A 288358-nucleotide genomic window follows, 5' to 3' on the forward strand; every position below is an offset into this window, starting at 1 on the left:
CTGATTTTATTTGTAGAAATAAGCTTTAAATTGCACTAAAATGACTACAAACAATGTTATATGTAAACGAAAATTAATCTGAATTATAAACCTAAGAGACCTGCTGAAACAGTGATAATTCTGTCATTAGACAGAACATTAGACAGTGATGATTCTGTCATTAGAAATAGGGGGTTCTCCCAAATGATGGGAATATAATACCCATGCTCAAAACCTATGTTAAACCTGCAATAATAACAACATGTTTTCTATTTTCTATTAAAATAGAAAATAGAAAACATGTTAATAATAACATGTTTTCTATTTTCTATTAAAATAGAAAATAGAAAACATGTTATTATTTTTTATTATTTTCTATTTTATTATTATTTTATTATATTATGATTATATATCTATTATATTATTTTATTATTTTCTATTTTAATAAAAAATAATAACATGTTTTCTATTTTCTATTTTAATAGAAAATAGAAAACATGTTATTAATAACATTTTTTCTATTTTCTATTTTATTATTATTTTATTATATTATTATTATATATCTATTATATTATTTTATTATTTTCTATTTTAATAAAAAATAACATGTTTTCTATTTTCTATTAAAAATAATAGATAGTAATAATAGACAGAAAATAATAAAATAATATAATAGATATATAATAATAATATAATAAAATAATAATAAAATAATAATAAAATAGAAAATAGAAAACATGTTATTAATAACATGTTTTCTATTTTCTATTAAAATAGAAAATAGAAAACATGTTATTATTGCAGGTTTAACATAGGTTTTGAGCATATGGGTATTATATTCCCATCATTAGGGAGAACCCCCTATTTCTAATGACAGAATCATCACTGTCTAATGTTCTGTCTAATGACAGAATCATCACTGTCTAATGTTCTGTCTAATGACAGAATTATCACTGTTTCAGCAGGTCTCTTAGGTTTATAATTCAGATTAATTTTCGTTTACATATAACATTGTTTGTAGTCATTTTAGTGCAATTTAAAGCTTATTTCTACAAATAAAATCAGCACTGTAGGCAGCGATCTTGGACCAGCGGCCACTCTGATTGGTCCAGCACGCTCACGTGACAATGTCGAAGCACTTTGTGACAACTCCGCCTCTGGAAATAGTTCCACTTTTAAAACGTCGTTTGTGAAGCCAGTTTCCCGAGATCGGACTTCGACGACTAGATAAATGCTTGGCATCAATAGCTGTATATGTTGAAGTGAGCGGATATGTCACTTTTGGGGGTTTCCTTTTGGCCTTCCTTCCTATTCAATCCAGTGTTCTGTTCTCACTGACTAAAAAGTGGTGCGCACGAGATAAAAAGTCGTGCGCACGACTTTTTATCTCGTGCGCACCACTTTTCAGTAAGTCGTGCGCACGACATAAAAAGTGGTGCGCATGAGATAAAAAGTGGTGCGCACGACATAAAAAGTGGTGCGCACGAGATAAAAAGTGGTGCGCACGACATAAAAAGTCGTGCGCACGAGATAAAAATAATAATTTCCATGTCACCTCCAGGGCTCCGTAGTATATAACGAGGTCGACGGTCAAAATTCCCCGCGCTCTCAGGAACGGAACGGAAGTGACGTCATTAAACTACCGGAAACTTACTATTCTTCTTCTATTCAGTGCTGTCCCATTTGGAGCATGGATTTATTAAATTAACTTGAAATTAACTAAATTGATTTGGAACCCTCACACCCTTTTTTTAACTCTTTATTTAAATCTTTAAATATAATGAAAAATTAAGAACAAGGGTAATATTCGACCACCATATTGAAAAGAAATAAAATAATATATTAAGGACAAGACAGTTTGTAAATTAAAAGGATAAATAAAAATAAAAACAACATAATGTGCGAGAGTAAGTTTCATGTAGTCAAATTGAGCGATTTACAGATGCCGATGGTTTTTTGCTGCCTTTGTGTTTTTTGATGGGTAAATTGTCCTTATATCAAGTTTTTTTTTTTAGTACAAGGAGTTCAGGCTTTCTGTGGATGAATTTGGACTTGTGTAAGGGAAATTTAGCTAAAAATAAAAACAGATTAATAAAAAAAGAAAGCGTCCCTATCTTTGTGATTAAAATTATGAAACGCCAAAAATAACATTCTTAAAATAAAGATGAAAATCAGAAAAGACAGAATCAACAATATACTTGTGGAAGTCCCTCCAAAATTTACAAGTGAATTCACATGACCAAGAAAGAAAAGAAGAAGAAGAAAAAAAAAAAGGAAATACCTAAGTAAAATAAGATAACCACATTAAGAAACTAACTATTTGGCAGATTTATTATTTTTATTTATCTATTTTTGATTAACAAACTGATTAACTCAAATCATAAGTTAATACTATTTTAAAGCAGTACATTTAACAGTAAGGGAATTTGGCAATGAAAGCGTGTACAGATTAGTAGAAACAAAATAAAATGAAATAAATATGAAATAAATAAGTAAAGTACTGTCGAAAATGACACGCTGACTTGCTGGGTTTCTAGATGCAATCTAATGAAGGAATAAAAAAATAATATTCATAAAAAGTTATGATTAGCCTACTCAAAAAGCATAAAACGTGTGTTATATTTTAGAAGTTTATATTTCTGAACACAAAAAGTACAAAGCAAGAATTTTTTTTATTAAGATGAATTATACTTTGCATCCTTTATAATGAAATCATTTTTATACTGCTATGAAATGTAAAATGCGATGCGAACAAACGTAGGAATACCTGTCTATGGATGTAATGGAACTGGGAAATCCCCACTTCCGAGGACAAATGGAACGCGGCAATAGACACTGTAGGAACGGTGAAGCTCCTGATCATGTTCCAGCCGAACAAGTTTGTCAAACGGACCTGATCTCACGCTGAGGGTCAGATGTTATGAGGATGAGAAGGTAGCGTTGACAAGATGTCAAGTTTCTCCAGATCTGCTCAGGTAATATTTGTAGTTTAGCTTGATATGTTGGTTTTAATGCGCCATTTGAATATTATGTTTTATGTTAATGTGACTGCAAGCGCCGCTGTCGAGAAAACCAGCCGCGGATTATGTTCATGTTTATGTGACGGCTAATTACTACAGCTCACACGAGCTTTGTTGTTGTAAACTTCTCTTATCAACTGCATTAACCTTTCTGATTTATTATAACACGGAAGTTTCACGAGAAGCCTGAAGGCGAACCCTCTTGAAGTAATTGAGGCCATCTCAGATGTGGTATTTATTATCTAAGAGAGAGTTAATTCCAGCAGTCCAGGTTGTCCAGGTTTTTGGTTTTAACATGGCAAAGGGTTATCTAACTTATAAAGGCAGAGAAATTGACATTTTTTCGTAAAAAAAAGAAAGAATCAAAGGTTCACAAATTAATGATTATGTATGTATATATGTATGTATGTATGTATGTGACTTGTCTGTGTGTGAATGATTGTATTTTATTATATATATGTGTGTGTGTGTTATATATATATATATATATATATATATATATATATATATATATATTCAATTCAATTTTATTTATATAGCGTCTAATACAACAAAAGTTGTCCCAGGCGCTTTCCAGAGACCCAGAACATGACCCCCGAGCAATTATTACATAAACAGTGGCAAAGAAAAACTCTCCTTTAGGAGGGAAGAAACCTTGAGCAGGACCAGGCTCGTAAGGGGGGACCCTCCTGCCGAAGGCCAGACTGGTGGGTCAGGGACGGCAACAGCACAGCAGGCAGGTGGAAGCAGCAACAGGATGACCAGGGGTGGGGACCGCAGGCCAGCATGCAGCTCCCGAAGCTCCGGCCCAATCAGCAAGTCCCAGGTTGGGGTGCAGGGTCGGGGAAAGGTTGAGAAGGGGCAGGGCCAGGGAGAGGAGTCTTGACGGACAAACCTCTCCCCCGCCTGCCCGGGCTGTTACCCTGCCTCTCTCACTCCCGCGCTGCAGGTTCCGGTGTCCGGCAAAGGATGCTGCAACATGGACAAAAGAGAGAAAAGGGAGGAGAAGGGGGGGCCAGCACAAGAAACTACAGGAACGACTCTAACACACTAGAGTTTATACTACCTAGAGATTTATCAACACCAGCTAGAGGTTTACTAAACACTAACTATAGGCTTTACGAAACAGAAATGTTTTAAGTTTAGTTTTAAAAGTGGAGGTGGTGTCAGCCTCCTTAACCCAAACTGGAAGTTGGTTCCATAGTAACGGTTCCTGATAGCAGAACGCCCGCCCTCCAAATCTACATTTGGATACTCTAGGAACTACGAGTAAACCTGCAGTCTGAGAACGGAGAGCTCTGACAGGAACATAAGGCACTATCAGGTCTTGCAAATAACGCGGAGCTAAGCCGTTTTGAACTTTATACGCAAGTAATAAAATTTTAAATTGGATTCTGAATTTTACGGGTAGCCAATGGAGCGACGCTAACACTGGAGAGACGTGGTCTCTCCTGCTGATTCCTGTCAGTACTCGTGCTGCTGCATTTTGGATCAGCTGGAGCTTATTCAGCAAATTACTTGGACATCCTGCTAACAACACATTACAGTAGTCTAGAAGATACAAACGCATGAACTAGTTTTTCTGCATCACTCTGCGAGAGGATTTTCCTAATCTTCGCAATATTACGGAGATGGAAAAATGCTATTTTACAAACCTGATTGACATATGGTTTAAACGACAAATCCTGATCGAAAACAACACCAAGGTTTCTCACAGTTGCACTGGAAGCCATCGCAACACCATCTAGTCCCTTCCTAAGATGCTCTGGACCAAGAACGATAACCTCTGTTTTATCTGAATTTAGAAGCAAGAAATTTCTGGACATCCAGTCCTTGATGTCCCTAAGACATGCCTGAAGTTTAACTAACGGTTCTGTTTCATCCGGCTTCATAGACAAGTAGCGCTGCGTATCATCAGCATAGCAATGAAAGTGTATGCCGTGATTCTGGATTATACTTCCCAATGGCTGCATGTATAAACTGAACAAGATTGGCCCTAGCACTGAACCCTGCGGAACACCATAACAGACCCTTGACTGTTCTGAAGAAAACTCATGTACATGAACAAACTGGAACCTGTCAGATAGATATGATTTAAACCAACGTAGAGCTGTCCCTTTAATCCCAACAACGTGCTCTAACCTGTGCAGTAAAATGTGTATATATATATATATATATATATATATATATATGTATATGTGTGTGTGTGTATGTATACTGTTAAAGTTCTAAGTTGAGGTTGCCTTTCATTATTAAGTATAGATCTTATACAGGATATTCAAGAAATTGATTTTTCCACACATAGTCAGGTGGGAAAATGGAACAATAGCGTTGTTTTCATAGACATTTTTAAGGTGTGTGATGCCTTTAATGATCCATGAAGAAAAACATAGCTTTCTGTTTTCTAGAAAGTAAGTAATGGTCCAAATGGTATTGAATATTGTCATGTTATGTATTTTATTTGGTGAAGTTTTCCCCAGGCTGCCAGTTTTTTTTCTTCTGTGGTTGGGTTTTTGAAGGAGCGATGGTGGGTAATGGAGCAGTTTATGAATGGTAAATCTGACAAACTGATTTCATTGCGAAATGATTGTTCTTGTTTTATCCAGGACCTGTCAGAGCAGTTTGAATTTATATTTTTGGGATGGGATTGAAGTTTGTACTCAAAGAAGTAATGGAGAAAGTGTGAGGCTTCCAGCTCACGTTTAGATCTGGATTTCTGTGTTGCTAACGTGATTCTAGCTTTCTTATTTTTCCAGTAATTTTGGGAAACCATTGAGTCTAGAGATTTCACCCAATAGAGTGAGGCTTTGACGGGGATCAATGAGAATAGATCATTTATCATGGGAACTTTGGTTGTTTTGGTTGTTATGGTTGTGGCACTTCTGCCCGTGGGGTGGTATTGGAAGGTTCATCCAGCATTTAAAGTCTCCCTCTGTTGTTTTTTAATTCAATTCCAAAATACTTCATTACTCCCTGAAGGAAAATTAATTTAAAAATCGAATAAAATCAAGACTGACAACCTGGGAGAAATAGTCATTTCTAAATATTCAATATTGCCTGAATGAAGTTAGAGAGGTGTTATTGGGGTTACTGCATCCCATCTACGGGGTTGAGTGATGGGTGATCGATTTCGACCAGTTAAAAGTACGGTTTGAAATATCTGACAGGACGTTTATCAAGTCGATGGTTAGGATAAGTGATATTAGAAAGATGTCATCTGCATGTGGACTGATCATATGTAATGTATTTCCTAATTGGGCATCCTTTTGCCTTGTGCCCGTGTTGTGTGTAGAGTTAAGTGATAGCGATATATTTGTCATTTGTTGTGATTGCGGCCATTGGTGAAGTGTACAAAATGTCACCCACTGAGTAAACGATAAGCCAAAGCTGATTTTTTTTTTTCCAAGTCCTTGAAATAGAAATTCCCAATTAATTTCCTTAAAAGTGTGTTCTGCATCCTTTGAAACTATTGCTGTTGGTGTGTTTGAGATATATAACTAATTCAATTAAATGGTAGGTTATTAGAAGAGTGACACTTGGTCGGAGTGAATAATAGATGGAATTATTTTCTCTTGGGCTAATGCTTTGCTGAAGATCTTTGTGTCTTTGTTGATATGAGAGAGTGGATGATGGAGTGGTGGAGATGTATGATCTTTGGCTGGTTTTAATATTAAGAAACCACGCTGTAGGGGGGTTCAGACTTTTCTAAGCAGTTAATTTGATAAATACTGGCACTAAAATCTTGCAAAATTGTCTGTAAAACGCGGCAGGGAAGCCGTCTGGACCGGATGATTTGTTATCAGACATGAGTTGGAATGCTCTAGGCAATTTTGCTGAAGTAAAAATGGTTTGAGAGGTTCGTTTACATGGTCTTTGTGAGATGAGGTAAATTGATATCGTTTGCATCTGTTTTCTTTATTTGTGGATGAATACAGGCTGTTTATAAAAGTTTTGGAAATGTTCACTTCTTTTGTCAGGTCTCTGCACGATATTCCCTGCTGAATTAATGAGTCTGGAAATGGTTTATTTATTGCTTTTGATTCGATTTGCCAAATATTTCTCTAATATATTGTTGTACTAAAAAGGGCCATATCTACATCTTTGTATTTAGAATTTAGTCATCTTATTTCTATGTTTATTCAACTGTGATGTGTATTTCTGTAAATCCGCCTAAATTTTAGTTGTGCCATTATTTGCGTACATGTTTTCTAACAAAACTTTTTTTTTCCAAATGTCTTTTCTCATCCGGTTCTAATTTGTTTTTCTCATGTGTGGATTATGAAATAATTGACCTGCTGGTACAGCTTTCCTGTTCCCTCAAACAATGACGGTGCCATTTCAGGTGAATCGTTTATGTCAAGGAAGGAGGTTCACTCTCTTTTAATGTGATTATTAAAGTCAGGGTCGTTAAGTAGTGATGTATTATTACGTAGCCACCCGTTTCTGGTTTTGACAGATTTAATGATATTCAAGGTAAGGGCGACAGGGGCGTGATCACAATGATGATGGGATGTATTACTACCTCGACTATTTTTGAGATGATTGAATTGCTAATTAAGAAGAAGTCAGTATGGAACAGGAATGATGATCCTGTGAGGAAAAGGACATTCTTTAGGTGCTATAACCTCCATCCATCAGCAACACCAAGATCTGTCAGGACTTGTTTAATTCTTTCTGAAGATTGGGAGTCAGATGTTCCTTTGGGATTGTTAGCTTTGTTGAATACAGGGTTAGGAACTCTAGTAAAATCTCCACCTGTAGTGTTTGGTGAATCGGATATTGAACTGGCCTTAATTTTCACATACCGTCACTTACCTAAGAGACTAAACTGGAATCTTCGTCACAAACTTACGTATAGATGATATGTAAGATCTTGCTTCAAACGCTGAAGGGCCTAAGCTACCTCAAGAGTTTGCACTGGCCTGTCTCGTGGACTGTCTCTGTGTTGCATTTCCAGTCCAATCTGTTTACCAGGAGAATATTGAGGTATCTAATCCTCCAAATCTCCTGTCCCCATTCACATCCCACAACAGCAAAGCTCCATGTCAACATGCTTTCAATGAAAAAACGTTGTAGTCACATGAAGTCCCAGAGTCACTGTAAGTAATATCATGATTGTTACATTATTCTCTCCTTTGTTCCTCATTTTCTTCCCTCAGCAATGGGCGACCTTCGCCCGTTCCTGGTTCGTCGTTGATGCCAGGATGCAGCCGCCAGGCAAGATTGCAACCATGTGTGCTGTTAGATTACAAGGGAAGCACAAGCCCATCTACCATGCTCTGAGTGAGTAATAGTTCCATCTGTAATCACAGGATGCTCATATCAACAATAAGTGTTGCTAGAAAGCCTCTCTTACTCTAACTTAACCCTCGTATGAATACAAAAAACTCTTTCCCTGTTAGTTATAGTGACACGCAGTGTAAGGTTGTTGCTGTATGAAACTGCCAATAGATGGCAGCAGAGGACAAATCTTATAAACGTTATGAGCTTTTCCTTTGTTGACCGTATACATGTATACATCAAGGTAAAGTCAAATCCACTGTACAAGCTTGTATAAATTCATGTCTCAACCCAAGTTGAAAATGTAATGTTTGCCTTTGCTTTATAAAACTATTGTAGTGTACTCTATAATATAGCCAAATGAGAACACTGAAGCCCATTTAGCAAAAATAAACTTTAATTTTGTGAATAATAAAAGAATTAACCAGAATCAAACTTCTGTTTACAGGTGACTGTGGAGACCACGTGGTTGTAATAAACTCCAGAGAGATAGCTTTCTCTGGGAACAAGTGGGAGCAGAAAGTTTACTCTTCACACACGGGGTAAGTGAAAATTTTATGATCCTACTTGACAGGTTAAGTTCGTCTCTTTCATTCAGAGCTCTTGGAACACTTAGAAAGTATTACAAAATAACAAAAGTTAAAGACCAAGAGTGCAGCATCTTATTACAGTGTGGTATTTTAAAGAAACACAGAGAAAGGTTTGCATTAAGTGTCTCAATATTTTTTTAAGCTGCTTGAAAGGGATAAAAAACTTACTGCATAAATTACCCTGAATGAATAATGTATTTGTGTTGTTTAAAAGCGTACTGCTGGTTAGGGATAAGGCTGATGGTTTTAAGAAACATATCCAAAAACTGACAGCGTTGTCTTCTTCCAAAGGTTTCCAGGTGGATTCAAACAAGTCACAGCAGCTCAGCTTCACCAGAAGGATCCAAAAGCTGTAAGCTGCACCATCACTCACTTCTCCCTTTTTGTGTTGTTTAGACTGAATTCTAAAATATCAGAAATGTTGCTGCTACATACGCCAGCCCTCATTCTGCATTTGTGATTTAAGCTCCACACAGAGATTAGTACCACCTCTGCGTGCCACATGCTGAGCAGAGACTTGCCGACTTGGCACTTATCCCTTTCTTATGCTTTACGTGCTGCTGGTGCATATTAATGACTAGTGGCGGCAAGTGGGATTAAGTGGAAGTGGATCTGTGCTGGTGGTGCTGGCGGCTGGTGTTTTCTCAAACTCACTGCCACTTTCAGGATAATTCCTGTGGTTTTGGTTGTGTTGCACATTCAGTGTTCTGGAGGTTCAGAGATCAATCTGACATCGTTGATGGTGATTTTCAGAGTTTATGTTACAAACAAAAGAACTGAGCGGAAATTGGCACCTGTTTAATCGAAAGTTGGGTCCTTGATAAAAGAGACAGTTGTAAAAACAACAATTCAGGAGCCAAGGTGATTAATCTCTCTCTTTTACATTTATTACTATCTAGAAACTAATTAAACGTGTCAGTGTTTAATTAGTGACTGGACAGTAAATCAACACATCGCCGCTCCACTGGGTACATTTCCCACAAACGTCCTGATTCCTACTGTCAGAGCGACGTATCATTTTATAAATACTGTATCCATTTGTTTTAGGAAATATCGTTTTTTTTTTTTTTTTTTTTTTAAAGCAGTATATATATAATATGTATATATATAAATTCTTTAAAATAAAGGGGCTGAGTTTCGTCATTGTTAGATCAGACTATCGGCCGTTACTTCATTTTCACGTTTGACAGCTCCACACTAAAATACTGACTCGAATCCTCTCCACGGTAGTTTGTGTTCGGAGCACCGGTTCCTCTAAGGGCTGATTTGTGGACTGTTTTGCTACTAAAACATAGAAACTGGTCCATTCAATAATAATTTAAAACTCGGCTGCAATGGATTCAGAAGTGCTCTCCAGCAAGAGTCGGCATTTGTTTTCACACTGGCGGCTTGTTCAAGCTAAAACAAATACCATAAAATTGTCCTTGTCGTGTGAGAGCAGGAGAATGCTCCATTCTGGTCTCCAATCTGTAGTTGACGGTTGGAGGAGTGACATTCACTCTGCTGGTGACTGTTCTCTGCTGCTGCTGGTTTCAGGTCAAACCACAGACGCGTGTCCCGCTGGTGATTTAGTTCAAGTGAAGTTCCCAGATTGGAAAGCAAAGCTGTAAAAGTGAAACTGGACAGACATATAGTTTGTCAGCACTGGTTCCAACATCGCTGTCCAGCAGCCCAAGGGGCAATAACTTTGCTCCAGCTGTTAAAACCACCTCGCATAACAAAAGCTGATTGTGTATATAAATAAGAACACGGGGAAAATATGTAAGTTTGCAATGGACCCTTTATTTTCCCACAGTCAGAGTTGACTGTGCATCATCTTTTGAAAATGTGTTTTTCTCTCCAGATTATAAAGTTGGCTGTTTATGGCATGCTTCCCAAAAATCTGCAAAGACGTATCATGATGCAACGATTGCACATCTTTCCTGAAGATGTAAGTCTGTTTCACTTCACCCCTCTGAACTGTTACAAATATGCTCTTGGACCACAAGAGTGCTCTATAGTTTTTACCTCTTAGTTTTTAAGCTGTTCTTAGTTTGTCTCTCTTTTCTTTGTTTGTACCACATGAACACCAGACAACTGTAAAAATGTCTTCATATTTGTCTCTAGAATTCATAGAGTTCATGATCCACTCGGAGACTGCAGCGTACTCAGTCTCTCACCCTCCCAAGACCACGCTTGACAGTTAGTGGGACATGTTTGTACTGATATGCTGCTTTTGTTTCTGGTAACATGGCTGAATGTCCCCATACTGGCTTTGTCTGCCCAAAGATATTCTTGGAGAAATCTAGGGATTTGTTCAGATGCAACTTCATGCTATTTTTGGACAGAAGTAGCTTTTTTTCCCCCGTCAGCCTCTATACTTGTGCGGTCTTTTTCTAATTGTACTGTCATGAACATTAACATTTTTTTGAAGCTTTTTTTTGGCACTTGTAGCCTTTTTGTGAAAGGGGGGCCGACAAGCGGGAAAGGATCTGAGATCTGGGCTGGCTGCGATGAGGATCTTAAGCCTCTTTACTCTTAAACCAAAGTTTAACTTTTAACATGTTTTTTAAGGGCTGTAGACTCTTTAGATGTAGGTCTTTCTTTCCTCTGCTTTCATTTCTTCTTCTTTTGCCTTCAATTTCTCTGAGCACTGCATGGTTTGACCTTGGGATACACTTGTTGGCAAACCCACTTCTGGGAAGATTGGTAACTTGCTGCTCATCAATCTGGCAAAGGGTTTGAAGTCCTTTTCACACAATTTGGTGTTCATCATTCTGCAGTGAGATAGATTATTCCAAGGAAAAAAACAGTCGGGGTGTTTGTCAATCTTCCCAGCACCAGATGTCCCAGCAAGTTCAAATAAAGGTCAGGCTGTGCAGTGCTCAGAGCTACATTTGAGCTTGATTTTCTAATCACTGAATCAGCTCTGAGCTTCTTTGTGCCCAAGTACTTTGCTGTCATATGTGAGGCATCGGCTGTTGGCTAAATCTTATGCAAAGTCACCGTGACCCCAAACAGCCCAGCAAACTTACAACAGAATAACTGAGGAAGAGGAGAATCAAGGTGTTGCAGGGTCCAGGTCGGAGTCCAGACCTCAAACTGACTGAACTGATGTGGTGGGACCTAAAGAGAATTATACATAAAGATATGACTTCGGACCCCAATTGAGAGAAGAAACCCTATAAGAAAGAGGGGAATAAAATCGCTGACATCACTGTTCATATAGGTCATTACTTCAAGTTGGTGCTGCAAACGGTTCTGAAACTATTGAGTCATGGGTATTTGGTTTTTTAACATTCAGTGCACATGTCTTTAATGTTTTTTTTTTTTATATAAAAACCTCTACTGTGAAACTTTGTTCCCATTAAACAACCGTGTAGGCATGTCCTATAGGTTCATGTAGGTACGTCCTGTACCGGTACCGGTGATTTTTGTGTCCTGCTTAAAATGTCTCTAAGGTCGTGTTTAATCCCCCCCATCTAGGTGCTGCCAGATGCCATCCTAGCCAACCTTACAGAGGAGCTTCCTCAACCCAGAGAGATCCCCCGGAAACTCAGCGAGTACACGCAGGAGGAGATCGATGCCTTCCCCAGGCTCTGGACGCCGTATGTAGACAATACACAGATGAACCTCACCATTCAGTCTTTTGAGGATGTTTATATCAGTGATTAACACACTTTTAATCATTTGTTTCCTGTATTGATGAGGATGAATCAGAAGATGTTGATATTAAATAGTGCAGTTTGACAGTTCCACCTGCCACCGTTCCCCATGACTCAATAGGCGCTGTATTAGTAGACACGGCTGGTTTGATTGGACTCTATAGTTCCCACAATGAAACATGGTAGAGCATCGTGCTATGGGGCTGTGTTGCTGCTTCAGCCCCAGGGAACCTTGTTTGGCTGCATGGGATCATAAAAAATGTGAATATACTATATTCTGAGGAATGTTAAGAAATCTGCAGCTAATCTAGCTTTACATCACTGCTGGGTCTTCCAGCAAGACAGTGACACAAAACATATAAATGTCTCTGACATTTTAAAGGACACCAACACCAACATGAAGGTCCTGGACTGGAGCGGGTCCTCAGTGCTTTGATCTCAGTCCTATTGAGAATCTGTGGAAGGACCTCAAGGTTGATGTTCATGCTTCAAAACTATTTTGGATGAGCTGGAGCTATTTTCCATGGCTACAGTCCTCAGAGACATTGTGCCAACTTAAGAAGGTTCTTGTCAGTTGTAACTTACAAGGCCGCTTTATTGATTATTAATTGTCGGAGGCTAATAATTTTGTTGTTGGACATTTCTCCCCCAGTTCCAACTGAACATGTGAGTAAAAATCTTAATTTAGCTCAGTAGAGATTTGTCTTGGTTTTTTTTTTGGAACCAAATAAACACATCTGGTTTTGGACATTTCTCTGATGTCATAACACAGGCTATTGATATTGACCTTCCCTTTGAATGTAAATCATGCAGTAACATTAAAAAAAGAAAAACATGGCTTAAATTGTTGCTTTGTACATCTTTTATAAATACAGATTTTAAAACTGTTAGCAGCTGTTCTCCTGTGGACTGTTAACTCGTGAGCTTGACTTTAGAGAAGAGGCGCTGCAGGTGGTGTCTCTGACCTTTAACCAGTGGTTTGACCTGGGGGGGTCTCATTATGCTGGAATCTGTCAGTAGTGAACAGTTAGACATCTCTGTGTTGTCATATTCAGCAGTGGCCTCTTTGATATGTACATGGAAAAAAAACATAAACAGGAACATGCTAGTGTGGAGTGAATGCTTCGGCCAACTGAGAGTTATTGCTTTGTGACATAAATGCAGTTTGATCAGGGACTGGCTACCACTGTTCACTGCCATTTAGATGTGCGCTTTTGAGCTCCAAGATTTTAGTTTTCTTTGTGTGCTGTACCACAACCTTGAAGTGGGAAAATGATCCAAAGCCACAAACGCACACAAGAAAGTCAACTCCTACCTTTCCTGACTAAATTTACAAGGTTTCTCTGAATGTGTGAGTGCAGGCATCTGCTCCTCTCCATAATCATATTCATTGGCTTTTCTAACTGGAGTATTTTCAGGTTGGAGATTAGACTGACATTGTGACCCGTGGTTCGGTTGCACGATAATGTCATGCATTTCTCCACTCTCACCTGCAGTAAACCGTTTTTGTTCCGGGTCAGCTAAAAAGACTCCGTCTTCACTTGACCAGCAGTAGCCTTTGCATCCATTTGTCTGCCAGTTCATCCTTTTGTCGTCCAGCTGCTTGTGCAGATCAAGGCTGCTGCTCCTTATTCAAATAAACAGTTGCTCAGCACAAAGGTGTTGAAATTGAAAGTTTAGTTTTATACATTTCATACACAAACTAAATAAGTTGGTTAACTTTCAAGTTGATTTTTATTGAGACCTGGAACAGTAATGGGGAAGTTAATGTAACTTTTTTCAGCACAGTAATGCCACGAACAGTCTTTATTTGGGCATTTCTTTCATGTTGAACCTCCTGCTCTTAGTAGTCACGCAGTAGTCTTGGCTGGATTTGCCAGGGTTTCAGATGTCTGTCTGTGATTTCCCAGATCACCAGAGGGACTTAGCATTTGAACAAAGTTAACATTTGCAGGACATTAATGCCTCAACAATCAACAGCACTGATTGTTGGGGGACCCCCTCTCCAAAAAAACAAAAAACCCTGAAACTACAGAATAAAAAAAAAGATTTATTTTCTTAGCAAGGAAGCACGTTTACAGCACACACGCCACCATTGGCCTAAAAGTCTGCTAAATATGCACGCCCAGCTTCCATTCAGCCAGCGTTGGCGGCTCACACAGATATGTACAGCGTGTCTGTCGTCCTTTCAGCGCTGCTGTCAGTGTGTGTGCGCAAAGTGATAAATGACCCTCTGCTTATTGTTTACTGGTTCATTCTCAGCAGCCAATCAGCTTGTGTTTCGGCTTGTTGTTGTGTGGCCATCAAGGTCAAACTAATCCTGGTTCATTTTAGAGATCTTCGTCTGTCTAGTTAAAATTCACTCGCATTCTTTTTCCCGATCAAACATCAGTGTGTGCGTGTCAGGGGAAGTCCAGTTTGAGGTCATTATGAGCTATTCAAATTGCTAGCCTGTATTGAACACATAATTAATATTCTCTGTGAAAAAACACTGGAGCAGTAGTGAGAGATGATTGCTAGATATGAGCCACCCTTCCATCTTTGCAAACACACACACAGAGAACATAAACACTGCTGCAGATGATAGCAGAGCTATTACATTTCATATCATTTTTTCCAGTTTTGTATCAAACCCAATACAGCATGCTGATAAAATCTGTCTGTGTGCGAACTTGAAATTAAAGAAGAAAAACACCAAAAGGATGCTGGGCTTGAACTCATTTTGAAAAGGAAAAAAAATAAAAATAGCGATAATATCTGTCCAGTTTCTCATCCATCACTTCTTACCCATGTTTTTCTTTGAGTCACTGTTATGCATCACAATACTAATGCGTTGTCTTGTGTTTTCTCCACAGACCTGAAGACTATAAGATGAAATGAAATCAAAGCAGCTCAACGTGACAAAAGCAGTTTTTTTTTTTTTTTAAATATTGAACACTGAAAACAGCAGTATCCTCAAGTTTGACAATATTATCCATAGGTAAAAAATGCTAAAGGATTTAAACAAAACACAAATTATGGTCTGGTGTCATAAAAAGTCAAAAAAGCTTTTTGTTTTTGTTTGTGTAAATCAACTTTTCATTCCAAAAACTGGAGTCAAAGCTGGCCTGGACTTGGAGCACTAAGCCCCGACTCGGATGCCAACAGCACTCCACCCTTCCCTCTCTGAGGGGTGACACACACAACCCCTCTGTCAGCGGTATTGGCCCCGACATGACCACAGGAGACCTGAATTATCCAGGAACAGCTTGAGATTTCACCACGTGGCTCCGCTCTGATCAGAGAAAAATCAGAAGCTGTGGCGTGTCCTCTGATTATATCACCAAGGAACCATCAGATCTGGCCCATGAAAATGACATCTGTTAGAATTAATTAATGTGCCACCATGATAATACCAACGTGCTGCAAATGTTAACTTTGGTCAGGACTCGTCTTCTTGCGTTTCCATAAATGTACGAAGTCTGTGTGTGGATTGTAAAATCAACAATTAAACATTTTAATGAAACTGCTCCTGTCAAGAAATCTTTTTACATACATCTTGTAAAACCCATTTATTCAACCTGTCTGGTTAAAAATGACTTTAGAACAAGTTTGTTAGTCTCATCACAGATTTATTGGTTATAAAAGCAAACAAAATAGAAAATAAATAAGTGTGTTTTGTATGGAGGGGTGTGGTTCCCAGACATGCCGTATGAAAGCGAGCCATGCCCAACAGTTTATGCCAAGACCGGGGCCAATGGCTAAACTTTTAGTGCTGTTGTTCAGACAGGGAGGGGGCGGTTTTCATTTCCCCATTATTTCTGTTTAATAGTAACTGGTTACGGTCTCAGTCCAGCAAGAGGCCAGAGCTCAGCTGGTAAGCAGCTTGCTCTCAGCTTCCACAGTGAGTGGGTTCAAATTTGCATAAGAACAAAATAAACAGGGCTGCAACACAAGATACAAAAAACACAGATTTGTTATGTAGGTTAGTATGAAAACCCAGAGGATAAATCATTTATCTTTGGGAAACATCACGAGACAAAATATATTTATGTACAAAAACAAAACACTAAATCTTGTTCTGTATTCAGTTTTAGGGGATTAATTTATAAAAGTTAATCCCCTAATAATTAATACACTAATAGTTTAGCCAAAAAAAACAAAAATGAATAGGAGCAAACTCAACAGTACCATACAGAGAAATCACCTCTCAACAATGTTTTACAGAAAGACATCGTAGATGCGGTACGCACATGATTTATCATTAGAAAAAGCATCCTCTTCAAATGTTGGAACCTTATCATCCTTATTGATTGAACTGAAATATTCAAGCGAGCTTCAGTCAGAGCATGATGCACGTGTCCAGTTACACGCTCGCTGGTCAGTTTCAAGGAGACATGCAGCTTCACACGACAAGAAGAGTTTAGTCCTGAAATCGGCTGTAAGTTGGGAAGGAATTGTCTCGCCGTTACATCACCACTGGACAAAGCTAACAGATCAGGCACTTTTCGGACCTCCCTTTTACAGAGATATCGTACAAGAGTCCACGGCGCTATTTACATTGTTTCACTTGCTGGGAAAGGTTTAATCGTGTCAGTGTACGGCTCAAGCACTTAAGGCGAGTCCATCCTTCTTCTTCAGTCTTCCCTCCTAGTTTTGCTCCGTGATGACATCACGAGAGTTCCTCCTAGACATCACGCCAGGTGACCTTAGCTCCACATCGTCGGAGTAGCTTGGGTGGTAACCATGGCGATTGTAAGAAGGCTGTTGGGGGTAATACTGAGAGGGGTAACCACCATAGTAGGGATCCTGCTCTTCTTCTTCCTCCTCCTCCTCCTCCTCCTCCTCATTGTCGTCCACCTCACCTTGATTGTGGTTGTATGCCACTGCAGCGGGGTCGTACGGCTGCCTGTAGGGAGGGTTGTAGGGCTGGTAGCCGCCGCGGGGCAGGGCTTGGACTAGAGTGGTGGGAACATTAAGGTTCAGTAGGAATCTTTGAAAACTGGCGCATTTTAAGCCAGGTTTGGAACTGCAACCGTGTTAGATGCCACCATCACATTAAAGAAACATTCAGGGAGTGTGCTGTTAAAACAAGCTGAAGGGGCAACTGAGAAGAGACGCACCTGGAATGTGAGACATGCAGGCTGAGAGGATGCTTTGCAGCAGTTTTAAAGATTTTTCTGATTTAATACCTAATTTCCTTATTTCTGAAGAAAGTTATCTGAGATTACATAACTGGAAATGGGACTCAAGTCAAAGTCACGGGTGAATAAAAATGTAATTTCTACACTGTACTGCTAAGATGTGATATTTTTTTTGAAAACAAGGAAAAAGGTAACCGCACATTCGGGTTAGTCTTTCTGCACATGTGGATCCTGTTCTTTAAGATGCATTTTGTTTCTTGGGGGGGAAACAGGTAGCTGTTCTCTTGTTATGAAAGCAGCCAGCTGGCATCAAAGTCTTGTAAAGGGATTTGAGCTGGAAGCAGGGGGAGTGGAGGCTGCTGTAGCAGAGCAGAGTACATGAGTAATTGTTGAAAAAATACGATGCAATCAGTGGTGGCGATCGTCACGGCAACATTGCAGGGGATTTTTTTGGGACCTCTGGGACAGTTAGCTAATCCATTTTTGTCCTTGAGACATAACAGGCATCTTTATCAACCTGTTTCTATCAAGAAATTCAGCTGAGAGCCAACAGAAATCCAGTTGGTATTATCAGTCAGGAATTATATGGTTTTGCATGTGTAAAGGCTGATAAATATGATGGGCATTGTTTTTCAAAATCAAAAATCATTGTTAAGAATTGCTTCTTAAAAAATGTAGAAAATAATTTGGAACAAACCATTTAGGGCACGTCAATTTAAAAACAACACAGAACTGAAATTAACAATCTGCTGCTGCAAGGTTTAGAAGTTGAGGAATGCTGCGATTGCTCATCCATCCCAGGACGTGGCAGCCTTGCAGGAATGATTGGATTTCTCTTTTCTTTCTTTCTTTTTTTTTTAATGGGCGACTGAGGGAGGTGAGCTTGAGAGGAGAGGGAGAGGAAGATGTCTGGAGATTGCTCCTCAGTAATCATTCCCATAGCCCTGTTGAACTTCACATCAGAAGGTGGAGACCCAGGGAGGGGAGAAAAAAAAGAGTGAAAAGAGACGTTAGCTCATGTCAAGAGGAAAACCCAGCAACACCAAAGATTTTAACTTCTCAAGTCATCCTGACAGAACGTCCCCAGCTGCAGAGGCTTGTTTGTGGAGGTAGAAAAGTTAGTGCCAGAAATGGTTTTTCTAGTAGAGAAGGGAAACATGCACACCTGGAGTAATCCTGTCAATGAGTTTAGTAAAAATATTCACACACATTCATATAAAATGACTGGGAAAAACAAGAATTCTGTCAGATGTCAGTTTCTCTTTCTGGTTAGAAAACAAAGATTCTAACAGAGAAAACATATGGAAGGAATAAAACTTAATTTGAAGAAACTAGACCAGCTAATATAACTCCTAAACCCTTGATGCCTGAAAATTAAAATCATATACAGAAAAATATTTTTTTAAATGTAAAATTAAATATTTATTGTATATTGAAATTAAAAACACTTCCAATTCTGTCTTTAACTCTTCAATATATTTTGTACCTCTAGAAATATATTACATATTTTTTGTATCTATTTTTGCTTTTTTTTTAGATTTTTTTTTAATTGTCTAAATCTTTTGATTGTGGAGCTGGGGCGGGTGCACAGACCTTGAAAAGGTATGTATCAAATATCAGGCATCAAGGGGATAATCCTTATCAACTTAGGTTTTTTTTTATTTTATTTGACCTAAATTTAGTTCTCTGGTTGGCATAAAAGTTGATCAGTGGGAAATACATTTTATTTTTAAAGATCAATGCTACTGAAAGGTCTGCTTCATAAATATAAATGATAGTAGAGTATATAAAATTGCTGCATCAGACAGATATCTTACATAAATCCTGCAATCATGAGAAAATAGCTATCCCATCATATCTGCCTTTTCTAAGTAGCTGCTGGGAGAGCCCTTATTAATATTGTTGTTCCATTCCTGGGTAAAAAAAAGAAACTCAAGCCTCAGCTAGAAGGCTTACAGCACTGAAGAAGGTCTTGGGTGTCATGGCGAAACCAGACTTTCAATGAATTCTTAGAGCCATTTCTTTCTTGGCCAGAAAGATCATTCAATAATATCTTAAATGAGTAATATCATCGCTAACATTTGTATGATCTGGTACATTTGCGATGAAAGAGCACGGGCCCCGAATGGGCCTAACTGGGTCTGACTTGGGCGAACCACATAAGTGAACCCAAGTAGTCCATTTACACAGAGCTAATATGGAATCAGTGGAAAATCTCATATGGGTCCTCATTTTAGCACATTTATATCCGAGAGGAGCCCCAGATAGAAATGTATTCTGTGTTGTCTCCAAGATTTAACTATTTGGCTGAAGATCTGAGGTGGTGCTGAGGAATTTTGAGGTAGTCCTCAGCGTTCCTTATTATTTGTGCAATCTACCAGTTCTTGTGGCAGCAAAACAGTCTCCTGATACTAACACCACTGTGATTGTTCTTGATAAATGCCTCACTTTTAGTCATCCAGACATACCTCTGGTCTTTGTGGAAAATAACTATCTTTGTCCCACACAGCCATAACCTGGTATCCCAGGATGCCACATATCTTTATACATTTGAATATATATGTATATCGCTTTTAACCTGTATTGGCTTCACAAACTGTCAGTAAATGTAAATGTTATTTTCTTTAACAGATTTACACTCTGCCCAAGACAGAGAAAGGCTCAAATAAATAATTGAAAGCCCAGTATGGACTGGATGCTTTCCTTGACTTTAAACAACATTTGAGTTCCTGTTGAACTCCAGTAACTGAGCAATAATCAGCTATCCTTACTGTTTGACAAAAATAACAGAAACAGCTACAGTGGGTTTGAGCTTGAGGGGAAAATAGAACTAAACAACAATTTAAGATTGAAAAATAACTGTAATACTCTATAACTAAAGTGTTTCTTTGAAGTGTTCAGAGATGCTGAGTTAAAAAATGAAAAGAAGCCGATTTATTCAGTATCAAATAAATGTAGTTTGATTAATGAACGACTAATGATCTGATCCATCAGTTACTTTTAGAAGATGATCCATCATCAGGGTGTCTTTTCAGAAGCTTTTAGTGGTGTAATGCTGAAATGACGCAGGACAATGGACTTTGCAGAGCCCGTCTCTTAACTATATATTTATGACAGCAACACAGCAAATATCTCTGTCCTGTAAACTCCTAAATCCATCAGTGTGCGCATGAATCCATAAATGTCAGAGTGGAACAATTAAATCTCCAGTTCACTGAGAATTTTAAAAACACGATTTGAGCATCAGATGTTACTTTACACATAAAACAAATCATTTGAAATTGATCAGGGTCAGATTTATGCAATTAATACAAATAATTCAGTAAATATATATATATATAAAACAACTTAAAATAGTCTTCAATTTTTGTTGTTTTGATACAAAAGGACAAATCAGGACACGCGGCTAAATAAACACTAGCAGAGTGCTTTCGTAAGGTCTGCATACTTTGTGTTTTTTGACCATATTCAAGAACATTTTCCAGTTCAAATGTTATTTCTACTTCAGCTGCCAGATCCTGAACTGCAGTGTGCATACACGGGTTGTATGTGCTCAGTTGATTTGTTCTGTCTTCAATCCAACTAACAAGATTATGATCATGGGGTATGAGAAAATACAGAAAAATACAAAGAATCACACTTGTTAGCTTTGTCCTCTTACATGAATCACATTCATGCTCTCTGTGATGATTGTTTCCAGCTGGGAGCCACCCGCTTAGCACACTCACATATTGTACAAACTATAGACTGTCAATTATAAATGGATGTATGTACTTGTTCTTAAAATCAATCAAATGAGAAAGAACTTTGAAATGTTGTACTGCTGACTGCCAGTAGACACGGCCTCTAAAACAACGCTGACTCAAATAGATGACCTGCCATTTAAAAGCACGGTAAGCAATTTCTGGATGATGTCTTTTGATATTTGAACTAGAGACCAATACAGAGACTAGCTCATCTCCCAAGCCTAGGCTCTAGGATATAAACTGTTTATAACACACCGAAATATAAAAAAAAAAATATATCTACATCTGAGAGCTTGCATGACTGATTTACTGATTTGCAACAGACAATACAAAAAGTATGTATATTTACACAGTGAGTTGTAGTCATAATACCCTGAAAAAAAGATATTAATAAATGCTGAATTAGCTGTTACAAGTAAATATAAATGTCAAAGCCTTTTCATGAAGAACGATTGAATGATTTTTACCTCCAACGTTGTATCCCAAACAGGAGTTCTGGTCACAGTAACCTGGTGGGCCAGCTGCTCCCGTGGCTCCACGATTTCCTGGCCTACCTGCTGTCCCTGGGTTACCAGGACGACCAGGTGAACCCTGGCTGCCAGTTCGTCCTTCACCCGGTAGGCCTGAAGATAGAATGAAAAGTTTGAGTTGAAAGACAAACGAGAACACAATGCAATTTGACATTTGGAAGAAGGATTCCTGCAGGGTGACGCCTGGGGAGAAGGGATTAGAAAAAAGGAGGAAAATCCGATGAAAATGCACCATCCAGGGTACATCCTGTCACTGATATCACCCCTTCAGTAGCTTTTAATCATTAACCCTCTATGTGGGTGCAATATTATAACATTAAAAAAAGAGTCTGCAAACATTTGCTTGTTGTTTCTGGATAAGACAGCTGCTGGTGAATGTCCTGAGGGTAGGAGCAGTAATAACAGTTCTAAGCTGAAATTTAGTCAGAAGCTTCTGTTTTATGTTTTTACACACCAGGACTTACTTCAGCAGTCAGCAGAAATATGAAATCAATATTTTGAAAGGCACTTTATCTTGGCAAGAACTGAAATTATCATCCCACAAATGTTTTGAAAAAGCACACGGAATAAAAACTTCCGCTTTAACATATTGAAGTCCCCCCCCTTTCTGTTTATGTGATCATTGACAGTTTCAAGGGAGTTGGAGTTTTGTCGACTTCTTCTGTGACTATTGATCGCAGTAAACAGAAAAATCCCAGCACTGACATATTTTCATAACATAAAACCCAAATCCCACACTGCAGTCAGGGAAATCAATACGGCGTCTGCTTGCTTTATTCACACAAAGATTCAATAGAGTGAAGTAAATCCAAAACATATATAGTCTCCAGGCTATTTCATTTCATTGTTTTAATATTTGACTCACTTTTGGTTTGTTCAGAAGGAACACTATAAAACACACTGCAAAAGTGGTGGGGCTGGGGCAGATACAAAAATAAATATTCAAGAATAGAATCACGGTAAATTGTCATGCTTGGAAGCAACTACACAACCTCAAAATGTTATTTCAGCTTTGAGGCTGAACAGAGAAAACAGATGGTGAATTGTGTTGGTTCAGCTTGTCCTCAGGAAACAGGAAAATGTCCTACCTGGAGGGCCGGGCGGTCCTCGAGGTCCCTGATTCCCAACGCCTGGACTCCCCCTTTCTCCCTTCTCTCCTGGGAGACCTGGAGAGAAAAAAGTCAGAAGACAATTCAGTTTTCTTTTTCTCTACCAATAATACGTTACTGCTCTTCAAGTATATCTAGTTCCTGGTGTGATGGATTCATACAGTACTGAATAAACACTGGCAGAAGCCTGCTCTTGCTCGGCCAGCTTCACTGAAAATGAGGAGTGGACTCACACACCAATATCTATTTGAAATGCAATTTTGTTTTTAGACATTAATTCAAGTGACAGAGATGATTTTTCGGCCTTTCAAACTTCATTTAGCCTATAAGTCGTTATATTTACTACCATTGCTAGATTAACTTTAAGCATTTGAGTCAATGCTCCAAAATCTACTATCCAAGCATCTGTATTACATTACACACTTTTCAATTTGAATTTGAAAAAATGTGATGTCATAAAGCCTTTGATGAACCCAGAGTCTGTTCTGTCATGTAGCTGTTTCAATGATCTCATGGCCTGATTTTTACACATTGTAATGTTGCAGGACCTAATTAAAGTAATATGGGGATTTTCTGTTCTGCTGCTTTTTATGGTGGTCTTAACTGCATGCAGCGAGGTTGAGCAGAAAACATATTTCATAACCACAAGAAATAGAAAAAATACTAAGTAGTGCCTCATTTTGGTACCGTACTTTTTTCATTAGGTTGTCAATAGACGATGAAAAGCTTTTATCCCCCTCTCTTGTATTTCTGATTTGTTTATAGTCATCCTATAAATATGTTACGTTACCTGACTCAACCTGGTATCAGGATAGTGCATGTTAAAATGCTGATTAGAAAAAAGGTAAGCAATTGAGTTATATCTTTTTTTCCTGATATTGTGTCATTAACATGAAAAAAATAAAAGACTTTACAGACTGCAATATTTAAAGTAATGCATTAACTCGTAGACAAAGAAGGTAAGTGACAAAAAATGACAGCAAGATGTGTGTTTGTAAAAGCGTTCTGTGTCCCTGCCCTTGCACTCATGTCTCACGGCGGTAGTAAAAAAACCTGCTGTTTATTCATGTTGAATTCATATTTTGGAAACATGCTTATAATCGTATGTAAACGCTAGTTTACTCAGGAACAACGGTTTTTACTCACCCCTCTGACCCGGTTGGCCACCCTGGCCATTAGTACCAGGGAAACCTGGCCTGCCAGGTGGGCCTTGCTCTCCCAGAGGACCTGGCGGCCCTTTCCTGCCGGGCTCTCCAGGTGGTCCGGGGACTGTTCGGACCGACGTCGATGACTGAACAGGGATTTGGTTCAAGATGGAATTATAGCGGGACAAGTGGCCTGCAAGAGGTGAAGGAGGCAAATGTATTTATGCACAATGGAACATGAAAATTGAAAGTGCCTAACATAAAACATAATTATTAAAGCAAACTATCAATAAAAATGAATACAGTAAAAAATGAAAATAAAATTATATATCAAATAGAGTAAAATATACAATAAATTTAAATCCTCTCTTAGTGTAATCAATGAGCTGAAGTCAGGAAAAAAAAGTAAATATTTGATTTAAAAAAAAGAAAAGAATTTAGCTGAGTTAAGATGAACCTTTTTCTTCATTGTAATGGATTATAATCCCCTGGAAATATATACATTTGTGCATCGTCTGCATTTGTTGGCTTGCATGACCTTAGCCAATGGGATTTAGGATGTTGAGTGGAAGATGACCCAGAATAGAACCCTGTGGTACTCCATGCTGTTTTTGCCAATTTTGATGTGTGCCTTTGAATATGGATTCAAACCATTTTATTGCTCTAACCATATAAGCATCTTAAGCTAAGCAACCAGAAACTTGTCAAATACAGTTAGCTAAAACATCAAGACAGCATGATAAGGGCCTCAGATGTTGAATAATACAGATTCATGGTCTAACTGATTAATTGAAGTATTTTCTTAACATAGAAATCAGAATCAGAATCAGAATCATCTTTATTGGCCAGGTTCGAACATTGTCCAACAAGGAATTTGACTCCGGTAGTTTCGCTCTCTATGGTAAAGGTGAACAATAAACAAATGAACAATAGACAAATAGACAATAGACAAATGTGGAATTTCTATGTACAAAATTATAAACATTTTAAGGTGCAGCAGTTTGAGGTAGTGAGAATAAGAAAAAAATATGACCTATTTACAATTCCTACAGACAAGAATTATGCAAAAATACAAGATAAAAAATTTAAAATTGTACAAAAGAAATAAAAAAAGTGAGAGGTGCAGTGTGTTTGGTTACTCTGAGTAGTCATATTGAACCTGGAGATTATACATCTATATTTTGACTTATCTACTTTTTTTTCCTTTAAGTGTTGAAATTAATTGGATCAGAGCCTCAATGACCTGTGTATGTTTTGAACTGAAAAGTTCTGCTAGCTCATAAAGGAAGCCATCAATGGGAGTGGTGAGGAATAAAACCTTGAATGATAATAATCATAAAGCTGTTTTCAAGCTTGTTCCTGTTTGATGTTCTGAGAAAAATGAAGAAAGTACAAAGTAAAGCTAATAAAGCTATGCATAAACATTTATGGATGTAAAAACATTTTTACTGCAGAAATACTTGTTTTAAGAGTAAAAATCAGTTACTTACTCTGGATGAGCTGTTCACACACTTGTCGTGCAATAGCTCTAACTGCAGCTTGGGACTGCACATCCCCCTGGAGAACAAACACAGAGCTCTTAGGATTTTGTACTCACACAGCAGACTGATATCACCTTCCCATTTAGACAACCACAGGAACATAAACTTTCAGACCAGTGTTTAACCCGTCTGTGGAAAGGTGGATTAATGGGTGTTTAATGAGCAGTCTCCACCTTTATTTTACACTATTTATTCATTAAATAATAAAAAAAAGTGCATTCAATGGTCGATATTTGGGTTTAACTTTACTGGTCTGTAAAAAAGGGACAATTGCATGTTTTCCTCTGTAGCTCTGGAGATGTTTTCCAAAACTTCATAGATTTGCAGTCGTCTATGGAGCATTTTTAATATACAGGCATCAAATTCATCTTAATTGCAATAACATGTAAATAACTGAACAACCCATTTGAAATGATCTTACATTAAAATGATACTGAGTTTAATTTATTCAACCATTAGGTTAAATGTCATACTTGAATGAAAGCCTTAAATATAATGTATGTATGAGAAATGGGACCACTGCTGGAAAGGTTTTATTATAATTTCAGCCACTGCTTTTTCCTTGTAATAGTCATTAATTCGATGTGACAATGTGCATGTATAACAGAAGAAATATATTAAAAGAAAAGGCCATTTACTTATTTGTTTTCTTTGCTCCTTCTTTTATCCATCTATAATGTCTGCTTCATCCTTTCTAAGTTTTAAGTTTGGTAAACACTAAAAATATCTAAACTGACACCCATGCTATTGCACTAAAATTTTCAAAACTGTGGAGAAAACTCTTCTAATGTTATTTTTAAGAGATCTTCATGCTGGGACTTGGAACTTGAATTAACTTTAAGCGCAATGTGCAAGCACAATTGCAAATGCCCCCAACAGCTGACATAATGAAGCAGAAACAGGAATTACAAGTTTGATTCAAGTCTGCAAGTAGCGTGTCTCTCAAGCCCTCGGCAGTGATGGCCTCGCTACCATGTCAGCAAAACTGCAGTCTGGGCTGCTGCAAATTTCAACCATGAACACAATTTTATTTGGTTTGCCCTAAATGAGTTTGAGGTAGTGGAAGAAAAATAAAGTGAATGTTTGTGTAAAAGACAAACGGGTAACAGCGACTGTATTCTGGAGAGTAATGCAATTTCTTCAAAACAAGAGTGTGAAGCAGAACTGAGTTTTACTTCAGCAAATAACAGCATTTCCACTGTAAAATGAAGCAATAAAATTTGATTTGCTCAAACAGCGGCTAACAGTGAAATGACTTACTCTTTCCCCCTTTTCGCCTTTGGTCCCAGCAGGACCCTGGAACATAAAAAGCAAAACAAAAGCATAAACAGTTTACAAGAGTATATCCCTAAGAAACAGTCCCTTTCTTTGTCTTTAATATAATTTACAATTAAGCCCCAAAGTTGGAGAGCTTACAAACACAGGGCAACACCTATCCTTTGGATGAACTGGCTTCTTTGCTAGTGTCAACACTTTAATCCAAAGAGATTAATATCTGTTCAAAACACACATTCATGCAAAACCTGCCAAGCCTCTGCACATCAGGGTGTAAAGCATTGTATTTTAGGCATATAAAAACAAAAAAATAAATCAAAATATTTCCTGGCCACAATACTATGTGATGATATAATAAACATCCACTGCAATGTCTTTATTCAAAAGCTGTTCCACATTTTGAATAAAGGCGTATTTATCTTGGGGAAACATGCCCTTGACCACCAAATGACACAATGTTTATATGCAACGTTAATAGGGAGCCAGGGATAAAGATGTATATGAGGCCTGCATACAATACTGCAGATGATAAAAAGGACATGTCCAACATTTAACACAGTCACTGAACTGAAGAGTAGATCTCAACAATAAAAATCTGATTCTGGACCTCTCCTGTGTGCCTGGATGATCCAGCGAGTCTGCTTTCTTATCATGGCTACGTGGAAAAACCTAGTCAAACAGGAAGCTAAAATCCAGTTAAGGGATGATCTCTTTCATCATTTCTTGTACAATCAAACATGTCATCTCATTATATTATGTACAAGCAGGGTTTATTAGTCCGTGTTTTTTCATTCAAAATGTGGCATTTAGTTTTTGGATAGAACACCTACGATAACTTTACAGAAAGTGTGAGTTGGTGAAGAACCAAAAAGGTTGCTGCTTTTTTCTTTCATGACTGGAAAACATGAGGCTGCTCGCTATGAAGTTAACAAATAGATCTTAAAAAAAAAAATCTTGGCTTGTTGATGATCTCGAAACCACATTCAGAGGCAAACACACACTCACACAGGCTCGACATCCTGAGGAGCTTTGACAGTAGTTAAGTTAAGAAATGGTCAAACAGTAAAGTAAAGACTTAAAGGAAGATGAGATGAAGAGTTAAACTATGAAATGACATCAACAACTTAGACATTGACGACAAACTTTTTAAGTGTTAGAAGCAGAGGCCATGAACTCTTTGTGTCTATTGACATTGGTTTTTGTGAAATTTGGTGGTTGTCGTCTTAAACAGACTTGTTACTAAAAGGACCGCAACTGGAAGGAGATTCATGTTTTCACTTACAAAATGTTAATTCGGTTTATCCATCCACACAATCACTTAAGTGGAATGCGTTTGACTCGTCAGAGAGTAAAAATTCAATTTTATTTTGCCTTAAGTAGATGAAGTACCAATGCTACAAACTATTTGACTGCAAACACACATTCTGTTTTCCCTTAAAACTGCGTTTAGTGGTGACAATAAAAAGTTTATGTTCCTTACCATCTAATAAAAGAACTAGTGTTGCTTTAAATCTAGACTTTTCCTTTTGGACAACGCTTTTCTCTTCATCCTTATACAGTTTCACAAATACTGATCTTGATAGATGAAGCAGAACATTTCCAGGTAGATCATATTATTTCTAAAACAGAACCTTTTGAGATTTGACATTAGAAGCTCAGTCGAAAAAATTTAAGAGTGTTTGAAGATCTGCTACAATACAGCTTGACATATTATCAATCCTTCTTTGGCATAAATCAGCTGTTTGAACATTTTGTCAGTGTAGTCAGACAGATGTACGACTCTACCTCACAAAAGCAGATAGGATTCATTTTGGCAAAATAATATAAATATTCCTATAAATATTCCCAAGAATTAATTGGCTACTTCAAAAAACAATTTTTTCAGGTGGAAAAAGATTCTGTTGAAGTGCTGACATAGGCTTTCAACTAGTTAGACAGGGGCTGAATCAGTGTTTTAATGTCAATATAAAGTCAGGAAGTGAAATAACCCTGTTTATATATTAGCTGACTGTGGATACACTCTGTCTCGGACTCTCCCTTATGTGTGTGTGTTTGACTTGGAGAGAGAGTATGTGATTTATAGCTCGACTCTCTGAGCCAAACCTGCTGCTGGCTTGCAGAGATGACCCAAGAATAGATTAGCTGTCACCAACATCACAGTATCATCTGTTCTTGTTAGTATTTCACATAGTTTGGATCCCAACGTCTCTTCCGCGTCGTAGCCTGTGCTTGTGATACTTGCACAAATCTTTCTTGTTTTGAAGGGTTAAACAAATCTACCCCACTGTACTTTTGAAGGGAAAGCTCTGCCAAAATATTCTGGCTTTTAATTTATTATTTCTCAAAAATTCTCACTAAATGAAGTAAGTGTGTGAATATTTGGCTTGTTAATAATTATACAGTTGTTATTAGGATCTGTTCCCTCAACAGACTCTGAGTTTTCAAAGCCATGAAGCTGGGTCACTTCTTATGAGCTTGCATTACCATGGCAACTTAGATGGGAAACCAAGCCCAGTCCAGTCACCTTTCCAGATACAAGTTTGACACTTGTAAAAGCACCAATCAGAGGCTATTGTGTCTCTTCTGTACCCCTCGGAGTAAAAGCATCTTCACTGCTTAGACCTTCACTTAGAAGCAGCATTGTGAAGGATATCTCAGGACAAGGGAACGCTTATGTAAATGAGAGACTGATTCGTTTTTCTTGTTTTGACTTTCAACAATTTCGATCTAACAGTGAATTATTCCTAATTATATAAAACATCCTTGCGCTATGAAAGTTCATCATATATCATAGCTTATTTGTCAAATTACATGAAAATATGTCCTTTACATAGCTATTTATATTCAGAGCCATTAAAACAATTCAGTATTTCTGCATCCTGAATGTCATAAAATGAACTCAGACATTTATAATTAGCTCAAAGATTGATTGGATTTTCTTTTGTTCATTTGTTTTCACATTTTTGAATGGAAAAATCCTGAGGCACAATAACACTAAATCTTGTTCACATGGCTTGAGAGTAGGCAGCATATGCAGCACATTCATTTAATAAAATATGCTATCGTAAATTGTCAGTTCTACTTATGCTTTAATGATGTGACAGAGATATTGATCAGCATATCAATTTACACATTCCTGCAGTCAGCGTTCTGCTTTTTTGCCAGCTTTGGCTTCCTGCTTTGGCTGCAGGAGCTGTGCTGCTTTCTGTCCGCTATTATTAAAAATATTAAATTCTCATATTTTTACATAAATGTGCTTTACATCAATGACTGTGACTGGTTATCTGATACCAACACTGCCCTTTCTTCATGAACACACAGATATACAGAGTTCAAAAACCTGGCATAATTTATCTAGTTGATAGGAAGCATCACGATACAGCTTAGCACCATCTTGATTGTTAAGGTTAGCTCAGATAGATAATCAAAAGAATCCCTGAATGTGTTGAATGTACTATTTAGTATAATTCCCAGATGGGTCTCAATCAATAAAACATGGCATTGTCACTCACTGCATGTCCTTGATCCCCGTGAGACCCTGCTGGTCCACCTGGTCCTGGAGCTCCTGGAGCACCAGGGACTCCCTGAAAACCCCCCCCAAAACATCAAGAGAGAGCAGAATGGAAATGAGAGGTGGCTGAAGGTTGTTTTATAGACCATAGGATGATGAGAATAATAAGAAAAGTGACTTACAACAGGTCCAGCGGGTCCTTGTCGTCCTTGTGGCCCATTATTACCTGGCAGACCCTGAAAGAGTGATGGAGATAGATTCAATATATCCTGTAACAGCTCTTTCCAAATTCCTGGTTGTTTTTCGTAGAAGAATTTCCTGAAAGTTTCCAGATAATATTAACAAGGCCGCTGTTCAATTACAAACAAACAAAATAAAGACATAATAATAACAACAACAACTAGAACATTTCAGGAAATTTTGATATGGGCATGCCCTACTGCCCATTCGTCCCCTCTCGCTGCTTTGGTTTGGGGCTGTAGTGTTTGTGTTTGGGGTGGTTCTATGTCAGTTTGAGGTGTTTACGGTTGTATTGCATTCATTCCTGTGCTCCCTAAAGTTATTAATGGGGTGCGTTTTTTGGCGTCTAGCGTCCCTACGGTAACGCTTTTCAATTCAATTTCAATTCATATTTTATTTCGAGCAATGAACATAACATAAATGACCTGCGTGCAACATAAAATTAAACAAATACCTTTTATCAGGTTTATCAGGTGCAGGTTCAAAATACAAATTAATTCGTCAACACTCGAAAGGGAGTGGGAAGAAGAAAACTTATTTAATCCCACCCCTGTTTCTCATTAACAACTTGACAGATTTTTTTTTTTAAGGCTTCCTCCTGTCTCAACATTTGAACCAAAAAAAATGAAAAAAAGACCTATATGAAATTATAAACGAAATGCAGATGCATTTCATGGCCACAATGCGTGCAAATCCAGGAACAATGTATATAGTAATATTTATAGTTAACCGTTAACTTATATTTATAATAAACCGTTAACTTATATTTATAATAAATACCAGCAATGGTAAGAGTAACAATCCCCAAAGGTAATGGACATGGACATATTGTACATACATACACGCCAATGATGGTCAGAACAACAGTACCAGTAGGTAATGGACAATACAAACTTACTAAATGAGGAACAACAATTACACAAACATTTCAAGACCGAAGTTGATTAAACAAAGTGTTACCACCCGCTCTCTTTATAATTTGACCAGACCATGTGTTTATATAGCAATTTAAATCTGTGAATGTTTTGGCATTGCTTGTGTTGGATATCCAGCCTGTTCCAAAGTCTCACACCACATACAGACACACAAAAACTTTTGCGAGTAGTTCGAACTTTAGGTATTTTAAAATCACCACATCCTCTCAAATTATAAGTTCTCTCTTGAAGAGAGCTTTTAACTGAGAAAAGTAATGCCCATCGAGGCACGATGGAGACGCATCTAACGATGTATGCCATGCATGAGTGCATGTTCCGGTTCAGGCTATGTTAACGTTTTTTTTCACCATGGTAAAAAACCCCGTCCGAATGAATGGGGCCATTTGGCCTGGATTTTGACATAAAATTTCCATGAATCACAGCTTCATAAAATTTGAATATGTTGAAGTCCACAGCGTGCCGAGTCAGGGAACATTTGTACGATGTCTCTACAATAACCTGTTGCCTAGCAACAAGCGTCCAAAGTCAAATGGAAATAAAAAAAAAAAGAAAGGTCAATATCGCAAAAACTGTAATAACTGGCATAATGAGGTTATAGGGTCCGTTAGTGCCAATCGGGCCGAGTGTTTGAAAGTTTGAACGATGTCTCTACGATAAAGTTCGGCCGAGCAATAAGCGTCTGAATTTTCGCCTTTTTTTCTTTGCTTTTTGGCATCTAGCGTCCCCATGGTAACGCTTTTGACTGAGAAAAGTAATGCCCATCAAGGCACAATGGAGACGCATCTAACGGTGTATGCCATGCATGGGTGCACGTTCCGGTTCAGGCTACGTTAACGGATAGGTTTTTTTTTCACCATGGTAAAAAACCCCATCCGAATGAATGGGGACATTTGGCATGGATTTTGACATAAAATTTCCTTAAATCGCAGCTTCATGAAATTTGAATATGTTGAAGTCCACACCGTGCCGCGTCTGGGAACATTCGTACGATGTCTCTACGATAATCTGTTGCCTAGCAACAAGGTCCAAAGTCAATCGGATATAAAAAAAAGAATGAAAGGTCAATATCGCAAAAACTGTAATAATTGGCATAATGAGCTTGTACGGTCAGTTAGTGCCAATCGGGCCGAGTGTTTGAGAGTTTGAACGATGTCTCTACGATAAAGTTCGGCCGAGCAATAAGCGTCCCAATTTTCGCCTTTTTTTTTGCTTTTTGGCATCTAGCGTTGCCACGGTAACACTTTTGACTGAGAAAAGTAATGCCCATCGAGGCACGATGGAGACGCATCTAACGGTGTATGCCATGCATGGGTGCACGTTGCGGTTCGGGCCGTATTAACGGACGAAAAAAGAGTGCGGAATAAGAATAAGAAAAGGGAAACCTTTTCTGTATACTAATATATCGCCTTCATTTTTCAGGTTTTTCCGGCCGTGTTTCATTTTTGGGGGATTTTTTTTTTCCACATCAGAGCGGGGTCATGCTGTACACCCGGCATCAGGTAGTTGGCTGTTTAAGTATGATTAGAGGCATCTCTTGACGGCTTCTACATGAGTTTTAACAAATACCACACCAAAATAACACAATTCCACACCAGTAAGTTAAGGACAGCTCTCATCTCTGATGCATATTGCTGTTCTGTAGGCCAGAGTAATTTCAATGGAGCACGGCCAGAGCTAATAACAGCCTGGAAGCTGAACTCGGCATTAGATGAAGTCCAACCAAACCTCCCAATTAATTTAGGATAACGTCTAAACTTTGTGATGTCACACTGAAGGTTTCCAGGAATGACACCCACTTAACACTGTTTTCCATTCAGCCTTTCCAAGGGCAGGAAGTCATTAATTCAAAAACACAATACAACAAAATAAAAACTGATCATATGATTTAGAATATGACACCGTGTGACAGAAAGAAAACCCCCCTGCAGTTCTTTTATTCTGAGGTCGCCAGAGCAGCTATGTACAACACTGATCTTCATTTAATTCTCATTTTACAAATGACTCTAGTTTGTGTGTCTTGGTTTAAGCCAAGTTTGTGACTACATAACAGTCGATCAGCATTTATCACACTAGATAACAAATTCAGGCGCTTCTCTAAAAAAAGCTGAGTCCGAAAAGTGAAATAGGAGAACCCCTCATTGAGAGTCTCATTTGTCACGTAGGACACACTCATCTTCATCAAGTCACTAATGGGACCAAGGAGGAGGCCTTAAGATCCAGCCAGTAGGGAAACTTAACAGAATCAAGGAAGTATTTCTTTGAAACCCCTCCAAATTCCGAATGTAGGCTGAAACATAATCATTAATTGAAGCAGAAACAGCTGTGTATGAGGCTAAGACCGGGGTGAGGGACAGCCAAACTGTTGCCAAGTTGAAGTTGTGGAAGTTTTGTGTCACAGATCGTACAGTATGGCAAACCTCAGCACAGCAACAAGACACAAGGTGCATCAGCATCAGCATCAGCATCCGCAAGGTCAGATTCCAGGTAAAGATTGCAATGCAAAGGTGTTGTCAATATGTGCTGTTCAAGCTCTTTACAGAAGCACAAAGATGTGGGCAACATTCGGGTCTGTAGATGCAGTGGTCAACTAAGAACATTTTGTGCAGTAGTGGAGAGATACGTTATGCTCATTTCCTTTTAAAATTGGAAGCTGCCCAGTAGTTCCAATACCTCAGTACTAGCAGAAACCCTTGGGAGCCAGGTACACTGAACTACTGTCTGAAGAAGTCTGGCTAGAAGCGGTCTTCATGGGAGAGTTGGGGCCAAAAATCTATATCTCCGAAGTGGAAACAAGTGACTCGACTATGCACAACCACATAGGAGCTGAGGTCCGGAAAAATGGAGCAGGTGCTCTGGATCGATGGGTCAAAATTTGAAATATTTGGCTGTAGTAGAAGGCAGTTTGTTTGCCGAAGGACAGGAGAGCACAATAATGAGTGTCTGCAGGCAACAGTGAAGCATCACTGACGTTTCTTCCAAGAATGGGGCTCCAATTCTCCAAATTGAGTTGGGGATTTGGTCGAGGTTAATGGTGTCATCAGACGTAAGAAATACAAGCAGATACTTATCCATCATTGAATACTGCCAGGGAGGTGTCTGTCTGGCCCCAAATGTATTATGCAGCAGGACAACACTTCTAGACGTACAGCCGATGTCATTAGGAACCATCTTCTTCAGTGTAAAGAATAACAAGGAGTCCTGAATTTAAATAAGAAATGCAGCTACTCTGCCTTCCTACACTGAAGTGAAGCTCATGAAAATGAGCTGCTCTAATATTTAGAAATTTGAGCAACAGCAGGTTTCTAGAGTGTCTTAACAAAAGAGGGGTAAATTACAGTTTTTGTATGTAAGCACAAACGTGAAACAGGGGCAGATTTGCTCTCTCATTCCTATTACCTAACTAAAGGGACACACAGTGTAGTAACTCCGATATGTAGTAAACTGAAAACAGTTTGGCATCAACAAGTCAGATAGCGTTTGTGAACATGAAATACCTGCATTTATTTAGTCTGTTCTTGAGAAGAAGGTATGTAGTGTAATGTAATCTGTAGTATAAAACAGTGACAAAAGCCAGATTTATAGTCCCCCTTTATTTATTTTACGGGGATATGAATAAATGAAGCACCCAGGAGACAGTTGCTGTTGTTTCAGATGATCTAACTGGCTGCAGCAGCAAACCTTTAGCCAGATTCTTCTCTACTGTGAGCCAGGTTGTCTTTGGCTGGTATAAATCTCATAAGTGTGTATATCCAAAGAACCAGAGACACTTTTCACTGTAAATGAGTAAAAGCGATCTGCTTTCCTTGTTCTGTCCTGCATCTACTGGATAATATTCAGAATGCTGGTGTAAATCTTTGCCAATTTGAGCCACTGGAGACAAGCACCATGAATATGCATTCTCAAAAGCTGTTCCTGTCTGTAATCATTGCTTTATTTGTAATAATCTACTTTCTATATTCCTGTTAAATTATTTTTGATAGGAGAAACTGTTACAGCACTGATAATGTCAGATGAATTGATTTTTCTTTGCATTTCCCATTATTTTTAAGTCATTTCACTCTTGAGAGAAGTGTCTTCCTGAGAATGCTGCTGGACACCTCAGAGTTAATTCTGCCATACTCAAAATATATCTTGTTTTCTATAGAAAATAAATCACAGTGATCTATCTGTGAGTATACAATTATACTGTATTAATATTGTGGATTTTATTAAAGGTGTCTGTAGTCATCCTGTAAAGAAAAAAAAATCCAACACATCTGAATTTTTTTTGCTCAACTAAATAAATAGTGGAGATGAACCCTGTAAGAGCTGTGAAGTGTGTGCCTTTCCCTGTTGGCAGCATCTAAAATGGCTCCCTGGTGAGTAAGTTTACACAATTACATTAAGTGATGCAATGCGTAAACATACAGTGCATTTTGTGAGCATCATGCATGCCCAAACTGGAGGAAGACTGTTTATGAAATGGTTAATGTGTAATTTTCCTTTTCTGCTTTACTTAATCATTATGGTGATTGAATGAGTTGTATAACCCGCAAAGACAATTATTGTTTAGAGTGCTAAACAGAGCAAGGCAGTGCTACAGTCATGTCAGAATTGGTTCAAGCATTTAGACATCATGTGAAGTGACAAACTCACAAGTATCACTCCCAAAATGTGCCAGACTTCATAAATAACCTGCAAACCTTACGAACCAACAAAATATGTAATTCAATTATTTATAGCTAAAAATTCAAAAACTCTCACTGTGCAGAAACTCTAGTGTAGTTTTTAAAGAAACCCACATGATGGGCATGAAAATAAAAACCACTGTGACGATGGGTGCTTGGATCCCTGTCAGTCAGCAAAGAGACAGCAGATGTTTCACCTCTGCAGGAGCAGGGGTAGGAAAAACCCATACATATTAATACATATTTGCACAATAGCTTCTTTTGCAGCCCACTGACGTTTTTGATGCTACAACTCAGATTATCTTTATAAGGTCATATTCTACTGTCAGCATCAGCTACAGTCAGCTGGCATCACTGAGCCTTTATGAATGAGATCTCAACTCTGATTGTGGTTGTTTTCCAAACTGGGGCACAATATAGTTTACAACAACTGGGGGAAGACTTGTACAGTTTTATGAAGGGACATGAAGCCAAATAGAGAAACACGGCTGGGGATTTATATGGCTGAAAAAGCATTGTAAATCGAGTTAAAACCAGGAATATTTGGTGACTGGCATGATTTCATACATTTTAGCTGATAATCAAAACGTCATGAAGCTGGAGTTATATGACAAACATCTGCTCACAGAGCACACATGTTGATTTCTCTTTTTCTCACGTGACCAAAAGCAATTAGAAAGCTGTCCAAAAGCTGTTCCAAGGACAGGTGTGGGGGTTTCCTTGTTATTTCTTCAACAACTAAACAGGTTCAAAGTCTGAAGTGGATTGCAATCTGGAAATGTGCAGTTGGAAGCTAATGCTGTGGACTGACAATATGCAGTCAAAGCAGCTTTCATTGCAAGTGGAAAAAGGTATCCTTAAGCTGCAAAAACAAAAACAAATCCATCAGAGATGGATGAGCAGCGGACAAGTGGCCAAATCAACAGTCTGGTAGAGTCTAAGGGAAGAAAAAAAACACCGGAGAGCTCAGTGATGTAAAAAAGATCTGAAAGTCCATATGGGTAAATGATTCCCTTCAAAACACAGTGTTGGACACTGAAGTAGATATCGTTTACCAAATTTAGCGTCACACGAAGGCATCATAAGAAATGAAGAGGGTTCACTGGAATATACAAACCACTAAGAAGCTTAAAAACAGGGTTCTTTACAAGGATGAAATTCAGATATATCTGTAATCAGATTGGTGGGAAGGAGAAAAATCTTGGAAATGTCATGACTGCAGACATACAGTATTAATAATGTATAATGTTAAACACAGAGGCAGTGTGATGACATGATCAAGTACAGCTTCCAGGGACATGGGTCTCCAGTGGCAAAACACCATATGATAGAAGGCAAAATCTGCCAAATGAAATGGGATGTATACTGTCAGCTCAGATTCAGCCTAAAACACATGGAGGATGAGGATGAGATGAGGAATATTCTGCAATAGCAAAATCAATTATCTTATCAGAATTATCATGCTGCATGTTCCTCTCTCAGGACAAGCTTGAAAGCAGAAACAACCACAAACAAACAGCATCTGAAGGCAGTTGCCTGGTGAAGCACTACAGATGCGGAAACCAGTTCTGTCACAATATCCATGTGCTCAGGACATCAGGCTGACATTCTTCATGATGGAAACTTGGCCAACTCTTAAAATAATTGTTTGAATGTATGCAACTTTTTAAAATTACATATGAATCTCTGACACCACAAGTTCTACAAACTAACTCATTCTTAGGCCCAGGTTTTCACAAAGCTGTTTAGAAAAACTAAAGAAAACAAAAATGATCTCAACTGGAACTGGAATTACTTCCAATCATTTTCTCTTTGTATGTGAAAGCATCTTGTTTGGTGATAGAATTGGCAGAAATATACACCATCAAATTTATTTGAATAGTTACAGTCTTTCAAGCACGTTTTCTTTTTAAATTACTTGGTAACAGCTCCTTTCAACTTTTACTTTGTGGAAATTTAGTTTCACACCCCATTGACCTGAAATAATAATAAAAAACCTCTCTTCCACATATTGAATTCAGAATAAATAAATGTATGAATGACAACATTTATCCCGTATACCATGCTGTAATATACAGTAGTGCAACAGTGAGCAGTAAATACATCACTGAGATTCTTACCCTCGGTCCTGGAGGGCCATCTCTACCAGTTGAGCCAGGACTTCCAGGAACACCCTAAAAACAAACAAACACACATGTCTGAGTTACTAAAGCGAGACACACTCACACTGATATAGAGTAAATCTTAGCCATTAGTTAAACAGAGGGGGGAAAAAGCTGATTAAAAGCAGCTAACGTGAACTCTATGATAGAGGCACGACAAATTGTTTTACTATGATGTTGATCAACTGATCAACATCATAGTAAAACAATTTTCTAATCTCAGTATTCCTGAATGTGTTTCATATTCAGGAAAGCTGTGATTTTTATCTGGCTGCATTGGATCCTGCTAACGTTAAGAGAGAACCAGATGTTGTAGCAAACTCAAATCTATCTGTCCTCAAGAACATTAGTGCTTAGATCCCGTCATTTCTGAGACATCTGCCAAATCCCATGAAGCATAACATAGAATGTATTTCTTAAAAAAAAAAAAGAATGAATCAAAGGTCAAAACAGAAGGTTTTTGCTGCCTTGCTTCACTATGCTTTGTCAGAAGTGGCAGTAAATCTGATTCATATACAGCCACCCCCTTGCCCTCTGGACACAGACAGTTTTTACCCCAGCAAGCGACCCTGCTGCTCCATCTCCTGGCCCATTTACCCTTCATCCAACTCTCCACGGGTCAATACACTCAGTCAGTTCTAAAACCCAGTCATAGATTAAGTGTTGAGGTGATTTATCTCAGCACTTCAGTATTAGTGGGAAGGCTCATAAAATACGACGGTTAACACTGTTAAAGGTTCTACAAATTACAGGACAGGGTCATAGAAGACAGGCCTCATATGATTAATGGTGTCCTGCTGCTCAGATGTTGGATAATGTGCATGCTTCCATGACATCTGCAGTCGTATCGCTGTTAATTTCACTCACATATCAGAAAATACTTATCAATAAAAAAGAAAACACACAAACTGAGAAATACATTGTCTATAAATGACAATAGTACCGTCATAAATATGAATACCTGCCAGCGGTGCCAGGGTATTTCGTGCTTTTCTATACTGTTTCATAAAAACTATTGTTTTTATGAAACATACTTTATGAAAGTTTGGACTATACTTCCACACATCACATATTCTTTGCAATATGCACAAATCATTACCCTTTTTTTTCTTGAGTGACACCTCTATTGCAGTCTATGATGTTAATGACTTGCTGTCATCACTTTTTTTGGGGGTATTTTTGTCTGTGAATTAAGAGCTTACAGACCATAACCAGTCTTATTTGAAATATAATATGGCTTGGTGTGCTGTTAATCCTACTAACAGACCACCATGGGTGGGCGTGGGATGGCCTTGGAGGGTCTGGAGATGAAGGCTTCAGTTCACAACCCCTGGCCCCGAGTCAGGTCAGCAACTAAATCCATCTCCGCTGTTTTCAGGCTGCTCTGGCTGTGGCATCCACTAAACAGTTCAGGGTCAGTCAGGAAGGGCCTGCTGGCTCTTCTGTATGAGCCAACAGGACAGGCAAATGCTAGGTTAATGATGGACTTCTGCGGTAGCTCTGATGGAGCTAAGCCGGATGCCATTTCGGGAGGAACATCGGAAACAAAGTCGGATCCAATCATAAGGAATGGAAGGTAACGTTCGTTCGGGTCATAGGTCAACGGCAGCTCAGCTTAGCTATTAAAGGCAGTTTGTGGTAACTGACTCGGGTGTGCTCCGACTGAATGCCAGAGCTGTTTGTTCTGCATTTTTGCCAATGTTTGGATTAACTGGGGTTGGTGAAGATATGTTTTTGTTGTACCTGTAAGAAATATAGTTAAAATAAGCTTCAGTTAGGTGTTTTTTTGTTTTTTTTCATTTATTAAAGTAGAAGTGTTTGTACAACAGCAAACAGCAGACAGAATGTTGCATCATATCATTTTATTACTGAAACAATACTAAAAGAATATAATGGAGAAGTTTTATTGGTTGGTGCATCTGTTTTAAAGATTATAATAAGGGGGCAATCAATAGTTTCCAATTAACCAAAATAGTTGGGGATTTTTTGTGTGAGTACCCGGAGTGAACCCAGCCAAACATTTGGAGATCAAGGAGTTAGGACATATACATATACTTATACTTGTACTTGTACATATACATACAAACTCCAATTTTCTTCTTGTCTTTTGGGATTTTCTTCTTGCTGTCTTGTATTATTACTTTGTGGCCTATTATACTTTTCTGTACTTTCAAGGCTGTCTTCTCCTCCTCTACTTCCACTGCAGTTTCCTCTTCTCTTTTAGGAGTCTTCTCATGCTTCATCCCCTTTTATCTTGGATCCTCCCGTTTCCAAGATTTTTCTAACCTCTTCTAGTCATTTCTTGTCGTCTTCTAACATGTTGACCTCCTGCTGCAGCTTTCTGTTTTCTGCCTGTAGTTTTTGATTTTTTCCCTCCATTTTCATCCAGGTTTTCTCTATCTCAGTTTTTGTCCAGATCCAGGTTCTTCTTTCCATTCCATTCTTCTCTTTCCTTCTCCATATCCAGTTTTCTCTATTTTCAGTTCTTCTTTCTGCTCCACCAAATTGATCTTCTCTGTCTCATTTTTTCCTCATTTCCCTTCTTCGATTTCTCTTTTCGTCTCTCTCAGCGATTCCTTCAATTCTTGCTCTTTCTGCTCCAACATGTCCTTCTCATTTTGCTGTTTGGTCATCACTTCCTAAAGGCTTTGCCACGTCAACCCCTGTGACGGCTTCCTCTCAAGTGTTCCCTCTTCCGCTCCATCTCTCCGTTTGTGGCTTTTTCCATACTTCAGCAGGATGAGTTGTTTCCACAGTTCATTCAGTTTGGGTGTATCTGGACTCTGCGGCTGTGTGTCGGGTTTGGTCAACTGGAGTCTCTTTATTTCTTCTTAAACTCGATGTCTCTGACTGCTGTTGTATTTGCTCAGTAAAGCATTCTGTGCTTTGCAGTTGTCGTGGTCTTTTTTGAGCTGCTCGAAATGATTGAGAATGTCGGGCTGATCGACAAAGTGAGGAGTGGTCACAAATCCCAGTCTCAGTTTTAGATTTTGTCTGGAGGACATTGTAGCGATAAGTCTTGTACGGTTAGACTTCTGATTGAATGAGATTAGACTGCTGAATCGCAGTTTGCAATTTCACCAGTTACTTGTGTGAAACAAGGTTTTTGTTTTGAGGATGCAAAGATGGAAAGAATATTATCATATTCTCGAGTTCTCGACATCACAGCTTTGAAATTATTACTATCAAAGGAAAACCCTGCTCCCTAGTTGTTGATTTAAAAAAAAAAAAAAAAAAGCAATGTGATGATCACAAAACAAATATAATAATCTGCCCTTTGCTTTGCTAACCTGGCCTAAAATATGTGCAATTTGTCTAAAAACTGTATAAGTGTCTTTTTTCTAGTCATGTTTAGACATTTACATTCAAGACCACACTCACACACACAGTATGAGTATGAAAAGGAATTAAAGGGCAACCACACATAGGTGTCGATACCAGAACCATTTAATTATAATCACATAAAACACGTATATTCGTCTCTATGAGAGCGCCCAAGACTTCAAAAAAGAAATTCCCACTCAAACACCTAAACTGATAAATAAAATAAATGTGAAAGGCGAGAATGATGAAATGAAACCACACGCTTACTCTCTTTTATTCACTGTAGCTGGGTCCTTTTTCGGCATAATTTTGAAACTAATGTGGAGGGGACACTGTGGACAATGTCACATTGTGTTTACTATAACAGGAGACAAAGAGAGACGGACGGAAACAGCAAGAGGAAAATAAAATGCAAGATAAATGATGTTTTAGAGTTGTGATATCCTCTGTGGTCCCTTGTATATTACAAAGGGCCCCGGAAGATACTATATTCTCCTACTATACCACACACAGCCATTCATAATCCTCTCTATGACAAAACACATTATTACTCAGTAACACGGTGCAGCACAGGGCAACACCATCAGCTTTTATTAATAGGATTGTGCAGGCGCAGAGCTGGGCAGAGCTGTATCAAGAAGTTCTGCAACTCTCTGTTCAAAGATGTGTTGTTCTCGCTTTGTGAGTGCTGCTACTGTTTCCCTTCTCATAAAAATTAAACAGGACTAGCAGAAACAAACATTGTAAGTGTGACCTTCAGCCTGCTCCTGAAATCTCATTAAATTGTTACAAGACTCTCTCTCTCCCTATGTCCCCCGCTCTCAAAAAAGGTATTTTTCTACTTTAAACCTACAGAACAACAATTCAATCAGTACCATAACCTTTTCTGTTAAAGGCAGTTTTTCCTGACATTAGTTTATCTGATACGACTACTACTGTCATTTAGCAGACTTTTATCCTAAGCAACTTACATCTGAGAGAACAACACAAGCAAGAAATCAACTAGGGGGGACAGCATGGATAAGTGATTTCTCTCTCCTTCCCGTTTATTGACCAATAGTAGAGGAGCTGGACCAAGAAGGACAGCCCTCCTCATTTGCATAACGAGGCAGAAATGCATAAGGTAAAGTAAAAAGAGGAGACAAGAGTATGTAAAAACTATGTAAAAACAAGGAATGCATTTATAAGGAAAAGATTTATATTTTTTATTAATTTCAGTTTTTGTATATTTACATATGCATTTAAATATACATATATTTCTATACACAGATAGTATGTAAATGTTACTTTCATGTAATCAATATGTATATATGCATCATCCTCCAGCCTAGACAGACATTTGTATATACCCACAGGCCCACATGCATTACACACACACACACAAATTACACAACTGAATAAGGAATGCCCCCTTCCCTTCTCTGTCTCTCCTTTCGGTTTGTTTATACCTGTTTGTCCTACATTAAACGTGATGGATTTATCCTTTTATTCTAAACACAACACGTTACACACTCACTCACATACACTACAACACACCACACAGTCACCCAGCTGCACCCATCACTGTCTTGTCTTCTCTTTCCTGCTCTTTCATGTCCCACTGTCAGTGATCTGAGTCCTCTTTGACAGAATCTTTTTTTGTTGTTTTCTTTTTCTTTTTTAGGGGTCAATAAAATATGGTAGACTGTCAAGACGGCTAGTGAAGGAAATGCACTCCCACTCACACCATGCACAGAAAACAAAAACAAAAAAGCCTCTGTTGCAAGATCAAAATGCATATATGTGACTTTCAGGTTTTGGCAAATTTGGTATTTACCATTGATAGATATGCAGACAACTCGGGATGGGGGAGGGGGTAATTACCACCTGTGTAATTCAATTCTTACATTTTCTCTTATAAATATAATTTTGACAACCCTGAAAATGCCTGAAGCAGTAACCCACTTGATAGTTGAATAAAACCCCGGGAAAACCCCATCTGGTCGTAATACAGTTTGCACTGAAGCAAGTTAACGTACCAGTTTGACATAATTATCACAGATGGAAGCACTGGCTGCAACAAGTTATGCTCAGTAGTGCGGAAAAGCATATAACGCTGCATCTTTTTGCTCTCTGCCAGAGCTCTCTTGATGCACCTCAAATATACTTAGAATAATCTCATCCATCCATTAACTAAAATATCTAATTCCCTAAAACACTTGGCAAGGCTTATCTTGGGATGCACTGAGCTGAAGGAAGGGAAGTGAATTGGGTTTTAGTTTATTGCAGAACAAATAAAGATGCAGGATGGGAAAAACTCCTTAAAAAGATCGTAGTGACATGAGTTAGGTGCTAAAGAAGTGACTTAAACCTTCACCCCCAAATTATTTAAATCATAATGTTTTATGTATATTTTATTTTCATGTACAGCTCATGCAGCTAATAATAATTGTGACTACTTTTGAGTTCCTGCACTGAGTTCCAGAACTAAATGTATCTTGTTCTTTCAGCCAGGAAACTACACAGTTGACATACGTTTTCATTCTCCACTTCATAGGTTTGGTAAAAGCTACTGTTTCAACTTCTGTGCAGAAGAGAGTGCTGCATCAGTAGCAATTATCACTCCGTGTGAGTGAACACAGGCTGAAAGAATTAAGTGATTCTGGCACTCCACTTTCAAAAAATAAATCAATTAAAATCCGGCAAAGGAAATATCTTGTGACATTTAGGAGTAAAATCAAGAAAATCAGCAATCTGTTATTATTTGTTTAGATCATAAAATAAAGCTAAAATTAAAAATGCTCTGCAAAGGCCATAAAACGTTAAAAAAAATGTTGCAGGAACCAACTGGAAAAATTGTCAGATTTACTGTGTTGTCTGGCTCATACAACTATACCCTCATCATGGCCCAAAATGATCGATTAACGGAGAAACTGTAAAAATATAATTTAAGACCACTTTTTTTTTTTTGACAAATTTTGACTTTATTTGGTTATTTTATAGCTGTGGAGGTTAAGTTTCTTTTATGAAATGTCCTGATTTTACTCTTGCTTGGTCATGCAGTTTGCTCTTCTGTCATTGATTTCTTGAGTCTCAGTTCACCTCTGTCATGAGGATCGCTTAATAGCTCCTTGAGCTAGTTTCATTGTTTTTAATGTGTTTACATGTGGCCGTTTTGGGTGCATTACAGCAAATAATGGCAGGAGAGCATCAGAGTTAGATGAAAATTCCCAGAAAGTAATCCAGCATACCTTCAAATGAAAATGAAACTGATATTTTAACACGAAAAAAAAAAGCAAAAAACCCTTTGGTGTTGCTCTAATTAGACTAGCTGTAAGGACATAAATCTGTTGCGCTGTGGAGACATGGTACATTATCATGGATAGAGAAGGTCTTCATTATGTAAAACAATAACTTTTAAGTCCAAGATTTTACAGTATGGTGAAGTTCAGTATAAGTCTCAGAAAGTAATGCCATCTGAAGTGATGGATGAATGTATTACTCTGCTTAAACTGAGGGACAAAGTGTATTATTTGTATGCTAAAAACCTGCAGAATGTAAGAAGTAGCTGGAAATCAAACAAATGTATTAATATGTTTTGTTCATTGGCCCAACAAGTTAATCTCATTTAGAGCCAGTTTTATTGGGTATAGGGTAATGATCCAGTCAGTCTAACTGAAGCAGGGCAGATTTGTGTTCAGCCACAAATAAGCAGACCTGTTGACAACAGCCTGTAAATCATCAATGCCAGAGAAACAGTTTAAACACTATCTTATGACAACACAGGACATGTAAGTCTGAACCTGATTGTCTGTTTACTTGAAACAATAAGGATTCGGCTTAAATTTAAAGATTTTATTTATATTTTTAATGTTTCTTAACTGTTTGTGTTGGGGTATATTCTGAAAAGTCAAATTCTTCCCAAGTGTCGTAAGTCTTCCCTATTTAGTTTAATACATTCAAATGTGTTTTTGTTTTTAATGGCTCAGGATCTGACAGCATACACAAGTGAGGAAGACTCACTGCGCTCCAGCACCCAACTGAAATAAGGTTGACAATCCTACTAAAGTTGTGATGCATCCAATGCAAAAAAAAAAATAATAAGAACAAACAAAACATTAAGAGTTAGAACATTTTGCATATTTTGAGTCTTTCTAGTTAGAGATGCCGGTTTATCTTAAATTTCTACCACTCCTTTAAGAATGACATTGCTCAATATGCTCTGATAAAATGATCTTCTGGCATTACAAATAGATTTAGTGCATAAATGTAAAGTTTCTTCTTTCCCACTTTCCATCTTTCTGTTTCTGGTGATGTGTCACATCTTTGCATCCCCTTTACTACAAAATTTAAGAGACGCTCTTATTTTAGGTGGTAAATAATGACAAAATCAGCAGTGAGCCGTGAGCATAAAGCTTAGTAAATATGTCTGTAGTGATTCATTTTAACACTCTCCTCCTTAAAGTTTGCACTCTGGAAAGAAAACTTCCATAAATGCACCAGAGCTGCACGCAAAACATCACCGTGTCCACGCTAATAAATGACACTCCAATAATTCAGCACCAGGAGACCATATTATTTTTCGTTAATGGTGCATGTCAGTGAAAAATAATTCAATTACGCCAGGCATCACCTGTTTGGTCATAAACTATGTCCAAACATTACCTTTGCTTTGCATCTTTCTCCATTTCTTACTTTAGTTCTCTAGGGACAAAGGAATGTCTGTTTATCACAATTAAGTATACAATAAAGTCTCTCAGCCACAATTAAAAAGCTATATACCTCTCTGGCAAGTACATCTAGCCTCGGCATAAAAACAAAATGCCCCAACTGAAGATGCCATCCACTACACAAAAAGGTGCACTAAAAAAAGAAACAAACACAAATGCACCTTTGAGAGTCGAAAATGACCACAGTGCGTCATTAGTAAATATTTCTGGCCACCTATCAAAGGTATAACAGAGTTTGTGGTGGGTGCAAAGCCATTGTTAATCTGTCCCCCTGTGTGTCCAGAAATGTAAAGCACTTGAACAATCAAAAAAGTGAATAGTGAAAAAGAAAAAAGAAAAAAGGTTAAAAGAAAAAGATATCAAAGCAAAAACATACAGTACTAATACAACTTAATGCATACTTTTTTTTTGGTACAACACAATCTTGAATGCAGCAGAATCAGAATCCACTTTATTGGCCAGATTTGCATGCACAAATGAGTAACCTGAGTTCAGTTAACGTGATCTCTGTGAACAGGGACAAAATTTGGAATTTAAATGAGGTCTTAATTTACAAACCATAAACTTTTATATGCAAGAGCAGTGTACAAAAACGCTTGGCACCACAAATCTTCCTTGAAAAATAATATGGTCTCATGGTGCTAAGTTAATATAACATTGATTCTATCTTTGCTGGTGTCCAGGGCTCCTTAGGAGAACACCATAAAATTAATTCATTACAACGTTCATTGGTTCACTGTCCAACGCTGGAAGTGCTGCTAATGATTATTCTCATCTCAGTGACTCCATTAGGTTGCTCTGTGATCATGTACATCTGTGTCTAAGCAACAAAACACCCCCTACTACTTACCTACATATCCACCCACACACACACCGCTGCTTGAACATTCTAGTCCACATTCCTGCCACATCCTCCTTTTAACTCTCCTCTCCTTCTCCTCTACAGTGGCACTCTTATTCATTTACATAGTGAAGTTTAGCATCTATTAGGACAAAAGATGGACGATGAGAAACAAAGCATAGCAGGTACAGTAGGTACCCCGTAATTGTTGTTTAAGCGAATAGCAGCTGCAACAACGTTGAATGAAAGCACACTCGCTGTAAGACAATCTGATGCTTGCATAGCCTGCATAATAGGCCTTTTATTTCTAACATTTTCCACTTCCATCTCAAAAACTGGTTCACATGAAATAAATATACGTGTTCAAAGAAAATTCTCACCGTAGGCAGTTATTTAATGAAAAACATTAAACAAAACTAACATTAGTACAAGATTCAGTGTTTACTCTGCTGCCTCTGTTTCCTGAGGCTCTGAGACGACTGCATTCATCGTCAACACTCAAACACAAAATGGCCCTATTCCAATGACTTGATTATTCATTTGTTTATTCATAGTTCTAAAAGATGCTACATTTAGACAGATAATTCAGACATTAGCAAAAAAAATGTATATACGAATTCAATTTCAGCCTCTATTAGGATGACATAAACATGCCTTTACTGAGCAACAAGTCTGATTTCTGTGAGCCTGGAGGCACATGGCACCTCAGTGGAAAATTAATATGTATCCGCCGCACATACACACAAAGTGAAACAATGCCCAATCAGCTGAGTTTATAATAACCAGAAGGTGCTTTGTCTTCTTTCCTCTCACACAGGGAGAGAGGGAAAGTTAACAAGTAGAATTTATTTTTGTCATTTAACAGAAAAGCATTTCATGGCATCTCATCTCCCCTCAGATTATTCTCTGGTGATAAACAATCCCAAATATGTTTTTAGTGAAGATAGAAATAGTTATACAACACATTTCGTGTCAGAAAAACTGTGAAATTGCACCTGTGTGTTCTACTTATGTTGGTAAAGCAATCAGCATATCTCAACACATTCCCCAAAATCTCCCCTTCATGATGTTCTGAAAAATATTCTTACCGTTAGTCCAGCTGGTCCAATCTCTCCTTTCTCTCCCTTCTCCCCACGAGCTCCCTGAAAAGCAAACAATGTCACTATACTTGCAGCTGACTTGTGGTTTACGCGAGCTGCCAAAAGGATCATCGACAGCGGCTTTCTGCAGAACTTCCAGTAACAGCTTGCTTAAACTTCAACATCCCATCGTTGTAATTTTACAAAAGCCAATTAAATGTTAGGACCACAGTTACTTGATTAAACACGAGTATCGTTCTACTACTATCAGCGTATACAGTACATGCTAAAGTAAAACTTGGGAAATGTCCAACATGTAGCATTTCACTCTTGAAAATGTGATCGTACTCAAACTCGGGCTTACCGGGGGTCCCTGAATAGACAGACCGTCGGGTCCCTGAGGGCCTGAAGGCCCTGGAGGGCCAGGAGGGCCAGCTTCTCCTGTAGCCCCTTGAGGACCCTGTGAACGTAACGCATTGTTACACTTACTAAGGCAAAAAAATACTGAATCTAAACATTGACAATCCAGGACAGTTACTGCCAGAAGATAAGGAGTGCCAGTTCCAGGCAACAAGAAAAACAAGCAAACAAACAAAAACCTCAACGCTTTAAAATTAATTTAAAATTCTAAGACCGTGTAAAACATACTGGTTTGGGTTAGGACAATGGCTCAAGATTTGAGTGAGGCTTTGTTCTCCTTTTCTAACAGGTGCTTGATGAATTGCTTGAAGCTGGAGCGTGGAGGATGGTGCGCTGAGCTGGGACTGACACAGGCAAAGTACCATTACGACTCCACATGATTTATAGACTATTACTGTAGTTTTGCAGCCTCTCAACAGCACCCTCCTCAGACTCCTCCGGATGAACGATATGCAGAGCCAAACATACTACATTTATATGATCATTTCTTGAATTAAAAGATAATTTACTTAAATCATATTTTTTTTCCTTCTTAAAACTATAACAAATCAATAAAGGAGAAAAAAAAAAAAAAAAAGCGTATTTAGTATGGCATGGGGGTTTACTTATTTTTTGGCACCTGTAACAACACCGAACAAAATTAAGTTAAATGTATAACCTGTGACCTGTGTAAACTGGGACCTGCTATGCTTGGTAAATGAACTGTAGATCACTCAAACTACTTTTAAAATAGACTCGGTCCATTCATTAACAATTAGGTTGTACTCATGTGGAGTCTCGTTTGAAAGGTGCCAGAAAAAGAGAAATTCCTGCAAACCACAACTGACTGTCAGCATTTGTAGCTTATTGGTTCAGTGGCAGCTGTAGACTAAACAATCTAGCCTCTGGCTGTATTTATGTTTTACTCAGCTATTGTAAAGGTTCTTGCTTCATGTCTTTCTTACCCCTGCAAACAATCAAAACAAACAATTGATCAGATATACATAAGTGGAGATGGGATAATAAAAAGAAAGGACTGAAACGTGCTTCATCATGTTTAACTACACCATAAATATCACTGAAATACTAAATGTCTCCAAGCTATCCTTGGTGCTGAATTACATGAGAGATGACTGAAATTGAAATTACTTGTCTTATTCCAATAATAGAGCCATTTATCATTGCTGATTCTGTAATAAGTGCACCCCAATGGGTTAGGGAGACTGAAAAAGGATGAGTTCATGGAGCGGTTTGTCTCATAAATCAGGGCAATCCAGCTTTGAAATAAATTTGGCTGACGTTGTAGAGGTGCAAAAATTGCTGAACTACAACAATAGTAATCTGGCAGGTAAGAATGAATATTCTACCCTGTAGGATGTGCAAGCCACATCTCTCTTCAAAACGAAGACAATTAAACCCATCAAATGTGATATACTCACATGCTGGACTTTCAAGTTCATTTGCTCTGTGTGTGTGTGCGTGCGTGCGTGCGTGCGTGCGTGCGTGCGTGCGTGCGTGCGTGCGTGCGTGCGTGCGTGCGTGCGTGCGTGCGTGCGTGCGTGCGTGCGTGCGTGCGTCATGATTGATGGGCTTGTGTACCATGTTTGATGATGATGTCAACTTCACGTGAGATTGAGTCTTTCCCCTTGAAACTTGAGGAAAACCGTGCTATTTGTTAAGGTCTGGATGCACTGCTTTATGTGCTGTACTTGATGATCAATCAACAAAGTCCAAGAGGAACAGCCGTGCATGTCTGAGCAGCAACCACAGAGGAATAGCGTAGACACATTTTAAAATAGAAAATTAGATGACACTTGGAAACGGATTAGGATTCAGACATTTCCTTCTGTATCTTGCTGTATTCGGCTGATTTGTAACACAAAAAATATGTGAAAGCCTTACGGTAAATCTTTCAATAATACTTTCAATAACACTTTTATTGTATTGGGGGGGTTATTGACAGGTGATGAAATGCTGGGTTAAGCAGCATCTGATCTGAGCAGCTTGTCCAAATATGACTATTTCAGTTTAAAGGTAGAGTAATTGCTGACGTAAAGTCTCATTTTTTGATAGACGGCTAATCATTTAACATTTTGTATCATGTAAACACTAGGTTAAACACAGGATGAGGGCTGTTCTGCCCTTGGATACAGAGGGGGGGCATCAGTACACTAGAAAAGTAGAGCAGATTAAAAGCAAAATGTAAACACATCTTGTGGGTTCCCCGTTATTTTCATTAAAGTTAAATGTACTTACTGATCTCCAGGGCAGTCTCACTACAGTTTGCCAGGATGAACTCAGAAATTGCCGTGGTTGGTATCATTCAAGAAAAAGTGATTTCAAGCTTCACAGTTCAATTTATTCATCCATAAAAATCATAAAAATGATGATAGCTCTCCCAGTTTATAGAGACAGCTGGCCCCCTCAATAACGCTGGCCCAATTCTACACTCAGCATACGACAATTTTTCCCTGAGAAATAATGGTCTCAAACACTCATGACCTTTAGCTCTTTGGGTGATTTTACTTCTCCTCTTTGACATAGTGAAAGATTTGAGACTTATTTTTTTTCTTGATACATTGTGGGAAAAGAAATGTTTCTGGATTTCCGAATATTTTACAAACCGTCACTCCTGGCTCTCCTCTGTCCCCTCTGGCTCCTCTTATGCCTGGACCACCCTGAAACAGACCAAAAACAAAGTTGAGATTAGTTAATATGTCTTTCTAAAAACATTATAAAAGTTGGCAAACAGAGTCCTCCAAAAAAAAACCTTTAAACGTGTTAGAAATATAATAAAAGTGAAACCCTGCATTTAAAATTACAAACGGGTTCTTGAAATAATGAGGCCAGCACTGATCTTGCGGCCCTGCATTTTATTATGCTGTATTTGTGACTCATGACAGTAGTCGACAGCCGTCAACCTCAGGCTGACCTCTCAGGACCTGAGGTTCACCCGGGGCCAAACAACATACATCTGCTCATCATTGGCCCATTTGGAATATATCTCCTTTCCATGTTTGCTTAAATAAGTCTCCTCTGGAAACCATCGGGTGGCATGGTAGATCCTGTATGATTTACCCAGAAATGGCAAATGGAGAGGAATATGAAAAGAGACAAGTAGACAAGCAACTCAACTCCACAAGCTGTATCACTAGTTGTTTTTTTTTAATTCTTCATTTATTCTGAAGAAAAATCCAAACCCATCAAACTAGTGGGTCAGAATCAAACGTTTTTTTTTTAATGGGTACCCACTTTATTTTTCTAAACAGCTTGTTGAGGAAACATGGGCCTTTAACCGAATAACAAGACATCAAACAGACTATTTACAGTAAGCCTGTTTCTGCTTTTGTCAGCATTTCACTGTGAGGAAATGGTTAAGATTTATCCTTTCGTTGCTCAAAGCAGGCTAAATTAACAAAATTTCCCTCAGTTTGGACTTGAATTAAATATTTAACTATAGATGATCAAATATATTAATAAATAATAATTTTTCACAATTAATGTAAGGGGAAAAAGGTGACTCAAAATGGATGATAAGTGTTCATTAATACAGTAATTTTTCTTATTTTCATGGATTATTCTTAAAATGACAACAACATGGACAACAGCAGGAACAACCTGCACAGAAACTGAAATCAGCTTTCAGCAGCAGAAATACAAATGATTATATTTGTATTAGCACTTGCTAATGGCCAGCGGCCATTAAAAAAAAACAAAAAAAAAACAGCTCGTACGATTTAAATAAGCAATTTGAGGCCACAGGCAAAATTAAATATTTTTTTTTAAATAAGCCTCAGATCTAAAATGTCATTGGCATTGTTCAATTTTAACAAAAGGAGAATACAGTGTGAGCATTTGTTAGATTGAATGTTGGCTGATGTTCAGTACGGAGATATTTCTGAGTAAATATTCAAAGCATAGAAACTTAAGCTACAGCACAACTTTTTATGTTTAGTAAGGCGAATGGCTCTCCCTTTTCATATGTTTTTCATCTTGTTCAGGGTTGAGGGGGCATTAGAGCCTATCCCATCCGTCATTTAGAGGTGGAGGACCCGCAGAGAATCTCTCAACTCCACACAGAAAGTCCCCAGCGGAGATCTAAAATTGAGAACCTTCTTGGTTGGAGGCAACACTTCTAACCAGCACACCACCATGCCACCACTACATTTTATCTTTCCTTAGGCGTGGGGAAGCCGAATGAAAAGCTGAGAGCTAAGCTATTTGCTATACTTTATTGATCCCTTGCTTTAAGAAAGAGACTGAGGTAACAGATTGTGGAGAGAAAACCTGAAATAAAAATTCTCAAACAATCGAATCGTTCAACCCTTATGTATCGTCTCTTTTCTGTCTGAAAAGTTACAGCAGAATATGATTCATTTTTGTCATATTGCTGCTAAATGTTTCACAGACTATTTATTAGTGTATTTTATTTAGTATGTAAATATAATCAATGCCTCTCTTATAGAAATGAAAATTAAGGCTTAAACGATGGCAAAAACTGAGAGATGGAGAAAGCTTGAAGTGGGGCTCTTACCTGTACATATAAATACAGATGAGAAAGAACATCTCCCTTTTCAGATACGGAGGAAAATTAGGAAGATTGTAATCGGCTAAGATAAATGGCAAGGCTTTACAAATAATGTGTCAAAATAAACCAGTGTTGATATACACACCACATCTACTCATAGACGCGGACAAAGACAAAGTGAAACAACTTTTAAAAAGTGAGGAAAGTGCTGGGATGGAAAGAAAAGTTGGGCGAATACAGACAAATAAATCTATACTCCACAAAGCTCATTTACTCTTCATCTCTCAGCCTCTGCCAGGTTTAACCTGCTGCTCTGTGAGAGGAAATGCTCGTCCACCCTCTCTGCAACAGCCATACATTTCTAAAAACATCCGGTAAAAAAGCTGTGTAATTGATTAGCAAGTATTACACACACCAGTGTGTATACAGCAGATGACAAGTAAACAGTGCGTATCCTCTAGGTGCAATTTGTTTTACTTTTTTGACATTCGATTAAAACATTAAAACCACTGAGAGGTGAAGTGAAAAAAAAAATGATCACAGCAATTTTCTGCAAGAAAAACTTGGGCCCCTCTTTAATTTTAATGTAAGTTGTCTGCAGAACAAGTTGCATTAAACTTTCCCTTTGAGAAAATAACTAAACTGAATTAAAGTGAATTAGAGTTAATCATATTTACACTTAACTTGTAATTTCAATTGGAAACAAATCTTTTAATACAGTGATTCATCATCAGGTTAACCATGACATTTCTCAGGGACATTCGGTATAAACAACTTTTCTGTAGCACTTTGTAGCCGCTGTAAAGAGACTGTAATGGCGAGGGCAGACTTGGAAATGTACAAAAAAACTGAATCAAAGAATGGATAAGTGAAAATGTTCTCACAGGGGGTCCAGAGGGTCCTGGAGGTCCTTTGCTTTCCTGGGAGCAGGAACAGGCATGAGGCAATGGAGGACACTGCTCGTCAACTCTCTGAAAACACGTGTGTGCAAAAACTGAGTATCTGGACAATTTATCTGAGGTGTTCAGATTCAGACTGGTTTCAGTTCTATAGCACAGTAAAACATGCATAGGCATTGCTTTGACCTGGTTTGAGCCAGTAATCAACTGTTCATGAATCTGCTACTGGGGTGTTATCTGGTAGTGTTCATAAAAATAGCCATCCTCATAAAGGAAGTCCCACCCACACAGTAAGATTATGTGAGAAAAACAAAAATCTTGACTTTCAATGTGCCAATATAAACTGAAATTAGTCAAAATAAGTAGCCTGGCTGCGTTCATAAAGAACAGAGACAGTTGCTCGAGACAGTTGTTTACAGAAACTATCGCACCCGAGAAGTAGAAAAGAATACATATGACTGTGTGTGTATGTGTGTGTGTGTGTGTGTGTGTGTGTGTGTGTGTGTGTGTGTGTGTGTGTGTGTGTGTGAGCCATGCGCTAGTTTCTTACCAATGCTGGAAGCTCACAACACTTATCTCTACTGGCCCAGGATGTGCTACAGATGATGTCAAACATCTGGAGCTGGAACTGTAAATACACACACATGCAAGCATGAGCACACGTGCACATCCCTGACCAATTCTATTAATACTGAAAATAGAATTTTATCAGTTTACACATTTCACAACACAGAGATAAAGCAGGGGTAACAGCAGAAAGTGGAGTACCAGCTATGATGTTGTGGAGCGATGTGGTTTTATTCCGTTTCTGTGATAAGAAGCAAGCAGGCAGACAGTTTGGCTGCTGCTCACTGTAAAGCAGCTGGAATGTACTGGAGGATGGATACACAGTTTAACTGATCATTTTAATGAACACAATATTCTAGAAAATTATCCAATATTACACCAAAGTGCATAGAAGCTTGTTTTCAAAATTAAGCATTAAAATTGTAGGAGTCTTGTCAATGTACACAGTTTATTTTACAGAGGAGTGGTTTACACTGAAACATCTGTCCATCAATCACAAGCATCAACCCTTCTGATCCAAGTCAGACTTCATAATCACACTGAAACGTGAACTTAAAAAAAAACACGTATTCCTTCAAGGGCCATGTGGATCCACTGGATCTACTAATCTGATATGAAGCCACAGTATCTTGAGAAAGAAATCCACACAAGGACTGGGAGATCACAGAAATACTCCTGCTAAGATTTGAACCACAAACCTTCTTGCTGTGAAGCAACAGTGCTCCAATGTCTTATGACTGACTTATTCATCTTTTTATTACTGTCTTTCATAACCTTTTCAATCACCTGAAAATCCTGTTATCTTCGGGGCATTATGAATGGGTCAAACATTTTTACCTTGAGAGAATAAAGAAACCCTGCTCGTTGTGGTGACTGAAACAAGCACTTCTTCACATGAGACTATGAAACTATGCCATTAGAAACCAGGTACTTCTAAACATATTTTTCTTTATAAAATCTAATTCATGTTTTGGACTGCTGATAGTTTCCTTTCAAGTAACGAAGAATATATTTAGTGCTTTGAAATGAATAACACTGTTCATCAACACAGAAACTTTACTCACTGTGGTTATTGATCCTGACCTCCCTTTTTTTTGGCACATAACTCTGCTGAATCTCGTCCAGACCAACTTATGCAACACACAATCATAAAACAGCCTCCAAAAAAATAATTCTTTCAGTTTTCGATCAAATTTGTGTAGTCCTCTTTGTTTTGTTTGCTTGAATCAGACTAATAGCACTTTTCCTCAACCATAGGATGCATCTTCAGACATGGTTGTTCTAGGAATCAGAAGCTACTCGCTGCATCATTTAGTGAAATAGTTTGTTGCCGGCTGAAACATATCAGTCGCTGCAGTAATTTCCAGTAGGAGGCTCTTACCTATTTGCTTCTTTAATGCCAGCAACTGGGACCGAAGGGAAAGCAGGGTTATGTAAGAAGTATTGCTGTAAACTATGTAGCCAAGTGTTCCTTTATTTGTACTTGTTTTTACCTTGTGTTTCTACTTGTAATACCCTGGAGTTCCTATTTAATCAATACAAAGTCCTTACTGTATGTAGGAGGGTGCACAGTGTGCAAGTGTGTATGTCAGTGAAACTGAGCAATTGATTCATCATTCTTTTAGCAAAGACTGAAAACAGCTCTCGAAGATGCAAACAGTTCTCAGACACTATTCCCCGCCCTAATATTTTTTTGTTTTATCAGCAGTTTACGGTGATACAAACAAGGATTTGAACTCACTGGAGCAGAACTGTCTCGTCTGCCTCTGGACCGAACCATCCTTCCAAGTATCTCCACTCCATCTGTGGTGATGTTCCCAGATGCACTGATTGATTTGTCTCCCACTACAGAACAGTCCAACATCACCTTCACAGATGTCTTGCTGATGGTTACATGGAGCTGTATGACAGAAAGAGAACAGCAAGAATACCACAACTTGGGAGTATATTCAAAACAGTCACACAAGGAGAGCCACAAATCTTTTAAGTGCAGCTCTTGTATAAAAGGTATTTGAGTTTAAACGTTTGGACTAAATTCCCCATGAGTGTTTCAACAATATGCTACTTATTACACTGACCATGAAGTCTCTTAGGCATGGGTTTTTTTCTCTCCACAATAACAACAAAGAAGAAAAGAAAGAAAGAAAACCATTTTATCCACCACATATCATTTATGAACTGAAATGATTGTCTTGTCCTGGATGTCGGAGCTAAAATTGCTTACTAAGAGGAAACCACTGCCAGAGCCTTGACTCATCACATTTTGCTAGTTTTACAGTTAATGAAGAATGAAAGCTGCATTATGGTGAAGGTTGGTAATAAAATTGACGATTTGTATATTCACATTTCACTGTGGGAGTTTTATGCAGCCTATTTTCTACTGTTCATCCTTAGGAAAACAGAAATGCACATTAAGTGCTTGTCTGCATCATGTACATCCAAGTACACAAACACAAACAAGGTACAGCTTATATGGAAATGGACAAAGTTGAAATTTGAGCGTCACAGCCCATTCCTACTGACATCTGAACATCTGCTCTATAATGACTTTCTGTTTGCATCCCCTATTTTGCACCCTTCACTAGGCACGATAAATGCTATACTTTTCTGTCATAAAACATGATGAAAATCCTCTAAAGTGCAGGCATTTTGCTGGTATTTTGTGGCATTTAGTGGATTCAGTTGAGGTTAATACTACTGGTTAGGGAATGAATATAGGGCAATGAAATGTGCATGGTATATAAACGTGTGTGTGCCTGTCTGTGTTCTTTAGATTATGGCTAATTCCTCCATTTACTCCATTCGGGACATCGGGAAAGTTGATTCTTTGAAGTCTTTTTTTTTCTTTTTTTTTTCTTTGAAGTCTAAGTTTTATACGACTTGAAATGAAAAAAAGTTGGGACGATATGGTAAGTGCAAGAAGCATGGCTGAAGAACAAGAGGATGTGTTCTGATACATAAAACCTTGAAATAAGAGAGGCCATACTTTGTTCTGCGTGACTGTAAAACTAGCGCACTATTTGCATTGTTGCTGTTTTTGGCAGATAAGTTAATATGTTTTCCAGCAGAACATAATTTATCCTATCTTCTTCCCTGTCCTCTCTCACACATGGATAACATCACTATCACTGAGACTGCTGTCCTAAACATCAACAGCACCTCGCTGTTACAGAAAGTACCTCAACTCTTTCCGTTTTTCTGGCATTGTTTTAGTTTTTCTCTTATTCAGATTTTCTTTTCTTCTCATCTGTATGAGGTTCTGACAAGAATCTCAAATGTGAAACAATTTCTGAGGAGTTTCAGGTCCTGGAAACAACGATATAACAAAAAAATGATTTTTAAAGGGTCAATTTGAATCCAGAAATCATGCCAGTGCATATTTTGGTTTCAGGGTTTTGATCAGAATGAATTGATGACATAATTATTTTTAGACAGTGTCATAAATAATACTAGACATAAGAACTGTCATCAACTCTGTCATGGTCAACAAATAATAAATTAGCCAGATGAGGGTGACAGAATCAGGGGCTCAATATTGGGATGTAATGAATGAGTAAAAAGAGTCATAAAAGGAGAAATATTAAGCTCATGACTACCACTCTAAAAAAAACGATAATTTATTGTTTATCATGACTGTTGCAGTTCGTTTTAACTTTTAAGTAATCAACATTTAACCTCCCGTACACCAGGTATTATCACAAGTGGTGACACGATACCTTTTTGGAAGCTCAGAAGCTTCCTTGTGTTAAGATTAATACGGGTAATCCTTCTGCAGAGGGCGAAACCAATGCAGATGGGGGCATATGTCCTGTCATGAACCCCACCCACCAGGAAACTGAGGTTCCTGTAGTCAGGAGTCAAACTGGAGATGTTATAATTTGCACTTGATGACCTTCGTGTGTTTTCCTTCCAAGATACAACTTGTCCTTGTTTAAATAGCAGAAGTAATCTAGCACTAATTAAAAAAAATCTAATTCATTGAATTTCCTTTACAATATTTGTATATCGCTTTATTATCTCATGATAAAGACACAGGAGTGCACAGCTGCAGTTTAATTAAAAACCGTCAGTCCCTGAAAACATCTCAAACCTTCTTCACTATACGACTTCATCAGTGCTGTAAAACACCCCTAGGGTTTACTTCTCAGATCCTGTTTTTGTTTTATTTTTATTTATTTATTTTACAAACAAACACAGTTTAAGTCCTCTCAAACCCCCCTCCATCATCATCATCATCTCATTTCTTTCTATTAATTTACCTACATTTATGGTTATTACTTTATTATAGAAATTTATGGATGAATGAATTGACAGGGAATTCTTTCTTTCACTCCTATTGTGATTTATTATTACGGATTGCTGTGAGGTTGGAACTCCTAAAGTATTGAAGCCAATTTCCTGAAACTAAATGACAATATGAGTGATTTACTATACCTGTGGCGCGATGAGCGACTTTATTATATGAAGCATTTAATCATTTGGGAGGCACAAAATAATGTCCACACAGTTCTGCAGTATAATATGGCTCTGAGCAATACGTGAGTAAAGCAAAGATTAGCTTCATTTCTCCCATCTGTGTCTATGCAACTACATTTATTGTGTAGGTTTTTCTTTTTGTGAATCTCACTCATTGTCATATATTTTATTTTATCTGCTCTCATTTTCCTCTCCTCTACCTGTTCCTGCTTTCTTTTTCTCTCTTAGCTTGTGGATCTGTCTGTGTCATGTGCTTCACTGAGCAATGACAGATCCTGCTGGGAATTCCTGCTTTCACGCGCTGTGTCTTCATATGGTAATCTGTTTATAAAGGCCACACAAACAAGCCCACGCGCACTAACAATCCTCTTATTCACTTGTCAACCTGTCTAAATGTAGACGAACGCTTCCACTGGTCTGGCAGCCCTCCACTTCTGTTCCCTCTCTAGCATTGTCATGTTCTCTGACAACTACAGAAAAACAACGGAGAAGACAAAAGATGTAGAATGATGGACAGCTACTTCCGAACACTTTCAGAACTGACTTTGAGAGAAAAGAAATACCAAGAACTAGTGGGCTGCAATTAGCTTTTTTAAAGCAGAAATAAAACAATTTTACTGATGTTTATCTTAAATTTACCTTTAAATACAGTCAGAAGAAGAAGGGAGTAGACTTTTGATCCTTTAACAAATACACATGACATGTACTGTACGCTTTGTCTATTTCTTTAACAAATACTGAGCAAGGATGCAGAAAAAGTGTTAGAGGTTAAGCAAGAGATTAAACAGCGGCTAGAGCTACTAATCAAATCACTTGAGGAACTGATCCTCAGCACGTGTGATCACTTCTATAAAATCAAACGCTCTGCTTGTTAGCATTCAGATATTCATTAACACAACACAAAAAATAGGAAAGACCAGCAATGATCAGCAATGATCTAAAGAAACTACCCATGAAACTGAGAAGGGTTATATGGACAATTACAAACAAATTAGAGATTCTACAGTGAGAAAGATTATTCACTTGTGGAAACATTCAAAGACTTGAATTTGTTGAAAACTGAGCATGCACAAAGAAAAGATCAAGCACATAAATATGATCCAAGAACACCGATGTTAACTCACTCTCCATCTTGACATTTGATATGGGGGTAGGATTATTCCTCTGCTCTTACCGAGTTCTGGTATAGCGCTTATAGGACCAGTCAACCAACAGTTTTATTTGTTTTATATTAAACAGGTGCTGCTATGTCTGTGTTGGCGATAGTGAACATTTATCCTTTTTCAATCAGAACCAGAGCCAATGTCCTGTTGACATTAATTTTAATCTTATTACTTCACTCTTGATTATTTTATCAACTAAATCTTATATTATGTCTGTTACTTCAGTCACCATTACAGTTTAACAATTGCAGATACTGTCACAGTTCCTATACCTATTGCTAATGATTTATGGTTGTACAAAAACAGCATTATAGTTCATTGCCATTACTACTACAACAACTTTTAATAAATGTATCCACCACAACAATTTTGTCTGAACTAAAATAACTATTGACATTGCTGGGTAACCGTTCCGCTGTTGGACTGGAGTGTGAAACAAGATATTATCCATTATCCTTCGGTGCTAATCCTAATCTGACAGTAAAAGAAGAAAAGACTAAACAAGTATGGCCCATCTGAAAACAAAATGAACAAGACTTCTGAAACAATTTGATTTTTCCTTTTTTTTAATTCCAAGTCAGGATATGTCAAAACTAATTATAGAAGCACACTTTGACTTACAAGTGCTGAAACGTAATTAGAAGGACCAAAATATATTTTTGTAATTGGCAAAGTTTCATGAAGAGGCAATACATGTATCTGGTTTTTCGGAGCTGATGCCATTGTAGGAGAAGAACTTTTTTCTTAACAGCTCTAAACAGCCAGACTGTAGTAACATTGGTCAGGAACGTCTTCCAACCAACTGACAGGCTTTTAATTCTGTCCATTTGCCCATTTTTAGATTAAGTGGGGCTGGCCAGACTCATGCCAATATGGTGTCGTCCAGCGCCCTTGAAGTAGGGGAATCCACTGACACACACACACACACACACACACACACACACACACACACACACACACACACACACACACACACACACACACACACACACACACACACACACACACACACACACACACACACACACACACACACACACACACACACACACACACACACACACACACACACACACACACACACACACAGAGAATAAAACTGAGAAGAAGGAAAAGGGCTATCTTCGGGTGCACATACATGCTCCTCACGGCAGCTGACGGCTCAAGACAATCATTCAAGCCCAATAGCAGCTGGAAAACCATAACTGCAAAAACATATAAACATGGTAGGTCTTTGTGTGTTTGTCAGCAGCTTTCCACTAAGCTTCCAGCTCTCTCTGTCTCACTCTGTTGTGTGGAGTTTCAGTGCAGCAGCATGAATATTCTTCTGAAATGCAACCACCTAAACATTCTAGATAGGGTTTGTTGCTGTCAACCCTAAAAACAAATTCATACTGTGTTTTATTTTATGATGTAAATTCAACAATTCAAGAAAATTTTAGAGACAGTTTTTGGAAACTAACCTTGTGGAAGCTGCCATGAAATATCTTTTTGATTTCTAGCCCTTCAAAGGTAACAGTCTGGAAGTCTCCTTTGTAGTCATAGTTGAAGAACGTCAGCGTCTTTCCAGAGTCTGCAGGTGAACAAAGTTGCTGGTGAGGACCATTAGAAAAGGCTGATATTCACATGTAACACAGATCTAACTCAGAACTTTTTAATGTGATATTAATTGCTATAAGAAATGAGTTTGAGTCACATAAGAAACAAATTAGTGTTGCTGGCAAACTCCTTCTTTCTGTAAAAAAAAATCAAAAGATACAGTATCTACAGATATAATAGTTGATCTGTGCTCCCTAACCCCTTAGTTCAACAACGGTTTATTGATTATTACTGAGTGAAGATATTGAACACGAAATATCTGTACTAACTTCAGCAAAGAACAGGTGGTTCATAAAACAGTGGCAATCGTTTCAGTGAAACAAAGCAAATTTTAAACATCAATACCAACAGATATACGGCAGGTCGATAAGGCCAAAATGTTATAGGTCTGCATTTTTAGACAGAATGATAAATCATCTTCCACTGCTCATGTTTCAGCTACTCCTGGGGATCCAGAAGTCATGAAGGCAAAATAGCAATTTATGGTCTGCAGGAGGCCAGAGATCAGCCCCGAGTCTGCTCCAAGTCAATAATGTCCAAAACACCTCTGAGGTCTGACAGTTGGGGGCAGTTCATCTAGTGAGCAATGTTTTTCTGTGGCACCATTCATCACAACCTTACGGCAGATGACTGCAGACACTTCATCCTCATAAATCCTAAGATACCATTACGTTTCCATTTTCTTTGATATTAAAAACTTGGGTTCATATATTTAAAAAAAATCTTCAGCACTAGAGGATCAACAACAGTCCATGTGATGCCATGGTTAATCCCATTAGGAAGTGGTAAAAAAGTGAAAGCCTTCAGTAAACAAAAGTTAAAAAAAATGGGAGTAAAGGTGTTGTTTTTATACAGGTATAATAAAGAAAAATCTAAGTATTGCAGCATCCAAACAATAAGTAGTGACGTTTCTGCTATTTCACTTCTACAACTGCCTTCACTGTGAAGTTTTTTGGTTTGTTTGAAAGAAAGCAGGAGCTTAAAGGAGGAAAAATATAAGTGATTCAGACTCACTGTCGAGGATTAGTCCCACCAGTGGCTCATTGTCCTTGTTTAGGATTTCCCACAATGCAAAGGGTTCCTGCGGCGTCTCAGGAAGTAAGCGAAGCATCATGGAAATGGTGTAGTCTGAGGGGAGACCTTCAGGATGAAGGTATCTGGTACATGAATACAGGATCAGGCAAACACACAAACAGAAAGCAGGTTTAGTCGTGCCTTAAAGAATATAGAAATATCTACTGGATGTCTTTTAAAAATGTTATTGTTTTTTTAGCAACTCTACAAGCTTGTAGAGCACTGTCTGCTGCCTCGGTCTGACTATATATGAATGCCTCTTTTTGATCACTGAGCCGAGCATTTCTTTGAATAACTGCCTCTCAGCACTTCAAATTTAAATCTCAGTTTACTGACACTTTTCACAAACCAGACAACCACACAGCAGGAAGCTGAAATTATAGCATATTGACGGCACCGAGAAGAAAAAAATATAGCTCCTAAAATGGTAACATCCCAGAGAGGAACGCATAGAGGTTACTGCTCCGCATTCGTATGTGTTGATTTTCTTTTCCTCTGTAGTTTAGTAGAAGATAACCGTTAATGTTCAAAACGTGCTTCAACATGCACAGATTGTTGTTGATATTTGATTTTTAGATATTGAAGCTACTGAAGCTATTGGTGCCAGTGAATTTACTGAGTTTGTGATATCTGCACAATGAAACCCTTTTGAAATAATCAAATTGAACTTGTCATAAAATCTGACCTTAAAACTCTAACTTTTTATTCAAACTTTTAATTACTGAAGGGCTATTAGTCTAAATACATTTTTTATACAAAACAATCTCAGATATAATGATTTATACTATTGATAGAGAATATACATTTTTGACTTCTGTGTAGCGTTATTGGGCTCGAAATACTCACAATCTAGTAATTAGTCAAGTCCATTACGTTTGGATTGTAACTTTCGTTGGATTTTTTTGGAGAGTTGTAAAACTATACATTTTTGAAAACTGTAATGTATAAGCAATCAGAAAAACAATGTTGCCATTTGCACAGGTGTCTGCATGGCGGCCATCTTGGATTTTTCAAAACAGTGTCCAAAAAAACTAAATTTTGTAATTTCTCAGCTTCTGAATAAGTTAGAACACCGATTTTAACTGCTAAACCTACATTTTCAGGGCCACTGAATCCAATGGTGGTAGCTTTAATGTTCTCAGACATGTTACTACACTAATTTCTTTGCCCTGGTGATATAAAGTACTTACAAGTACTGTAGATGCATGTCTGACAAGCCCACCATACAAAACATCTCTGCTGGAATATGCAAAACTGGTGCAGTTTACATGTCCATCATTTTGCTTTACATGTCCAAGCTTGCCTGTGCAAAGCTCACTACTACAGTGTACCCAGTATACAGGAGCAGTGCCACATAGTGAATGTATTGAGTGTCATGTAACTCGGGCATAGATGATGCCTGGATCGAAGCAGATGTGTTTGGCTCTTCAACGACAAGACAAATCCTGAAAGTCACCCACTACAAGCGAGCTCTCGTTGCTCACATCTACTCCTTTGTAGCTCTCTATGAGATGGTTCTAGAGCTGTTCTTCAAGGACAACCCACAACTGAAAGATGTGTGCCTGAGGGCAACAACTGAAGTAGAAACTGCCTGCTCAGAGAGGAAGAAATCCATTAAAGCTGAATCTGTGAAGCAAGCAAACACCAACCTCCTTGAATCCTTGACCACTGCCAAGGTCATCACTGCATTCCAAGAATGGGAAAAGCAGAAGTCCCAGAATGTGATGTTTAAGTCCATGATGAACTACCTACATCGGGTAGAAACAATCCTGCTCTTCATCGCAACAACTCGAAAGGCTGATCTAGAGCTGCACCTGCAAGCTGGAGAAGCACTGAGCAAGCTGTTCTTTGCCATGGACCGCATCAAATACAAGCGACTTTGGCCAAGATACATTGCAGACATGCATGACTTGAGGGCCAATCACCCACAGACCTGGGACGAACTCCAAGCAGGCAGTATACCAGTCACCAAGAGCGGCATCCCCTTTGTGTCCCTTGGAGCAGACCACGCATGTGAACAGCTGAACAGGCTAATGAAGGTCCACTCTGGACTCATAGGCATCTCCAACAATGCCAATGCCAGACAGAAATTCTTCATGGTGACACCAGAACTTGCACGCTTGTCGAAGGAGTTCAAAAGCCAATTTCACATGGAAACTGATGGAACCACAGAGCACCATGAGCTTGGGCCAAGTGCTGTCAAGAGGGCACATCATGCAGTCGACAAGATTAAGGCAGCCATACTCAGTCATGGAACCCCCTTTACAGCTGATGGTGACAAGCTGTACAACATTATCACCCATGCCTACATTCCCGATGAGTATGTACCACAGATTTTGAATGCAGATGTCACTGGCCAGAAGCTGTATGAAGACTATGTGGCAGAGTGGATCAATGGAGATGTCAGTGTCTGGGCCCCAGTGAAGAAGGAGAACAACAAGATGTTCCTGTCTGGGAATAAGAATACAACAGTTAAGCTCTGAGACAAGACTGTAGATCTGAAGGAGACCAAGGACCTATATGGGAGGCTGATGGTACTTGCCAGGTCAAACAGAGACATCAACCAGAAAGAGGCCATTGGAAACTATGAATTCACTCTAACACCAAGGGCACTCTTTTCTCCTGATGGAACAGTCCTGCCATGCCATGACAAGTCAAAGTTAATCCATCTCCTGGATAAGCTGGCAAGAACAGACATGCCTGAGAAAGACTCTCAGCAGTCTCAGAATGCCACCAGCCAAGATGCAAGGGACATGGGAATCACAAACTCCATATCTAATGATCCCCCAAGCCGGAAGATTGCACTTGTGGATGGGATGGTACTTGTGAAGACGCTGACCAAAAAAACAGTGACTTTAGTAACAGTCAAGGATCTGAGTGGCTATTTCATTGACCGCCTGATGTCTCTAACACAAGATTATGATGAGATCATTCTCGTGTTTGACACCTACAGAGGAGACTTTCTGAAGAGTGCTACCAGAGACAAATGAAGACAAGGCAAAGCTCCTGTCCAGTACCAAGTCAGAGATGACACCAACATCAAGCATCCCAATGAGCAGGTTCCTCTCTCATGAGAAAACAAAGGCCGACTTGACCAGCTACCTTGCTGCCAAAATCCTAGAGTACAACATGGGATCCACCAAGCTGATCATCACATCTGCTTCTGGGCACACAAGGAGCAACAAAGACTTGCTCTTTGAGGACAACAACCACGAAGAAGCAGACACACTGCTGATCCACCAGGCAGTGCTGGCGTCACAGCGAAACCCACCTGATGCACAGCTGGTGTTCTTCTCACCAGACACAGATGTCTTGGTGCTGGTCATAGCAAACTTTGATGTCCTGTTGAAGAACACTTCCATTTCTATGGCATCTGGTGTTGTGCAAATTGAACTACTGTGGAGTGCACTAAGTCCAGAAAGAGCAAATGCTTTGCCTGCCTTCCACGCCTTCACAGGGGCTGACAACACTGGGAGGTTCTCTAGCATAGGCAAGACAACATGGTTCCAGGTGTACCTTAAAGCTGATGAGGATGTCATCAATGCTCTGCAGATGCTTCTGGAGGAAGCATACGTGACAGAGGGAATGCTTTCAACACTGGCTACCTTTGTATGTACAGCCTACACACCCAAGGGCATCAGCATCAAGACAATCCCTGACCTACATTGGCATCTCTTCTGCAAGCACATGGCAGAAGGTGACAAGCTCCCTCCAACAATCGGAGCTCTGAAACAGCACATCTTGAGAGTCCATATCCAAACACGGGTGTGGGGACAGGCAGCCATCGCTCAGCAGGTTCCACAGTTGGATCCTCTGGAAAATGGGTACTTCAAAGACTCAGATGGTCAGCTAAAACCTACCACCACAGAGGTCCTTCCAGCTCCAAAAGCCATTGTTGAGATGGTGAGATGTCAGTGCAAATCAGACTGTTCCTCTGCTAGGTGCTCTTGCAGAACAAAGAAGTTAGCCTGTACAGATCTCTGTCAGTGTGGCAGCCACTGCCAGAATGATGAAGACTCTCAAGACATCACGTACGAAAGTGACAATGATGATGATGACGATGAGGTGTAGAGACTGTCAAAAGGGCATGTTCCTTCCCATGTGTGACGTTCCATTACACTGACCATGTGCGCATGTCTGTAAAACAATCAATAAAAGAAAATAATAAAAAAAAAAATTTGTATTAAAATAAATTTTGTTAAGACCTATCCAATGTATGTTGTTGCCATTGGATTCCTTGTCCCTGAAAATGTAGGTTTAGAAGTTACTATCAATGTTCTAGCTTATTCAGAAGCTGAGAAATGTCAAAATGTAGGTTTTTTGGACGCCATTTTGAAAAATCCAATATGGCCACCATACAGACACCTGTGCAAATGGAAACATTTGTTTTCTGATTGCTTATACAATATACTTTTCAAAAATATATAGTTTTCCAACTCTCCAAAAAAATCCAGCAAAAATACATAGTGAACTTGACTAAATACTGATCACGACACACTACATCACTCCACAATCACTACTCTAAAAAAAGCTTGCAGGGATAAACAGTTACACTGAACAGATCAAGTAAATTAAAACTGAAGAGCACATACTGTTACTTTTTGGTTCAACTGTTCAGTAAACCAGTGTTGAGCAAATTACTATTTGCAGGCAAGGCAGGGCAAGTTTATTTATATAGCACAATTCAACAACAAGATTGTTCAAAGTGCTTTCGAGAAACATTAGAACTTCACCACATAGCAGAAAATAAAAGCATGATTTAAAATTCAAACAAAAAGAAAGAAAGAAAAAAGAGAAATAGATAAAGACGGTAGTTAAAATATGAGTTTTGAAATTCAAACCTAAAAGTAACATTGCAGATTTGGAGCTTAATTCAAATGCAGCTGAGAAAACAGGTATCTGTTTAGCCTGGATTTAAATAAACTGAGTGTTCCAGCTGATCTGAGGGCTTCTGGCTGTTTGTTCCAGATATGTGGAGAATAGAAGCTGAATGCAGCTTCTCCATATCTGGTTCTGACTCTGGTAACTGATTAAAACCAACAAAAAACAGATCCAGATGACCTGAGGGGTCTGGAAGGTTCATACTGGGTCAGGAGGTCACTGATGTACTTTGATCCTAAACCATTCAGCGCTTTATACACCACCATCAAAACTTCAAGATCTATCCTCTGACGGACAGGCAGCCACTGTAAAGAGCTTCACTACACCCAGATTTATGGTCTGGTTGGTGGTTATTAGGTGTATAGATTGAAGCTCTGTGGTGACCTGTAATCGTTTTTCTTAGGCTCTAAAGACTATTACCTCAGTTTTGTTTTTTTTTAGCTGGAGAAATGTCTGGCACACCAGTCATTAATCTCATTAATGAAATAACCAAGAGCCTGTACAGGGTCTCGGTCTCCTGTTGACTTTGTAATATATGTGTCATCAATGGTAACTTTTTTTGTTGTTCTTTATAATCTGTGCCAGTGGGAGGATGTAGATGTGAAACAGAAGAAGTCCCAGGATGGAGCCTTGGGGAACTCCATGTGTAATTCCTGTCTGCTCAGATGTAAAGTTACTTATTGACACAAAGTATTTCCTGTTCTCCAAGTATGTTTTGAACCAGTTTAGTACAGTTCCAGAAAGACTCAGCCAGTTCTCCAGTCATTTGAGTAAAATATTGTGGTCATCTGTATCAAGTGCAGCAATGAGATCAAGTAAAAATAAGACTGACATGTTTCCACCGTTTGTATTCAGACATGTGTCCTCAAACACTTTGGTCAGAGCAGTCTCAGTGCTGTGGTGCCGTCTAAAACCTGACTAGAAGACACCATAGCAGTTGTTTTGTGTTAAAAAGTCATTTAGCTGTTGAAAAACTGCTTTTTCAATGATCTTATTTAAAAATAGAAGATTTGAAATTGGCCTGTCATATGTCATATGTGTCTTGTCAAGATGGTCCTCTTTCAGCAGAGGCTTAATAAACACCTGTTTTCAGTGGCTCTGCCTCAATGGTCCTCCTCCAAAATCTTTGAAACGTTTCTGAAAAAATCTGTTGGCTGGATGTCTAAACAGCAAGAAGAGGACTTCAGTTGAATTATGATGTTCTTCAGGTCTTTGCTGTTAATGGTATGAAACTGTGTCATGGAGTTTATGTTGCTGATGATACAAACTGCTTGTCTAATATTTTGGATTTTGTCTGTGAAGAATTTGGCAAAGTCATTGCAGGCCATGGTGGAATAAAGTTCAGTTGCCATGGAGACAGGAGGGTTTGTTAGCATGTCAACTGTAGTAAATGAGGCCCGAGTATTGTGTTTTTGTTGATGATGTCAGAGAAGTAGGACTTCCTTGCATTCTTCTGTTGTAAATTATAAGAGTGAAGTTCCTGTTTATAGATATAATGAACCTGGAGGTTTGGTTTCTCCATCTGCGGTCAGCTTTCAGACATCCTTTTATTTTTTTCACTAGTGTACAATTTCGCCATTGAGACGTCTTGCTTTCAGAGATAACCTTCACCTTAATTGGAGCAACAGTGTCCATACCATTTAATATTTTAGCATTGAAGCTATTGACAAGCTCATTGACTGAACCCTTGAACAGAGCAGCTGTTAGAGAGAAGACTCGATCTCACTCAGTTCATCAGTTTAGTTCTACACCATTTTGAGATGATTTTGAGACATTTGTGTGCACTGAAGTTGTACTCTAAAAGAAAACACAGGAATGATCAGACAGGTCCCCATCAGACACACTAATCTTTGAAATGCTCAGACCCTTAGACATGAGTAAGTCTAGAGTGTGCCCCCTATTGTGCGTAACCTCTGTGACATGCTGAGTCAGCCCAAAGTTATCCAGAGTGTTACTCAGGTCTTTAGTCCTTTTGTCCTGAGTGTTTTCCACATATATGTTAAAATCACCAACAATAATTACACGGTCAAAATCAACACAGATCATAGACAGCAGTTTACTGTGATCATCAAAAAAAATCTGCACAGTACTTTACAAAAAAGGTTTAACAGTTCTGATTCAGATTGCATCTATTTGTTTTAGAAAACAAATGTTTTGTGATGTTTTCAGCAATATATGAGAATAGTCTCGGTACCATCGGGCCAATAAAAATGTAAGTACAACTTTGTAAAAACAGATTGTCTTAGCATGTTGGGTACACTGCAGGATTTGATCCCTCCCCTGAAGTGTGCACTTTACTCACTTGGTAGGCTGTAACACCAGGGAGTCCCGGTGCAGCCTGTAGCAGGGGTAGCTGTTGAACGAACCAGGCTCCAGAGAAACTCCAGGTATGGTGCCGTACTCCTTCTCTACCAGGCCAAACATCTCCATCATTTTGAAACCTGAGGGAATGTCATTATCATCATCTTCATCATGATGAACAGCAGCTCTCTGTGATCATTTATGGCACCACCATTTGGAGCATGATTATATCATTATTATTGACTACGTAATGGATGGACCTCTCTGGTACTGTTCCTGTCACTGAATCTCTTACCTGCCAGTGTATTACCGTTCATCAAAACAGCTGGACAGGCTATAAAACAGAGAAGAGTTATTAGTTCATTCTTACTATTTTTAATCATATGAAGTGTCTAAACACGTGAGTTTGTTCATATCACCAGTGGAATCAAACTTCATTCAGTTTCTGCTTTAAAACATGAGTTAGTCTTACTCACTTGCAGTCGCAGCCTCACAGACAAACGTAATGAGTTGCTCTTCGATTTTCTTCACAGCGTCCAGATCGTCAACGAAAAAGACGTGTCTATCACTGGGTTTACTGGCGATGTTCACCAACTCTCCGTAGTCTGCATCAGCAAAGCCAATTGCGAAGATTATATAACCTAAGAATGGTATTGAAAAGGAAGATTCATTACAAATTTAGACACGACATACTGACGAAAAAATATTTATCGTACATTCAGAGAGTAAGATTCCACGTGTAGTTAAAAAATTATCAAAGAAACAGGAGCTAAGATGAGAATGAGTCCTGTTTCTTGCCTGTGGTGCATCAACACACAGAGCTTATGAATGTATGCATCCACAATAAAATAATTAAGAATAATTATATTCTGAATTGTAACAGTCATTTTATAAATGTGTTTATGGGGAAATGAAATACCTACCCTCCATTTGCATCTCCTTTGACACTTTGTTGACATCATCTTGCGAACGTCCGTCAGTCAGAACAACAAGGACTTTAGGAACACCCCTTCTGGCTCCAGCCTCAGGGGTAAAAATAGATTCTTTCACATGTTTGATGGCTCGACCTAAGAAAGGACACAAGAAGCCAAAATCGTGCTGAATCAGTGTGTTTACATGTTTTAAACATTTATACCACATGAGTTAAATGTTTTAGCCAAGGCGCTGAAATGGATGCCTTTTTCAGTTCTCACAGTCTTCACTTGCTACACTTATAGTATATTAAACTTACAGTAAGTAACTGACACCGGCTATTTCCAAAACAGATCACAGTGTTTAACTCCTTCACAGCTTTGTAGTTTGCATCACTTTGTTAAACATGAACAATAAAGGCTGTGGCATCACTCTTTACTCTGCTGATTATGCTCCTGCTCTCTTCATCAGCACAAGTTTCCTTCTTACTGTATGTAGCTACATCTTGGGAATAAAACCAGCATAAAATATGTTTTCCTGCTTGTTAGGACATAATTGGCCCCATTGAGGTTTGGACTTTTTGAGAGCCCTTCAAACAGGAAAATCTCTCCCACGAAACTGTTCTTAAAATTGTTAGACATAAACAGACATTTCATTAACCCATTCAAGACCAATCTTAGAACCCTGTCGGCCACAAGTTGCATCATATTTCTTTTCTATTTAAATTTTTTTTTTTGAACTCAAGCATCTCTGTAAGAAACTATTATCTGCTTTACTTGCTTTAGCATAATTACTCCATGACAACTTCATATTCAACATTAAAATATTTAACTTAATAATGTGATAGAAAAGTTTTGTTATTAGATCTTGTGAGAATGTGAAAACTTTTGTTAAAGTGGACATAATACAGTTGTACATCTCGTACAAAGTCTTCAAAAATACACTACAGTTTTCTATCCTTTGATGCTTAGGACCCTTTGCTCGCCACTTCTGAGATCATTATTAATGTGAAAGTTGAGGTTATCACTAAGGTAACATTTCAGAGGAGCGTCATTAAGTCATGCTCACTCTCTCACAAGGGGGTTGATGTTGATAAATGTCAGGCCAACCAAACATAGATATACCTGAAGTTCTTCACTAATCTAATCAAAAACCTCATATCGTTGAAAGACATTACTGTTACCCAACAACTATCACATGACTGAAAAGCTCCTGAGATAATATTATTTAGAGAGGCTATTAACTATGGAGGACCAATACTAACATAATTAAAAAGCAAATATTTTTCATTTTTTGTTTTTCCTTTTCCTTATACATGGTCCAGCTCCTCTACTATTGGTCAATAAATGGGAAGGCTCCTGCTTCTTCCTGTTTATTCACCAATAATAGATGAGCTGGACCAAGAAGGGCAGCCCCCCTCATTTGCATAATGAGGTAGAAATGCATATGGTAAAGAAAAAAAAGGAATGCATGTATAAGGAAAAACTATATATATATATATATATATATATATATATATATATATATATATATATATATATATATATTTGCTTTTATTTGCTTTTATTTTTAATATATTATTATATCTCCATAATTAATATTTATAAATGTCAAAAAATTGAAAAGCATCTAGGTACTTCAGTAGAAACATTTTAGGTTGATGAGCTGCTAATGGCCTAAATCAGTAAACAGAATCTGTTTAGACAGATTTAAAAGTTTCCCAGACCCACTCAAAACAAATAATTATTTTCATAATTGCCCGTGAATCAGAATTGTCAGTTTTATCTGCTCAGGCTATTAAACAATAAAAAAAGATCTTGAAGCTTTGAAAAACAAGACAATGCCATACTAAGTGCCTTCAAATAGCTCTCTGCTGCTGTCAAGTGCATTGAGCTCGGCGGCTGCTGAAACCAGAACTCTGACCAGTTGATGGTCATTTTTATAAGCTGGGAACAGTACAAGGTAGAACCACTGAAAATAAGAGGTGAAACTGACATGTGTGGTGTCTTTGATGGCTTCAGTTCATCTAAACTTTAAAAATTCATTATGTTAACGCAAACCAGAAGGTAAGCCTTCTCGTCATCACACAGATCGTTTCTATTTAATGCCAATATTACCATATTTTCCACTGTAATTTGCATTAATTGTTCATATATCTTCACTGCTCATCTCCGCCTGACCTTTTCAGGATAGAATAAGGAATAAAAGGACAACGGTTTCTGCTGTCTGTTCTTTTCTACTTTCACCCCTCACTTCTGTGTTCTCAGGCATGTGTCTAAGTTATTCAGAGTTATTAAGACATGTTGAATAGGTGAAACAGCAAATAGCCAACAAGAGTAACGACTGCACATGATTGTACATTAATGAATCAACAGTATGCAGAGTTTCAACAGCACCTTTGCCTTTGAGGCAAAACTCTCAAGACTACATTGTTACTTTTTCTTTCTGTTTCTATTCCTCAGCTGTGGTCTGTCAGTGATAAATGATGGAGCGCTTGACTGGTAAAATATTGTGATGTTAGACATCTGCCAGTGGTACATCTGTTCCTGCACCAGGCTTTGATCATGATGGGTGAGACTGAAATTACAAACAGTGAGAAGGCATGAAGTAGTACATGAGACAATACAGGCTGGAAGAGTGGAGTGGAGGTCTGGTAGATGCCGGTTATTGATAGCGCGGAAAAAAAGAGATTTGATGGGGAAGATGAGAGCATGTTGAAAAGAAATATATAAAAAAACGAAAGAACAGAAACATGTCAAGGAAGCATGCTTAAAAGCTCACCATCAATGAGTAATTCATCAACTATTGAATGTAAAATGTCAATTATGATTTGTTTTTGGTACAGCAAAAAAGGATAAAACAAAAAAGTAGATGTTATATCTCTTGTTTCAGTAATCAAAGGTTTGCTGCAAAACATACTAACAATCTTTCCTGACTGTTAATTTCTGGAGTGGTGTTGTTGGAAAAAATAAAATGAAATCTTCTCCAGAATATTGGCCCATCTACTCTTCATAAAGTTACTGCAAGTTCATATGGCTAAATTCAGAAGAAAAGACACAATGTGGAAGGTAAACTGCTTTTCTAGTTAATGAAACAGTCTTGGGCTTTTCATCCTCATTTTGTGCAGACCTTGAAAATTAAGTGAGGGCATTCTTGCAGCTGAAGCCATTTAAGTAAAACCACAGGAGGCAAAAGTAATCGAACGTATAATAATACTATATAACTGGACAGCAAAGGATGAATTATAACACTACCTTATATGCCATAAATCACCTTAACACTCAGGAAGACACACTCACAGACACACCCCGAGATGAATTGTATCTTCATTTGCACTAGAATACATGTTGTGGAAAGCAATTTCTCAGTCTGTGTTCTGTACATTTATGCAGTGTCAAGGATGAGCACAATTACTCACGTGTACATCATGTATGCAGGAATAAAGACTAATGCTGCATTACACAACCATTCCCTTAGCCAGCTTGAAGCTCACTAATACCTCAATGAAAGTATTCATAGAGAGAAGCCAAATCCAAGAATATCACTTTCAACAGCTTGAATCCTCAAAATGCTCATCAAGCATATTTGTATCAGAGGGTATAGCCAGTGGAGAAAGAAAACCCACACTTTGAAGTCTTTGGGAGGCAGAATCCTGTACATACTGGTTGTGAAATGGATAGAAAGAAAGGGCTTATAAATAGATGTTTGCCAAGAGGATGAATCAGATGCTTTCTCGCGTCTCCTTAACAATAACCTCTGAAATGCCATCAGGGAAGAAACTCCAACTCTGCTGCTATTGTTGAAGTAACGTAGGCAGATCCGAGACCTGATTACAAGCAGATTCTTTACTTTTTCATGCAGGTTGAAACTAACTTTTCTCAGCATAAAAGAGGATGAGAAAAAACACCAAATGTTCAGTCTCTGGAAGTGCATTTTGAGTATATTTGTTTTACCCAAACATCATAGGACATATACTGTAGAAACTAGAATTTGAAAATAATTTAAAGGCAAATTGAAAACAGTATTAAAGAACAGTCCTTGGGGCCACGAGCTGCATCCCATACACATATCTGCCTGGGTGAAACTTTTCCTTACAGGGAGGCTATTTTTGCATGAAGATTATGTTTAGAAAACAAGCCTAGCCTTGAATACTTGTACTACTGGCCTATAAGTGGACCAGAGAATACAATATTAACACAGAGCTTTGGTCATCAACAGCAGAAATGTGTAATAAGCTTTATTCACTATATCCACACTAAGTCTTCACTCAGTTCAGGTAAGTATTTGATTGGTTTCAGCTTATTTTACACCATTAAAATAACACCATAATGATCACTAGTGGCTGCATTAGGGTTTTATTTTATATTAGGGATGCAAAATTACAAAAAATGGAAAATATTGGCCATGAAAAAGATTCAGTGAGAAAAGCGGGAGACTAAAAATCTGATCCTTTGTTTGAAACACTGGATAATACACAAACTTAAATATGCTTAATACCAATGTTCTGTTGTTGTGCTGTAGTTATTTCATTATATGAACTAAATTGTTGATTGAAAATGCACTGTAGGGTGTATTGTGTGTTTATGAATGTGTGCACATGACTGAAAGACACGCAGGGAAAAACTGCATGTCTGACAGCATTAACTTTGCTCGTCTGCCTCTTAACTCTCATTGTGTGGGGATGAAATTTTGTGCCTTATTTTCTCCTCTGGCATGAACCACATGTGTGTTGTGTCAACTAAAACACTCCCTTCCTTTGTTCTATTGTCTAACCGTAAAACATTACAGCAAATGTAGGAGAAATTCTGAGAATAAAAGTCCTGAGAGGAAGACAGAGATGAAAGTAAAAAGAGGAAACAAAGAATGAGCGGAGAGGGCAGTAGCAAGTAAGGGGAAAAAGTAGAGGAAAGGAAAGTAGAGGAATATGAAAGAGTAGAGAACTAAGATGATATGAACCCTGAAGTAGATAGCATTATTATCCTAGATATCAAGTACACAATTACTCGGAACAGACACCGATGTTAGTAGAAGGAAAGAGCTCTGAACAACCAACATTACCTGAAATCACATTTCTCACTGAGTTATTGGGATTCATTTTATTTATTACAACAGGGAAAACGTCCACCTGAGTTTTCAAGAGTGCTTGTCACGCATTCTGACCACGAGTAAATAATCTTCATGCTGCAGTACGTGATAGCCAGTCTCCAGACTGCAACCATTTAATTGGATTTTAAAGCAACTTTTAGAGAAGAGAGTTTACCATGAGCACCAGCTTGAATTTGCTTATTTTCTACATTCAAGCCTAATTTGTCACTATCATATATCAGTGGAAACACCAGCAAGCAGCGGGAAATGGTGTGTGTACATGATTTAGTAAGTTTAAGTGAGAGACAAAGGAAAGCTGTCGCAAGGCTTGCGTTAAAGCAACAACACCACAATGTCCACAAGTAGGAGTTCAGGAACATTTGAGTGTGATATTTCTCAAATAAATGCAAGTTAGGCTGTTCTACCGATTCTGAAAAAATTAAATTAGTCTAGATCTTGCCCCTTCAAGGTTCATGTCTAAGGCTGGAATATTTTTGCTGTTCACGTGTTCATGCGTACGCGACCGCATCATGCCTGACATGATATGAACGCGTACGTGATCTGCTGTTATAGCACTGGCTGCTAGCGGCGCTGGTGCTGGTCGGTTAACCACAAGTGACTGGCCGGGGAGGTCAATAAATGGTGGAATGTTTTGAAGAGAGGCCGGCTGAGCAGTTATGCTGTTATCCTCACTTGTATGATGTGATATTGCCACTGTATAGTGACAAACATGCGTGTCAGAACAGTTGGCGGCAAATCGGCACAATTCTGAGTGTGAATATGGAGTCATGCTTGTCGGAAGATGCAGGGCAAACACAGTGGTGAAGGTTCTGTTGGGATATTTTGTCCACTGAACGTCTGAGTTGGCTACAGAGGTTCGTCAGTCATCACTTGACCAACACCAATTTTGCTCCAGATATTTAGGTAAGTGCATCTCCTGATGTGCCTGCATGCTCCAATCTTGTAACTGGCTGCTACAGCGTGATAGCTCATCCCTGTCGCCATGTAGCGCAGGATGACAGCCAGCCGCTCTGCTGCGGTCACGTACTCGCCGTGTGTGGTCTTGTGCTGAATTAGCGGGACAATCCGATGTAACAAGTCTTCAAACGAAACCAAGGACATGTGGAAATATTTCAGTTTTTTGTCATCACCAATTGCTCGCATCCGCAAGGCGAGGGTGAAGAACTATCCAGTCTCCCGAAGGCTTTGGTTGAACGGCCTGACATACCATCTCTGATGGCGCTGTCTCCTTTGCGGAGATCACAAGCAAAGCAATACAGTGGTCTCCTCCTCATCCACTCTTGCTGTGTTTATTTATCTGTTGTCCAGCCAGCTGTTTTAATGATACTACTACTTCTACTATTAAATACTTGATTATTTTTTCAATTCTGGCTCTGCATACTGCCCCCAGCCAGTTACCTCCGGTATGACGCGCTCTCCTCGCGTGATGCACAAGTGAACTTCATTCACAATGCAACTGGTTGTGAGCACGAACGGACACGAACGCAGGGTCAAACAGCAAGTATATTCCAGCCTTAATGCTGCTTCCATCATGTTGGACATTTTTTTTGTATGGCAAAAATATTTCCAATAGAAGCTTTTGCAGAGTTATTGCTTCAGTAGCTGCGTGGTGAGATTGTTTTGTCAACATGTCAAGGTGAATTTAGACTGAGCTATGAATGGTTATGCTGAATTTACAGCTTTTGCAGCATGGACTGTTACCAAAATAAACCTGCAAGTATCCTGTTCTAACCTGTCTTGGTGTTTCCTCCCTTGTATCTGATCTTCTGAATAGCTTCCAGCAGCGCTTCTTTGTCGCCATGGGAACTCAGCTGGAATTCTGTCCGTGCATCATCGCTGAACTGAGCAATGGCCACCTGTCGGGACGGAAATAGCGAAGTAAGTTCAGAGAACATGTAATACAAAATTATTCAAAATATACCCAAGAATTAACATTCTGTCACCATCTGTTCACAGTCATGTCAGTCATAATATCCCTGCAGATTTTCTACATTTGTGTGTGCAGATTTGTTTGAGTAGTACCGGTAACGATAACTTTGGTATGGGTCCAGAAACCTAATGTCCATTCCTTTTTTTGGCCCACAATTTCTGCATTATTTTTTTTTTAACAAACTCTGCGGAGGGTTCTCTACCAGAGGAGATGGAGTTTGAGGGTTTTGTGCAGAAGCTTAGCTGTTCCTGGGATGTTGTACCCAGAATTTGCTACAGCCACTTTTCCAGTTGAGGTATCACAGCCCTTATTAAGTCTGTCACCAGTAAACCTATTTTGGATTTAACCTGTCACACACAGACACACACCAGCTGTCGTTCAGTCTGTGGTGCTTCTCCAACTTTTCTTGTTTCTTTTTCTCTGATCTTATTATCAGTTAAGGCTCATCACAACTGCCTTATTCTGCTCCTTGTCTACAAACACTGTGTTTACTGCAATGCCAGATCAGAAAAAGCTGTAGAAATATGGATATCAACATGTGATTATAGTAATGATTTGGCACAAAAACAATATCCAGGAAAGCCTGAGAGCCTCGGGACCATAGATGGCAGAGGATCTTTACTTTGTCAACAAATGCTTGAGAGTCATTGAGATGCTTAAAAATAATGGTCCTTTAAGTATTATTGGAAAACGTTGCTATTTTTTTCCCTACAGAACATAATATGATGAACAGTTCAAGTAAAATAAATGGAAGGACGAATATCATCATCTCTGGACGAATCTCATTGTACCAGTATAATGATAATAAAGGCTTTCTATTTCTATTTTCTATTTCTAATGGTGCTGTTGTTGGATCAGGGTGGTCGACATATACAGCCAACTCCCTCTTTACTGTGCAGACAACTTTCTCACATTACTACCGGGGTTTCACCGTTAGTATTCTGCTGCCAGAGGGTTTTGGGAAACAGAGAGGACAGCAAAGTGCTTAACAGCAGACCTTACAAAAAGGTTTAGCAAGCACCTCTACGGTGTGACAAATGAACCAACAGAGGTCTGCTGACATAGTGGGAGGAAAGAAGCACAAATAGATCCGTTTTTAGTGACAGTGGGGACGCAGCTGCTGCAAGTTAGATCCTGGTATTACTAGTGAATAACTCAATAAATAAAAAAAGAGTCTCAAGCAGTAAAAACGGTTATACTTCGGTAACACAATTCAGAGAATTGCTTAAAGTGCATTAGTCTCTGATTGAACCACTTGATGCTTATTCCAGCCTTAAATGCATCAAGACCTAACTTCATGCCAGAGAAGTAATGTTTCCTGACACAGAACAGAATGGTGGCAATAAGTAAAGTTAATCTAGCTGAGCAACAAGTCCTTCCAGGAAATTAATAATGACACACTCAGGTAAGTTCCTTTCGTACAATCCTGAGCTTTTCAGAAGATACTAACTTTTGGCCAAGCTGCTTTCTCAGGGCATGACAAAGAAAACAGAGTGGAAAAAAAGGAAACCTCCCTCGCAAAGTAATACCAGGATTAGCACCTTCCTCAAAGGCAACATGAGCTACTGTAAAAGCACATGGGTCAAAAGGAAAGAGACTAATGATCTAATAGTCAATCTTTGGGTTCATTTTACATCGTATCCATATTTGTTTTTCCATAAAAAAAAGACATTTAACAGATCTTGATATGATATCATATGATGTCACATTTTAAACAGCATCCCGTCTCAAATACGTCATTATGCAAGGAAGAAAAGCCAAATTCAAGCAGATCGTAATAGAATAAATAAAAGAAAAAACATCTGTTTTTCTCTTTTTGTTAAGTAGCACGGGATGAAATGATTTCAGGCTCATGAAAGATTGGAGAGGTTGAGATAGATGGCTGTGGTGGAACTGTAATGGAAATATTGGAGGCTGAGGGACTGCTTGAAAAACAGCCGGGCAGCTGTAGCTCCTGGGTAACAGTGATCACTGCTGGATTGATGCTGGACTCCCCAGACTACATGCCCAAGTGTCTTCAGTCAAGATGTTCAATCCTTCTCCACTGTGTTCTTCACTTGTAAGTTGTTCTGGATAAAAGCATCTATAGGAATAATGATGAATACAGTGCAAAACAACCCAGACTCTGGAGAACAAGCAGGTTTTACAGGGATTTGTAATGTCTCTTTTGAAGGGATTATCACTTTCAAACAAAACATTTTCTTCTCTCGGAATGAGCTTTTCCATAGTTTACACAAACATGTGTAATTTTGTTTTTTCAACATCCCTTTGTTTAATTATGGATGCTTTCGTCTCGATCTCCAGCATCTGCTTTGCATTACTTTTCCCATTAAAATGCATTTTTTTCAGGGACAAAAAAAAAGAGAAACACAGGGAATACATTATGGAGAGAGTAAACTAAAATTAAAAGCTTGAGGCATCTTTGTATCTCTGTTAGTTAAATTACAGTGCTGCTATATAGTAGTTTTCGCCAGATACAGACATTTAGACTAAACACAAGAACCTTTAGTGGTCATAAATGTAAATACCAGCACTTAAGGGAAACCAACTGTAACTTTACTTGGACCACAAAAAGAAGAGATTCCAGAAGGGAATTTAAGGTGAAGTCACTGTGAGGTAAAATGGCATACGTGTGAGCGTGACCACACAACCGACCTGTGTGCCATCTGGTCCAATCAGATCCAATGATCCCATGGTGCTGTAAAGAAAACGAGTGATCTTCATGAAGTTGTCATCTCCAATGGACCAGGACCCATCAATCAGGAACACCAGGTCAGCCTTGGCCTCCTTGCATACTAAATAGACAGAAAAGCAACACATACAGAGTTAGCACATGGTTTTGTCTAACGTTTTCAAACTGAAGAAAAATATACATCTTCTTAAAAGAGTAGATAAGCCAAGGCCAGGCCTTCAGAATATCATATACTTCTTAAAGTTTAAAAGAAGAGTGCATTTGTTGTTTCGAACCCACAAAACTGCCTCCAACATGTTTGTGTATTTTTTTGTCCTATTACATCAGCTGCTTACTCATATCCCTGGTCCTAGTGACACTTTTCCTTTTGTTTTATTCTTGTCAGGTTTTTCAACGACTCCCAGGAGCCTTATCATTGCTGCTATAAAGTTGTTGTGGGGTTTTAACGAGTTTTCAAACTCAGAGTCGCTAAATCCCAAGCCTTGTTTATGACTGCACTGGCCTCAATAAATTTCACACAAAAAAAAGGAAAATGGTTGTAATTCGAAATGCAACAAAAGAAGGCGAGAGGAGTCCAGCAATGATTATATCATATCTGTGTTACCATCTGTCCTAAACACTTTCAATAATTTTCTCCCCAACTCTGTGCTGCAAGTCTTTCTCACGCTTCTGTCACCACCACTGTGCCTTTCTCTCCATTCGTCTCACTTTCTGCCAGTTTCACTCCGTTTGATGTCTTCATCCCCTATCTCTGTGTGTTTTACTCTGTCGCTTTCTCTTTTGCTTGTTATATTAGTTGTCTATCTTTCTGCTATTTGTTTTGTCTTTTCTCTCTCGTCGTGATTAAGATTGCGTCAGATGGATCCCTGGTCTGGCAAAGGTCAGAAACTCAAATGTAAATGCTTAGAGACGGGCTCTGCAGGTTTGTCGGCTCATGTCCGTGGACCGCATGCTGCAGGGTGATCTTTCAACAGAGAGCAGGACAGTCTGAGTGAACTACAGTATGTGTTCATAACTCAGTTCCTGATCCTTGTTTTTTACTGTACAGTATGTCTATTTTGCTGACAGAGTTTCAAGACTCAGTGTCAAAGGGAGTGGTCCAGTTAGTTTAGTGACAGATTTCCTTCTGGATTTGCGAAATTATGAGTTTATGAGTGGAGACGTGAGAATCCCACAGCGTTCTGCTTGTTGAAAGACTTACAGTATATCTTGCCATGTCTTGTTCTCTCTGGAAATATACGTATAAAAGTGATGAGTGGTGTTGAATAAAATGTGTTTTTCATCTTCTAACCTGAACATCTGCCTATATGTGGTTTAAGTCTCTTTTAAAATTCACTCAGAAATGTTTACCTACAGCTTGGCCAGGTTAATATAATGTCAATGTGCGAGTCAGAGCCTACTTGTTTTTTATTTTTACAATTCACCAGATCCTCTCTGCCAATCCGGTGTCTCGATTCCTGCCAGCTTATCTGCTATGAGTACATTTACACGGTGCAGTCCCAAAATAGACTCATCACGGGTTTTTAGGGCAGCAGAGGGGACTTCTGGGACATTTGTAAATGGCTCAAAGCGGGACCACCCTCATTGATCAGAAAGGCCGTGATTTACAGCCACTGATGCGGCGCAGCCGTTTCAAGGTCCCTGCTAGATACTCGCTGGTACTGTTCGGAAATGTAGCCTCTGGGATCAGTGTCAAATGGCTAATTGCTGACTACACTGACTAATTGCTGTTAATGCAGATACATTTGTAATAATTATTGAAAAACTAAAATATAAATTAACAATGTTTAGTCTTTTTGAAATTGTGCTTTGGCCAAAGTTATCCAAGATATTTGGCATCCGGAAGATGTTTATCTCACACAATCTAAATGCAACATAAAGGGGAGCGGTCAACCCAGAAATAATACTTCAACTGCAAAAAGACTAAAATGCAAACCAAAAGTCTTCCAGCAGCACAACCTTGTCCAGATAAAAAGTTTACTATGTTGAAAGTATGCAGACATGCAAAAGCTCATATTATAAACACACTTTAAAAATCCCTCCTCACTGGTCATCATGAAACAAGTTATAAAATTCCAAAAAACACAATCCATTTATGATTATTATATGTATTGTTATCATTTTCATTTGGGGGTTAATACATTATTATTGGACTGAATATGAACTGCAATAAACTAGTCAGGTATATATTGCTGACAGCTGGAGATGATTAGTTAGTCTGTGTACTGAATCTGCTGGTTTACAGTCACCTGCAAGGATTTTCACCCATCATAAAACATTAAAAAACTGAATCATAAAAAAACCAAACAGACATAAATGTTGCCCATAAGACAGAATGAATGTGTGTGTGTATTTATTGTATTTTTGTAATTCTTACTGCTCACCTTCTTTAGCTGGTGGGATGGTTGGAGGGGGCTCTGTGGTGGGTGGCTCAGTGGGAGCCTGAGTGGGCGCAGGCACTAGATTCACACACAGGAAAATAAGACAAGGTCATCAATCATGATGGCAGTGACAAGTCATTGGGCTTATCTGCAGCCCACAAACACACACTAATGTGTGTGCACACAAACAAACACTTAATAAGTTGGCACATTGACTGACAACACTTGCTTGTTTCTATTAACCCAAAAGTTCCCCCAACTCTTTTTTATCCCCCAACAGTCGAGATCTGTGCTTGTTGAAAGGAAAAGAGATTCTGCACATAAAACTATAGGAGCAGAAGCCGTCCAGCTGCTGTGTTTTGTTCAGTCTCTGTCTCCCACCAGCAAATTGCGTCTGACTTGATCTTTCTCCCCTATCATCTATATGTTGGGGACAGCAAAGGCATTATTTTCATTAGTCCATTGCCAAGTCAATTACATGGTAGAAAGAAAAAATTCAGAAAGTAAATCATCTGGGAGACAGCACCCGCAGAGAGAGGGGGCACATATTTTATAAAGAAAGCTAAAACTGTCAAGAGATGTCCCTTTAACTCCCACAAAATAACACTGTGAAGACAAAAGAACTAATTAGCCACTAATGTGTTTGCTTCAACCGTGAACCTTACTATTTGAGTTTATCTGTTTTGTATGGTGTAGTGACAGATGCTTTGAAGAAATAAACACTTCAGAGTCTGGGACGAGCTCCCGTTAGACGGTCATCTCATTACTCATTAGTGTGGCTGAGTGTTTGCCTGATCTCTGTTTTCACACTACACTCATCTGTAAACTATAATTATTACAATATAATTATATAATTGTTAGAGTCACAAATTAATCAGACCAACATAACTGTAGTGTATTAACTTCAATTAAAAAGTACAGAGGTATAATTATGATGTGCCCTTTGCTTTATTAGTATTACTATTTTCTGTGTCACTCAACTACATTTAGCTTCCTAAGACCTGGCGTACACGTATGATTACATCACACGCTGTGTTGTCTGTGTCATAATATTTAATTTTCTTAACGGGGCCCCAAAGCAAAAAGAAAGGAAATTGTGCCAGATCTTGGGAGGTTAAGATGGAAACACCACACTTTTTCTCACCCATTTTAAATTCATTTAGCAGATATATACTAAAAGTATCTCAAAAATGTCCATCTTGCATACTGAATATACATACACTGGATACTACTAAGTATTTTCCAAAAGACAGTCTCGATTACATACAAGTTGGAGCTCTTTTGTTTTCTGAGGATGAGCTACACAAGTTCCACAGCTGCAACCAAACTGTTGAGCTGAATTTAATTTAATGACCAGCTCTGTGTGACAGAGACTATGGGAGACTATCTATCTGTAACCTTGTTTGTGAGGTGAGTCCTCTTTGTCCTTAGGGGTGTGCGGTTCAGCTCAGCTCATCAGCTGACCAATGAACTGCAACAGCAGAATCTATCTTCTCACAGACTCAGACAGGCTGACTGCACAAAGGCAAGCTATAGGTGGAGGAGATAGTTACAGAGGTGAACTAGATGTATGGCAGAGGGCGACTACAGGAGGGACAGATGGAGAAAAGAGACGTAATAGGAGACTGATGGATCAGGTAAATAAGGTATGGACTAAAAGAAAGAAGATGAAAGTAAGTGCGTGGTAGTATTTTGATAAATGGGAGCAGGATCAAAAGGGACGAGTGCAAGTCTGCGCCTGTAAAATGCTGGTGAAAATGGAAGTAGCAGATATAGTAGTCAAAACTCCAGGTTCATATTTTACCCTCAGAATAAAAGGGTGTGTATATACGTACAAGTCATGTCAGTTATGGAGACTGAAGGTCCTTCCAGTTCTGGGATTTGTGTATAAATACTGATTTGGTATTGGCTACTGGGAGTAAGGTCATAGAAACAGTGCCGTGAAGCTCTGCCTCCCTGGTTCACCTCTTGGCTCTGGCCATCTGTCAAAAAAACAGGATACATATCATTAGTCATGAACTCCTAATAAGTAAAAAAAAAAAAAAACTTTCTGCATTCTGCTTTGAATGAACTTTATGTATGTGTTGACCTTTACTACATTGAACAGGCACGCTCAGATCATCTGCAAAATCGAACTCGCTGCCACAATCTGACCTTCTATTTTTTAATGTTATTAATAATCTGTTTTAGGTAACGGAAGTGATTAGAGACTTTCAAGTCTCCTAAAGTTTCAAAACAAGATTGACTGATATAAGAAAGTAATTCAATGTCTGGCAGACAACCTTCAGCTTATACCCCTAAAATGCATCGCTTCATCAAAAAGTAAGGCAGCAGAACAGTTGAAATGGGAAAAGATCTTTACACACATGAGACAAGAACCACACCATTTATTTCTCTGCTCTTCTCTTTGAAAGTTTGAATTGCAAAAAGTTGGTGATTGCTTTGAAAGTCCAAGGATCGCAGAGTGAAAGAAAACAATTTATACTGGCAGCCAAAAAAGGGCTCACATACAGTACACACTTTAATGACTGCCATCTGTCAGTTTCATTAGTCTAATTCTGTTTCCTAATGTATCTCATGAATGTGCTCCTCCTCCACTAGGAAATAACCACAGGTTATAATGAGGTTTGATGAAGTTTTACCACTAAAACTCCACATTTTTCCATCCAAAAATATGTTTAATCCATTATGAAGCTTTCAAACCTGGAGTGACTCATGTCACAACAGTATTTTCAATATATTTGAAACATTGGACTTTCTTCAGTAGTATATCAAGAACACGTGTCATAAAATTCCTATAAAAGAAGAAGGTGTATCCTCTCGAATGGTTTAATTTCATGTGTCTAGTTTTTTTTTTTTCCAGAGGAATACAAAGAAAAGGCTTTAGTTGTCAGCTTTAAGTTTTTGAGAAACCTCTCAAGTTTGAAAAGGATGTTTTAAATGAGGACTCAGGTCTGAATGGGTTAAGCAGCTAGTGAGCTCTCAGTGGATTAAAGCAAAACTCCAAACTTCAAGTAGGGATGAACACTCAGCGTCTGCTCAGACAGGAAAAAGACACGTGTGTGTTTCTGGAGAGTTTCCACCTCCTGTTGTTATTTTTATGACAGTGATAACATTTTATATTTATTTTATCTCATTCTGCATGTTTCTTCTGAATAACAGCAGCTTTTTATTCATGTCAATGCTGCTCAGATATCCCACGGTTGCATTTAACCTTGCGAACATAAAACACTATAATATCGCATGCTACATTTACAAGTCAAACGGTTATTGCAAAGATTACATTAGTCACCAGTCAACTAAGAGGACGAGAGATACAATATTTACTTTGTAAAATACCTGCCTCTGTGACCAAATACAAAGCTCTGTGACAAAGAAATTATTGAACTTGAAGTACAAGTTCTGCTTCAAATTCAAGTGCACACACATAGTTCAAACTTATTCTTTTAATATCCAGAGATTTGATTTTACCTCTTAATAACAGTAGAGTTTTTAACAGCTACACTGACCCACAGCCCAAAACGCTGCACATACATTTATTGCTGCTTACGATAAAAACAATAACGACTACATTGTCCTGACTCAGATCCCTGCAGACTCGGGGCTTATGTCTCTCTCGATGATGTTGTAGGCAATTAATGTCTGTTTTTGTGATGATGTAAACCTTTCATTGGACCAAAAACGCTCGCAATGAGGAAAGAGTGTCTCCAGTTCTAGAGCCCGGTGTGACATCCAGCACACACTGTTGTCCAGTTATTTCTCTTTTTTAGCTCCCTCTCTGTTGCAAATGATTAGTTTTAGAATTGATATACGCGACAAGTGTTGGATTTGACGATTTATATGGCTAAAGCTTAAAATCATTCACCGGTCGTCTTTCCCATCGTCCCACATGGAAGCTGTCCTCCACAAGTATGTGACTGTTACACATTATGCGATGTGATCACGCTCAATAAATTGGGTCCATGAGGGCAATTACAATGTTAATTAAGTAATGAATTTTGATGAGGCTGGCAGCCCATCATACATATAAACTGGAAACACAGGGCACAAAACAAAGTGTAAAGAGGATCATAATGACTCTAATTACATAGATGCTTGGAGATAAACAAGCTTCTATGTCGTAGGGCTGGTTGTGCAAAGCAAAGAAGACCTCAAATACTCTCACACTACTCTTAAGTATGTCCTGGTGTTGATTGGTTGTAAAATGACACTAGTCTAATGGCAGGCTGTCACTATAGCTCTGGTCATGTTGTATCTATAATTCTCTACTGAACCTTTTTTCTGTTAAAATGATTGTTGAAGGATTTTTCTTTTCTGGTTTGGTCTTTGCTATGATGGGGACATCGTTTACATGTAGTTGCAGCTAACTGAGCTTTTCCCAAGCCTATGTTATACTGGGAGTGAGAACTGAATTCCAGTTGAGGAGGAGAAGCAACATACAATAGATGAGCTTGAAGTACCGATCAGGAAACAGCTAGGATATTGGAGATGCAGTATTGTGTGGCTGGATGAACATATCGTGGATTTCACTGAATCTTGACCCATATTTTCAGGCTCTATAGATGGAGCAGAGCACCTGAGCCCTTTGCATTTAATTGTTGGCTGTCAGTTACTGTCCATGTTGCCCACCGAGTTCACCAGTGTTACCTGGCGATGCTGCATGTGATAATAGCTAACTCAGCTGATCCCAGGCTACAAACACAGCAGCAGCTCCCACTCATACACATCCCTGACATTACAACCACCGCTCTCTAACCTATACTTCCAGCATTCCAACAGTTTCCTGGCTGATTTTCCTTTTATTTTTGATCCATGCATTTCTTCAATGATTTATACAGCAACAATATTGTTTCCCTTTAGGGATTAATAAAGTATGCTTCAATTCAATTGTCTATTCATGAACTGATGAAACTGTTCAAGTTATATATCGGTTTTTGAATTCAAGAGACTTGTTTCTACTGCAGGGTACAAAATTGAACAAATGTGGCTTTTCGATTGATTCCTTTTGGATTGCATAGATTTTTTTGAAACAATATATATATATATATATATATATATATATATATATATATACACACACACACACACACACACACACACACACACACACACCTGCATATTTTTGGCATGTACCTTTGTTCAATTTCTTTTTTTCGAATCCCAAGTTGCTGCTACATTATAAAGAATATGAAGGTCACACTTTGTGCGTTTCATTTCCGATGTGATCTCAAAGCAGTTTCCTCCCAAGATGTTTATTGTGTATGTCACTCCTCCCTTCCTCTGTGCAAACAGGTTAATTTATGGATATCCTTTTGCGAAGTAAACCGCTGCCAAGTGAGAATGTCAGAAATACATCACACTCTATTCCTCAGTGTGTCATATCAATATGAATCGAGAAGAATAAGAAAGTTATGTGTAACACTTTCCAAGTCCTGAGCTGACGGCTCTTTGTGTTAATAATACACAAAAGAGACGCTCTCACAAGGTCAGACTTCATATCGCTGAGCAACCATGCTGCGAGCTTGGAGTTTGAATCCAGCCACATCGCCAGTTTCGTAGCTCTAATAAAAGCTTTTCCGTTATCTATTAAATATTATTCCAGTAACTTGGCAGGAAGCATATGTAATAGAAACACAGCTGAGATATTCATTTATTCATTAATTACATACGCTCACTTAATTGCATTCCAGGGTCAGGGGGATGCCGGGGCCTATCCCAGCTGTCGACAGGCAAGAACAGGGTTATACCCTGGACAGGCCTCTGGTCCATCACAGGACAGAGACAAATGAGACAAACAGTCATGTCTGCTTACACTCATTCCTCCAGACAATTTACAGCAATCAAACTAATATGTAAGTTTTTGCCTGATGATGGAACATTATGTTTAATCCAGAACAGATATGGCACTGAAAGAGACATCCGCTGGGATCCTACCTCAATATACTAATTTTACCAGGGTATATTTTGTCACATTCATGCTAAAAGCAACGAGGACTAATTCTGATTAGATAAAGATCTACATCGACAGTTCAATAACTACAGCTACTAAAGTCTTTCATCATACTTTCATGTGAATGTGATAACCCTCTAAAATGGCATGAGCACCAGATCCATCATCCTGTATCCACAGCAATAGAAAACATCATATTCGTCATAATGAAGTCAAAGGTTTAAGAGAGGTAGAGTGGAACATAGCGCAGCGGTCAGTGGTGACATCTCATTCCTAATTACGGCCACTTTCTTTCATTATTGCTAATTGATTTACGCTGCGTGGCTGGTGCAATGCAGCGTTCTGCATGCCTGCCTAGCGTGCATTCCCATCACACAACATCTGAAAAGCCCATTCACATGTTGCAAGATACATAAATTGCATATATATCCGATGAAGGATCAAATACTGCAGCGTCACAATTCTGATCTGAAAATCATAGTTCATGATTAGATATACGTTTACACACCCTGAAAACAGTCTAATGAGTTAATGTGAAAAAAAACATAACCAATATACAGTAGGTAACTTCTGCCCAGTACTGTGAATATAGGAAACACATTTTTCATTAATTTATCTCTTCACTTTTTTCTGTGTGTTTTGGGTGCCTATATACAGTATCACAAAATATTCTGCTGAAATGTGCCTAACTGATCAGAATCTCATTGATGAAATATATTTGTGTCCCCATAAACAATCAGATTACTATTTTCTAAATTATACGGATAATTATTCTTGCAGGACTTTAGAAACTGAAATCTTTAACCTTTCACAAGACAAAGAAAAGGTGAAAAGTCAAAAACATTAAGATGGGGACATTTTTAGTAACTGGTTGAAATGATAGTAGAAGCAGTAGTTAGTAATTGTACTTACTAAGTGTAGACTGTATAGAGACTCTGTATGAGGTGGCACGTAGTAGAGGCTGCCACTGAACACACATGCTGTCAGGACGCACCTGGTAGGTTGACAAGCCAGAGACACCGAGGAACACTGGAGAAAGACAAAATGAGAACATTCCAGATTAATTTGTCATCTACTTTTCAATTCCTGATTCATGACTGCCATCTGTCAGGGAACTAATTGGGGTGTTTATGAAAAGAAACAGGAACATGGTGCAGCCGTCAGTAGCGCCATATGGTTTAGTTTGTCACCATTCGCTGACAGGCAATCGGTACGGTAGTGTGTGACAAACTCTTCCACATTTTGGTTCTTTAATCTGACCCTTACTCTTTGAGTTTAAAAGCGTATCATCAGCTCCGCCATCAAACAGCAGATGTTTTGACATCAAAACCGAGATTAAACTATAATCTGATCGGTTTCTGCTCCTTTCTTGTGAATTTGGGATGTTCCTGCAGGTCTGTTCTCTTTACCACGTCCATGTCAAATTTGTTTCATCCTCAATTTCCACAATACTGCTCGCCTCAAACAATCTTATAGCCTGCTTTTTCTGAGCCAATCAGCACATGCTTCTCATTCTTTAAATAGCAACTTATTCTGTCACTCTGCCTTTCAGATTATCTGTCAGGCAACCCTCTTCCTCCTCTCTTCCTCACCTGATTCTTGTAGGACATCTCAAGCATCTTGGAAATGTTCTCACTCCACGAAGTGTTTAGAGTCTTTGAGCTCCTACTCCTATGTGATTTCTTGCTTGTGTTTTTCTCTCAGATGTAAGTCGCTTTGGATAAAAGCTAAATGACAGTAGTAGTAGTAGTAGTAGTAGTAGTACCCCGAACTCTAGTTCTACTCGAGTAAACTGGTGATAAGAAACGGCACACTACATACATACTCTCAAATCTTTTTTTTTTTTGCTTTTTCCTCCCAAAACACGAACTGCAATAAAGCAAGGGTTTGCAGTAGGCGTTCTGGTGGGGAGCTGGGTTACAGGGTTGGAGCTGTGAATATTATCACCTCATAACATTCAGTGTGGTGAATTTCAGAACTTACCATGAACCAAGAAAATTAGTTTGGCTCGATGCGTGAAGAAATAATAAGGCATGATGCAGCGAAATGCAAAGCAACACAAGCTATTTAAATAAGTGCAGCTTGTTTGGTAGTAGATTTTAGTGTATTATAAGCAAACAAATGTCCCAGGAGTCTCTGTTTTACTTTCGTCCTTGTTAACAAAACTTGCTGATGATATAAAATTAACGTTGCTCTTGAAGCACTGAACAGACATATTATACTGGGGCCATGTGGCAGGTGCTTTATATTAAAAACTTTGGAATAATGAATTTGTAATTCAGCCATTCCTTTAAAAAAATGCAAACAAATATGAACTTAAGCACAATCACATGGAAGAAAATTCACTGCTACACGCAGGTGGGTGTGTTTACATACTTACCAACAATAGCGATCTGGTAATTTTGATCACTAATGTTACCAAAGAGCAAAATGAATCTCTGAATTAGGCTAACTTTCCTACAACTATAGGAAAAAAAAATGTGTTGATGATTGCAAATGTTTTTAATTGTGTTATCTTTTTCTAAGAGGGAGTTATATTACTTTCCTTAAAATATATTTTAAAGTCTGAACAAAGTTTTATAAAATGAACAGAAACAGGATTGTCTGAGAATCATTCAGCTGTCACAAAATCTCACTAATGTGAAACTCCTCGAACACCAACTTCTAAGACGTCGTTCTGAACTACGCCTAACTTTATCTCGGGGAAATTATAATGAAATATCTAGTTATCTATAATTTGGATTTTGTGCTACATGTTAATGTATTGGTGCAAACATGCCAGCTGGTTTCCATTGTTCCAAGGCTACATAATACCCAGGGGAAATATGCTACTATGTTCATTTTATTATAATGACACATAAGTTGATTCAGATCCTCCCGTCCTAAGTAAATAAGGACAAAACATTTCACTTAAACTTGAGTAACAAAAGCACATTTTGTCAGCATCCCACCTGGATGAATATAAAAATAATTCACAACTTCGTCTGAACTGATTTCATTCATCATCATTATTTATTTAATGTGTAATAGGAATTAGACTATGTATTTTATAAAATAAATGAAAACGTCATATCTTTAGCTCAATATTTTGTTGAACAACCTTCAGCAGTGGCCACTACCAACAAATTCTCTGTAGTGCACAGTAAGACCATTATATCTTCCTAAAGATATGTTGTCCCAGTCTTCAGCAAACTGCTCTCGCTGTCCCAGATTTGATAGGGGTTTTAAGGGTAGCTTCTTCACAAAGCATTTTTTCACATCATTTCTCCAGATATTCTACAGGATTAGGATCAGGCCTCATAGAGGGCCGTTTAAGAATAGTCCAAAATAGTCCTTTTCTTTTTCAGTGTGGCATAAAATATTACGTGAACAAATGAATACACACAAGGAAACAGAGCTCTCTGTATAATACTGTATATAGGTCGGCATTAAAAATACTGGCATGATTTTATTCCACTTTTCTGATTATATAAATGGACTTAATGCCGTGTTGGTGTATTAAGGTCAAATAAGGACAGCTTGTATTTTCCAATCATTAAGCAGTTCATTGTGAGAGACTCATGGAAACAGGCGGAGAGTCAAAACTCATCCCACAGCGGTGTGGTTGAAAAACAGATAAGAGATGGTACATCACAACAACAGCAAGCATTTATATTACTGGTATTTCTAAAGCATTTACCTTCATTTGATGATGCTTTGTAAATAAAACAATCACCTGAAATTCAGTTTTCACAGTGTTTTCCTTCAAAGATAGTGGACGTGGTTCTTAACTAAAGAGGTTGCAGTCTACACTCATGTTCCTGAGAAACTCTTGAGCTAATAAAATCAGTGTAAATGAGTTTCGACCTCACTATTTGGAATATTTTCCCTTATCAGAGAATACGCTCCAAAGGAAATCAACAGATTTACTGTAAAAGGAACAAGACTAAAGCTTTCTGAAAAACACACACTCACCTACTAAATATAAAGTCACTGAGGTAAAAAGACGAATAAGTGTAGCATTAGTGCTTAAACTGCACCATGCCAGATTTACAAGAAATAATCAGCAACCAACGTATGATAATAATCTAAAATACACAATCTTTTGTATAGTTCTCTTTTTAAAATACATTTGTTTAGAACAAATAGGAATTAAAGCCTGCTTTAGTGATACCAAATTCATGATAAAGGGATTGTTGTCGCCAGCTGGCTGGAAAATCCTAATATCCAGCTGTTTCTTTGATTGTGTCCAAGTAAATCTGTTTGGTATTTGCAGGCATCGAAGACTCGTACAGCATCTTCTTACCTTATTCAGTCATTCTGTCTTATCCAAATGGTACAGTGTTTACTGTGTCATATTAAGACTGAAACCTTCATGTTTTAAATAATATATAGTGTAAAAACTTGCAGAATATTTACATGTGCTCTCAGATCTTATCTATCTTCATAACCTCCTGCCTTATCAACCAACATCGAGTTCATTCACAGTCAGACGACATAAAACCTTCAGTCAAGAAAACAGCTGTCAACGCTGTCAAAGATAACATGCACTCATCTACGAAGACATCAATGCTGTTTTCGTAGGTTTATAATAAAGATACTCACATGTCTTCCCATTAACTAGAACAGGTTCACTTTGTCCTGCAGGGTAGGAAGCCATCACCTGGACGTTGTACTCTGTACCACTAAGCAGATTTAGGAGGAGCATAGAGTTTCCATCTTCACCGACCGTGGTCTCCAAGACTGGACCTTGAACTAAGGAACACACACATGTAAATACACCGAGGCAGTGAAATGATGGACAGAAGGTGAGAACAGTTATTTTAAACACTAGAGGGAGAGAAAGATGATCTCTGACAAACAACTAATTCCTTTAAAATTTGAAAGGGGAGAAGACCAGAGAAGAAATAGGACAAAACCCTTCGCACAAAATTGAAAAAAAAAAATAGTAGGAATGTCTTCTCGTTGCTCTCTTTCATCTTGTATTTTTGATTAAGTGTAAGTAAAATTAAGTCTCTTTTTGACTTTAAATCTTGTCGGGTTGTAAAACTCCTGAACAAATCTGGGTAAACTTTTCCTGTTTAGCTAAATGTTGCCCTGCAATACAAACAACAGGAACTTTAAAGCTCAGAATTGAGCATTTAATACTTTATACATGTTAGTTTACTAAAAGAAGGCAGTGGTACTAGTTGGATAGTTGGATTTGTCATGTATTGCTAATAAGGTAAAAAAAAAAAATTGCATTTAAATATGCAATAATAGATAAGGCCTTACTGATCCATGACAGAGCTTCTTTCTGCACTAAACCACAATACCAATACACACAAACATATACATTCTCAAATAAATCCAATGAAACATTAATACAGACAACTTTCACCACTGTTTTTCCAAATAACTGCTAGAGATTCACGAATAAATATAAAACTTGCACATTAAAAGCGATAAATTATGAATGAAACAAAAATAAACCGTATAAACCGAAATAAAAAGAGAAAAAGCAATTATCTTTACAACACTCCACCCAATGGGACAGTGTTAAATGGGGAAGAAGGATGTGTATCTCTCTGAGTGTGTGCACCTCTTTAATGTCTTTGCTATAGTTCACTTAAACAGTTTATGCTCACATTAAATATATTGTATCCGTATTTCTGTAAAAGAAGATCACAGAAAGTTTTCATCCCCCTTGTTCTGTCGCATAAAAAATTCCATTCCATGCACATTTAAATTACAAGGTTTAATGCAACAAAATAGGAAATTTGCCCACATAGGCACTTTTTTTCCTTCCACAGCACCGGCCTGGTGAAGTTTATTTCCCTCTAATCAAATTCCTAACATTAAATTAAAAGAACCAGTTTGCTTGGAGCTGGACCCTCTGACACACAGTAATCGGGTTCAGATGACTAAAAACAGAGATGGGAAACTATAAAGACCGGAGCTTAGACTTGATGAAATCATTAGAAACAGGAGCAGAACAGTGAAAATTGACTTTTTGGGATTCAGGGAAGGATCGAGACCGGAAAAGGAAGGAAGAAGGATAATGTCTTATTTTAGTACTCCAATGCTGACATTTTCATTGAAGCCTCAAGCTTCCTGGTAAATAAAATAATCTAAAATGACAATCTTAAACACATAACGCCAGATAGTTTTTTTACCATCTTAAAATATCTGTATATTGAGGCCATTTATGTTGAATTAATATTACTTTGGTAACTTTTATTTATTTATTTATTTTTTCAATATTTTTATCCCGGTTTTTCAGTCAGTCCTGGGCATTGCCATCCTCTACCAACCCCAGGAGGGCCCTACACTGAGCTCAGGTCTCCTCCTTATGCTGAGGAGTGAGCAGGCCGCTTCTTTTCACCAGACAGGGTGGGGTTTCTCCGGCCGGACGTAGCGCGTGGAAGGATCACGTTATTCCGGCCGGATCCTCCCCACCCCATCTGGCGCCCCGGTTGGCCAGAGGGGGCATGTACTTTGGTAACATTTAGACCCTCTCATTTATTTAAAACAGCACAATGTAACTTTCAGCTTTTGTTGAGTTTGGCGGCTCCTTTGGACAAAAGTGGTAGTGCTTTACCAGAAAGAACACTACATTTCCCATGAGCACCAGCGCGTACTGCCGGAAAGATCCTGTCCCTGTCGCGTGCATTTGTTTTCCCAGAGGAAATTCTCGAGCATGCGCAGACTGCAATATCCGATCCCCCGTATACATGGCGTTAACATTCCGACTTCGAACGGGTTATCTAGGTCCCGATTTCTAAATGTCCGACATAGGTCCGAAATAGGTCCGAAGTATATCGGGTTCAGGTGTTTACATGCAGTTTAAAAGTCTGAACGATGTCTTATACAATCAGAAACCCGATTGAACTGCTGCATGTACAGTAAACGTACTATAGGTGTTGACAAAAGTGCATACCTGAAGGTGATGAACTTCTTTACATCCTTCAACTATCTCTTGTCCAAGACGACGGCTACAAGGGCTTGTAGCGAGTGAACGGCGGGACAATGTTTATTCTTGTCCGGGCATTTAGCTTGTTACTCTCCCGCTTTCTATTTTTCGCCTCCTCCGATAAAACTTTTATTTTCTTCGTTTTTTTCGCTGCTTCGGCCATGATAGCAACTCTGCGTTTAGCTCACAACCAGTTCTGCTGAGCTCTGCACTCCACGACCCGCCCAGCTTTCGCCTCGACTACGAAGGAGAAGGAGGGGGAAGTGACGTATGCTTTAAAGCAGTCAAAGTCGTAAAAATTTGTAGTTTTTTAGTGTGGCAGGGTTCCTACCATGCACCTCCAAGTTACATAGTGCCAGTGAAGGCGATACAGACCCCTCAGACCATGACAGAGGTGTCATTAAACCTTTTGGAAGTTGATGTACCATCACAATGACTCTGGAAATATTATATTAAGGTGGAGAAGTTAGTGCTGCTTTAAGTAGTTAAGAACATACCGGGGGGCGTGATGGATTTTTTCTTTTGTTTGTCAAATGTCCGATGTGATGACGGGAAGTTTTTGTAAAATGATTTTTTGACCACTTCTTTGAACTTGAAAAATCTGATTAAGTTAACTTTCGTTTACATTTAAGGTGTAGGATAGTTTTGGTTTTGTTTATAATTTTGATAAAAATAAAGTACATATAATTTTCAAACAATCAAGTTGTGGAAGTGTGTTCATCAAACAAACCACCTGTTACCACTGACGGCCTTTATTGGAATCATTTTGGATTATTTGGGTTTTGGAGCATAGAATGCCTTGACATCTCTAACAGATGTGTCATTTTTGGAGCCCCCACTATCAGGCAGATTTGTGTGTAAGACAGACTTAAGAGCCACAGTGAAGAACATTAACTGTCCATCAATGCCTCTGCTTGAGTGTGTGTGTCTGTGTGCGTGTCTGTGTGTGTGTGTGTGTGTGTGTGTGTGTCTGTGTACTTTCGAAGGATAGACACTGGGATTAACCATAGTGCAGAGTTCCACAATCTGAGTGGGTCCTGAGAACCAGTGACCAGCAAGGACCAATGAGTGCTCCAATGATTGATTTATAGTCCAGACTTTTGCAGAGCTTGATGACAGGTTGATGAGGGGACCCTTTCATTAAATCCCAAGGACCAGGTTGGAGAAACACTGCCTAAGTGTTTACATCTGTGAGTATGTGAGTGTCCACGTACCGTAGATGGGCTGGTAAACAATCTTGTAACTTATTGTAGGAGACTCAGGGGGATCCCAGGTGACACGGAAGCGGTTGTACCACTCCTCAGACACGCGGACATTTTCAGGAGGCAAAAGCGGCACTGCAAGTGTCATACAAAAACCAGAAACAAGATAAGTCTCTCAAATATGGAGGTAAGTATGATGTAATGATGCACAAAATACAGATGTATATGATGGATTTAGGAAATTGATTCAGTCCTCTTCTGTACAAGCTGTGAATTCAGACAAAATATGAATTGGGACAAACAATTGGAATGTTTTTGAACTAATGCTGAGATAATAGTTTTACTGGTAAAAAACTTTCTCTAGCAAGAACAAAATAGTCATGCAGTTGTGCAATTCATCATTTCCAATAAGTTCCTGAGGAATAGAAAAATGTTTAACCACAAAATGTTCTTATACATTAAATAATAAATACATGTAATAATAATATTAATAATAATTAATGATACATGTAATAATAATATTTAATATCATATTATTAACTAATGGAAAAATACAAAATAAAAATCAGGCCAAAAATTACTGTTATCGTAATCTGCATTAAGAATGCAGTTCAGTTTGTTTATTCCATGTAATGTTTAAAGTGGCCTACAGGAACTTTTGTCATCTTTATCTCGGCAGGTCCCCCTGTAGACTGGAAGATCACATCAATTTTACAAAACTGTTCTTTTTTTTTTTAAATCTTTTGCCATTTCTTTTTTAACAAGATTTTTTTTTCATCCGTTTCTTATTTGGTCACTCATAGTCTTTATTATGTAATTACTTTCTTTACTTTTGTTTTTTAGTGTGCGTGTGTGTGACGTCCACTGTTGCTCCGAGAGCTATTTCCATGTGTGGATGTAAATGCAGGAAGCCACACTCCGCTTGTTCACGTAGGTAAGCTAAGACACATGGCTTTTCTAAGGCTACACTTTTGCTGGCTGATGAACAAACTATTTTCTTTTCCCCACTGTGATATATCGTTTTCCTTATCTGCACACTAAACCTGAACCCATGAGTAAAACTCTAAAACTGGAAAGCAGAGTGGAGTGGAGCTCAGAAGGAAAAAAAGGCAAAAAGAAAGAACATCCATTCAACTTTTGTAGCAGCCAAGAACAGTTTCCCTGAAACAGGGCACTAGCACACTGGCTTTCAGGACTAAACGCACAGTAAATTCCTACTTTCTTCAGTTCCGAAGAAACACACACTTATCAAGTATAACTGGTTTCTGATTTATCTCCACTTTCCCCATTAAGTGGAGATTTTGACTGTATTTATAGTAAGAGATCATCCTCTCATCTGAACAGATGACGTGTTTAATTTTGCATTTAAATTCTACATCCAATCAGGAGAATACGGCTCATAAAGGTTAATCAAGAGAAGTGTTGAGATGATGAATTAGAGCTGAGCAAAGCGATTTAATCATTTCAGTGGTAAAAGAGCCACTTTGATAATGAACAGCCTTCAGGAAAACAATTAGGAACACATCAGTATTTATTATCCACATATTCCACGCTCTCAATCATGAACATACATTAACATGAAGTTTAGGCAAAGCAGACTAACACACCTGCTCACTGAAATAAACAAAATGATTATATTTATGTTTATATTACATCTTTTAATGCACTAAAAACCAAGTAACAGAGTTGATGCCGTTTCTGTTTCAGATGAGTAAGGAGTAAATGCAGATGTTTGAGAGCGTGTGTGTGTGTGTGTGTGTGTGTGTGTGTGTGTGTGTGTGTGTGTGTGTGTGTGTGTGTGTGTGTGTGTGTGTGTGTGTGTGTGTGTTCAGGCTTACATGTGGAGCCCACAGCAGAGGCACTGATGCCGTCTCCTCCATCTCCGTACAGTGGTGTGACCGTCACTTTATACTCGGTGTCTGCTAGTAGAGGCTGGAGCACTGCTCTTCTCTGATCACCACCAACCGACACCTAAACACACAAACACCGTCAGGGAACATTTGACGGATTGAGATTAAGGAACACATGTGAAAGCGCACAAACTAAGAAGGTTTCAGCACTGCTTATAAGAAATCTCTTGATTTTCTTTGCTCATAACTTGCAGGAACGTTTGGAGAAAAGTCAGTTGATGCAAAGAGAAAGAGCTGAAAAGCTGCGAGAAACCAAATGTTGAATTTTCTGCCTTCCTTTGAAGTTTTGACAACACTGTGTTCATGGATTCATAAAGTATTCTGTATAAATGCGTATAAATGTGTATGAATACAAAACCTTTTTTATGCTACAGTGTTCATGTGTAACACTATGCAGTAGTATCAACTACAAATGTTTTCCAAAGGGTCCTGGATAGCTCAGTGGGTTGAACGGGTGCCATTTGTAGAGGTTATAGTCCTTGTGCGGGAGGCGCAGGTTTGAGTCCCTGCCTGTCACTCTATACAGCAATGCCCCCCTCCTCTGCCCATTTCCTGTCTACCTACTTTCTCAAAAAAACATATCTAGCCATAAAAACTTGAAAAAAGCATCAAACAGGAAATATTCAAAAACTGCTTTCAGACACAAATCCTATTTATTTGCTCTTTGGCAACACTATGGGAGAGAGAAAATGTGAAACAGATCTTTAGATACCATTAAAATATGCTAGCAACCTTAAAAGTCCTCTGTACTAAATACTTAAGAGTTTTCAGTCTAATCCTGGGCAATATGTGACCACGATTAACTGAACATTTTACCTCAACTTCAATTATTTTTCTGCCCTCATAAATCACTGAAAAGCTTTTTTCTGCTGTAAATATACTGTTACAACTGGAGTATTTTTCAAATGAAAGAGCGCATATCTCTGTAATTTTAACTTTAGTGATGGGAAACAGACTGAATATTTCAAACAACTGAAATCAAAGCACACTTAACTTGAAATAAAAACATCCTTTGAAATGTTAACACTTTAGTTTTAATGGAAAAAGAGACAGGCAGCTAAAATTGAGTAAAATAAAGAATTTCTTACTATAATGCGCAACAAAATAGTGACTGCGTTGTGTAGATTCCTACATAGTGAGTAGGGGGTGATGTTGGATACAGCTTCTCTCTCTCTGTGAGTCTTTCATTGTCTATATTTCACAAACTAATTGTGCTGAAGGTGAAAAAACAGATTGGAAGTTTTAACCTTTGGTCGTTAAAACGGTTTTTATCATTTGTAATGTGCTCGTGTAGTTTCGCAGAGCATTTCAACGGTTTTATCCGTGGTAACTCCAGCGCGTACAGTGTTTTTAATCTGCTGAGAAACGTCATGAGCAGCCAGGAGGGCCTTGATTTCTTTGTCATTTGAGTTTCATCGCATCTCTTTCTTCAAATCTGCCAAGTGCCTAAGGGCAACTATGTTGTTATACATTCACTATCCGGACCCCATACGCTAAACACTTTTGATTCTGACTTAATATGCTTTGTGAGATGAGCTTTAGCATTTTGAACTAATTCAAGAACCCCCTTAGCGCTAAAATAGTGGCTTCCTCCATCTTACTGAAAGAAGTAAATAATTCATTGCTATTATACCTATATATAATATATATTATTGCATACACTTCAATTGATTCGTAAATGTCACTGCAACCCAGTGCTGTTCATCAATAATATTTGTAAAAAAAAAACTCTAGATATAAACCATTCAAACTTGAGTGTGTGTGTGTGTGTGTGTGTGTGTGTGTGTGTGTGTGTGTGTGTGTGTGTGTGTGTGTGTGTGTGTGTGTGTGTGTGTGTGTGTGTGTGTGTGTGTGTGTGAACAAGATGCTAAACAGTACATACAAAGGTGTTTTATGTGCATGTGTCAGTCAGCTGAAGGCTCCTCACAGTTTGATATTACAACTCAACAGCAGAGTGCAGACTCTGTACTGACTTACCACAGAATTTATATCCCAAAAACAAAGAAATAAAATTCTTGTTTTGGTCGTGGATGTGACTCTGGAGTATTTGGAAGAGATGGTGAACTCACACCTCCACATGGTTATCCATGTGTGATTGCAGAGACAAAAGCACTGCGTTTCTATTTTAAGTGCACGAAAAAGTAAAATAAAAAGTACTGGATGAGTGGAACAGTGAGAAACACACTGTAAAACACTCTTTAGAACCTAAACGAGGTTAAAAGGTGCGATAAACAGGAAGTGTAGATCATTTATGATTCATAATCTGCATTTATGTAACTTTGTAGCAGAAAATCCTCACACCCACAGATGACGCTCCAACATGTCCTTGTTGAAGTCAAATCTGGAGCATTTCTAATGAACAATGCAGCTTGGGTTTTGAAACAAAATGTTTCTCTTTCGTTAGCCTTAATAATAGTCTTAACTCAAAGTAAAGAGATACTCAACGCAGCAACTACAAGCTTCTCATAAACTTCACTCTTTGTTAAAAGGAGAGGAATATGAAAGAAAATGGTAGAGCTGGCTTTGAGGCTGTCAAAGGACAAACACACGATATCTTTGAAATGTCTCCTGCACAACTTCACGTCAAAACAAGTCCAAACTTTGACCTAAATACACCTTTATATATGACGTGGCAGACAGGGTTTAGTTTTTTTTACATTTTGTTTGGCAATTGTTTCTCTTTCTGTTTTTGTTTCTTTTTGGTCTCTCCTCAGCTGCCCTCCATCTCTGCTCCCACTGAGGTAAATGGCTGCTGAAAAGATAATGGAATGTCTTCTGGCCAGGCCCGGCCTCTCCATCTTCTACGGCTCTGACACCACATCGGGAAATTAAAACGGAGGGGAAAAGAAAGGGAGGAGGTGGCGAGAGAGCAAGAGCACCGCAGAATGAAACAGAGACAGAGGGGCGGATGGAGGGGAGAGGCGAGTATGGCTGTAAGTGGTCGTATGTGTGTGTGTGTGTGTGTCTGTGCGTGTGTGTGTGTGTGTGTGTGTGTGTGTGTGTGTGTGTGTGTGTGTGTGTGTGTGTGCGTGTGCATCAGTGATCAGGAGTCAGTACATGGCACTGAGCTCAGGGGTTTTTAAGAGAGAAAGAGGGATCAGGAAGGAGAGGCTGAGTGGACCACGACTAAAGGTGTAATCAGTTTTCTGACTGCAGCATGTGACTGAACACGGACTGCTGTAGTAACATCCAGTTAGGTGAAGGAGTGAAACAAGCACGATTTTCCTCCACATACATCTTCAGTATCGACTATTCCACATGATCAATGCTCAGATCTGACCTGGGGAGATGTTTATGTCTGTTTACATGCACTACATTTGAAAACTCTTTCATTTTTATTTTTTTGTAGGAGGCAGTAAAGAAGAGGACACGTCTCTAAACAGCTCTCAGTAGAAATGGATGATATGACTGTTTAACCCTATACTGCCACATGTATCATATTTGATGAATTTCTGAGACCTCTATTATAATCAAAGAAGGAAAAAAAAGTTTTATGCCAACCAAAAAATTATTAAAAAAATAAAACATATATAAACCAACCTAATGTATTTATAATAATAGGAAAATAATTTTTTAGAAGTTGTTAAATGCAAAATTGGAAGTGTTTTTGATTTCAATATATAATTAACACCTCAAATAAACACAAATTAGAATTATATGTGTGTTTTCATATGTTGAACATTAAATGTTAAACTTCGAGAGCTTGCTATTCACATATTACATCAGCAAAGGCTTTAAAACTTGAACAACTCACAGACTCCTCCTCATGATCACTGCTGATACTGGCGTAGGAGACCCTAAAACTCGCCACGCCGGGATCTTCCAGCTCCCACACTGCATCTAGGCTCTGGGTGGTCTCATCACTCACATAAAGGTTTTTCACAGCCTGGCGTAGAACTGTGACAACACAGAAAACAGTTACTGTACAGCCTTAAACAACATTGACTATTAAAAGAAAATGCATAAAGAGCGTTGGTTAACAGTTTCAGTGTGTAGATTTTAGGGCAATGTTTTGGTACACGTGCATTAGCCATAACAATTAGTATAGCATAATTGTGTGAAATTAAGAATTTTTTGTCGTACTTATTGAATAAAATGAACAATTTATAGTGAAATAGGCTTTGAAACTAAAACTGAAAAACTGAAACCAAATACTTTGTTTAATTTCATAAGTCTAAATAATGATGTCGAACCTCAGCAGACCTGTTTAGATTTAAGTCTAGACTTTGTTGACTAAAACCTCGGTTTGAGCTATAATAAAAATTTAAACAGTTGGACATTTCATACCTTGGGTTGTGGGAGCAGTTGTTGTCTTTGCCGCTGTGGAAAACGTAGAAACAAAAATCAGATAATTGGGTACAAACGCTGGTATATAACTCCCAGTGTCAAACTACTGTAGAAAGAAATATTCCACAAATCATTTATGGCAAAATAGATTTTGTTCTTCCGAGATATGCAAACGTGTTAATGCTGAGCTCTGCTAAAAATGCAAATGCAGTTTTATTATCTCAAAATGCAGTAATTTATTCTGATAAGCAAGGAGGCGCGGGGACTTATCAAACTGTTTATTGACTAGACAAAACAAATACGCTACTGAAATCTGTAATCACTCACATGTGGTCTCTATGACAGAAACAGCGTCACTCTCAGATTCGTCTCTGAACATGGCCGTCAACATGACCTCATACTCAGTCGAGGGTCTGAGACCAGTCAGGACGTATCCATCGTCACTTCCACTCAAAATCACCTACAATATATCGGAGAAACATTATTTCAGTCAGTATAGTCTCTCAGAAGTCTGCAGAGTTTAGTTAATTTGTCTTGTTAAAGTGTTGATGTCAGTAAAACTTTTACAGAGTAGGAAGTAGGAGCCTTTTTTAAATAATTAACAAGTGTTAATGGATGTTAATTGGAAAAGAAAAACATGTTAATCTTAAGTATTTCACATTGTTTTTAAAGTTGTGCTTTACAAAGTGCTGTTGTGTCTCGTTCTCCTGATTTGTCGTTAATATATTTGCTGGAAGAAAAACAGTTGCTGTACAACTCCGGAAATCAATAACATGTATTTGCTTTAGTAGACAAAGATGCTACAAACACAATTTAACAGAACTGTTCAGATTCCTACACTTTCTCACATAGTCCTTATTTTTTTTTCTTTTATAACAATAAAACCATAATAATGAAGAAGAGCTCCAGCAACACATCCGACTGCGGGCAAAATACAAGGAGGTCACCGAAAGCAAGCTTTCTTTCACACAGATTAATCATGAAAATTAATTTAAGAATGCCAAATAAGCATATTTTGTGTAGGAATATTATTCTTTAAATAGGCTCTCAGTGTACAGTTAAGTACAAATTCCACCACTGAGACCATATGTTTTCCCTGCAGCAAGCGTGTCTTTTTCAAGCCATTTTAACCCTTTTCTTTTGCATTACTTTAAATTCATTATGCTTAATCTCCTTTCACATATTACAGTAAAGAGCAAGTTATGAAAAGCATGTGTGCGTGAACACATGCATATTATGTGTTCCTGAAATAGAGTAAAATTGTATGCTGCTCGCTTTAAGCTTTCAGTGCCATGAGCATACCTTTGAAGATCCCTAGAGGGTTAATTTCATCTCTGATTACTCATAGGCGCTCACATACAATGAACGTGTGTACGGACACACACACACACTGGGAGCTCTATCACTGCCTCCCAGCTGTCTCTGAACCCCAGATTATGGTAATAAAACACCCAAGTCATTAATTTCTAGATATATTCAGCCTTTATTTATACCCAGCCATGCCTGGTTCTCAGTCATGAGCCTTTCAATGCAAGTCTATAGAGGACAGGTTAGTTCCTCTAAGAATAGGACAATAAGTAGACCATTGGCTTAATGAAAAGCTCTAGATCTATGTTAGTTATTCTATTTTCATTCAAAGTTTTTTCTTCCTGCTTTCTGCGAACACAGCCACTTTTTTTCTTCCACTCCCTCCCTGTCTGCCCTGCTGCTGCTCTCTGCCTTTTGCTGTCTTGTCAATCTATTTTGGAGCCTCTCCCAGCATAACCTCAGAAATTTGAAAAAATCATGGAACTGGTTAACTGGTCTCTCAATGCAATTGACCAAATGTTCTCGACAACAAGACATGGCAGAGGGTAGCTCTCATACCCCGATGGGACGTCTGCGGCTGGATACTGTACACGATGGACTCCTTGCAGAAGTGGAGAATCGTGTGTCTGTCCATACTGTCGGTCGAGGATGTTGAAGATGTCTACGTAATTGGATCTCTGTTAACAGGATTTCTGCGTTTTGAAGTTGGCGGTTACCTGGCACACCGACAAATTCGGAAAACCTCGACGACTATTCTGGCCCTTTCAAGGCTGCCTGGTGTGTGTGATTGATATGTCGTGCTACCAACACTCAGACTCAGATGCTGTGCAAACAAAATCACAAACTGAATGTGATTATCGAACCATATCGCAGGCTAGCTGCGGTTTTCGAACTCATTGGCAGGACGGAAAAAAACCTTGGAGAAGTTGCAAGCTTGGCTTGAAGGAAATTGACCACAAATTCGGCTGTTTGGAGTCGCCATTGAGATGAACCAGAGAGACTTTAATTAAAGGCAGAGAAAAATGACTGGAGTTGGTCTGACCCAAATCAATTGTGCCATTGATTTGGTTCCCGGGCTGCCGGCCTTGAAGGCTAGCTATCTCAAATCTCCCCCTGGATGTTATGCTAACAAGATGCCCCTCCGTTTACCATGACACCTGTGGAACTGAATAGGAAACTACACCAAGCCAGCTGATAACACACACCGCCATCAAGGACAATGGCTGAGGAAAGTGTTTGGGGCATAGTTCACAGACTTAATTACTCACACAAACACGCACACACACAGATGCACACAATAATAAACACACCCCCCCGTTATTCAACGCTTTCACTGGCTCTTCCTGTATCACCCCTCCTAATAACGCTCCAGGAGGCTACTCACTCAGGTGGCCGTTTTAGTGCCGTCAAGCGATTTAAAAAAAAAAAATAAATCAAGAGATTAATTAAAATCTGTAATTAATAGTCTAATTAATTTTTTTTTTAATCTCACCTAAACATTGCTGAGAAAAGCCCTCAATTTTAGCCGTTTTCCTTTAAATTTATTACATTATTGTGGCAGATCAAAACATTGATATATAATAAAAAAAAGTGGCTTCATAATGCGCGTAGTGCTCTCCTCGAGTCTAGTTTGGGGAAGAGCGTTGCTGTGGTAACATCGTTTCTGCTAACGTTAGCTGTGGCTGCGCTCGCGACCGGGTGCTTTGCATTTATGTGGTAGACTAAACTTGAGCTGTTTCGGTGGTAAGCAAAGTACTTTCCACAAAGAACACATATATCGCTACCTTTATTAATGGGGCCGTTGGGGCGTTTTTGAAATGTAAATCCACCATTCACTGGACAGACAACTTTGACATGCTCCTCCATTTTTACCATAGTTTTCTCCACCCACAACAACTAAAGCACAAACACAGATTTCAAAATAAACGCAGCTCGCAAACAGAACAAGGAAAATTAAAGCTGCAAGCAGCAATGAACGGGCCCTCGTGCGTGCAATTTTCACCAATAAAAGTCAAGGACTCAAAACTAAGTCCAATGACACCACCCATGACTCTTTATGTCAAACCCTTCAAAGGTTATGGCAGAAAATAGGAACTATCAAATATCGACCAATCAGAAGAAGGGACGGGGCTAATTTGCACCAATTATGGTCAAGGACTCAAAACGGAGTCCGATGACACCACCCACGACTCTTTATTTCAAACCAATCAAAAGTTATGGCAGAAAATAGGAACTATCAAATATGAACCAATCAGATGAAGGTATGTCTATCGTCGCAACGGTAACACTTTTGACTGAGAAAAGTAATGCCCATCGTTGCAGGATCGAGACACACATTTTGATGTATAACACACCTGGGTGCACGTTACGGTTCGGGCAAAGAAGCGGCTGAAGAAATGGCATAAATTGCACCAAAATTACACGATTAATTCAAAATGGACGACTTCCTGTTCGGTTTCGGCCATGGCGCCAAGAGACTTTTCTTTAAGTTGTGCCATGATACAGGTGTGTACCAATTTTCGTGCATGTACGTCAAACCGTATTGTGGGGTTTGAGGCACAAAGTTTTCTAGGGGGCGCTGTTGAGCCATTAGGCCACGCCCATTATTGCAAACCATTAAATATCAAATTTGTCGCCAGGCCTGGCTTGCGTGCAAAATTTGGTGACTTTTGGGGCACGTTTAGGGGGGCAAAAAGGCCCTCCTTTTGTCGGAAGAAAAACAAGAAAAACGAGGATAAAAACAAAAACTCCTACAGATACAATAGGGCCTTCGCCCTGTAAGTGCTCGGGCCCTAATTAGAGATTAAAAAATAGATTAAGCAATTAAAAAACATAAATAAACCTAAATATGCTTGTAATTAATTAATCTGAATTAACGCGCTAATCTGACACCCCTAGTTTTTTCCTCTTTCCTATTCCTTTTTCTGACCTAATGAAAGGGCGACGTTGACTCATTGGCTGCAGCCTCAGGCACTTGTCTACCAATGTCTTATGTTGTTTGTTTGTTATCTTTGTTCTATTTGTACTGGACTGAATGTCGTCGTGTCAAGAAATTGGCTCAGTGACAAATAAAGCATCTTGAATCTTGATCTACATACTATAGATCATATAACCCATGAGGATCAAGAGTGATCGATTGATTCTGTATCAGTGTTCTTCAGTCCAGGTCCTGAGCACCCACTGCCCTGCTTGTTTTAGACTTTTTTCAGCTCAAATACTATATAATAGTTCAGTTACACTGACCTCTTTTGTGTCACCGCCTGTGAACGGAGCCCAGGACAGTCTGTAGAGGACAATGTCATTGGCTGAGTGATCCCAGCTGACCTGAAAGCTGTTCGTGCTGACGTCAGAGGAGCGCAGATTGAGCGGACCGGGCACTGGAGCTGAAAGACACACCAAATCTTCAGTACCTTTTATACCCGGATTATTTCTATCCTTTCAATACCATTTTTAATAATGTTTTGATTAGTCTGTAAGTATATTTTTATGCATTATGAACATGTTTTTACACAGGACTACGACTCTAAATCATAAATTGAGCATGTGACTAACAAGAGCGGGCTTATGAAGCTGTGAGCTCCGCTCTTGAAGATTCACGCCAACACCCACTCCTCCACTAAAAACGTTTTCATATGTTAGCAGATTTGCTAAAGTTCCTTTTCATAAATGTGCTCCATTAAGCCGAGATGGTCAGGATATATGAAAAAAAAAAAATCAACTCTTAAAGTGCATATTTCAATTCTTTTTTTTTTTTTTTCCAAACACATGCATTTCTTTGAGCTGACTCATCATTTGCACCTAACTGCTTGTGGCTTAAAGGAATATTCCTACCGATCAATAGCTGTTAGTGTGATGGAACAGTCAGGGACAGTGAAATGACCTTTTTATGTGACTGGGCTATTATGCTGAAGTGTAAATGAGACGGGCAGACTGCCAAGATGGCTGAAGAACCAGTGAGGGTAATAAAATTCAGGACTGTTTTTCACTAAAAGAAATGTCTGCCTTCTGGCAATATCAATACAGCTATTTTCTGTAAACTACATATCCATAGTGTATGTACATACACATACATACACATACATACACGCACACACGTGTCTACACTTTTGACTGGTACTGTGTACAAGCTAACTTCCCCGGAGGTACTTTATTTCATTCGGTTTTCATATTAGTTTAACTGACCTTAAAAAGCAGCAAGGACTAATATCTTCAAATAAGTACAAGGACTAAATTCTTAAAATAAGTACAAGTGGAAAAATGGTAAAAATTATAAGTTTAAATTATGGGCACGATACTTTTTTGTTCAAAGCATGAATGAAAATCTGGAATTGTTAACCTGTCTGAATAAACAATTTTGTCAAGTGTTAGCAGAAGAGTTAACAGCTGGAGTTGTTAACAGGAGGATGAGATCGGTAGCTGAGGCAGTGAAAAGAGTTGTAAACTGACAGCTCGGTCAAACATGTGAAAATGCCAAGACTGGTTAATACAGTTTAAATTGTTTTGTTAAAGTGACCAAAGCTGAAATAAAATACAAAAATGACTAGATTCAGCAGTAAATGCTACATTGGACTTTACAGGAACTGCTCAAACTGTAATCTACTGGCCTGAATAAACTGTTAAATGTGTTATTCATTATAATAGGTTAACAGTTGAAATTATTTGGTGTATTTATTGAGAAAAAAAATCATTGTGTATAAAGGACTGACAATAATTGGTACTAGCTTGTGAGCTAATACTTGTGAGTTGAAACTATTATTTTTCAGTATGATGAAACTGTCAATAACAGTGGTTATAAACTGGTGAAAGTGTCAATATTATGGCTAAACAGTTGGAACTGTTGAAAGTATAGATGAACATGTTAGACTGTTGTTTGTAGCATAGATGATGAAATGAATAAACAGTTTAATATGTTGTGTGAGACTGTTAGTTAGCAAAGATCAACAGCTTTAATCAGCTATAGATACCAATACAAAGTTGATATTATCTAGTGTTACAGGTAAAAAAGTTTAAATGTGAGCCAAAAGATGAGAAAGTTGAGAAAGCAAGGTAAGCCTATGAAAATAACTTTTGAAATCTTTATCAAGAAAACTGGGTAAACAGAAATGATTACCCTTGCTATAATGAAGGTTGAACATGCAGGGGAAAATTTAAACAGCTGAAATGATTGAAATAACTTTTTTTTGTTACTTGTAGTAAAGCCGTCGGTGAGAGCCTCTGACCGGCCCTCGTCGTACAGAGCAAAGATGGCCACCGAGTACTCCACGAGAGACGTGAGCTCACTGAGATCATAAGAAGTCACTGGGCCCACATCCACCTGCAGAAGGCAAACAGCTACATCACACTCTCTCAACTCAATATTCTCTGTTAAAAAAACAACAAAAACATTCAGTTCAGTCATAAAAAAGGAAAAAGAAAATCTGCTGGTGTATTTTCTCTGGATCTTTTCATATACAAAAGTGTTGAGGCAACAAACAAACAATGAATGAGCCATTTGTTGAAAATGTCCTTGCACACTGCAGTAACTGCATATTTTAAGAGAGGATTTGAAAAATGTTTGCATTTGTATGGTTAGTCGTTTTGGTCTGATGTCATCATAACGAACAGAACAATCTCTGACTGAAATCAATGAGAGTGATCTCCTCATTGTTCAAATAAAGTTTCAGTCAAATGAATTAAATCATCTCAAGAAATATTAAACATTGGGTCATACACACCTCGTTTGTAATTAGTTCATCGGTCTTAACCCACATGATGCGGTACCCTCTCACTCCACCGGATGCTGAATCCCAGCTGAGGTGAGCAGAGTTGTGAGTGATGTCAGAAAACTGGAGGTTCCTGGGAGGATTCAGTGGTACTGGAGCAAACAAGAACACAAATTCAATGCATATTTTGCATAAGCTTTTAAACCCTCAGAGTCTGTTTTTTTCACTTTGAAATTGAGGATATTTTTGAAAAGAAAGTTTCAATTTAAAAAAAAGATCAAAATTGAAGATCAAGTTACATTTCACAAAATATATCATTTTGTCACCGTTTGCTCAATCCAAGAGCACCCATACTGTTCTGCGGCAATGCATGCACAGCAGCCCATCTTGTTATCTTGAAAACAATCAGTTCCACCCCGCTAATCCCAGAACATCAACTATGAGACAGCAAAAATAATTGATCATGTAAGTGACAATGACAACTTGCTTGCGAAAGGCGTAGAAAAACCCAAGCACATACGATATTCTAAATATGCAGAAGTAATATCCAGCAGGAAGGTATCCAACAGGTCTAACTCCACTCCACAGATGAGGGGTGACAAGGTATCATGGTGTGCTGCCACCATGCATGCAAAATAGTTATAAAGTAAATAACTCTGCTGCAAAACTGATGCAGTATAAGTAGATCTGATACCGCATTCATTCAAACGTGCTATGAAATTTAAGAGATTTGAGTTGTTTTAGATGCCGAAAATTGGCTCCTTAATGACCTCGTTGAGAGTAGATATGAGCACCCTCATCAGAATATCACCCCTTAACTGATGGTAAGACATTAACAACTCACAAATACTTCACACAACCTCACTTAAAAAAAAAGATTCACCTTTAAGAAGTGTCTGCATGTGCATTACTTACATGTTGTAGCTTGATTTGTAACAGGGTCACTGGCTTCCCCGTCATACGTGGCATAAACAGTGACGGAGTATTCAGTATCAGGGAGTAACCCACTCAGCTCCAGCTCCGTTACTGCATCAGAAACCTTGATCTACAGTAGAGACAGGAATGTTAAAATGCACTCAGGCTTGAAAAAAAAAAGAGGGACTTTTCATTACCAGGATGATGTGGAAAACTTTCTATCAAAACTATTTTGATTTAAAAAATCTCTTTATTAGTCTTTTTTCTTTCTTTCTCTACCTCCTTTTGATCCAAGTCTTCCAGCTCTGTAATTGGGGCATACAGCAGCATGTACCCCGAGACTCCATCCACGCTGTCCCATCTAGCTTTCATAGCGCTGTGCGTCACATCAAACAGCTGGAGGCTGGTTACTGCAGGGAGAGCCACTGCACACATATGTGCACAGCCACACACAAAGACACATTTCGGTCCAGGAGAAATCCCGTAATCACATGCTGAAAATCTGGATTTTGAGTTAGAATTTACTTTTATATATAAAAAAGTTCTGCCTTTCACTGAGAATATTTTTTTTCTTCTGTATTGTCAATATGTCTCTATATGTCTGGCTCTGACAGTTTTAAAACTTTTAAACCACTGTTATTAATGTTTGTTCTCAGATGTGGTTTCAGGCATCTGCCTGGGCTTTTTCCTTAAGAACATTTCTGCACATGTGTGAAAGCAAACTTACAGGTTGTCTCTGATCCTCTGAGAGCTTCACTTGCATCGTTTGCGTACTCGGCAAACACAGCAAGCTGGTACTCAGTGAGAGGCCTAAGATATTGTAACACCACCGAAGTCTCACTGGCAACCACTACAGCCTGGGGAGGTAGAGGCATACGTAGAAAGATTGATGGAAGCGAAGGAAGGGCAGAAATAAATGGGGGGGGGGGGGCGAGGAAGAGGTAGAGGGAACAAAGAACGGCAGCAAAAATGGAAATTAGGGTTGTAAATGGAGGAAGATGAAAATGACAATAGAAGAGAAGAAAGAATGATGAAAGTAAAGGAGGGGGAAAATGGTTGAAATAAAATGGGAAAGGAGAGAGGAAACACAATTGATTTATTGAATAGGATATAGCACAAAAAACTTAAACTGAATGATTGTTTTATTTTTCTAAAATAAAAAGGATGACAGTTTTAGATTAGGTCCAGGCTGAGACAGTTGAAAGGCCTGATCACATGCCCCTCCAGAACATCTGCTCCCTGTAAACTCAGCTATACAAAGGATTTAATGCTTTCTATGGTCAAATGCTCTGGAAAAATGAAGCAGGTGTCTGTATCAGTAACAGTATCATTTTTAGTGAGCACTCGTAAAATGCACTGATGTTCTGGGGAGTTGTAAATGGAGGGGTCATAGAAAGGGGTTTGGATGAGCAACACCAGCAGCGTCTGGAGAGAAAGCTAAAGTCAAACTATAAACCCACCCCATCCCAGATTACCGTCACCAGTGACGTAAATACTGTACAATTGAAAATGGTAATAAGGAAAAAAGAACAAATTTGGTTCCTACCAGGTCTTAATATAAGGAACAGGTAAATGTAACTGTAAATACGAGCTAAAATGAAGAACAATACTTGAGATATTACATGACATCATCAATTAGCAAATAAAACTGAAGCCACAATGCAGAAGCAAAATGTAAAAATCAAACAGATTCATGACATTATGCAAAACAACATTAGAGTTCAATACTACCACTGCACCAGTAACTTCAGGTAAATGTATTTTATTGTTTGAGATGATCAATCTATTCATTTTGGCTCACTCTGCTTTGCAGTGTCAATTAAGTTACTTTGGTTTTGCAGACTAGGGCTAGTCTCAGCATTTCATTTAAGTTGGTTTCCTGATATTTTATGGGATCCCTGCGTCACTTTGATTCTGTTCCAGCCATCATTTATAGATCCGCTGGTGTTCCTGGGATCGTGATCCTGTAGGAATTTGGGCAAAGCTTTAGATATCTGACACGTGGCCTCATATTAGACTTTGGAGTACAGTACTTCTAGATATAAAAAAGCTCAAAAGTTGACTCATAGACTGCTATCTTTGACATTTTGATATGAACTATTTGTGTTTGATTTTAACAAACATGGCATGATGCAATTTCTCCCTGCAACCACTCCAAACAACCCAAACAAGTTAAATCTTTTAAAAGAAGAAATTAAATTTCTTTTAAATTGTTCTGCTGGGACCTTGAACATTTAACATGCTAACTGAGGTCTGTAGAGTCTGTAGAGTCTGTGATGTAGCTCTTGGTTTGTTTTTTGTAGTTTTTTTTTTTTCAATTTCACAGAGCTTTGCACAGCCTGACCCTGGGGTGATCTTGTGAGGATGTTGATTCCTGTTATGACTGGCAACTGTCCTGAATGTTTTCCAACTATTAATAATCTGTCTCACTGTAGAATGACAGACGCCAAATGGAAGCAGCCTTATAACCCTTCCCAGATTGATGGGCAGCAACAATTGCCTTTGGGATCACTGCTGTTGGCTTTTCTCCTTGTTATCATGTTAACACTGTATAAAATGTATCAGACCAACAAACCGCCAGAAGTACTTCTTTTAATTTACGCTTACTTATTAGTTGATCAAGAACATTTGATTAGCAGCTACTGTTTACAACTAGCCTTCCTAAATACTATGGATGCAGTGAGGGGGTACTTAAATAAGAGTTCATTCTGTCATGTGTTGTTGTCCTGATATGTAAAACCTGAAAAAAAACTTTTCACATAACAGAACATGCATTGATTGTTAAACAATAAAATATACTTTCAATTGCATAGATTTACATTATTATTCATCAGTAGGGGTGTGTTTTGGCAAGAACCTCACAATACGATGCGTATACCGATACATGTATCATGATACAATACCTGTTGTAACATTGTGATATATATTTTATAAGTATTTTACTGCGTTAACTTGGTCAAAGGTGAAAAATATGAAGAAATGAATGTGCAAATTAATGAACATAGACACTGAAATTGGTAGCCAAATGTGTCACTGAACACAGAATATCTAAAATAAGGTAATTGTTACCCACACAAAAACGTGGAATATGTTTTTCCTAATAAATCAACATAAGGATATGATAAATCAATGTTTTGATAGGATGACAAAGTATTGCAATATATCATATCTATATTTTTCACAGCCCTATTCATCAGTGTTATGTAGTTGATAAGTTTTGTTTTTCGTCTTTTTCTTAGATCTGCTGAACAGTGAATGTAGTGATGTTGTGAGAAACACAGTATTTACCTCCTGCGGTTCCCCTCCCTGAACAGGATAATAAACCACTCGGTACTTCTCTACATTTCCGGGAGCTGGTCTCCATGAGACCCGAAAGCTCTTGGCTGCAACCTCTGATGTCACCAAGTTAAGCGGCATTCCCGTTTTTTCTGGTATAAAATCTGCCAAAAAAAAAAAAGCGACATGTATACAAAACCCCACATGGCATTTTAAACAATCTTTCCCACAGAGGAAAAATATCTCCTATGAACGGACGATCAGGATTAAGAACATGGCACAAAAATATAATAAAAGATGTCTGACTGGATTTATGACATCCATTTAAAGCCATCCGATGTGTCGATTTTCAATCGTGCATCTTTATATGTACTGCATAGTGATTTATTGAAAGATGGATTTAGTGAGAGGACTAAGGTAAACAATTTTCCATGAAATAATGTTTTTTTTTGCTTTTTCTATTTTTTAAAATTATTTGACACCATTTTCCACACATTAAACATGAGCATCTCAGTTGTCGTTCTATATCCAAAAAGTCTGTTTCACAATAAGCAAACCTACTTAGATCAGAGTTTGACTTTCATTCAAACAATGAACATGCCAACAATGTTTACACTGCATACATCTTTCTTTATTTAATGATAGACAGCTGATGTTGCAGAGTGTCGTTACTATGCTGCTTTGCATACCAGTAAACAAAAATACACTTTGTGACATCTCTATAGTCTCTTCTATGCTCCTGTTATCCTCTTACCCTGCTTGATGTCTTTGTCTTGCTGCTCCACTTGTTCACAGACTGTTCTCGTCAGTCCCTCCAATATGGAGCTCATAATGCTGAAGTCAGCCACATTGAAGACATGAGTGTCATCCGGCTGTGAAGCAATGGAGCGCAGTTCATTCTCATCAGCATTCTTTACACCTGGAAGGGTAAGTACACATGGAAATTAGCATAATATCTATCAAAGAAACAGAATGCGACAAACAGCCCGAACAGAAAGTCTAAGAATAAATGTACTATAAACGCAGCCGGTCAGGAAACTGACAATTACGTAGAAAAAAAGGTTAAGGGGCTGACTCACCGATGGCAAACAGCTCAACACCAGCCTTTCGTAGTCTATCTGCTGGTGGTATAACATCATCCTGGGACTTTCCATCTGTGATGAGGATCCCAATCTTTGGTACACCAATCCTAGAGCCAGACTCAGCCTTGAAACTATTCTCTAAGATAAACGTCAAGGCGAGGCCTGCGGGAGCATCACAGGAACAGATGGAGAGGAAGAAAAGGGGGAAACATAGGAAGAGAAGACATTGTATGTGGAAGGAAAACAAATGCAAACTATCAGATGATATAGTTAACTGAGATTAAAGTTTGATTAAAGTTACAGTTGAAGACAACTGTAAAAAGGTCAAATGCAATCTTCATTTATCCATCTGGGTTTTACAGAAAGACAGAGGACAAAAAATTGAAAATGAGAAAGTTGTTTTTTTCCACTAAATTCTTTGCAAGATAAAAGCTACAGTACCTGTGAGAGTGTTTCCTCCTTTGTAAGGCAGATTCTTAACAGCATCAATAACTGCATCCTTATTAGAAAAACTATTCAGATTCCACTCTATCCTTGGATCCCCACTGTACTGTGCCAGACCTGCAAACACACATTTACATACACTCGACTCATTTGGTTCTGAAATTGACTCAAAATATACTGTAAGAATAGCACTCTGCATACACAGCAGCGCTGCAGCAAAGCTTGATTATGGGTGTTTTGGACGTGCTTTTGACATATCGAGAGACAACCAATCAGATATCTTCCCCCATGGTGCCGTTTCAAGCCCTTATATGCTTTGAAACAGTCCCCATACACGTGTGAGCACGGGGTTACAAGATCATTTCTGGACCCTGAGCAAAAGCATCTCTTAAAGGGCAGGATCACGTGGCAATACTGATACCATGTTGTTCCCTTCTGTTCATGGTGGAAAGCAGCTGTGACCCACCTATTCTTGTCTTATCGATGCCAACATCAAAGGCATTGACCAGGTTTTCCAAAAACATGCGGACCAGTCTGAAGTTGACCCGGCCGATGCTCCACGAGCCGTCTACCAGGATCACAATATCTGCCATGGCTCCGGTGTGGCACACAAACTGGTCAGCTAAACGAGAGAGAGAGAAGAGAAGATAGATTCAACCTGGCAGCCGAAAAAAAAAAGAATTGATAACTGGCAAATTTCAAGTCACAATAAATACATTTTTCTCTTCACAAGTGCAGGTTTCCTTGGTGTAAACACAATAAATGCACTAATTCATTAGAAAGGTAAATAAGAGGTTTTTTTTATATACATAAATGGCTGAGAGCTTCCTCAAAACGGTAGTGATTTTTGCTTCCCCACTGTTTGGAAAATGTTTATGACTTGAAAAACACTTAATGGAGGAAGGATTAATATTAATCAATATTTGCAAAAAGCATACACACAAACATTTCTGTTTTCAATACTTCAGAGGTCTTAAATATGACTTGCATTAATTTTAATACCATTTAATTTAAGTTAGTCATTTTGATTGGCCAAACTGAAAGGTTTACATAAACTAGACTTTATCTAGATATCCTGGCTTATTCCTCACAGCATGACTCACCTGCACACACACACACACACACACACACACACGCACGGACAAACGCAAGCACTTCATTAGTATATTCATCATAATTCCATAATTGCCTATTTTACCATCCCACCCAGATTTAGATCCCGAAAATGAGATGTGTGTCTTAATGAAGCGAAGCCATAAAAGGAAATGCCGACTTTAACAAATGTGAATTATTGGCATTTTATTCTCAGAACAGTACGCTCAAACGATTAAGATACAGATTTTGGAGGGGAGTGATGAGTCGACATACAGTAAATAATTCAGCTGGCAGTGGCTACACCAAATTCAGTCCAAACTGAACTCAACAGGGACTTGTGTGTGTTTGTGTGCGAGTATGTGTTTCTTTTTTTTTTTACTTTTCATCACCATTATGCCAGATGTATACTCAAGCCTGTACATTCATAAAGTCAAATGTATTCAAACCCAAGATGTAAGCCACAAAGTTACTCATTTCAAAAAACGATTTTACAGATAAAAACAACAATGTTGACCAACTCAGAAGATAGCTGAAAAAAGCCATAATAATTATGAATAGAAGAAAAGAGAAGACAAAGGACAAAAAGCCACAGATCAACTGAGTAGCTATTATTTGACTAAAAGTGAGAGACACAAGCATCTATTGCAGCAGTTTAACCCAAGGCTACACAGAGAGGCAGAGGAACTTAATAGTTAAGGAGCAGTCAGAGGGGAAAGAAAGGGGGCTGTTAAATGTGTAAAACCATCATGACTGAAAGTCCAGGTGGTAAACAGAGGATTAGAAGGTTGTTTATTAAAGCTAATTACAGCTTGCTCACTATTCCCATCTTTACTGTTTGCGGGGTGAGAATGTCAGCTCGCCATAATGCTAGTGTTTACATCTGAACCAATAATTAAGCCTGCTCCGTCCTTCACATTATTCCTAATTGTATCTGTAAACAGTCTGTTCAGCTTAAAGACGCATTTTCCTGCAATTCAGTCTATCACAATTTTGAGAAAGAACTTAGGAGGATTTTTATTCTGATCCACGAAGACATCCTCATCCATTTAAATGCTAAAACATGTTTTTTTCCCTGGAATTTTAGCTTATTTTTTCCTCCTCTCACTCTCACACTGAAACCTAGTCAGAGTAGCAATGATATGCTTCACTTTGAACTCTAAAATACTTGATATTGGAAAAATTCTGGGCTAATGATTCGTCACCTTGTGCAACTCAGTATTTGTTCAGGCAGATCTAAGATCAACAAACACACTTAAAGAGACATGTCACCATTGCAGCAGCTAACTCCAATATAAAAATGGTCGGAGGGACTGAAACAGAAGTTACTGTCGGTTGATACGTAACACGTTAAAAACTGCATTATTTCTCTTATTTTTCAAAGAAAGAAAGCTTAATAGTAATAGATTAAACACAAGGTCAGGTGGTTGGCTAAAGGCTAAACTGCTCCTTCTGAACTCCTCCTCTCTTCTTTCTCACCACTTCTCCTTTTCTGTGTAATACCTTAGCTCTGGTTCAAAGTCCAGGTTTAGTCAAACAGGGGGGATTTGTGTGCACAAGGCTAATGAAAAAGAAAATTGGGAAATCGAGGTGGAGAAACACTTGAAACAGGAAGAAGGAACAACAGCTGGTCTCATGGAACACACCAGACACCAGCAACCCCTTTTCTGTAAATCAATATAATTAGAAAGAGAACTCAGGCATCAAAATCATGAAAATATAGGTTAAAGACAGCATATTCTCATGATTCAATTCATAGGTTTTTTTTTGTAATTATTGTTTTTAATTTAATTTTAGTTTTTTTTTCTGCAATTGGCACATGTTAAAATCACTGGGACAGGAGCATGGTGACCACTTTGTTGAATCAAGTGTTGATCTTAACGTTCAGGAAATGAGAAGACCAGTTGGGTGTTTTTAAAGTGAGAACTTAATGTTTCCAGTAAGTAACACATCTGGACTGCTGTCAGGTCACTGCACAAGAATCCCCAGCAGCTCCATATCAGCCTGTAGAGCAAAACCAGCCTTGTTTTTCAATTTTCTTCAGTATCTTTGAGTCATTTGTTCAAATGCTGCTACTGCCAACAGATGACTACAGATCAAATTGCCCTTTCCAACACTGGCTCTTAGAAATATTTGCAACATCTTGCTGCAAAAAGCTTCCTCAATAGGTTGAGTATCTTCTTGTTCACAGTCTCTGTGTTACATCTTCAGTTTAATCTTTTCTCCCAGGATGGAGACAGTGCTCAGCTATTTCCTGGTCCTCCTAAAATCCATCATCATGTCTTTTATTTTCACATTGTGCTCTGTTGTGTTGTGTTACACATTTTCTCATTTTCAGATAGTAGTAGTGTGAAATATCAGTTCTTCAATAATTTGCCAAATCCCATTAAACACATTACAAAAAGCCATTTTATAGTTTCACGGTCCAGCGACGTTTTTAAATGTCATTGGTAGAAAACAACAATTCCTGAATTTCTTTTCTGCTGACAAATGTGTTACAGCTGAGCCTGCTGTTGGAGATGAAACCACTTCCCACTTAACCAAACAAGCCGTTGTGGACATCTATTTACTTGCCTATAACATGCCCAACGCACTGCACTATGGAAACTAAGAGAAACAGAGCAACGTTTGATGGTTACTGGAAGATTTCCACTCATGGATAATTTCTTTCCCCTGTGTGTTCTGTGTCCAAAGTTTGCATAGGTATCTTGAAATGTGATGAATAATTACTGCCGGAAAGATAAGTAAACATGGCTACAGAGGGTATTGATGCTTACCTAAATGGTTTCAGTGGGTATTTCACAAAAAAAAAAGAAAAAAAAGCACTTTCTTATCAATATGAAAATATCTACAGTGTAGTTTTTGTATTTTACATTAATAAAAAAAATCATACAACATAAATTATCAACAACTCTGAGTTTAAGTTTACTAACTAGGAACTACAATGTTGGCTGAACTTTATCTGAACCCTATTGGCATGAAAGCACATGAGTAGTGACTGAACCTGGAGCACACGGTTGGACAGACACCAACTAGCATACAAGCGTGTGATCTGACAGACTGTCCACCTGGTATCAGCGAGAGAGAGAGCGACAGGCCACATTTTACCACTCAGCCTGCGGTGGTATCTGGAAAGCCATGGGAAAATGAAAACTGCATTGAATTTTGTGGGAATGAAGAAAAGGGTACTAAAAATGTGACTGCAACAATGAAAGTCACTGTTGACTGCATTGGCAGCAAAGACTAAACAGTGCTGAGAGTGAGATTATGAAGATAAAAAGGTATTAATGTCCTTTAGCAGTGAGACATGTCATAATAGGCTATTAGCACACAAATAATGCACATGGAGGTGTACGAATTTACAGGCACTATCAGCTACGTTTTATCCCTAAAGACTGAGGATTACTTAGAGCAGATTGCTTTTTAATCTCCTCTCCAGAACTGACACACACTCAAACTTGTAGATAATGTTGTGAGAGTTATACATGCACAATACAGTACAGGAGAGACAAATTAAAGAATGTATAGCAGATCTAAATGCACATGCACATACACACACTTATCTAATTTAGAAACTTTTCCACACTTCTCCTTATTCTTTTTGTCCGCCTCTGTTCTCATTAACAGTAGATCTTCCCAGCTGGCCTTGATTTATTACTGACCTCTATTTAGCCAGGGATTAGACGGAGTGTGCTGTCATTTCAATCACTGTCTAGTTAAGTTTTATTTCCCCCGCCACTGTGATTGTGTTTCAGCGCCTGGAATTAACATTAGGGGCAGTGACAGGCATACAGATGGATGGATAGAAGAGCGACTGTCCCCACAGTGGGAGCCTTTCTATTATTCTCAGATACTGATGGGTTCCTGGATGGACCTATTTTTAAAAAGAACATTTCAACTGCAACACAAGACTAATTTATTACAAAAATAATTGGACACAAATTCCCAAAAGTGTAAGACAAGTAGCTACGCTTGACTTTGACATATTAACCAAAACAGCACAAGTTTCAGGGAATTAATGAAATGGGAAATTATATTATGCAGTGGGTGATGCCAGTTTTATGGTCAATCCTGTCAAATTTCTCAGTGTATCATTTCAGGATGCATACTAATGAGATCCATTTGTCTTGCTTGCTCTTCACGATGCAGGGCCCATTTTTACATGTAGGCAGTTTTCTTTAAGTAGTTGCAGAAATGTGCACTTTAAATCAAGGGGGTCTATCCATCTTACTTATGTGTATGTGTGTTGGTTAAGTGTCCCACAAAGGCTATATGAAAATGTGGGATGGGCTTAAAGACAGCAAATAATGACAGCAACAATAATACCAGCAACAATGAAGTAAGACTGCAGGCTACTTTTCTATAGATGTAATGATTTGTGAGAGCAAGCACTCGGAGGCATGACATGGGTAAGCCTATAATCCAGAAAGCCAGAGTTAATTTTAAAAAAAGAAAGAAAAAATGTGTATAGCACAAAGAGACATTCTTCTGTCTAGAGACAGAGGCAAGAAAAAGAGACACTGCCAGTTTGTTCTTCCTCTGTAGTGTCCTTATTCTGCCGTTGTTTTGGCCCCGGTCCACTTCGGGAGGCCGTTGCAGAGCCTAAAGGGGGGGATAATGAGTGCGGTGCGAATTGGTATTGCCAAAAGCTGTAACTGGGACACGAGGAGGGCTTCAAATTCTGCGCAAAGGATCAAATCAGCCTCCATCATCAAGGCTGAAGCCTGGCTGATGTGTACAGCAGCAGCAACAGGGAAACGGAGGCCAGCCCTGCTGTGTGTCTCCCACGGGAACAACCAAGTAGACAGTTTGTCTTTCTTTATACCGGTGTTTAGTAAGCACAGTCTCTTCTTTGGCACTGACTGAATTAAGTCGCAGGTCTCCAGAGATATTAAGGACTTGTTGCTGACTGAGGACACAAAGTAGAGGAAAGGGACGTCTTTACACTGCAGAGCGCCATAACGCTTAGTGAAAGCACAAACTCAGGAGGGAATATTGCACCTTCGTGGGATCGCTGTGGATGCAGAATGAAACAGGGATCACCAGTGTACCTTTATAATGCAATATTCATGTGAAAGTTGGCTTGCGTGTCCCTCCTGTTCAATAAGATGCTAACTTCCTCCCTTTGAACAAATAAAATTAAATATAATGCCATTTACACAAAAAAAATTCACAGAGCATTAAGCAGAGGACTATCAATAAAAATCTGTAAAAAAGTGAAAAATTATGTTGTCACTCTTTCCTCAACTATCATGGTTCTCAGACTTCCCCCACTTTCCTCAGCTGAATCTACATCCATTCCCATTAGTATGACTGTAGGAAAGTACTATATTATTGCTATGAACATAATCTCCATCCTGTTAATAATGGGTGGTCCAGTGTAACCGCTGAAGGATAAGATAAAGGAAGCACTGCAGCTCTTCTGCTCATATCTTTATATTTCTGGGCATTTCACTCACTTAGGATCCTTTTTAAAATAAGAAAGATGATTTGACTGCAACTAAAAACATTTTACAATATTTATAACATAATAACTTCAGTCATGTTCATCAGTCATGTTCAAAAGTTACTAAACTCTCTTTTAATCTTGCGTTTTTTGTGCAAAAACAAAAATAATACAAATAAAAAAATCAAATTGTTGTCTGCTCGGTGGCGCAGTGGGTTAAGCAAGCAGCTCATATACTGAGGCTACAGTCCTCCTGCAGCGGGCGCAGGTTTGAATCCCAGCACCTTTGCTGCATGTCATCCTCATTCTCTCTCTCTCTACCCCCTTCCTGTCTGAAACTTGAATAAAGGGCCAATAGAGCCCAAAAAAATCAAATTGTGGAGCATGTTAGTATTACGGAATTACAACCTAAGAAGAAAAATGTCCTTTTTCTTTTACAATGGTGTTATTTAGTTGTCAAAGATAAGCCACACTGGAAGAAAACTAGAGTGACAGCCAGGTGTTACTTATCATCCTTAGATGAAATAATCGTCAGCAAGTTTGCAGACCTCTATAAAAGCTGCTGTTCTGGTCTGGAGCATTCAGATGTGTAACAATGCCATGACGAAAGACAAAAGCAATGGCCTTTGAGAAGTAAATGTGGTGGCAAACCAATTTGGAAAGGATATAAAACTACATCCAAATAATATGGAGTTAATGCTCTAGACAGAGTGAGAAAGATTATTTGCAGTTGGAACACTTTTAAGACAGCTGCCAACATCTCAATAAATGTTACCACAAGGTCAGGCCACGCAATGCTAAGAGAATCACAAAAAACACCAAAGAACATCTTAATGAGCATGATAAATGTTAAAGTCTGTGATATAAGAATACTGAACCAGAAGTCCATTATTTTAGGAAGGACTGCCAGGAGAAAAACGCTTCTGTTTGAAAAGAACAGGCAGCATCACTGAGGTCACGGGACTAGGGCACCTTGCAGTCACTGAGTTGACTATGAACTCCAGAATATTCTCGAGGCAATTGGCAATGTTTCCAGCAGCTAAAGCTTGGTCTATGCAACAGGAAATTATTCAAAACATCCACAATTCTACACCAGAACGGCTGAAAAATAAAATAAAGTTAATGAATAACCTTGTGAAAGTCCAGCCCTCGTACAATTAAAATGATGTGAGTTAAGAGATGTGTAATTAAGGGAAAGACCAAAAATATCAACAAACTGAAATGTAGCAAAGAAGAATAGGCAAAAATTCCTCCACAACAGCGTAAGAAACTAATAAAGTCATGCAAGAAACAAATACTTCAGGTTATTGATGCTAAAGGCTACTGAATTGTGGGGATAATTAGTATTGCCCATGTGACTTTTGTTTATTTGATAAAAATCAAGCCAACAAAACAAAAAAATGTACCAGACATTTGAACTTATCGCTGAAACAAGTGTAGGAGTAAATCATAAAAGCATGCCAGCATGTCCAGTTACATTAATTCAGCTGAAACTGTTACTGAAGTAGGCAGATTTATGTTCAAATGCCTTCTGGGGGTCATTCTTAGACAACCTTTGATACCATCATCCATCTTAACATCTAATCTTACATAACAGCATGACTCAGAATCTGTCTACTCAATCAAGTTGATTTATTACTGTGGAACTGTAACATGTGCTGCAACAGGGGTTTTAAGAGTCTTATAACAGCTCAGTAAACTGCAGTTAAACATACTGTAAGCATTGGATGGATGGCCTTGGGCATGTTATTCTCATTCATTCTTGTTTCATGTACTGTATGTGGACACAAACATATGCATATGAAAAAATGGTGCACATCCACTTAAGTGTACTTTCTACAGGTTTATGTTATAAGGAAAAGGGCAAAAAAAGTCTCTCCATCTTTACCAGGTCTTGAAATTAGGTAAATACAACCTCAAATGAACAACATGGGAGCTTCTTAAATATTTCATAATTTATTTGACAAAACTAAAACAAAGCGTTAAAGTAAAATCCATGATTCCACAGCAACAAAAATGTAAAGTAATCCTTATAATGTAAACTCACAAGGTTGTTGAGAAATTGGCAACTAAAAGCTCAGCAACTTCTGCAAATGTGCCATGGAGAGTTGCCATCAGCTCAATCACGCTGTGGCAGGAAAGCTGAACAGCTCAGGGCAGAAATGCTCACCAGTGTGTGATAAAGGCCACGGTGTTCATCATTACAGAACATTTAGAACAGAGTAAACCACGAGGACTCCCGGCATCATTAAGGAACCACAATACAGTCTCTTCACTCTCCTGCTGTCTGGACAACACTGCAGAAGTGTGAAATCAAGGACGACGAGACTCAAACTGCTTCTACCTACAGGTCATCAGGCTCAGGATTAGTAAAGTCAGCAGTGTCCTCCTGACTCTGGCTGGATCTGAACATATTAGTCATCTGATAGTGCACATCTATGTTTACAACCTCACATCCAGTAAAAGATTCAGATGACTTTACTTTGAAAACTTAAAAATATTCTTTAAATATTTTTATTTTTGCCCATCAGCCCTTATTTTTATTATAGTTTTTATCTGTTGTGTGAAGGGAGATGAGAAAAGAAATAATTTCATTATATTGTGCAAACTGCTGGGTTTTAAATCCTATACGACAGTAAACATCTTGATTTGTTGTGATTTTTTTGACATTGGGGAAACAAATAAAACTTCCATAAAAGCATTAGACACCTTTGTCAATAAAATGTATCTTCTTTTTGGCATTAAAACAAAAACAGAAAACATGCAGCAAGTATACAAGAGCGTAGAGGCAGAAACTTGTTTATGCACCCTCCTTCATATTCATATATTTGTAAGACCGGTGAGCTCAAGTCTGGGTGTAAAATAATGTACAAACTTTTTGTTTGTCTCTCTTCTTTCTGTTTCTATTTGCTTCTTTTTTATCTCTATACTTGGGTCACATATAACACAAAAAAACTTGTTGAACTGTAAGTGTCATTAGTGGCTATTTACACCTATCTTATCGTAAATGATTGTCTTTTTAACTTCCTACACATATGGCTGTGGTGCTAAAACCCGGCATCATTGTCACTGCAAAAAAAAACTGTGGCTTAATTATTTATAAGCGGGGTGGCCTGTTGACGACTATTTGTTTGATATCTGCTATTTCAGATAACTAAGTGGTAGGGAAAATAACCCACTTAATGTGACCCACTAGAAAATTATGAAAATGTATGCAAATCAGATCCGAGCTACAACTGATGAAACATCAGGCATTTAACCTTCAATGAAATGAACAAACTTGTTTTTCAAATTAGTGGAGCACTGAGAATTTGCTTTAGATAAAATGGCACCTGGTGTTATTGCAAAAGATCCGGTTCATCTGGTTTGTCACCTACAAAGTTGGGTTTAAAACAGACTATATTTTGGTGGAAATGAGAGAGTAGTGGAAGGTATGAAAACAGAAAAGAGAAGTCTTTGTCGAATGGATAGAAATGACGCTGGATCATAAGGCAGCTGTTATGTCCTTTGACTATAAATGTATTTGAGGGTAATCTGACTCTTTTTGTCAAGATCAGATTTCATTATTACGTCAATTGTTGGCTGCTTAAAAATACAGCTATATGGAAGTGGAAGAGAGGCATCAGAGCAAACAAGCAGGGGGTAAACAAAAACACCTACCTATTAATTTTTCCTAAACAATGAATGACAGATTTATACATGGAAATTAGTCCAGCTTGAAAATTATACAAAACAACACCTGCACCACATGTGTTTCTGCAAGAAACGGGCAAAGGCAAAAAGAGAGATTGAATAGGACAGGGTCCCGTGAAGATAGAGGGATGAGAAGCTACAGGGTAATAACGGAGGATTTAGGTGCTAATTTTCTTAATTGAGTCCTTTACCACTGATGAATTAAACGCCAACAGGACACCAACATCCATGCACTTGTTAACACTGTCATAGCTCAAATCACCCATGAACGCCCTCGCTAAATACAGAACAAGGACAGAAATATGTCTGGTACAGACACTACACACATATACACACACATGTCCTAATGAGCAAACACTGATCGGCCACCCGCACCTGATTCCTGCTCACATGTCTCTGGACACACATCAAACAAAGTGTGAGGACACACAATGTGACTTGCAAACATGGAAATTAAGGAATAAGATGAAGTAATACTGGTATGTATTTCTTTAGGATATTTACCTCAGTTCTGGTAAAAGCCACCCCAGCTTCCACTCATGTTTGTTTCAAATCCTGTTTCTAAAAGCTTCCCTCCAGAACGGTCGTCACGTAGCTCTGAAGACAGCACAACTCACATGAATCTGTGCATTTTCTCATTTGTCACTTAAACCCCCATGCAACATTTTATTTTAATTTCTTGGAGATTGGCCTTAGTTATCACATAAATTTTACATATTTGGCTCCGATTGCTTTACTGATTTAATCTTAAAGAGGCAGTCAAAGAAAATGGCATCACTCATGAGGGAGTTTTTTTAGTTTGCTCATGTTATATGGTTGTATGTATTCACTTTATTGTCAGCTTTCATTGCCTCCTCAGTCTGTTTCTTTCCCAATTTGTTAACGTGACTAGAAATCTTTCTGGCCATAAATATTTTGCATCTCGTACGTTATAAGTTCTACTCTGACTCAGCAGCCAAAATGCACAAAGCCCCAACAAAGTCTATAAATGATAAATCTGTAGGCAAATAAGCCAATAAACAAAACATAAAACACAGTGAGATGGAAAAATTAAGACTTATTAATTGCTAAAGATGAGATGAATATAGAGAGATAATGGAAGGTACACAGGCATGTTTGAGAATTTAGTGGGTTCAAAACTCAGACAGCTCGCTCTGCAGGTGAGTCTTTGTTACCTTCTTCAGAGGTGATGGATGCCAGAAGATTCCCCCTGTGTGTCACTAGCAGCGTAGGGAGAATCTCATTGGCCTCCAGTTCAACTTTAATGTCTGTCCCTTGAGTTCAGTCTGTGTGTGTGTGTAAGTGTGTGTGTGTGTGTGTTTTTTTTTTGTGTATCTTTGTCTGTTTTGTGTGTGCTGTTGCCAGCTTTAGTCAGTCCTGTGTTCATTTGTAATACATGTTAACAAATCATTCAATCAATTATTGCTCCATGATTTACACGTGTGTGTGAGCCGCTGAATTGTCTCTTATGTAAGAGATAAATTCCAAGATTTGAAAGTAAGTTAATAGTGACATCAATGTCAATCCATTTAAGCAGCCATGGACCACTGCCTTGTTTTGATACGTACGACACAGGTACATTAGCAGCAATGACGAGATGTGTTTTTGAAATCAGTCTATTTATATTCAGTGTGCTCCTTCCAGACTCAGTCAGCCTGTTGGGTTTTTGTCGCTCCTCGCTGTTCTGCTGGTCAGACATGGAAACACAAAGAGTGGTGATGTTGTATTCCTGAGCTGACAATCGAGGAAGCCACAGAACTGAATTATTGTCACGTTGGACACAGAAACTGCTGTGTTTACACATCTCTGACTCTGCAAATGCCAGCCTGACTGAAAGTCCAAACTGGGACAGTGCAGTACCATTTCAGCTAGGTCAGTGTGGAAAGGAAATGTGTCTGGGGGACTGACAACTTATTTTTTTACTTCTAAAAGCTACTAACCAACACTTCCAACAAATATTATTGCTCACATCTCTTGTGTGAGCTAATATTACTAAGATCATCCAAATTCAACGATGTTTGAACACTGTTAAGGGAAACTTTCCAAAGAAAGTACACTACTGTCATTGATTTGCTCTTGTTTTGTCAGTGAAAACTATTTAGTATTTGGCTGCAGAATTACATTCTCACTTTAATTAAAATAAAACTGAAATTAAAACTAACAACTAACTGTATGTGTGCATGTGGAAGCAACATTCATACAGTACATTTTAACATTTAATGTAATCGGAGAAGCTATATGATGGTGCAACAGAAAAATGTCATTAAAATACAGTCATCCTGCATGTTCACTGTACAACAATTTTCACCTCAAATGATGTTCACTGGGCGAAAAGATCTCCAATAAAAACACTAAAGAATGGAGTGGAAATAGCTGGCAAGATTTATACCTAAATCATTTTAATTATCTAGGGAAATAAAGATGATTAGCTCATCGGAGGGAAAAGCCACTGAAATCACTCAGGGATCATTTTCCAGTGAAGAGAAGGCAGCTTCATGAACTGATGTCATTTCATTGCTCTGCTGGACAGCTTTGCACAGTATTTGCTTTGTTTCTTTATCTCTAAGAGGAAAAATAGATGTTCAGGTTTTGACATTTTGGACTCTGAGAATAAAGTATTAACGCTAAGCGGTCGTTTCGTTGAATATAGCTAAATGACTAAGAAGGCCAAAAAAGACTCTTTTACTGCAGAAGATAAAGCTGTCAGAAACAAACAGAAAGTGAATGTCTGACACACTTTGCTCAGTATTTCAGCCAACAACTTACCATTATTTTCCAACAATTTAGAAGTTATGACATGCTGTCCTCTTAGCTGATTTACCTTTTTTCAGCAAGTTTCAAACTCATCTGTCCTAATGCTATTAGAAGCAGATTTAAGACAATGATTTTCCAAGAGAAAGTAAGATTTCCAACACCAATGCTGCTGTTTTCTTTTATACGGCTGAGATAATGGGAGAATAGATCAATCACTTAAAGAAATTATGTTATAGAGCTTAAGTCTTCATTCTGAAGTCAAAAGGTTTTACCAATAAGAGAAAGCAGATATCTAAGACTTTCTTCCATTTCCATCAATTGTTTTTGCAAAATAAAAGAATCATTCTGCTGCTTTGCATCTATAAGCAGAAATATCTTCTTGAAGGACGCTTCCCTACAATGAAGGTTAGTGAAGCGACATGTTTCACAGCAGCGCTATCAATGGCAGACTAGCTTACAAGCATTTTATAAATGCTCCAGTTCATTTCTTATTTGCTTCACCGTTCACCCTCATTTCCTCCTCTTTGCTTTTTTAAAAGTTCAATGAAGAAAGCTCTGTGTGCTACTGTTTTTAATGTTTCAGTCATCAAAAGTTAAAGGATATACAATACTTGAAGGAGTGTTATAGTAATAACTTGCTGTTGAGGATGAAGATTACGCCTTACACTCAAAACTGAGGCATAACGCTCAAGCAAACTGATTCAGGCATACAAACAGTAAAAACTAACACCTGCTGGTTTGTTAACCCTGTATTGAAACCTTAAGTTGAACATTTTAATTGTCTCACTTCTTTAAAACTGTACCTCAAGAAAGAGCAGTAAACTGTCAGAAAACTACATCAACAAAGACTTCTTAAGTGACAGGTTTAGCCTCTCCTTAAAATATTCACTGTGTTATGTTTCATTCTGAACCATAATTGACAATTTGAACAAGATTAACTTCTACTAATTAAGACATCATGGAATCAGTCAAAGTAAATCAAATATCTGCTAGATGAATGTGCACATCTGTTCAAGTTTAATCACAGGTAAGTGTAGATTTTTAAACCTCCCATGGTATTTCCGATAGTGAGGTGCTGAAATTTCATACGGATAGTCATACAATGCAAAAAATCATCTTGCAGTGAGCATCTGGGGCTGGTGGGTAAAGTAGTAAAATACAGAAAACTTTCACTCCTCTCTCGCCAAGCTGAAGTCCAACACAAGATGATGCAGATCTGAATATTACCTACTTCCACAATGATTTAATGGTGGACATGTATGAGAGTACCGTGTGTTTTATTTCATGGTAAGAAAATAGAAAACTCCCGCACACGTTCTTCTCACCAGACTACTGTTTTATTGGGCCAACGTTTCGGTCATCAACCTTTGTCAAGGCGTTTTTTGATGCCTTGAGAAAGGTCGATGACCGAAACGTTGGCCCAATAAAACAGTAGTCTGGTGAGAAGAACGTGTGCGGGAGTTTTCTTTTTTAAATTGGCTGCAGCTTTCCCCCTCTGACGCACCTTTCTGCATAACCGGTGTGCAAAAAGTTTCTACTATGGTAAGAAAATAGAAAAAAAAAATCTAGTTTAAAAGAGACATACCATGAAAAAAAAACATTTTCTGTTCTTAAGGGGAATCTTATCCTCTAAAAGCGTAAACACAAAGGACTGGTGTGACAGAGCAGCCCGGGGTTTATCGAGTTTACCTTGTACCGTATATGACGGACCTATGAGGTGATTTTCAGTCATCTATCGGGGTCCAACAAATAATCCACATAGTCCACAACATTCGATAACAAAATAAGTTGCCAACTAATTAAATAACTGACTATTAATTGGTGGCGTCATCATACATCTGCTTCATGACATGGATCAGAACGAACAACGCTTCTTACGCATACTGTATATTCTGACGCACTCTGTCTGCTGGTGAGAGTCTCTTACCTGTAAGCACACGCATGTGTCTTTGTTAGCGAATCTGGACAAAACTCGCTGTGAGAGCAGGGAAAATTGTAAACATGCGACAGAAAACACACTTAGCGTGTTTTTTTCCTTCTTTTTTCTGAGACCAAGGCCCAGACGTTCACTCCCAAACTCGACAAAACTCTCCATGATATCTATTGTTTGTTTCCCTCGGGTCTCTATTAAAAGCTGCCGGTGGTCTCTCAGTGTACATTTACCATAATGTCTAGTACAGCACAGCACTGGAAAGCTCTTGTTTTTCTATTTTCAGAAACCATTTACATTTTTGATTTGCATCAACCATTCGGGAGTAACGGTTGTGAAAAGCTAACATTAAAAATATGTGACCATAAAATATAAATATGTGTGTGACCAGTGGTAAATCTTGTCTGTTGTCTGTGGTCATAGGCTACTTCACAAGTCCTGCAGGGGCTGTAAAGACTCATATATGCCAAGCACCACCCATCTTACTTCAAGACTGAAGCTCATGCAGAACTGAGATTCATTACACTTCCTTAACTGGCTGCTAGAGGCTGGCTCCAAAAGCAAGTCGATCACCATTGACTCCCATGTTAAAATGTCCAACTTTAGAGCAGAAATAAACATATTTATAGCCTGGTTAAATAAAAACGCTTTGGTCTTAATTGTTTGATTTCACTTCCATGACAACTTTGAGGGCCCCTCCCCCCTGCAGCTCTTCAGAAACCTATGAGTCACATGGCCTAACGCTTTGTCCGTTGTTTTGTGTATGCGCACAAAGGTCTATTTTTTGGCTTACTGCTGTTCCCTTTATGGTGCACCATAGTACAGTAAATCATGGGACTCCATCTAACCCTATCTTCTGCATCCTTTTCTCTCACCCCAACTATCCACATGTCCTCTTTCACTAGTATTTTCTGAATTTTCTAGATATCTTAAACAGTCTAGGAGTTATGATTTTGAGAACTCTGCCAAATCCTGTAGGCCAGTGTTTCCCAACCTCGGTCCTCAAGGCCCACTGTCCTGCATGTTTTAGATGTTTCCCTGCTTCAGCACACCGTGATACAAGTGGCTGTGTCATCAACAGAATTGTGCAGGCCTTGATGACAAGCTAATTAGGAACATTAATTAGAATCAGGTGTGATGATGAAGGGAAACATCTGAAACATGCAGGACTGTGGGCCTTGAGGACCAGGGTTGGGAAACACTGCTGTAGGCGATGACAGGATGGTCGTGAAGGGGTTTTAACTTTTTTTATTTCTTATGTGCAGCAAAGTTTATTCATCACAAAAGTTAAATAAATCACATATTTTAAATAAATAATTTTCAATGTCTTTTTGTTAGTTGCCACACGTCTCAAACACTCTAATTTCAAGACCTAATAGCTAAATAACATGGTTTGAATTATTGTGCAATTCTTAATCCGATTAATCTGATTAATCCTTTCAATAGTCAATAGAATAATCGACTAAAAAAATAACCGATAGTTCACCCATAAAATGCCTTCTGGCTGTTCACTTTTAATGATTCAAAATTGTCTATTATCGCCATATAAAGTTTTCAGGCTATCTAGGATTGAAGAGTATCAATAAATACGTTTTGAGAGAGCAGTCATACAAGGTACTATCAATACTATTTTTATTTATTTATTTTCTACTTAGACTAGCATTAATTACATATGCAGACTGGCATTTGCAACCAAGTCCATATATCTGTCCCCTCTTGGGATCAACCCTGCCAACCTTCGACATGATTTTTTTTTTTTTTTTTTTTCCCTTGTCTGCACACATATTAATGATTGATACCATGACGGTAGAAACCAAAAGTATATATATGTGCATTATTACTATATTTAATATATATACATATATATACACATACATATGCGTACACATACATACAAACCCAGTGATTTTTTTTTTTTTTTTTTTTTTTGGGGGGGGCGGGGTGACGACATCCACTGCCAATCCAGGAAGCAGGAACACACGGAAACACACGTCAAGCACTAGAAATCTGCAACAAAAAACCACAAACAAAACACGAAACCGGCACGGAGCCAACCAAAACAACAACAGCAATCGACCTAAATCTTGAGATCTGATCGCAGTCTGAGCTAAGCTACCGCTACCGCTACCTAACCCCAAAAACTAGAGAGCCAGCATGCAGACATGATTAAGTCAAAAAAAGAGACATTCTCCAATGGTCTCTTTTGCTGTGAGACATGACTGGCAGTAACTGGTGTGATTAGTTTAGGAAGGTAACCAATGACAGCAGAGTGAACGGGCTGCAGTGTGTCTGTGGCAGAACTGGATACCTGGGAAATTCAGTCAATCCAGTCACGTCATTCGATCCCAATTTAGCCTGTCACCTGTCCTTTTTACATGAACTGACACTGAGTCGGTGTTGAGTAGGCTCAATAACCCGCCTCTGAGGGTACAGATCTGATGGTTCAGAACGACGTGGGACGGAAGGACCTGGGTGGGATTTATTGATTACAAGACGAAGAGGTCCGCCAGTTTCTCATCCTCAGAGCTGAAGACGCCATAAACTGATGAGAATTGTAAAATGCAACTGGCCACTAAAATGACAGACCACGGCTGTGCAAGAAACAAAACTCAGATCATTAACAAATTGAAGAGCCCAAGAAATAAGTTCTTTGCAGTCAACGACCACAACAGCCGAAGCGGCAGAGGAGGACTAAGTTGGTCATATTCTGATTTGTGCTACATATTCTGTTGTTATTCGTGTATCCGATAACTGCACCCAGCACAGAATTAGCCAACTCTTCCGATGTTGGTGAAGCCAACCACACGGATAGCAGGGCTGTCATGTTACGCAGTCCTGACTTCTCTTCCCTCCTCAGGCACTGGTGAGATAATAACACCCCTTACACTCCCCCAGCAAATTCTTCATCCAGGGAGAGTAACTGGGTCTAATCTAAAAACACCTAGAGACAGTAGGTTTGTGCTGCTCTCTCCAACACCTAAACCCAGCTGCTATGACCAAAAGCTTCCAGACATGGTTGAAAAGGGACCTGTTTACTGTACTTGTGTGGTATTTTGACTAAAACCTTGTACAGATATTTGATTAAGAACAGAGAAATTTGTGACAGTTTCCAATAGATTAAGGATATGACTGACACGTTTCGTAACTATGACAATGTCTAATCTGACAATCTCTATTGTGAACGTGGTAGAAGAAAAGGACTATCTGAAGTCAAAACTGGAGTGTTGACAGCAGACGGCAACTAAATGTGAATATAAAAATACATTTAAACTCATACTTGGGTCAAAGACGTATAAGGCCTTTGAGTAGCCCATTTTTAAAATACTTAAAATAAAGACATTTTTGGCCATTTTCCAAACATTTGAAATGTAGTGTACACATACATGTATGTGAAAACTTCAAACAAAGGTATTTTAGTGTTTTTAAACCTTTAAACCGTCATTTGGGGCGACCATTTATCTCAAAATGAATAGGGTGGTCACCCCACATGATGTCAAAATGTGACGTATACACTGCAGCAGTTAGAAAGAGGATTTATTTGTAAAGGAGAGAGAGACTACTGACCTGCAGGTTGTCTCTCTGGGACCCTCATGGAGTAACTGGCTGATGCAACATCCTCTTTGAGATGATTGTCAATATAAAAGTCCCTCAATTGTATTTTTTTCATGGTCACCCCAGATGATAATTCAGACAATGAACATATTCGGACAAGATTAGTTTGTGTATTATGATTGAAATGTGTGTGCAAATGTTCCATAACTTTGTCAATAAATCTAAAACAAGTTTGAAAGTATGCCCAATAGGGCAAGCATTATTTTTAAATTGTTTTAATGTGATTTAAAACCAGTTGTCCAAACAGAAGTCAAGGCTGGACGGTCACCCCACATGATGTTTTCACACTTCAGATGGCAGAAAATGACCAATAACCAACATTTTTAAATAAAATAAGAGTGGGCACATGTAGAAGGAACATATTAGACATACATGTTATATTTTTTATTCATTTTTATGTTTATTATTAGGTAGAAAGTTCCATCGGACAGAAAAAGTAAGCGTCACGTCTTTGACCCACTTATTAGTATGACCCCATCTTTTTTTATAATTGAAAACAATGGGAAACTATTTTACATATAAAATGATGAGTCCTGAACAACTCCTGGACATCAATACTGCCACACTACAAAATTACAGTAATATATAATGTACAAGCCTTTTATGTTTGATGAGAGCCCAAATTAGTCATTGTCGCCCCAAGAGATGCAAGTTTCACTATTTTAGTAGTATTTAGCTCAGAGCAGCCTTTTCATGTGTTCTGTAAGATATGTTAAGTTATTCAAAGACTATTTAGAACAAAAAGTTAATGTCTAAGACATTAAGTTCATTAATTTTCTTCGCACTAATTTGGTTAACAGACCTTAGGATACACCTACCCGACTTAAATCCCTTTTACTGCTCACAAAAGCAGTTTGTGGTCTCTGGTTTTTTTTAACTCTCGCACCATATATTGTTACCGATTTATATATATTATACATATATTGTTGCTGAACAAAAATCTGCAAACCCAGCTGGAAAGACAACGGACACATCAGATGTCTGCAATAAGAAAGCCATGCACAAACTTAAATAAATGTGTCCACACACACATCAGAGAAAAATGGTCGTGGATCAGCTATTAATAAAAGGTTTTATCAACATCCGACTCTGACATAAAAGCAAACTGATTACTACTCTGGAACAAAGTCTTGAAGGCCGTGCTACACACACACACAAAGATTTTCCACATCTCTTTGGAGATCAGTGGCGATCTGCTGTTACTACCATGAACAACAAATACACACACTGAATACATCAAAGGAGGGAGGAGCAGGGGGGGAAAAGCAATCACGTGTTGCAGCACATACATAGAGAACATAGATAAGCACTTATTAAACAAAGAGTCAAATTAGTATCAGTACTTCATAACATAAGCATCTAACTAATGCATTCACAAAAATCCTTATGTACGTTTTACAACTACAGAAACACAACAGAGTTGTTGCGGTTGAACTTTGGCGACTCCTGGTCTTTTCAAAAGCTTGGTATGCAGATTAATATACTGCAATAAGACACTTCAACAGTTACAAAAGATTGCAGCCCCCATGGACTTTTTGATTTAATATCAATGTGCTCTCTGACCAAGATCCAATTTATTACACATAAATGAATATCAGCTCATTTTCATTCTCAATTCATTCTCTCGGTGTGTGTGGTTGTATTGCTCATCTGTTCAATCAGCAATTCTGAAGAAAAAATAAAACCTGGCAAATAATATATAACAGTTATAGTGTTTAAAATGGTGACACACATTGTGCAGTAAAATAAAGGGTGCACCTCTAAACGATATTAAATATTGGCAATTTTATGAATATTTCCAACCTTTGCATCTTTTACTTTCGCGAGATAGCTGATCACCCGCAAATAAACACAGCCCAAAGACACTGTAGTGAAATAATAAGCACTCTATCCCACAGTAATGAAACCCTCCCTTTACATGCACATCAGACCAGAACACAGCGGTGAAAATATCACATAAAAGTCTTGTAAAAACAAACATATTCATTCGTCAGCAGTTACAAGTCTTGTTCGTGTCTGCATCTGAACAGCTTCATCTTTCTCACATACACACAGACAGACAGACAAACAGACACCCATGTTACACTAATTTATGATACTGCAAGTTTCCTCACTGAACTCAGGTTGGGGAGGAAATTAGCAGGCAGACGACAGCTGCTGCACAATAACATCCTGACTGGAGAAAGTGAATGCCTTCTCTTTTCTGACACTGTATAAAAAAAAGACGTTAAAATATAAGGCATTTAAATATGCTGGAACTTTTGATGTCAACTGAAAGAACATCTTGGTTTCAAAAATAAACAGACAGAAAACCAGATGCCTTATACCTGAGAGGATACTACTTTTTTTTTTTTTTTTTTTTTTTTTACACACATCTGCACATAAATTACACACAGTCTGATGTAACAAACAATAACAAGGGTAATATCATCATCATCACCCCCAACGATGCCACCATTCTCCCTGGCTGCCCCGGATCCACCACGGGTACGCAACCCCCCACCGACCTGTCCAAGAGAGACCTGCAGCCCCTGGGCCACCACCCCCAAAGGGCCGCAACCAGGGAGCCCCATCCCAAGGCTCTCAGGCCACCGCACCCCAGTCACCGCCAAGAGCAGCCAGCGCTACTCTTGCCACCCACCAGACACCAGCATATGAAAGGAGAAGACAGTGGAGGATAGGGGGGAAGGAGGGAAGAAAAGGTACGTGACCAACACCAGAAGGGCCAAGACAACCACTACCCAGCGTCCATACCCAACATATCAACGGCAACAAACATGAGGGCAAAACCTGCAACAAAAGGCAACACCAGGACAGTCGTACGGCATCGCACCAACCTGCGTTCTAGTTGTATCCAAAAAAGTTTGCAAAAATACCAACAGTAGCATTCATTTATCCATCCATTCATCCATCCAATCATTTTCTATACCCGCTTCAACAGTGAACAATTTTGCCACTTTTTAACATCTCATGTTCTCACTTCTTTGGTGACAGATCGATGTGTGCCTGAGTATTTCTTTGAGACATGGATTTCTGCACTCCAACTTTGTTGTCAATCCAACTGGATGGGAACAGACAACGCACATAGTTTTGGCTTTCTTGTCTGTGGAGCTGGTGTTGACGGCACCAACGGATGTTTTTCCTATCTCCAAACATTATTCTGGCAGCTGACTGAGTCCCATCAGCGCTATTCATTATATTTAAACATTCGTGTAAGCATAAGATTTGCCTGCATTTCCCTCTCCTGGAAACTGCATTTGTGTGTGTTTTGTCCTACCTGCAATGATCTCATTGGCATCTTCAGGAGACACGACTAAATCACTCTGCCTTTGGGTCTCCATCTTTTCTCTTCCATCACTCTCACCCCTTTCACCTGCATGAGCTAGAATTGATGTATCAAAGATTAGCAGGACAGTAACGGAATTATTAAAAAATGACTCAAGTAAACCAAGCTATGTAAAGAAAAAGTCGAGTGTAACTCAAGAGAAGTAAATGAAGAGGAGAGGACAGATGAGGAAATTATGGAAAAAAGGATTTATTTATTTATCTTTACTCCACCAACTCGAAATATTGAATCACTTTTCTAAGTGCAGTTCAAACGCAGTTCAAACAGCAGGTGTAACTTTAATTCTGATTGGTTTACGAGTAAATCGTCCCCCACATGGGGTGCGCTCTTATGATTGGCTGAAACAAAGAAGACATCTGATTGGTTGCAGATCCTTCCGTGTTAAAAAAAAACGTATTTGTGGATCGAGTCATGCAGGGGAGTTTTAAAAGTCACACGCAAATCCAGCGCAGCTCACAGACAAAAAAACATTTGTAAATCAGGTTATATTTGTGTGAGCATCAAAAATACATTTATGCATTTTGTCCTACGCACGTGTGAATCGGTCTGTGCGTTTGTGAATCTTGTCCTGTGCATTTGCGAATCGGTGTGTGCATTTGTGAATCGGTCTGTGCATTTGTGAATTATGAGACTGTTCCAGCTACATAATTTTTTAATCTCTAACTTTACTTTTTCTGTTTGCAAGTTGGCTTTATTTTGAAATCTGTTTGTGTTTGTTTATTAAAGATTATTTATTAAGATTAAAAAAGAGATTAATTTGATTACAGATATTAATTAATTAATTTCAATTATTTTAATCGCTTGACAGCACTAAAAAAAAAAAAACGTGCAAAAGAAGAAGAGAATAGACAAGAAAAAAATTTAGGGAAAAGTTCAGCAGGGTTGACTATAACAGTGTTCAATAACATAGGCATGGAGCGGGGATGAAACAGACACAGCAGTAAAACCATAACACAAACCTTTAAACCTCCCCTGAAGAGGGCGGCTCCGTTTCCTGCCACTTACAGCCATGACACCAAAAGTATAGTCTTTAGAAGGACTGTAGTCTGTTATCAATACCGTAGTGTTGGTTTTAGGCAGTATGATCTCCCTCTGCTGACCACCTGAAACAGGGGAGAAGAATGAGAAGAAGAGAAGATGGTCACAAAGATGATAAAGATGAAGATGGTGATAAAAATGAGGACTCAATGAACCGTCTCATTTTTTTGTTGATATAGTCAGCTTGGAACAGCTTGGAACCAGCAAATAAATAAAAACAAATTAAAGAAATAAAAAAAGAGTTTACAAAGCAAATACAAAATTAAATCAGAAGAGCAAATGAGTATTCTCCTTTGGGAAAGCAGACAAATATTACGGTCACGGTAGAAATATTCCTCTATTTTATTCTGGAGTTATTTGTTCTCCTCTTTATAAGGACCACATAGTTTAGCTCCACTCAAGCAATCAAATGCAAAATAAGCAAACAAATAAAAAGAAAAATGAAATCACATTTCAAGACATTTTTCTGAACCTCTGTTTTGTTGGTATTGATTTCTCAGATTAATGGTTAACATTTCAATAAAGGGGGGTAGAGGTTAGTGCTGGTGGACCTCTTATAAAATCCTCACAGAGAAACAACTCTGTGCTTGTGCTTATTTCCGTCCTGGACATCAGAACAGACATTACAATGAAATTACAATCAAGACCAAGATACTGAGACCGCTCATCTCAACTCTCCAGGTCAGCTGAGGTCACTGCACTGATGTTGTCCCTCACCAATAGATTATCAGTGTATCTGAAGTGAATTTATTAGGTTAGGACAGAAAAAAGCCTGCTAACTTCTCTAAAAGCATATGTTTCTTCATGTTTTTAATATGAAGAACTTTCTCTTATTCTTTAGCCCAATAAGTGCATGAATATTCCACTTTTTTCTTTGCATGTTTCCGCTACAGATGCCATAGGCCACTTCAAGCCAGGAGTTACAGATCACCTATGAAGCTACAGTTTGCATGTTTAACAAGGCAGAAACAGACTGATTTTTCTCTTAAATTCAGAAACACATTTAACAGTATTTTAAAAGAAGCAAATAATGTATATTGCCTGATATTGACACTGATATTTATAGTTTAATTTCTTGGCAGACAAAAGTTACAGTAAGTCATTTATCCTGCACATCACGTACAAGTAAACTCGTTGGCTGTGTGACAAACCCGCAATTAAAACTCCCCATCGAGCTGGAAAGGGCATTTTACATTTTTACTTCTAAACAGATTAAACACAAAACATATCCAGTTAGTGAGTGCGTTTTAGAGGTGAATGCTGGTCAGACCAAGGATCCAATTTGTTTAATGAGCAAAATGTATGGATCCATAGGGTACTACAAGTGGAAATCTTTTCAGTTTACTCAAAACTATTTGAAAACAAAATGTATATTTCTCAAAAATGTTAACTTATATCTGTGTCATTCTAGTCACCTGTCCAGGTATAACCCTCATCTTACCACATGACGGATGGGATGAGCTAGATTTCTCCTCTAGACATGGAGCAATGTTTCCTTGTCAGACCTACAGTAATACGAGGTGAGCATTTTACATCATTTTGAACTTAACTGAATTGAGCTGAATGTTATTTCACAAATCCCCAAAAGACATTAGAATGTTGAAGTATATTACTGAGAAGAAAAAAAGAGAAAGTACTCAAAAAGAATATTTATATGAGGTTACTGCTCTTGGCAAAGATGACTGATGCTGGTCCTTCTGCAGTGTGGCTGAAGAGTGACGAGGATATGCAGTGTTGTCCATTATGTTTGGCATCTTAATAAGGGTGCAACAAATGACTTTTTATAGTCACTTGAGCTATCGATTATTGAAACGATTGATCAATTTATCAGATTCTGAAATACTCAATAACTTAAAGGGTCCTATTATCTAGTTGGTTTCAAAATCAGCCTGAGGTTGTTTAGGGCATGTGCCAACTAACAAGAAAAAACATAAAAAATTATTCTTCAGTCAAAAATATACGATTAATTTAACTTGTATGATAAACAAAATTGCTGTTCATAAGACTATAAAAAGACTGGCAGGCAAAACTTATACTTTACTAAAATATAAAGAGCAGTATTTCCCTTAGCTTTATATTAGGGGGTCACCCCCCCCCCCCCCCCCAAAACAAAGATAAAGTTAAACCCCTCTTATGATCCTCCTGTTGCTGCCCACAGGAGTTGCATACTTCTAATATACTCAACTTCTAGATTGTTTACAATTTCTAGAAAATTCAAAATCTACCAGAAAGCAGAGAAATAGTGCTCTGCATCCACATACAATTTTTATGATGCCCCGGGGACTTAGTGCGACCGTCCAATTCCAGGCAGATTGAGCAGCTTGTCAGACATTTTTAACAAAAAAAGTGACTTCAGCTTCTGGTGAGTACAGTTGCATGAGGACAAACTTGGTTTTGCACATGCATGTCTGTTAAGGAGCAGCGCTGCTTATGTCATATAAGAATTATTCTTATACGAATATTACAGTTGTTACAATTTAAAGTTTATTACTCAGAGGTACTATTAAATTAAAAAACAAAGAGCATTATAAAATCAACTGTAGCAGATCATACACAGGCTAATATAGCACGTTGAAACTTGTTTAGATTAAGTTAGTAATGTGATCATAAAGTTGCCCTATTCAACAATAAAAAGTGACTTATAATAATGCGTCTCCAGTTTTACGACTGGCACAAAACAATAGCCAACTACTTGGATTGTGTGCTATTTATTGTAGTAAATAAAGAGACAACACAAACTATCTTAAATACCAGGGGTCACAAATGAGTATATTGACCCTAAATTGACTGTAGTTTGAAATGTGGATGCGTTGCCTTGCTATGTTAACCCTGTGATGGACCAGGGCGTACACTGAGGACTCTCGCCCTATGACAGCTGAACTTATCTGATACACCCAGTTGATCCTTTTACAAAAACGATATCATATTGTTCCAGAAGGTCATCTGCATCTCCAAGAGTGATCTGAAAGTTTTTTTTTATTTGCAATAAAAGGACTTCACCCATTCTTAATAAGCTTTACCATTCCTGTCATTCTGGCTTTAAAATGACAATAAGCCAAAAAAAGAGAATAAATCCGAACACAGGGCAGGCTTTTGTGTTTTCTTCCTTTTTTTCCCCATTATATAAGGCTTTCGTGATCACATTTAAAGTAAATACAAAACTATATTCAGATCTCAGTTTTAAAGTGCATTTGGTAAATGCCAGTGAGCTCCTGTTGCTATCCTCTCAGAGCAGGAAGTGGCCATTAATTAGATTTTTCATTCTCCTCTCGGGAAAAGAAGAAAGGAACACATTGCCAAATTAGGTCCCCCCCCAAAAAAACCAAAGGCATTATTTAGTGCTTCATATCAGCTATGTAAGGACTCCAGTGTTGCTCTAGTGTACTCATGTCTGCATTAACAACGTATGCAGACAGCAACACCTGTGAATCCTTGAATGTCTATCCAGGTGCACTATACATGACAAAGTAGATGTCAGTGGTGATTATGGTGATTACTAAAACACAGTGAAAGCACTGTCTGCACACTCATTCTCCCACAGATAAACAATAAAAGCAGGACAACATGCATGCATGAGAAGTCCAGTGATGATGCAGATTAATACAAAATAAATTATTACCATGCATCTCTATTATTCAGCTGGCCTGAACTAGCCCCCAGCATGACTCAGCATAGATCCTTCAACTGTAAGTACAGCTGTATATATTAATCCCAGTTTTGAAAAATGTGCTGACAGGCTCTACAGATGCAGCAGAAATACTTTCTTGTCTCAAACTTAGCCAATGCAAAGAATAAACTTTGAGGCCTCCATATCTCTCAGGATTGTAATTCTTTCAAAATAGTTCTGATAAGAAGTAATTTACATAATCCTCACTGACAGACCGAAAATCTAGTAATGTGATCCTGCCTCAAAAATGTAAAAGTGAGGTTACTCTCTCGTGTCATGGTATTTACTCTGCATGTGTTGTGAAGATGGTAAGCTCCTACCTGGTATACTATTGTAGATAAACAGGTAGCTGTCGACATCTCCTTTGGGCTCCCTCCATGAAACGTGGAGTTTACTTGAACTCAGCACTTTGAAACGCAGTCTCTTCGGAGCTGGAACTGAAGAACAATGTGACAGTTTAATCAGCTTCAATAAAGCAAAGAAACAGATTGCTTTGATAACTGATGCTGCGTTTAAATGTGTGATGAAAGGAAACGATAATAATTAAAAAGTTCCCAGACATGAGTCATAATGTGTTAATAAGAAAGTAAGCAGTGCCTGAGGCCGGGCAACAACATTTTTCTCAAAAAGCTAAAAGAAAAAAATAAGTGACTCTAAGACAAGATGAATGAAGGAATTTCATTTCTTAAGTTCCCACGGCAATGAAAGCAACAAATGAAGCAGATCAGTATGGTGAAAAGCTCAGCTTCGGATTGCATCAGATCAAAACACCACCAAAAAGGTATGAAATGTTTCAGGGGGGACATGTTTTCAGGCAACTAAGTTCCAAGAAACACATTACAGTTATCTCAAAAACATATGAAAGATTTTTTTTCAAAGTGTAAGAGAAATTAACATCACCTCTGGGATTTAATGTGACATTTTTTAAGATTTGAAGTTCTTATTCAACTGTTGCCATCTTGAGTTTCTAGGGCTAAGAGGAACCACAGCTGGTTGAACGTGAAACACATTTAAGCCGCTTTCTTTGTACTTCAGCAACAGCAAGTTGGACCTTCCAGTAATGTTAGTTCACCTCAACATGCTCAGTATGCAAATTGATCAAAATAAATAAATACATTTAAAAAAAAAAAAAAGACTTGGATGCCTACTGGTTTATTTGGTGCCTTTACATGATTTACCAATGAAAAGATTCAATCTCTTTTAGCATTTTCATTAACATTTTCGACTTAGAAGTCAGACATTCTAGGTTTAAATTTGCATTTGAATGCTTCATAAGTTATCAAACCAGTTCTAGCAAGGTATACTGTATCTGTAATTCATTTGTGTAAGGTCCATCAACCCCAAATTTCACACTTTATGTCACTCCCTAAAAAGGAAGCGTTAACACAAATTGTTCACACATTTATCTCATTTTTAGGTCAATTATTTGTCTGTTTTAACTGGCTACTGCCACTGGTGATCATTTGTTAGCAGAAAAGCACCTATTTTGTTCACATTTCACATTGTGAACTTGCAAAGGTAAAAAAAAGATTACATAACTTAAGTTCCCACTACTGAGAAACAACGACATTGGATGCTAACGATTATTTTGATTAATATTGTGATCACGTTTATTTATCACTCATCATAATGAGTTAAGTCCAATTTTTGTTTTTATTGCACCGTCATGTAAACACATCACATCTGTGTGCTACATTACTGCTAATTTACAAACATTTGCATAAAAATAAAATTGCTGCTCATTTCTCACACTAATTTTAGTGCCTTCATAATCGAAATAGAAATAAAAATAAATGTCACACAAAATTAAATAAACATGACACAGCTTACACTCTAACATACATTTCTGTTAATTCTGGGAACATATATTTGGCCAAATGGAACGTGATTGCTTTAGTGATCGACATGTCTCTGCGAGGTGGATGGGTGTTGTGCCGGATTCAGCACCCCTGCCGTGAAAAGCACCCCCTCGTCGTACACACTGTTTAGCGTCCAGTTTTGTGTTAATGATTCATGTTTAAATGCGCTCATGGATTCCACAATAGTCATACTTTCCCACAATCACAGTCACAGATAACAAAAATCGGGTAAATGGTTATTGATGTCATTAATTAATAGCCTGCTTACTGTGTTGTCTTCCATAATATTTGTAAATATATATAATATAAACTCCTAAGTATGTGTTTGTGTGAGTGTGTATATATAAATATATTGAAGTGTCAGTGTGTTGTTTTTTTTCTTGGTCTACTTATCATTGAATATAAACTCCTAAGTATGTGTTCATGTGAGTGTGTGAAATGAGAATATAATTTTTGTCATTGTGTGTACGACGAGGGGGTGCTTTTCACTGCAGGGGTGCTGAATCCGGCACAACAATGGGTATGGTGATGGTGAGGCTTGTAAGGGACATTTGAGATGATGATGATGAACCACTCACGCTTGCAACGGATGCAAGGGTTTTTCTTTGCCTTCATGCATTCATCGTAGCTGACTTTGTGACTTGTTTTAGGTGGTTGAACAAGTTAGTTGTGTTGGCTTGTGGTGCTGAAACACCTTAAGAGCACTCTTTACATATTACGTGTTTCACCGCGGTTGAATTGGTTTGATATTGGATATTATGAATTCAACACCCATAAAACTTGTGATACATACCACTGATTTTGGTCAAACCACTTGTGATGTGTTCATGGTCATCTAGACTGTATATCACAAAACATATACTATAATTAAAAAACATATACTATAATTATTAAAAATCATATATATGGGCTGATTTCATGTGGTTTAATGAATTCAACACCCATAAAACTTGTGATACATACCACTGATTTTGGTCATATTGCTTGTGATGTGTTCATGGTCATCTAGACTATATGTCACAAGAGAGTAATTATTATAAAATCATATTATGGGCTTAATGAGGTTTAATTCAACACCCATAAAACGTGTGATACATAACACCGATTGTTTTCATTAAACCTCATTAAATCAGCCCATAATATGATTTTATAATAATTACTCTCTTGTGATATATAGTCTAGATGACCATGAACACATCACAAGTGGTTTGACCAAAATCAGTGGTATGTATCACAAGTTTTATGGGTGTTGAATTCATAATATCCAATATCCAATATCAAACCAATTCAACCGCGGTACGTGTTTCTGGCTTGCCCTAAATCAGAAATTATTCCAAACAGATGATTATCAGCGTCGATGGACAAGAATTTATCTAAAATGTGCTATATTGAAACATTTTTGATCTTTGTCATGTTTTAATAATTGGCCGCCACTATAATCAGAATATATTTAATAAAACAACACTCGCACCACAGCTACAGAGACTAATTAAGTCAACAGCACACCGGTGTGTCGGAGTGAGAGGCTCCACATCCAGCACTGGGATGCCGCCGTTGTTGCGGGGATGTTACAAAACAATTGTTAGACTCAAAACATTGAAATATGTCAATTCTGATATGTTCATGTTGTCAAAACGGACGGGGCAAGTTTGTTTACCGTTTTCAGGTGATGCGCCATGTTTGATGTGGAGCTGTGATATCCAAACTGGTGCTTGCAAAGTTTGCATTCAACTTTTTTTCCTTTGTCTATTTTTATGATATTCTGCCACACTGCAGGTGTCTTCGACATGATAGAGTTCAACAAATCAACGGACCTTGTCTTTCTACTTTACAATCTATCCGTCTCTAGTCAGTGGGCTGGCCTAATCCAAAATAGTAAAAACAAGGGGGTGTCCAAAGATAGACCGTTACCTGTGAGAGAGGTGTGCTCTGAAAACACCCCCATCAGAACTTGGTACTTTCCTCCAGATTAAATTAAACTAAATTAAATTAAAGAATTGACCAATAAGAATGTTAGTCGAGCCAGGCCACATTTACTAATAAATCGAGAGATTTATTAGGAGATTACAGCCCTAGTGTCGAGTCAAATTCAGGTGTGTGAGGCTATGCTGTAATTGGTTCATGCGGACCACATGTTGAGTCAGTGGTCTCTTATTGACTCATGTGGACACACACACACACACACACACCTTTGCTGCATGTAAACGTACTGAGTGGTAGTTTAAATCAAAATGAGTTTTCAATTGGCTTCACTTTTCAGACCAAGCAGCTCCAGCAAGAACATCTTTTATGCAGTTCAGTACATATATTGACCCATTGGGCTTATGTAATGGAGAAATGAAAGGTACATCAGCATTACCTTTACAAATCTGCACAGATCTTTTGATGATAGTCATAGCAACCACACTCTTCATGAATCTTTGCAACTGCCGTTACTTACATTCACAGACTGCACAAATCAGAGGAAAATTTGACTGCTTAAAATCCACAGGCAGAGATAGCGATGACAAACGACAAGACTGGAGAGCGGAAATACGGATCAAGAACAGAGAAGAGTATAATATAATATCATTGAATAATTCACCTCAGATAAAAACAACAGTGGCTGATAACCTTTATGCCTGCAAACCGTATCACCTTTTCAGCATATTTCTATATCATTCTGCCAAGAGAAAATGAGAAAAAACACTTTGTGAAAGGTTTCTATAGATGAGCTGTCATAAATGAATCTAATGACCCATGTAATACAGCACCACTTTACCCGTCAGCACTCACATCAAAATTAAAATTAATTTCAAAATAAAAAATGGGATAAGTGATGCAGTAAAACTGTACGCCAACTTTGGGTGATGAAAAAAGTTTTTATTTCAGAACACATACACTGTTTTTAATCATACCTTGTCTAAAAACAATACCTTTAATGAACTGCAGTCTTGTAGTAATCAGTTGGAATTCCTGCCATGCTTTTAATCATAGTCTTTTTCTTCCTTTTTATTTATTTATTTATTTATTCTTTTTTAAAGATACCAAGGATGCTAGTTGAAACCCAGTCAAGTTGAATCATTAAGTTGCATATTTATCCAACTTTTACTTAATTAAAAGAAAGAAAAATCTGAATCCAACCTCCTCAGAGACATCTTGTTGGACATTTAATTCTGTTTTTGTGAGACCCCCTGCAGCACTGCACACTTTTATATTTTGCTTGCTGCTTTTTTTAAAGTAATTACACCACATCAACTATCCAATATCTAAAAAAAAAAGAGGATAAAAAGGTATGATGCGACACAATGAGAATCTATGAATAATTTTAAGTACATGATAGCACTACTATGGTATCATTTAATGCATTCATAGTAGGAGGAGTGAGCTGGCAGACAGGAAACTAATAACCAGCAGAACATTGCTTTGAGTACCTCTACCTTTGCCTTGCATGTGAATGAACACACTTGCACCTACACAATCATTGGGAGAAAACAAATCAAGATGTATATGCTGAAGACAAAACCAGAGATGGCAACCATGAATAATGAATATGGACATAAAGCTGTGGATGCAGAGGGAACATGAGGGTCTCTGATATAAATTACCCTTCACAATCAAACACGTCTGTTCTTGTTTACCACCTCTCTCTGCCATAAATATCAACCAAGAGCTCCACATTTCAAGCTTCCTCTCTATGAGAGTGAGCGCAGAGATTCTTTGTGAAACACATTAGACATTACGCCTCTATTTTTCACATCACAAAAGTGCACAAACCATGGCTGAAGAGCTTAGACCTGCCCAAGATTTACAGCATGTTTGTTCATGCAGAACACTCAAAACACTTTATCTGAGGAGAAACATCACTGGACTCACTGGAAGCCTCTGGAAAGGTTACAAACCCAACACCTCGAATTTGGCAGAAATTTAGCATCCGCCACATGGCAAAAAATGTATCTCATGTAAATACTTGGAGTCATAGAGGCCTTGACGAAATCCCCCAACCCCACCCTACCCTCAGTGTGAAAATTATGCATATCCTTCCAAACACAGTATTTAATATGTTCTTTCCTCATGCAGCTGAACCTTAATTCAGCGGGTCTAGAGAGCGTGAACCAGACAAGTCTTTTAGCTGGAGGCCCAGTTTAAATGAAATGATCTGGGTTAAAATGATGCAAGCACAGCTTGACGCCCCAGTTTGAGAGAGGACAACTTGTGGGTGAGTAAATGCTGACTGGGAAATCGCTCCTCCTCCCTTCTTTGGGTCCTTGTCTCTCGCTCAACTTCAACTGCGAGCTTCCTTTTTTCCTTCCTTTTCCCATCTCCTGATTTTGCTCAACAATCGATCTGGTCTCTTTATCCCCTGTTCATCTCTTTCTTCATCCCACTGCCTCCTTACTCAAGACTCCTTTATTCAATTGTCATTCATTCAATTTATTTCTTTTTGCTTACTCAAGTTTGTCTTTAGTCTTTGTGATTTTTTTTCTCTCAATTTCTTTTGAACCTTGAGTTTTCTCTTTTTTCCCCTTCATCTTCTTTCCTACACTTCCTTCTCCCTTATTCTTTCTTCCTTCCTTTAAGTCCCAGGTTTCCCTCTCCTCTTCTACCCAGATAAGCCTTGATCTGACTCCTCTGTGATTATTCAAGCTACAGCAGCTTTGCTAATACTCAGGATTTAGAGATGACAGCCGCTGGCTTGCACTGTCACTATAAGATATCGCAACTGTACTCTTCATGAAGGAAATTGTGGAGTCGTGTGTGTGTGTGTGTGTGTCAGCGTGCACAGCGGTACACGTAAATATATGTGGTCGACGTCTTGTTTGTACACAAACTACCCTGTTCACCAAGCTAGCACTTATCTCAAATCCACTCTGGCTTCTTGTTTCCATCTCTGCGCTCTTTTCTTCTCCTCTGCTGATCTCATGAAACACGTCCCTTTTGTCACAACTTTGTTTCTCATCTTCGGGTTTAAACTCTACCTCTCCTCCTCATCTTTCCTCTCTTCTGCTGTTTTATCATTTTATTCCATTATCTTCTCCTCTCCAGCACTCCACTCTGGTGATTTAGTGACTTCTAGGTCTTTTTTCACCCTTTCATTGCATACTGGTGTAAGTGATGCCTCAGCACTCATCTCTCTGCTCCATTTGATCTGAGTGTGTGTGTGTGTGTGTGTGTGTGTGTGTGTGTGTGTGTGTGTGTGTGTGTGTGTGTGTGTGTGTGTGTGTGTGAGGGGGGGGGTCATCCAGTGCATACAGTGTATTAGAAGTTGTTGCACAACCTTCTCAGTGTGTATTATGATGAAAGACTATTATATTGGGTTATTGTGCCAGTTATGACAATGGAAGTTATGGTAATGGAAGATATGAAATGACTTAGAAGATTTGAATACGGAGAAATTGCAATTTTTTTCCTCAAAAAGACTATGTCACAGTGACTGGGCAGCAAGTACAGAACAGCAGTAAATGCAACATGTAAATCAAGAAATAACTTGTCTAGTAACAAAAAAAAACCTAAAACAGAATCACTCTACAAACTATGCTCAGTGTTCTGAAGCTGACGAAGATAAAGAAAATAAAAATAACCATAGTAAAGCATACAGTCTGCAGCCTCTGCTACCTTTAATTGTTGAGTAAGTTCACATATGCAGCTCATGATAGTCCTAAGAATAAAATTGAAATCAGTCAAAATCTGTATCGGTAGGTCGGACCTTTAAGAAGCGCAAAAAAAATCGAATCAGCTCAGGTCTACATAGCTTTTATGGGAAAGATATCAAACTTATGCAGATAGAGAATAATCAGGTCTCTGTTTCCTGGCATTTCCCCTGAGAATCATAATAACATTTCTGAATATCTACTTTAATGTTATCTACTTGTTTTAACATGTTGTGAAAAGGTCTATTTGAACTTTTCACAGCATTGGGTATTTTATTCAAGGCTCCATCATGTCGCCTAATAAAGTTACAGTGTACACTATATTGTATTTTTGTGTTGTGGATCATTGTGTTTTTTATTTATTTTTTATTTTTTATGCAAATGTGGAATAATGTTTGCCAAGTCAAACAAAGGAAAAGTTCAACACTTATATTGCTTCAATAAAGTTGCTTCAACACTCAGGATATCATACCGTTTAACAATTTAGTGCACAAACAGGAACACCATTATTAGCCAAACCTTTCCTTTTTTCTTTTTAGATCTACAGTACAGTATACACCGTATAAACAACATTTTGGGGCAGCTTCAACTTAAATTCCACATAAGCATGCAGTAATGATAACAGGTTTGTATTACACCCCTGTATCACCATCGTACGACTGTCATTTCTCTCATGAGACATTAATGTGTAGTGATAATCGTTGATTTTCCCAGAAACCAGCAGTTAGTAAATGCAGTGGATATACCACCACTAAAAAAAGAGCCAAACTATAAATTTAAACCAAAGTTGGAAAAAGTCATTCACACTGGACTTATATACATTTTTTTTATATATTTATCAAGCTGTAGCTTTACTTAAAAAAATTGATGTGAGCATCTTGACTCAAGGTTGATCTGATTACAAGTTCCCAGTCCGATATAAAGGTGAGAACACACTCAGGACGCCCTGAAAGTGCATTTAAATCTGATTGCTCAAGCTACATGTACATGTCCTGGGTCACACAGGCGGAGCCCTTCCCTGACATGATTCCTCACAATCAGTAGTTTCTGCCAGCATCTTCGTCTGGCTCTTTTATCTTCTGAAAAAAACAAAAAAAAAAACACACACACACACACACACAAATAAAGCATCCAAACTCACAGAATTAATTCAACCTTCTGCTTGTCTTTTATGTTAATTTCTGCAGCAACAGTGAACAAGGCAGGAGGGAGCACAGCGTCAAAGCTGCCCGTCCGGGTGGTCAACTTTTTACTGGCCTTAAAGGCTTCGACCTTCAAGTTTCATCACTGACACCGACCTCTACAACATCAGAAAGCCAAAACAATTGTATGGTACTTTTATTTTTCCTCCCATTTTGGCTAATACATTACTGAGATTGTTCAACTGTCAGTAAAAAAAGAAAACAATAAAAAATCTGCATATAAGAAGCGTGTTAATCACAGTTCAGGTCACTGAACACATCACTGATTTTACAGAGACACCTTTAGATGCACTGATGCCTATTTGTTTTTCAGCTGACCGCTGACTGTGTGATACAGCCTATGTATACATTTGCATACAGAGTGGGCAACTGAGATCCAATAAAAAAGTTGTCACTTAAAACGCATGCAGGGATGCATTTTGATGCCTGGTGCGCACACATCAGCAACATTTTAGCCACTGAAGAAATTCCTCGTGAATTTGTTGTGGCTGATGTTAGCTCATAGATCTGAGGAAAGGAGCAACAGCGAAGCCCAGGATGTACCGCGCAGATATTGCACTCAACTACCACCCGCTGGCTGGCTGGTACGTTACTCAAATGTTATTATCTGAAGTATGCATGCAACCAGAATAAAAGCCTATTAAGGAGCTTAAGTGCACCAAACTCTGAGAGCTGTTTAGTCCAGATGGACCTAGTGTCTGACAAGATACTTCCCCTGATCTGCATGGAGCACCTCATTTAAAGGTTTTTATTACAGTATGTTACTTATTACCATCCCACATGACATATTTCCATTTACAAAAAATGAATGCCTGCCTTTCTCTGCCATTTTTCAGTACTTTGCTGACAAATAAGAGCAGGAGGTGGTTTCTTGACAGAGACTTGAGCTAAAATAAAGCATTGCAGACAGAATTTCACAATAAGTGCTGAAGTAGTGTCCAAAGTGAGAAATATCTGATATTTTCAGAACATTAAGCAGAACCCATATTATAATCATTAACATTTTTTAATATTATAATATTTGAACTCTTAGGGCCAAATCCACAAAGAATAGATTGCACCCGCAAAATAGCGCTGTGAATTGCGCCGCAGTTGCGCCCGCAATTTGCCCCGCTTCAAGGTCCTATTCACAAAAGATTTTGCTCTAATGATATGCCGGCGCAAACACGCCCATAAAGTTTTGCAGCTGAGTGCAATTTTCCCTTGTCTGAGTAAGTGAGCGGAGCTGTTTCCAGTGTTCTCCATATTTCAGCACACAGATTGGTCCATAATGAAAACTGCAGAGAGCACAACAGCCTCAACTTTCACATTTTGTACTTCTCTAGTATTTCGCATGTATGACATAAGCTAATGAAATGTCAAATGTTAAGAGGCTGTGTGCATTTACGCACAAGGCACAGCACCGGTAACTTCATTAACACTGGATCGGGATCAGATCAGGATCTAACGGTAATTCATGTTCTGTGTTTTGCTACACACACCTACAGGTCAGCTGTTAAACACACACATTCTAGATTTATATGTTTATAATAAAGCTTTAATAAAGTTTGTAATAAAGCAGCCCCTTACTGTATGGATTAATGCTGAGCTCCGTCCTGTTATTTTTATTTTTAAATCCGAGATAAGTCCACAACCCCACTTGATCTGACTGTCTACAGTCATGTCTGACTGTAGATTTCACCCTTAATATCATTCAGTATCACACAGGCTTGAATGATATTGAAGAGAGAGAGAAACAGAGACAGAGGGGGAGTGAGGAGTGAGTTTGCGCGCAGTTAATACACGCTTCGAAAAGACGGTATTTGCTCCACTATTTTTGCGTGTGGCAAATAGCGCTGGCCTTTGTGAATTAGACGGTTTTTGAAATGAGGCTTAATTGCATAGAAAGGGGGCAATTTTGTGCCGAATGTATGAATATTACCTAATTTACATGCATGCAAATGGCACAGGCGCACCATGACACTATTTGCTTGGCAGCGCAGTTTGTGGTGCAATTCGCCCTTTGCGGGTGCTTTGTGAATTAGACGCTCTCTTTTTGTCTCATTTGCACCGGTTTAGCGGCCGCAAAAGCCGCGCAATCCTTTTGTGGATTTGGCCCTTAATCAGCAATTCTTTATGAGTGAGCCCATTTCCTATTTATTACTAGTAAAAGTCAACTTGAACTAAAGAAACCACCTGAAGTTAATTCAGTGAACTTTTCTAAATACTATCACAACCGTAAAATATATGCTAAGGTGAATCTGAGTCAGTGTGAGTACAACAATAACTTTTCAGTCCTGAGTCTCCCGCTCTTCATGAGCCCTCAATATAACATTTCATAAAGCACATCTAAATCCTAAGACGGCTGTAGTCCATTTTATGCTTATGCACGCTGCAGCTGCTTCACCTGAGACTCACTTTCTGTAATTACAGCACTGTGTAATTTACGCATGCATATTGGCAGTGGGGTGAAATGGATATGATGGAGGTTATTATATGCTCAACTGCTACACAGTTTCTGCAACTTTATGCTTCCTATAACATGTACCTTCTTATATTCCCACAAAGTTAATTTTGCTCATTTACAATCACAAAACATTTTCCTTACCAAAATGAAAAAATCCTGAACATTTCCTTCACATTCCCTTTTTTACAATCCAGAGCTCCATTCAGTCCAAAGAGAGTGAAGATTATGACAAACCAGATTACAGTCAACAGAAAAGCAGAGGGGAGAGTGAACGCAGTTGAGATTTGGATAAGTTTTTTCATTCAAAACAGGTTGCTCCATCCTTTTTTATTTGTTTTTGTACAAATTATCCCTCATCACTGACTTCACGATATCAGTGAAATAACACATATTATTTCCCTCACAATAATTATCAGGCTACTCTTCAACCACTCACACACACATACTGATACACACACAAACATAAAAAGTGCAATTTCTGTGCAAATGTGCACTTGAGCACATAATCTGTTGTGATGAAGCCCTAAGCAAAGTATCGATCCAGGTTGTCGGCCAATAAGAAGAGGACGAAAAAAAAAAGAAAATCAATCTCAATAATTAAGTATGTGTGCAGATACAAGCACATACAAACACACCAACCCTCATGCACTATTAAGATCTTCACAAAGTCTGTCTCATGAAGTGCCGAATGTATAAATAACTGCTTGATTGGCAATAATGTCTGCTGTTTCTTTCCTGAGAATGAAGTCAGAGTTCAGGTGTGTCTGTCTGTCATTGATCTTGCTTCTCTTACTGCTGCAGAGGAAACAGCAACCAAGCGTCAGGTCACTCACTGCACCTTCTGAGTTGCAGGAACCGAGAACAAAATTTGTATGACTCTTTTCAGTACTTTTCAAACCCAAAGAAACTGCCAGAGGAAAAGGAAAAAAAAATGAACAGCCATCCACTTTGTTGCACACTGGTCCATTTCATCAAAAAGTAGCAGTCCAAGAGTCATTCTCACAAGTCAGACAGATGAAAACTACAGCACAGCAAGGACTATATATTGTGGCCAAATCCTTCTGCTAAAAAACTGATTTATGTACAGTACTCCACAAAGAAATTACACAAGATGATAAATAGAGAATAGATATTTTTTTGGACCTGGATGTCCATGTCTGTGTGTGGTAAAAACCACTGTATTACTGCAGGTTTTTAGCTTTCCCACAAGATAACTTAGGCTTAAATTCTAATATCTTCCTCTGACTTTTTTAGTACCTGCGGCAGAGTCACATTTTCTCTCATCCAGTAAAGTATCTCAATGATGGATTCTCATGATACCTGTGATATTTTTGGTTATTTCCTGACTTTTACTGCTCCCATATTGAACAGATACTTTTATTTTTAAGTGTTGCCATAAACATTTGCCATAGATTTTTTTTAAGTTCCTACGGAGTCTCTTAATTGCTTTGTCAATCCCACTCTTTTCCTTGTAGCGCCATAATCAGCACAGTTTGTAAGTCTGAAACTTTACATCAAGTAGTAACTGGATGCAATTTAGTGCAACACATGAGTTTATGAGTGGGGTAAACAGAACGACGTGCAGACTGAAGTTTCTGCTGATGACAAGAGGCAGTTGAATGCAGGTCAAGCACAAACTGATCAGAGGCGCCTAATGTATGAGCTGAGCTGAGCTGGTGGTATCGTCAGGTCATCTGCTCTTCATGAACAAATTTGCAAAGCTTTGGACAAATATTTATGTCTGAGGAAACTTAAAGCACTTGGGCTGCGTCCCAATACTCCCCCTCGCCCTCGTTTTCTTCCCTAACCCTAACTTTTGCGCGTTCCCGTGAAGGTAGTGGTGTCCCAATTCCTCTTCTCACCAAGGGGGAGGGGGCATAACGAGGGCTAGGGGCTGAGAATAGCCCCTTCAAATCGAGGGATTTCAGATGCTGACTTGGCGAGCGAGGGGGTATGAAAATTTCCCAGAATGCTTTTGCCGTCGGCTCTGCGTCGATTTGACTCGCCGACCGAAGGCAAACAGGCGGACTCGCCTCAGAGAAATACAGAGAAATAATCCTGTGACTCGTCAGATTTGTTTTGGATGTTTCTGATATAATAGTCTTCAGAAACCACAAAGTAATCCAGCTGTTATCTGGGTAATTTACACACTTTCAGATAAAGTTGCGGAAGATCACGCCAGAATAAAGGGATTTATGGTTCGGCGTTACACCAACACAGAGCCTACGTAACCTACGCCGTAAGGTCTGCGTCGATGTACGCAGCGACGCGCGCCGTACGCCGTACCCTACGCCGTACCCTACGCCGTACCCTACGCCGTAGGCTCTGCGTCGATTTAACGCGGACCTAAACTCCGGAGCCGGCAGACAGAAATCTCTAAATTTCGGAGCAAATTTCTTAACAGGCGTAGCTACAACTGTTAGATTTCATCTATTAAACCAACATCTTCCTAAATGATTTATTTCAGCCAGCATAATTCTCAACAGAGCTGCGTCCCAGGAGAGAGTTCTATCTATTGAAATTGGGCCTTGGTAGTCCGGTAGTCAAAGGCTGATTTTTGGCTGAACCCGGTTTCGTCGGTAAAAGTTTCTCTCCCGGGGCTGACGCAGCAGCTTGACCCGGCGGACACGTCTCTTCTCGGGCTGTGAGCTGAGGCTGCTCCCCGGGGGCGGCGGCTCTTCTCATCTCCGAAAACATCGGGTCAAATTTCTTAACAGGCGTTATTTGGATAAACTGAGCCCAGGTTGTGGATCTTAAGGTTACCTTTATACCTGAAAAAATATTAAAACTTAATAAATTGCCATATTAACAGCGCTACAGCTGAAATTAAAACAGCTTTTGGCTCTCTGCTTCCTGATCAGGGTAGGGATGAGAACGAGGGGGAGTAGGAGAAATGGGACAGGCACCTGGGCCAAGTGCCCTAGATCTCAAGTGCCCTAAAATCTCCCCCTTCTTTTTTAGGGGTTAGGGAAGAAAAGAAGTCCGAGTGGAGAAAAGAAGGGCGAGTGAAGAAAAGTAGGGGGAGTATTGAGATTGGGCCTTGGTAGTCCGGTAGTCAAAGGCTGATTTTTGGCTGAACCCGGTTTCGTCGGTAAAAGTTTTTGGTCACTTAAAGTGAATGTAGTTCTTATAGTAAAGTAGCAAATATTGTTATCAACGTATTTTACAACTGTAATCCACTGAAGACAAATACACTATCCATCAATGAAGTAAATCTTCAAATTTAGACCATTTCCTCCATTTCTCAAGACAAAAAAACAACTTTCTAATCCATTTTGTGGGTGTTCCTGACAATTTCCAGACATTTGAGTTGTACATACAAACATACTGCATGGGTAGACGACACTGCAATCCTCAAACTCAAATCCCCTACAACCAGATGTTGCAGCTTACAGAGACAGACCCGCAAAAAAAATGAGTCGCTCATCCTCAGCTGTGATTCACTGGGATCAAATCCCAGGCTAATTCATGGTGTCACACTTCTGTCTCACTTCTCATTTCTGTCCGCCTGCAATGAAGAACATGACGGAAGTGCTGATTAGAAGTGGAAAAAAATTGCTTAGACAAAAGGGATGGAGGAGGAGGGTAGGGGGGCCACGCGGAGCAGAAAATTGACTGAAGTTAAACAGAGCACGAAGGATGAGGGGATAGAGTATTAGAAGGAAAAAAGAGCAAAGAATGAGAACTAAGAACAAAAGCAAATATGAAACTCCCGCTTTCGTTTCCAGCAACTGTTGTTTATTGAGGACTTCCCACAAGTAAATATAAGCGGCAGCTAAGCACTGACACAGGCACCGTCCAAATGTTTATACGAAACAAAAACTGCCGGTACGCAACTTCTCGAGGAGCATTTTTAAGGTTTCATTTTGGTGGTGAAAAAATTGCTCCTGTTACATGCGGTTTTTGAATTTTGATCAACCTCAGGATTTTGTGTAATGATCCTTTAATTTCCATCTGCTGCTTAACTGCTCCTCTGACTCCACATCCTGGAAGGACTGTGAGTTACACACACTGATAAACAAATGCACACACACTTGAGCACAGTTGAATGTTTACACATTCCTTTGTATCATAATGCCAAATGTTGATATGAACACACGGATTCAAGAAGAAAAATGCCTTTGGAGGCTTAATGGCACACACAGACGCATGCAGGACAGTCAGGAATGACTCTTGAGTCTATTTGAAGAAAAAAGAAAGAGGTTTGGCAGTCATACCATCTTAGAAATGTAAAAACATTCATATTGGACATGTGACCTTTCAGTGTTAATATAATAACTATAAATGGACTTCTGGATCGTGCAGCTCTGAAGCCATTAAAGTTATTAAAGTAGTGGAGAGCGGCAGCGATTTCAGATAATTTCATTCAGAAAATCACATTTGCACACCTTAGCCACACAATGACAAAATGTTCATCCGAGAAGTAAGATATGCACTTCCTTTGAACAAAGTAGATTTTCAACATACATGTTCTCTTTTTGATGAAATCAAGCTTACTGATTAAATTGCAACACAATTTAGGGAGTATCATATATTGTGCAGCACTTTGCACAGAAAACTCATGACAGCATGAAGCACACTGATACAACACATTCATTAAAACCTCTCTGAAGCGTAGCCGCACTGGCAGCATGCAGGGTTGCGGGGATTGCCACGCTGCCAGGGTGAAACGGCGCAGTGATGTGAAGGTTATATGATCGCGAGTGTGATGTGATCTGATTGGATCTGAGTATCAAACAGAGAAGTGACAAAAGGAAGGAGTGAGGCAGAAACAGTAGAGAAGGCAGAGATACAACAGGTGAAGGAGATAAAGATGTGGAGACAAAGGGGAGGGTGAAGGGGGAGAAGAGATTTGGATGACAAGACAATGAAAGCCTACGATTCTGGGTTTGGATGGGGTTAATGAAGGGAATCGTAGAGGTGAAAGTAGTATTGACAGGCAAAAGAAAAAGTACTCACCATGACTCTGAGCGTTACTGGGATAATAAGAAATGAGGGCCAGTAACACCAGTGGAGCCCACAAACACCTCCAACCCTGGCCCGTTGATAACATCCTGAGAAGTGGCTGTCTAAATCTGCATGGAGGAAAAACATGTTTTATTGAGCATTCAGCTGCTGAGACCGTGCAGGTCAATAAAACCCAGTTTACTAAAACAACTCCAAGTCACTGATCTGGAATCTCTTTTTTGTGTCTTAGTTTCCCTCCTTTTTTTATGTATAATTACAGAACAGCAGCCGGCAGCCTGGATGGACTGCAGAGCGTCGGCTGAGCTTTCCGCCTACACACAGCAGAGTGAGGGTCAAACAGTGGAGGACTTTGTTGAAAGAGAAGAGAAGAGAAGTTCTGATAGAGAAAGAATGGGTGACAAAAAGGGAGAGCAGAGATTGATTGATGGGAACATCTGATGACTGCCATTGTCTGACAAAAAAAAAGGGGGGGCACAGGAGCACCTCTCCTCTTCTCCCTTATCTCATCTCCTCCTCTCACCCTTGGTCACTTCTCTCCTCTCCGATCTGCCACTCATTACCACAAGAAGGATGCACATAACAAAGACATCCCTTCATCTCTGTCTTGGCTGCACACCTGGATGACAGCCACATTAATGTGAGAGCATGAGCAACAAAAGTAATTCCACTTTGAATGACTTCTGTCAGCACCCTGTGTCTGCAGTACAGACAGAGGGACCAGCTCCTTCAACTCAGAGTCAAAGATCAGAGAAAAACCACACTGCAGACGAAATGGCATAATGTCCTTTTCAGAGGACAGCACCAAAAACTCTTAATTGGTTAATGAAAATCAGAGTTAAAGCCTCACCCTCATTACAGATTAAACTGTTTAATCGCTATCTGCATGGCCCATTTCACTGCTGCATGTGGGACACAATTTGCAGGCACAATGAAATAGATTAAAGGACAAAGAGGCACTATGTGAATCCATATAAATCAATTTAAAAGGAAAGACTCTCGTGTTGTTTTTGTAGAATTGTCTTTACCACCTCTTTTTTTTTTTTTTTTTTTTAGACATTTGTCCACCTGTCTGCAAATTGAATTCACGGAGCACAGGTTAGATGCGTCTCCGGTGATCGGCTCCAGGTACTGATGACTGGTTTTAATCAAAGTTTCTATGCAACATTTAAGGCAAACTATGAGGTTAGGGTGACATTCCGCCAACGGACAGGTTTTATTTAATATTGCAGCGCTGCACACCTGAGAGCCACAACGAATGAAATAGCTTTCATACCTCTACAGTCATCGATTCCAAGCGTTTTGGGTTTAAAAAAAAAAATCCTCATCAGAAATCTCCTGAACCAAATATGCCTGCTGTCCTTCCAGAGCGCTCCTGTTCCTCTTCACTCCTCTTCTCCCACTCTTTCTCTCACTCCTTCTTTCCGGAGACTCTTCGGTCACTCCGGAGTGGGTGTTTACTCTCCTCGTTATTCAGCCATCCCTCCCTCCGGCTATTCCTCCCCTCCTTTCGCCCGGGCGCATCTCAGAGAGGACAGGAGACGCAGCGGCGGCGCTGCGCTGAAAACCAAACCCTCCTCTAGTGTCTGCAGCTTCACAGCGGTGTCGGACCCCCGGGGCCTGTCGGTCGGGCAGCAGTTACATGTCTGTGGCTGGGATTGAAGGAGCCACGCGTCGGTACTGAAACTCACTCGTGCTCGTCTCCACTTGGGGGGGATAAAGTGAGTATGAGGTTGTTACTGCGCTCGGAGCAGGTGCCTCGCTGACCGCGCTATGGCGCGCACCCAGCTCTGCTGTTAAAGGCGCAATGACGCAGGCTTGGTCGCCTCAAAGTTGTAAATACATATGAAATTATATTTATACAGTCACATGGAACATTTATGTTCAAAGTATCATTTTGAGGAATGTGTATAGCCCAAATGCTAAAGTTGCACTGCGCCAGCAGGTTACTTTAACTGTTTTATACTACTTTAACTGTCATATAGGCCTACTGTACTACATGTTTTCAATGAGGAAGTCAACTGACTTTTTGACATCGTCATTCCATAAACGTCTTTGCTGAGACATCAATCAATCAATCAATCAATCAATCAATCAATCAATCAATCAATCAATCAATCAATCAATCAATCAATCAATCACATTTTATTTGTATAGCACCTTTCATCCAGGTACATGAAATACAAAGTGCTTAACATTTTGACTGAAAAATAAGCATAATAAAAACAAAAATAAAAACTGGGAAACGAATTCAATTCAATTCAATTCAATTCAATTTTATTTATATAGCATCTAATGCAACAAAAGTTGTCTCTAGACGCTTTCCAGAGACCCAGAACATGAACATAAACCCCCGAGCAATTATTACATAAACAATGGCAGGTAAAAACTCCCATAGTGGGAGAAAAGCCTTAAGCCAAACAGTGGCAAGGAAAACTCCCCTTTAGGAGGGAAAAACCTTGAGCAGGACCTGGATCATAAGGGGGAACCCTCCTGCCGAAGGCCAGACTGGGGGTCGGGGACGTCAACAGCACAATGCACACTGACATACAATATAATTCATTAAAATGAAATAATGATAAAAGTTCAAGAATTAAGGCTAAAAAAATAATCAGTCCACAACAATAAAATATAATAATAATACAAATATTACAAGAAATAGATAAATAAATAAAACAAATACCTCTAAAAAAATGTTATACAGAATAAAACTATAATATTTGATGCTACATAAAAGCCAGACCGAAGAGAAGAGTTTTTAGTCTACGTTTAAAAATGTCCACATTTCCAGCTCCTCTCAGATCCTCCGGCAGGCTGTTCCACAGTTTTGGAGCATAGTGGCTAAAAGCAGCATCACCAAATGTTTTAGTTCTACTCTGTGGAACAGCTAGAAAGGAAGAGCCAGAGGATCTCAGGGGCCTTCCTGGTTCATAGAATAAAAACATCTCTGAAATATACTCTGGTGCAAGCCCATATAGCGCTATAAACTAATAAAAGAACTTTAAAATCAACACGAAAACTAACAGGTAGCCAGTGTAAGGATTTTAAAATGGGCCTAATGTGTGCTCTCCTTCTGGTCTGAGTCAGAACTCGCGCTGCAGCGTTTTGAACCAGTTGCAGCTGATTTATGGTATTCTTGGGCAGACCAGTAAGAAGAGCATTACAGTAGTCTATCCTGCTAGTTATGAAGGCGTGCATTCAGAGCCGGATTAACGCAAAGGCAGACTAGGCACGTGCCTAGGGCCCGACAGCGGGGGGGCCCAGACAGAGGGACAAAAAAAAAAAAAAAAATTTTTTTTTTTTTTTTTTGTCTGCACACATATTAATGGTTGATAACGTGCCGGTAAAAACCTAAGACATATATATATGTGCATTATTACTATATTTAGTATACATACATATACGGATACATACGCAGAGGGCCGCCGCAAGGCCTGGCGCCCCAAGGGGCCTGGCGCCCCAAGGGGCCTGGCGCCCCAAGGGGCCTGGCGCCCCAAGGGGCCTGGCGCCCCAAGGGGCCTGGCGCCCCAAGGGGCCTGGCACTATGGGCCGTTTTTTTTTTCCCCCAACTTTTTTTTTTTTTTTCCTTATAAATATCAACAGTCACGTTCCATTACAGACCTAAATGTGTACTAGTCTGTGCATATCAATAATTATATGTGCAATGATGACGCGTGTCTGTTGTTCAATACAACTGATCAGACCAAGCGCGGACACAAGCTGCTCTGATCCAGACGGGTGGAGTTGGAACAAACTGTCACACAATGTCGAGAGAACGAGACAGATTCAGGAAATTTCCATCAGGGGATGAAAAAAGAAGAGTTTAATGTCTCTCTGAAAGGCACGTTTGATAAATTTGTTACAAAAATCACCGATCCGCCCGGGTCTCAAGCAGCCATGGGGCCCCGCGTCGAGGCAAGTCAAATGATGATGAGGCAGGGGAAGGTATCCAGTATTTTGCTAATTGGAGAGTTAAAATTGCGCATATAGACACCCGATTCCGACCCGAAAATCCCAAAAATTTCGCGCGCGTGAGCGTAGCGAGCGCGCGAGGGCCCCCCTGGCTATTTCACACAGGGCCTCGCAAATCTCCCAGACGGCTCTGCATACGCATACACATACATACATATACACATACAGACATACATACTACAGCACACTTTGTCTTACTGCAAATTTTATTGGTCTTTGTAGATTTGACTTCTTATTTAACTATTCAATTTAATCAACACATTTAATTAAGATTTTCTGCAAAATGCTCACAATCGATAAGATAAGGATAATTTAATAGCATTTAATAGAGCGTTGTAATAACGTATAAATAATACAAATCTAAAAATAGTCTGATAGACTGTTTAATATACAACACATGACTTATTTTGGAATACAAAGAACCAACTTGACTATGACTATGCTATGTAAAATGTGAATTAAGTTTTATTAGTAACTTTGGTAAGTTTAAGATTTCATAAATAACATCGATGGAGGGGGGCCCAAAAATCACAGTCTGCCTAGTGTAGTCCATTTATTTAATCCGGCTCTGCGTGCATTAGTCTCTCCCTGTTGCTCAGAGAGAGAAACGGCCTCACCGTAGAAATATTTTTTAAATGATAAAATACTGTTTTTGTGACACAGCGTATTACATGTGATTTGAAATTAAAATCAGAGTCAAATATGACTCCTAGATTTCTTGCCTCTTTGCTCGAGTTTATTCCATATATATTTAGTTTAGAGGCCAGTTTCTCTCTCTGGGCTTTTGAACCGACGATCATTACTTCAGTCTTGTCCTGGTTTAGCTGTAAAAAATTCTGTGACATCCAGGCCTTAATATCTAAAATACAGTTAAAAAGTGAGTCAATCGGCCTAGGAGGAGATTCGTAGTATATCTGTTGAAAGACAATCGGTAGTTACAATTAAGTAACAGAAAAACAGAAAATATGCACACGTACTCAGTTCCAACTTGGAACAACTGGAATGCCCACTTAGTCGGAAAGTCGGATCACCCTGATTTCAGAATCAAATATGACTTCTACTAGGATCAACATAATAAACGCCGAGCTAACTGTGTATATTATTTTATTTGCACTAAAAGCTACACTGCACAATTTTTGCAGTCATACAGTATTATTTTAGAAAAAAATGGTCTGGTTTTAGATCACAACACAGCACAGTTGGTCTGTTGGTCTCCAGGGTACAGTCCTGCAGTGGTTCAGCTCCTGCCTGACCATCAGGAACTTTGTTGTCATGATTGAGGATTTTTCATCCTCCTCTGTCCTCTGGTTGTGCCACAAGTTTGTATTTTACGTCTTGTCCTTTTCTCACTTTATGGGTTACTACTTGATGTATTTTTGCCAAACAAAATCTTTCTTTTATTAATATTCTGGTGACCTCTGGGTCTACATGTCACTGCTCCCAAATGTTGAAACTGCTCACAATTGTCTGCATAGCTGCCTAACTGATATAAAACAATGGTTATCCCAAAACGTTCTTTATTTGGAAAAAAAAGTAAGACTGAATACATATACTGAATACTCTTCAGTATCTGTGATTTACACCATAATATACCGTACTACCTAACTTAAGTGTAAGCCAAGCTGGGGACATTTTTGGTGTGATTTTTGACAAGGAATTTTAATGTGAAGCATGCTTTTATCAGCTCACGAACTGACTACTGCAAGGCATTTTACACCTATATTACAGTCCTCACTTCATGCTCTGCAACCAGTGCAAAAAAAAGCCTAAGAAGAGCTGTCCGTCAAGCTGTACTTTAAAGCTTCTAGACGTCCCCAGGTCCCGGTACAAGCAGTGGGCTGATCGTTCATTTGTCTCATTGCAACCTGACTTGCATATAATTACTGATCTGGCCCGGTTTAAGTCCAACCTGAAGTCCCACTTGTTTGGTTTGGCTTTTAACACTTTACAGCACGGTGTCATATTCAGATTTTTATGGCGCTTTTGCACTAGTATCTACTCAGCTCGGTTCTACCCGCCACGGCCCCGTCTTGCGCTTTTGCACTAGGGGCTGAGGCGGGTAGAGCCGCTCCAAGCAGATACTTTTTCTGTAACCATTCTGGCGAGGTTCTAACCGAGCCGGGACTATTTCTGACGTCACCACCCTCCGCGCCACTGATTGGTCGGGGGGCGGGGCCGTCATATGTTTGAATCAGGAAGCGGGAGTCAGCGCGAGAGCGACTCACGGCTCGCAGCGATTTTATTATAAAGCGCAAAACGTCTGTTTGGTGATCCAACTCTGAGGTGCAGATGTTCATAAACCTGGTGGCTGACGAGAGAATTAAAAAAGGGATGTAGACGGGCAGTTTTTTTCTCAGCCGCTCGCGGCTCCAGCTGATTTCTCATCAGCGCCGACACGAACAAAGCGGTTGCACAATCGAGTACGTCACAGCAGCTTCACCCCAACCTGCCCACTTCTCACCTGGGGGTGGAAAAACAAACGGGGACAAAACGGGTGGAGCCGTGACGAGCCGAGCCGAGCCGCGCGAGCCGAGCTGCGCGAGCCGAGCTGCGCGAGCCGAGCTGATGCGGTACTAGTGCAAAAGCGCCATTATTCTCTGATTCACTTCATAACAGTATTTTTATTTGGTTGGTTGGTTGGTTGGTTGGTTGGTTGGTTGGTTGGTTGGTTGGTTGGTTGGTTGGTTGGTTGGTTGGTTGGTTGGTTGGTGGTTGGTTGTTGGGTGGGTGGGTGGGTGGGTGGGCGGGCGGGCGGGCTGGTTGGGTGGGTGGGTTTTGGTTGGTTGGTTGATCATTGATCACTTATCACAGTTTACGACATGGATCTGCTTAATCTTGGCTGATATGTTAAGAATGGTATGCATTGTTGCCTTCTTGAGTCGTAGGCTATGACCCGATGCAGATGGGTGTAGGATAATGCGTCACAAGCATTTGCTGATGGTAAACAAACAAAATATGAAAATGAACTGCTCTGTAGTAGCTATGGTAATTATCTGTACTTAAAAAATAGTAGGAGGAAGAGAGCGTGGCCCCAATCATTATTAGCAGGAACATGCCAAGCTCAGATGGCAGTTTTGCAAAGGGAGCTCGAGGTAAGAATTTGTAATGCACTATGACCCAGCCTGCATATACAAACATGTGCAATATTTGGCAATACCTTCATTGTGTTGACCTCTGTTGCCACAACTCCCGTAAAGCTTGATTTCTTTTACGCTTCACTTCCATGTTCCTTTTTTTTTTCAAGGAATTGCACTGGGTCATAGATGTCATCTTAAGATGCATTTTAATTGTCTACTCAGTGAACAGAACCGTAGCATATTTGACACTGTCAGAAAAATCACATCAAGTAGTTTTTAGTAGCGTGATGTGGTTGTTGAGCCCCTCACATTGTGTGACTTGGGACAGCCGTTTTAGACACCCAATGAAAGATGTTTCCACAGAATTCTTTCATGAAGACCACATTTCGCCTGTGACAGTCCACAATTGTGCAGTATATAGGGGCTAGTGGTTTTTATTAGTGGGAATGTTGTTGTGTGTTTATGTTTTTTAAATGCTGAATCAGTTAACAATGGCGAGCAGCGGGAACAGCCAAGTTAATGTTTAAAAAGGTTTGAAACATCAGCACCTTTTTTTAATAGGTAGAACTAACCAGCTGGAACATTCACCTTATTTAAGTCACAGTTAACTATTTTAGCTCAACTGGGTTGATGTATGCTAACCTGTGATGTTTATTAATATGACTTTAAATTCAATCAGATCAAATCTCTTCAAACATGTTTATAATGGAATTTCAACAACAATTCATTAGGATTCAAATGTGTGCTCTGAATACCAGATCCAAGGCTCTTTCAGCTCTCATCTGAACTGAAACAAGATGGTGAAAGGAAGGTCTAGAAGAGCTGGTTCGACACATTGCAGTCAGGCCAGGATACCGGCTGATCGACTGCAGGTCCCAGCAGATTTCCACTAGGGTCCTGGAATGGTCCACTGTTATCTGCTGCAGCCGCAAAGCCCAAAGCGAATGTTCACAGTGGGACCTCTCGTGTCAAATGTCGTTTCAGTGACATCAGAAGTGACCACAGCACTTAGCTGAAGGACAGTTAGCACAAACTGCCTGCTGCATAGCTTAGTTTTGTCCTCAGACCCAACCAGGCCAACTGACAGCCAATCACAGTCTGCTTCTCGCAGTCTGCTTGTACAATTAACAGCATTAAATCATGATAACTATGCTCTGTTTCACAGCTGGGGGTTAATGGAGACTGACTGACTTATTGTTCAATCTAAGAATTGCAAAATTAGCTTCTGCACACATTAGATTCAACTTGGAAGTTGGAGCGTTGCCCCTCGGTTGTGACTTCGGAGATAAGTGACACACACCATTAGTTCATGTTTGCATGAAAAGCTCAGTCTCAACTTCAACTTGCCACAGGTGAGCAGAATTTCTCATGAAAGCTGAATTATTCCTTTTAACTAGAAACAACCATTAAAATGAATCAGTGGTCTCAACTGCTGGAGAGACTGACTTGCCCTGAGGGTTGAGAAGTGGGAGTCATGAGAAACCGAGGCTGGTGAAACATACCACTGGCTTACTGAGTTGAAACACAGAATGGCTTCACTCCAGGTGTGTCTCTTGAGCACACACAGATACTTTTAACACATACACACACATGCGGCTTATCCAAACAACTCTCCAGATAACATGAGGTCTATAATCAGCTAGGTAAGGATTCCTTGTCCTCCTCCCAATTTCCTTCTCTTCCTCCCTTCCTGCCATCCGCTTCCCCTTTATGGTATCTGTTGCCTGTCTGCAACAGACTACACAGTAAGCAAACACAACAGCAGATATTGTATTCAGAATATTATCAGAAATATTTTGATTTGATTTTTTTCTCAGTCCATGTTGCACTTGCTTAATGATTGTAATTCCCTATTCCTTGTTGCTTTTAGTTGTTTCAGCAGCATTTGTTTGTCTTCAGTGGTTGGTTCATCCCTGTACCGGTAAATCGTGGTTTTAAGTGTCTCAGTTGACTTACAACTTGGAAAGGTTATTTAAACTCATCAACTAGTGGTATCTATCAGTTTGTCCATGACCAGCAAGCTGAGCCCAAGAGAGGCCTATTTAATGTGAGAAGTCATAATAAACAACCTTTCCTCAACAACGTTTCCTCACAAGTCTGCAAGTAACTCTTGCAGCGGTTAGTGTCAACAATAAGAGTATTTGTACAAATTTATTTGACCTGCATAGGGAGCATGCAGGCAAACAAAGCACATTGCAGAGACTACAGTTTGCCAGTGGGCTGAAAAGAAGCGAAACCCAGACCGTGGATAAATGTCCTCTAGACAAGTAGGTCAAATTAATAATTATTTTGGCCACAGTAATAGTGAACATGTGCAATGCTTTCACAAATAATGCTCTTCAGGAAAAGACCCTGCCGTGAAGATTGGTGATGGAAAGGTTATGGGTGGGGGGATGCTGGGATCTATTGGGCACCGCCCGACTAGCGGCAATTCATTCAATTATGAGCTCTCATATCCAAGAGTACTTGAAAATAACACAAGTTCATATGTCTTGGAGCAGAAGCAGATGTGGACCTTTCAAAATGGCAATAAAAGTTGTATAAATGTGCACAGCAGAGTTGAACTACAGACGGTTTAATTTGGCACCATATGGACTAAGTGCAATGCTTCATAAAGTTTAAAATGCCACAACAATAGATGTCTGCGCAAAACTGAGGGTGCTCTTCCCTCCCAGCGATGAAGAAAATGACATGGACCTACTCTTGTGCAGACAAGTAAATTTTACCAGTAAAATAAAAGACACACATCTACAAAAGTCTGCTGCCGTGTAAATGTTAAAGCTTTGACAAACAAGTGTGGAAGAGTTTAACATGGAGTTTTATTCTTCAGCAACTGTGTGCACACCAGAGGACTCGAAGTGGTGCATTTCTCTCTGGATTCAGGCAGAGACCAAACAGATTTAAAAACAAAAAGTGTTACTTGAAGGTAACCCTCCATCCACTGTTTAAAAAACATAAACAGTTTATCCATACTACCAATTACTGTGCACTTAATACGACACAGACAAAGTTTAGGGAAGTTTTATTCACAAAATACACTACTTCTTTTATAAAATAAAAGATCAAATGTATGTGATATTTGTACACTTCGTACCTGAGTTTTTGTGATGTTTAAGAGGATAAACAATCATTTCATTGGTGCCTACCACTACCTGTTTGCACTGGGACATCATATTTTAATAATAAATATGATCAAACAATACCACAATCTCTTGTATTTCCTTTATTGGACTGTAATTGGTAGGAACAAGACACCATTGTCAGTCTGACAAAGAGAGAAACATGATTTCCTGAGCGGCAGAGGATTTATCACAGGAAACATGAACCCCTTCATTTGGCTTGAAAAGAACACCTGTCTTCGCTCGAAGCGGCTGAAACATGAAACGATGGTATCTAAAGCAAATCATATCATGAAATATTTGTAAAATGATTAAATATAAAAAGAAAGATGTATATTTTCAAAGTTGTAAATTGTCTTGCAATAAAAAAGGTGCAACATGCACTAATGTTATTTATATATTTTATTTTTTATATATTTGAGTTTTTGCCTCACGAGCTAAAACTCTAGATTGAAAACTTCAAAGACAATTGAAAAGACACGCACACACACACACACACACACACACACACACACACACACACACACACACACACACACACACTCGTCCTCTTGAGCCTGCGTTAATAACAAGCAGCAGGTTAATATGAGGGCAGCAGCAGACAGAGATGACCACAGCCTACTGATTAGTCCAGCTGGTCACAGTTATGAGCCAGTTCGTCATCTGGTAGCTGACCTGTTGTTCCTAGAGCACCGCTAACATAACCTGAAGGGATTGGATCATAAATAAGCATTAAGAACAGAGAAATTGAAATGGTGATTTTTCTCATTCTGCTTTCCTGACACATATCAGAAAACAAGCATCTCTTTATCCCGAATTAACCAGCACTCACTGGTTAATATAACAAATCTTTGATGTATGTGAGCCAGGACAATCAAAGGATCCCTTAATAAAATATTGTCTGCACATTTTAATGTGCAGACATGAGGAAAATAACTAAAAAGTAATATAAAAGAACTGAAGATGAGAACCTTGAATGTTTGAGTGTGTTTCTTGAGGATTAGCAAATTCTCCTTTTCCACCAGTGAAAGAGATTTCAGGACTGTTGGTTTCGTCGTGGGAGGAAACAACGGACCTGCAGCTTTTAATTTCTAATCTCTCAGCTTTGTTTTGTGTTGACAATGAAAAATGTGTAATAGTTGTGATCATTTTCTGTATGTTGAAATTCCCTCTAAATATGAGGAGAAAGTCGTTCTTTTTTTTAATCCATGATTATGTCATGTGCATGCATTCAAACATTTTCACTCAAAATATTTTATTAATCACTAAAGGGAAATTAATTTATATAGAACTTTGTACATAAATATCATAGTTGTTTCACAAACTGTCTCGTCGTCTAGGTAATTGCAGTTGTAATTTATTTATTCATTTTTTGCCAAGAAATATTCTTTTTGTAAAGCCAAGATACATGTGGACATTAATGTCGTATGTTATAAAGAAAATTCATATGGAATAAATTAGTATCCAACTCAGGGTAAAGCTTCAAAAAGTCGGATAACGAAAAAAAAAAAAAATTTCATAAGGGATCAGTTTTCCTTGTCCTTTAGATTTATATTTGCAAAAGAATAATGCCAGAGCAGCTCACCAAATCCACAAAACTCACAGCTTCAGCCCAAATGGCATTTGGCATGTGGCTGGCATTTCTGCTGCAACTTGTCCTGAGCTCCTCCACCTGTGGGGAGGGAAGTGAAGGCCGGGAGACTCGTCACCAAAAACACTATAATCACACCTCAAAGGCAGTCAGCCCATCAGCCTCAGTAAGCCCCAAACCAGCTCCTCTTCAAGCGCATGTCTTTTCTTTTCTTTTCCTAGAAACATTGAAAAGATTCCCTATTTCCCACAGGTGGGTATACTGAGTGCCGACCTTTACTGAATCAAAGCTATTGGCACGCTTATTTGTACTGTGTGCAAAGAAGCTAATTAAAATGTCCCAGCCAATTTTCCTGTTCTTATATTATTTGCTCTGCTATAATGTAACAAATCATATGATAAAAAAGTTATAAGAAATATATTAATTCCCTGAAACCATTTTTTTGTGCAGGAATTTACATTATGTATTTTGAGAGAGGAAGATTGTTAATCTTCAGAAATGTCCATGAAATAACCTCCAGGTATCCTGCTTGCATCAGTTCACTGAAAGTCGTGGAAGACTGTGGACAAAGGATCCATAAAATATTCCCAAAGCCTAAAAACATGCGATTGCCCTCCAGCAGAACCTCCTTGGCCTTTGCAACAGGGGTTTGTGCTGTCAGAAATGTAATTATCCAACAACAGAAGAGTCTGGACTGAAGCAGCACGCGTGTCTGATACCTGCGCGTTCACAGAAGAGAAACCTGGTTGTAGAGAAAGATGGAGACGTGGGAGAAGCAGTTGGATAACCCAGCTGCTTTCAATGAAGTTTATGTTTCAGCTTTATTCTTTATTAAAGCTGCTGGGGCTGTCACCAGAGATCCTTTTGTCTGTGCATCCATCACTTGGTTTTGACTGGTGCCACCTGCTAATAACTTAACAAACCTCACAGTAAAATATATGCCTGCTGGTGGACGCTTTGATCGCAGGCTCCTCTGAACACGAGTGAGTTGTCCCCTGATGGACTACTGTCTTTGGCAGGGTTTCTGCGCTTCTGTACTCACAGAGCTACAGCACATCACATGGTATCAACACATCACCCTCTAAGGGCTTCTGAAATCGGCAAAGTGTGCAGATAGAATTGCACACCAGCCCTCCAGTTATACATTATTGCAGTGTGCCACACATTTGTTCTAAAACAGAAGTTGAATTTATAATAGAAACACACTACACAATCGGTGCACACTCGACCTGGCTCTACCTGACTTGTATTGATTCATTTTATGACAGGCTGGATCAATGGTTTGAATGTTATACTCGTTGGTCTCTCTCTTTGTATCTCTCCCCGAAGGAGAGAGATGTCCTACAGGCCTTTGGGTTTCTGCTTCATGGTTTCTAATTTCCTGTGTGTGTATCGCGTTTTAAACCGACTTCAAACACACAAGCAGCTCATCGAACTGATAGATGAATGGGTGGTGGCGATGTGGAGGTCGGTTGTGGAGCTGGTCAATAAATGTGGGAATTCAGAGCAGTTGAATAAAGAGGTGGATGAGTGAATGAGATGCTGCGACTGCGTTCTGGTGATCAATAATGATCAATAACAAAGCAAGACTTTACTAAACTGCAGTGTGGTTGAAAATATGCATTTGCTTGAATGAGTGTGAAGCGGCAGCTCTTTACACATGAGCTCACACGCTCTTTATCCACACTTGTTAGACAGTTTGACTGATAATCTCCTTAATACGTCCAGTGTAATGTTGCCGACATTTGCGTTCTCACCGACAGTCCTTCCTGAACATGTCTGAAAAATGACAGGGCCATAGTACAAATACCTGAAAGCTTCAGACAGATAACTTCAGGTTTTTTGTCTCATGATGATGGATCTCTTCTTACTGGGTTATATTGCCATGGTAACTTGTGCTGGAAACTATAAATTGTAAAGGAAAACATAGAAGTGTCAGGGTTTTCTCTTGGCAGTCACTTTTAAAAGGTAAGAGACGGACGGTCTTGACTTCCTGGTTTTCTTCCACAATTTCAAGAACAAAGATGGATGAAAGTCAGCTTGCTTTAAGGTACATCTAAAATGTTGAAAGCAAAATCAACAGTAATTGCACTGCCTGGACGTCATGGAAAAGGATGGCATTTGTAATGGTTTAGGAATTTTAAGCTTTTAAGCTTTTAGATGTAATTTTGAGGTACTTTAAGCGTTCCACTCAATTTCATGTCAGTTTGTCTCCATAGAAAAGAAAGTGAATACTAGCAGTATTATACAATACTGGCAGGACACTGGCACCTCAACTATATGTGGAACGGTATAATCCCTGGTTTGGAGTCATCATGATGCTTGAGAGAAATGTGAAACTCTAGATCAGTGACTGGGATTGGTCATGTGCTGCCAACACGACCCCTTTAACACAAACACACTCTTAGTCCAAGAGTCAGAAAACCTGGGTCGGCATACCAAGCACGGCTCCACTTTGAGAAAACTCGATTGTTAGTTTTGGTGACCTGAAACAACACAAAGACTGTCAGTTGACTAAGATCGTCATTATGTAACAGGACAGGTCCCTGGCCGACAGCCTATTTTGTAAAGCTAAAAAACAGAGTCAATTTAGGCATGTCACTGAAGTCCGTCACGTTTTTATTATTTATAATATATGTACCTGAAAGACTCCTACAGCGTTTTTTCCTTTTCAGTGACACCAAACCCCTTCTTAGCCCTGTTTTAAGAGTTCTATCTGATATATCACATTAATGGAAACGTGGAGCAGTTAACTTTTCCTGATGACAGCTGGGAAAGGCTTCTGGCAACTGTGACCCTGAACAGGATGAATCAGATATATATAAGAATTTGGTTGGAGGGATGAAGCAGTTGGTGTAATGTCTATCACTTTCTATGGCAAACTCTGATACGCACATTTTACCACAAACACCTCCATAATTAGCCCTTACAGAACATGACACATTTTGTTGAGAGACTGAGAAATCAGAAGTGTCAATCCAGAAAAAATCTTGCAAAGGAGCCTGACTGTTCAGAGTTTTATCCATTTCTGCAGTAGGAAAAAACATCATGCTAAGCACATAAGGAACGATGATAAAAGAACAAGAGACTGAATGTAGACGAGCAGAAATTAAATGACAAAAGAAAACAAACAAATCCGAATGCAACAAATGGATTCATAGCTTAGTATTTGGCAGAACTGGAAAAACACTACTAAAAAAATCTAAATGGTTTTGTTGTTCCTTGAAATGAATGCAGAACAACACTGCCCTCTTCTGGCAGCTGGTGGTACTGCAGCAGTACATACGACGAGAGCTGTGGAAAATAACGCGGCTCGTTCACACAACTGACTGCAAGTTAATTAAGTGCAATCAAGCAAACAATGTGAATTGTCTAAAACTTTCTCACATCTCAGATATTCCAATGTAATGGCTCAGGACAGCTGTTCTCAACTTTGGACTGTGGTCCTGCTTTTTCCTCCACTAAGTCAGTCTTCGTGTGAACAATACATGCATCACATTGTTGAAAGCGTTGGACATAGTAAAGCAATAAAAACAGGAAAGTATGAGACACATAAAACTGTTGCAGATGTTATTTTTTCTTGTCTTCATAAGATATATATTTGTATATTTCCACCTATCTAGTTCTTGGTTGGAAGTTATTGCCCTAAAATACAATGTTTTCTGTATTTAATTGGTAGTAAAGATGATTCACATTATGCTTTTGAAGAAATCTGAGACAGGAAAATGTTTTGTTTGCCGCTGAAGTGAAATATTACTTTTAATTTGCGTTGCCAAAAGAAATAGAAAGAAAAAAGCACGCTACAGAAATGGTGAACTGGTGGAACAAAAGGAGAATAAAATGCAGGAGATCTGGGAGGCGAGAGATATTAAAAATATATTTTATTAAACCAATAATGCTGCCACAGCAGGATATCTAAAAAAAAGAATACAGCAATACAAAGAAAGGCAAAGTTCAACTGTATTTCAGGCCTGCAGTTGTACTTCAATTATCATCGGGTAAAAACATTTTTAACCATAAGATCCCTGAAGTTTAAACAAGAAAATCACTGGCTGGAACAAGATAAGGAGATCTTGGTTTTACAGTGTCTGCTTTCTGTGTCTTCACTAAAAACAATTCAGCAACAAATATTTGCTACATTGAATCAAACCCAGCAGCCTGAGGAAGCTAAAAAAATCATGCTTTGTGCTTGTGCTGCTGCCATTGGCAAAAGGCGCATTTATCACATTTACAGAGGGATGATTGAATTAAGTTTCATACAAGTAAACTCTTTGAGCGACACCTCCCTGATACAAAACCGTTGGCTAAACCACCCCAAACACACCTCATCACTCACTTTGAAGTCTTTCAACCCACCATGAGGCCTTCAAGGCCAGCTGACTGAAGAAACACTGAAGTTAAAGTTTGAAGGCTTTGATACGGATATTCAATCTACTCAGACCCAAGGAATCAATTAAAATATTGCAGTTCTCAGTCTTGGTAGGAACCAGAAACATCCAGAAAACCTCAGTCAAAACTGTTGATTTGATCCTGTTTATAAAAAAGAAGATTAGATTCATCAGGTCTGAAAGGACTAATCCGGTAAGACTTGATTCAGCTTTTGATAAATGATTCATCACTGTCACGAGTTGCAGAAATTAGAAAAAAAAAACATTGCACTACTTTGCAGTTGGACAGTAAAGGCCACATTGGATTTCCTTTGAGGGCATGACTGCTGATTGAGTAAACTGGGTCATTTAGCCTTTAGTTGAACTGTTATTAATTAAAATATGTTTGTTTTTTCCTTGAGACTGGAAGTAAGAACAGTTAACAAATGCAGTTTTGTGAAGAAAGACCATCTGTATAATATATGTATAATAACTCAATAAGTCATATAGGTTTTGTATAATGGGAATGTGTGCAGAGTCAGATCAAATCACAATCTCAGAATCAAATCAGGTCTTTTTATTAAACATTTAAGTCTTTAATACATTACAACATCGTAATGAAACGGACTGTTATCAAGAGCCTGTATCGTCTTAAAACATTCAATCTCTGATAGCTGAGATAAAACAAACACACCGCTGTACCTGCTGAAAACCCATGATGACAGTACAAATCTAAGAATACCCTTAGTTATATGAGTCATTAAAGTTGAAATATAAAACTGATAACGGTACAATGTAGAAGAACGGCAGTGAAATACATTCTGTCAGATCGCTGCTCTTTATGTCACTGCTGTGCCGTTTAAAAGGTGATAAAATGATGATTGTCAGTAAAAGTGGACAAACAAGAATTTTCAATGGAAAACGGAGAATAAAAAAAAGAGTCAGGCATCCGCTGGCTGTGATTAGCAGCAAAAAAAGGTCATAAGGCGAAGACTTTCAGTCAGTTTTCACTTTTCAGTCAGCCTTTCAGACAGTCAGTGAACCCGTTTTCAGAGAACCCACCACAACCAACTCTTACCAATAATACATGTAAAGGATATTCTGTATATTCCCCCCAAAAACCCAACTGTGGCCATCATCAACTTTTTTTCTCCTCTTTTCAAAGAAACAACATATTCCAACATTTATGTTGTGTGAAGACGGTGAGCATTCCTGCGGCAGACAGATTACTTGTAATCTCTGGCTTTGTTTGAGAGGTGATTTGTATTACTACCCGGTTTTACTGAGATGTGTCATTTAGCTGTATGGAAAAGCCAAACAACAAACACTGAATAAGAACTACCAGGGTCTCTACATGGCTGTGTTTTTTAAGCAAAGCAAACCTTCCAACTAAGCACCAGCGAGCTTCAGATGAACACTGTTGTCAGTACTGCATGGCATCGTGTGCAAATATCATGGAGGAACTCAGCAATATGAAACTAAATGTTAAGAAGATCCAACCAGACGACGTTATCAACCACCGAGAAGATTAAAGGTAAGATGCATGAAACTATGCATAGTTTTTCTTCTCACCTTTTTCTCTACAGCGGATTGTGTTCTGCAAGTTGATTTGAAATGATTTTTTCTCTCAACATCAGAAGGCTCACTTTACCCTCTTCATTTATCCAGGCTTGGGACCGCCACCATGAGAGGGACAATAGGGGCAATGTGGGCTTCATTGTCCTGCACAGAGACACTTTGGCAGGTCATGGCTACAAACTGTTTAGTATAAAACCTTTTGTACTCACAAAGACACAAACCTGCACATGGATTTGTTTTCAGCAGATTAACATCTTGTTATTTTTCATAAATCTTAATCACTGGAAACTTGTACGCACGCACGCACGCACACACACACACACACACACACGCACAAACACAAACGCCCGATTTCCATCCCTAAATGTATCCATGGATCAATGGATTTAGACAAAACCCAAGATTTCATCTACACATGAAAAACTTTGTAGTAGGCATCACAACCTTGGCGTGATGATCAAAGTAGAGCAAAGAAGAAGCAGTCTTACAGAGAGCAAAACTGAAACGCTCAGTTTAGACTGTTTTATCAAAGAACAGAAACTAATGAGTGGAATGACAATAGCAGAAGCTTTTTCCACGGGTAAAAAAAAAGGGAAAAGTGTTGGATGGAGGCAACAAGTGCATCAGCACATCAAAACACAGCATCCCTGGAGCCAGATCTCCTCAACTCAGACACTAAAATGAAACCTGAGATGGTGGATGAGGAAATGTCTTTCAATAATACCAAAACAGCACACGTGCCCGCATCTATCTACAGCAACCATAATTAACGACAAGTCTCCATGAAAACTCATCTTTTTTTTTCCCATATGACCATCATACTAACATCCAACCTCCATGAAAGTGTTCATTTATATTTTGTTCCATTCAAACTACTTTATTTAGCTTAATTATCTGTTTGTGATGTATTTCCTTTTAAATTCTGTCACTATTTTTTTCATTTGTACCTTATGATATCTCTCTTAAGTTGTTTTAGTATGCATAGTTTGTCAAATGTGTACATAGTCAGCACACATTTTAAAACATTTCAATGACCAGTTTGTGTGTAAGAAATTTGTGCAGACACACGGTACATGCATCTCACCCCGGATGTGGAAACAAAAACTTCAGGGCCGCAGATCTACATCACATTTACAATCACTTATCAGATAAATCATTTCTATAAGTCAAGAGACAGAAGAAGTGCTGTGGATTAGAAGATAAAGCTAGAATAAGAGCATTTTTACACCATCCATGCATTTCACTGCCTCTGACATCTACACAAAAACAACAAATAGGACACATTTGAAGGTAAATTACTGAGTTAATCATATAGCTTGGCAATAATTCACGGTATGTTCACATTAAGTAGAACAAATTCACTTTACTGCATTGTTAAAATGTTCAGTAATGATTTACTTAAGATCTAACCTAAGTATCTGTCTAGTGACACACGTACTGGGGTTTTACCATAAACAAACAGGGAAACAGGATTTACTAAGAATTACAGACATACTGCAGGAACAAGGTGAAAATTATTTACCTATGCTTTTCTTTTTACTTAATAATCTGCCAGACATAATCCGTCTGTGTCGGCATGTCTGACAACACGATGGCACAGTCTATAAACAATCAGTTACAGTAAGATGTTTGTCAGAAATGCTTTACTCAGGAGAAAGGTTTTGCTTTAAGGTTCAACTCTAAATCATTTAAGAAAATGTTTTATTATTGGTGAAGAATCTGGGAAACAAAAACAAACAAAACACTTTTCTTACTGCTAGAAATCATAAGACATTCTGAGACTTAATTAGTAAATGGATGTTAGATATTCTTCTGAAATTCCTGTTCATTAAGATTGTTTTCTGCAGTTTTCTGTCGTCTGTGTTCGCAACAGACTTATATGTAGTTAATAATGTAATGTAATTACTGCACATTATTGGACAAAGATAATGATGTGGGTGGGAGACAAGCATTGTTAATTAGAAACAATTTATAGTGCTCCTTCTGCTTTTTCTTTTTTTTTTCTTTAACAATACAAACAGCACAAATTAATACACATCATTTAACTGTTTATATTTCTGGTCTCCATATCAGTTATCTTTGAAAACAAGTAAGACATTAAAGAAATCAAAGGTCACTGTGTTAAGTGATAAGTGTTAAGAAGCTTCTCGGTGCTGCAACAGGGTTATTTGAAAGATGAAACATCATGTGTTTTCCATGATGAGCCTTTTCTCCAAGCCTTCATGACACTGATGTCACATGAAGTTTATCACTTTACTAGCAAACTCCCAGCCTGTTCGGCATCAGTTTACTTGTTAGTTTAGGTTTTGATGTGTCAAAATCAGAAATCTGTTCTTTCTGCATAACACAAGTAGTCCTTAGAAGTAGAAAAACAATGAAGCAAACAGAATTCATATCAGGTATAAATGGTGCATTTTCCAATGCTGACCAGCAGAGGGCGGCATGGCACAGCCTGCTAACTCAGTAATCAGCTGGGAACTCCCTGAGGCAGATGAGAGGCTTAAAACAAGGTCACTGGACTTCCAAAAGAAAAAGAAGTCCAGCTGCCTTGTTGAAAGTCTTTGAGAGTTACCATGACGTGGTTGACCTATTTTACACCAGCTCACTGAGGCAGAGGTCACTGAATGTGTCCATGAAATATACAAGCCTATTTTTACAGTTTTACTTGTTCATATCCAGGTCCGTATGTCAGAACTTTTTGTTTTACATATTTTAAAGAATCGCTCATAATCAGAAAAAGATTTGAAATTCAAGTCAGCCACAAGCAAGATATACACCTTTTTACACCGCACACGAAGTCTGGAGCTTTTTGATTAAGTCTTACGGTCCCTCTGGGTGCATTAACACATGATGATCACATAAGTTGTGACTCTAATTTTTGACCCCCGTAGATTTAAAAAAAAAAAAAAGAAGACAGAAAATAAAAACGTTAAAACAGCCTGCACAGTGTCTCTGTGGGTTGAGTCATTTACTCAACTTGAACGCCCTCATTCTTAAACACTCCCTGTTTCTCAATCATCCACCTTGTCCAAACAAGAGAGAGTGCTGCTTTTCAAGTCACTCACTTCTCTTGTTTGAGTGATTTTGAGGTCAGGTAGCGAACTTTTTAATCCTCATGCTCTCGCTGCACGTCTGTTCTTCATGTATGAGGTTTTGTGTGGAAATCTTCTCAAACTTGCGCCTCTTCCATCACTTCCATGACGATTGTCCTGGGTCCCGTCAGGATCAAGTTGCTCACTGTCCGGTAGTCGTGACAGAGGACATTCAGTCCGTTGACGGACACCACAAACTGACAGACCTGGGGACAGACGGGCAGAGAGCAGAGGCACTTGATGTTTTGATTAAAGGGCTTTTAACTTAACACATTTCAATGGAGCAATACAAAGTATCAATGGATCAAAAAGCATGCAAATAAATGAAGTGTAGTGGCAAATAAAGTGAAACACTACACCCAAAAAACATCTTGCAGTAATAAAGACAATGAAGACATTAGAAAAAAAGTACTCTCCCCTAGTCCTATGTGTATGAAAATGATGTTGTGTGTTTGGAATGAAATGTACAGATGGATTAATGGTGGAGAAATGTATTATCCTGCAGTGCTTTATTTTATGCTTTTACTGATATTTTCTTGATTTATAAGATGCCCTTGTTCATTATTGAAATAAATATGTTTCTCCAGAGGGCACTGAGGGTTCATATTTTACTGCCAAAATATTAATATTGTCTGTAAAAAAACTTCTACTTGAGCACCTCTGACACTGACTCAATGCTTTTTTTTTATGTATAACAAAATAGTCTAGACAGGCAACACTGGGTAGTGAAAAAATTAATCAAGAATTTAAAATTATTATTTTCTTAATAAAGGAATTATTAATCAAGCACATGATTGTCTGACAAATTGGTTATGCATTTTTGCTGAATTGATTCTTTATGAAACAGATCTGGAGCTCAATATTTCATTGTTATTTCATGAGGTTTTCACAGCAGCACAGCAACCTTTACATCTTCAGTTGGGTACTTGATACTTAAAAGATTATGTTTCGATGGAACATTCATCTGCAATCACAGCTGATGATCTTCAGCAATAGCTGGCCAACATATAAAGTGTCAGTGAGCACACTCATCACCCCGGAGTGGTGGTGTAAACGGAGCCAACGAGAGCCACGTCCCAGTCACTCTGCAGTCACGCCTGAACTGTGCCTTATCATCGGTTTACCACCGCTCCAGCACTGCAGGCACTGATAAAACCAAGAGACCGAGCATGTGCTCCTCTTAAATTATTCAGACTTTTAGGATATTTTAAAAAGGTAACCTGGACATTGTTGGAAAAGGGTTTTCTGGGAAAATCTCCACAAATGTCTTTACTTCCGAGTCTCTAAAGAAACTGTAAAAACGATATATATTACGTTTATCAGTATAAAAGAAAATAGCTTCCTGTATCTTGGAGGCTGTCTATATCTTCTTGTAAACTGTTATACACACGCGTTTTCACAGCTAACATCATTTAAAATTCACTTCCAATAATTTTGTAAAGCTTAACCCAAATCCCAACCTCCCACATTACTTAATAAAAGGTTCAATAAAAAGCTGAAACATCCGTTTTCCAACTTCATCCCCACTCATGATTAAGACTAGAAACCTTAGCCACGGTCCTGGCGTGACAGCAGACCCTCGTTGGCACGCTAACACTCGCACAACTAAAATAGCAATCATGACTTGGTTCACAACCAAAAACCAAAGGGAACAACTAGAGAGATTTGATTCCTCAAGTCCAATCAAATTCAACCTTTGCAACCTTTTAAATTCAGAAAAATTAAAACAACTCCTCCTTCAAACGTCCTCCTCTCCCACCTTTTCTGCACATTCTCAAACAACCTCATGTCTCCTCTAAACCTCTCCAATATTGTGTTTCCCCTCTTTCTTAATCCTCACCCTGATTGTCCTGCTCCGAGCTTAGCCACTGTTTTCTGTCCCTATAAACTTAACCACTTTCCCTGTCTTCTTGCCCTAAACTTAACCGAAGCACATCTCTGTTTTCACTCACTTTCACTCTTTGAACTTCCAGTTACGCACACGAGCCACAAACATAAACAACGGAGGAATGGGTATCTTCCTTTCTCTACGCAGCCTGACGGATGAGTGAGGTAACCGAGTGCTTCACAATTTCGAGTACAATTAAACCTTAACCTTATCTCAGCCATTACCAGTGTATGCCCGATCTTAACTCATGCCTCAGCTCTCATGCAAAGCAGAAACTCTGATAGTGTCCTTCTATCTAATGAGGACCAGGCTTTGGCTGCTAAAAAGGATTACTGGTCTCATAAAAGTTGGTTAAATATGCCATAGACCCCGAAATAAAGAAACAAAAACAAGAACACACACATGTGAACAGAAGAGTCCTATATAGCTGACTCTTGAAAGTTTTCAAAAAGCTCAGCAAAAGGTTTAAAAGTATGACGAATGACAAATAAAAACAAACTATTATTACATCCAGGTTGCCTATAAACCCACAAAGTGCAGACAGATGCTTGGAGATGATGAAAAGAATGAAAGAAAGATCCGTGCAGCCTACAGGTGGAGAGATACAGCATATAACACACTAAATCACAGGAAGCAGCTATTTAAACCTGTTGCATTACAGCCTGATTCTCTAATGCAACAGTAACGTCCAAATCACTGTGTTCAAGCATTTGTCCAGAAATTACCCCTAAATGTTTTCTGGGAGTCTTGTGAGTTTCTGTAAAAAAAAGCCTAAAATGAGCAGAGTTAGTAAAAGGAAACACAGATTAAGAGTAATAGAGGAAAGGCGGAAGAAAAAAAAAATTCCCAGAGCTGCACAGGAACTTTAAACTGACTGGGATCAAACCCAAACGTCTCCCACCTACGTCACACTACTTGAGGCCTCTTCTTCACGCGTCTCTGAACTTAGTCTTCTTCCTGACTTCAGCTCGTGGTGGCCATTAAAATGACAGAGGGAGATAAGTAAACACCCTACTGTATCTAATTTGCATTAAAAAGTGCATTAGATGTGGTCCAGGATGACTGTTTTAGACGGTTACATAAGGGCTCAGATCCTTTAAGAACAAAATAATAATAATGATGATGTCTCAGTGTGCAATGAAAGCACAGAAATATGCAAAGTTTGAAAGGATGTGAATGTTTATTGGAAAAGCCTGCTGGTGCATTTTACAACCTGCAGTCGGAGTTCAGTGGGTGTACACACAGCTCCTTTGGCCCTTTGCCTGGACTGCAGGACGAACACTTCACAAGTGTGGTAATCCCTCCCATAGAGTGTGTTCCTGACTCCTTACATATCAGTAAAACTACTCAGGTGAGGTTACAATAGAAAAAGGAAATAAACTTGTTAGGTTGCAGCACAGACTGCTGCACACCAAGAATTTAACTAAAAGTGATTAAATCAGCCGGCGATGCATTCAGTGTGACTGGTCACAAACACAAAGACATGGCAGGCACACTTTATGACTGACTTGAATATGTTTCCATGGTAACACCAGTAACAAAAGCAGAACTGATATTTCCACTGACTGTTTCCTCTTTCAGTGCTAATACTTTAACTCCTCCACAACAAACTCCTTCCTCATTTTCCACAGAAATTGGCTTGTATACAGTAGCTCAAACAAATCTGAACTGGAGAAAGATAACAGTTTTCAGGATGATATCATGTTAAGTAACCAACACATTTCATAAAAGTTAATCTCTTCATTATAACACCATTATCAGACAACAGTTAAAAGATCTGAATTTTACATTTTCCACATCAAGTTGGCTACACCGCGTTGTACAATGTTCTTTTTCTACCTTGCAGTCTTTCCCGTCTCATAGTCCCCTCCTCCTTCATTATGTGGTTAGAGTTGCTATATTGTGCATTCCCAGCATTCCTAGCTGCTGCTGTTATTGAAATACCTTCATGCCAGCTGTGGTAGCAGAGCCACGATGACCCTGCTTTCCTTCTCCTTAAATGTTTTAACCACCCACGACATTTCTGTTGCTCTGTTACGACCCAGCTCGTTGGGCTGCAACAGAAAAAGGAGTCTGAACAAACAAATCAAGTGAGTCAAGGTTTTATTATTAAAAATTAACATTATGAAGCCTGAAGAGCCCAATGCCAAACAACATACTGTAGCAAACAGCAGCTCGATAGGTGAGCCCCGTGTGACCCATGCCAGGAAAGTTGTATCCACACCCTACAGGTGCAGGCATGCATCAACTCCTGCACTGGTGCAGCAAAGCTAGCAGGAATGCACGGGGCATAATACTACCCTCCTCAAAAGGATTCCCCAGGAATCCCACCCAGAGTGAGCCAAAGCCCCAAAGCTCTGACCTCTCCACAGAGCAATCAGGCCTGAATAACAGGGATGGTAAGAAAAGAAAAAGCATGGAGGGCAGCAGCTAAAAAAAAACAAAAAAAACCACCTTGCAAGGCCATACCGACTGTATTGCTCAGCTTATTACTGCCACAATATTCAAATAGTCTAGTAGAGCAAACTTATTCTAGACACAAAACCCCAAAAAGAACATTTGTGATGGGCCAAAATGAACAAAAAGGGAGACTACCCAGACCAACCCAAAAAAGGGTTGTAAGATCTGGTGCCCTTCCTCTACCAAAAGCCAGCATGAAAGCCAAGCCTGGCAGAAACAAAGCTGCACAAACAGGACGATGAAACCCATCAACAAAAGTTTGAGTTAAGAACAATTTCTACCAAAACTTGGTGACCTATTGTGACATGTGCAGACACAGAAATAAATGGCATGAGAGCCAGATGTTTAAGAATTTCCCTGGCCAACAATGGATGTGCTCAATTATGAGCATCAATTTAAAAATGAAACCGTGACCAAAACCAAAGCAAACACAAAACAGCCACAAGCTACTTAAGCTACTAAACAACCCAGAAATAGCAACTAGTGCTTCAAATGTGAACCGGCAGCTCAAATGGTTAACATTTTTGTTTCTCTATCCCGCAAACAGTTACAAGATCCATGAGAATCAATGTAACATACATGACCAACTACAAATTCAAAGTCCAAGCCCTAAACACAGAGATCACTACTAGTGTGGCTCACTACCACAAAGCTACCGTCTTCACTAAACTCGTAACATCTACAAGTGATCCAACCAAAGTCGGCCAACATTGACACAAAAACAAATAAAACACAATAGACTCATCTCATTATCATACAATCATCCGTGAATACCATGTGCACATCAAACATAACATGAGCAAACCTGACACACCAATACGCTACATACTGTAGCTCACCTAAAGACCATAACATAGCTGCAAAACAACAGAACATTCAGCTTCTCAACAGCCAAACACATCCGTAGGACAAAGACTGTCAGAAGATCGGCCCAAAAGACCTTTAAGCTAATGCAACACAAACCCTTAAAAACCAACTGGGGGAACAGTTTATGGAAATACCGCACTCAACATACACTATAAATGTTTGGGACTGGTCCATTGACTCTATAACCTTCATAATCTAATACACACACACAAAAAGTTCAGTCTCCATAAAAACTTTTCAAAACTTCCTGGACGAGCCCCCAATTATGTTACGACCCAACTCGTTGGGCTGCAACATAAAAATGACTCTGAACAAACAAATCAAGTGAGTCAAGGTTTTATTATTAAAAATTAACATTAAGAAGCCTGAAGAACCCAGTGCAAAGTACAACATAGCAAACAGCAGCTAGATTGGTGACCCTGGTGGGACCCGTGCCAGGGCAGTTGTATGCACACCGTCACACCTGCAGTCAATGAAACACGTATCCCCATGCATGGACTCCTGTACCGGTGCAGCAAAGCCAGCAGGGATGCAGAGGGGCATAACATGCTTTTATAGCGACTCTGCTTCCATTTTGAAAGTCCTGGTTCAAGCGTGAACTTCAAGAACCATCAGTCTTATTTATTGTATATATTGCCTCCTGAAAACCAGACATTTAAAGAAACAGCGTTCAAGCTTCTCCCAAGAAAGGACAAGAGACTAAACACAAAAGTGCCAGTCTCTCCATACTGCAAACCAGTGATTTTATTTCAACACTGTCAAGGTTAGTAGTCAAAGATGTAGCAATAAAATCAAATAGCACATGGAGCTACAGATAACATGTTCTCACTCTGTTCTCAAGTCAAACAACTCTAATATACAAATAGTTCTGCTCACGGTTGCAAAGAAAACATACAGTATTTTCCTGAAAAGTGAGGACGTCTTAACTGAACAAAATTGTATCGTTGAATATGAATCATACACAAACACAAAAATTCAAACCCTCTTCATCTACCATTTAGTTCTTTAGGTTCATGTATAAAGGAACGATACCAACTTCCAAAGCTAAGGTTTTATACATGAGCACGTCATAAAAAAACAAACTCATGGAATCTTAACAGGTCATACAATTAGATAATTATAAGCTCACATGAATAGCAACATATTACACATTATACCGTATCAATATTTAGTAAAACCAAGACTAACTACATTAACAGTTTTACGATAAACTGAATAAATCCCATCAGTCTCATCACAGCATCAGGTCAAGGCTTGGACTCATTGCAACACTGGGATTTTTTGTTCTCTTTTCACCCGTTTTGTTGAAACAGTATCATTGACCTGTTGCATGACCCAATTCCAGCAACGTTATAGCAGTCAGACAGTCTCCAATCTGATACAAGAATCCTGCACTATACTAGAAGAGTATGCGGTCAACTCTGTGATTAAAAGGTGTTGAAATCATGCAGCTCCAAGTAACCAAAATCATCAAGACTCCACCATTCTGCTCCATGGCTGGTATGAGGCGTTTCCACTGTTACGCTGTGCTCGGTTTAGTGTGTTACGGTCAAACATGTCCACTTTGGTCTCGCCTGTACAGAGATCATTGTTCAAGCACTTTTATGGTTTATTCAGGGACAAATTTGCAAACCCAAAGTTGTGCTTTTTTTCAGAGAGAAGAGGCTTTCTCCTGGTAGCACGCACACCTAATTGCTCCAGAGCAGCAGCCTGCCAACATTTCTGCTTTTACAGAGGTGATAACACTTTCCGATAATCAATCAATCAACAGCATTTGATTACCAGTAGCTGGCTTTAATTTACCCCTCAATTTCTATGTCAACAGTAAAAATGTAGTTCTTTTAATCACTAACTGCTTTTGCATTTTTTACTTATTTTTTTTTTAAATTAACAACGACGAGGTATAATATGTCATGCATTTTCATTTATCTGAGGTTGTATTTACCTAATTTTAAGAGCTGGTAAAAACCAGGTGATTTTTTTTTCCTTTCAATGTTGTTTTGATATGTAATGTCTTATAATTAAAAGAGGATGTAATATCTTTTTCACACAACTGCAATGCAATTCATTAAGATTGTAGGGGCCCAGGATGCTTTCAGGGCTCTCCCCGGATCTTACCTTCATACCAGCGGCAGCTGCTGGTCCACCAGGATCCACAGCCTGGATGTGACAGGGTTTGCTGCCTCGTACCACGAAGCCCCAGCCCACAGCATCGCCAACAATCTGAGGAACAACAGCAACAGATGAAATCTGACTGTTCTGAATCACAGACGTAAGTAAGTGCTGGATTCTCAGATCATCTCATGTAGCTGGTATGTAAACCTTCCTGCTCCAATTTGTTTCACCATTATGCTCTTCTGAAAACACCGGGAACGACCATTTGTGCTTTTAAATGTGTCTTTAAATCTAGAGAGAGAGAGACTCCTACAGTGAATGTCTTCTTTGCAAAAGCTCCTCCTGGTGTCTGCAGCTCCTCCGGGCTCACCTGCCTCTTCAGAACTGTAGAGAAACACACACCACCACAACACAGTGTTTTACTGCTGTAACAGTGCTGAGCACACGTGGCAGTACAGTATATATGTGAATGGACAAACAACACGTGGCCAACGGCAGCAGGCGTGAGCATGCTCACACACCCAGAATGAAACACTAAAATCTAGTCTTTAGAGCTCTTTTTAGCTTATACATGTATTTCTATACTTGTACCAAACATGTGCATGTATGTAGAAAATGTTGGTCACGTGCTGACAGAGCCGTGAGGCCCTCTGCTTCCTTAATATGTGTATTTTCCCCCTCCCCCTGCTTCCCTCACCATTACTCACTTCAGCTTATGAGAGGGTTTAAGGTAGACTTTTGTGCCAATTTTCATTTCAATCCTTCAAACCAAATCACTGATTTTTTTTCTTTCTTTTTAACGAGGAAGCTGTGAGTGACATTTGAGTCTACAAATTTTATAAAGAAAAAGTTTTTTTTGTTTTGTTTTTAGGTTAAAAGCTACATTTTTTACCATTGAGAACAGGCATTTTTTTTTTTATCATTATTCAACATAAAAAATAAAGAATTTTGTTACTTAAACCATAATTGAAGATAACGGTTGGAATTATTTGTGATCATCCGTTAAGAAAAGAGGTGCCTTAGACAAATAAAAAGATTTAGCAATATTAAAAGAACAGAAAACCTGAGAGCCAATTCCTTGTAAAAGCTTGTGACCTGTTTGAACTACCCTGCATGTGTGTGTTTGCGGTCTGTGTTTAAACTAGATTGCACAATAATCTGATAAGAAACAGGAAAATAAGACAAACTGATCTTTTATCAGTTTCATCAGAACATTTCTATTTTCTCTCTCTGGAATCCTGATTTGATATACTTTCAATGATGCTATCATTTGTCCTTTCTGCCTCATATCTGCTGCCAACATCAGGGGAGTTGCTTTGATCTCACTTTTTAAACATCTGTAGTTCACACTAACTTCAACATGTTCCTCTCATTTGAATCATCTGCTATTGATGTTCGATTATTTTTTATTTTTCTTATTTTCCCATATTGTGATTCAAACAGTTATTGGGACCAACCCATTAAGAGTCGATGCAACCTATGTGTTTGCTTCTACCAGTCAAGACTGAAGCATTGCACAAATCCCATCAACTTCTTTAAAACACACAATCAGATTAATTTTTTTTTTTAAAAGCAATAGATCAGAAGGTTTAACTTCTTAGATTACTTTTATGTCAGATTCTAGGCTCTTTAGAAGCTGAGAAATTAACATTCTTAGTGAAAAATTACAAATTTTGCAGAGCCCTGAGCAGTATTGGGTTCATGAGGAAGGAGAGAGGAAATACCCCAAGATATTTATATGTGAGTGCGTTTGTGTGCATGTGCCTCCCTCTTCCCGTTCATTGTGCATGTAGAAGGGGGTTCTCTTGGTACAAAGAGCCTCCTGTCAAACACTCTGCTTGAAATAAACATCAAAAGAAACCTCACAGGAGAAAAGACACACAAAGTAGAAATCAAGCACATGCATATGGCCTGAATGCATCACTCCTTCATTGAAATATGTTTAAATGTACTCATGACTGGAGTGCATTATCTGCAAATGATTAGGATAATTATCACTTCCTCTGTTGAAACAAGCCCTTCTCTGCTGCATATAAGTTTACCATCATTAAATAATTCAGAGTTTGTGAGGTCTTTTGGACTTGGAAATTGTATTAGATATTTATTTAATGCAGCTTTAGAAAAGACTTTACAACTTTCCACTCTGCATCCATGTGATCGTACCAGATTTGGGGTTGCAGAGGACCGGCGGGCTGCTGCTGAGCGTCGGGCTGCTGCTGTAGTAACCGCTGCTGCCACAGCTGCTGCTCATGCTGCTCCGTCGACCTCCGACTGACACCTTTATCTCTCGAGTGGGACTCACTGAGAGAGTAAGACACACAGTGAGATGTTAGAGTAAAAGACAAAATGTAGAAAAGTTTAAAAAAAAAGTAAGAAGAATTTAAATGATTTAGTCTTTATTTTTTGCACTTCGTCAGTACAGAAAGGCTTTCACATGACTAATATTCAAAATGAGAATTCATGGAAATTCCTCGTCCAGGCTTCTCTCTGAAAATGAAAAAAGGTAATTAAATAAGAGAAGTGGGTTAAAAAAAGTTCAGCGGGGGAAATAGACACTTGCAGGTGAATAAAAACCTCTGCTCATCTTGTTACAGTCCAATTTTCTGCTGAGAAAACCTGCATCAGCGTTCAAATTATTGCTATTTCAGCACTTGGGATCTACCAACAATGTTTTGCAGACTAATCACACCCACTAATATGCAACATCATTCCCTACAACAGCTGCCCCCCCCCAGCACTGGACCCCTCAACCTTTGTTTGGAAAGTGCTTAAAAGAGCACAACAAAGAGTTTGACGCATTCACTTGCTTTGCAGACTCCCCTGATATTAACATAAATGGGAGCTGATTGCATTGATAAGACGCCTATTTTTACAGACACCCCACCACACAACTCACTTGTTTAAGGGATTTTCTTGAGTTCTTCCTGCAAAAGGCTCTCTGATGTTCAAGTGACATCTTGCATGCACTTTTTTAAGGTGTCCCCACGACCAAAAAAGTGGACCACATCAGTCCAGCTCTGACGTCTTTATACTGGCTGCCTGTCCGTCAGAGGATAAACTTCAAAGTTCTGATGCTGGTCTATAAAGCTCTGAGTGGTCGAGGACCAAAATACATCAGTGACCTCCCAACCCAGTATAAACCTTCCAGACCCGGTCATGGGGATCTGTTTTGTTTTTTTTAATCAGTTCCCAGTTAGAAAACAGTTAGAAATTTGATCATATTTTAACTACTGATTTTACCAGATTTTTATATATTGTTCTTTTTTGTTTACATTTTAAATCATGCCTTTTATTTATATTTTAATGATGAGTAATATTCTAGAGACCGTGAGAACAAGGGCCTCGGACTGCACCTTCGTGAAACAGCCTTTTGTATATTTTGAGTTATCATGAGCAGCAGAAGCCTTTACACTGTGTGTTTTGGGAGGTCTGCTAAATTGCTGAATCGTGTTCTGTCAAACATGGAGCCATCTTTTCCAGCAGTCAGACCAAAAACCTTTTCCATCGTACAATTCTGCAAAATATGAAAAAAAAACCTCTTGTTTCCTGAATAAAAAAAAAAGAAGAAAGTTGCATTTCATGTCTTTTGGTGATCAGTTCTGCTTCCTCAGTTTTTCTTTGTAACATAAATTTTGCCCAAACATTTCCATGACAATTTCTCTTTAACTCTGCCATTGTTTGGTTATTATTACCATTTTATGCCACTTTTATGAGAAGTCCTCCTTAGCTCTTATGTCTCTGAATAATATACTTGACACAAAAACATAGCCAATAACTGGATTATGCCAAAAAGAGAGTTGGCTGAAGGGCCTTTTCTGGTTGTTTTATGCAGATTGCAGTCGAGCGTCTAAAACGCAGATGCAGTAAAGCTATTTTACATTTTGCATTCTTTGAATATTTAGGATTTAAACACTGAGCACCCTAAAGTAAAATAATGGAAAAAACTGAATTGAAACGCCAAGCAACTAAAAACGTAACAATGTTGTTTGTTTTTTTAAATGTGATGATGCCACCCTCCCAAGGGCCACAAACAGGACTGTTCTGTTATCTTTATATGACAGACACCACCAAGGGCAGCAGTTATTGTATATGAGCGTGTCTGAGTTTATGTATGTGTGTCAACAGAAGATAAGACAAAGGAGGCACATATGTCAATGTTCAAAATAGAATATCAGGGCTAATTTCCAAGAGTTATAATGAGGCTGCTACCTCGATCAGCACACAAATCATCAAGGCCAAAAAAATAAAAAAGAGATGGCTGTTACAACGTCCCAGAGCATGTGGTGCTTCCTTCACATTGTGGGAGAGAAGGATACATCCTTGGCTCGATGTTTTTCAGAGTTTAACATTGTATAAAAATTGAATAAAAAATACAGTTGCTTTTACGTGTTATTTGAAACATCTACCTGAAAGGAAGCTGGTGTTTCCTCCATCGGAGTGTTGCTTACGGAGACAAAAGGGACTGTCGTGGCTCTCGGGGATGAAACGGCCGCGCTCGTGAAGAACCTCGATCAGTCGCCGCCTTCGCCGGAAGTTCATCCTGAACTGGTAGAGGAGAGGCCCGTCGACAAAGTGGTGCTTGTTGGTGACTTAAAAAAAAGAAGAACATTGAGACCATTAAGACAATTTGTTTAAGGGATAAGACAGGTTTGACTGTAGGAATGGGCATATTATTTCACAACACTGATGACATCTACTTTGACAACTTCAAAGCTATTCAGGGTTGCAGATTTTAACCAGGTCAAATTTACTATGACAAAAAAAATATATAATTTTTAAAAGGAGAATTGAGGCTAAATCTGGCATCTCACACTGAGCCATAATTATTTTAATTTGTAGCTTTAAAAACAAAACACACCATCATCACACTGACATTACCTCTGGTAACAGCACCGAACAGCCTTGACTACACAGCGCTGACAGCAACGGCCCCTGTTATCTCAACTGGGCTGATAAGACTAGATAGTGGCACCAGTTACTCTGAATTATATCTATTAAGATTGTTAAGTGGAAACTAAACCAACCAGAATCATTAATGTTTGGGCTTCTGTGCTGGTCTCTGTTTTAGATAATAAACGTACAGTGCAGTATCACCATGTTATGTTGCATTAGGCATTACGCATGGTAGATTTCTCAGAAACACAGTTTCTGTGTTTTCTTATGTACACTGATAAAATAAACTGTGTCAAACGGCATTATTTCCATCAGGCTGTGCTAGGATGTCATCTAAAAAGCATGTAAGGGATCAATCTTACCCATTCATACAGAGGAGGGAAAAAAGTTAAATCTAAATAAACACTCAACCCCTTCAAGAAAAGATAAGTTATTTTGGTGCAAAGATGCTCCTTTATAGCAAACACCCCAAATCTAATCCAGAAATCCAGATGAACGGACAAAAATACCTTGATGTTGGACTGTTGCAGTGGTTTGACGACGATGCAACCATAAGCCTTCATCAAGATTCAAATCAGTCACTCAAAATACACATTTTCTTACCAAGTCTCTTACAAATCTTTAAGCAGTCGTCCTCCACAGTGAGACCCACAAAACCAGGGTTTAACTCAAACTACAACTTCACTGATCTTTCACGTTTCAAGTAAAGATATAGAAACAGTTATTTCTTTATCGCAGAGGGCCACATGGTGTGTTATATAATACTATGTGACAAGTATGAAAGAAGTATGTTGGTCATCTGTGCTGGTCTCATTAAATCCGTATATTTCTACTGAATACTACCTCAGTGATTGATTTATGAACAGTACAGTGTACAACGCAGCTCAGGCTTCATGTTCCTTCACCAACCATGATATTGATGTAAGGCCACAGACAGCATGACTCTATTATGTTTGACAAATGGGAAAAGAAGAAACACACACATTATTGATCAAGCTCTCAGTGTAATCTAAAATCACTCTTCCTCACATCCCCAGACTGCAGTGGCAAGCCACTCTACCTCTGCAAAGTGATTTATGACAAATTTGCGTTAGGAGCAGAGTGTAAGATTTAATGGAGAAAGTTATAATGGATTTGACTGCAGACAGTAGCTGGATTGTTACCTTTGGTGCACTGATACAGCAACTCCACTCTGACTGCTTGATTTCCATGTTATTTTCAACTATTATACACGCTACACAACATTTAATGTTGCTTAAAAGTTGCCTGACGAAGGCCGATTCACTTCCAGGGAACCACTGTAAGCACATCGGAGACAGGTGATCACTGATTTCAAGCGAAACCCTCCCCGTTCACAGACAACTAGCATTAAGGAGAAGTACTCTGATGGATTACAAGTTTAACTTCAATCTTAATACAGAAAGCATGTGTAAGAGAAGTCAACAACGTCTCTTCTGTCTTCGGAAAGTTACGAAGTTCCAAGTATATAAAACCATCCTGACGTTATTTTATAAATCCTACATCAAATCTCTCTTGATGTTTCTCTATGGTGTGCTGGTGCAGGAATCTCAAGGCTAAAGTTGCTCTCTCCAAAATTGTGAAGGTCAGTGGGAAAATCATAGATGTCCAGGAAAGCAGCCTTAGAGACCTGTAAAAATAAATGTACCATGAAAAAGACCCAACAGGTCAGTGCTCAACCTCTTCATTCCAGTATTTATCCTCTGGTTCACGTTTCCCTTCTGTAAGAACCAACAGATTCAAACACGCATTTGTTCCAGGTGCCATTTCTCTGCTAAACTAAGATAGAGAGCAGAGTTAGTTTATGGTGTTGTTGTTGTTGTTGTTGCTGGGGAGTTGGGATGTTGCTATGACCTAAGCTGTGTGACTCGCTCAGCTTAAACTCACTGACGGGAATTCAAACAAATTTGAAGTATATTTGTGGTATCTTAGGAACAATTTATTTATGACTCTTAACCTACTGCTATATAAATGTTTTTCTATGCATCTTTTATACAGTAGTACATGGTTATATCATGCATGGAAACATGACTTTATGTTGTGTACACACTTGATTTTATGGGTTGTTGTCCTTTGTCTTGTGTTTGTCTACGTCTGTTTTTGACACAGCCAACTGTCCTCTGGGGTCAATTAAGTTAAGTTGAGTTAATCAGACATTGATCAAACAGAAAAGTGTGAGTATAAATGTATGAACAGAGAACAGAAGTGCCTTGCCAGCTGGTAGCTTGTTCTGCAATCAGTTTCTAATGTGTTTCCAATAGAAACTGTTGGCCTGAACAAATATTACCAATAAGAGTCAGTCATTTTAAAAGGATATGCACATTGCAAATTCCAATTATAATTTAAGTGACACTAAAGCACAGAGTTTCTAAGAAATCACAAAGTCTCTGTGTGGTCAGCAGGAGGATCACGCTGAGTATCACATTAACTGAGTAAAGCAATAACACAGTGATAGTGCTCTGTGTGTGTGTGTGTGTGTGTGTGTGTGTGTGTGTGTGTGTGTGTGTGTGTGTGTGTGTGTGTGCGTGTGTGTGTGTGTGTGTGTCACCACATTCCTCTGCCCTGGAGATGCTCAGCTCTGCTACAGCTCGAGAGCTCAGAGAAAGGAGGTGATGGAGAGAAAAGGAGAACAGATGAACCTACTGTGTGGTGAAAGCAGGACCTCAAATAACTGTCACAGCATCAACCAAGTCTCCATTCAGTTTTTTTCTTATTTTTTTTTCCTTCTGGGGGAAATCATTTTCACTCCTGCCTCAAATCAGTTTATTTGACAAACTCCTGGCAACAACAGCAGCATTCTAGTGTTTTGAAAGGCACACTGTCCTCCTGTGCTGCAACATACTCAAAATGTTCAATAACTCAGCTTGGGCTGATTTGTTTCTCTGACCAGGTGAGAGCTAAGGCTGAAAGGTTTGTTTCGCAGCAAGACTGTTGGGACATGGAAAAAGGGAAAACCCTGTTCATTTTGGACCCTGTTCATAGTTGTTTTCCTCTTTGTTCCAAGAATGAATCTGGTTCCTCTGGGTTTAGATTTCCAGTAAAGACTAAATAATAAACTGCCTCTGGAAGACATTGGGTAGACATGCATCCAATCAGAGTGACATCCAGGCTAGTTTCAACAAAAGACATCCAAAATGGTATGTTGTGGAGTAGAAACGCTAGTGAATGACTGTTATCAGTTTTGCAGTAAAAACATGTGGATCCAAATTGTTATTAACAAATTTGCACCCATCTTTTTTTATTTATTTTTTTTTAATTGTGACTCTTGGCTCCTGTGTGAGTCATTGCATAAAGCCTCCGCCTTTTTGTGACTGGTTCAGTGAGTTCAGTGTTGGAAGTGACTGTGGGAGTGTTAGCAAACCTGCTCCACCAAAGAGAATTTAGGGAAGTGAAAGGGCAAAGCTGGCCAGGCTTCCATTTACAATCACTTTTTGAAAAATGTCAAAATATGGCTTTGGTGGAGAATTTTCTCCTCAAATACCCATTTATTACCTCATACATCCATAGAAAAATGTACATTAGAGCCTAAATTATTAATCCTTTAGTATTTCACTAGAATAAATCAAACACCTAAACAAATGTATGAAAGGATCCAAATCTTTATGTCTAATGTCCCTGCCTAATCTTATCACTCACCAGCTGCAAATCAAATTTACTTTCTTGTGGTGAACCAACAGAAAAAATGATTAGTTAAATGAAAAAGTCAAACGTGAACTGTCTCAGGGAAGCTGAAGAGGAGAGTAACAACCAAAGCAAAGCTCCCACATGCAAGGATACTCCTCCACTTACAGGAGCCAAAGATGGCTGAGAAATGGTTGTGGCAGGGTGGAGGAGCAGCCACTCAGTTGATTGGGCACACCTGTGCCCAATCGGCCTCTCCACCCTGCCTGCCTTCATAAGGAGCAACTGCACACCAGCAAGGGTCTGCTGGGAGGTCTCTGCTGAAGGTGCTGGTGCACGTGTGTCTGCAGTGAACGAGAATAAAAACGTTTCCTGCACGAAACCCTGTTTCCTCTGTCCTGTCGGTCGGCCCCAGTGGCAACAAGCCTTGCTACAAAGGTTTTAAAGGCTTAAGTGGCAAAATATAACCAACAAAAACCTTATTAGTTCAACTAATTGCAATATTCAAAACTACATGTTCCATTTATGCCTACAATCAGTCTGATTCAGCAAGAAGCAGCAAGCTGATTCACACGTGCAGGTATTGATCACGCTGCACACAAAGGAAGCACTAACAATCTGTTGAGAGAAATGAGAAAAACAATGTGGTTTTCAGTTCCTCTGCCGCTCCTCAACCAGACACCAATATTGACGCCTGAAGAGGAAAAAAACAATCTTTTCAAGTCTGAGTATCTGACTTTACTACAATACTACTATTTTTATTTACAACTTTCAAATTACTTCAGCTTTTAAGTTGAGAATCATATCAAAACGGCATGCGTGATAAAATTATTCATAAATGAAGTGAAACTTATTGTGTTTGGCTGTGTGTGGCTTCTGAGACTCTTCCAATCTTAAAGCAGAGTTTCTGTCTCCATAGTTTAGTGGTTTAATACTTTCCAAAGGTTTCACAAACTAAGTATCATGTATATTGACTCTGTAAAAGACTACAGTGCTTGAAAAGGTTTACCGTACATGTCACAATATGACACAAATTAAAACTTCACATAGTTTTACTCTCATCATATTTACCGATTATGATACTATCTTCAGCCTTGAGTGACATGGTAAGAACTTTTGACAATATTTTCAAGTAAAAAGACGAAGCACCTTCCATTATTAACCATGGAGCCAAACACATAACACCAGTTTGTGTGACTGAACGACAAGCAGAAAGATAAGAAAGGCATGTTTCCTGGCAATAAAGTCAAACAACATGATGACCTACTGAAGCTTGTGACGTTCAGGTCTCATTCCATTCACACTTATCATTCTGCCCTCAATCTTGAACGTAGCCAGAGCCAGGTCAGGTCATACAGTGGAGACAAAGAAAATCAACAAACACAACTCTTTTCTGTGTGAGATGTGGGTCAATCCACACTGGCTGGCATCTAAAAGGAGCAGTAATTAGGTTTAGCAGCAAAACTAACACAGTTTCCATATCAAAGTCTTCAGAAACCCACTAGAGACCATATTAGCCCATTTTTTATTGCCGGTGTTAGAGGTGATCTCGGGAAGATCAATGTTGCCTTTGCTAAGATGCTAAATTGGTAAACTGAGTCCCATTTTCGTTTAAAATTGCTGCAGGCACAGACTTTTATTTTCCAGAGTTAGATGTAAGTATTTGAGAGAGGATTGAAACCGTGTGTCCACCACTACCATTAACTTGGAAAACCCTAACTAGCAAAGTTATGCCACATACAGTACAACATAGAGCTACAGCATATACGTCTGGGTCTCCAGGTTATGAAGGGCCAGTCTTCAAGTGGAGTTCTCTGACAGGACCACATTAGTTGTTATCAGCAAGTGTCTTTTGCAGAACATTAATCTGTCAGCAGCAAATTTCCCAGTTGCTTTTACACTCTTGGGTGGAGCCGTTTGAAGCAGATGCAGCAGAAGCCAATAACATTTAATGTTTTTAATTGCTTGTTTAAATTATTTCATGACCTACAATTTAATTTCAATTTGGCATTTAGTACGGACATAAAACCTCATTGAAGTTCATATTATGAATTTAACTCGAGGTGGGGGGGGGGGGGTGTATTCAGCAGTTGCATTTATGTTATATTTACTTTTTCATACATTTTCTATAAAGCCTGAAGTCCTCTTCAGGGTTGCGGTGGGCCTGAAGTGTCATTGGTTTAATACAGGCCACACAGAGACAATCAAGGCCAGGGCCGCCGCAAGGGGTGTGCGAACCGTGCGACCGCACGGGGCCTCGCGTCCCAAGGGGCCTCGCGCTATGGGCCGTTTTTGAAAAAAAAAAATGGAATATTTTTTTTTCGTTTTTTCCCTTATAAATATCAACAGTCACGTTCCATTACAGACCTAAATGTGTACTAGTCTGTGCATATCAATAAATATATGTGCAATGATGCCCGTGTCTGTTGTCAATACAACTGATCAGACCAAGCGCAGACACAAGCTGCTCTGATCCTGATGGGTGGAGTTGGAACAAACTATCACACAATGTCGAGAGAACGAGACAGATTCAGGAAATTTCCATCAGGGGATGAAAAAAGAAAAAAACTAAAGAAAATGGAAGAGTTTAATGCCTCTCTGAAAGGCTCGTTTGATAAATTTGTGAGAAAAATCACCAATCCGACCGGGTCTCAAGCAGCCGTGGGGCCCCACGTCGAGGCAAGTCAAATGATGATGAAGCAGGGGAAGGTATCCAGTATTTTGCTAATTGGAGAGTTAAAATTGCGCATATAGACACCCGATCCGACCCGAATAACCTAAAAGTTTTTGGGTTTTTGGGTTTTTCGAAAAACCCAAAAATTTCGCGCGGGCTCGCTACGCTCACGTGCGAGGGCCCCCCCCCCCCCCGGCCATCTCGCACAGGGCCTCGCAAATCTCCCAGACGGCTCTGATCAAGGCAAACACTTACTCCTACAAACAATATGGAATCACCAGTAACCCTAAAATAAAAGGTCTTGGACAACAGGAGTAAGCTGGAGTATCGCGAGAAAGCCAACTCAGGCCTGTGGAGTCAGTATACACTGAAAGGCTGGCTGTTGACAAACAAGCAAATTTGTTTCCTGAAAACAGCGACCTGATGCTGATGGGATCAACGGAGTAGACGAATGCTGAAGACGTTACAAGCTCGTTACGTTACAAGCTCAAAGGCCCGAAAAAAGATATATTATATTCACATATATATATGTCCAACAACGGAGAACTAAAGGGACCTTAATACTTCCCAAGTGGCGTATAAAGTTAGACAGTTTTCCTTCCATTTCAGTGGCTCAGTGTGTGTAAAAACCCTCCGTCTCACCATGCTGAATGATGCTGTGTTCAAGGAGCCTCCGTCCCAGCTGCTCGGCCTCCTCCCTGGTCGGCGTCTCGCCTTCTTGAAGCAGCCAGTCGATGAACTCCGAGGCCACCAACGCCCGCTCAAATGACCCTCCATCCTCTTCTCTGGTCTGTATTAGGCTGTTTTCTGTGTTCATCAGCCTGTGGAGACAAAAAAATGTAATGGGAATTTGATGCTAAAAAGTTAACTTTGGGGATTGTGAATAAATTCACCTCTTGATTCAAATTTAAATGAATCTGCAGGAGAGTATTTATATAATGGAAACACAAATATGATCAAACCGTCCTTTTTGAGCACTCTCTGGCTAATGTGTTGATACCGGTGTGGTTCACATGGCAGAGTAGGCCGCTAATGTACATTAGGCATATGTAATAAGTGAGGCTGTGTAAGTGTGTTTATATGAATGGAGCAGTGAAAAAATGTATCAGAAAGCACTTTTAGGACCTAGACAAGGATAAAAGTCTAAGTGTATGCCATTTACTGAAACAACTTTATATGCAGCACATTCTAGTCAATGGAAAATAAAGTGGGTTTTCAAGAATGCTCCAACATTCATAATTGATAGCTATAATATAACCCATAGTCCTATTTTACCATTTTAGAGAAGAAACCTGGGTCACTGTGGAAAGTGAACTTCCTTCAAGGGGAATTTCCAAGAGAGAAAATCTCCAGAATTTGCTCTTTTTCTCCGCTCTGTAATCTGCACGGTCAAAATGGACTATAAACTTTCTCCAGATTAGTACGTCACATAACTCAAGCTTTGAGACTGAGCTTTGAGAGTCATGTTCCTCATGTCTCTCAGGCAAAACTTATTGTGCATGGATAAGGTAATTACATTCTGTATTTGCTTCATAAATTACATGTCTTGACTCTGGATATAACAAATGTGCATTAAAAGTCTGAAATATCTACTTCACAACAGTGTCTCATTTGGTGATACATGTTTACATCAGGAGACTAGCTAAAGTGGATGGCAAAGCCTCTTCTGGATGGAACAAGGTAGCAGATAAAAACAAACAAACAAACAAACACAATTTTATTAAAAACACATTCACACCCTAAAAATATCACCTCCATGCAGAAACTGTAAAAGGAACCAGGCAGGCTGGGGCAGTGACAATGTAGTTTGCCTGTACATTTTTTTAAATGCACTAGTAACAAACTGTAGCAACCAAAAGACACTAACAGTGCCATCTTTATAAGGCTGTGATTCACTAGCACAAACATACATTTCTTGTCTCCATATTAACGCCTCGACAACACAGTCTGAACAGAAAGCAGTATTTTTATAAGTACGCTTAGAGTGTTTCGTAGCCTGACTTTATGGAAACGTAAAAGTTATCCACGAAGGACATGAAAGACGTTATAAGGTTGAAGCTGTTGGCTCTGAGCTTAGAAACTTCACCAGCAGCTGACCTGATTAGACCGGTGCAAACAGGACAGAAGAGCCACTGCTGTCTCCCTGGTCGATGCCTGACACTGAACAGATCATCTTTAAAACAGCATTATGATGAGATGATCCGAGTCTCCAGTGGCTGTTTGCTGCCAGACAAGAAAACTAGCACACGACCAGCTGCAGAGAGACCCACGGTCATTTATAGACTTTGGACTTAATGCATTCTTCCTTAAAAGCACCTCTCTGAGAAAAATTAAGATGTTTTTCATGTGTTTTGAGACTAATCATTAGTATTACCAATGCTAATTTTGAGACCAGACCAGGATACAGTTTTTCATGAAAAAAACCCCAAACTTAATATAAAATTCTGAGGAAATGAATGACGACTGGATTGGGACTTGAATTAATAAACTGCAAAGATCGTGGTCACATTAACACCTGCTTCTTGTTTTTTTCTTCTTCTTGTCCTGTAGTCTAGCTCTCCATGACAAAACAAAACAAAAAATCGCTACAAAAAATTGTTGTTCGTGACAGGTGGTTAACTGGTAAATTACTGGTTAACTGGTAATCCAAAGAATGTACAGTATTAGTTGATGTATGCAGTAGGGAAGGTACGTTTGGAGCAGACAATAATGTCTTCCTCGATACAGTGCCCTAGTGAGAGAAGCTTTACTGAAAAGGGAAGGCCAACTTCTGGGTTGAGTAAGCTAAGCTGGGACCTTAATAAATTAAACTAAATCAAAATAAATGAAACATAGCATGTAAAAAGCCTCATCTCTATAAAAACACTTAAATCCTCATGAGCACCTTTAACTCTCGTCTCGTGGCACTTCATCATGGCACGTCCAGCAGCTTATAAAAAGCTAGAGGCCCACGAGTCCAGAGAGGAACGTGTGCTCTCTATTATTGATATTCAAGGGTCATCATGCTGGTTTCTGTCAAGTTTAACGGTGCATACATCTTTCAATTTTAGTCTACATACCACAGAACACATGACTTGCTTTGAATGCCAAATTTTGATTGATTAGGAGCTTTAGCAGAGCTCAGCTCACATTCGAAGCCATCATCATATTACAAATATTAAAGAAGGCGGAAACGATGTTGCATGGCTCTTGTGCTAATTGCCACTGGTATATATTCCATTAAAACACATATTAAGTCAACAGTTCATGCTATGTTAGCAGACAGGTACTGCATTTCATGCTGAATGAAAGCAGCTTGAGTTATACCATGTGTTATTCATCACCTGAGACTATGAAAGCAGTATGTTGAGCCACCATGGCCTGGATATGCACTTAGCTGCACATTAAGTATTCCTAGCTCAGACTATATTACACCCACTGAGAAGCAGCGATGACTCTACAGCCATGCAGAAACTTTTAACAATGATCATGTGACATTAGAGGTCATTTAAGGGGCATGTGACATCATGTCACATGCCCCTTAAATGATAAATTAAAGAAGATGAATATAAGGGTTTCTCTTAGGGTTTAAATTTGATTATGTAACACACTGGCCAGGGCTGGCATGGACTTAATCAAGTTGCAATATATGTCCTATATAATATTATTAATGTTGTGTATTTAGATCATGTGATCACAACTCTCATATGGGACAGCTATAGCTTTTTTCAAAATAATAGTGAGGGGTTAAAGGAGGCCTTACTATACGATGTGATTATAAGAGTTTTACTTCTTCTGTTTGGCTAAGTTGGCTTGTAATTATCACATCAGCAGAAGTCTACTTCTAAAATGCAAGAAAATAACGTTTGCATGTATTCTTGATGCAAACACACACAATAGTAGACAGATTAACTTTAAATTACTTACTATAACTTCCAATTGTGACATAAAAATACAAAATCACCAGTCGGACGGATGGAAATGTTGCGCTTACTATCATATGAGTGGAGCCACTATAAGATGCAATATAGCAAAGGTGTTTTCTACAATGAGAGGCTGTTAGAAATGAAGGTGGTGTACTTGCTTTTTCACAACTGTGTAATTCAAGGCCGCAGGGAGAAAAAAACAACCTGCAAAGCACCAGTTCAGCCTGTAGAGGATTGGTTGTGGTTGCTTGAATCTGAAATAGGCTCAAGCTACTGTAAAAGGCAGACCAGAGAATGAAAGAAAGACAGTCTTTTGTTTCAAAATAAATTTTTTTCTAGACTTGACATTTGATAAAAACAGCATTGCCTATCTCTGGCAGTGCCATACACATACTGTCAATCCTTGAGCATGAAAAACAACATTATTTTTGACAATACAAGCTATAAAAAGAAGAGTTGGAAACAACTACATTTGGAAAATGACAGCAATACACTGGGCTACTCTAACACATGCTGCTGCATTTTACCTACGTTTTTATTAAATTCTCCAGGTAAAGTGGTAAAACAATGGTCGTCCTCTTAAGTATTTATAACTCGTTACAGCCGGGAGCCCCCGGTGCAGGGAGCAAATGTCATTTAGGAACATAAACCTGAGATTAGGCCAGGCTTAAAGGGTTAACGTGGCCCAGAGTCATGGCATTACCGTAAATACATTATTATTATATCTTAAAATCCTCTCAAATTCATGTCAGTTTTTGACATGATGGTTCAATATGCAAACATTAGTGGTATCTTCATAAGAAATACAAGAAATGTGTCCTTAACATAACATAAATAAAACACAGTTCAGTAAGGGTTCAGAGGTTTTGAAACCGGCATAAAATCAAAAACCAAACCAACACTTCCCTCATTTTCTTGAGAGAAATTGAAACCAACAGATGAAAATTGTGTCCACAAGGCAGCCAGTGGCGCCATATGAGTGTGAACGATTTAACTCATCATGTCTTGAATCCAGCACTAGTGGTTTTAATTCAACTTTTAAAAAAACATTTAGATAAACAGGCTTTCAAACTTAAAAATCCCAAAACATTTTTTAAAAATGTTTTCAAAAATCCTCACAAATCGTGTAGAGTGGAGCTGTGAGAGAAACATGATATGTACTGTAGTGACTTACGAAGCTGGTCGGTGCAGTCAGCCATATGTACAGTAGGGACAGTGAGTTTGGTTATCAGTGATCAGGTAAGCATCTGATAAATCATTTAGACTATGAGAGCTTCTACCTTAAAAACACAAAGAGGAAACACTGTTGCTTGAAAGGTATTCAGCTCAACTTTGACAAGAGGGTTGGTTACATTAGTGAACATGTCAATCGTCAAGTATGCTGTTGATGGAGATTTAACCGACAACCTGCTGATACAAAACTACTCAACTTGTCAGAAGTAAACCAGGAAACAAAGCTTGCTCCAAAAAAGTGCATCTCCAAAGCCGGAGGAGGAGAGACGAGAGAAAGTAGCATAATGTAAACATGTGCAAAGATGGAAATGGCTGTTCATGCTGAATGAATTTACTGAATCCCAAACATATTACCTTTCAACATCAAACCTCAAAAATATAACAACAATGGCATGCATGATTTCTTTTTTAAGAACCTAACACAGTAAAAGATGTTTTGGCAAAATTAGAAATGGCATCATCATGTACAAACATTGAGGGCTGAAGCTTAACCCGTCAGCAGTTTTGTACCTACGACAAACATGCATGAATGTCCTGACAGAGCAATTTCTTTATTCAACTATATATATATATATATATATATATATATATATATATATATATATATATATATATATATATGAAATCCACTCTATGGTTATGACTTGACAACACATGACAGAACCATCGTCTGTGCTGTAAGTGTAACTCTAAAGCAGCTCTAGATGAGAAGCATTCAACTTCAAGCTTGACATTATCTGTGTGTGCATTAGGGGGTGGGGGGCATTTGGCTGGACCAGGGTGATTACATAAACACGTAGGTTAAAGAGTTGACATGACAGATGTCCCCTCTTGCACTATTTCTTTCTCTTATGTAACAACTGTGTCAGGGTCTGTGTCTGTATATAAGTCTATTTTCTTAGCAACACTAATGAAATATAAGTCAGTTATTATAGGGAGTTCTCTGTCCGTGCTTCTATATTTGGACAAAAAAAGGAAACCTTGACTATTTAACACAAACTATTTCTCTCGATCACATTAAAGGTGCATAAAGCATAGAGTTGAGGACAGTCCCATTTGTGGCATCCTCTAAAACATAACTCAAATAAGCAGGTTTTCTCTAAATGAATCCATTATTCCTAAATGATGAAGAAGTGAAAATTAAATCATCAATCTCCAACCCTGATTCATAAAAACTTAGGACAATAATGGAAAATACAAAGTAAATAAATAAACCACAACGATTCTCACATTTACTTATCAGTTCTATTGCTTTCTATGAAGCACAATAATTTCATGTTTTTCCAGTCACCTTCACTTTGCAGTTAATAAACATACATTTATTAATTCAAGGCCTGAAACAGGTTCCCAAAAAGTTAATTTAGTGCCAGTAAAAGGTGAATAAAAAGGTGATAGGAGTAGTGATTTGTTACAAAAGCAGCAGCCATGAAAGGCTGAGTCTTTGAGGAGCAACGATTGACAAAGACATATTCCCTACTTTGTCAGCAAATGGATGAGAAAATCCTTAAAATTATTAAAAACAATGTTCCTCCACGCAATACCAGAAAGGATTTACCCATTTCTCCTTCTGCAGTGAATGCGAACATAAACAATTAATATAAGCTGGAGGAATTTCAGAATATGTAGAGCAAGGGTACAAGTCTACGTTCGACACCCATCCAGCAGCGTATGGAATATCAGCAGTTGATATAACCATACAAGTAACAGATTACTTTAGGAAAACCCTTAGTAAACTTTTACAATATACAGTTACATTTGCAAATGCAACATGAACCAAAACTGCGGGGAAGTCAAACGTTAACTTTGTGAAGATGCAGAGTTGACAGCCGCAGGCGCAGAGACCTCTGGGATAGACCATCAGAGTACAAATGTATATTTTGGTCAGATAAACCAGTACACCAAATCTTTTTTTAGGAAGAAATGGGCACTGCCTGCTCCAGACCAAAAACAAAAAGACCCATTCAGGCTGTTCTCTGTGAAATCCAGGGTCTTGGTTGCTATGGAGGTGTGCCCTTTGCATTTTCCAAATGTGCCGTTTTCTCATCTAAGGTTCAATCTTCAGAGGACAGACTGGAAAACATGTATACAGGTGTTTGAATGTGAGTGTGTCCATACTTTTCATAGATCCTCTGCCCCCTCATGAAGACTTTGGCTTCACTATCCAATGGGAATGTGCCATCGTCCTTTCTGAAGCGGTACAACAGCTTCAGGTCTTTGAACTCCCGGTGCTCATCACACACTGCAAACATGTACAGTCAATAACATTTAGTTAATGCAGGAGTTTGGATTGGGTTTGTATGAAACCAGTCATGAAAATGGAAACATCATTAAGCCACTGAAGTTATGTTTGATTGGGTTAATGTGATGTTGTCAGTCTCAGTGTTCACAATAACACAGCCCTCTCCTTCTGTTTCTGTCTGTATTCACATGTGAAGCAAGTAGTTAGACACTGTGTTTGCAGCCAAACTGGCAAGGACACACGGAGCATCATCCATTAAGAAGCAACGCTCGTTCCCAGAAAATGTCAAGAGCAACTCTTGCCATTAAGCAAAAACACCATAAAATAATACACACAACTAACCCCCCACACACACAAACATATACTGTACACACAGCTCGGCCTTACCGTGGTGAACGATGCTCTGGTCCAAAAGCCTCTGCATAATTTTGATGGCTGTTTCCCGATCTGAGGCCTCCTTGTGTTCGATCAGCCAGTCAATCAGCTCCTTGGCTACGAAGCAGTTGGGATAAGTTCGAAGGTGGTGCCTCCGGTCTTTGATCACCTTCCCCTCGTGGAGACGCAGCCTGGAGACAAACAGATAAGTGGCAAAGGAACTGTGACTGATACTCGACTGTGAGAAAACAAGACAAGAGCCTTTATCCTGCTCTGACAGTCCTGAGATCAACACTTGAGCACCAGTTGGCAGAATAAAAGGATGTTTTTGTGACAGACAATTTCTCCCTGATGAAGATGTCATGTTGCAAATGCTACACAAACAAGAGGATCTTTTTTTCAACAGTACATGACACGTAACTATGATTACATATGAATCTATGTGCCCTTAACCTTTTTTAATAGAACAGATCCGTGCTTTGGGCACTCATATTTTAATAGAAGGGCAAGATGCTCATTTCACACCATCCCAGTGACCTCTGCCTGAACTTGAGGGTTGTGAAACAGCCCACCACGGTCAGAGCCAAGCTTCCTGCAGCTCGCTAGTTCACTCCATACTGAGTCTGTATACAGCTGGACGGCATCACTCCGGATTAACAATGACAGCTGGCTGAACTGCTCTGGCAAGTATTGAGGGGTGGCGAACATACTTAGCTGAAAAAAAAAAATTACAGACATCCAATCTGTTCAATGTAAGTAGAAAGAAAAGGGGGAAAAAAGCTGTTAAAATGGTGCTGAATCAAACAATGGCAGCTGGCAGGAACATTTTCTGAATGGCTCCCAGGCTGAAAACACCCATGAGGCCTCATTTTCTGTCACATTTTACCGTGGCCTAACAAGCTCTCTATTCACATCTATGAACTGGTCACAAGACTTGCTACGGCAGCTGCATGTGCCTCTGTGACATAACAACAGACTTCCCAGCCCCAAGAGAGATCTGTCCAGAGATACGAGCAGTCAACATGATGGGACACACGAATGGGTGATAAGACTTTCGACACAGCCAAGTGTACTGTCGTCAGTACCAGGAACTGCGCTGCACATGCACCCGGACGTAGTTCATAATAAAGATGAACAAACAAAGGTGTGGATTCACCAGAGTCCATTGTTTCATATCAGGTCTAATTTTAAATCCATGATTACTCAGCCTTTCTTGAAATCCTTTGGTCTGAGCTATCAAATCAGGATGAAGCAAAAATAACACAGAAGAAGCTAAACACTGAGCAAGAGCATCAATTATCAAGCTCTCCGGTGTGTGACATGAAAGTCAGAGTCTACAGATTGCATTCAGGCAAAACAAAGCGTTGTTTTAAATGCCATCATCAGCATTTTAATCTGCACACACAAACAAAACACACTGGCAATACTAGACAGGTGCGGTGTTTGCCACTGACTTTTACCTTAGTTCATGAGAAAAAGTGCTGACATTGATTAATAAGCACACAAGTGGTTATTATCTGTTAATAACAACACAGGTTCTTAAATCTAAATTTAAAAATGTTAGTGATTTTTTGAGGGACACGACAATCCACCACAGTGAATCATCTGGCTGTTCCCATGGAAATATCCGTAAAAGCTGCATGTAGAGTTGAAATGATTATTGGGGACGGGGACGTCACATTTCGCCAAACGTAGCTTATCTTTACTGCCTCCCTATTTAATCGTAAACAGTATCTCAAATCCCTCTCCTCACACATGAAGCTCTTATCATCATGAGAAACATCATGCCCTTTTTGCAGAAGCTAATAAATTTCGTGAGGACTTAACGGTGAAGTACCTGATCATTTCTATAAACATCTTTTTTATTGGTTCAAATAAGTTTTAGCAATCATTTTTACATTAAATTATCTTATAATAACTACCTGTTCATAAATCAACATGAAAACATGGGTGTGCTGTAAAAAACACACCCATTTATTTCCCACGGGATGACTCAACAGGAGTTTCTGCTTGTTTCTGTTGTTGTTATGTGCACTTGTCTCATGCACACTTGGTGCATGTGATCAGTGTTGTAGACGAGCAGAGGCCATTCATTATCAGACTGTAACACAACCGAAAACCGATCATAGTTTAAAGGTAGTGCATGCTGATGTGTTCTGGAGTTGCTGTTTTTGACCAAGCTTACTAGGAAGAGGCTGAATATTGTGGTTGTATACTTTAAACATTCATCCTCCCCAGAAATCACCTAATCCATCTTTTGTGAGTTTAAATTGAGGGCTGAATTGAACTGTAGTCACTGTGAGAACAGTTCAACTTTCCAGGTGTTGGGCCTCCATCAGCTCATCAGATTGCAGCCACACAGCTGGTATAACCAATGAAGTCATACATGGGGGGCAGAACTGTGTCAAAACATCCATCCAGCTTACTTTTGAACTCAGATGGAAGGAATATGTAGATTTGTATTAGTATATTGGAAAACCCACTATTAAGCATTGTCGCAATGCCCCTGTGCAAGTTATCTCTTTGTGTTACACACCTCTGAGATGCAGCAAATTCAACATGATGTGAAGCTGGATGGTCATAAATATAGGAGGTTGGATCATTTTCATAAAATGTACGTTTTATACATTACACTTAATTGAATTATAATCATTTCTATCTGGATTGAAATAACTGTATTTAATAAAAACTGAGTAAGACTGAAATGAACTGTCTTAACTGGATATAAATTTGACATCTTTAATTTCACCATAAAGACTTCTGAGAGGAGATTTGTTGAGAAATGGTGCCATATGGATGAACTGAACTGTACTGAAATGTATACAGTAGATGAATCTTGTGAGAGTCAGAAATAAATGCACACAGAAACACACAGCAAGTCTTGAGCACTCTGGCCCATAATAGCTGCATCTCAGAGGACTCAAAGACAGGACAGCAACTCCAAGCAGCCCTACGTTCACTGACACCAATCACTCTGCCAGCTGGCAGCTCCAGCGTACAGCTGTGCCAGGAACATTGACACACAAACAGCATACAATGACAAACAGAGAAGGAAATGCTGTAGCTAAGCAAGAGTGCATGCTGCACGGTGCAGTATGTCCAGGCAAACTATTACTCTCTAGACGATTACTTCAGTGTTGCTATTTGTGGTTCTGCAGAAAACAAGAACATTACAGTGTCTTCATCTAGAGAAACAGCAAAAGACTTCACTCCAGTTTCCACAGCCATCTGGATAAAAGCTATTTACTGTAGTAAATATTTTTCCCCCATAGTTCAATTGGGGGCTGAAATTCCAGGCATTGGTGCCATGCTTCCCTACTGAGCTTCTATTCATCGCTGAGGTTATGAGGCGGGGAGCGCCACCCTTATGGAGCCTCTCTTTACATACAGCACTGTAGGTCAAAGGATACAGCATGTCAACAATGCTGCCAGGTTATTGGTACAATTCCCTGATAGGGTGAATGGGCAGGGCATGATAATGACATCAGGTCAGCAGGCTCAGCATAGTCCGCGCAGCTCAAAGGGCACTGTATTAGTAGAACAACAACAAAAAAATTGTTATGCAATCCTGCAGGATCTTGGACGACAATGCCACAAGAATACAAGTTATATAGGTGAGAGGGAGACTTGAGCATGTGTGGATGTCTTTGTTTGCCTGCTGCAGTGATGCTGACACTGACTGCGGCTGCAGTAGGCATGATGTCAAGCTTACAACACCCACTTCTGCCTGTATTGGGTCATGTCATATCATGCCTTTTTTCTTCCTCATTCATACAGGCATACAGCGAGTGATCAAATAAGCTCTACTTTCATGAGAGGAGCTGAGTGTAAAGACACTGGAGCAGAGAGGGACCCACCTAAGCTGCTCTCCGGTGACCAGCACCTCGGCCAGCCTCTCCAGCTCCGCCGCCTTCTTCTGCATGGTGGTCCCGATCCCGTCCATCTCCCTGCAAACACAAGCAACACACAGCATATTGTGCTTGTTTTTCTGTTTGTTTTTTTTCAAAACACATCCCCTGGCTCTGCCTTGGAAATGTGTGAAAGCTGCTGCAAAACTCGAAGTGCCACAGCAGCAAACACAGAAAACAAAGACACAAGGATGGTTTATGGTTCCGCGTTAAATCGACGCAGATCTTACGGCGTAAGGCACGCGGCGAAGCGCGCCGTATGGTGCGCGTCGCCGCGTACCCACGGCGTATGATCTGCGTCGATTTAACGCGGAACCATAAATCAGGCTATACACGCTGGAGGTGACTTCGGTGCGTGAACATCGCTATGACACTATCGGATTTTACTTACCGTTCAAGCACCATGGAGAGCGAAAATCCCGGTTTCATCAATTACTTCTCTGACAAATGTGCTAATGAATCACTCCATGCCAGGAAACGCATGGATAAAGGGGAAGCGGCAAGAGCCCAGGAAGCGTGTCAGTCTTCCAGCAGCGGCTCCATCCTCAGCGTGTAATTCCACGAAAGCTTCATGAAATCTGCAGGCGGACAAAACATTAATCCGTCAAAGCGCTTTTTATTTAAAAAAATCCCTCTTTTCCAGAAATAAAAACGTGGCACTCCTTGGATGCAGCGCTGGTCACGGCGGTGCTGTCCGGCTGTCAGCGCAGCTCTGCCTGGTTTGTTTGTCAGTGGTGTCACCACGTTTGGGATCCATCACCATCCACAAAGCCCCGCACTGGAGGGCTCTGCTGACGTCACGGGGGCGTCGCCCGGGGGGGCGGGGCTACGGAGACTATTGTGTCCGCTCGATTCCTACACCGCCAGAGGGGTAGGCTTGACACAAGAGAGCACTCACAAAAAACAAAAAAAGCTGCATATTAACTGGTTATTGTCAGTACTCGAGTTGTAAAAAGAAATCAGGGGGGATGGTGGATTTTATCATGGGGACAGATAATTTGTGCGGATTACAAATAATATAATATATTACAAATAATAGCAGTGACCAAAACACCTGCAGAAATACTGCAGGAATGACATAGCAGCAGTTAAATGCAGCCTTCTGTAAGCTTTAAATATCCACTGGGCTTACATCAAATACATCAAAACACAAAAATAAAAAACAGTTTTCTGAACTTATCAATATGACTCTGTCCTTCACAGGATAAGTAAAATGGATCACTGCAAAAACTCAAAATCTTAACAAGAATATTTGTCTTATTTCTAGTTCAAATGTCTCATTTTAGTAAAAAAATCTCATTACACTTAAAACAAGACTCATCACTGGAAAAAAACAACAATTTTCACCTGTTTCAAGTAGATTTTCACTTAAAATAAGTAGAAAAATCTGCCAGTGGAACAAGATTTTTTTGCTTGTAATGAGAAGATAAATCTTGTCCCACTGGCAGATTTTTCTACTTATTTCAAGTGAAAATTTTACTTGAAACAGGTAAAAATAGTGAAATAAGTTATTTTTCTGGTGATGACTCTAAATGTTGAAATAGCAGTAAAACCTCATTCATTGATGAAATTACATAAGGGATGGAAAGGGGGGATGGCAGTTTTACAGGGGGGATGATTTTGACCGTTTTTATTTCAGGGGGGGATAGTAACAGAAGTCAATTCCAGATGGTCCAAATATTATATAATGTCATGTCAGTCTTGAGCTACATCAATAATAACTGCATTATACAAAAAAAATGGACATCCAACTCAGTCCAAATGTAAAATGTATTTTATTTATTATTTATTAAGTTTATTTGTGTCAGGGACAATGTACAAAATGACATTAGTCTCAGAGATGAGAAAAGATGCTTTGTACCAGATTTAGCTTACTAGCTACTTTCCATCCGTACTCCCTGGGCAGGTATACTGTATGAATAATAAAAGGTAAGAGCGTCAAATATAAAACAAATCAATCATTTATACACATGTACATACACACATCCACACATCAACACATCACTCACACACTCATGTACCAAACATATTACAAAACAGGGGGAAATAAGTTGTTGTAAAAACAATTGTAAAACAGTTAAGATATAAAATTAATGTTGACAAGTCTGATTCCTTAAAATCCACTTTTTGACTGCAGAAGAGAAAACCGTGAAGTCTGTGAAAAGTTTCAGGTAGGTTGAGAGATTGTTCCATGATTTGATGGCTTTAAAGGAGAAGCAGATTGTACAAAGGCAGAGCTGAGCTTCGGGATGTTGAAAAGAGCAAAGTGTAGTTTGTTTTTTTTCTGAACAATAATCTTCAAATAGCCCTGGGCATGTAGGCTGCTCACATGCGTTGCTCAATTATCAGAGATATAAAGGGCATGTTGAAGCACGTCTAGAGCCTGGAGCACTACTGACTGTTACAGACACTGCACATGCCAATTTGAAAGGACTGTGTGATTAAATAAACTTCCACATACATTCAAGTGAAGACTCATAAAAGTAAGCCTAATACAGGGTTTTGATTATGATCTCAATACCTGGCTGTGCAACTTGCTTTCGTGTGCCTGTAAAGTGAAGGGAAAACCAGTACTTCCAGAGCAGAGCCGTGTTCCTAAACCTGTGGGGTCACGGTTCAGTTGGTGAAGTGGTCATCCTCCTTTCTGAGAACTGCTGGTTCGATCCACAGCTCAGTGAAGTGTCCTTGACCGTGACTGAACCGTGTATTGTCCCTGAAATGCTCATCAGTGTGACAAAAGCATACTGCACAGTGTGTAGAAAGTATAAACCCAACAAGAAGTTCTGCTTGTGGGAATTTTGAGAATCTATCCAGACAGTCTTTAGCACATTTATGAGACTCGTCCACTGGGACCGGCTCTTCTTCTTCTTTTTTTTTTATATCAAATTGTGTTTGAGGCCTGTTGACAATTAACCTAACTACAGAAGTAGGGAGAAGGTTCACCAGAGGTTCTTTGAGCATTACACAAGTCTCCTGTGCTTTTGTGCAGCTATGCTGAAAGTGATTTCTGGCTCACAAGAAGAAATTTTTGTGTGTATGTGAGTGTGCGAGCGTGTGTGCGTGCGTGACGTGAGTGCGTGCATGTGTGTGTGCATGTGGTTATGGCTAATGATTTGTGTTTTGATACTACCATACTGTGGATGGTTTGTCATTATTTTCTTTTTCTCTATGAAGATGTTCTTTTTCAACAGGTCTCCACAGCTCTTGTTTATCCACTTCCAGCCAGTCAGTGCCATTGCCGGAGCAGTGATTGCCAATAATGCAGCCTGTTTGCTCTTTGGCTTCATTTTCTTCTTGTGTTTTCTGTTTTTCTGGGATGGCAAATGAGGTTGATGGAAGGACAGTTATAATCAGGCTGATGGTTAAAGCAGCTACCAGCGCTTAATATGGAAAGGTACTGTTTGTCCAGCATTGTTGCAAATCTTGGTCAGCATGTCATCGGAAGTGCCTGCTGCCTTGTTTGAGGAGGATGTTTTTAATTCGCTCCCCTTAACATTAGGAAAGTACCCCCATCCTCTCTGAAATGGATTGTACTAAACACCAGGATCACTATTAAGAAGCTTGTTGTTCATTATCCTGTAATGAAAACCATTATGCTGGCTGCTGCTTCCTACTTTGTGCTTCATTCAACCAAGCACAAACAGTACAGCATTATGTAAGTCAATATTTATATTTATATTTATTTATATTTATATTTATATATATATATATATATATATATATATATATATATATATATATATATATATATATATATATATATATATATATATTTTACTTCCATGCAAACATTTAAATATATTTAACAGAGGAATAAACCACATGTGGAATATTAGTGGTGTGGTAGTGTGTCTTGTGTTTTAGCATTTTAGGGCCCTGCAGCTAAAATAAATTTCCAGTTATTCATTGGGAGACAGCTTTACTCCTGTGGTACAAGTCTTTGCTGGGGATCCTTCTGTATTCAACACTTCTTTCTCATTTATCTTGTAGCTGTGTTTGGTGAGTGTGTTTTCTTAGAAAACAGTCTGCAGATTTGACAATCAAACAGATGTTTTTCTGCATAGTTACATCAATGAACTTTGCATGTTGACAGTATGGATGTTTTAAGAAAATCAAAGTTGAATGTTGAGAATGTTGAGTTGAAATAGCAGGGAATGTGACACATGATACCTTTACCATTTCCTCACCAAACAATGAAATAAGCTGATAGAGATCTTCTATCTTGACAATCCAGTTTGCGACAGTAACTGCATTTGAAGAACGCAGCGCAGTTCTGGAACTCAGACTGTTATGATGAATAAAGCATGAACTCTGACTTCCTATCCATGTCTTAGTTTGATTTTATCACAGGCGAACTGAGAATGCAAACATGTCATGAATTAAATATGACAAATAGTTGTTTTGTTTTCCTGTCGTGTGTGTGTGTGTGTTTAGACAGAAACAGCCATCCTTCATGTATGTCTGCTTCATCCCATTCAGTTGCATGTGTTTTTTTTTGTTGAGTTTTTATTGAGAAAGTAAGTAGACAGGAAACGGCTAGAGAGAGGGGGGACACATTGCAGTGCACAGCCACAGGCCAGGACTCGAGCCTGCGCTGCCTGCATGAGCACTACAGCCTCTACAAATGGTGCCCGCTCAACCCACTGAACTATCCAGGTCCAGTAGCATGTGGTTTTACTGGATCCTGTCCCAGCTCCCTTTGAGAAGCGGGGTGCACCCTGGACAGGTCAGCATCCATCACGAGGCTGCACAGAGATAGAGTGAGTATCAGTTTATGACTGGTCAGCACCATCCAATGACCTTTCAGTATGTGAGTGGCAAAGTCTCTCAGACCAGTCTTTAATGTACAATGAAGTAGCTAATGTTCAACTACGCTGTTCAGCACTTGCACAACCTAGTAGACTTGTTCAGTGAAGTGATCAGCAAGCGTGAAAGAGTTTAGTGTCCATCCCAACTTCAGTTTAATCTTCTTCTTTTTTTGCCACTAAAAACTGGCTTATATTCTCATGTCCTGCACACAAATATGTGACCTGACCTAATTATGATTTAACTTTACACCCAAAAGTGTTTTAAAAATGAAGATGATGCACACTTATAAAGGAATGCATGCACTGAAAACAATCCATCTGCCAGTTCCTCCAAAAATAGTCTTGTTTTTTATCCGTTTTCTTTCTTTTTTTAAATAAATCATACATTGCACAGTCCTTAGTCAAAATGTGTATTTGTATTATTTATACACATAGTTACATCCACAACTTTACATCAGTATTTGATACAAACACAATTTTCCTGAAGGTTTTCTAAAATACAAAACACACCAACCCATACTTATTTCAGAGTAACGTCACGGTTTTGATATTTAACTTTAGAAAAGGACGTGTACTGATGTTTGGCTGCCATCTCGTGGCGTGAGACATGAAGTGACTGTAGATGTTGAAGCTGTTTTCGAGGGCAGTACTCTGAGATACTGCATCTTCATGTTGGAAGTGTTGAAAGGATCCCATTGGATTTCAATTGATTCACTTTTGGGAAACGGGAATCTTGTTTAGTCAAGAATCCACGAGTCTTCTAACAAAGCCGCGTAAAAGATTCCCTTGGCTAAATTCAAAGGAAGTACAACCCCAATTTCCAAAAACCTGGATGCTCAGGCAGCACAGCATTAAAATCAGGTGGGATTCTGCAATGGATGTCGAGGCATGGGCTCAGGAAACCTTCAAGTAATCCCTGTGACATCCACAAATGCATGTTAGAGTTCTGCCATGCAAAGAAAAAGCCATACGTCGTTAACACAACTGTCTTCTCTAATCAGAGCTAATTAAAAATGAACTGAAGTAAAATGGAAAACTGTTCTTTAGTCAGATTAATTAAAATGTGAAATTCTTTTTGGAAACCATGGACACTAGATACTCCAGACGAAAGAGGATCTAGACCAGGGTTGTCCATTTCCAAATGGCCTTTGTTCTTCAGCATCGCCTCAACTGGGGGCTCACAGCAGCAGAGCCTGAGGTCTCTGACTGATCATACACACCTCTGGCTCTGCTGGAAGATGGTTTTTTCCACCTGTTAACCAGGTGTATTTATCTACACTGTGATATCATGCTTGGCCAGGGTGGTGATGAGGAAAAGTTTGCTTCAAACCAGTTGGATTGGTAAAGTGATAACTATAGTACCAGATTGTATATTTAATACATTAATTAATAGACGTCCATCACACTCATAATCCCCAAAAAAAGCAAACAAAAAGATGAGTCTCATACAATGTATGGAAATAAGCATTATTTGGATGATACTAACTTTTGCAGTGTAAGGTGCCAGGATATTACTTTGTTGTGAGTTTGAGTTACACAAGTTAAGTGAACAAGTCTGTGTTTGTCCTTGAAACACTTCTTTATATTTTCAATTGTAATAAGAGTGAGAAATCTGTGAAAAGATTTAGGTACAATCATAATTTTCACAGTTCACTCTTGAGCGTATGCATCAATGCAATGAATTTTGTTTTTATTCTCAGGAATATACATTTTATGATGAAGGACATTAAATATACAGAAAGTTGTATGACAAGTTCTTAACTATTCATAGAGGGCTTGCAGGCGATATCAGAAAACATTCTTTTATTTTCTTTTTATGACATAAATAATATCTGAAAACACAATATGCAAACAAAACCTGTTCTGGCAGGTTCACTTTCATCCAGAAATATGTTAAAAGAAGCTACAGAATTAACATGTTAATAGTTCTTAACATGTTGACTCTCACTAACTCTTAAGAGAATTCAGTCTTCGCTTCTTAATTATAATCTAATCGTTACATAACTATCACATTGTGATAGTTGGGGGGGCAGGGTATTGATCACACACAAGACTTTTGTTGTGGCGCTGGAAAGACTATTTTCTATGGCAAGAGTGAAACAGTAAATACCAACAAATCATCACTTTGTCTGCAAAATAAATAAATAAAAAGCAAAAGCTGAAGACTGAAAGTCCTCGTCAAATGCATAAAGGTCCTAAAAACCCCTGAAAAAACACAATTAATAGATAACTGAAGCCTGTGCAAAGTGGAAATTGCTATCAAAATCTTTTGGAAATACATTTTTTAATTAAAAAAAAGAAATAAAATCAAAAACAAATTAGCCCATTGAAATTTATTAAATATTTTCTTTACAACAATCATACAGCACTATGTATTCATTTGTTCTTCATCTTAACCATAGCTGGCCATAACAAAGGTTTTCAACAACAGGCAACCTAAATATAAGTTAGTAAACTCAAGGAGTGAATAACACATTTTAGGAAGCACAATTGTCCACTCTGCAAATCAAAACATCATCTATGGAGATTGGACCATAGCCTGTGTACAAGTATTTTATTGTATATACTTTATATGGTCAGTCTTAATTCCATCAAAGTTAAAAGATACATGGTTACAGGCCTAGAATACATATCTTTTTGAAAGATACAATGTTTGTAAAATACATAAATCTACAGGCCTAATACGAGGTGCATAGTAATTGATCTCTAAGTGCTTATATCAGACTGCATGAAACTAAACAAAAAGATTAAATAAAAATAAAAAAACAAACACTACAACCAGGCTTTCATATTCAGATTTAAGTAGAAATGAAAATGGTCTGTATGATTTTGAACAGAAACCTGGATGATAGTGATATTATCTCGTGTTTATATGAAGGGGTTGTGCACAGAAGTTATTGTTGCTTTTATTTATTTCATGTGGTTTCCTAATAGAAAAATGACTGTTTCTTGAATGCAATGCCTTCAAATATTTTATGCTTTTCTAATCTGGTCACCGGTAACCTGTCCAAGCTTTATATATTGCAGTAATTTCTTACATTTGAGGGAAAAAAAACCCTGTGAATTCTGAAGGGTGACACCAGTCTAGTAGCTCCTCTACTATGAAGGAACACAAGAGGACCTTTATGAAGGGCTTCTATACGCTGCATCACATGAATCCACCTATGATTGACCCACTGTTTTCCAACATTTTATTTACCTGTCAGATTCTGACTGAAACCTTAGGTACCAGTGATTTTTGTCACAGTCGAGGACTGACTTCATGTAATCTGAAACCTTTTAAAGAATTGCAAACATCAAACTGTAGTTTAGTGTAGAAGTGCACATGTGAAGCTGAAGGCACACATCCTCTAAAATGATCAGAACATATGACATTACCTAAGCCAATGCAACTGGTATTTATACAAAAATAATTATATGCCAACACATGTGCAAAGACACCACTGCATTCAAAGTAGGACTTTGGTGTATGACAATACTTCATTATTGGGTCATACCCATATAACATTCTGCATAAGTGAGACTTCATTGTCATTCCTGTCAAAATACACATCACACTACAGTCAAATGTGATGCATTAACAGATCAATCCTTTATAACAAGAACTGAAAATATGCACTTCTATTGCCCAAGTTTGACAGTTCCTCTTTAAAACCACTAGGTGTCCCCCTCCAGCTGCAGGATTGTTAGAATGAGGAGGCAGGTACTGAAGAGGGGCAGCTATTCTGAATGTGCTTCAAGTGGCAGGAGTGGCAGAGTAGATGGCCGTTCAGAGGATAGCACCGGTGGCCCTCTTCATCATTCAGCTCCATCTTGCAGTCCTGAACAACACAAAGCAGGAACAAAGATGGTCACATGCACAAAATGAGCACATAACAGGACAACAGATGACTGAACTGACCTTTGCTCTGTTTTGAGGCAATTTCTGACCTCTGAACTAAACTGCCGGCAACAACTGCTCTGTTCTACTGGGAGTTTCTTTACGTGCCATTTGGCCTGCAGTACTTTTTAGAGAGAAATGTGTTTACAAAAGGCAGAATTTGTTTGTGAATATTGACCAACTCAAAAAATAAGCAGGCCGTCCCAATTAACTGTTGCAAACTACTTTAACTGGGAGCAGCTTCCCATGGCTCTCGGATTTGCTTTGTATGAAATGAAAGAGCAGCAGCAGTCAATCACACTTTGAAAGGAATAAAAAAAAATAAAAAAAAGTAGAGCTGATGAGCAACGGCATACCTGCTTCACTAAGCACCACATAATTGCGAACACTGTAATTAAGATCTACGGATCGAAATTTCTCTTAATGAATACACTGATGATTTAAGTCCAAAGCTTTATTTTCTATTTCATAAATGAGAATTGACATTTTTCTACCCACCTCACAGTGATAACATTCTACATGATAGTCTTTGTCCATGGAAACCACTCGAATCGTTTCATCTGAGCCCTGGAAAGAAATCCAGATTGACAAATTCAGAAGAAGCTAGTGACAGTAGAAGACACTCCAGTGTCTTGCTTAGTTACATTTTGAGTCTGATAACCACTTTAAGAACTCGATTAAAGCACGCGCAGTTCCATAAAAGCTGAGAGCTGAATTCCCTGTAGTTAAAGCTTGTCTGCATTACAGCCTTGGAGCTGTAGTTCTTTTCAATCATCTCTGAGAAAACAATTATTGGTGTAGTTTAATATTTTCTGAACTTACACTTAAAGAAATAGAATTCATAGTCTAGTCTAATTTTGTATGTTTTTCCAGCATCTGCCATCTGTGTGTAAACAAGGTATTTCTCCATTATCCACTGCATCAGATAACTGCTCAGGGATAATTGGGTTTGGTGCCACTTTAACTTGTTTTTTCTAGTAGATTATGTCTGGATACCAAATTCCTAAATTCCACATTTTGGTCATAGCTGAGTGACAGTCTCATGTTGAAAAAGCAGATAGTGTTGTACTCCTGCACTGAAACTGTGTTTCAAGTTGAATACTAGCCTAAGGCCATTTGACAGAAACAGGATACCAATGACCTCTTGACTGAGAAGTGTGGCACAGATGAACGTGGTTTAAAAAAAAAAAAAAAAAAGAAACGACAAAAGGTAAAACTTTGTGCATAACCATCTTTGTAGTCTGAGGATGGAAGAGGGAAAGAGAAAAAAAAAAAGGTACTCTTAATATTAAAAGGCCTGCACTTAAAATGCTATATTTGAAAAGGCCAAAGGGGTAACCAAGTGATCTTGTAGAAATGAATGAAAAAGTAGACATCCTGGCTTACCTCTGAGGGCAGAATAGGCTGGTTACAGGCTGCACATTTCGGTGCAAGGACCCTGAGAGTGAGATGGAGGAAGAAAAACATTGTTGGCCATAACTGAATTCAGTTAACTATGCCAAATGGAATAAATGCAGTTCTTGAATTAATAAGTAAAAACAAACAATTCTATTCATATTTGTCAAGCACTTTAACCCTTTCAGCCTCCAGTCTTTACTCTCTGATTAAATTCAGACATCCTGATGTGAATACAGGGATGGATTTGCAGATGTGCTGGCTTTTCTTTACACACATAACTAAGAATGAGACAAATAAATGAAATCTCACAATTTCCACACACGTGGCCAGAATCTCGATGTCTGGCTACAAGTCCAAACAGAAACTTTATACACAATACGTCTGTCAGATTTCATCAGTGAAGAGAGGATGGGGCTGGGTGCCAGGCAGTTAACAGCCAGGTATCAAGAAGACCTGTGTTTGTCCTAACAGACTGTGTTACAGTCGGATTTGTACGGGAAACAGTTATGGCTGCATGCCACTATTCACACCTCCAACTGGATTCCTCCCCCCTCCCTCCACTGTTTAGCCAGTCTACACTTCTCATGTGTCTGCCACACGTGGCAGAGACGCTTTGTCGACTTCTGCAGGCCTTCTCAGTCTGATCCCGCAGCGGCAGAGTAAAGTCAACCATCTGTGCTTTGACATATGAAGCTCCAGACACAAAGTCCCACACTAAACAGATTCATAACAGAACAATTATGGTTTTTGCTTGTATTTATTTAAACTCAAGTGTAAAGAAGTACCGCTCACCTGTGGTAGTCTTTGACACAGTAGATCTTATTTTCAGTGTCCACAGTGAAGGGTACTCCATCTAGGCTCTCGTTACAGATGACACAGCGAAAACAGCCGGGGTGGTACGACTTCCCAAGCGCCTGCAGGATCTGGAGAAAAATTTGTAATAAAAGTTTCAAACTTTTAATTCTCATTCTGCCAGTTCCTAGTCCTCCAGAGACAATCAAAATAAATAAAAATTTTCATAATCTGCTAGATTTAGATCACATGTCTAGAAGGGGGGCAGCAGATTTGTCACTTAAAAAAGGTGAAAATGTAATAGTTACTTTTTATTTATCTTTTTTTAGCATGTTTTGTTAATTTATTATTGCTTTTGTGAGCCATGCAACAAAAATTCATTCCATATACTCTGTATATGTGAAGGACAAATCTAAGTCCAAGTCGAAAGGAACTCAGTTTCTTACTTACCATGTCCATGATTAGATGTCCACAGGCATTGCACTTGTCAGCAGACTGCTGGAAACCAGAGTACTAGAGCAGAGAAAAGACTTGCATGTCAATGACATTTGCTTTCTTTACAAATGAATGAGCTCTTCGTCAGTCTTTAATACGGTTCAACCTAAGAAATTAAACTAAAACTGCTTTAAAGCACATCTCCCCTCCGATAAAGCATTTAAAACAGTTTGTAACAACGGGTTTGTGTTTGGGGTGTGCAAAATAAGGCATATAAAAAGCAGATTAATGGAACCATTTAACGTCAATAACATGTTTGAATTTAACAACACTAAACGTGTAGAGTATTTGAAGGAGTATCATTTGTAGTTATGTATCAACAAGGTCTAGCAGGCCTGCAGGAATATCACACACAATAAACAGAACATTCAGAGTGCAAAGGCAGAGGCAATTTAATTGCATTTAAATAATGATTCTCATTGTGCAGAGCTTTTAGTTGGAAGGAGCATTTCATAAGCTTTTATACAGTGAGCGCTCCGAAGGTAAAACACACAAAGCTTTTGAGTATGAATCCCAGAAGAAGCCTGTTTTGATATGAAACTATATGAGCAATGGCTGTAAATTCTGTCAAGTAATGACAAATATCATTAAGATGTATATTCCAATGTGATTATACTCACTGGTGAAAAGGGTTTGACTGACCTCGAAACTATAAAAGCAAAACAGCTTCTCCAATTTCTAACCTCCTTCCAGTTCAACCCGAGGAAAGTGACATGAAGCGGCTGCATAAGAGGCTAGGAACTGGTCACAGGGTCAGACAGACACACGCTACTGGTACTGTGGGTCGGTGAAGGAAACACCCCACAAATTCAAGGCTCTGTCTGAACTACTTTCTGGTATCTGTAGGTGTTTTGAAGCCTCAAGATAAATTATAAAAAGATCACAAATCCTGAGTGAGATGTGTTACTTATTGATTACATTGAACACTCACCAAGAAGTCCTCTTCACAGTAAACCTTTCCTCCAACATAATAGAAAGCCTTCCCTCTTAGTCTTCGACCTGCAGAAACAGAAAAGACTTTTTGAATTAATATGAATTACAAAGATTATTTAATTTATTTGTTTTAAGCACCCATCATGTCAGATGGGAAAGGTGTGATTGTTAATTATTAAGATTGGGGAGTAAGTAGATTGAAGCAGATCAGAACAAGGTAAGTCGATGACAAAAAATATTGAAATGTCACTGTGGAAAATTCTGCATGAGCTCAATCTCAGAAAATAGTTACAGCTATAATGGATGAGGACAGTAGTGATTAATTACAGCCATTCCAAGGTAATAGGCCCTCTTACAATATTCATCATATCCTGCTGAATCCCGAGCAAATAAATCAAATGCCCGTGGCGTGCTGGTGCTTTAATATGATATTGCCGGGACACAGAGCAGGCTACAATAAAAAAGGGAACACATCTGGATCAAACACATGTGAGGAAAATGCTGATTTCATCCAATTCCTAGACAGGTGCAAAAGATTAAACACTCTGCTTTATTTGATATCATGGAAACCACAGTCCGAGGTCTACAACCTGCTGTTCTTTTCCTTCATTCCTTTCCAGTGTCTTTCCACATGGTTGGTAGACTTCCTGTCTGTGTGTATGGTTTGGGTTCTTATAGCAGCACACATGCACACACACCGACACGAACACACACACACACACACACACACACACACACACACACACACACACACACACACACACACATACACGCACACACGCACCAAACCTTGTTCACTCCAGGTCCCACAGGAAGAGGGAACATTCCTCACATTTTCTGAGTGGGGAGACTAGGGGAGGGAAGATTAACCTTAGTGAAAAGCAGCTGTCTTTCACAGTCTGTTTACCTGATTATTTGTATACTGACTACTACTTCAAGACCTCCAGAATCAGCTCAATCAATCTAGAAAGTGACGAGAGTGAATCTTTTGTGCATTACAAGAAAGAGAGTTCCAAATATTTAAAATCAGTTATACATAATAACAGCATCTATTTTTCATGGAAAAGTAATGATCATGCAGCAACCAAGGTCTGGGCCAAGGGTCACACAAAACACTATTTAAGAGGAGACTACGGTAGTCAATTTGATCACTATCAACGTACAGAGCTGGACTTGGGTAATCCCCAAGTCCATCCTGGAGCTGTGTCCCAAAAGGAAGGAGGGAATGGAAGTGAGTTATGAGCTATTCTTCTTCTCCTCCTTCTTCTTCACATCCTCGTCTTCTTTCCAGAGAGTCAGAGAAAGAAGGCTCTAAGCTTTGCTAAAAGATAAGAGATTAATTAAAGTCAGGAGCCAGGACTGGTGGCTTGAAAAAAAGCACCAGAAAGAACTGTTGAGCTTTCATAAAAATGTAAAACACCTGAGGGACAGAACAAAACACAAAGCCATTTTCCAATTAAACCATTCTATCAATCCCATTCACAGAATAAGCAATTTACAGTCTCCCTGCCACAACTTCCTAATCAAGGTTCAACCTTGTCCTGCTCTTTGTCCCTGGTTAAATTACTCAGGTGAGAAATCTCTACAAAAATAAATAAATAAAAATGTCAAATCAGATTGTCAACACTACGGTTACATGCACATCTAAATCGAGCTATTGGCAATAATCAAACTAAGGATGTGCAGTAACTGGAGTTTCTGAGAAAACCGAGTATACATGTGCAGGAAGAGAATCAAATTATTGAGTGAGATGTGTACGACTCCGCAAGGCAAGGTGGCATTCTACTGGTTAGTTAGAACAATAGTAAACAAATGCTGCACATTTGAAGCAGACGTAGAAGGAGGACGACAACACGCGAGATATGGCCGCCAACGATGCAGCAGCTCTCTTCTTCTGCTACTCTGTTGTTGAGACGCCGTGACTGTTATTCCCGCTTCCGCAGTCTCGTCACTTCCAGAAGGGGGAGTCACAGGCCAGTCAATAGCTCTGTGAACCGTGGTTTGCGTAAACATGCCAAAATAGCTCAATTTAGAACTGCATTATCTGGCTCGAATAGCTCAATTTCAAGAACTCCAGTTCAGTTCGACTACAGCCCAGCTAAGGTGTATACATACAGTATCTTTTAAGACGTTTGTATCAGTCGGACTAAGGCAATAATTCGACTTTCTCTAAGTGCATGTAAACGTACTTGATGCATGCAAATGCGTTCAGAGGAAAATCTCTTTTGGTCTTAATGAGACTAAGAGTGAGCAGCGCTTGGGATGACTGATCAAAATCCTGATGCAATGTCATCAGATCCTGTGGATTCAGGATATTTTTTTGGTTTTAAAAGGAGCTTGAGACAGGATTTATGAAAAAAAATGCATATACGTTTTAAGTTTTCTAGTAATAATGTCAGATGAAGCGTTCCATACCAAAAAGAATGAGCCCTCTAGCGTATCTCTCCGTTGCCTTGAACAGGCTGTGTGCTGCAAAATGTGCTGCAATTCCGGACCGGAATTTCCCGCGCTGGGCTGCGGATGTGACGTCAAATGACGCTGCATGCGCGTTCTCGGCGGCGCACGAGTAAACATTGGATACTGTACGCGTTTGAGTCATGGAGGCAGCTTCAACTTGAATTGGGACTGAAAACAGATGCTGACATGGCTCATTTCCTACTGACCAGGTAAGATAACATTGTAAGTCATATTTAGAGCTTGATTTGAAAATCACATGAGATTACACACGCGCTCCCGTGCCGGCTTCGCTGTTGGCTGCAGTAACCCCGACGGTCGTCGTGGCGCTAATAAGACTCATTTCTTATTCTTGCCTCATGCTCCTTTAATACATATCAAAAAAATGTATATAATTGCTTTTATAGTAGCAACCACATTACACAGTAGACCAGACTGGAACCGAGTTGTAGTTTAAGTGCCCTCCTAAACTGAATATAAAGGGTCCCAGACAGCCTGATCTCTCCTGTCAACCAAGAACGTTCTCCTAGCTCTTACTCATCTTAGAGACGCTAATAAATTAGGGGTATGCTTGCAAGTTTGTTTTCATAAAATCTTGTTTTTCATGCTGTAAAAACTTATATAAAATATGTGAAGAAAAGCTACTATAAGAAAATTGAATATTTCAAAGTACTGTGCCATTTACCATTTGGTTGCATGCATAATACATACCGGTTTGCATATATTTGAATGAGATTAGTGTCCCAGTGTGCAGTCTGCGTGAGGTGGGATGTGTGCTCCCACATAACGGTCTCCCTGTCCACTCTGTGCTCCCATTTATTTGCACTCAGCAGCTATAACAGCACCTACTGTCCTGCTGGCACTCAGCCTAACAAGGGGCCCCCTTTCCTACATTCCTCCCAAGATGAGATGCTTTTCCCTGGGGCCAACGAACACAACCCCAAGGCCCTCACATGGAGCAAGCTATGAGAGGTATGTGGTGTGTAAACGTTCCCCCTTGAAATCAGACGTCAGTGTCACTCTCAGCCACAATGTCTCCTCTTTTATTTTCTCTCACCCTCACACACACATAAGACGGAGGAAACAGATATGTTTATCACATAATTAAGAGTGTAAGCAGCAGAGAAGTTCTGAAGAGTAACGAGGCTTAGCAGGGATCATCAACATGGTGACAAATACTAGACATAACCATAATTTCCTAATTGGGACGGAGGTTTTTAATTGGTTGCAGTGAAGAGCCAGGCTGTATTTCAGCCTGGGAAGCTTACTATTATAAAGACATGAAGATGCGTGTCAGCCAGGGCCATGGCCGTCAATTTACGTTTATGAGAACTCAATTGCCCTCTGAAACTGTATTGCCCAAGTAAAGCAAAACATCTAATGCATCATAATGAGGAAGAGGACCAAAACAATTATGCAGTTTGACCAATATAGCTAGTCATTCCATAGGAACATCTCAATCCGCTACAATCCCCTCTTGCTTCCATACAAATACAACAAAGTTTACATGAAGTTTACAAGTCACTGTGATTTTGGTCTGAGGTTCTGGGTCTGTCAGCCTCAAACGCATTCTTCTAAAATAAAAAAATGGGGACAGGTCTGTGTGTCTGTAAAGACTAGAGGAGGGATTGGCAACACCCAGAAACCAAACACCATCAATACAGGACAGTAATTCCCTCAGTAATTGTATGCTTTGGCAAGGAAAAGAAACGGCTGAAGAAGGTACCACTACCATTCACAAGTAAATGCTTTTTGGCAGCCTGTTATTAAGGAGGTGGCAAACTTCATGTGTGTCCTCAAATAGGAGTCAAAATTCTTATAGTGAAGGAATGGTGTGTGTGTGTGTGTGTGTGTGTGTGTGTGTGTGTGTGTGTGTGTGTGTGTGTGTACACTTACTGCAGGCACTACAGGTGAAGCAGGTGTCATGGTAGAGGCTACCCATAGCCTGGCAGGCCTGGTTGGCTCCATGAACCGCCTTATTACACTTTACGCAGACTCCTGGAATAATACCACACCAACAAACAAATTATTTTACATGGACAGTTTAATCCATTACATACACACACACTGTACCCTCCACCACTAGGTTATTAGGTCAGAGATAAGTAACTTCACAAAAGTCAGGAAACTTGCTTACTAAACTATATCATTCAAAAGGGAAAACACATCCCTGTCTGCTTATTTGATTTGGCTCTAAGATGCAGAGTTCTGTTAATAAAGCAGTTGATAAGAATCAGTGTGTCTACTCTCAAGGCACACACACAGTTTGTGTGGCTTGATATCAAGACACTGGAGTCTTCCTAATGGTAATCCACCCACTCATCCGAGCCAAAGTACATTTGATCAAAACTGCAGGGAAAATAAACCATGTCAACAAGTGCAAACCCATGACAGCAGCATTTCTAATTCAAGCTTTTGAAAAGTAAATCACATGAGAGCATGCCAGGCCAATTACATAATTTTGCCTTTGCACAGCTCTTGAGTAACACAAGGTTTCCATGTGATCAATATTATTTTTATACAACTACACAGAGTTAGTCAGGATGCATTTTTCCAGACTTCCCAAAAACAACCACCACAAACATATATCATGATCCCACTTCACTATTTCTAACCCTGAGCACTCTCGACACGGTATGATATTTCTGAGGTACTTGCCTATGAATGGAAAGTCTGGTAGAAGCTAAAAATCAATCACATTAGGTTAGGCAATTCAATCATTACATATCAAGTCCAAACACATGATGAGAAAACTAATGGAAGAAGAAAGCAGGAACCCAAGTTCTCCTTTTAGTGTGAGAATGTGCGCATGGGCACAAGGTTGTGTGTGAGTTTTTATAGAAAAACTCCCCAGAGACTAAGAGTTAGAGCTCAGCAGAAGAGCCGCCCAGCTCTGCTTCTAGAACACTGACAAAGAAACGTCTGTTTCCACTGTATCCAACACACGTCACACAGCGTTCTCTACTAAAAACACATCGTTACGCTTAACCTCCTTCAACTGATTCTCCCAACAGATTTTTGGTAATGCAATATATAACTGAGCTATAAATAGTTTAACCAAGTCTCTCCTTTTACCACCACTTTATAAGGGGCCTCAATAGTTGGAAAAAAAAGATTTACAGATAATAAAAGTTATTAGAAAGCTAAAGGGCGCTGCTCTTATGTGTGCCTCTTGTTTATACAAGAGAAAAGAAAATTAATAAAATACCCACAGCTTTAAAATACTAAAATGAAGGAGTGTTGGTACTTCAAATCAAATCCAAATGCATTTTATACTTTCTGTTGAGAGCAAACGCATAAAACATAAGTTTCGTGGAAAAAAGACAAGTGAATTTCCTACAGATATAGAGTATTTAAAAACGTTTGAGACTTGATTTTTTTCCTCCTATAGCTAACATTTTACAATGGGCATTTCAGGTTTTTCAGCTTTGGTTTGTATGTACCACAAAAGCATTAATAATTCTATCCATCTTCCAGTTTAGACAAGAAAACACCATATTTTTGAAAGCAACATCCTGCTTGGGCCACCACAAACCTGCCATTTCTGAATTTGGCTAACGTCCCAATGTTCTGTAAGAATTATTTAGGGGACTGACTGGCTTCAAGTAGGGGGAAGGGAAGCAAAACATGCAGCTGCACACCTCCTTCCCTGTCCCACCTCACCTTTTCCAGCTGTCAAAACAGTCACATGGCTGCTTACTGGACAATATGCCACTGAACCCAAACTCTTAGATAAACTCTGGAGTGAGTCTTGTATTCTAAATTTAGATGCTAAAGAAACAAACTGAAAAACCTTCTAGTGTGTTGAAGATTACTTACTACTACCATTTACTACGGTTTGGACCTAATGGATCAACTACCAGCAGCTCCAAACCTTTTTAACTCTCATACCTTCAATTACATATGATTTTTAGCATAAGAGTATCTGAATGTCCACTGTTAGTCTTCACCTTAAGACAAGTATTTCTGCTTTATCCCGTTTCTTTAGGCAGGATATTTCAAATATCTACCCAAGACATTTATCCCACTGTGCCAGCTTTGCCAACTACTTTTTCATGGAATGTACATTTGAAAATGACTTCAAGGTGTTACTGACTCGAGCTGGGAGGAGACAAACTGAGAGGCCAATTACAACGTGCAGCTTGTGTATTTGTAGAGCTGCTAGTGATTCCCACTGTGCTAGTGAGCCCCAGTATTCATATAATAATGCTAAAAGAACTGAACTGTAAATAAGAAATCAATGTAATTTCCATTTTAAAACACTTTCACATCTGGACAACTTTGGCAAAGTATATCCCATTATAAACACACACAAACACACACACACACACACACACACACACACTATTACGCAAATTTCTAAGTCAGCCATTCACATGGCAGCAACTCAATGCATTTAGGCATGTAGACATGGTCAACTTAGAACGTAGCATGGTTGTTGGTGCCAGACGGGCTGGTCTGAGTATTTCAGAAACTGCTGATCTACTGGGATTTTCATGCACAACCATCTCTAGAGTTTACAGAAAACGGTCTGAAAAAGAGAAAAAATGACCAGTGAGCAGCAGTTCTGAGGGTGCAAATGCCTTGTTGATGCCAGAGGTCAGAGGAGAATGTCCAGACTGGTTCGAGTTGATAGAAAGGCAACAGTAACTCAAATATCCACGTATTACAACAGAGGTATGCAGGAGAGCATCTCTGAACGTACAGCACGTCGAACCTTGATGCGGATGGGCTACAGCAGCTGAAGACCACACCGGGGGCCACAGGAGTGGCACCCGGGGAGGTCAGCCCCAACCTACAATTCACACAGGCTCCCCAAAACTGGACAACAGAAGATTGGAAAAATGTTGCCTGGTCTGATGAGTCTTGATTTCTGCTATGACATTCGGATGGTAGGGTCAGAATTTGGCGTCAACAACAGGAAAGCATGGATCCATCCGGCCTTGTATCAACGGTTCAGGTTGGTGATGGTGGTGTAGTGGTGTGGGGGATATTTTCCTGGCAAACTTTGGGCCCATTGGTACCAATTGACCATCGTGTCAACACAGCAGCCTACCTGAGTGTTGTTGCTGACCATGTCCATCCCTTTATGACCACAGTGTACCATCTTCTGATGGCTACTTCCAGCAGGATAACGCACCATGTTATAAAGCACAAATCCTCTCAGAATGGTTTCCTGAACATGACAATGAGTTCACTACTCAATCACCAAATAATCCAATAGAGCACCTTTGGGATGTGGTGGAACGGGAGATTGGCAACATGAATGTGCAGCCGACAAATCTGCAGCAACTGCGTGATGCTATCATGTCAATATGGACCAAACTCTCTGAGGACTGTCTTAGTTAGTTAGTTAGTTTTATTTTGGTCCATTTAGTCAATGAAAACATGCACCACAGTAAAGCTGGATATATAAATAAATGAACCAAAAAAGGTGTAGACTGAAGTCGTAGCTTATATAATGCCTACCCTTTTTTACAATACATCACATCACATCACAACAAATCAAAATACTTCAGTACCTTGTTGAATCTACGCCACGAAGGATTAAGGTAGTTCTGAAGGCAAAAGGGCGTTCAATACACACACACACACACACACACACTTTTGACAACTTCTGTGGACCAAATGTTCAAAAATAAAAGACATGTGCATGATGGGAAATCACATTCACACGTAAGAATCAGCCTTGAAAAGCCTGCCAGAGCAGAAGCCAAGAAATCCCTGGGAAGAAAATGATGGTTTCCACTCAACAGCCAGATGGGAGAAATGAATCCTCCATCCCAACACAGCACTAAAGGCTCCAGCGAGGATGTGTGTGTAAGTCAGAGGAATGGGGCAGGCTGAACTGTACAACGTCCCACCATTTCTTCCTTCTTCGATTAACTTTTCTATAAATCTCACAACCTTACAGGCTCATCTGGCCAAGGACAAAGCCTCATCCGCACACATGCACCTAAATCTCTGCAATTGTCTACTCATCCATTCAGCTGCACCACAGGCACCCATAAACTTGTCTGGGACCCCTGACCCATTTTGTATCTCCAAAGCTCATTTCTAAAATGCCTTTATACATTCCTCCATGGTCCCCTGATGCAGCAGTTTGGCATTGAACTCCTTTTCCCATAACTTCCAACTGTAGTTAGACCAGTCCACATACGTGCAGAAAAATTGGAACATTTTCAGCCAGTCCTGCAGATCAGGTAAAAAGCCCCATTTGTGTGGCAAAAACCTTTTAAAAAGCACCCTTCTGAATAATTAAAGGACATCTTACAATCGCTTATTAGTTGAACAAAAATTTTATCTATGGATATCAAAAGTAACTAAAAGATGCTAAAACTTCTATGAACACCCCCTCCTAAAAAAAACAACAAAAAACCCTTTTTTTATGCCAGATTGTCAGTAAAGTGCATGAAACAAACCACAAGTTACTTTTTTTCCTCCCTGCTCTTTTTTTAAGTCTAGCATGAAAGCATGACTCAGAATGAGCCATGGTCTGGTGGGAAACTCCTACTAGGAACAGCTGTACATGTGGGTAACATAGGAATAATTGTAGGGGGGGAAAAAAAAACCACAACAAAAAAGAAAAAAGGAAATAAAATGATTACACTTTTAGATATACTATTCTACTTTAAAATCCACACGTTTGCCTGTTGCACACTGAGCTCTCCCACACATCCATAATGCTGTGAGGCTATTTTTTGAGCCTTGTCGTGACAGTGACGTATGCCAGAACATCTACCCTTGCACTCACAACAGCACAGGGGGCTGAAGAAGGCCGTGAACTGCAATCGTGACATTCCAGCAGGAAATTCCTCCCACGAGGCGATGAGGATGTGCTCTGCAAGTTTGTGTAATAGGTGATATCTTGAAAGGCACAAAGCACTCCATCTCATACTTGCTCCTAGCCATTATCTTTCTTTCTTGAAGCAGAACATCCCATTCTCATGGAATACCTTGGCTTCAAAGACCTTGCGCACAAAAGTTAAGTTAAGCGCAACACCTTTCCCATTTTCAGGCTTTGAAAGTAGTCTGCCCATGTCAAACTATTTCATAAAGTTGCAAAAGTCCACACACACAGTAACGGAAGTGATATGGGCACTGATATGAGGAAGAGAAACCAGAGTACTCTGCTGATGATGGACACATCTGCAGGGACAAAATAATGCTTGCCAGTGCAGGTGTTCTTTATGCTTTTCCAATAGTGCTACTCGTGCACAAACATGCATGACATACCAAATGGGAAATGAAGGATGTGCAATCACGGGTGTGTGGCAATTATGTCACTTGGAAACAGTAAAGTCGTAAACACAGTCACAAAACCTAATGCCACATAGACTTGCCTGAACTGATCAAGTTCCAACTAGTAGAGCATCAATATTGCGTCAATAAATTAAATCTAAAAAGGATCTGAGGACAAAATTATTCTTTCTGGCCCCTGGCCACTTTCCACTGCCAACGGGTTTGCTGTGGTCAGGCAATTAATCATTAAAAAATAAAAATAAAATTCTGTTCACATCCCAGAGGGGACATAAGAAACATCAAACATAGTCTGCCTGACAAGTTTAACTATTGTGTCAGTAAATATTGTGAATGCTATCAAAAGTGATAAAAACTGGAATGTACTTCAGCATAACCCAAAGAAAACACATGAGATATGTGTGTTTGAGTGAAGTCAGCCCAGAAAAAATTAATAATGATGACAAAAGGGTGACAATGTGGGCATGTGCGATGTGAAATGAAAAAAAAAAAAAAAATCTGTGGAACTGGGTTCTATATTGTGGGTTGGTTTAGTCATCCAACTTGCTTCAAGGCAAATGACTATCTGACAGACAGCCCTTTGTTGATGCTTGTAGTCTGAAGTCTTACCAAAGTAGTCAGCCTTTGGATGGGAATCCATCTCCTTCTCCAGCCGCTTAGCGAGGGCCTCTAGTTTTATTTCAGCTACTGAAGGCCCCGGTTCAGGAATCTGTGTGTGCAGCGGTTGGGAGGGGAGAAGGACAGGCCTGGGGGAACACACGTTTTCAGCCTTAGCACTGATGACCAGTCCGCTGGCTGGTTTCTGGCTTCCATCTGGAACCTGTCTGCTGTTTTCAGAGACACTGCCAGGGCTCGAGGCAGCAAATGCCACCTGGGCTTTGGGCTGAGTTGTTTCAGATGATGCGGGCAGGGCCGAGGAAGTCGTCACAGGACCATTGTGGCTAGTAGAGGAATTTATAGTCGAAGGTGGCACGTAATGGGCTGCGGGCTGCTGCAGATGGAAACCAGCTCCTCCTGTGAAAGCGCTCAGAGGCAAAGCAGGGATCAGGTCTGGTTTTGCTGAGCCCAATGCCTCTCCAGGACCAGGACCAGCCCAGCCCCGGGCAGTGGAGGAGGGAGAACTCTGATTGAGAAGTTGCTTCTGCTGTGATGGAGGACCAGGGTGGTGGGGATCTTTGCCCCCTGGGCCGGGCCAGGATGGGGGATCTTTGCCCCCTGGGCTGGTATGGATGTGGGGGTCTTGGCTCCCTGGGCCGGGCCAGGATGGGGGATCTTTAGCCCCTGGGCCGGGCCAGGATGGGGGGTCTTGGCCCCCTGGGCCGGGCCAGGATGGGGCCGGCTGTCCCTCTGCTGGGGCCCAGGCGGCCGGAGGGGGTGGCGGGGGCCGAGCCTGGCCAGAACTTGGCGGGGAAGGGCTGATGTGCTGGTATGGATGTGGCTCTCCCCGGTCCTTGCTGTCGTAATGGTTTCCGTAGCCGTACGCAGCGCTGGCCGGAGGATCATTCAGCGGGGCGGCGGGGTGTCTGTGGCCGTCCCCCGGGCCGTGCTGGCCGGGCACCGGGCCGGACAGCAGCGGGGGCTTCGCCGCCGCCTCCAACGGCTGCCTGCAACTGTTGATGGGCGGCCTGTCTTTGGTGTAATGAGCGCTGTTATAACCCCCATTCATCTTAAGGCTCTGGTTGTTTTTGGCCATTTCCTCCTGTTGCTTCTGAATGTGTATTTTATTCATTTTGGAGGCGAAAACTCTCCTGGTCTCCTCAAAGTCGGGATTGTTCCCCGCATCCTTCCTGGTCCGAAACAAACCATCCCTCGATGCTTCATACATGTTCAAGTCCTCGATGAACTTACTCGCCTCGAGTCCCAGATCCTCGTATTTATCCATTTTGAAGGGGGAAAGAGTCACCGACGTGTGTTGAAGTAGTTGCTGAACCCCAGACGTCTGTGTGTGTGTGAAGGAGAAACTTGCAGAAATGGTCTCAACACCGACACCGACAAAAAGTCCCGACCCAGGTGAAACTTTTTCCACCGTTACTTGCAGTTTCTACGTCCCTTTAACCCTCCACGGTGACGAAGTAAAAGTTTTCCCGGTGAAACCGTCCCCTCCGTCCGACTCCGCTGAACTGACCTCCGCTCAGCCCGGGAGAAGCCGCCGAGTGTCTGGTGTAGGAATGACTGCAGATCCCAGATCAGATCCCAGATCAGGTCCCAGATCAGATCCCGAATGTGTGCAGATCCCAGATCAGATCCCAGATCAGATCCACGGGACGACCCGCCACAACCCTCCTCCTCCTCCTTCCCCCGCTCTCTACCGGCCCCGGCGGGCAGCCCTCATCACAAACTTCGCTCCTCTTTTCATCTAACGGAAAAAAGAGTACTTTACCGCAGACAGAAGTAGCGACTACTTCGTTAAAGTCCCAGCAGTTTACCGCGGGCGGGCTTTAAATAGCGGCCGTAGTTCAGTAAAGAAGCGACCGCTGGAGCGCGCGCTGCCTGACGTGGCCGCCGGTAACAGAACTGAGATCAGCGCGGCGTTAAAGGCGCAGCGCTGCAATTACCCCAATAAACATCCGCGCTTTCTTTTTTTTTATCTCACTAGTAACACTTATACTTCTACGGAAGGGTATTAGGGCCATAGAGTAGAAAAAATATTTGAGAGGGGAAGATTTTTTTTATTGTGCACTTCGAGAAAAAAGTTGAAATGTTGAGAAAAAAGTTGAAATGTCGAGATTAATGTTGAAATACAGTTTTAAGAATAAAGTCAAAATTTCGTGAATAAAGCCTTTTTTCTCAACATTTCAACTTTATTCACATTAATCTCGACATATCGGCTTTTTTCTTGACTTTTCAACTTTTTTCTCAAAATTGTAGCCTACTTTAACATTAATCTCGACATTTCGACTTTTTTCTCAACATTTCAACTTTTTTCTCGAAATTGTACTTCAACTTTATTCTAGACATTTCGACTTTTTTCTCGACATTTCGACTTTTTTCTCAACATTTCGACTTTTTTATCAACATTTTGACTTTTTTCTCGAAATTGTACTTCAACATTAATCTCGAAATTTCGACTTTTTTCTCGACATTTCGACTTTTTTTCTTGAAGTGCACAATGAAAAAAAAAATCTTCCTCCAAAATATTATTTTTATTTTTACTCCTTCTTGGCCCTAATACTAAAATATTATTTTTATTTTTCTCCTGCCCGGCCCTAATACTCTTCCGTACTCTTCCCTATATTTCTGATAAGCTCACCCGAAATTTTGTTTTGGTTTTGGAAGATTTTTTTCTCTGTTTAATGACGGTCGTCGTCTTTAAAAATAACAGCACGGTTTCAGGTTCCCTTTTCTCGAGAAAAAACTTGGTCCAACTCCACTAACTTTTACCATGACTGCTCCTGTGTATAGTTTTTCTTTTTTTTATCATAGACTAGCTCTAATTAAAGAGTGTCATATACAGTTAAATTACATTCTTAGTGTTTCACCACACTTGTGATGAAGTATTGTAGTTCTTTCATGGTTAAAAAAAAAACGCATTTTAAGAACAAATACAGAAATATAGCAAAATATTGAAAAATCCATAAAGGTCCTATCTGAAGATTTATTAAAGAGGGGGTGGTAGCCTAATGAAGCATCACACATATGGACAAACATGTTGTAAGGAAGAACAACAAAGGAGAAAAAGTTAGTTATTTTGTTTAATCTTTAATTTTACCTTATATATTGAATGCCTCTATATTTATATAAATGAAACCATCAAGGTAATTTAGACATCAGAGATGTCATAAAATAAGAATCATGTATTTGATTTGATTACTCCAACATCCCAGAAGCATGCATGTTTGACTAGGTGGTGGTTCTAAAAAGGAGTGAATCTCTCTACGTGGCCCTGCAATGGGCTGTTGTCTACAGGGTCTATCCCTGCCTTTTGATTGACTCCAGCAGACCCCCGGAACAGGGAGAAGTAGGTATGGATGGATGATAAAATGTCCTAGGTGAAAACATCTCAAACGTTCTAAAGTTAATTTACTTGGTCATTTTCCACTTTGCTGGTTTTTACTGAAATCCCCTAACACTGCTTGAGAGATCAGGAGGATTTACAAGGTAAAAGTTAATACCACTGCTTTTTTTGCTCTTCTTGGTTGGTTGGTGATCAGTGGGATAAACCCATAATCTGTTGTCTATTTCAGAAGCTTGGTTCAAATTTTTGAGAGCCATGCAGTTAGTATCCTGGTTTACACTTCAAATTACATGTTTTTAATTATTTTGTTGTTGTTGTTTTTTCCCTGTATAGAATTGTGTGAGTGAATAGTCTGATAGCCTTAGTTTGTTTGTGAAAAATACAAATATGGATCTAAGATGTTAGGTGGGCCTGTAGGTGCCCACTATAGTATTGTTAAAATAAAACAAAAGTTGTCTCTAGGCACTTTCCAGAGACCCAGAACATGACCCCCGAGCAATTATTACATAAACAATGGCAGGTAAAAACTCCCCTAGTGGGAGAAAAACCTTAAGCCAAACAGTGGCAAGGAATAACTCCCCTTTAGGAGGGAAGACGTCAGCACACACACACATTATTATGTTAGTCATGTGTTCAATGAATCAAGCAGAAACATGTATTTCCTCATTAAATTAACACATGAAACAGATCATAGAGGCATTTTTCATTCATGTGACAAGGTGCTGATGAAATGAAAATTTACTACCACATAAGAACAACAACACATTAAATCCACACATGGACAAGTACGGTATCAGAAAGCAGATATTCTACTATTAAGTTTAATGGCCAACTTTCTGATTTGTTCATTAAATTCAACACACTTCAGTGGTCATCTGCAATCTTAACATCTTTTGCACATCTTTCAGTGAGATTAACTCAAATGAAAGCCCTGGAAAATCTCCGGCCGCCCAGTTTGCGTGAGCTACGCAGAAAAAGAATACCTCACTCCATAAACACTCCTCATAAAACACCAAATTATTACTTTTTGCAAAAACTTCCCCTTTTATAAGTCAAAAAAGTAAATAAACATTACTTCTGGACTTACAGTATAGGAAGTTTCATTAAATGAATGGATAATTTGTAATCACAATCATGTGTACCACTATCCTGGTAAAGGACTACTGAAAATGTGTTTGCTCAATGAGCTCACATCAAAAACATCCACAGACAACCACATTATCAGCCTTGGGGTCCTAAGATAACGAGCTGCAGCATAACTATGTTTCCCTGTGAGAATACACAGCCCAGATTGGTGCAGTAGAGGACTGTGCCGCTGTGCGCTCCACCCTTTTTTCCTCTAGCCATCAGCAGTTTCTCAAGAGGAAAGGAAGTGACTTTCTTTACCTCATCAAATACAACGCATCTCTTGTGTAAGAAAGGCTACAACTCTTGTCTGAAGACAACGAGTCAAAGCTCAAAACTGTTTCCTATTCATAGTTGTCATGGAAACTGCAGAGCTGACGAAAAATATTACATGATGACGGAGGCTGTCAATGGCAAAACAAATATAAAATTGTCCATCAAAAAATGCATCAGACCCAATTTCAATAGAAATACTACTTAGTAATGTTCTACTCACCTTTTCATTCGAAAAAGTAACTTTTAGTCTGGGAAGCATTTATTGGCATCTTTGACTTTGCCTACAATTTTCAAATAGCAATGGCAACTTTAACTTATTGCTCAGACCAATTCAAGTTCACATGTTTAAAAGCTGGTGCTATAAGGAATTTAAAAGGAACTGCGGGAACACAGACAAAATAGGATTCAGTGTCAGGAGGTGACTCTTACGGCTTTAAGCCACGTTTTAGGTGAAACAAAACATGACAGATGCAGAGATTAGGAGACGGGGGATAAAATGCCTCTGTAATATCTTTCTTGTGCTGCAAAAGCATCTGGTTCGAATAATTTGAGACAATATACAAACCTCCTAGCACAGCTTTGGCTCCCGTCCTCTTTATTCCTGGTTTTACTTCCTGTTTTTCTGTCTCTGCTGAGAGCCTTTTCCTGTCACCCGATGGTCAGTGATAACTCAGAAATATGGAAAAAGGTTAGGAGGAGTATCAGTGAAGAACATTTTGTTTTTAGCCAGTGTTGGCATGTTTCACATTTGAAAACTATTAAATAAAAACAAAAGTCAAAAATTATTCTGTCAGTCATATGCTCATCCACTTGTAATTGTCAAAACAAAACAATGTACCAACACAGATGCTGATCTTGCAAAAACGGCACATTTCAGAGATCACATTCCTTGGGTGTGCTCGTACAAATGCTAAAAAGTAGGGAAAACTAAACATACACCAAAGAAAAAATGTGAATGAATCAGAGCTGTGGGCACTGGGAGTCATGAAGGACAAATATTTGTACATATCTGATGACTGCTTATTCATACAGGCTTTAAAGATAGGCCAGTGGGTGGATGCACAGATACATTTCAGTTGCTCTGGCGTGTTGACTCTGTGTGGACTGATGGCTGAGTCATGTTGGCTCGACGTGGAAACATAGCTGATGAATAGGCACTGCTTGCAACGAGGCATAGAGCAGCAATGGACAAACAAAACGTGGTGGTGATGTGAAAAATGCCCAATCACAAGAAGCTCTTCAGTTATCTCCACCTGACCTTTGGATTGCAGCAGGGTTCACGGACAAAACACAACAGCACATCCCAAACCCAACAGGCGGCCCATGTACGGTGCTCAGAACAACTCTGCAGCTGAAAGCTGGACCGGACGTCCACACAAACCTTGATAAAGCAGATTGTGATTGGATGACTCAAGTGAGAGACAGAGCAGGGAGGTTTATGCCAGATGGAGAGCTGTGAAGTTGTGTTTCATGTGTGCAGGGATGAAAGTGGCAGCACAGGAGAGAGGAGAGACTGTGAAAGATGTCTGGAATCTGAAGTGCTGTTTGGATAAAAGTGTGATTGTCAAGAGCTTCAGATGAACTGAGGGATTTGAAAGTGTTGACTCTCCCTTAACAGCTTTTACAGAAACTACAAAACTGCTTCTTGAAACTTTTATTTAAAAAACTGAAAATATAAATAAAGTGTTTCTAGAGATATTTACATGACATGATATGACAAATCATAATTTTTCTTGACATTACAAAGTCCATTCCTTTTTTCTGCCTCCGTGGGTCTCTGATTGACAGGTACCAGCAGCAAGCAGCTACGAAAGAGGTGGCGAACACTCAAACATCACTCATCGACAAGGAAGTTGATGAGAGCAGCCCTGGGGGACAGGATGGCTCGCTTGATGGTGCGCTCGCTCAGAAGTTTCTGTCCAATGGAGCTCTCCATCACCAGCTGCTGAACCCCGCTGGAATCTTTGGACACTTGTAGAGGCACCGTCACTGTGCCACAGGGCTTGTTGTTAATCTGGAGGTAAAGAACACAAGACAAACGATAAGAGAAGTTACATGGTTGTACGGTAAAATAATTTCCACTAAGCCAGCCTCCTTCTGAAGAGGTTTTGCCGTGTGAAGTTGTACCCAAAATATTTCCTGGCACAAAGTCCCAAAGTCCCAAAATAACAGACTCCACCTCTCCGTCCCTTTCAAACACATAGTTAGTGGTGGGTACTGGAAGGGCACTCGGTATTGTATGTTTAGAAACAAGTGCGTACGGTGAACGCGATCCTGTCTCCGGAAGTGGCGGCAAATTAATGGTGTGTGGGCGGGCGCGCATGTGTGTGTGTGCGTCTGAGGCCGCGGAGCAAAGCCTTGGCATCCACTCTGGGGCAAGCCCAAGTATGTGATTAAAAGAAAGAGGGGGTGAGGAAGCCCACAAAAGAGAGCTGAGGCTGAAGGGAAACCAACATCATCATCATCATCATCACTGAGCATTGCGAGGCCAGAGACGTGTACTGCTCTGTGCTGGTAAAATTATCTTGAGGGTCAGACTCATAAGAACAGTTTGGGAGAGTGAGATCATTTAAGTAATCCTTTACTTTCTCACCACCGTTCAGGACATTTGAAAGTAATCACTTGGCTTGGGGGTGAAAAAAAAAGTATGTTTTACGCATTCTTGTTGTAGCATTAACTGAGATACTTTTTTAATGTTCATAGAAACTGACATTCAGATTAAATAATTAATCTAATTAATTGATTAATTTTCCTTCTGGGATTAAAAAAGTATTTTTGAATTAAAATTAGATTTTAAATGCAGTTAAAAAAAACAAATAGGTTTGTGACGTGGATTAGATGATAGCACTTTTTACTGTGTACAACTGAATTTTAATTCAACTAAGTACCCTGAGACAGCTTTTGTTGTGAACTGTTTTGTTTTGAACTAAAATTGAAATTAAATTATGGATTATCTGATGAAGCCAATGAACCAATAATCGCCTTGATAAATTTCTGCAAAGTAAAATGAGCAAAAATCACAAGAAAGCAGTAAAGTCAAGGTCACATGTAGCACATCATTGACATGAGTTTTTACAAATTAGTCTCATGCCTATGTGACAGTTTGCTAAGTAGCAGCCTGACTCTAAACATAAAGATGGAATGCCATACGTTTTAATTTCCCCCAATCCTTTTAAGTATTTACTGGACACTTGAATAGCTGATTTCAAATTATTTTACTTCTCTGTAGACTCATTTGCATTTGCAAACATCTTCTGATGGTCACAGAGAACTGTATTAAACAAGTCATTTCTTAAATGTACCGCAGCCCTGAAATGTTATAGAGATGTTCCTGAACGATAGCACGTGTAGCAAATATTTGCAGCATTTGCTACAGACGTCTTGCTGAGATTGTCCATCCAGCTCTCTGGTAAAAACATGAGACGGTGAGGCAGTGTTCTTACATACTGAAGAGCCATAAAAAATGCATAATGTATCACAGCCAGAACTAAAATAACAGCAATCAAGGAGCCTCATCAACCACTGACAAGATGCTATAAAGGAAAGAAAGCTGTTTCCACACTGCTTGTTTTCCTTCACATCCTGTCTCAGGGATACTCAAGACCAGTGTTTCCCAATTCTGCTCCTTGAGGAACGATGCCCTGCATGTTTTAGATGTTTTCCTGCTCTAACACACCTGACTAAAAAAGAATAAGGGTAATTAATAAACAAGTTAAGATCTTGATGACAACATTATGGTGATCCATTCATTTGAATCAGGTGTGTTGGAGTAAGAAACATCTAAAACCAGCTTCTCTCTTGAGAAGTGCATTGGGAGAATATTGCTCTAGACAGATTTTACCCCACGTCCACTTGCTTGTATTTCATGCTGTGAGAGTACAAGTGCGAAGGACAAATCGCAGACAAAGTGTAAATTCTGCACACACTCCTGAGCATCACAAATCTTCATGCGTGAAAATGACAAATAAGCAAAGAATAAAATAAAAGAAATAAATAAGCAAGAACCCCATAGCCTTTTATTAACAAGAAATTGCTTTTGTACCAATTCTATTTTATAAATGAATTTTAAATGACTTTGTTACAGTTGTATTTACTTAGCTATATTATCTTAATATCCCAGGGCTCATAAAACGAAGATCAAATGTTCATATATTTACTTGTGCTACAGAAAGATTAGCGTTTCAGTTTTTTCACATGACTGTAGATTTGATCACTTGCAAATAACAGTACAATTACTTTGACCTGAGGACTTGATTTGAGAAACAAATCTAATTTTCCAGCAGAACAAAGCCTCAGTTGTGGTGGTTAAGTCTGGAGCAGGGGGCTAGTGAATGCACAAAGTGAACAAGAGAACTCAGACATAGCTACGCAAACATACATGGAGGACATTAGATTGAATTCCCTTCATTTCCTAGGAATTTAACGCTGACCATAATGACCACTTGCTTAATCTTAAACTTAACCTTAATTTACAACTAATCTTATCCTAAGCATAAAACATGTTCCGACCTCAGAGTTGAATGATTTACGGTACAAGGACATGCTTTTCTGCTCGTAAGATGACTCACTCCCATAATGTGACTATGTAAAACTAATTTAGGTCCCCACAGCACGAGCGACTAACTGGGCCAGACACACACACACATGATTCCACGTGTCAACATCCAGCAAAAACGCAGACTGTCATTGTTCGTGAGCTCACAGGCAGAGAGTGAGAGAAAAATAGTGTTAATAATAACACTTTTAGAATCATTTCTATTGACTTAAATTTTACCAACTAATCCATATAGTTTAAAAAAAATACAGGTCGCATGATGACACACAAACACACACAGGTACACACCAAGTGCAAACATGTGCACACACAATAATCACAGGCTTTCTTGAAAATTATAGACTATGAAAGCAATCATGAGAGTAGCGTTTGAGTGAAATAGCATGAGGATGAAAGCAAACATTGCCGATTCCTGTTCATAAAGAGTGAGGTGCTGTTGGTGAGGTAAAACCGTCGACAATACCAGAAACTCTGAGACAGAACAAGTCCTGCTTTTTAATGTGATGCTTTTTTAGCCTTCTAAGCTTAAATGTTAATGAGGATCCATGAGGATCTTGTGACTCCGTGTAAAAGTGTGTTCATATCTGTGAGTAAGAATAGTTTTGGTCCTACCAGCACAGTAACTTCCACAAAGTCAGGGACTTCCAGATACTGGGAGTCCACGGAAGGCCAGGACTCCTGCAGAACGTTTCCTCCCCGTTGGAGGAGAGGGGAGAGGGGGTTTTTAACCTGGGAAAGACCTGATGGAGAACCACAAGGGAACAGAGAAGCACATTACTGATAATACCGACTGTCAGACTAAATACAGATGCACTTCAGTGCTGTTGCAAATATCTCAATCAAAGTGAAAGACAGTTGATCCTGTCAAAAAGTCAAACAACAACAACACCTTCCAGCTCCTGGTCCGTGTCTCAGTTTACCAGTGAGGGAACATCCTACTGGAGGCACAAAGGAAGGATGTGAACTTCCTCTATCCTGAATTGTGCGTGTAAAATTACAACCCGAAGAGAGTCAAAAGTCCAGTGTGGCTGCGTGAGCAGAGGTCACATGTCCCTCATTCGTCTGTCCTGTTTATGACCTGTTTCAGAACTACACATAGGCACAAATACAGCACACACACTCCTTCCTGCCAGGTTTTTCTAACTCTGGCTATCAAAAGGACACCCCAGCCCCCTTCTCACTTGTGTACATGTGTCAACAACAATCAGGGGATGTCCTCCAGGCCAGTGTTAGGACAAGCTTCCACATGAGGGAAGAAAAGTGACGCTGGGTTTTCTTCCTTAGTTTTACTTTTGCTACTCAAGGCCTTACTGTGCTACTTTGCTTTTTTTGTTTGGCAGATAAACAGAGAAGTTAAAGAAGTCTCAATTGTCTGCGTCAGCTAACACATTTATTGGTTGTTACACTGGTGTTAAATAAGCTGCAGTGTCAACACAAAGGTCATCAGAGGCAACTTCCTCTTACAAATGTAAAAGAAAATACCCACTTTCTGTGCTTATCCTCATGTTATTTTAGCCTGCCAGCCATTGGACACTGCATGTGTGTATTTGAATGAGAAAGTGATTAGAAAATGAGAGAGTAATAGTTTGAACGTCACCTACCTGTCCAAAGTTCAGAGGCCAAGTGAGGAGCCATGGGTGCCACCATCGTAACCAGGGCAGCCAGCGCTTCCTCAAACTCTGCACTGTGTTGCAAAACTCTCACTGTTGCACTCTAAACATGCGCAGAAGCATATGGTGGAGTAAATGTGTTGTAAATGTAGAAATGTCACTTAGTTCCTTCAAAGTTCTGGATGGGCGCACTCACATGTAGCGTGTTGGTAAGTCCCATTAAACGAGAAATGGCTGCATTGAAAAGGAAGTCCTCTGTGAAGTTAGCCGTCACCTGTAAAAAAAAAAAAAAAAAAAAAAAGGAATGTAGAATCAGTAAAAAAGAAAAAGTAAGAGTGGTGGTTATTTGTCATGTGCGTGTTTCCATAGGGATTAATGAGTCTGCCTCTGGTGTATCATTAGACAACAATAACAGGCTCAGAAGAGTCTCTGTTGTGATCATGTGTGCCAGCTAAAAGCGAGGAGAGTGTCAGCCTTCCCAAGCTTAGCCTTCTGGGAAGAGGGACTCCTTTGGGAAGGGCCTTACGAGGAGGCTGATCAATGTGGCTTTTCTATAGGAGACATCAAAGGACAGCCTCGGCTTTGAGGCCTTACAGCAAACAGCTCGAGGTCCTTTAAAAGCTCTGACTGTGATGAGAGGGGGGAGAGAATCCAACCTGGCAGCCAAAGGAGGCTATTTATAAAGTGTGACAGGAGATAGAGTGGATTTAAAATCAATTTCCATCACCTTCCGCTGTTGCTCTTTACTCTGGGGGTTTCAGGTTGCCACAAATGCAGGGATAAAGGACTATACTAACTAGTGCTGCAGAACTGTTAATGAGTGATGTATACGCTGTCTGTACCTTGTAAGAGAGAAATGACTGCTCACCCTACCTTCCAAATACGCAATTCATTAAAGTTTGAACAGGTTTTAAAGCGAGATGTTAAAATCCTCTCCGTGGATAACTGAAACGTGTAAAGAGATCCAATTTACAGCAGAGCAGCTTATAGGACGATGAACTTTGATTTTCTGTGAAAATCCAGGATTTTGAAGAGCCCCTTGAACAATCCTTGCTTGTAAAAACTCTATTTCAGCTATTCCTCCTCTGTAAGTCAGCCACTACCTAGCAGCTACCTCTTGAATGGCATAGTTCTTGTTTTCCCAGATCTTCCGGGCCTCGGCCAGCTCCTTTTTCTTCAGCAGTGAGGGGTTAGGCACGTCACCAAGTTGTCGTGCTCCTCGCAGCTTTGTCACCAGCTGCCACAGTCGAGACTGCCATCGCAGGACCCCAGGAAGAGCATCGGCTGAGGTGAGTAAACGTACAAACACAGAAGCAGTGGTTATTTTGACACATACATGTTTAAAAACTGAATAAAACATCTGTCATCAGAAGAAACAATAAATGGCCCCCAAGATCATTCCTCAATAACTTCCCGTTTCACATTTGTTGATGTACTGTTTAGGCTCACTCTTGACATTCCAGAGGATGTCTTGTTCAGGTGGAGCAGCGTAAAGGATGTAGAGCCGAGCCGTGTCCACGCCGTACTGCTGCACCACCTCTTGCGGGTCTAGACCATTGTGTTTGGATTTGCTCATCTTCTCCCACGTCACCTCGATGCGACCACCGTTGAGCGCCACTGGCTCCTTGTCTAAAAGAAGCAGCTGACGTGTCAGAGCTAGCTGGACAATAAAACACACACCTCCTGTAATCTCATAAGTCATAAGGAACATGGAGTGACCATCTAATGGATAATAACTCAAATTGTTTTAACTATAAGAAACCTCTGAGAGTTCCGTACAAGATTTTGTGTAATTTAGCTTTTGTCAAAAGCGGCTGGTTAACTTCTCATCCAACTGGGAAAAGGAATAAAATACAAAGCTGATGTGGAATTTGAATAAACAGCAAAAATGTGACAAAGAAGGAAAGTGTTGCTTTAAAACGGTGCAGTTATGAAACAATTCTTCAGTTTACTTTTTATATCACTGTCAGTTTTATCAAGCAGAGCAACCTGATCTTTTCCCATCTGTTACAAATGTGACACGCTAACAGACATGATTCATACCGAGATCGTGTGTACTTGTGAAGTCAATTTCCTCTCTCCTCAGGTACTGGCCAGTGTCCGCTAGTTTATATGTTTGGCCCTTGATCAGGCCCTGGACCAGGAGTTTCCGAAAAGGTTCCCTGGAAGGGAAATAGGGTTCAGTGGCATGCACGTGCTAAATATAAATGCATGCCCGGTGCAGATTTAAACTCCAGAGTACTACACCTGTGAGCCACGAGACCTTGATCCTTGCAGAAATGACAGAGAAAGCGGGCATAGTACAAGTGCATGACGGCATGCTCCTTCCCGCCAATGTACACATCCACAGGCAGCCAGTGATCTGCCAGGTGGCGGTTGAAAGGCCTGCAGAGGAAGAGCAAATTTACTCAACCTGGAAACTGAAACTCTCAGTTCATCTGCTAATCCGTGCTGTTTTGAAGAACTACTATTAGTTTAAAAAAGGATAGCCATGTTTGTCTTTTCCCTTTCTAAGATTGCTGCTGACGATTGAGGCTATGTTTTTTGTTTAATCTTTTTTTTAAAACAGACACTTCATATACGAGATATCCAGCCAATATTTTTGCCATATAGGGCCTGATTTACTAAAGGTTTGTGTGCGTAAAAACGTGTGCAAACTTGACATCACGCGCAAACCAATGTGCAAGCTGATCTACTAACAGCGTGCAAAGAGGACTGCGCCTGTCAAATGAGCAAAATAGCACACGCTGTTCATTTAGTACCTTTGCCCTGATGAATAATCAATATGGGGCGTACCCGCCAGAAATCGCTAAATACTGGGAGGGAAAGATGCAAATATCTCCATTTACCACGCGCAATGAGATTTACCAAGCCTGAAAGTTTTTGCAGGGATTGTGATTGCGTCTGTATTTAATACGTTCGAAAGGAAGGTCCTAATCTGCCCAGCATTACGTACCGATGCTTGTTGGTGCCTGATTTGAGGAATGGGGTGGGGATTCTCCACATGCAAAAGGAGAAATATTTTATTTGAATGTTAAATCGAGTATTATTCAGCAAAAGGTTGCCACAGTAGGCACATTCATTTTTTTATTTGTGATAATAAATAAATCACGTGTTTTCATGGAGAAAAAAGTGTTTCTTATTGTGCACCTGTTCTGCAGTTGGCTCTAGCGTGTCATACCCCGGCAGGTGTTGTGCCGTATTCAGCACCCCTGCCGTGAAAAGCACCCCCTCGTCTGACAAAAATGATATTCTCATTCCGTGTCATGTTCTGTTTAGCGTCCAGTTTTGTGTTAATGATTCATGTTTAAATGCGCTCATGGATTCCACAATAGTCATACTTTCCCACAATCACAGTCACAGATAACAAAAATCGGGTAAATGGTTATTGATGTCATTAATTAATAGCCTGCTTACTGTGTTGTCTTCCATAATATTTGTAAATATATATAATATAAACTCCTAAGTATGTGTTTGTGTGAGTGTGTATATATAAATATATTAAAGTGTCAGTGTGTTGTTTTTTTTCTTGGTCTACTTATCATTGAATATACGAGGGGGTGCTTTTCACGGCAGGGGTGCTGAATACGGCACAATTTGCCTCTTCCTAATAATATCTCTAACTCCAACTCGTCAAATTTCATTTTGCGCTCGCAAAAGACACGCAACACCTCATTTAAATACTGCTGTTTGCACCTGTTATCAATTGCGCACGCAATCTTAGTTGATCACCCGCAAACCACACAACAACAGCACGTGCACATTTTTTCAGTGCACACGCAATTTAGTACTCTTTATTTAGGATCTTAGAAAATCAGGCCCATAGTGTATTCAATTAATTTGTATCTATCTAAACACTCCTTAAGTTTTGGGATTAATCCTTTCTTATATGTATCAACTATTCATTTTATTCACCTTAAAATTCATGTAGACTTAATTGTATATATCTGATATTTGTGTAAACTCACATTTTGCTGAAATGTTTCTAATGAAGTAAATTGCTTCTGAGCTTATGAAAAGTTTTTATTTTTTTAACTATCACAATTCCTAGAATAATCAGAAACAGAGTATCATAGGACACTTTAGTTTACATTCACTTTCCCAATTAACCCACAATAAAAAACAATAAACATATACACAAACACAAACACTGGTTGTTGCATGTTTGATTGTGGAGATGTGGACATGTCCACATTTCTCCTGCAGGGGGCAGACTCATTCTGATGCAGAAGAATCCAGGAAAGAGGCAAACCAAAAACGAATCTGTTTAACTGGCTTTTCACTCAAAAAACAAAATAAAAAGTGTCACATGTTGCCAGTTAACTGTCCCGGTTCAGCCTGACTGTAGTGATCATCAGCAGTAATGATGGTCTTTCAAGCATGTTGCTATCTCTCACTTTTCACACCAGTCATTACTTCCCTTCACACCTCTCTGACTCTCACCTTCCCTCTGTGGTTTATTGGGTCTCCAGGTAATTAACCCAGAGGAAAAAAAAACAGTTAGGAACTCATAGAGCTGAAAATAATTTAGCTTGAACTCTAACACACAACCTGAAAGGCAACAGCAGCTTCTCATTTCCTTCCTGTCGCTTCCTACGTTCGGATTCTCTTGCGTCTTATTTTCATCTTTTCCTGCTCAGCGGCAGGCCGACTGAGATGCACAAATGGTGCAATTGCTTTTTCTGTTGTACCATAATCTGTCCAGCGCCAAAAGCAATGGAGAGAGCAGTCCCTGTCCCTTTTCAAAGCAGCTTTGCTGCTAGGTCAAGGCATTGGGAAATTAATCTATTTTGTTAAGCTCAGGGTATCACCAGCATCCTAGCAGGTGACAGCCGTGGCTCCATAATCTCTGCTGGCAGAAAATGAAACTTTCAGGACAGTGTGTGTGCATGTGTGCGTGTGCATTCATGTTTGAAACATGTAAGAGAGAGAAAGTGGGGATGCAGAGGGAAAATAATTATTACGTTTCAGTTTAAAAAAAATAAAAACTTCTATGTGGCTGTGCATGAAGAAATGACATTCAAGCTTGTATTGACACAGCAGAGATTGTGCAGAGAATTTGTAGTTGATCTAAACGGGCCAATATGCATATCTACTGCTAGATAACCTTGTGCAAACTTCCTTTGATTTAATTTTCATCTTGAGCTAGCAGACTGGTAATAATATGCTATTTGTTATCAAATCTGTCATGATGTGAGGAGAAATATGCTCAAGCAAAGGCGGAAAAATGTGTTAGCATCACAGAGTCAAAGAAAACAAAAGAAGGAAAATAAGAAAAGAGCAAAGTGAACTGGGGCAGTATCTGCACATACCTGTCAGAGTTGTGAGGGTCTGTGTATCTAAAGTAATACCAGGATGAGTCCACAAATGTGTCCATGGTGTCCGTCTCCCTCCTTGCTGGGCCATTGCATCTGAGGGGACAGAGAAACAGGGAAAGACACAGTTGGCAGACGCAGTACCACAATTAATACGAGGTGGACAGATCAGAGCAAGTAAAAGATCATTGTTTGCAAGCTCAGAAAAATGCGAGGGTTGGAAAGGGTGACGCTGGCTCCATGTGGCCGTGGGTTCGGGGGAGGAGGAGGTCATGTCCCTGAAGTCAGAGTGATACCAGAACTCTGTTCTTGTGCCCTGACTAACAAGCTGAGCTAACAGGGAATGAACTGCCAGACCTCACCCATGACTCTGTGTTTGTGTTGGAAATGCCACCTTGTGGCCCTTTCCATCCAAGCCAAACAGCACTGTGGTACATGATGGGAGTGTGCCTATACCACTTTCACGTCGCAGAAAAAGGACATCCACAAAAACAATGGACAGAAAAGAGGTTTTTGAGAGTGTTTTCTTCAGATTTAAAGCATTTAATGGAACAGTGAAAGCATATGCCATTTAGTTTATAATGAGTCTCAACTGATTTGAAATCAGTGTCCGAGAAAGATAAACAGTCAAACTGCTTTGAGCCTTGCTAGTTTGTGTAACAGCACGGTTTCTGGACCTTAAGGGACATTTTGTCTAACCGTCTGTCTAATTGTCAGACATTTTTTGTCTACAGTCTTTTTTTTTTTAACTGAAATACTCACTGACAGACACATCAAGAGGCAAAAAAGCCTCGACCACCTACCAAACCAGTCTATAATAAGGCTGTGATGATGAGGTAAGAGCTAAGGGTTGCCTAGCAACAAGGCTAAGGTGTTGCAAGGTTAATATTTGGAAGCCAGGTGTTGTTTCATATAATGAAAACCCAGCTGTATAACAAATCCCTGTCCATCATGAAGAAAGAAAAAAAAAAAATCTCAAAATGGAAACCTGTCCAAATGGAACAAGTAAATTAGTGCAGGGGAAAAAAGTCAGCATGAGAAAGCAACATTTTCTTTCTTCAGGCAAGAGGACAATGAGAGTGTAGTTGCACGCAAGTTGGTTTCTTTGATCGACAGCTAACGCATCTTACTGAGATTAAGATTGGCCAGCACACCGGTATTCTGTCTGTAGATAAGTGTTCTCTAAACTGCGAAAGAAGCCAAATTACAAAATCAGACTACCAAATGACTGTGTGTGCTTGGAGGACAGGCCGGAAAAGAGTCCAAAGGCTCTCAAACAGATGCAGCAAGAAGAGAACAGTCCCCCATCTGGTGTGAGTCTTTGTGACTGCTACAACTGTGTGTGTCAGGGACAAACCAGGTGGTCACTGTTTACCTGGAAAAATGTTATACACACAATCGCTTGCACATCGTCCTAATCAGGCTAAATCCAGAAAGGGTTCAGTTGGCAGACTAATTTACAGCGCTGCGGAAGGTCAGAGATGAGAGGAACGGTCAAGAAATGACTTCCTCAAGGACAGATAAAACTCCATCCCTCACCACCCTTCTTGTCTGGGCTCCACTCAAACTTTAATTGGACATGGTCGACAAGTGAAGAGGACAAATTTCTTCTCAACGGAGGGGAGACAAGTATACTGGAGATAACGGCGTCTAGGAGATTGCTGCCATTAGTCATCGTTGATGGGAGGAATTATAGTGGCTTTATGGAAGTGAGTGAACACAATCTGATGACTTGTGCCATCTGTAACTGAGTGGGCCTTTGTTTAAATCAACTTGGTGCCCTGATGGTGATTAGTCTTATTCAGTGAGGAATTCCCAAGTCAGCAAGGGACTGTGGAGATGCCAGCTGAGCAGTCGCTCTGCTTCTTCTTTTTTTTTCTTTCAAATTTGGAGAGGAGTAGCTGAGTGAGAAGTATATGACCCCGTTTGTGTACAAAAGCTTAATGCATATACAGTGATTGTGTGTCTCTCTTAAAGCACAGCTGGCTTATGTAACCATCATCATCTCAGGCTGCTTCTATCACAGATGCTGCTCATTGCATAACCCAGTCTGAACAAAGGTATTAATCACACAATTTACAGTCTCTCAAATCTCTGCATTCCCATCAAGCTGTTAGTCCTCTTGGCTCGCCTGACAGTGGGCTTGTTTTTGTGAGAACTGGTCTCCTGAGGAAACGCAGGAAATACGAAAGGCATAATTCAGTTCTCACAACACTTCACAGAGCATTATTTCCCCAAACGCTCATGAGTTGATCCAAAAAACAAATAAAACTGAATCCCAATTACCATATCAAGAAGCTGAAAGGGGCGACTGTTAATGCCACTAGTCACTAGTATACTGTGGGACACCACAGTGATTCACTGACGTACAGCAGGGGGGGGGGGTCATGTTGAAAGAGAGCTAAAGATCCACAAGTAAACAAAAAGATATGAGTTTTTTATGCTTTGTTTACTCAAAAAAATTGTTTCTTTTTGTTTTACTTGCATTTAAGACCGTAGCAGATTTTTTTTTAAATATGAGTGTCTTAATTGTGATGCAAAGCAAATGTATGCAGAGCCTGTCGCTTAACTATTATTTTTTCTATCTATTTAAGCAGTAATATGCACTGCTTTCAAGAGAAATACAACCCAACACAACAGATCAAATGACCTGTGCACAAGAAGTACAGACAGTTATTTAACACATCTTTTACAAAACCTTGAAGAAAGTATTTCTAGCTAGAAACTGTGTGTCCAATTTTGTTGGGAAGAGAGCAGCATAAAGTAAGGGCTCTTATACCAAAAAACTCCAATCCCCATTCGCCACAAACTATGGGCCAAATCCACAAAAGGATTGCGCGGCTTTTGCGGCCGCTAAACCGGTGCAAATGAGACAAAAAGAGAGCGTCTAATTCACAAAGCACCCGCAAAGGGCGAATTGCACCACAAACTGTCATGGTGCGCCTGTGCCATTTGCATGCATGTAAATTAGGTAATATTCATACATTCGGCGCAAAATTGCCCCCTTTCTATGCAAATAAGCTTCATTGCAAAAACCGTCTAATTCACAAAGGCCAGCGCTATTTGCCACACGCAAAAATAGTGGAGCAAATACCGTCTTTTCGAAGCGTGTATTAACTGCGCACAAACTCACTCCTCACTCCCCCTCTGTCTCTGTTTCTCTCTCTTCAATATCATTCAAGCCTGTGTGATACTGAATGATATTAAGGGTGAAATCTACAGTCAGACATGACTGTAGACAGTCAGATCAAGTGGGGTTGTGGACTTATCTCAGATTTTAAAATAAAAATAACAGGACGGAGCTCAGCATTAATCCATACAGTAAGGGGCTGCTTTATTACAAACAATTCCACCATATAAACATTTAAATCTAGAATGTGTGTGTTTAACAGCTGACCTGTAGGTGTGTGTAGCAAAACACAGAACAGGAATTACCGTCAGATCCTGATCTGATCCCGATACGGTGTTAATGAAGTTACTGCAAAACTTTATAGGCGTGTTTGCGCCGGCATATCATTAGAGCAAAATCTTTTGTGAATAGGACCTTAAAGCGGGGCAAATTGCGGGTGCAAATGCGGCGCAATTCACAGCGCTATTTGCGGGCGCAATCTATTCTTTGTGGATTTGGCCCTATGACTTGGAAAAATTCTGCATGTTTCCATCTGCAGATCTTAAGTTTGCGAGGATACACACACATGCTTCTATCAATCATAGTGTGTCATTAAGAGCATTAAAAATCTGTATCAATGCTCGCTTTTCTCACCTGGGACATCTGCAGCCCACCCAGTCATGTGCCGCTTCCAAAGGTGACGCCCCCTTTCCTGTGAGAGATGACGCCTTTGGCAGAGTAACCGGTAACTCCTCCTCAGGGACTGCAACGGCCCCACACGATTCACAATGAACGACTGGGATGGGTGTGCCCCAGTACCGCTGTCTGGATATCAACCAGTCCCTCAGCTTGGAGCTCGTAAGGTGGCCGCCAACCCTCAGCTCTTTGGCCTTCTGGGTAACGGCATCAAAGGCCTGTTGTCTGGTGAGGCCTGAGAACTACACAACAAAGGTGATACAGGAAAGGCCCTGTAACTATGTGTGATGTGTGTTTTATTAAAGATGTGGTCATCATCACTGACCTCTTCCGAGTTGATCAGGGTTTGTGTCCCATCTTTCTGAGTTTCCAGCACTGTGGTCCACTCTAGGTCCAGAGCTCTGGCCACAGACAGATCCTCCTCGCTGCAGGCTGGGATTCCTGTCACACATAAGTGCAGCATGAACCCACAACAAGGCAGTAAAACATGGACATAAAAGGATACATAAAACGAGTGCCTAAGAAAAGTAAGAAAAAAACCCTCCCTGTGGTTATACTAAGCCTGTTGTGATGCAATCAACTTATCCCATGGGTTTCCTTTCTGAGCTCAAACACCCATGTGGTTTCACATCTACTTTGCCTCATAGCGCAAACATACGGTAACAACACCTTTTTAGTATGTTAGTAACCCTGGTAAAGCCTGTTCTGGATGTGTTAAATTGCCCATTAACTTACCAATCACAGTGTCCAGATAGCCATCAAATGCGTCCCTGTGAGAAATGACCAGGGGAACCTCGCGGCCAGTGAGCAGGTTGTGGGCTGTGACCTTTGCTAGGCAGTCTGGAGAGCCAGAGGGGGGAGATGTGAGTTATGAGAGAAAGCGCTGCTTCCCCTGGTGACTCATTATCAGCAACCAGTCACTGCTGAGACCACTTCAAGGAAATCCCCATTAACATACACTGAGTTCTGTAGCTCTACATTAACACAGAGCTGATGTATAGTATGGTGCTTAAATAAACAGGTTGACACAAACGTTATACACATACATTAGTTCTAAGTGATATGGAATATATAAAAGTAAACAACTAATCTTTCATGACATACTGTCCTCATATGAGGATTTATTTTGCTTTTAATTAAACATGACCACATAGAGGACAACAAATCAGCCAAACATAAGAGCATATCCAAGAACTGTTTCATGTTCTGATAACATGTGGGCGCATCAGAGTGAGCCATCTTATCCTTGTAGATGATGAATCACACTGTTCAAAGAGAAACATGTGAACATGCACTTTTTTTCCTTTAAAAAAAAGGAGAAAAACGCTTGCCCAAAGCAAAAAATTGGCATGCAAGTATGGAGAGAAGCTCACCTCTGCCAGGCTGGAAGGCTTCATGGAGTGCAGAGCGGACTGAGCTGCTACCGTGCAGCAGTCTGTGGGAGGGCAGGATGGCCAGATAAGCTGCTCCAAACACCATCTCTGGGGAAGAGCAGTATGCTGACAGGGTTTCCCCTGTTTCTTCACCGTTCACCTGGTAAGACAGGAAGGATGTGGGTGTAGTGGCTAAGGAGGAACTCTTCTGGCTTTTCTATTACATTTCTATTGGCTTCTGTGGAAAAACTGCTGAAACAAGTCAATTATTGAATCAGTGGATGGACAGAAAGTAAGACTTTCAAATACCATAAAAAACCCCAACTTGAATTCAAAGAATATATTTTCTTTTGACAACTGATGATTTTGTTACCTTGTATATGGCATATGGAATAATTTTACACATACGCAAAGAATAAAATCACTTAAGGCCCATTCAATATACTAAATTAACCCATTGAGATATATGTAGTATTTTCAGTATGTGGTTATTGGAATCATGATCTAATTAGAAGGTGTCACTAATTAACATTGTCAGTCTGATGGTGGGTTTATACCATAGAGTCTAAAAGGTAAGGAGACATTCAACTTATTTATTAGACACAGGTTTTAATTTTATCTGTGCATAAAGGTCTCTGTGCCCCCACCCCTCCCCCCCAAAAAAACCTCTTTGATATTTAATATCATTTAACTGCACCTCACGGTTTTTAAGGGCCAGTTGAAATGTTTAAACCAAATGACTGGCTTGGGCAACAACTTTCTTCAAGGAGCATGCTTTAATAGTCAATCAGTGAGTTTATTGCAGCCAGTCAGTTAAAACCAGAGATGTGTAAATGCAGTTCTCAGAGAAGTCAATAGAGAGTAATCTCTGATGTCATTTGTTGGGGGAAATTGCCACTTGCAGATGGATGCAGTCATTGGCAGCAAATTAAGTATGTGTAGAATTTTTCATGCAAACACATCAGGAAAAAAAAGCACAATCAGTGCTTGGAAACATACAGAAAACCAATCAGATGCAAAGAAGAGGAAGCAACAGGAAAACACTTGGCATAGAAAAAAAGAAACAATTGAGTGTGGAACAAAAGAAGAATGATATCTATATATATATATATATATATATATATATATATATATATATATATATATATATATATATATATATATATTTAATTTACCAGAGGAGAAAGGAGCTGAGATTCACCTTAAGTTTGAAATCGAAGTAGCAGCCGCTGCAGTCTCCGATCCAGTTTGCCTGCATGGCTTTGACCCCGTACCACTCCGGAAGGTCCTCCAGAGCATCCAGAAGAGGCTGATGGAAAGACAGAGACAAACAAGCAAGAGTGGAAGGAGTTAATATGCCACCTCAATGTGGAAAAAATATTCTCAAAAGTCTCATATGTATGTGCCTCGATAATGCAGCTGACTGCAACTCAGCGTGGCCTCTTTAAAAGCATAGCATATTTGTTTTGACAAAGCAGACCGAGCCTTATGGGTCATAATATGCAGAGAAAAAGGGATTTTCAGAAATTCTGACCTCAGCTCACCCTACTTTCCATGATTTCAGAAAGCAATCACCTACACAGTGTGCATGCTCCCTCCCTCTCCCACTCAAAACAACAGTTATTGTGATTAAAGGGAGCTATGCCTATTGATGCTCGAACCAAACAACCACAGCTGGACTATGGAAGAGATGTCATAATTCTCCCATTCCTTTTCATTATGTCACAATGACCCACAATCTTCCTCATGGTGCCACACACCGTGCACCACTTTATCACAGTGTTATTGATACAAACATAAACAATGGTTGGACTCATCATTAGCATGAATGGGTAGTGACAGTTGTGCACTGGGAGAAAGCAGACATACCTACAATGAATTAGTGTCAGCGTGACAAAGAGACTCTGGTGGTCTGTTCATTGCTGGTGTCATCTTTGTTTTGCTGCCAAAGATGGCTTTTTAGTGAGGGGCCATAAATGTTTCTACCTGCCTGGAATTGAAAATACAGATTTTTGGCACACACAGAAATATGCATGGCAGGAACAGGAGTCTCCATAGCAACTATGTAAAGCTTGAAAGAGAAGGCATGGTATAGCAATAACTAGGGATTAGAGACCACAGTCACAGACGTGAAAGACATGTTATGCAATGCAGCAACACAGGGCAACGCACTTTCAAAGTGCAAATTTGTACTGGCCTCCCCCAAATCAATCCTTGTTTGTGGTTCATTTACCTGAATGATAAAGCGTTTCTAGAAAGTAGAACGTTCATACTCATGGAAATTAACAGAGAACAATGCACCGTGCACACAGTTGGATAATCATGTGTATGTGTGTGTGTGTGGTGTAATAAGCCAGCAGTATTTGTCAGCCTGCAACAAGTGTGATTATGCATGAAATTGAAAACTCTGTAACAGCCATCTGATAATTCAGCACCCTGCACGCTTTGGACGACATTAAAATTTGATTATTAATCTAAAGAAACTGTAAGACGTGGAACAACTTGACAATTGCCAAAATAAATATTGTCTGATGTTAATGTTGTCTAGATAGAAGACCCCAACACGTTGCAGAGGCGAGCAGACAAAACACGCACACATGAAATCACAGGCCAATGACATCTCTTGACACACTCCTCCTTTGCTTCCATCTGTCACTTCTTTCTCTAAACACCTTCCTCCTTCCTTCCCACCTCTCTGCTCATCAGAGAGAGAAAAAATTAAATTGCAGGAACACATTGTCACAGGAGGCTGCTTCCACCTCCACTCACACTTGTGAGATGGACATGCTCGGGCAACTTCTGTTCTGCAGCTGCAGCTGATGATGAAAGGTAGACTAAATGACTTCTTTTTTCCCCCAATCAGAACATAAATAGACAGGCAAAAAGTAAGTCTTGAGAAAAAAAAAAGAGTGCTTTTTCATGTAGGAACTTAATTGTATTTTTCATTACTGTGACAGTTTTCAAAGCTGAACTTTTTCATCGTTGATCTCTGATTTACTTTAATACGTTATGAAATGATATGCAAAGAATGCTATAAATTACATTCATTTATCTTTTTTCAAGGTTTCTCAACTGAGTTTTAAAGCAGGAACATCAGTATCTATTTAATTCTGCTCCTAAAACAAGGGGCCTCCTGCTTTCCTGTTATAACTAGTTTGGGTTTAATGCTATCACAATGAGTCGAAAAGCCAAATATGGTAAAGAAACTAACATTAATTATATTGTAACAATTAAATATTTTGCAGAAAAACCTTTCATCGCTGAAATTGTTGGGAAATTCCTAATGAAACATGCCCCTAACGTGTTGCAGTCCAAGCACTGACAGAAGCAGCCACCCCCAGCAGGAGGATGTGCCGCGTAGCACCAAAAACCTTCCCCAGAAAGGCTTCACGGACATAACAATAATTTTAAGACCTCATAGGTTTTGACACAGCCGGAACCCCAAAAAAAGACAGCACACCCCAAGAGCCCTCATTTTTACTGTGTCAGAGTGTTTAAGTTTTTATGATGGGTGTTTAATCATCTTCAGTCACTTGCAGTGCAAATGTGGGCACATGCACACCTACAGTACATGCCTAACACTGCACACACATATGCTGCATGGGAAAATGCATGAGCAGTCTTTCCTGGGCTTGTGTCAATCCATTGGGGCTAATTGCAGCCTGGAGCAAGCCTGTTCACCCCCGTGCCGAAAGGTTAAGCCTCATCAGCCAGCCATGACAAGCCCAGGTCTGCTCGTGTGTTTTTCCTTTGAACAGAGAGGCCAGACTAGAGACGACGGTCTCCAGGGGTCTGATTGCAGAGCCAGATGCAGGGCTGCAGCTGCTGCTATTGAAGTGTCAGCCATGATTGTTATCAGAGAAGTCCGCTGCTCGTTTCTGCCCACATGACACTGCCGAGCAGCTATTCAGGAGGCACACGGGCACAAATAAGCAGCGCTCTGAGACACACAAAACATTCATACCTTGGCATAGTTTGTAGTCTTAATGAACCACTGTTTCAATAGCTTCTGCTCCACCAGAGCACCGGACCTCCAGGATCGACCGTTTTCATCCACCTGCTCGTCTGCCAGGACCGTCTGATCAATGGGGTCCCAGTTAACAACAGCCTGGAAGACACACATACACACAAGCTGAAAACTGCAGATGAACACCCACACAGTTAAAAAGCAAAAGCAGAGCTCAGGAAGAAGCCTGGATTTGGATCCTATGTCCTTATACAAAATCGAAAGGCTTCAGCAAAGCTTTCTTCTTTTCACTTCATTAATTTTCCTCAAAGAGTGACGAGTGAGCAGCTTCAGTCATTGCCATTACCGTCAGAAACTTCACTTATAAGCCAACTGTATTATTCTGTGAAAACTATGAAAAGCTTTAGGTCATTCCTACCTCTTTCTGATATGCCAGTCCTGCTTCCAAGAGTTTGATAAATAGATACTGAGTCCACTTGTAGTAATCAGGAAGACAAGTAGTCACCTCCTGTCAGGAGAATCTAGAGTCAGGTCTACAGTGCAAGGTGTCATGTTCCCTCAGAAGAGACCATAAACTATCCAACACTCTGGCGAATGCTTCATTTTAATCAGTTTTTGCTCACCCGGTCCCAGTTGAAGCACAACCCGAGGCTGTTAAGCTGCTCCCTCATGGACTCGATATTACTGATGAGAAGAAAGGTCAGCCAGGTCAGTTTAAATATAATAAACAATGGACAATAACACGGTTAGATGCAGTTTCAAATACCTTTTAGTCCACTCCTCTGGGTCGAGACCTCTTTCTATGGCTGCATTCTCGGCAGGAAGTCCAAAAGCATCCCAACCCATGGGATTAAGCACCTGCGTATTATTCAACAGTATTTGTGTAAGAAAATATCAAACACTGTCTGATTTGTATGTAGGAATGCTCTTTTTGAGAGTTTACCACATTGTTTACTTTGAAACATTTTACTGTTATGTAATTTTATAAAGTTAATCTATCTACTAAAATAGCATTTGTTTGATGTAGCAAATATTGAGCAGTATAAAGTAGTCATAGTGTTATATAACATCTTTACATTGCATGCACACACAGATAAACACACACACGAGCCGACAAACTTTCAAGAAATCTCTTCCGCTCATCTCAAGCTCTTTGCCGATGCTTTTTACCTCAATGAGAGAAATTAGATGAAAACACAGAAAAGTGAAGAGTGAGTAAAGTGGAGGACAAGCATAGTGACAACGAGTCAAGGACTGGAGAGGATCGTTGCGGGGACTCTAACAGGTCTGATGTTTCAGACGAAACGGTATCCTTGGTAACAGCATGGTCCTAATTTGTAAAGCTGAGTGCTGTATGGCATTAGGCTGAGAGCGGCTCGGCTTGCTCAGCTCGAGGGGGAATACAAAGCACCTGCCAAGGATGGCCTATGTACATAAGAAAATGGGGGGGGACAAACACCACCTTAGGGAATGATATGCTACTATGTTGTTTATCCAGTATAAATAGATCAAGTGAGAGTATTTATGAAATGATGTTATGTAAAACCTTTGAGGAGCTGAATTCTCATAGTTCAAACAGGGTGGCACGGCCAAATCATTTCTCCACTTGTCCTTCTGTCCACATGAAGCATGAAGCCCATCCTGACTCACTTCCAGCCTGTTTTCATGTAGTCAGTACATTTCAGATGATGAGTGATGTGAAACACAGGAGGATGGACGTGGGAGTCAGCTGAGACTGATTTCATGACAGTCTGTCAACTGTGAAATATGAAATGCAGTGGCAGATACATACACTCACAGCTCTCTGGATCACGACGAGGACAGTAAGAATGATTTGCTGAAAAATCAAAGTACGTTTCTATCTATAACGTTCTTGAAAAGCAACTTCAGATTTTATCTTATTACACCGACACTCACTGATCTCAACACTGGTAACTGTTTCAATGTCATCTCTTGCTCTCGTTCAGAGGACGAGATGTTTTGGTTTTTTCCAAATGCCATTTAAGTTGAACAATTTCACACCCATATACAGAGATGAATCGATAGCTTGCATCTCTTTATATGTATAAAGTTTGACAAGAAAATAAAAAAATACTTTTTTGCCCATAAACAAGATGCCACTGGCAGTTGGTTGGAGCACTGACTGCACCTTATGTTCAAGTTTGAATTTCAAAGACTTACATCAGATTGGCATTTTAGAAATGATGCTCATTGCCTTTTTGGGTTGTAGTTATAATCTAAAACAGGACTGATCGCAGGTAAGTGTAAATTCATGAGAGATCAACTTTTAGCCTTTGATCACTTCTTAACCTTTTAACCCTCATTCATATGTCCTATACAAATGAAAAAAAAACCATGCATGAAGCATGAATGAAAAGTTGTCCTTGCCTGGTTGATCTCCACTATACAATGGTTCTACCGAGTTCTGTGTGTGTGTGTGTGTGTGTGTGCGTGTGTGTGTGTGTGTGTGTGTGTGCGCGTGTGTGTGTGTGTGTGTGTGTGTGTGTGTGTGTGTGTGTGTGTGTGTGTGTGTGTGTGTGTGTGTGTGTGTGTGTGTGTGTGTGTGTGTGTGTGTGTGTGTGTGTGTGTGTGTGTGTGTGTGTGTGTGTGTGTGTGTGTGTGTGTGTATTTTAAATCACGCTGAAACAGCTTCTTTTTTTTTTTTTTTCTTCCAAAAACATGATTCTTCTACGCTGTCCTCTGACTTTTTAGGTGACTGGGATCATTAATGTTTAAGCTGCTGTTTAAAGTGAAGGAATGCTTCATCAGGTGTAGGTGTAGGTTTCCTTATTTGAAAGGCTTTGAAAGCAATACTGGCCTACAAAATATTTCACACTGTGAAATCGAAAGCAGAAAAGGAGAATGAGTTGCTGGGCAGTTTAAAAATCAACAAAGAATCTGAAAACATTTTGTTTTCCAAAGGAGGGATTGGTCAAGAATTTCACCGAAATTAAATCCCACAAAATATCAAAACAAACAGGCTGGAGGCATTAGTATCAATTAATAATTTAAGAGAGTAAACTGTATGCGGTGCAACAGTGTTCACTTTCCGACAGATGGTGAGAGGAAGTACACTCCTGAGATATACACAGTTAGTCATCTGAAACCACGTTTCTGTTTGGGGAGAACCTACCCTGGGTAAGGAGGCACTCTCTCTGCAGATGAATGAGAAGATGCACACCATTTAGTGTAAAATCCACCAGGAAAACAAAACGCCCAGGAGGGAAGAGTTTTGGCACAAAGCAAACTGCTGTTAGGGTAAAGACAGGGACAGACGGTTGTGTAAACAGGAACTGAACGGAGAACCGAGTAGGGGGTCTTTTATGTAACTGCGGGAGCGTGATCAATCGGACGGGCACCGGATCCAGCTTCATCAACACCAGTCGTTCAGAAGAATCAAACGGTGCTCGACGGCTATAGATCGCAACACTCCGATCTGAAACAGAGTCCGGTCAATATGACACCCGAGTGCTGGAGATCAGGAGTATGGATTTTACTTCAACCTACTTTTAACTACAAAAGGTTCAAAACAACCACAACGTGTTTGACCTCCTCCAAGTTCAGCATCTGACTGCTTACAAAAGATAAGAAAACATTTGAATCTATTTTTGAAAATGTTCAATAGGTGCAAAGTGTCACAAAACAGATCTCAGCTCACACACCGAACTGTTCAAACTGTATAATGCTGTCAAAAAAAGTAATATTATCTTTTATAATATAATTCTATAGTTTCTGATGCCTACAAAGTTGAACAAACACCTCTGAAACAGCTCAAATCAAAACTTTATGTAACTTTGTTTAACCCTTGTGCTGTCTTCAGGTCAAGGGAGGAAGAGAAGAAGGGAGGAAAGAAGGAAGGAAGGAAGAATGAAAAGAAGGAAAGAAAGAAGGAAGGGAGGGAGAAAAGAAGGATGGAAGGAAGGGAGAAAACAAGGAAGGAAGGAAGGAAGGAAGGAAGGAAGGAAGGAAGGAAGGAAGGAAGGAAGGAAGGAAGGAAGGAAGGAAGGAAGGAAGGAAGGAAGGAAGGAAGGAGAGAGCAGGAGGAAAGAAGGAAGGGAAAAAAGAAGGAAGGAAGGAAGGAAGGAAGAATGAAAAGAAGGAAAGAAAGAAGGAAGGGAGGGAGAAAAGAAGGATGGAAGGAAGGGAGAAAACAAGGAAGGAAGGAAGGAAGGAAGGAAGGAAGGAAGGAAGGAAGGAAGGAAGGAAGGAAGGAAGGAAGGAAGGAAGGAAGGAAGGAAGGAAGGAAGGAAGGAAGGAAGGAAGGAGAGAGCAGGAGGAAAGAAGGAAGGGAAAAAAGAAGGAAGGAAGGAAGGAAGGAAGGAAGGAAGGAAGGAAGGAAGGAAGGAAGGAAGGAAGGAAGGAAGGAAGGAAGGAAGGAAGGAAGGAAGGAAGGAAGGAAGGAAGGAAGGAAGGAAGGAAGGAAGGAAGGAAGGAAGGAAGGAAGGAAGGAAGGAAGGAGAGAGCAGGAGGAAAGAAGGATAGGAGAATTAGGTCATTTTGACCCAAAGACAGTAAGGGTTAAGACGGCAGTCTGTCGATGATAATCTGCGATGAAACAAGGTCTAGGACAGTAAATAAAGCTAATATTAACTGTTTCCTTCAACCAATCATGACGGATGCAGAGCAGAAGCAAACCAGTAAAAACTGAGATTACAGCAAAACATTTAAAGCAATAAGTGGGAGAGCAACAAAATACCTTTATACTGTTTTGTTCATCCCAAACAGGCGGCACTTCATGAACTCCAGATATGAAAATAACAGACAAGTTACATACATGACATTTAACCCTAAAAGAAAAACCTGCTTCTCTCATCAATAAAAGCTTTTTACATTAAAAGTATTTGTGATGGTGCCATAAACCTTTAAACCTTTGCTTCGCAATAAGAGTCAAAGATTTCAAACTACCTACAGAGTCTGATTGCAGACGCTGTATGCCTCAGATCATGAGCTTTTCAAAACCGCCCTTGTACATTTTCATCCACGGAAGGATCTTACTTTCATCCGTCTGAAGACTGTCGTATCAGAAGAGCAAGATTTATTTTTTTATTTATTTTTTCAAGTCAGATCTGTCTTTTTCTATATTCTTCAGGCTCATGAACGGCATCTTCTGCTGAACCCTCTGCTTTTGTTCTTGTGACATCTTCTCTTTAAAAGCGGGGACATAAAAAAAGATATTTGAATACCCATACATGCTGTTTTGGGAGGGGTTTTGTTTCATTTTTAATCGTTTGACACACAGGTATTTACACACACAAAAACAGCAATGAGCTTCACTCACACACATCCCTGAGACAATCATCAGTGCTCCACCCAAAAAGCAGCTGGTGGTCTTTGCTTCATCCACAAGGGGAAAATACAGAAAATTCGCTGCCTGACTACATACAACATATTTTTCCTTGTCGAAGAAGCACAATCACTCCTCAAACCTCTAAGCCACAGCTGCTCCGTTACGGTTTTTATGATTTGTTTGCTCCTCTGAGGGTGTTTTCATTTGGATGTTGTGAAAGGATTTTTCTCTACCACTGAAAAGACCCTGTGATCATCATCTTCTGTTGATTTCCACACCTTATTGTGTTCCCAAGCTCACCAGTCTGGCTTTTTATTTCTCAGAATGAACCGAACTATTGATGAAACCATTCCTGATGTTTTTTGTTTTTACAGCTTTAATGACGGATGGATTTCTGTCATTCAACAAAAACAAAAAAAGATTCCAAATAAAAACAAAATCTCATAGCTGGAATTAACTGGTGAGACCTTAAATCTGCTTATGTGATGAAGAAAACATGCAGGAACAGCTCACATCTGTCCATGAAACAAAATTTCATTCAAAAGCTCCAATTATCTTTAACCCCTTGAAAAAAAAAAGTACTTCAAACCTGTAATTTGTGAACTCCTACTCCAATTGTGAGGTGAAAATCCTTTAATGACTCCTCTTTTAAGACAGTTTTCATTATAAACCTTTAACTATACCCGTTTATAACAAAAACTTTCATTTTCAAAGACCTCGAGAGAACTCTTGCTTTAATGCTGATGAAGGACTTCCACACCTAATAAATGGTTGATACTTCATCATCAATCAATCAAAACTAGTCTACTCCATAGGAAAATAATCAACATTCAGTCCCCTTTTTAGCTTTAAAGTAAGAAACAGGAAAAAATAAATAGTGACAAAAGGCTGACATACCTGATGACCTCTCATTCTCTGGAAGTGACCGATGGTGTCACTGATGGTGTACACTCGCACATGGCCCATGTGCAGTCGGCCTGATGGGTATGGAAACATGGAAAGGACGTAAAACTTCTTCCTGTCGACATTCTTGAAGAAACAATAGTGGATTATTATCATGTGTACAGCTTTCAGAAAATATCAAGAGGTGTGGGAAAGATCATAAAGCGCCAGTGTTGCCCCGAGAGGCAATAATACTGGTCTATAAGGTTTGTCTCTCTATTATCAGTCTGGCGTTTGAATGAGTCTTGTGTAGAAGGGACTGAATTAAACTGACGAGGTCAGGACGGGAGTAATAACTCATCGCATGAAGAGCGCAGACGCCGACTGCTTATCGTGTATTACTGTATGAGGCTCTGACATCGGCTGATTATGGTGTCAGAATCTAAATGGTGGCTGCACAGATAATGGATGGTTTACAGTCACAATCACAACACTGTTGCCACAGCAACACAGCAAGTACTGGTTTAGCCGAGCTCTACATGATTACAGGAAACCCGAGTCATGAATTTTTCAATAAATTAATTAGAACAGCGTCCTGTCATGAATGCACTTAGTCACTGTCAGCCATCCCAGACAGCCACACACTTACACCATTAGGATATATAATCAGCGAGAGCTCTCGTCTGGCCTGAGATGAGCTACAAGGTCCTGGTCGCTGCCCGAGGGGATAATTGGGAAGGATGCATAACAACCTATTGATGTGTAAAAGGAAAAAAAAAAAAAAAAAAGCCACTTAAAAGTAACTTCTCCAGTAGAGGACTACACTTGGCAATAGACCTTTCTGACTGTACATTTTCTGATTTGTCACTGCAAGAAAATCACAGGAGAAATAAATGTCATTAACGGTGGCTCGGCCCCATTGAGTGGCCCAGAAAGTCAGTGAGGCGGCATGAACAGGTCGCATGTCAGGTTTAATACCGTCAATTACATCTGCGCTTTACTGAAAAAAGGCTTATTGATCAGTCCAAGTTTTATTTGTGAACTTCAATTTCAACTTTCATTGACTCATTAACAGCTGCCTCTATGGTGAGTGATAGGCCTCATTCACCGCAAGATGCTGTAGTGCATTAGTGCTCGACGGAGAGGCTGAAATGCACTTTCTGTCCGGAATCTATTGGACTAGTGAACTCCATCCATCACTGAACACACTACTGCTCTGGTGCTCTTCTTCATATGTACATTATGTACGCCTCTGTTTTTACACTGCTGTTTTAACATGCAACTCAATTTTTAATCTTATCATGCACAAATAGCTAAGAAGGCTCATTCTATGGTAACAAAAGCATTTTAGTTTCATTTCTCAAATATATAAGTTTAAGAAGAAAAGCAGATTATATTAAATTGCCATTTAAAATAGTTTTTAATAATATATTTCTAGAGATCTTTATAACTGTTTCACACTGCACCTTTAAGGAATGTCTCAGTAAGATGACATGGAGGACAACAGAGCTGCCAAGACAGAGACCAGATTTGAATAGCAGTACATGCAAATATGCCTAGCGATTTATGGGATTTTGCAGGAATGAAGGTCAAAAACTTTGGCAAACCCACATTTAGCTACGATAAGCAGGAGTGGTTTACCAGCACAGAAGCAGTGAATAAGAAGGACTTGAATCAGGTTTGCTTTGTGATGAGACTCAGGTACTTTAATAAATGCAACAGGACGCTCCAGATGTTTCATCAGTCTGTTGTTGTGAACACCATCTTCTTTGTGGTGCAGGCATCAAAGCAAAAACGATGCCAACAGGCTGAACAAACCCGTTTAAAAAGGCAGAGTCAGTTGTTGGCTCCAAGCTTGCCACTGTACAGGACTCGGTAAAGGACAGAATAGAGGAAAAACTGCTCACGACCAGGGAAAAAAAAAAAAAAGCCTCACGCACTCTCCAAAAAACAAAGCTTCAGCAAACCGACTCATTCAACTCCACAGGTAAGAGGACTGTCACCATCAGACTCCACCTCTCACCTGTGCATGTCAAACCTGTGATCATAGAACTGGACCAAAATGGCACCTTTTTCTCAACGTGTATAGAATCACACCACCCTCACTGGTTCCTTTCAATTTTGGTTTTGACCGATTGTTTTAGACTAAACATCTAGACTGCATCTTGAGCACTAAAAATGAAACCCGGATCATTTGTTGAACTCTTTCACTGTTTATGTTTTTATTACAGTGCTCTATTGAGTGTACAGAAGTTTCTTGATGCTTATTCAGGTTTCAGTAGAGGTTTGACATGTTATCATGACATCACCTGGATGGTGATGGTGTGCTGGCAAACCTGAGGAAGTAAAGTCCCTCTTACCTGCTCCAGTGCATCCTTCCGCCACTGCTCCATAAGTCGTGGATGCCACCATTCTTCCACTCTGCGTCTTGTTTCAGGTCGATAGTCTTTTTCCCACACTCCCGACTCACTGAACAGGTTGCGGGTGCTGGGGGATAGGAGTCGGAGAACTGAACCCAAAAGAGCAGCCCTCCTTTGATGAAACGGAGCAGCACACAGGGGATGGAGAGCCAGCTTTCTCATGGACACCTGCATGATCACGTCTCCTAGAAAGAAAAAAAACAGGACAACGTAAACTGTTGTGAATGTACACGAATAAAATCCTGGAGTTTCTGCTGTACGTGTCGGTCAGTTTCAGTCAACATGTTGTTATCTTGCCTTTGTCATAGCCAAGAAATGGGAAATACTATGTACAAAGTCAGACCACTTTCCTAAATTACCTAAAAAGACATTTTTAAATTGAAAAAAAATCAGCCAGTACTAAATCAAAACGAGTTGGGATAACATGGAAAAGGCAAATAATCAGATTCCTAGATATGCTTTGACTCGTATTTCTTTTCCATGCAGAATTAACGCAATACCTGCATGTTCTTTTTTTCTACTCAGTTTCATTTAGATGGTAATAAGGATCCATAATTGCGGTTCAGTTTCTGCAGGTCTGCAACACACACCAAAATAAGTTCAGACAGTGAAGCTTTCACCACACTGCAATTTTGTCATTTCTTCACACAACACTGACAAGACCTTCTTACATGATGATTGGGAGTTTCCGGTGTTACTTTGTAACATTTTTCCTGCAATCACACTTTAAGGTGTGCAGCAGTACATGGTCATCGTTGTCACATTTTTGGTTTCAAAATGTTTGAAACCGACCAGGATCTGTGTCTCTCTTCCTCAGGCCTTTGTATGTTGTGCAAAATTGGGTTCTATTTGGAAAAAATGCATTATATATATATTATTAAAAAAAAAAAAAAAAAGTATATATATATATATATATATATATACACACACACACACAAACACACACAACCACAAAATCAGACTTTTGGACGTCAGATTTCTTTCAAAAAAGACCATTGTTTGGTCTGACTACAATAAACTTTGAAATCCATCCAAGATGCCTCAGAGCCCAGAGATGTTGAATCGGATTCTGGACATGGTAAACATAAGGTTTCTTTTATGCACAGCGCAGTTTTAAAAGCGAGAAAGAGGCATCAATATCACTCTTTGCTCGGCAGCCGCTGAAGAAATGCACTCACAAGCTCAGAGAAACGATGCCGTTCTGATCCGGTGGAGCTCGAATAATCCCTTAAATGTTTTTGGTCAGTGTGACCCGAACATTATTGGGGAATCCCTCCCTGATGGCCAGGTGGAGTGTGAAGTTGTTTTTATGCCTGATGTATCGGGTCATTCAGAGCCCAAGACAGAATATATGGCACATTGATGGGTTTTTTTTTTCCTTTCTTTTTTTCTTTGATTAATTACACAGCTCTACAATTTAATATTAGAAACTGAACTACACCGTTTTGGTAAGATCTGTAAATCAAACTTCAAATGTTGGAGCTGTCTGTGTTTTTTGGCATTTCAGGTGTCAGATGTAATTTTGAAAACTAGAAAAGTTTCAGAAAAGAGAAACTTCAAACTTCAAAATGTGCTCCTGACTCAGGAGTGTCACGAGTGTCTCCACATTCAGCCCTCAACATTTTTTTTTTTTTTCCCTTTCTCACAGTTGGTGTCTTACAAATTGGTGTTCTTCACACTTGGTCACTCACACAACACCGAGTATTTGTGAGATCAAAAATGTATTCAGCATGATGTGATTATGGTTCTGCGTCACTGTGAAGCCCTGGCCAGGCTGTTCTTATTAACCCTTTACTGGGAAAATTACCATACTTCCCTTCAACAGAACCTCGTCTATGGATACTGACAAAATAAAAAGTTGCAATTTTAATAGAGGTCCTTCAATATTTTTCAATAACCCTCTAAAGTGGAAATTTTGAAAATTCAAGTATTTTATTGACTGCCCTATAAAAGGTTTAGACCGCCCATCTACTCGTTTGCAGTTAAATTATTCTATTCTATTTTAAGTCTATTTTAAATCTGCCCTATACTTTTATACTTTGTGTACTTCGTTAACTACTACTAGTTCTGGATTATCAGTCCTGGGAAAATACATAAAGGTTTCACTCTGTCACGAGCACAACAGCGACAGGCTAAACTTCAAAACTAAACTCAATGACTTCATGTAGGTCAGACACTCAACTGCAGGTTCAAAAACCCATTTGACCCAGATTTGTCGTTTACACAAATCATACACACACTCTTGGACATGTACATAAACAGTTTCCAAGGTAACCTAAGATATCGTACAGTCTGCATCCATGGCAGCGAAGGACAGCTGCTGCAGCCCTGACCTGTCAAGACAACAATCTCAGCTGTGACGCAGGTATATCTCAGGCAGCGAGAAGAGCTGCAGGACGAGGAAACGATGATCTGGACTCCGTGACAACACCATAAGAAGTGACCCAGGTGAACGAATAAAAATATTGACTGCTTATGTAAAAGATGATTCCTTATTCTATGATGTTATGAAAATATTTGATCAGCGAAGAGAGAAAAAAGTAATTACAAAGAAATCAATTCTAATTTGATGCAGGTTAAATCTTGATTTTCTTTTTGCCAGACTTTAAATAGAAACATACATCTGGAGAGTAAATGTGTCACTCAGACACGAGAAACCACAGTCCCCCTCATCACATGATGTAACAGGCATCTGAGCAGCGAAGATTATTTTCAGAAAAAGTCAGAGTTTTGGTGACTAGATGACTCCTCCACCCACCTCCTGGTGTGAATGTTTTTTGCCCCATCCCCCTCCCCCTCCCCACCACCACCAATTCTCTTGACTACAAGCTAAACATCACAGCAAACTCTCTCAGGCTGTGGCCGGGAGAGCCGAACACTCAAGCCTGGGTGCCTCTCTGATGGTGTGAGTGAGTGGGCTGAGGCGAGAGACCGAGAAAATGTTTCTATGGCGACTGGGCTCATTCGTTCGGGAGTCTCCTGTGAGGAGTGACTGAAAACTTCTGCAAACAGACCAGTGGCTCTGATGTGTGTGATGATGCATTAGACGAAAACTTCACCAGAAGTTCAGGGTTTCATACTGATTCACTTTTTAAGACCGGTCAAGATGTGATTCAAAGTGTTTCAAATCACATGTCACCGGATGAATTTTGGCCCGGTCTTCTTTATAGCGTTGTGTCAGTCCATTGAGTTTTATAGGCTTTCATAAAAGCTCTCTTAAAAGTTCCAATTACAGCATATCAATCGGGATGAGGTCACTACAACACCCCAAATCTTTTCTTTTTTAGATATTCTATTTCAGATTTACTGGCGTGTCTGGACTCATTGTCCTGCTGCATGACCCAATTTCAGTAAAGCTTTGCCAGTTGAACAGATGGCCTCACAATCTAATCATTGTACAGTGTCACCTTGGAGTGAATTTTCTGGGGATGTCCACTCCTTTTTCTCTTGTGAAAAGCATTTTTCTTTAGAATTTTGAACTCACATTGATTACAAACGTTATAACACTCCAGAGGTTAATGGGAAGAAACAACTGCTTATCTATGATCATGCTGATGTTTTTCCTCCTTGACTTTATGTTAACACACACACTCAACTGCTACAGACCACTAAACTGCCAAAAAAGTGTCTTCTTTTATATATTTTGGCTTAGTTTTTATTGAATACTTATTAGTACTGCATAATATCTCATGTGTTGTTCATCTGAAACTCTATTTGCCTAATTGAAAATGTTGTCAAGCTCTGGGTGATCCGTTTTGTTTTCACATTTTAATAGATAAAACCTTAAAAAGAGGGTGTATTTGTCTCATTTAGATTTAAAGTTCTTAGATGTATACTTTGCTTTGGTTTGGTTTTTTCCAATAACTTTCAACAGTGTGGTTTAATTTAATTCATGAGAGATGTTGAAACAAAAAAAATAAGGCCTCAGCAGTTTCTTACCTGCAAAGATAGTACATCTGTCATGCAAAACTCTCAGATTAAACTGATGAAAGCCTTATTGTAAATTAGCATCATATAATGCCAATATAATCAAGAAATGCCATGGAGTAAATCAATAAATAGAAAAATTATAGTTTTGGCAAATAATATTGCATCCATTGTAAAACAGACTGAAGCTAGTCAACATGTATTAGTCTGGACTAAATAGAAAGGTTGACAAAGACAAAAAAGGGGCCAGACAGAGCTACAGTGCATCTGACATCTTAAATCATTACAGGAGAATAATTGTCAAACCACTTACACTTGCGGTTTGTCTCTTACAGTTTTCATTGATAACCACTCTACATCTTCATAAACGTCATGCAGGTACTTTCCAAACTGCATCTGTAACCTACTGTCACTTACAAAGTCCAGACTGATGGGAGCAATTCTACATCAAAGTAAGACACAATAATAGACTATTGAGACATTTATTAACAATATTTGAGAGTTTATTTGCTTCAGCATAAATAACAGGAGTAGGCTGGGAGCAATTACTACATTTTGTCAGAAGCTCCTATTAAGTAGCTTCAGTGACCATGGCATGTTTATGAAGTTAGATAGTTAGATCCACTCAGAAGAAAACACCTGAAACCCCCCAAACGCCTTCATCATGCGGTCAAAAGCCTGCAGACATAAATGCAGAGCCAAAAGTAAGAATCATTACTCTTGATTTGCTTGTGATCATATGTCATCTCTATTACGTTTCATTCAAATCTCTGTTATTATTCTGAAATATGTTTTCAGTGCAGCTGCTCTGCTCGTTATAAATACAATTAAAAAAATATAAGGGCTGGGCTACTCTTGGTTTTAAAAGACTGCTGCTCATATTTGTGTATAAAACACGAGGTCACAATTACAGCAGCACAACGTAGAAACCTAGTCACTTATTTAATTACACATTTAATTACACAACATGAAGCTATACTGTAACCCGTCGCAGTTTATCTGTAGGTTTCACATTCTCCAGGCTACAATGTTATTCATCATATATCGTCCTGGTTTCTCTTTACAACGAAGCATTGGCTCGTTTTATGCCAACACACACAAACACGAGTTTAACAGAGCAAAACTGTTACAACCTTTCTCTCTGTTTCTGTTTTACAGGGTGAACCAGAGGGCAGAAATGGAGAAAAACGTATTTTTCAAGCTACTCACTGTTTCACTTCTAAGTCCCCTGTCTCGGCGTCGTGGTCATGCGAATATTAAATCTATTATTAATGTAAAAAACATAGTGTTTCGCTCGTAAAAAGCTTTTAAACGACTTGACTCTTCACTTCACGCCTGCACCATACACGCCGCCATGTTGGATTCAATAATCTTTATTAACACAATGTCCGTGAACAGCGTCATTTCTGCAACTGTTTAAAAATAAATATTATAAACCAATAAACAAATGGGAAAAAATCTTCAACCAGTGGTGTTAAATTTTATATCTATTTTATTTCATCTCACATCTGTGTGTGCATGTGTGAGTTTGTGAACACAGGTGTGATTGCAAGAGTTTCATTTGTTGATTTCAGTGAGTGATGATGATAGCTCCATATGTTGTCTTAGAAACCATGTGATCTCTGCGCCTTAATATCGTATTTCATCCATCTATTTTCTTCCAGTATAACTTCCAGAAACAGGAAATTGGTTAAAGCAGCTGAATGATGTTTGTTTGACAGGCAAATGGCATTCACTGCAGAGCTCCTGTTTCAACACACACATGGACAGAGCAAAAGCAGAGGTGTTTTCTGAGCAATTTGTGTCTCTGTTTGGCAGAGAGATGATGCCAGAACAGCTAAGCAGACTTTCTGGAAACCTGTGGAAGAGTATAAACAGAAGAAACAACTAAATTGAGGCAGACTCTCAGCGACGTTTATGTGTTCCTTTTTTTCTGATGGACTTTGTCATTGCAAAAAAGAAAAAAGAACTTAAATGAAACAATTTAAATAAATAATTAAATATTTGATTCACTTTCTTTCCAAATATCATATGTGTCTTATCTATAAAAGCCTTTTTGTGGTTTTCAGTGGACGTGTCTTTGTCATTCTCACATCCACAGAGCTGTGTTTGGTTTGGTGTCGGACTTTTTGGCACATGGTAAAACCATAGAGGCTAAAAAAAAATTCTGAATGAAAACCTCTGAGGGATCAATGAACTAATGAGTGAGGTGTAAAAGTGTGACAAGAGAGTATACCATTGATGATGGAATTGTGAAGTTGTTTAATACTGAAAGAATAGTTATGCATTTGTTTCTGGCTGCTTCTTATCCATTTATAAACAGCACCAGTGTAAAATACATTTCACCATTTTAAACCACTTCCTTCTTTTAATCAAAAATCGTCTCTTTTTATGTCTTTCGTATTTCAGCCCTGCTCAAACCAGTGATCCTCACACAAGGAGAGTTATAAAGCTTGTCTTGTCTACTTCCATGAGACAAATTTACTGGAATATTACACGACATACAAAAGAAGAAGAGGTGTGTTTTTTTTAATGCCAACATCTAGCATGGAGTGACTTCTGACTGGCACATTCATTTTCTTCCGAGCAAAGAGATACAGGGGAAGAAGATGATGAGGAGTGAGCATCTTGTCAATCTGTTTTTCTTTGCTCGCACTGGTTCTCATCCTAGATTTGATACACCGACAGAGGCCACGATAGCAGACTCTCATTGAGGAAGAAGGCGAGGATATCATTAGCAGGAGAGGAAGAAAGTTCATCCGTCTGACGTCAGTGAGCTAAACCTGGGACTACGCTATGCCTCGCTGCCGTATATCAGAGTGAAACTGGCGTTTTTGCCCAGGGCACAGCAGGATGTGGCTTCAGAGGAGAAATGAGAGGGAAATGGGCTTCTGACAAAATGGAGACACTAACTCCACTTTCAGCCAAACATTAGTCTGCAGATAGAGAGAAGAATGTAAAAAAACACACCAGCTCTCTTTGCGGCACTGTGTTAAAAACAACATTTACTTTTGAGATCCCAGAAAACAAAATTGACTAATGTTGAAATCCCAAAGACATCCGCCTTCAGCTACTTTTCATCTCGATACTCTATCCTAAAATGTGTTAATTAATCATCTGATTTTTGATGACAAGTATAACCAAAGTGTATTCAGTCATAAGTAATACATTTGAAGAGCACTTCTTCTGGTCAGCCTTTTTTAACGTGCTCCCTGGTTTAAATCCAGTTTAGATGTTTGAATCTCACACTGCAAACATAGTATTTGGTCACTGAGGATTTTATGTCAGATGATGTCATTCCACGTTGAAATAATATTGTAACCACATGTCAAACGGCAAAGGTCAGAGGACCTCAAGGTGCTCTTACATATATTTTTGCTTATTTGTGTCTGTTTCAATCTTCTCTGATAGCAAAGTCTCAATTAATTTTTATTCCCATCTATTTGCCATGTCAAACAAGATGAATTGCACTTATGATAGATATTATCAGCTGATATTATGTCAGCTCTTATACACATCATATTTATCATAAGATTTATTCCCTGTGCCTTAACTCTGCAAGGGCTGCTCTCTGCCTTTATGGACTAAATTTCAAGATGCAGTTAAAGGATGGAAGGTTTCCAGTTCAGTCATCTTGCAATGACATCTTTGTTTTATGCAAATGATGTGATCCTGTTGGTTTCATCAAGCAAAGACATGGGGGAAGTTTGGAGCTGAGTGCAAGCATGTATGATGAGAATTATTACCACCAAGACTAATATCCTGTTAGCATGGACTGCCATCTCAGGGTTGGGAGTGAGTTGTTTCCTCAAGTGGAGAAGTAGTATCTCAGGGTTTTGTTCACAAGTGCTGGCTCTCGGCTGGCTTTGGGATGCCTCTGCGTCCCTCCCCAGAGTGCCTGTAGAACATAGCTGGGGAGATGGAGATGTGGGGATCCCTGCTCATATTATTTCATCAAACAATTAATAGATTGTCAACCAAGTTTACCAGACATTTATTATCTGTATACTATCATTATCAAATAAAAGGGAACAATACAAAAAGAGTTACATATTATTTAGCTATTCTCTCCCATCATCGAAGCAGTCTGAAAAAGTTGCTTACAAAACCTTTGAGTAGTTAATTAATGAGTGTAAAAGCTCTTCTTTAAATGTTGTAAAATTCGGCTCCCTGATGTCAGTTTTTTTTTTTTTTTCAAAATAATGGCCATCCAAGAACTTGATTTAAGAAAGAATAATAGGTTTCATATAACAGTAGCAGAAGGAGGTTGTGTGTCTTCAGGGAATATACGAGTAAACAAAGGCTGGTTTCTGTTGAAAACCCCACATGGAACCTGGAATTACAAAAATAACTGTTCCATCACCCTTTCAGCTTTGTGTCAAAGTAAGACTTCCTTATGTTTTATCCTTATAAATGTTTGAAAAAAAAAAAGAATGGAAAAAACATCCCAAATGGATTTTAGCCGTGCCTTTTTTCAACGTTACATTGCTTTTGTTTCTCAGGTTCTAGCAGGGAGCCTGTTGTTTTTCAAACAAATCACTACTGAAAGCAACCAATCATCCTCCTTTACCACTTGCATCCGCCTGCTTGTTTCCATCACGATAAACAACCCATGGTAATCACCACCCCTCTCCCTGTTTCTGAGGACGATTGCATTTCACTAGCGGAGAACCCCATGACAAACGACCACACAGAGCTGCCGGAGCGGCAATGAGTTCAGCGGAAAGCACAGGAGGGCTGACTTGTCTCTACCTGCCCAGGTGACCTTTCACCAACCAGAGGGTGATTCACAATCTGCGTCAATGAGGGGTGGCCCGTGGAGCCATTGCACAGAGAAGCAATCTCACACCATCTCAGTTCCCAGAGACTGAGGACGAGAGGGCTGATGGGTCTCTGTGCGCCGCTGACCGTGGTTGTGGGAGCCTGATAAGTGTGATGTTATTTCCAGGGCCTATTTCACATTGACAGCTGCATGTGTCCTTCACTTATCTGTGCTCAAGGAGCACATTGGCCTTGGAGTGAAACATGGCGGTATAGATGAGGAGAGGAGCTCTGCAGCTGGAACAAGACCTCAGACAAGTCTCATTGGATCTCTTTGTCCTGATCGTTGTTTTGACACAGCTGCACGACTTCCTCTGATCTGTGATGAAAAATGTAGTCTCTGCAAAAGCTCAGCTATTACACAAAACTACACTTTTTTTTTCTACTTATCTCATCTCTCGAGCTCAGCTGTACTTTGCCAGATTTCATGCAAGTAATTAGTGTATAACTCCTCAGATCCTCAGATGCTCAGATCCGGGTCCCCGTGCAGGCTTCTGATGCACTCAAACTGTTGGCAAGCCAAGCTGTGATGACAATCTGATTAGGGCTGTAATCACAGTTTCTGAATCATCTTGTTGAGTCCTCAAGTTAAAAAATTAACTTCTGTGAGGTGATCATTAGAGTTATAATTACTTTCATTTGTGAACCTGCACACTGGATCACGTTGTAAGACCAAGTATTATTTGGGCAGTTATAGTGGGGGTGTACCTACTAGATAGTAGTTCTAATCTTTTTTATGTGACCACTGAAATGGTATTTCTATAAAATTAACCTTGTCTTTATAAGATAAGTCATATGTACATTCAATAAAAGCTAGTACAAAACCTTAACGCAGCAGGAGCGGTTGTGTTCAGTGGCATAATTGTGTGTGATCGTCATGCTGCATTTTCTTTTTTAATTTAAGTCCCCAGCAGTCTACTAATGTTTAATAAAACAAGATCAACACATTATTGCTCTTGTTTCATTAGTAAAGAAATTGATTAAACTCAAAACTGCTTCTATGTCGATTATTTTGGTCCCTAGTAATAGTTTACACTTGTTACCATCTATAATTAACCAACAGCTGTTTTGAATGTCCTTTTAAAATGCTATGAAATACTCTTTTTTTATGTTTTGTCTTATTCTGAATGAAATAGCCAAACAACCATTGCAGCCTGAGTCAAAATGCCTAAGCAAACGGGTTTGTGTGTAAAATACATGTAGGTGTGATGGAAAATTTAGCCTTGGCCAGTTTGATTAAACCAATTCTATAGTGATGAGCATTTAGCCTTGGCCTGGGTACAGAGTAAGCAGACTGATACTTTGTTCCTAAAGATTTGCTCTGACTGTACAAAGATCTGTTTATCAGAATCGTAAGGATGAATCATCACTTGTGTTTTAAAATCATTATGCATCCTTTGTTCTGTGTCATTTCTGCATCGAGACGCCTGATGTATGTTCTGACCCATTTGCATGCAACTGCTTAATTAAATCTACTGAAATCTGGCTCATCTCTCAAGTCTTATTCTTGGTAACTTAGATGCACTCAGTTTCAGTCCAGAGGTTCACTCTTGTGAGAAAAACATATTATACAGAGGTTATTAAGAGGGTCTTCCACAATAGGTGGCGTCACCCTATAAAAGAAGGATGACCACTTGTGAGGACACTGTGAGTAGTATTTAATGTGATTGCCAAGAGGGAAATGCTTTATAAATTGAAAAACAAAATAGACAACACTGAGCATCCTCTTCCCAACACAGTGAGTTGGGTCGTTCTCAGTCAGAGGCTCCTTCAGGTTCGCTGCAACAGACTGATACTGTACATGAGATCATTTCTGCCCACAAATATAGACCTGCAACAACTCTGTAAAGACACTGGGTGTGACTATATTACTGACAGTTACTGTAACATATTATTTCCCTTTGGTGATTAGTAAAGTACTTACAAATATCTCATCAAGATCTGCATCTAATGAGGTGAGCTGCAGGCTTTCCAGTATTGTATTATTTGTATCTTGAATATTGCAGGCTGTCAGTTTTTTCCCATCTTGGTGTGTTAAAGGACCCAATTCAGCACAGGCAGATGGGATATCAGTCGGTAATGACCTATTATTCACTGCAGTCTATAGCAGTTTATACAGTGGCAGGGTGAAAAGTCTTGGCTCACAGTGATCTGCGAGATCAGAGGAGGATTTTTTTAAATTATTCTTTATTTAACAGGTGTGGGTCTCATTGAGATCAAAACATCAGACAATAAACAAAGCAACAAAAAAACACCAGAATAAAGCATAAAGCAATTAAAACAGTTACATCTATCGAGGGACCTCTTTTCTGTGTGCCGCAAAACTGACTTGAATTCACCCAGATAAATGGATCCTGTCAATTTTATGTCAGTTTGAAAATTGCTTTTTCAATTTCAATACCTTGAGTGTTTGTGATCTTTACATTACCTGTCGGTTTTCGTAAACATAAACTTAGATTTTTCCGCATTGAGCACCAATTTCAAATGAAACAGACGGGATTGGATATCAAAGGCAGACTGCAGATGTTCCAAAGTTTGTACCAATGAGGGTGATGAGCAGTATCATCTGCATAAAACTGAAAACAGGCATTTGAGATATTTACACAAAGGGTATTCACATACAGAAAAAATAGTAAAGGTCCCAGTACAGTGCCCTGAGGCACACCACTTCACACATGTAGAACATATGAGGAGGATTCAGCAACCTGAACAGATTGTGATCTCCCAGAGTGAGCCTGGTGTCACTGACTGAAGGCAAAGCCAACAACTGGTGGATTACCTAGCTGGCAGACGGGTCCCGTGGTGAGCTGTGTAGCCACAGAGCAGAGCATGTGTGTAATCAGGAGGGAACAGGCAAAATTTTGGGTTTATGACAGAAGGCTGAGGTAATATCAGAGGTGTCAAGTAACGAAGTACAAATACTTCGTTACCTTACTTAAGTAGAAATTTTGGTTATCTATACTTCACTGGAGTAATTATTTTTCAGATGACTTTTTACTTTTACTCCTCACATTTTCACGCAATTATCTGTACTTTTTACTCCTTACATTTTAAAAACAGCCTCGTTACTCTATTTCATTTCGGCCTTTAAAAAAAAACTATCCAGTTAAATTGTGCCATCCGGATAGAGTGAATTTGGTTGTGGTTGTTTCAGATGTTCTTGTCCAGTTTTGTTCTTACATCCATTGCCCTCAAATTTCTGCAACTAAACTTGGATGTACATTCCAATAAAGATTATGATAAATGAAAACATGCCTCTGAAGTTTGACTTTTTGCACCATTACAATACTTATAGGCAACTAGTCATCATATCTTCTGCTCTCTGAAACACATGTTAATGCTCAATAGTACACATATATGGTTCTTTAATATATTTGCATTATACTAAGATGCATTCATTTTCAATGGCTTTTGTCCTTAATGGCTTTTTTCCCCTTTACATTACTTTTACTTTTATACTTTAAGTAGTTTTGAAACCAGTACTTTTATACTTTTACTTGAGTAAAAAGCTTGAGTTGATACTTCAACTTCTACAGGAGTATTTTTAAACTCTAGTATCTATACTTCTACCTGAGTAATGAATGTGAATACTTTTGACACCTCTAGGTAATATCCAGGGCAGAGACGAGGCAGGCAGGTTGGGTACAGGCGATGTCGGCAACAGGTGATCAGTCCGGGGAAAATCGCTGGAAAGTCAGGTATGACACAGGAACAAGAGTTGATGAGGAGGCATGACTAACAGAGTGGAGCCGAGACAGGAGATGAGCAGACTGTGACACACCTGAGAGAATCAAACACTGACTTTGTCCCTTTAAAAGAGAGACCACCTGTTTTGTAGCATGCTCTCAATATACACCACAATGTTGTCATTAATACTCATGGATGCTCAAATGACAAACAAAAAAAGTGTCAATTTTAACGATGTTAATTCTTCTATTTTCATTATCGCCGACTGAACAAATTGTGCATTTAATCATCAGGGGCACACTGCTCCCTGATAATACACTATATTGTTGCCATGGTGATAAGTTCTGGCATTGTTTTGGGGTATGACAAGACCTCTGGAGACAGGGGATTCGCCAGGCTCAGATGTAAACCAAGAGCTGCTCTGCTACTTTGAGGATGCATGAGTCCAATCTTCAACTTCTAATTAAGTCAGTTGTGCGTTAGAGCCGGTGGGTCAGACTAACGGCATCGGAGCCAGCATGGAGCTGATGAATACGGGCACGGAGCTGCAGCAGATCCTGCTTTTAGTTTCCTTAATAAAGGGTCACATTTTTAGAAAATGAATCTTTTATACATTTTCCTTCAGCAGAGGAGACTTTTATCTTAGCCCATTTGCATTTTTGTCACCATAGCCATTTACATTTTTATAGCATAATTAATGAACAAGAAAGTCATTTACATTTTCTTGCTCTGTTCACTAGAACACTGTCTAGAGCATATCAGATGCAGAGAGTCCCACATTGGGGGATGTGTAGGAGTGTTTCCGAGCACCAGAGAGACATCAGAGTGTACAGAAAAAGAACCAAACAACCAGGGGTTTGTTTTAATGCAAAATGGTTTAGTTAAAAATGCTGTCATAATTAAACACAGACAAGATGACAAAGGCTTTCAGGTGCAAATTGTGGCCAAAGCATCTTTACCTTCAGCTGGCGCTTACATCAAATACAAAGAGGGTGGCCTTTGGAGCAAATTACGCCGTTTAAACAACACAGAAGACAAAGATTCACCCGAGCAGCAATCATATGTTCCAGGCTTCAAAGATAAAACAGCATAATTCATTTTGATTTACCTCATGGTCAATGACCCACTTCTGTCAATAGCTTATTATCATTTCTGATGCATTATATATAAATTGTTAGGAAGCATACACTGTTTAAAAGCATACTAATTCCTAGTGAAAAACCATGATATACTGTGAAAAAATGGTTACCAGAAGACAGATATATGGGTAATTAAGATATTGACAAAGGGCAAACAGAGGAGATTTCTCTTATTGGTAGTCTCCTAAACAAAGCTAATTTTACGGTGGCCCTGAAGTGCAAATCACAACCACAAAAGAGAAGACACTGTAAACACCACCAGGGTTTAGTGGTTAGCACTGCTGTCTCACAGAAAGAGGGTTCTTAATTCGATATTCTGCAGGAGCCTTTCTGTGTGGAGTTTGCATGTTCTCCCTGCACTTGGTGGGCCCTGAAAACATGCACATTCAACTGTAAGTTGCTTTGGATAGAATTGTCTGCCAAATGTAGTCTTAGATATACCAAAGAAGTGGCAAGTAAATCAAAACTTGTATTGTCGTTTATTTCAGGCATGAGTCTTATTGCGTCCACCTGATCAAATAACAATGACTTCTAACACAAAAACACATAATCACACAAATCTATCACTTTGTGTGTCACTTCCCGAACATTATATCTGTATCTCCAACCACCTTTATATCAGGCTGCATTTGCTGAACCGCAGAAGTGCACAGCTGGGAGCAACACTCTGCAGAGGTGGAGGTGATGCAAGACATCAGCCCCCCCTTCTTAACCCCACTCCCTGTTAAATCCACCTCCCTTGCAGCCAGTACTTGGAAAGTTGGAGAAACCTCATGTATCCCCGTCATCCAGCTGCAGCAATCTTCCGTCCCTGCTATCAAAAAAACAGCCAAAGTAACTGGGATAACTGCGTAGAGCACTATAAGCTCACAGACTTACAGTGGACATCAGACGTGACAGACTCAAGAAAGTAATTGTGGAAGAAAAATGGAGAGTGATTGAACAAAAGACCACGCAAAAGAAATTCTTAAAAGCCTTGTAAAAAGGACCTCACCTCCACTGCCAGGTGACCCCACTATACTAAAAAAAAATAATCTGAGATTGGCCGTGAATAGCATCAACAAAATAAACACTCAGCTAATGCTAGTGTTTGTTATAGTCCTGTCTCATTTTATTCACATGGCACTGTCAGCTTTTTACCAAGTGATGTGCTGCTGTTTCTAAATGTGAAATACCCCTCACTTGTTTCATATTTGAAAAAACTCATTTTCTGTAACATACTTCGGACTACCGCTGAACACCACATGAACCGAGGGGTAAATATATGGATGAGAAAGAGTGCTTTTGTTCTGTATTCTTGTGCTATTTTGTGCTTATCAGCTACAGACGTATAATCAAGACCGTAAGAAAGAGTGACAACTTTAAAAAAAAAAAGGCACAGTATTATGCCGACTTTTTGGGATTATATATCCATTTAGATATGGAGGAAATACACACACAATCGAATTATATTAGGGAAAAACAAGTTTTGAAGGTTGAAATTATGTGAGTTCTCACACTTCTGGCTTCATCAACTAGTTTTAGTTCAGTCCAACTCCAAACTCTGGCCAAACCCTGACCAGGTGTTTACCCACAAGTCCTAATATTTACACTAATATTGGCGGTCTACTCAGATGCCACCAACTGCAGCTGTGTCCCCCAGTTGTAATTGCAGATCGCGCAAAAGTGCTGTATCCACAGCACGAAAGGGGGGAGGAGGGGTATGTGTTGAGGGGAATGGGGGGAATGCTGTGTCTTTTTCAACACCAGATAGAGCAGACAGATGACATACACCCCACCCCACCCCACAGGGCTGCAGCTGCAGAGCCACATGTTTATCGATGTGTCTGGTTTCCCCTCAGTGAACAACATGGTTGAGTAAGACAAGCATCAACATACAAAGGTCAGAGCGGAGAGCAGATGGATACACAAGATAACAAGTGGAAGCTAAAACCTTCAAAAGTCTATTTTATTATTGTTAATAACTAATTCTCCAATTCAAAGAAAGACATAGCCACTTTTAGGTATTTGTGACATGACAGTCAAGCTGAACAAGGAATTATCAAAAAAGAGATGAGTTGAGAATTATTAGCTTTTTCATTTTTAAAATCATCACAAAATCACAGATTATTTTTGCTCTGATGATGTGTTAATTCTGTCCTGTAAAATTACTACAGGAAGAAGTTTGAGTGGCAACCAAGCTCTTTATTTCTGTTCATCTACATCGTGTCCCAATACATTGGGTAACTATAGTAACTAGTCTCGTAAAAGGCAACGTGTTGCTGCTTTTACTGAAAAAAGAGAAAGATGATATCTGGACGCTTTTGGATTGGAGCATTTGGTATCTAATGTGATTTAATGTTTGAAGGGTGTTTGTAATTGTGACGCTATACAGTTTTTTTTAATCTAGAAATTTTGTGACTTTAAGAAATGAAAAGCTTTCTAATAGGTCTAACCCTGTGAAATACAATTTATATTTTCTACAACACATGCAGTCTGGTAGACCCTACACCAACCATACAACGAGCAGTCAAACTCCTGCTGCTTCAGTGTGTCTGCTTACTCAGTTCATTCTGAATTCAGTGAATCTATTTTAAGTAAATCAAGGTTCATAAGTTAATCTTTCCTGCACGATTGGCGGATTAACTTCTTATCTTTTAGCTCAATCACTATAATGAAAAACCAGTCACAGTCGTTACTGTGACCTTGTTGTAGCATTCACAAGGAATACATCTTGTTTATCATTTTAGTGACGGTTTGGTCAACTGAAAGCCTGTATGTGTATTACATATACGAAGTTTGAAGACAAGCTATCTTGTTTTTAGTAGAGAGTTCACATCCTTATTGGCCAGATGTTGTTGTCTATCTCATATGACTGTAGAATACACTCATCAGGACCTATTTCTGATCATTTATTTCTAAATTTCACATTCAACCAATCATGTCACCACAGGAAAAGTCATATGAAGTAAAGGAATTTCAGTTAATCCTGGAGGGAGCTGATTTTAATAAATATAATTTTACTGAGAATCCCACTTAGTTATCTGTCACATCAACTTACTTTTAATGTATGCTTTAATCATTTAGAAGTTGAGGATGTTGTTGCAGTTTTGAAAGACAAATCTTCATATGTTCATTCTCAGTGAATACTAATTTCAGTTCCATAACAGTCTTTACTTGTCTGGTTCTCTTGATGCAACATCTATTTCTGACAGAAAACAGATCACGCAATTAGGCAAGTCCTGCAGGTGTTGTGTGTTTGTGAAGCCACTATTGTAAGTCTCGTAAAATAAGGTCCCTATTAGTTAGTCTTATTTAAATTCTAAAATGTTGCTTTTATGATTTAGTGGAGGAGGCACAAAAGTCTCGCTGTACAAGGCTGTTCTCAACTGTGCATTGCTGCAGCATCTGTTATTGTATCTCTGATCTTATCTTGTCACTAACTGATAATTCTTTGTTGGTGGTTTCGCAGTCTACAGAGGGTTTTGTGAAAGTGTTGCACATTAATGTAGATAACTAAAATAGGAGAAACCCCAGCATTTCAGGAGAATTGCTTCTTGTGGGGGAGAGTGCCCTTTCTTTTTGACTTTTGATCTTTTTTTAACAGCAGAGCTCTTGCATGCACAAAATCCTCATACATACTTTTCCATCAAAATTGTTTGTTCAGTGTATTGTGTGTACTGAGAGTTTTGTAGCATCCCGAGTATGAAATTTTAAAACAGATCAGCTGTGACTTTTTTTTTAATGCTGAAATCACAAGACTACTGTTTCTCAATGCTTTTTTTTTTGCAAAGTTCAATAAATCAAAAGTCAAAGAAAAGAAAAGTTTAGTAAATTTAACCTAACACTGACTTTGCACAAAGAGTTATAAACCCACCCATGAGCAGCATTAATCCTATTCTTATTCTTATTTCAGTAAGAAACTGGAGGGAAGATGTCAGTATGTTTGACATCCTCCCAAACACACAGTTATGTGCTGATTCTCGTCTCCAGAGATGAAATGATAACAGCCTTTCCCCTCATTAATATATGTATATTTTGTAACGTTTTTATTCATGGGGATAATTAACGGAGTGGCTTCCGTTGCGCATCTGTCCCTGCGCACTGGAGGCTCCCTGCTCACCACTCCCCTGTGTTTGGAGCTGTGCGTCCATTTAACGCAGAACCATAATTCAGGCTTCACACCTGGAGTGACGGAGCAGGAGGGGAGAGCAGGGGAGCTGCGGGCGCACTTGCTTCTCCTGCTCAGCGTTTTTTTTTTTTTTTGCAGGACAAGTTTGAAGAGCAAGACAGAGGCGACATCGCCAAAAGGGAGGGGCTGCGCGCACATGACACGCTCCGGAGTCCTCTGTTGGAATTTCTCCGCCGGGAGCTTGCGTTTTTAAACATCCCCAAACAACCCCGTCAGTCAGACAGACAGACAGAGCATCATGCGAGCAGGAGAGCCGCGCCCGGTGCCATGCTGAAGTCCTCCCCGACCCTGCTGCTGGCTCTGGTGGCCGCGCTGCTGCTGCTCATCCCGGCATGCCGAGGCTGGAGCGACGAGGACCTGCTCCTGCCGCCCGTCAACTCCTCCAACAGGTTCATGGCCAACCTGGACGTGGACGTGGACGTGCGCTTCTCCAAGAGGTCTGTGGAGGAGAGCGACCCCCCGCAGAGCCTGCAGCAGTCCCAGTCCCAGTGCAACGTGAGCGTCCACAGACTGCTGCCCACGTCCCTGGTGGCGCGCTGGGACAGCAGCCTGGGCTTCCAGTGCGACCTGCTCATCTACACCACCAACAACCACGGCAGGGCGTTCTTCTCCGCGTCCTTCAACCGGGCCATCTCCCCCGTGGTGGTGGAGCACCTGGGGGTGTCCGGGGGCCAGCAGGAGCTGCGGCTGTGCGTGGGCTGCGGGATGTCCCGCTACCGCAGGTTTGGCATGCAGGGCCAGGGCCAGGGCCAGGGGGGCAGGTCCAAGGGCCAGCACGCCGGGGAGCAGGTCACTTTCTGCTGCGTGGATTTCAGCCTGGATGAACTGAAGGGGGACAAAAGTTGGAGGCTGAACAGAAAGCCAATCGAGTCCACACTTGTGGCTTGTTTCATGACTTTGGTCATCATCGTGTGGAGTGTTGCTGCTCTCATATGGCCGGTGCCCATCATTGCAGGATTTCTGCCCAACGGGATGGAGCAAAGGAGACCGAGATAACTGAAAGATAATTCTAAAGCCTGATTTAACTCTGCCTGTGCTGCCTATACCTAAATTGTAGCCATTCAACTGTACAGATCGGTGAATGAATGAAGGCTCTTTGGGATGTTCTGGTTGTTCTTTACCCTTTAGACCTTCTCCTCTTTGGGACAACCAAGGTAAAGTATGAAGGATTATTATACTAGCCAACATATACTGGGACCAATGTGTTTTGTATACCCTTTAGGCCTTCCCATAGATTTGCCCATGTAATTGTATACTGTGCAAACTGTTCTCTTTAAACAGTGTTTGTATAGTTTTTAATCTTTCTAGACAGTTGTTTGCCTTACCCCATGTGTAGGACTTTTGCACTGGAAACTAAACTTTAAAGTGTGTTGTCACCTACAATCGGATACCTAATCTATACTCAGTTACAAGTAAATGTGATATTTTTGCTGAAAAAACTCTGACGAATAAATGTCCTTTATGACTCACATATATGGAGACAATTAAAAATCCTATATTGTTAGATTTATAATGTCAAGTTCATTATATATGTTTATTTCTATCTATGTTCCAAGACTTTGAATGAAAATAAAATCAATTACATACTACTTTCTCTCACTTGTTCACTTGTTCACTTGTTCTAACTAAATCAGTTGAGTCCATGCTATTTTGTAGATAGCAGAAAAAGTATTTTGATACAACACAATCTAACGTTTGGGGTCTTAGCGAACTGATTTTTTTTTTACCTTGCTCACTTTGCAGATAAACATAACTAAATGCAAAAAAGTCTCTGACCCTGCAGTAAACTGATTTCATACATAATTGTGTTTTTGCATAAAACGATAGACACAAAAAAATAATAAAATAGTCCAGTGTGTCAAATGACTCACAAGAATTATAATGACTTTGAAGAGGAAGGTTGTTTACACTCTAACTCAGATTAACCTAATTTCTTTCACATTCATTGCATTGCAAATCTTGCGCCATGTGTGACATCACATATAAGATGGTAAAGAGCGTTTTCCTTTCCAACTTATCAATAATCGTCTTTTGAAGGAATTACCTTGATATGCTTGACAAATTTTCCCCCAAACCAATTAACATTTAACCATGCACAGCTTCATCCTGTTTACTGCTGCTGTAAGAGACCGCAAAACATTTGGGCCTTCAAAAACTTGTCTGACCAGTTTGGGATGTTGAAGAGTGAAGATGTTTTCTTATATCCAAACCTTCAGGTTTTTATATTCCTCAATAATGAAGGGGGGTGAATTTTATATTTTGTGAAAACATTTTGTCTGCATGTTGTTGTTACCTAGGAAATACATGTGATGCTTCCAGGAAACCTTTCCCCCATCCAACAGTTATGTGGCCCATCCGAGCTATAAATGGGCTGGAAGTCGGGCCCCACATGGGATTGTCCACTGTTTCTACAACAGCCCCATGTGAGCCATCAACTTGAGTTTAGTTGGTCAAAGTGGGACTTACATAAGGCACCCATTTTGAGTCCCTGCCTATATCACCCCTGTACACCATGAAGATTTAAAAATTTCAAGCAGTCACATGGGGCCAACGTGGACTCAAACAATCCCATATGGAACCCCATTTTTCAGCTCATTTACATCTCAAATGGGCCTAATACAAATGTTCCCTCGGCAGTTCTTGTATCCCATTTACATTTCTCAAACATTTTGGCCTTTTTTTTTTATTTATTTATTTATCAGAGCAACTGATTGATTAGTTGTTTATTTGTACATTTGTTTATCTAGTAATTTTTGAGAATCTACAGTCATGTTACTGTAGATTCTCTGTACAGAATCAACTCTACAGAGCCACATGTTCTATAAATTGGTTATAAATATTTTGATTCCTAACACCTTCGTCTCCACAGTTTCAGGTGACTTTAGATCAGTGGGGAGAGATGGGAGACGTTAGGAAGGTGGTGGGTCTGCTATTTGAATGTTGACTAATTGTTGTTGATAACCTTAACAGGAACGTCTCATCAAGCATAGTAGTTAGACGCTAATTTCTAAAATGATCTTGACCGTTTATTTGTTGATTTGCTGAATGTGAATGTGTTTGAGAAAGTTGATCCTTAGGGGGATTTTTTTTCCTTACCAAATAGGAACCTCAGTAGTTTGTGGAACAACGATACACAGCCAACAGCCTGGCACCTCCTCCTCATGCTGGTCACCAGCCTGGTCACACTGCAGTGGGATGGCATCGTTCTTCAACCAGCATCAGTGGCAAGTCAGCCAACGTTGGTCACTCTGGCATTGTGGGATCAGCACGCCCAAGCTGATCCCACAAGTGTTCAATGGGGTTGAGGTCAGGACTGCTGGTAGGCCATGTCATCCTCTCCACTCCCACATTCAGGAGGTTGTCTCTGTTAAACCTAGCTCTGTGGGGACAAACGTTGTCATCTTGGAGGATAGAGTTCAGTCCCAGACTGTGGAGATATGGTATCGCCACTGGTTGCAGAATCTTGATATCTCTCTGCATTGAGATTGCCTCCAATGATGACGAGCCTTGTTTTTCCAGTTAGGGAGATGCTGCACCATCACACTGCCTCCACCAAAAGATGTTACTCTATCGGTGTCAGCATAGTGTTCTCCGTGCCTTCTCCATTCTTTGATCCTACGATCCAACTGCCATATCTGGACTCATCGCTGAACACAATGGTCCTACTACTACTACTACTACTACTACCGGTACTATTACTATTACTACTACTACTACTACTACTACTAGTACTACTAGTAGGCTACTGTCATTTAGCAGACACTTACTGTATATCCAAAGCGACTACATCTGAGGGAACAACACAAGCAAGAAATCACATAGGAGGGTACAGCGTGGATAGTTGCTGGTCAGACTGCTGTGAGTCCAGTTGGACACGGGTGCTGCCATGCTAGTGCTAGAGGGCACCATTACTTCTAACTGTGACACCACCCTCAACATCATCATCAGCCCAAAGTTTGCAAAGTATGCCAGAAAGTGTTACTTGT

General features: G+C 39.3%; 6 protein-coding genes across 8 annotated transcripts; 2 read left to right on the forward strand and 4 right to left on the reverse strand.

Moving 5' to 3' along the window:
• Window positions 1-2843: 2843 nt before the first annotated feature.
• mrpl13 (mitochondrial ribosomal protein L13) lies at window positions 2844-16018 on the forward strand. Its single transcript, XM_061716469.1, has 7 exons — window positions 2844-2954; window positions 8159-8282; window positions 8728-8821; window positions 9161-9221; window positions 10713-10799; window positions 12335-12456; window positions 15369-16018. The coding sequence occupies exons 1-7, from the start codon at window positions 2928-2930 to the stop codon at window positions 15391-15393; spliced, it is 540 nt and encodes a 179-aa protein (XP_061572453.1). The 5' UTR covers window positions 2844-2927; the 3' UTR covers window positions 15394-16018.
• A 1499-nt stretch (window positions 16019-17517) lies between these two features.
• On the reverse strand, window positions 17518-160686 carry col14a1a (collagen, type XIV, alpha 1a). Its single transcript, XM_061716468.1, has 48 exons — window positions 160322-160686; window positions 159040-159155; window positions 143264-143380; window positions 139198-139341; window positions 138170-138274; window positions 116832-116987; window positions 116363-116482; window positions 115919-116083; window positions 115594-115758; window positions 114852-115003; window positions 112291-112420; window positions 111843-111988; window positions 111564-111693; window positions 110661-110800; window positions 110134-110260; window positions 108190-108329; window positions 103966-104098; window positions 103639-103671; window positions 103106-103248; window positions 99280-99412; window positions 97454-97576; window positions 93893-94042; window positions 90221-90337; window positions 85194-85340; window positions 83362-83436; window positions 80941-81080; window positions 78088-78211; window positions 71261-71404; window positions 70814-70978; window positions 70633-70671; window positions 70339-70477; window positions 63096-63238; window positions 61946-62055; window positions 56585-56743; window positions 54827-54904; window positions 54262-54348; window positions 51474-51527; window positions 48815-48910; window positions 48460-48513; window positions 38456-38509; window positions 30676-30729; window positions 30495-30566; window positions 26968-27003; window positions 25657-25723; window positions 24168-24359; window positions 23001-23078; window positions 21850-22005; window positions 17518-18588 (listed from the first exon to the last, which is right to left on the reverse strand). The coding sequence occupies exons 2-48, from the start codon at window positions 159131-159133 to the stop codon at window positions 18560-18562; spliced, it is 5355 nt and encodes a 1784-aa protein (XP_061572452.1). The 5' UTR covers window positions 159134-159155; window positions 160322-160686; the 3' UTR covers window positions 17518-18559.
• Window positions 160687-174668: 13982 nt separating this feature from the next.
• On the reverse strand, window positions 174669-210809 carry deptor (DEP domain containing MTOR-interacting protein). The gene is made up of 10 exons (XM_061716470.1): window positions 210429-210809; window positions 209987-210076; window positions 206142-206320; window positions 205631-205754; window positions 199020-199198; window positions 191578-191760; window positions 189335-189472; window positions 187485-187555; window positions 187175-187279; window positions 174669-180047 (listed from the first exon to the last, which is right to left on the reverse strand). Exons 1-10 carry the CDS (start codon window positions 210464-210466, stop codon window positions 179919-179921), a joined length of 1236 nt encoding a protein of 411 aa, XP_061572454.1. The 5' UTR covers window positions 210467-210809; the 3' UTR covers window positions 174669-179918.
• A 6575-nt stretch (window positions 210810-217384) lies between these two features.
• On the reverse strand, window positions 217385-234555 carry LOC133427491 (Wilms tumor protein 1-interacting protein-like). Of its 2 annotated transcripts, XM_061716471.1 has the most exons (8): window positions 232667-234555; window positions 226694-226795; window positions 222342-222409; window positions 221366-221428; window positions 220916-221046; window positions 220112-220163; window positions 219224-219292; window positions 217385-218666 (listed from the first exon to the last, which is right to left on the reverse strand). In XM_061716471.1, the coding sequence occupies exons 1-8, from the start codon at window positions 233937-233939 to the stop codon at window positions 218532-218534; spliced, it is 1893 nt and encodes a 630-aa protein (XP_061572455.1). In that variant the 5' UTR covers window positions 233940-234555; the 3' UTR covers window positions 217385-218531. The 2 variants fall into 2 exon arrangements, with proteins under 2 accessions (XP_061572455.1, XP_061572456.1); XM_061716472.1 differs by lacking the exon at window positions 226694-226795.
• Window positions 234556-239052: 4497 nt separating this feature from the next.
• lars2 (leucyl-tRNA synthetase 2, mitochondrial) lies at window positions 239053-271903 on the reverse strand. 2 transcript variants are annotated; one of them, XM_061716473.1, is made up of 21 exons: window positions 271764-271903; window positions 266568-266812; window positions 264223-264354; window positions 258805-258896; window positions 258662-258722; window positions 258457-258546; window positions 258036-258179; window positions 255273-255380; window positions 254072-254231; window positions 253434-253538; window positions 253024-253139; window positions 252657-252940; window positions 248891-248989; window positions 245826-245963; window positions 245622-245740; window positions 245028-245207; window positions 244693-244862; window positions 243775-243852; window positions 243570-243681; window positions 242581-242708; window positions 239053-239427 (listed from the first exon to the last, which is right to left on the reverse strand). In XM_061716473.1, exons 2-21 carry the CDS (start codon window positions 266799-266801, stop codon window positions 239248-239250), a joined length of 2730 nt encoding a protein of 909 aa, XP_061572457.1. In that variant the 5' UTR covers window positions 266802-266812; window positions 271764-271903; the 3' UTR covers window positions 239053-239247. The 2 variants fall into 2 exon arrangements, with proteins under 2 accessions (XP_061572457.1, XP_061572458.1); XM_061716474.1 differs by having other exon boundaries at window positions 254072-254225; window positions 255267-255380.
• Window positions 271904-284296: 12393 nt separating this feature from the next.
• Window positions 284297-285950, forward strand: LOC133440945 (transmembrane protein 158). Its single transcript, XM_061718290.1, has one exon. It carries the CDS (start codon window positions 284640-284642, stop codon window positions 285366-285368), a length of 729 nt encoding a protein of 242 aa, XP_061574274.1. The 5' UTR covers window positions 284297-284639; the 3' UTR covers window positions 285369-285950.
• Window positions 285951-288358: the final 2408 nt, after the last annotated feature.

The sequence above is a fragment of the Cololabis saira genome, chromosome 3 (genome assembly GCF_033807715.1).
Source record: "Cololabis saira isolate AMF1-May2022 chromosome 3, fColSai1.1, whole genome shotgun sequence".
Lineage (NCBI taxonomy): Eukaryota > Metazoa > Chordata > Actinopteri > Beloniformes > Belonidae > Cololabis > Cololabis saira.

Coding starts and splice junctions, on each gene's coding strand:
- mrpl13 (XM_061716469.1), top strand. CDS start 2,928: ATGTCAAGTTTCTCCAGATCTGCTCAG. Junction 9,222..10,712: donor ACCAGAAGGATCCAAAAGCT/GTAAGCTGCACC, acceptor TTTTCTCTCCAG/ATTATAAAGTTGGCTGTTTA. Junction 10,800..12,334: donor TGCACATCTTTCCTGAAGAT/GTAAGTCTGTTT, acceptor CCCCCCATCTAG/GTGCTGCCAGATGCCATCCT.
- col14a1a (XM_061716468.1), bottom strand. CDS start 159,133: ATGTTATCAACGGGCCAGGGTTGGAGGTGTTTGTGGGCTCCACTGGTG. Junction 143,381..159,039: donor CAGTAACGCTCAGAGTCATG/GTGAGTACTTTT, acceptor ATTGTTCTTCAG/TTCCAGCTCCGAAGAGACTG. Junction 78,212..80,940: donor TTGGACCAGATGGCACACAG/GTCGGTTGTGTG, acceptor CCGTCCCGACAG/GTGGCCATTGCTCAGTTCAG.
- deptor (XM_061716470.1), bottom strand. CDS start 210,466: ATGAAACCGGGATTTTCGCTCTCCATGGTGCTTGAACG. Junction 210,077..210,428: donor CTCTCCATGGTGCTTGAACG/GTAAGTAAAATC, acceptor TTGTGTTTGCAG/GGAGATGGACGGGATCGGGA. Junction 187,556..189,334: donor CCTCTGCAACCCCAAATCTG/GTACGATCACAT, acceptor GTTTCTCTACAG/TTCTGAAGAGGCAGGTGAGC.
- LOC133427491 (XM_061716471.1), bottom strand. CDS start 233,939: ATGGATAAATACGAGGATCTGGGACTCGAGGCGAGTAAGTTCATCGAG. Junction 221,429..222,341: donor ACTGTGAAGAGGACTTCTTG/GTGAGTGTTCAA, acceptor TCTCTGCTCTAG/TACTCTGGTTTCCAGCAGTC. Junction 218,667..219,223: donor TAGAATGTTATCACTGTGAG/GTGGGTAGAAAA, acceptor TGTGTTGTTCAG/GACTGCAAGATGGAGCTGAA.
- lars2 (XM_061716473.1), bottom strand. CDS start 266,801: ATGCAGGTGTCCATGAGAAAGCTGGCTCTCCATCCCCTGTGTGCTGCT. Junction 253,539..254,071: donor AGCCTTCCAGCCTGGCAGAG/GTGAGCTTCTCT, acceptor CTGGCTCTCCAG/ACTGCCTAGCAAAGGTCACA. Junction 245,741..245,825: donor CAAGGTCTCGTGGCTCACAG/GTGTAGTACTCT, acceptor TTTCCCTTCCAG/GGAACCTTTTCGGAAACTCC.
- LOC133440945 (XM_061718290.1), top strand. CDS start 284,640: ATGCTGAAGTCCTCCCCGACCCTGCTGCTGGCTCTGGTGGCCGCGCTG.